Source organism: Gorilla gorilla, chromosome 15 (genome assembly GCF_029281585.2).
Source record: "Gorilla gorilla gorilla isolate KB3781 chromosome 15, NHGRI_mGorGor1-v2.1_pri, whole genome shotgun sequence".
NCBI classification, from domain to species: domain Eukaryota; kingdom Metazoa; phylum Chordata; class Mammalia; order Primates; family Hominidae; genus Gorilla; species Gorilla gorilla.
Window position 1 is genome coordinate 105,329,036 of NC_073239.2, and position 221,269 is coordinate 105,550,304.

At 40.2% G+C, this 221,269-nt stretch overlaps 3 protein-coding genes and 1 long non-coding RNA gene across 33 annotated transcripts; 3 read left to right on the forward strand and 1 right to left on the reverse strand.

The window, feature by feature from the left end:
- Positions 1–329: 329 nt before the first annotated feature.
- Positions 330–48,745, forward strand: SPATA7 (spermatogenesis associated 7). 14 transcript variants are annotated; one of them, XM_019010094.4, is made up of 12 exons: positions 330–712; positions 6,261–6,335; positions 8,260–8,355; positions 11,015–11,062; positions 27,190–27,323; positions 36,527–36,999; positions 37,916–37,982; positions 39,629–39,744; positions 41,461–41,514; positions 43,424–43,501; positions 47,839–47,893; positions 48,128–48,745. In XM_019010094.4, exons 1-12 carry the CDS (start codon positions 694–696, stop codon positions 48,710–48,712), a joined length of 1,800 nt encoding a protein of 599 aa, XP_018865639.3. In that variant the 5' UTR covers positions 330–693; the 3' UTR covers positions 48,713–48,745. The 14 variants fall into 14 exon arrangements, with proteins under 14 accessions (XP_018865639.3, XP_018865638.3, XP_055217782.2 ...); XM_019010093.4 differs by having other exon boundaries at positions 520–712; positions 37,916–37,985; XM_019010097.3 differs by having other exon boundaries at positions 543–712; positions 6,265–6,335; positions 37,916–37,985.
- A 24,132-nt stretch (positions 48,746–72,877) lies between these two features.
- Positions 72,878–161,419, reverse strand: PTPN21 (protein tyrosine phosphatase non-receptor type 21). 5 transcript variants are annotated; one of them, XM_031001854.3, is made up of 19 exons: positions 161,279–161,419; positions 156,860–157,241; positions 124,213–124,382; positions 115,044–115,141; positions 112,423–112,490; positions 111,534–111,604; positions 108,377–108,464; positions 107,879–107,967; positions 104,281–104,368; positions 103,491–103,570; positions 92,888–92,948; positions 92,181–92,265; positions 86,020–87,452; positions 80,758–80,895; positions 79,339–79,560; positions 77,023–77,151; positions 76,600–76,834; positions 76,017–76,177; positions 72,878–75,366 (listed from the first exon to the last, which is right to left on the reverse strand). In XM_031001854.3, exons 2-19 carry the CDS (start codon positions 157,037–157,039, stop codon positions 75,238–75,240), a joined length of 3,525 nt encoding a protein of 1,174 aa, XP_030857714.1. In that variant the 5' UTR covers positions 157,040–157,241; positions 161,279–161,419; the 3' UTR covers positions 72,878–75,237. The 5 variants fall into 5 exon arrangements, with proteins under 5 accessions (XP_030857714.1, XP_063554170.1, XP_055217779.1 ...); XM_063698100.1 differs by lacking the exon at positions 161,279–161,419 and adding an exon at positions 161,107–161,219; XM_055361804.2 differs by lacking the exon at positions 161,279–161,419 and adding an exon at positions 157,857–158,079.
- LOC115930575 (uncharacterized) lies at positions 106,390–122,609 on the forward strand. Its single transcript, XR_004067207.3, has 6 exons — positions 106,390–106,485; positions 107,921–108,127; positions 111,528–111,623; positions 116,551–116,614; positions 121,024–121,099; positions 122,105–122,609. It is a non-coding gene; the product is annotated as an uncharacterized lncRNA (long non-coding RNA).
- Positions 161,420–169,568: 8,149 nt separating the features above from the next.
- ZC3H14 (zinc finger CCCH-type containing 14) lies at positions 169,569–221,045 on the forward strand. 13 transcript variants are annotated; one of them, XM_019009868.4, is made up of 17 exons: positions 169,569–169,802; positions 170,283–170,325; positions 174,712–174,826; positions 177,736–177,776; positions 178,689–178,884; positions 179,237–179,666; positions 181,344–181,504; positions 182,489–182,589; positions 184,913–185,068; positions 203,610–203,684; positions 208,802–208,961; positions 209,697–209,929; positions 214,103–214,223; positions 216,806–216,942; positions 217,250–217,338; positions 218,377–218,483; positions 219,297–221,045. In XM_019009868.4, exons 1-17 carry the CDS (start codon positions 169,767–169,769, stop codon positions 219,301–219,303), a joined length of 2,208 nt encoding a protein of 735 aa, XP_018865413.1. In that variant the 5' UTR covers positions 169,569–169,766; the 3' UTR covers positions 219,304–221,045. The 13 variants fall into 13 exon arrangements, with proteins under 13 accessions (XP_018865413.1, XP_018865419.1, XP_018865411.1 ...); XM_019009866.4 differs by having other exon boundaries at positions 169,585–169,802; positions 217,247–217,338; XM_031001617.3 differs by having other exon boundaries at positions 169,587–169,802; positions 209,697–209,914.
- Positions 221,046–221,269: the final 224 nt, after the last annotated feature.

The window sequence follows — 221,269 nt, forward strand, 5'->3', positions numbered from 1 at the left end:
TGCAGCTCTCTTCCATTATAAATAAAAATGGATTGAAACTTAACGATAAAAGGGAGGCAGGGACAGGAGCGGGGAAGCTTGGCGAGCAGAAAGGAAATTCAAACTTATTATTAAGGTTAAGAATTAAGATGTAAATATGTAGATGTTTTTCACCCCTAGGATTTTCACTAATCCAAAAGTTTACGGACTGCTTTGAAATTTAATTATTTGGAACTGGTTAAATGTTACCCTGACCTCAACTAACATTTGTGTTTCACTTTTCTCCGGGACCCAGGGGACGTGGATGCCAGATGAGTCCACCTCCTCTCCCTGCTCTTCCCGCAGGGACAGAGCCTGCCAGGTGCTGGTGACTCGGATCCTGACAGGAGGTCGCTCTGCGGAAGACTGGCAGGATCCCAGAGCAACAGACTGGGGCTCGATGCACCTTCCCCGCCAGGTCTCTCCGTCCGCAGCTGTCCTCCTAGTACCGGGTACCCCGCAGGCGGGGCTGCGGAACGCACGTCCCCTGCGCCGTGACGTCACAATAGCGACTCACTGGACCCAGCCCTTAGCAACGGCCTGGCGACGGTTTCCCTGCTGCTGCAGCCCCCGTCGGCTTCTCTTCCAGTCCTCCACTGCTGGGGCTGGGCCCGGCCGCGGGAAGGACCGAAGGGGATACAGCGTGTCCCTACGGCGGCTGCAAGAGGACTAAGCATGGATGGCAGCCGGAGAGGTAAAGGGCAGCTGTCAGGGGCTACCGCCGCCTCGCCCCTCGCTCCAGGCGGCGCTCCCAGCCTCGGGTCCGGGCAGCCGAGTGCAAGGCCGCCCCTTGGGCGCTTCCTACCCCTGGCTGAGTCGCCAGTGTTGCCTGGAGCTGCCCAGGCCTGCGCAAAGGAAGAGGGAGAGCCTGCTTGCCAGCCTCGCAGGTCCGCTTCTTTGCCCTGAATTTGTCGCCCTGACACCAGGGGCCCCTGTCTCCTGAACTCAGGGTCGTGCAGCCTTTAAAACCTCAGTAGCTCCCAGGCAGAGGAACCAGGTTTGGTCTTTGGAGTCAGACCTCCCAGGGCCCCAAATCAAACCCCTGTGCTCTCCATGGAGACGACCCTCAGTTTTCTCATCTCTTGAACATGAGGGTCAAATACCCAGGCCATGGAGTTCTTGAGGATTAAATGCAGATAATATAGAGAAGATCCTGGCGCATTTGAAGTGGTCAGTAAATACGAAATCTCCCAGTAACAAACTACCTCCCCCAAAGCTACTGAGTAACCCAGGGTTTCTGTAACTTTATGTGAATAGGAATCCCCTCAGGGTCATGTTAAAATGCAGATTATGATTCAGTAGGTCCCTTGGGGGTGGCTGAGATTTTGCATTTGTAATAAATTCCAAGTAATGCAGTGTTGCTGGTCAGCGGACTGCAGTTTTAGCAGCAATCCATAATCACCATATACACCTGTTCTCTACTGATTTCTTGAGTCAGGTGGACATCATGTGGTGGGGTTGGGGGTGGGGAAATACAATCTTAAATATCTACAAATCGGCCCAAACCAAATAATTTGCATTTTCACACTTTCTGAGCCAGTATCATTCTTTCCTCGAGTCAAATGAGGCAATCTTTAGACTCCCCGCCCCTCCCAATTCAGTGTTTTTATCTATTTAAAAGACTGCCTTTAAACCAAGCTGCTAGATGATTCCTTGATGTCTTTCTTTGAATGATTCTGCCTTTATTATATAGTCATTGATCAAAATAAGTGCTACTCTGAATGTAGGAGATAACTATTCATTGATCAGCAAACTGTATTCTGACACTTCACCAACCTAGGTTTCAGAAAAAGCAAATCAAAACGCTTTATGATCTTAAGAAATTTTGCACATAAACTAACATTAAACCCTTGCTATGTACTAGGAACTATTTCCAAATTATCTCATTTAATGTACAAAAATATCTTGATAGGCATTAGCCTTATTTCATAGTGAAGAAACTAAAGCAAAAGATCACAAATAACTTGCCAAGATCACAGCGGCAGAACAGGATTTGAATCTAGGTGAAGAATATAAATCTGAAGCCAATGCATTTACTTACTGTCCCATGGTAGGGATGGGCAGGGGGAAAGGATATATGTAAAATTTAGCGTATAGTAGATTTAGTAAGTTGTCAGTATTTGTTTATTGAATTATTTTAAAAATTGGGTTCATGCCAAATGTAAAAAGGTTTATATTTTTACAACTTGCACAATTTAATTAGCTTCATTTTTAGGAAATAATATATGATAATGTCAAATATTGTTATTTTGAATTTTTAAAATAAATGTAATCAGCAAATAACTGGGGCAGTCAGCTTTCATGTACTGTAAATTAGTAGGAAATCATAAATAATTTTAGACACAGGTAAAATACTTAATTGAGAATAAATTTCTTAGATTTCATTAGGAGGTGCTTTTAGTTATTTCAGAGCATAAAATATTAAAACATCTAAAGAAAAATTATCTTTTGTCATGCTCTTACTGTAATCACGTTTTAGACGTTCTTTTGTAAGGCAAGCATTCTAAATGGTGGTATAGTACAGCACCAGACTGAAAAACGGTTAGTCTTGTTTGTAATCTTTGTTTCCTACTAACTAACTAGGTAGTCTTCAGCACGTCACTGTACGTCCCTGGGCCTCAGTTATTTATAAAATGGGGGCTTGGACTAGGTATATATAAGGCATGGTTTCCAACTTCCTATGGGGGAAGGTGAAGAAAAGATTGAGAATAACAAATTGCCATTCACTCTGATATCAATGACCTTTAGGAAGGAGAGGAGACAACTTATTAGTATATTACTGAAAGTAACTTGAAAAAAATTTTTTCCCAGCACTCTGGGAGGCTGAGGCAGGTGGATCACTTGAGGTCAGGAGTTTGAGACCAGCCTGGGCAACAGAATTAAACCCTGTCTCCACCAAAAAATACAAAAATTAGCCAGGCATGGTGGCGTGCACCTGTAGTCCCAGCTACTCGGGAGGCTAAGGCAGGAGAATCACTTGAACCTGGGAGGGGGAGGTTGCAGTGAGCCAAGATCATGCCACTGCACTCCAGCCTGGGCAACAGAGCAAGACTCCATCTCAAAAAAAAAATTGTTTTGATCTGTTGGTCTCATAGAGACACTTATCAATGGTAGATTTCCAAACCTTTGGTTTTCCAGAGAAACCCTGCCACAAGAAACACTTTCATGTTTCCTCACTGGACTTTCTTCTGGCTATTTTAATCAAATTGTGTAGGAAAATGGGCTACTCTCATATACCAGTGAATTTCACCACTAAGAGCTTCAATCTCATTGACAAGATTTTAGTCCTAATAGTTAGAGAATGATGTTCTTTTCCTTGGCATTTGGTTTGAGGCTACTTCTCCATGCCCCTTTGGCTCATTCTGGGTCCAGTCCAGTCAGGAGATAGAAACCATACAGTGATTTATACAAGGAAAAGTTAAAGAATTGTTATACTTTCATAAAAGAGTAACTATAAGAGGTAAGGGGCTGGGCGTGTCAGCTCATGCCTGTAATCTCAGCATTTTAGGAGGCTGAGGCAGGAGCATCACTTGAGGTCAGTGGTTTGTAATCAGCCTGGGTAACATAGCAAGACCCTGTCTCTAGTATATAAAAAAAATTAATGAATTAATTAAAATAAAAACATAAGAAAACTGTATTTGGTACCTAGAATTAAGGGAAAGTACTCAAAGAAGGACAATTTGAAAGAGTTTCTCCCAAAGACTGGGGTTCAGACCTCATTAGAGAAGGCGTGATTGTGCACGTGCCCAAAGCTTCATCACCAAGGAGTGATATCGGAGGCTTCACATTCCATGGGAAATAGACTTTGATAAATTGCTTAGCCAAGTCACTAAACAAACAAGTGAACAACAATGAAAACAAGCTCAGGAGAGGATTCTGTATCTAGAGTTGCTACAATATATTACCTAAAATGTTAACTTTTCAACAAAAAGAAATTGCAAGTCATGCAAAAAAACAAAAAACAGGAAAATGTGACCTATACACAGGACACAAAGCAGGAACCAGAAACTATGAGAGGGTAGATGAATTAAATCGTCTTATTTCTCCCCTCAATTCTGTTAGGTTTTTTTTTTCCTTTCTCTTTCTTTTTTCTTTTTTCGAGACAGGGTCTTATTCTGTTACCCAGACTGGAGTGCAGTGCAGCCTCCTGGGCTCAATCATCCTCCCATCTCAGCCTCCTGTGTAGCTGGGACTACAGGCACACACCACCACACCCAGCTAATTTTGTATTTTTTTGTGCAGTTAGAGTTTCGCCATGTTGTCCAGGCTCCAGGCTGGTCTTTGAACTTCTGGGCTTAGGTGATCAGCCTGCCTCGGTCTCCCAAAGTGCTGGGATTACAAGCACGAGCCATTGTGCTCAGCCCTAATTCTGTCATTTTTAATATGACATTTATCTATAGGAATATTAGAAACCAATGAGTATATGCCTTGGTGTACATCTAATGGTAAATAGACAAGGGAACATAGACATCAAGGAACATCTAAATTCCATGTTTGTTCTTATCACCATCTTATGCTAAAGAGCAGCTGGATTGATTCCTGGGGCCAAATATTAACCACCTTGTTCACAGCTGTCGCCTACAGATGGGTGGGGAAGCATTTCTATCCAGAGCATTATCACTAGGTTCCAACCTTTTTTCATTCTCTTTTCATCCTTTCACACTTCTCTGGGTATACCTGTTTTTCCTTTTTCTGTGACCTATAGTGAAACATACATAGAATAGAATGGAATTTGGAGGGAATAAACTACATACAGTTGAGATATCTTCTTGGTCTGTTTCACGTGATTTAGTTGCTTAGAGCATGGTTCAAGTACTGAGCAGTTATTGCTCAAGATAGTGTGATGATTAAGACCCAGGAAACAGACTGCTTGGGTTCAGATCCCAAATCTGTCACATTCTTGTGTAATCTTTGGCAAATTACAAGTTTAACCTCTGTGCTTCAATTACCCTCATCTATAAAATAGGGAGAATTATAGTATTGTAAGGATTAAATGAATTTATACCAGCAAAGTGCTTGGAGCACTGCCTGGCAGGGTTACCACTCAATAAATTAGCCTTTTGACTACATATGAAGAAATCAACTCATACTGGTTTAAGCTAAAATGGGATTTTTTTTTTTTTTTTTTTTTTTGGCTAATGTAAAGAAACGTCTAGGGAAGGAAGAGCTTCAAACATGGTTGGCCTCAGGTACTCAAATGACGTCACCAAGAAATCTCTTTCTATCTTGGTTGCACTTGACTGTGTAGGCTTCATTCTCAGACAGGTTCCTTTATATGGTTCAGGATGGCCACCAGCAATACAGGGCTTGCTTAGACCCTTCACTGGGTTTAGCAAGCCCAGTGAAATGAAAGTACCTTTCCTAATAGTTCCTGTCAAAGGCCCAGGATTGTGTATCTCATGGTGGGACTTGGATCGCATAGCATTGCTGACGCTGTCAACACAGCTGTCCAAATTTGGGTTCTATGCCTTACCCTGACAGTGGGGTCAGCTCTCTTTGAACCACCTGGGCTAAGAGTAAGGGAAGAGCCGCCCAAAGGAAAGTTGAGTTGTCATTTCCAGGTGAAGAGGCATTGAATTCCGGACAAGAAAAAAGTCACAGTTCTTTCTATCTGGAGAAATGAGGTTTTTCTGAGAGTTTGTTGGTATTTTTTCTTATGTTTAGGTCTTACCCTCCTTCTTTCTTGGTAGAAGCTATGCTCATTTCATGACTATCTTCTTTCCCAGTTCAGATGGCATCACTTTGACTTGCATTGTCCTAAACATTTTTTTCCTTCCTGCACTCTGACCTGTGACATAGAAAGAGCTTCATGGATATTCTGACCTCAGTTTGTTTTTCTGTTTTAATCTATTCTGACAAGCTTTGTTCTCTGGTCTTAGATATTAGTTCTTCTAGCTCGATACTTCTTTTTTCTATATTTAGTCATCCATATATCTTCTAGACTTTCTACGCGTCCTCCTTGTTTAGCTTTTAACAGCCCACCTGATAGCAAACTAGCCATCTTACCCTCTTAAAACATCTCTGTTTGGGGGATAAAGCATTTATATTTTGCATATTAAATTACATTTAATGCCGTAACTCAGACTTCCTGTTTTGGAGATTACTACTAAAAACGCAATCACCTTTTAGGAAAGAAATTATTTTGTGATAAATTTATTATTTAAAAAATATTGAATATTGTTGTTTTTGTAAAAGTTGTGTTTCATTTATCCTAATTTATGATTTTTTTTTCTTGTTGAAAGTCAGAGCAACCTCTGTCCTTCCCAGATATGGTCCACCGTGCCTATTTAAAGGACACTTGAGCACCAAAAGTAATGGTAAGTGAGGTGCTTAAAATGGCAGCTTTGTTAGAAGATTGTCTGAGTGTTTCCTTTACTGGCAAATTATATGACATGATGGAAAAATTATTTCATTTGATGAATATTTGAACTTCATATTATTAATTTTAATGAAATATAGGCGTTCTTGAGATTAGAGAATTTTGGAGTCTATGATTTCAAACTATTATTGTGCACTGGATGTGGACTTGGCTGTCTCCTGCTCCCAGCTGCTACAGCAGCCCAGCTCTACTTTTGCCAGGAAACTACCCTGATTTAAGGCATGCCTGCCTTGTTAAAATGGTAAGTAGCAGGTATTAAAGACGCAAGCACTGAAAAGGAAAAGCTGTGCAGAGAAAAAGAGCACTTGAATAATACATTTCCTATTAGGAGCAAAGGCCTGTGGGCCTCTTTATCCAACTGGATTTCTAGGTGCTGTGATATTTTTGTATTTTAAAGCTTTCAAGGTACATTTTTAAGGTAGGTTTTAAAATAAATTTTTGTAATTATACCTAAGAAGTATAAGGCTATGTCCTTAGGCAAAATAATTAAAGCCTTATTTTCCTTATTTACAGGAAAAATCTTTGATACTGTTACCTCCAAATGTGGTGGAAGGATCTCATTTTCAGTTGCCTCACTTATTTCTTTGTATTACAGTGTATTTTTTAAAGTTTATGATTGTGGCTATATATGTATGTAACATATATGGCCATAATGATAAACTTTAAAAACTAAATTTTAAATAAAAAGTTGAAACTAGATTTAAAATATACATACATAGAAATCAGGATAAAGAACAATATGTAAAGTTTGCTAACTTTCTTTTAAAGAATATATGTATGGAGCTGGTATAGGTATGGTGGTTTTAAGTATGAGGCTGCCTTGGGTCACATGGAAGCTGCATCCTTTATCAGCAGTGTAACCTTGAAGATGTAACTCATATCTCTGTGCCTCAGTTTTCACTTCGATTAAATGATAATAATAATGACTAGATAAGTTTATACATATAAAAAGTTTAGAACAATGCATGGTAAATGACATTTATTCAGTAAATATTTTTAGTAGTAGCATCAAGCTCGTAATTATTGCATAGGCTTATATTATGCACAGAGTCTCTGGAAGGATGCATTTAAACAGTAACATAGTATATTTCTGGGAAGGAAGACTAAAGGTCAGGGTAGAGAAATCACTTCTTTTTCAAACTCCATACGCCAATTTAGCTGTTGAATTTTTTTAACCACATTGCATGTATTACTTCTCAAAAACTGTTTTTAATGTTTAAAAAAGCTTTGCCTATATTTATATTTTATACTTGTATGTAAGTGCTTAACTATTTCTAAGATTTCTTTTAAACAGTTTGAATGAGGACCAAGGAGTTTAATGTCATGGAATTTCTTTGCGATTACACTTGTTATAAGATAGTTTTAGTACTTCAAAAAGAATGTAGTAAACTGATATGTAGATCTTGTTTTCAGGTTTGAGTTAGAAATTTGCTTCTTGGAATAGAATTTTTGTATGTAGGGTTTTGGGATTTGGTAGTCATTGAATTTCTGAAATTCCGTTGATTAAGTATTAACAATGGTAACTAATTAAGCAAGCAGCTAAACATCCTTAGTTACAAGATTGAGAGCTGTCAAAAAAAAATAGTTCTGTAAATGTAATGACAGATCGTATCCTAGAATCTCTTCCCCAGAGTCTCAGGCTTGTAAAAATTTTATTCTCAGGAAGGTTTGAACACAAATGGTCAATCGCTCATTGGCATTATCAGTGCAAGATTAAAGCTTCACATCACAATGTCATATATCAATATCTCTGGTTGAATTTCAGAACATTTTATAAGAATGAGTTAAATAATCAGTGCCTTGTTTATCTCATGATTTTTATATTAGTTTTAAATATATAATGATTATGTTTTAATTTTTAGCTTTTTGCACTGACTCCTCTTCTCTCAGACTAAGCACTCTCCAGCTGGTCAAGAATCACATGGCTGTTCACTATAATAAAATCCTTTCAGCCAAAGGTAAAAATGTGCAAATGTGAACTCTCTGTACTCAATTTAAACCTCCAGCTTCACTTCTCATTAAAATATATCTGTAGCAAAAATGAATACCTTATATATATGAGAGGATTTGTATTTGTTTGGTTTAGTGTGATACAAACTATTAACTCTAGGTACTTAGCAAATTCATACCCATTTTTGTTAACTATATTTGAAATCTATATAATGCCTATTTTATTTCATTTTATCTCTATTGCTAATAATATTTTGTTAGATATTGCTTTTAATATGAAAATATATAATCTGCTTTTTTGTTTACACATCTATAGAAGTTGCACAAAGAAGATGCTATTTTTCTGTTTAATTTTTTTCTTTTGTCAGCTTTATTGAGATAAAACTTACATTATAAAATGCATTGATTATAATGTGTACAGATAAATATTTTGAAAAATGAACACATTTTTATAAATACTACTACAACCATGCTGTAAAACAGGAATCAGCTAACTACACCGTTCAGGCCAAACCCTCCTGCCACCTGTTTCTGTACAGCCCATGAACTAAGAATGGTGTTCATATTTTTAAATGGTAGCAAAAAATTTAAAAAAAAGTATGTTGTGACATGAAATTCAAATTTAGTTATCCGTAGACAAACAATCGTTTTCAATCTTTTACATATTGTCTGTGGCAGCTTTTACACTAAAAAGCAGAATTGACCAGTTGTAACATACTGTATCACCCTGCAAATCCTGAAGCATTTACTACCTGGCCCTTTGTAGAAAAAATTTGCAAACCCTTGATATAGAAAAAGTCCATTACCTCAAAGAGTTCCCCCTAGTCCTTTGCCGTCAGTCCCCTCCTGACAAATCCCTGGCAACCACTGATCTGCTCTTTCTCCTATAGTTTTACCTTTTCTATAAGTTCATAGAAATGGAATCATGTATCGTTTTGGGTCTGGCTTTTTTCAGTTATCTTAATGATCTTGAGACTAATTCACGCTGTTCTGTGTACCACCATTTATTCTTTTGTATTGTTAAGGAGTATTTCATTTAATGAATAGACCACAATTTGTTTATGATTCACCAGTTGTTAAACATTTGGATTGTTTTGACTCATTTTTGGCCATTAGGAATAAAGCTGCGATAAACATTCACATATAATTTTGGAGCATGTGTTTACATTTCACTCGGGTAAATTTATGTGTCAGGAGTAGAACTGTGAGGTAATATATTAAGTATAAGTTTAATTTTGTAAGAAACTACAGTTTTCCAGAGTGAATATACCATTTCCATTTCCATTACTTCTGCAGCCTTACCAACCCTTGGTGTTGACAGTCCTTTTTTAACCATTCTAGTGAATATGAAATAGTATCACTTCATAGTTTTAGTTTGCATTTCCCTGATTTCTAGTATGTTACCTTATTACTTCCCATCTGTATATCTTCTTTGGTGAAATGACTGTTCAAATCTTTTACCCATTATTAAAAATGGGTTGTTTGTCTCTTTAGTATTAAGTTGTGAGTTTCTTTATATACAGATTCTATATCAGATATATGTTTTGCAGATATTTTTTTCCCAATCTGTAGCTGGTGTTTTCATTTTCTTGTTAAAATTCGTATTCTGGAGAAATTTTTAGACTTACATAAACATTTAAAAATGGCATAGGGAGTTACCATATACCCTGTACTCTGCTCTTCCACTCATGTTAAAAATCTTAAAAACCATGGTATAGTTATCAAAACCAGGAAATCAATATTGATGCAATCCCATTAACTACAGACCTTATTTGAATTTCACCAATTTTGACTAATGTCTTTTAAGTTTTTATTATTTTCTCATTTAAATAGCTAAAGTTTTTAAATTTTAGTTTATATTTTATGTTGCTTATATTTTTAAATGGCTAAAAAAACAAAAGAAAAATATTTTGGGACATGAAAATAATGAAATCGTTTAGTTTTTTAGTTTTTTATAGTTGTTTTCATAACCTGTTCAAGAAATATTTGCCTAACCTTAGGTCACTCAGATTTTCTTAATATGTTTTCTTCTAGAAGTTTTAAAGTTTTAGCCCTTACATTTAAATTTGCGATCCATTTTGAGTTAGTTTTTGTGTATGGTATGATATAAGGGTTTTGAGGTTTTTTGTTTGTTTTGTTGTTTTGCCTCTTCATATCCAAATTTCCCAGTACCATTTGTTGAAGAGGTTATCTTTTCTCTATTTAATTGTCCTAGTACTTTTTGAAAGTCAGTTGACCATATGTGTGGGTCTGTTTCTGGACTTAACTCCTTGATTCTGTTGATCTATATGTCTATCTTTAAGCCCCATGCCACACTGCCTTAATTATTGTAGCATTACAGTAAGTCTTGAAATCAGGTAGTGTAAGTCTTCCATTTTGTTTTTTTTTCCCCAAGCTTGTTTTGGGACTACATTATAAGTATGTTAAGTCTGTTTCATTTTGAATAGTTTATATTGCTATGTCTTCAAGTTCACTAGTATTTTCTTCTGCAGTATCGAATGAGTTATTAATCCCAACAGTGTATTTTTAATCAAGGATATTGTGTTTTCCATCTCTAGAAGTAGGATAAACAGCTGCAAGGTCTGGAACATTTTGTGATTTCCACATTTGGTATTTGTCATTTATAAATACTGAGAATATTATTAAACTATTAACTTTCTCTTTCAGCTGCAGTAGACTGCTCAGTTCCAGTAAGCATGAGTACCAGCATAAAGTGTAAGTAATTTTTGGACATTATTACCTTTTTTAAAAAAAATTAAGGTAAATATACATAACATAAAATTTACTGTCTTAACCATTTTTAAGTGTCCAGTTCAATATTAAGTACATTAATATTGTGGTACAATGATAACTACTACCTCCAGAACTCTCTTTATACTGCAAAACTGAAATTCCTGTGCCACATAAACAATAATTTCCTCCCATAGGCCCTGGAAACCAACATTCTTTTCTATCACTATGAATTTGACTACTGTCACCAATTGTACTTACTATCTCTATGAATCTATTTTAGGTACCTTATATAAGTGGAATCATATCGTGTTTGTTCTGTTGTGACTGGCTTATTTCACCTAGCATGATGTCCTCAAGGTTCACCCATATCGTAATGAGTCAGAATCTCCTTTTTAAAGGCTGAATAAAATTCCATTCTGTGTATATACCACATTTTACTTATGCATTCGTCAATTAATGGACACTTGGGTTACAGTCACCTTTTGGCTGTTGTGAATAAACTATACTGCTATGGACATGAGTATACAAATACTCAAGTATAAAAGTGCTGGGATTGTAGGCGTGAGCCACTGCACCCAGTGACCATATATTGCTTTCTATAGCAGCTGCACCATTTTCCATTATGACTAATGATGCTCAAGTATTCAGATTTCCCCACGTCCTCCCCAACGCTTGCTTTTTTCTATTTGTTTAATAGTAGCCATACTAAAAGGTGTTGACACATTGCCTTTTGAGAAAGCATTTCTAACTTAAAAATTATCCAAAAATACCCAGGCACAGTGGCTCACACCTATTATCAGCACTTTGAGAGACAGAGGCAAGTGGATCACTTGAGCCCAGGCATTTAAGAGTAGCCTAGGCAACATGGTGAAACCCTGTCTCTTCAAAAAATACAAAAATTAGCTGGATGTGGTGGCATGCAACTCTGGTCCCAGCTACTCAGGAGGCTATGGTGGGAAGATTACTTGAGCCAGGGAGGTCAAGGCTGCAGTAAGCCATGATCATGCCACTGCACTCTGGCCTAGGTGACAGTGAGATGCTGTCTCAAGAAAAAAAAAAAGGAAAAAGAAAACCCATAATATTGACACAGGATATATAGAATCCTTATATATCTACCCTTTGACCAAGTTATCTTCATTTTTAAATCATCAGACCAAAAATTTGAAAACCCTGTTTAAAAATTTCTGAAGAATACCATTTGAAACCTTTGTTTTTGATTTCAATTAAGAAATGTATACTTTATGGGAGGCCGAGGCAGGCGGATCACGAGGTCAGGAGATCGAGACCATCCTGGCTAACATGGTGAAACCCCATCTCTACTAAAAAACAAAAAATTAGCTGGGCGTGGTGGTGGGCGCCTGTAGTCCCAGCTACTCTGGAGGCTGAGGCAGGTGAATGGCATGAACCCGGGAGGTGGAGCTTGCAGTGAGCAGAGATTGCATCACTGCACTCCAGCCTGGGTGAGAGAGCAAGACTCTGTCTCAAAAAAAAAAAAAAAAAAAAAAAAAAAGGTATCCTTTAAAAATAGGCAAAAAACATGGCTGTCACAGCCTTTGATTGTCTTATTAATCATATAAAAATCAGTGTTATAAATTTTAAGTTCAGTGTTTTCGAAGTTTCTAAGTTTTCTAAGTTAATATTTGAATTTATGTAGAGTTTGAAAACATTTCTACATTAAAAAAGTAAATATCGGCCAGGCGCGGTGGCTCATGCCTGTAATCCCAGCACTTTGGGAGGCCGAGGAGGGCAGATCATGAGGTCAGGAGATCGAGACTATCCTGGCTAACACAGTGAAACCCTGTCTCTACTAAAAGTACAAAAAATTAGCTGGGCATGGTGGCAGGCACCTGTAGTCCCAGCTACTCGGGAGGCTGAGGCAGGAGAATGGCGTGAACCCAGGAGGCGGAGCTTGCAGTGAGACGAGATCACGCCACTGCACTCCAGCCTGGGCAACAGTGCAAGACTCTGTCTCAAAAAAAAAAAAAAAAAAAAAGTAAATATCAACCTAAGGTTAGTTCATGATAAATGATAAATGAATAAAAGCATAGATAGGGAAATGCCTTTTGGGTGCAATCTAGGAAAGATCACAAACAGTAGGAATGGTTAACTCATCTCTGCTTGTATATCTTCTTAGTTGAAGAGATAGAAGGTAGGGGAGACAGTAACTACCAGCTATAGGTCATAGCTACAAACACAGTGTCTGTCTCAGGCCTTGTGCTTGACACTTTGTATTCTCCCTTTTCTATTCTTTTTATGTTTGCAACAAACCTTCGTGTAGGCTGTCATATTTTTGAAGGAAAATTAGATTCAAATAATTTTAAAGGAGGAAAAAAGGCATGTTAGGCAAGAGTAGAGACTTCTTAGTACATATTTTTAAAGACCAGTTTGGTCACTACATACAAGTTATATGGGCAAGTCCTTTTACCTCTGACCTTCCTTTTTTGTGAAATGAAAGGTAATTAGATGATTTCTAAGGACCCTTCCAGATTTTTAATTTCTGTGCTTTACATTTTTTTCTTCTGTATCATATTAGTAACTTTTTTGTAGCACAAAACTGGTTCAGTGTTTACATGCTTTAAATATCTGGATCATTTGAATTAAGTTGGTTTTACCTAATTGTCATGAAAGCAAATAATCCTCTTTAACTGTGTGTCAACTTTAATTAGGAAAGCTTTGCAAAATTTTCATACTGGTACTAATTTTCTAAAAAAAAATAGATATATAAAATAAAATTATCCCCTTTTAAGAAAAAAAAAAGCCTGAATATATATATTAATCCTCTTATTCAACCACACTTTTGGGTTTAAAATCCAAATTTACCCTTCACATTCCCAGCCCAGACTGGCACCACCACACATAACCTGCTCAGACCCAGCACCCCTACGTATCTTCAGACCTGACACTGATGCACACCCCACTGAGCTGGTCGGCTCACACCCACCACAGGTAATATGTTGGATAATTTCCCTATTGAAGCCAGTACTTAAAGTCTGGAAGAGGTGAGTACTTCCTCAAATGCATAGACAGTAATGCATGTCTACATGGAACACAGAAAAATATAGGAAACATGACACTACCAAAGGAACACAATAAATTTCTAGTAACAAACCCCAAGAAATAGAAATCTATGAATTGCCTGACAAAAATTCAAAATAATTGTTTTGAAGAAGCTTGGCAAGAGAGCACAGATAGACAACTCAAAGAGATCAAGGAAACAGTACATGAACAAAATGATAAGTTCAACAAAGAAAACTTTTAAAGAAGCAAATAGAAATTCTAAAGCTGAAGGATACAATTAATGAAATGAAAAATACAATAGAGGATTTTAACTGCAGACGTGGTAAGTAGAATAATCAGGAAACTTGAAGACAGGTAATTGGAAATTATTCAGTCAGAGAAGAAAAACAATTGAAAAAGAATGAAAAAAACCTAGGGAAATAGGGTATATCATCAAGCAAACCATGCATACTATGGGAGTTTCAGAAGGAGAGACTGGCAGAAAATTTATTTAAAGAAATAATGACTGAGAAACTTCCCATATCTAGCGAGGGAAATAGATTAGATTCAGAAAACCCAAAGGATCCCAAATAGATTGAACATAAAGAGGTCTATTCCAAGACACATTGTAATTGTCAAAAGTCAAAGACAAAGGGAGAATTTTGAATGTAGCATGAGAAAAGCAACATATACAGAATCCTGTGCAAGACCATCAGCTAGTTTCTCACAGCAACCTTGCAAGCCAAGAGAAGGTGGGATGATATAGTCAAAATACTGAAAGAAAAAGAAGTTGCCAAGAATATTTTACTTAACAAAACTACTTATTAAAATGAAAAAGAGATAAAGTCTCAAACTAACAAAAACTGAGGAAGTTCATCACTACTAGACCTGACTTACAAGAATTGCTTGAAGGATTTCTTCAAATTGAAACAAAAGCATGTTGACCAGCAATATGAAAGCATAAGTCTTTCTGGTAAATATAATAACATAACACTGTAATGGTGGTGCATAAATTACGTTAAACTCTAATATATGCTGTTTTATTAAATATTGAGATAATTGCTTTCTTTAAAGGAGAACTTCATATGGTTTGGGTCCCGTTTAGGATTTTCTGCAGGGCCCACATGTAGATGTATAAGTGTTAACATTTCTGTTTTTTTAAAAAAACACTAATATAAAAATTAAAAGACAACAATATTAAAAATAACTATAACCACAAAAGTTTAACAGATGCACAATATAAAAAGAAGTAATGTCTCACTACAAGAATACAAAGTATTGGAAGAGGGAATAAAAGTGTAGAGTTGGCCAGGCATGGTGGCTCACGCTTGTGATCCTAGCACCTTGGGAGGTTGAGGCAGGTGGATCACTTGAGCCCAAGAGTTCAAGACCAGCCTGGGCTACCTGGCAAAACCCCATCTCTACAAAAAATACAAAAGATTTGCTGGGCATAGTGATGTGTGCCTGTGGTCCCAGCAACTCAGGAGGCTGAGGTGGGAAGATCACCTGAGCCCAGGGAGGTCGAGGCTGCTGTGAGCCATGATCACACCACTGCACTCCACAGTGGGTGACAGAGTGAGACCCTGTCTCAAAAAAAAAAAGTGTGGAGTTTTGTATGCAGTTGAAGTTATTATCAACATAAAATAGATGGTTACAACTACAACACATTTTATGCAAATAGGGTAACCACAAAGAAAAAAACTTAATAGACACATAAAAAAGAATCAAGATAAATCACTCCCAAAAAAGCTTAAAATAACAAAGAGAAGAGTAGAGGAACAGAACAATTGCAAAACAAAATCAACTAATAAAGTGGCAATAGTAAGTTCTCACTTATCAAAAACTTATTTAAATGTAAAAGGTTTAAACTTCTCAATCAAAGGCATAGAGTGGCTCAATGAATAAAATTAAAAGATCCAGTATTATGCACGTATATGCTGAAAGTGAAGGATATTCCATGCAAATGATAACCAAAAAAAAAATCAAGTGTTGCTATACTTACCAAAATAGACTTAAAATGATCTCCTTTTTTTTTGTTTTGAGATGAAGTCCTGCTCTTTTTCCCAGGCTGGAGTGCAGTGGTGCAATCTCGGCTCACCACAACCTCTGCCTCCCGGATTCAAGTGATTCTACTGCCTCAGCATCCCAAGCAGCTGGTACTACAGGTGTGTGCCACCATGCCAGGCTAATTTTTGTATTTTTAGTAGAGACGGGGTTTCACTATGTTTAACAGGCTGGTCTCGAACTCCTGAGCTCGTGATCCACCCGCCTTAGCCTCCCAAAGTGCTGGGATTACAGGCGTGAGCCACTGTGCCTGGCCTTAAAATGATCTCTAGAGACAATGACAGCCATTATATAATTTTTAAAGGGTCAACTTAACAGGAAGATGTAACAATTATCTACATACCCAACGTCAGAACTCCTAAATATATCAAGCAATTGTGGACAAATCTGAGGGAGAAATTGACTTTAATACAATAATAGAAGACTTCAATAATCCACTTTCAATAATGGATACACATTATAATACCCAGACAGAAATCATTTAAACCGCTGACTTGAACAACATAATAGACCAAAGGAATTTAACAGATATATACAGACCTTTACACCGTATTGAAGAATACGCACTCCTCAAGTGCACATGAAACCTTCTTCAGAATAGATCTCATATTAGGCCACAAAATCAGACGTAACATATTTAAGAAGATAAAAATCATTTCAAGTATCTTTTTCAACCAGAATGAAATAAAACTAATAATTAATAGCAGTAAGAAAATGGGAAATTCACAAATACATGGCAACTAAACACATTCTTGAACAAGCATTGAGTCAAAGAAGAAATAAAAACAGAATTTTGATATCTTGAGGCAAAGGAAAACAAAACCACAATATACCAAAACTTACAGAATGCAGCAAAATTAGTACTAAGAGAGTGGTTTATAGTGATGAATACTTACATTAAAAGAGGGGATCTCAAACAACTCAACTGTATACCTCAAGGAACTAGAAAAAGAAGAATAAACTAAGCCCACCTCGGTAAATCCCTAGAAACATACAACCTTCAAAAACTGAATCAAGAAGAAATATCCTGAATAGACCAATAGAAAAAAGGAGATTGAATCAGTAATCAAAAACTTCCCAACAGAGGCCAGATGTGGTGGCTCATGCCTGTAATCCCAGCACTTTGGGAGGCCAAGACAGGCAGATCACTTGAGGTCAGGAGTTCAAGACCCTCTGGCCAACATGGTGAAACCCCGACTCTACTGAAAAATACAAAAAATTAGCCAGGTGTGGTGTTGCGCACCTGTAATCCCAGCTACTCAGGAGGCTGAGGCAGGAGAATCACTTGAATCCAGGAGGTGGAGGTTGCAGTGAGCTGAGATCATGCCACTGCACTCCAGCCTGGGTGACAGAATGGGATAAAATCTCAAAAAAATAAAAATTAAAAAACAACTTCCCAACAAAGAATAGCCCAGGACCAGATATCTTCATAGGTAAATCTACCAAACATTCAAAGAAAGGATAGCACGAGTCCTTCTTAAACTTTTATAAAAATAGAAGTGGGAATACCTCCAAACTCATTTTATGAGGCTAGCACCACCCTGATGCCAAAACCAAACAAAGACACCACAAGAAAAGAAAGCTACAGGCCAGTATATCTGATTAATATAAGTGCAGAAATCTTCAGTAAAATACCAGCAAACTGAATTCAACTGCATGTTAAAAGAATCAAACACCATGACCAAGTCAGATTTATCCCTGGGATACAAAGGTGGTTCAATATATGCACAATTGATATACCACAGTAACACAGTGAAAGATTAAAAACCACACAATCATCTCAATACATGCAGAAAAACCATTTGACAAAATTCAGCATCCATTCATGATAAACTCTCAACAAAACAGGAATAGAAGGAACTTACTTCAACAGCATGAAAGCTATATATGAAAATCCCACAGGTAACATGATGCTTAATGAAGAAAAACAAAGCTTTTCCTCTAAGATCTGGTATAAGGCAAGGATTCCTCACTTTTGCCACTTCTGTTTAACATAGTATTGGAAGTCCTAGCCAGAGCAATTAGACAAGAAAAAGAAATAAAAGGCATACGAATTAGAAAGAAAGCAGTAAAGCTGGGTGTGGTGGTTCACTCCTGTAATTGCAATACTTTGGGGGACCAAGGTGGGGAGATCACTTGAGGCCAGGAGTGGCCAGCCTGGGCAACATAGTAAGACCATGCCTCTACAAAATAAAAAGACTAAAAATTAACCAGGCATGGTGACACATACCTGTAGTCCTAGCTACATTGGAGGCTGAGGCAGGAGGATCACTTGAGCCCAGGAATTCAAGGTCACAGTGGGCTTTGACCGTGCCACTGAGTTCCAGCTTGGGCAACAGAGAAAGACCCTGTCTCAAAAAAAAAAAAAAAAAGTAAGGTTACTTCTGTTTGTGATGATATATATGTAGAATACCCTAATGCCCAATAAAAAAGAACTGTTGCAATAAATTCAATATAGTTTTAGGATACAAAATCAATGTACAAAAACCAGTGGCATTTCTGTACACAAACAACTGTCTGAAAAGGAAATTAAGAAAACAATGCCATTTGCAACAGCAACAGAAAGGATAAAATGCTTAGGAATAACCTTAAACAAAAAGGTTGAAAACTTGTACACTGAAAACTATAAAACATCAATAAAGGAAATTTTAGAAGACACAGATAAATGGAAGACATCTATACTTATGAATTGGAATAATTAATATTGTTATAATTTTTGTACTACCCAAAGTATTCTATAAATTCACTGCAATCCCTATAGAAATCCCAAAGACGTTCTTTACAGAAATAGAACAAACAATCGTAAAATTCATGTGGGACCACAAAAGACCACAAATAAAACAATCTTGAGCAAGAAAAACAAGGCTGGAGAAATCACACTTTCTAAATTTCAAAATATATTTCAAAGCTACAATAATCAAAACAGTTTGGAACTGGCATAAAAACACATATCAGACCAATGGAAAAGAATGGAGAACCCAGAAATAAATCCATGTATTTATAGTCAACTGATCTTCAAAAGGGTACCAAACACACACAATGGGGAAAGGATAGTGTCATCAATGACTGACTCTGGGAAACCTGGATAGTCCCATGCAGAAGTATGAAAATGAACTCTTAAACCATAGACAAAAATCAACTCATACAAAAATCAGCTCAAAATGGATTAAAAAACTTAAATATAAGGTCCTAATCCATAAAACTACTAGAAGAGAACATAGAAAAAAAGCTTCTTGGCTTTAGTCTGGGCAATAATATTTTTGGATATGACTCTGAAAGCCAGGCAACAAAAGCAAAAATAGACAAGTGGAATTCACCAAACTCAAAAGCTTTTGTACAGCAAAGGAAACAATCAACAGAGTGCATAGGCAACTTACAGAATGGGAGGAAATATTTGCAAACCATGTATCTGATAAGAGGTTAATATCCCAACTATGTAAGTAATAAGTACAACTCAATAGCAAAAAAAAAAAAAAAAACCCAAAACCTTGCTATAAAAATGCATGAAGGACCTGAGTAGACATTCTCAAAGGAAGACATACAAGTGGCCAATAAGTGTATGAAAAGGTGCTTAACATTACTAATTATCAGGGAAATGCACATCAAAACCTTAATGAGATATCACTCACACCTGTGAGAATGGCTATCAAAAAGACAACATGTAACAAGTGTTGGCAAGGATGTGGAGGAAAGGGAACCCTTGTGCACTGTTGCTAGGAATGTAAGTTGGTACAGCCATTAGGCAAATCAATATAGAGGCTCCTCAGTGGTGATATCCCCTTTGTCGTTTTTTATTGTGCCTTTTTGATTCTCTGTTTTCTTCTTTATTAGTCTGGCTAGTGGTCTATCTATTTTGTTCATCTTTTCAAAAAAACAGCTCCTGGATTTATTGATTTTTTGAAGGGTTTTTCACATCTGTATCTCCTTCATTTCTGCTCTGATCTTGGTTATTTCTTGTCTTCTGCTAGCTTTTGAGTTAATTTGCTCTCGCTCCTCTAGTTCTTTAAATTGTGATGTTAGGGTGTCGATTTTAGATCTTTCCCACTTTCTCCTGTGGGCATTTAGTGCTATAAATATCCCTCTAAACACTGCTTTAGCTGTGTCCCAGAGATTCTGGTACATTGTGTCTTTGTTCTCATTGGTTTCAAATAACTTATTTATTTCTACCTTAATTTTGTTATTTACCCGGTAGTTATTCAGGAGCAGGTTGTTCAGTTTACATGTAGTTGTGTGGCTTTGAGTGAGTTTGTTAATCCTGAGTTCTAATTTGATTGCACTGTGATCTGAGAGACTGTTTGTTATGATTTCCGTTCTTTTGCAATTGCTGAGGAGTGTTTTACTTCCAATTATGTGGTCAATTTTGGAATAAATGCGATATGGTGCTGAGAAGAATGTATATTCTGTTGATTAGGGATGGAGAGTTCTGTAGATGTCTAGTAGGTCTGCTTGGTCCAGAGCTGAGTTCAAGTCCTGAATATCCTTGTTAATTTTCTGTCTTGTTGATCTCTTTAATATTGACAGTGGGGTGATAAAGTCTCCCACTATTATTGTGTGGCAGTCTAAGTCTCTTTGTAGGTCTCAAGAACTTGGTTTATGAACCTGGGTGCTCCTGTATTGGGTGCATATGTATTTAGGATAGTTAGCTCTTCTTGTTGCATTGATCCCTTTACCATTATGTAATGCCCTTCTTTGTGTTTTTTTTAATCTTTGTTGGTTTAAAGTCTGTTTTTTTCAGAGACTAGTATTGCAACCCCTGCGTTTTTTGTTCCCTTGCTGGCGAGGAGTTGTGATCCTTTGGAGGAGAAGAGGCGTTCTGGTTTTTGGAATTTTAAACCTTTTTGCACTGTTTTTTCCTCATCTTCATGTATTTATCTACTTTTGGTCTTTGCTGTTGGTGATCTTTGGATGGGGTCTCTGTGTGGATGTCCTTTTTGTTGATGTTGATGCTATTCCTTTCTGTTTGTTAGTTTTCCTTCTAACAGTGAGGCTTCTCTGCTGCAGGTCTGCTGTAGTTTGCTGGAGGTCCACTCCAGACTCTGTTTGCCTAGGTATCACCAGCGGAGGCTGCAGAACAGCAAAGATTGCTGCCTGTTTTTCCTTCAGGAAGCTTCGTCCCAGAGGGGCACCCAACAGATGCCAGCCGGAGCTCTCCTGTTTGAGGTGTCTGTCAACCCCTGCTGGGAGGCATGGGGGTCAGGGACCCACCTGAGGAGGCAGTCTGTCCCTTAGCAGAGCTCAAGCGCCAGCTGGGAGATCCGCCGCTCTCTTCAGAGCTGGCAGGCAGGAACATTTAAGTCTGCTGAAGCTGTGCCCACAGCCACCCCTTCTCCCAGGTGCTCTGTCCCAGGGAGACAGGAGTTTTATCTATAAGCCCCTGATGGAGGCTGCTGCCTTTCTTTCAGAGATGCCCTGCCCAGAGAGGAGGAATCTAGAGAGGCAGTCTGGCTACAGTGGCCTTGTGGAGCTGTGGTGGGCTCCGCCCAGTCTGAACTTCCTGGTGGCTCTGTTTACACTGTGAGGGAAAAACCACCTACTCAAGCCTCAATAATGGTGGATGCCCCTCCCCCACCAAGCTCTAGAGTCCCAGGTCAACTTCAGACTGCTGTGCTGGCAGGGAGAATTTCAAGCCAGTGGATCTTAGCTAGCTGGGTTCCATGGGGTGGGATCCGCTGAGCTAGACCATTCGCCTCCCTGGCTTCAGCCCCCTTTCCAGGGGAGTGAATGGTTCTGCCTCACTGGCATTCCAGTCGCCACTGGGGTATGGAAAAAAACTCCTATTGCTAGCTCAGTGTCTGCCCAAACAGCCACCCAGTTTTGTGCTTGAAACCCAGGGCCTTGGTGGTGTAGGCACCTGAGGGAATCTCCTGGTCCGTGGGTTGCAAAGACCATGGGTAAAGCATAGTATCTGGGCCGCAGTGCACCGTTCCTCACAGGATAGTCCCTCATGGCTTCCCTTGGCTAGGGGAAGGAGTTCCCCTACCCCTTGCGCTTCCTGGGTGAGGCAACACCACACCCTGCTTCAGCTTGCCCTCCGTGGGCTGCACATATACAGTATTTCATCCTGTATATGTACCACATTTTCTTTATCCAGTTCACCATTAATGGACACCCAGGTTGATTCCATATCTTTGCTATTGTGGATAGTGCTGTGGTGGATATGAGGGCGTGTGTCTTTTTGGTAGAATGATTTTTTTGGGGGGGGGGTTATACATAGTAATGGGATTGCTGGGTTGAATGGTAGGTCTATTTTTAGTTATTTGAGAAGTCTTCAAACTTTCCTTAGTGGCTCAGTCTTCAGCTTTCCTGAGTGGCTGAACTCACATTCCCAAGAACGGTGTGTAATTCCTTTTTCCCCGCAGCCTTGCCAACATCTACTATTTTTTGACTTCTTAGTAATAGCCATTCTGGCTGGTATGAAATAGTATCTCATTGTGATTTTATTTGCATTTCTCTGATGATTGGTGATGTTGAGTACTTTTTTATTTGTTGGCTGCTTGTATGTCTTCTTTTGATAAGTGTCTATGTCCTTTTCTCACTTTGTAATGGGGTTATTTGTTTTTCTTCTTGCTTTTTTTTTTTTTTTTAGTTCCTCATAGATTCTTGTATTAGGGTTCTCTAGAGGGACAGAACTAATGGAATATATATATAAAGGGGAGTTTATTAAGTATTAACTCACATGATCACAAGGCCCCACAATAGGCCGTCTGCAGGCTGAGGAGCAAGGAGAGCCAGTCTGAGTTCCAAAACTGAAGAATTTGGAGTCTGATGTTTGAGGGCAGGAAGCATCCAGCACAGGAGGAAGACGAAGGCTGTGAGGGTAGGCCAGCCTCAACCCTTCACGTTTTTCTGCCTGCTTTATATTCGCTCTCAGCTGATTGGATGGTGCCCACCCAGATTAAGGGTGGGTCTGCCTTCCCCAACCCACTGACTCAAATGTTAATCTCCTTTGTCAACACCCTCACAGATATACCCAGTACCAATACTTTGCATCCTTCAATCCAATCAAGTTGACATTCAGTATTAGCCATCACAATTCTTGATATTAGTTTTTTGTCAGATGCATAGTTTACAAATATATTCTCCCATTCTGTTGGTTGTCTGTTTACTCTGTTGATAGTTTCTTTTGCATTGCACAAGCTCTTTAATTAGGTCTCACTTGTCAATTTTTGTTTTTGTTGCAATTGCTTTTGAGGACTTGGTCACAAATTCTTTGCCAAGGCCAATGTCCAGCAGAGTATATCCTAGGTTTTCTTATAGAATTTTTATAGTTTTAGGTCTTATATTTAAATCTTTAATCCATCTTGTGGCCTTGTAGTGTAGTTTGAAGTCGGGTAATGTGATGCCTCCAGTTTTGTTCTTTTTGCTTAGGACTGCTCTTTTTTGGTTCCATATAAATTTTAGAATAGTATTTTCAATTTCTGTGAAAAATGATGTGAGTAGTTTGATAGGAATAGTGTTGAATCTCTAGATTGCTTTGGGCAGTATGGACATTTTAATGATATTGACTCTTCCAATCCACGAACATGGAATGTTTTTCCGTTTGTGTGTGTCAGCTCTGATTTCTTTCAGCAGTGTTTTGTAATTCTTTCAGATATCCTTCACCTCCTTAGATATTTTCCTAGGTATTTTATTTTGTGTGTGTAACTATTGTAAATGAGATTGTGTTCTTGATTTGGCTCTCAGCTTGAATATCATTGGTGTATAGAAATGCTACTGATTTTTGCACATTGATTTTGTATCCTAAAACTTTACTGGAATCATTTATTAGTTCAAGAAGCCTTTTGGCAGCATCTTTAGGGTTTTCTAATTATAGAATCATATCATCAGGAAAGAGATAATTTGACTACTACTTTTCCAATTTGGATGTGTTTTATTTCTTTCTCTTGCCTAATTACTCTGGCTAGGACTCCAGTAGTATGTTGAATAAGAGTGGTGATAGTGGGCATCCTTATGCTGTTCCAGTTCAAAAGAGGAATGCTTCCAGCTTTTGCCCATTCAGTATGATGTTGGCTGTGAGCTTGTCATAGATGGCTCTTATTATTTTGAGGTATGTTCTTTTGATGCCTAATTTGTTGAGGGGTTTTTTTTTTAATCATGAAGGATTGCTAGATTTTATTGAAGGTTTTTGCTACATCTGTTGAGATGATCATAAGGTTTTTGTTTTTAATTCTGTTTATATGGTGAATCGCATTTATTGATTTGCATATGTTGAACCAGCCTTTCTTTCCAGGAATGAAGCCTACTTGACTGTGGTTTATTAACTTTTTGATGTGCCATTGGATTCAGTTTGCTACTATTTGTTGAGCATTTTTGTGTCTGTGTTCATCAGGGATATTGGCCTATAGCTTTCGTTTTTGGTGCGTCTTTACCAGATTTTGGTGTTAGAATTATGCTGGTTTCATAGATTGGGTTTCATAGAATGAGTTAGGGAAGAGTCCTTCCTCAAGTTTTTGGAATAGTTTCAGTAGGATTAATACCAACTATTGGTATGTCTGGTAGAATTTGGCTGTGAATCTTTCTGGTCCAGGGCTTTTTATGGTTGGTAGGTTTTTTTTATTACTGGTTCGATTTTGGAACTCAGTATTGGTCTCTTCAGGGTTTCAATTTCTTCTGAATTCAATATTGGGAAATTGTATGTTTCCAGAAATTTATCTATTTCCTCTAGATTTCCTAGTTTCTATGCATAGAAGTCTTCTTAATAGTTTCTAAGGATCTTTTCTATTTCTGTGGGATCTGTTGTAATGTTGCCTTTGTCATATCTGGTTGTACTTATTTGGATCTTCTCTTTTATCTTTGTTAATCTTGCTAACAGTCTGTTGATCTGTTTATCCTTTCAAAAAACCAACTTTTTGTTTCATTGAACATTTATATGGATTTTGGAATCTCAATTTCAATTATTTCTGCTTTTAGATAATTATTTTCTACTACTAGCTTTGGGATTAGTTCTTGTTATTCTACTTCCTCTGGTTGCAATGTTAGATTGTTAATTTGAGATCTTTCTATCTTCTTGATGTAGGTATTTAGCACTGTAAACTTGCCTCTTAACACTGCTTTTGCTGCATCCCAGAAATTTTGGTATGTTGTGTTTCTGTTTTTATTTATTTCAAAGAGTTTTTTTTTTTTTAAATTTCACCTTCTGTTGTTTACCCAAAAGTCATTCAGGAGCAAGTTGGTTTAATTTCCATGTAAAATTATGTGGTTTTGAGGAATACTCTTGGTATTGATTTCTACCTTTTTTTCCACTGTGGTCCAAAAATATGTTTGACGTGGTTTCAATTTTTTTACATTTATTGAAACTTGCTTTGTCTTAGAGCATGTGGTTGATCTTAGAGTATGTTCCACATGCAGATGAGAAGAATGTTTATTCTGTGGTTGTTGGGTGGAGTATTCTTCTGTAGATGTCTATTAGGTCCAGTTGGTCAGGTGTCAAATTTAAATCCAGAATTTCTTTGTTAGTTTTCTGCTTTGAGGGTCTATCTAACACTGCCAGTGGGATGTTGAAGTCCCCCATTATTAATGTGTGGCTGTCTAAATCTTTTCATAGGTCTAGAAGTACTTATTGTATGAATCTGGGTGCTCCAGTGTTGGGTGCAAATATACCTAGGATAGGTAAGTCTTGTGGAATTGAATCCCTCATCATTATGTAATGCCCATCTTTGTCCTTATTGCTGTTGGTTTAAAGTCTGTTTTATCTGATCCAAGAATAGCAACCCCTGCTCTTCTATTTACTGTTTGCATGATAGGTCTTTCTTCATCACTTTACTTCAGGCCTATAGGTGTCATTACATGTGTGATGGGCCTCTTGAAGATAGTAGAAGGTTAGGTCTTGTTTTGTTTTTTTTTTAAATAAAATATTATTTTATTTTTTAAATAAAAAAATAAAAAAGTGGTTCTTGCCACTCTGTGCCTTTTAAGTGGGTACATTTAGACCACTTACATTCAAAGTTAATATTGATATGTGAGGTTTGATCCTGTCATGGTGGTGTTTGCTGGTTGCTTTGTAGTCTTGGTTGCGTATTTGCTTTATAGTATTTGTGAACCTCTGTATTTATGTGTTCTTTTTTGGTAGTGAGTATCATTCTTATGTGTGCATGTTTAGAACTTCCTTGAGCATTTCTTATAGGCTAGGTGATGTAGTTTGGGTATTTGTCCCCACCCAAATGTCACATTGAAATGTAACCCCTAATGTTGGAGTTGGCGCCTGATGGGAGGTGATTGGACCATGTCTGTGAATTTCTCATGAATGGCTTAGCGCCACCCCCTTGATGCTGTCCTTGTGATAGTGAGTGGGTTCTTGCAAGATCTGGTTGTTTAAAAGTGTATACCCCCACAGCCTTCCCCTCTCATTCTTGCCATATGAAATGCACATTCCCTCTTTGCCTTCCACCATGAGCAAAAGCTTCCTGTGGTCTCCCCTGAAGCAGATGCTGGCATTGTGCTTCCTGTACAGCCTGCAGAATCATGAGCCAATTAAACCTCTTTCCTTATAAATTACCCAGTCTTGGGTATTTCTAATAGCAATGCAAGAACAGCCTAACACACTAGGTCTAGATATAACAAATTCCTTTAGCGTTTGCTTGTCAGGAAAGACTTTATTTCTTCTTTGTTTGTGAAGCTTAGTATTTGGTGATTACATAGTCGTAAATAACATGGTTAAGCATTTGTAACCTTCATATCTCTGTGAATAACTGCTAAGAATTGCTTTCTTATGCCCTTAGGCTTGGCCAGTTTGTCATATCTTGTTGGCAGTCTTTTTTTTTTTTTTTTTGGTAACTACACAGATCTCACTACATTGTTTGTATTATTTAAATAGTTAATCCATTTAGAATTTCTGTAAACTAAATGTGTTAGTTAATATCTAGAGGCACATGTGAAAGAAATAATTTTTAAAATGTGTTAGTAACTCTTTATATAGAAAAATAAATGGATTTTTATTTACATATCATAACATTTTACCAAGAAAAATGTTCCATTTATTACTCTAACAAGACCAAAAAACCAATTTTCTATTTTGTTCCATATTTTGAAAGATTTGTTTACCCTTTTAGATGCAGACCAACAACGAAGAGAGAAACTCAAAAAGGAATTAGCACGATGTGAAAAAGAGTTCAAATTAACTAAAACTGCAATGCGAGCCAATTATAAAAATAATTCCAAGTCACTTTCTAATACCTTACAAAAGGTAAGATAGTATTTTTATTTTTTAAAAGCAAATGTTTCTAAGGTACTTCTTTAGTGGTACAATCTGACTTTGTTTATTATAGTTTAGGGTCAGCAAGTTTTTCCTGTAAAGATCCAGATAGTTAATATTTTAAAAGGCTTTTCAGGCCTCTCTGTCACAACTACTCTGCCATTGGAAGGCGGACATAGACAGTACATAAATAAATGGGGATAGCCGTGTTCTGCTGAAACTTTATTAACTGAAGACATTGGGTCAGATTTGGCCTGAACGTTATAGTTTGCAGACGCCAGTTATAGGTTTTTTGTGATACCTTCAAACATCTGTTTAAATAAGTTCTATTCCTGGTTTGTGAAGTTTTTTTTTCGCTTTCTCCTGAATGGATATTAATTTTATGAAATGCTTTTTTGCATCTCTTGGAATGATGATATTATGATATAATTTTTCTCTTTTAATCTGTGGGTTTTTTTTTTTATATATAGTCTCACTCTGTTGCCCAGGCTGGAGTGCAGTGGCATGATCTTGGCTCACTACAACCTCCACTTCCTGGGTTGAAACAATTCTCCTCCCTCAGCCTCCCCAGTAGCTAGGATTACAGGCACCCACCATGACTCCAGCTAATTTTTGTATTTTCAGTAGAGATGGGGTCTCGCCATGTTGGCCAGGTTGGTCTCAAACTCCTGACCTCAAGTGATCTGCCCACCTCAGCCTCCCAAAAAGTGCTGGGATTACAAGCATGAGCCACTATGCTGAGCCTCTTTTAATCTGTTAATGTAATGAATTACAAATAATTGACTTTAATGTTAAACCAACTTTGCATTCCTGTTGTAAACAGAACTTATTCATGGTACATTACCTTTTTTATTCATTGCTAGATTTAGTTACTAATATTTGTTTAGAATTTTGGCATCTGTCCATTATTGATACTGGCCTGTCATTTTCTTTTTTTGTACTCCTTGTGTCTGGTTATGCTAACCTCATAAAATAAACTGGGCACTATTTCTTCTTTCTGTACTCTAGCTTGTGTACATTTGGTTTATTTGTTCCTTAAATTCAGTGGAACTCAACATTAAAATTGTGTAGGCCTAAAGTATTTTTTATGAGAAGATTTTTGACTACTGATTCAATTTTTTAAGTCATTATAGAATGATTTCAATGTTAGATTTATGTAGGAAGTTGTTCATTTTATGTAAATTTTTGGCAGAGAATTGTTCATACTATTCTCTTAATCTCTTCTGAATATGTATTATTTCCCCTTGTTATTCCTAAGGTAGTTTATTTGTGCCTTCATTCTTCTTCATCATTGTTATCAGAGATTGAGTCAGTTTTTTTAAAGGACACACTTTTTATTGTGTTAGTCTTCTCTATTGTATTTTGTTTTGTTTTGTTAATATCTGCGTTTATCTTTATTTCCCTCTTTGACTTTCTCTGGGTTTATTTTGCTGTACTATCTCTAATTTTATTTAATTTATTAATTCTCTGCCTTCTTTGCTAGTGTAAGCATTTTTAATGCTATAAATTTTCCACCAAGTACAGCTTTAGCTGCATCCCACAAGTTTTGATAGGTGGTATTTTTATTATGTTTCAATTCGAAGTATTTTACAATTTTCTTTTTGTTTGTTTGTTTGTTTTTGTTTTGTTTTTTGAGATAATGTCTTGCTCTGTTGCCCAGGCTGGCATGCAGTAGTGTGATGTCGGCTCACTGCAACCTCCGCCTCCTGGGTTGAAGCAATTCTCGTGCCTCAGCCTCCCAAGTAGCTGAGACTACAGGTGCCTGCCACCACGCCCAGCTAATTTTTGTATTTTCAGTAGAGTCTAGTTTCACCATGTTGGCCAGGTTGGTCTCTAACTCCTGACCTCAAGTGATCTGCTTGCCTCAGCCTCCCAAAGTGCTGGGATTACAGGCGTGAGCCACCATGCCCGGCCTACAATTTTCATTATGATTTTTTTATTTAACCCAGAAGTCATTTAGAACTGTTTCTTAATCTCTGTATCTGCTTTTTCCTTAGTATCTGTTTGTTACAGATTTCTAGCCTAATTGTATTGTGATTAGGAAACATCTATATTATATCCATTTCTTGAAATTTATTGAGCACTTGTTTTATGTCCCAGTAGGTGGACAATTTTTAAAAAATGTCCTGTCATTATATGTTTGAAAATAAAATATATTCTGTAGTTTTTGCATGTAGCATTTGGTATATAGTATATTCATTAAACTTTGTATTTTCCAGATGTTCAAATCTTTTATATCATATTGATTATTTTTGTCTGGTTAATCTATCAGTTATTGAGAGAAATCTTCCACATACTTATGTATTTAGCTATTTCTCCTTGTGGTACTATTAATTTTTGATTTACGTATTTTGAATGCATGTTATTACATTAGAGATATTAGAGATACAGAATACAGATTTAGAAAATCCTGAAGGAGGTAGTTTCTTGGTGAACTGAACCTGTTATCACTGTGCTTTGAATTTCTTTACCTTAATGCTTTTCCTATTAATATTTTCTGATAGTGATATAATTAAATTAGCTTTATTTTGACTAGTATTTACTTGGTATATCATTTTCCATTTTTTGATCTTAATGTTTTCTTCTTTTTTTTTTAATGTCACTTGCCAATCTCAGTGTTTTAGGTTGGTATTTGGTGGGTCAGATTATTCAATCTGATAATCATTGTCTTTTTTTTTTTGAGACAGAGTCTCGCTCTTTCACCCAGACCAGACTGCAGTGGCGCTATCTTGGCTCACTGCAAGCTCTGCCTCCCAGGTTCACGCCATTCTCCTGCCTCAGCCTCCGAGTAGCTGGGACTACAGGCACCCGCCACTGCGCCCGGCTAATTTTTTGTATTTTTAGTAGAGACGGGGTTCCACCATGTTAGCCGGGATGGTCTCGATCTCCTGACCTCGTAATCTGCCCGCCTTGGCCTCCCAAAGTGCTGTGATAATCATTGTCTTTTTAATGGGGCATTTAATATGTTTTTATTTCTGGCTTCTTATTTCATACCTTCTGTTTGACTCAATGTGGTAGACAAAATTTGAAGACAATACCCCCACAGTGACCCACACCCTTAAGCAATCCCCTCCTCTTCAGTGCAGGTAGGACCTGTAACTTGCTTCTACCCAGTAGAATATGGCAAAGATGATAGGATGTCACTTCTGTGATTCTGTTATGTGGCAAAAGTGAAGGGATATTTTCCCCTGCAGATTAAGGTTTTTGTTCCTTAAAAGAGAATGGGAAAATAAGTCTGGGAAGATTTTCCACAGTGACTGCTGTTTCTCTCCCCGAGCCACACCAAGAGAAGGTGGGAAAGGGATTCTCTCTACTCTTCCCTATAAGCTTCGAGTAGGTTTCCTGGAGGAAAAGCCTGCAAGAGGTACAAACTCCCCAAGTCCTCAGGTCCAGTACAGACCTGAGCACATCACTAGTCCACACTCAGTCTTTAGGAAATTAACAAATATTTATAGCATAATCTTATCAATTTATGTGGCATTCCATAGCATCTTTCCCAAGTAAGCAAGTGCTGGGATACTTATCTTTCTCCATATTTCAGGTTAGTTGTTTGCTCTGTGACCTCAGTTCTCTCATTAGTTCAAGAAAAATCATTAATGTGCAGATCGTTCAGCTTTTTTCTTCTTGTAATGGTGAGAGCTGTGTTCTTTCCATCTCTGTCTCTCAGCTGAAACAGTAAGTTTGTTTTATTTTTATGTGTGGTTTCATTTTTTGAACTTTTAAATTTTGAAAACCTTAGCATTTACAAAAATATAGTATAATAAGCCCACATGTTCCTATCACTTAGGTTGTAGCAATAATCAGCTCAGAGCCAGTGTTATTTTACCTATATGCCCACTCACTCTCCTAGGTTGTTTTGATGCAAACCCCAGACACCATATAATTTTATCCATAAATATTTGAGTATATATCTAAAAGACTTTTAAAACCACAACAATACTATTATGCCTTAAAAATTAATAACAGGCTGGGTGTGGTGGCTCACACCTGTAATCCCAGCACTTTGGGAGGCCGAGGTGGGTGGATCACGAGGTCAGGAGATCAAGACCATCCTGGCCAACATGGTGAAACCTCGTCTCTACTAAAATACAAAAAAAAATTAGCCAGGAGTGGTGGTGCGCACTTGTAGTCCCAGCTACTCAGGAGGCTGAGGCAGGGGAATCGAACCCAGGAGGTGGGAGGTCTCAATGAGCTGAGTTCACACCACTGCACTCCAGCCTGGTGACAGAGTGAAACTCTGTCTGAAAAAAAAAAAATTAATTAATAACAGTTCTTTAATAATAAATATCTAATGTTTAGATTTCCCCACTGTCTCCTTTTTGAGTTTGTTAGAGTTGGTATTAGAAGGCCAGCAGTCTCCTTCAACTCAGTGCCAGGGTTCAGGATGGGGAAATTTCCTTGCAAGTCATCTAGTTGAGGAGTAGACATTGAGAGAATCCCAGATTCTCAAGCATGATCTCTTAAGAGCTTTGTTTTCTGCCCCTAGCACCCATGATGTGGTTTAAAACAAAACTGGACTGCTGGGCAAAAGCCAGATTGACTGCTCTGCTTACCAAATACCAAGGCCGTAATAATGAGTCTGGATTTTTTTCCTTGAGAAATGCTGGGAGCCATAGACCAGTTTTTAGTTGGGAAGTTATGTCATCATACTGACACTATACAGACTACACCGACAACAGTGGAAGACAGTTACGAGACAGTTGCAGTAATTAAGACATGATTCTATGACAGCAGAGAGAGCATAAGGAATACATTTAAGAGATAATTAGAAAGTAGAATCTCGGCCAGGTGTGGTGGCTCATGCCTGTAATCCCAGCACTTTGGGAGGCTGAGGCGGGTGGATCACAAGGTCAGGAGTTCGAGACCAGCCTGGCCAATATGGTGAAACCCTGTCTCTGCTAAAAATACAAAAATTAGCTGGGCATGGTGGCATGCACCTGTACTCCTAGCTACTCGGGAGGCTGAGGCAGAAGAATCGCTTGAGTCCAGGAGGTGGGGTTGCGGTGAGCCAAGATTGTGCCACTGCACTCCAGCCTGGGCGACAGAGCGAGACTTCATCTCAAAAAAAAAAAAAAAAAAGTAGAACCTGCAGGAGTTGGTGACTGAGTGGATGATGTGAAGAGCAAGAGGCAGGAGTTAAAATCCTGTTTCTGCCTTGGGCAACTGGGAGAATAGTAATATATCATTCACAGAAATATAATAGGATGAGGTGCAGGTTTTCTTTGGGGCTGGACGTAATAAGAGATAAGAGTTTATTGTTTGGCTGTGTTTGATTTGAGATGCTTTTGGAACATCTAGTATATTTAATAGACACTTGGATATAAGCATCTGTGTCAGCAAAGAGGTCTGGGCTGAAAATAGACTTGGGAGTCATCAGGGGAAGCACTGAATATGATTGAGAGCCCCAGGGCTATTATGTAGATAAAAAGACCAGGAATAGAGCTGCTTCCTTTAGAATAAATCTGTTATCTGCTGTATATTATACTTTGTTATCTGGGAATCTGTTCCTCAATATTTGAATCACAGGTGTATTTTCATTTTTAGTGATTGTACTTTTTAACAGAAAATTTAAAATTTGTTTCTATTATTCAGCATAAGTATAAATTACTAATTATATTTTGAGATAAGAATGGGGTTTCTTGAAAATACAAATATATATTTTAATATATCTTTTTAATGTATTTTATATATCTATTATATTTATAATAAAGTAAAAATATATATTATTTACATATTATATATTTTTAATATATTTCTGTAAATGTTAGATGTTTTCATTTTTCCAGTAGCAACTATAACCTTATATAACTTTTTGCCTCCATAAAGTTGTTAATTTATTATTTTATCTATATTTTTATTGACTCCATTTAGAATTCATAGTAACTTGCACTTTGCCTACATTTTTGATAAGCCCTGATAATAAATATTTTAGATACACTCAGATTGTCTTAAGAGCCTTATTTTGGGCAGTATATTTTGATAATCGAATGGGTGTTGTGATTAACAGACACCTGTTATGGTTATAATTTGTATTCACTGTAAAGGCTGCTATAGTTAAAATGCTGGCTTTAACCTCTGAATGTTATTAGCCCTTTATATACATTATAAAGGTCATATATCAAAAACCTTTTATGATAATTGCCCAATTCTCTTGCCACTTTTCTTCTCCCATACTCTGACTCACATGCTGTCACCCTCAGAACCCTCCTAAGCCCTTCCAGTCTTCACCCTGTAACTCTGAGTCATTCACTACTTAGTCAGTGCTCCCATACTACTCATTTGCTTCACTGGTGTAGCACTTACTGTGTGCTTTTAAGATTAAGTGAATATGTGGGTGTGAGCTATATTTCTGAATAAATCTAGAAAAGAGGCGGGAGCGGTGGCTCACACCTGTGATCCCAACACTTTGAGAGACTGAGGCAGACAGATCACTTGAGCCCAGGAGTTTGAGACCAGCCTGGACAACATGGCAAAACCCCATCTCTAAAAAAAAAAAAAAAAAAATACAAGGAAAAAAAAAAAAGCCAGGCATGATGGTGTGTATCTGTTGTCCCAGCTACTCAGGAGGCTGAGGCAGACAGATTAATTGAGCCCAGGAGGTCGTGGCTGCAGTGAGCCATGATCAGGCCACTGCACTCCAGCCTGGGCAACAAAGTAAGATTAAAAAAAAAAAAAAATCTGGGAAACTTTTTAAAAGCAGTACAAAATAGTGAAAATCAAGAGCTGTATTTGTTTTATAAAATATAATTTGAAACTTTTTTGCAAACAGATGTTAGATTTTAAAATAATTTATACCCATCCAATTCTACAATTGAATTGACTGTTCAAGTGTTTAAAAATCTGACAATTGGAAAATTATTGTATGTTATGTCTTCTGACATCCTTAAAAAAGATTGATTTAGTACTGAGTTCTGTATTGTAAAATTCTTGACATGAAAGTATGATGAGTATATAAACTATGTTATGGTTACTACTTTACATAAATCTTGAAATCACAGAAACAGTGCACAACAAACCTCATAAACTAAGAATAACATAAGAAAGTGAGTGTTCAGGGTACCACCAGACTTTTTGCTCCATTGGCATATAATTGATGAACGCTTTTCTGATTTCAGAACTTTACAGTGATCTGCTGTTCATGTTCTGGGATTCTACCAGTGTGTTACATATATTCTGCACAAATATCTTTATCCAAGTTTTATGATATTCATAGCTAAAGGAGACAAGATGCAGATTGGTACAGTGGATTTTATACTGTAGTCTACTGGTTTCCAAGGAAAGAAAAAATAGGATACAAGGTAGAAATTATAAGATACAAAAATGGGAAAAGTTTCATGCTTTCAATAAGTTCAGAAGCAATTTTTCCATCCCATTTCAGAGAGATAGCTTAACATATACTTCTACCTTTTAAAAAGACTTTCTTCAGTGTTTCATTTTGTTTATTAAATAACCATTACTGATAACATTTCTTTACAGGCAATCATAATGCCTTATGCATTTCTTTCTCCTTCCTCTGATCTCAGTTTGTGCTGTTCTTCTAAGTGTAAATAATTCCTGTGCTTATTAATTAATTGCCCTATAGGGTATTTTTAGACTGTACTTAGAAATTTCTTCTTTGGGAGCTAAACTCTTCTGGTACATAAGCTGTAGTGTAGGTATCATTTAGGACTACTTATAAAAACTAACATCTTGAAGTCATTTACCAAATAGTACCCTAGTGACTCAAAATTTAATGCCGGCATACTTACTTGCTTTGAGTAATGTTGTCTTGTATTTGGAATAAGGTTATGAAACAGTTGGAAAGAAAAGGTGATTTGACATATTTTAGTAGTCACAATGTCCAGTTATCTGCAATTTTTTTTGCTTTGATAAATCAGCACTTTAGGTTAGCTGACTTATTTGTTCCCGGAAAAAGAGTTAAAATCAGTTTAAAATTTTTTATGCTGTAAAAAAAATCTAAAATCATATAATTTTCAAATAAGTTTTTAAGTAGACAATATGATAAAGTGGCAAAGAACATGGGCTCTGCCTCTGTTCAAATCTGTGAGACTCTGCACCTCAGAGCAGTGTTTTTATCTACAAAATAGGGTAATAATTGTACTACCTCTCAGAAGTTGATGTTAGGATTAAATGAGCTATACATGAAAATTAGTACAGTACCTTGCACATAGTAAGCACACCATACATATTAGTAGCAGTGATAGAAGTTCTTATTATTCCTCTTCTATTCAATGTCAAGAGCAGTACCTTGCATACAGGAAGCACTTGGCTTTTTCCTTACTCAACTTGTCCATCTTCCCCTTGTTACTCCTCCCAGTGAGGTAATAAGACAGATAAAACTGGCTAAATCCTAGCGATTTTTAACCTCAATTTCTGTAACCTCCATGTAATTTCCCCTCTACCTAATGAAATTGCCTCAGAGTTTTGCAAAGGATATACAGATGTGTCTGTAAGGGCTGAAGTCATAGGCAAAGCTTCTTAGACATTTTCAGTTTATAAAACAATAAAATACTATCTGTGTTTTTAGACTTTACAAATAACCTGTAGAAATGGTTTTCCTAAAGTAAAGCCAAAAAGAAATGGAGCAAGTCAAAATGCCTCCCTTTTCAGAGTATTACCCCCACCCCAATGAAAAGAAGTTGAGAAATATATATGAAATTATTATGGAATAAATATTTATTAATTATATTTAAATTATCAATTACCTAAATCAGGGCTCCATACATTATGAGGAGAAGTTCCTTTCCGTTTCTTTAAAGGCTTAACATCACAAAGGGATGGCTTACACTGCACTCTCCAATAATGACAAGACAGGACAGTGAGGATGATGTCACTAATAGTGGTTGAGAAGGGCATTGGTGCTCACAATTTGTGTGGAAGCTTTCAGATAAAACTGAGATCTCCCAACAGATCTTAATATGCAAGTTTAAGATCCCAAGTATAGATATGTTATTCATCTTTTTTTTCGTTTCAGAAAGGAAATTGATTGCTCTACTACTTATATTTGGAATTAAATGTTAATATCTTAGTTTAAATACTTGACTAGAACTTCAAATAAAATATTAACATCTTCAGGAACATATCAGTTAATTTTGTAAACCCTTGAGGCTATCTTTTTTTAATGTATAATCTCAAAATCCCTAATTACATGAATTCGTAATGCAGTTGATGACTGTCATGTCGAATGTTCTTAGCCCTCAGGCGAACCGCAGATTGAGGATGACATGTTAAAAGAAGAAATGAATGGATTTTCATCCTTTGCAAGGTCACTAGTACCCTCTTCAGAGAGACTACACCTAAGTCTACATAAATCCGATAAAGTCATCACAAATGGTCCTGAGAAGAACTCCAGTTCCTCCCCGTCCAGCGTGGATTATGCAGCCTCCGGGCCCCGGAAACTGGGCTCTGGAGCCCTGTATGGCAGAAGGCCCAGAAGCACATTCCCAAATTCCCACCGGTTTCAGTTAGTCATTTCGAAAGCATCCAGTGGGGATCTTTTGGATAAACATTCTGAACTCTTTTCTAACAAACAATTGCCATTCACTCCTCGCACTTTAAAAACAGAAGCAAAATCTTTCCTGTCACAGTATCGCTATTATACACCTGCCAAAAGAAAAAAGGATTTTACAGATCAACGGATAGAAGCTGAAACCCAGACTGAATTAAGGTATGACACATCAGCAACCAACAGTAAATCCTTCAGGAAATTAAATGAAAATTAATGAATTAATATTCCTTGTTTTCTGCTGCCAGCCTTAAGATCTGATAGTGCCCTTTTGATTGGAATGAGATGAATGTGACTTTTCCGTGTATCACTAGAACTATCAGAGTAATTGCTGAAAAATAGCTATTAAACTGGTCAAGCGCCTTATGCGTATCAATTACATATTTTATTATTTCAGGCGTGGTTCAAGAATTGTGTATGTTTTTAAATATTATACTTTCAGAGAATTCTTAAAATATGTCATCAGACAGCATTTGTGGAAATATGCATATTGATTCATGTTAAAAGTGGTGAAACAATGGGCTATAGAGGGGAAGAAACTAACCCTTTATCCATCTAACCCTCTGCTCCATTTCCTGCAGATATTCAGGCCAGTCTTCATAGCAACAACTGCCACGAATAATTTTAAATTGGGATAATTTCTGGAAATTAAGTATAATTTGCCTCAATAATGTTTTCAAATACAGTAGTGCCTGGCACAAGATGAATGTTCAGTAAAAGTTTGCCAGATGACTAAAGAAAAAAACAAATCTTGTCAAGTTTTGAGATTTAGCAGATTTGTGATTGTGATTGTTTTTCTAGTATTACATAAACAATTTATCTGGCGGTAGGTTTTAGCTGTTTTAGAAAGTAAAAACAATTTAAGATTAGTATTTTTTCTTTGAATATAGATAAGAAGTACAGTGATATCAGATGAGTCTGCAGATATTTAATCAAATAAAATCAAATAATTCAAAATTATGTATTTTATAAGAATAGGTGGATCTCATTCTTTTTGAGTTTTTCTAGCCAGTAAACCTTGTTACCACAGTGCTTATATTTTGAAGGATTAACAATTATTTATTTTAAATTATTACAGCTTTAAATCTGAGTTGGGGACAGCTGAGACTAAGAACATGACAGATTCAGAAATGAACATAAAGCAGGTAATAAGTATGAAATCTTTTGGTATTGCTACATTTGAATTACAGATGTTTTTCTGTAAATAGAATATGTACAGCTATTTAGACTGTGAAGAATAATCTGTTGGTGGCACTTATCATACATGATATAGCCAGTATACAGAAGGTCTGCCTATTTACAAATGGTTATAGCTCTCTCTGAATGGCCAGGTGGATCCTGCCAAATCTGGGAAGTCATTTGTTACTAACATCTTTCCTAGATGATTGGTTGGCTGGCTGGACAGATGGAAGGATCAGTAAAATACCTTAAGTATTGTTTTCAAAGATGCAGACCTGGATTACTAGAGGAGCCAGCAGAGTAGTGCAGAAGTTGAGTTTTTATACCTTTTTTTTTTTGTAAAGAATTGCCACATATTATATAATTGGAAATTATACATTTTATAAGAATAAGTAGCTGTTATTCTCTTATGTTTGCCTCTGCTTTTTCTAGACCATAAAGCTGTTTATTACAGGGTTTATATTTTGAATTCTTAGCATCATTTCTTTTAAAATATTGCAACTTTGAGTCTGATTTTGAGATAAATTGTTTTATTTTTGGAGTATCAGGCTTGCACTTGTGTCCTGACTTAAATTTGTTGCTTATAAAAATGGTTTGTCTATTAAAATGTCAAACACAGATCCAGAGATAGAATAAAATATAATCATACTCAGCTTCCCTTTTCCCTTCTGAAAATGGGTAGAAGGTGGTAGTTTTCCATCTCAGCCATTAATCGCTGTTTGACATAGGGCCCTGCCACTTAAGGCCCAAGGACAAATCACTTATCCTCTGAGAGCTGAATTTCCTCATCTAGAAAAACTGTACTTAACTTGCAGGATTATTAGGAGGAGTAAATGATGTAGGCAAAGTGCCTAGCCTGGTAAGGGCTTAACAAATGATAGCTATTACTAGCTTGAAATTTTTGGAAAGAGTTAGCTCTGCAGATAACTACATAAACACGAAAAAATATTTATTTACAATCCTGCAAGAAAATGTGTGTCCCCATATTCCATAGTCAGTGCCATCAGTACTTGACTTGAAGAAGCCAGTAGAGTATTAACTGCAGTAGATCCACATTTTAACAGCACCTTTAAAACTGTAAAGCACTATACATAAATTGTCATTATAAAGATTGAATCTAATGATGCGAGTAAATGTGTGGCACAGTTTGTGGTGCGTAGTAAGGAGTCTATAAAAGTAAGCTGCCATTATTTTTGTTTGTTAATATTATTGTTCATGCTGCCAGCGCTACCACTGCTTCTACATATTTGACATGTTGGCATTTAAAACAGATGAGCTATTTGAATTTCTGAATAATGAGATTTTGTTCCCTCAAACTTACTTAAAAGTTGAAAATTTGCTTCATTTTTCCCTTTATATGTTTATTTGTGGCAATTTCTTAATGTCATTTAAATGCCACTCATTAAAATACAAGAAATAAGTCATTTTATCTTTAAGTTTAAGAAAAAAGTGCTGGACGGATAGAAAAATTATTCTAAAATATTCTTTGTCGTACTGTATAATTTTTATCTACTGGATATCTCTGTTCATTCACTTAAAATTTGCTATGTTATATTCTGCTTTCGTAATGTATTTTTAAGCAAAAATAAAGATTTTTTTATTGCATCCCCAGGCATCTAATTGTGTGACATATGATGCCAAAGAAAAAATAGCTCCTTTACCTTTAGAAGGGCATGACTCAACATGGGATGAGATTAAGGATGATGCTCTTCAGCATTCCTCACCAAGGTAAACAGTTCACAGGAGAAATAATTTCAACTGTCTTTAATTGCCTTCTTGTATAACAGACATATAGTATTTGCCGCATAAGTACTATTTAATTGCATGCTCTAATCTATTTTGGTGTTATGTAATTCAATAATAGTTTTAGTTTTACCAAGGAAATTTTACAAATTGAAGTGCTTAGTAAAAGTTGAAATGAATTAATTTTGCTAATTCATTAGTAAAGGAAAAAGCCACACCAACTTGTATTATTTATTATCACTGTTCATTAAAAAAATGATTTTCCCCAAGACAAGTCCTCTGGCAGTGATGCTAACCAGTTTACATGCCACAAATAGTACTGAAGAGCTTTACCATTTGAGGAGTCATAATTTGTGATTTTGAATATTCATCATATCCTAGTGCTTGACCAATCTTTGCTATATGAAGACACTATTTATTTATTTATTTATTTATTTATTTATTTATTTATTTATGAGACAGTCTCTCTCTGTCGTCCAGGCTGGAGTGCAGTGGTGCGGTCTGAGCTCACTGCAATGGAGGCACTCTTTAAAAACTACTCATCATGTTGAGTAATTAAGGAATATTATACATTAATTAACAGGTAGTAGAAAACCTAAAAGATGCCTCCATAGTTTCAGTTGTCAAATGTATTTCCAGTGTCAGAGAGTGGATATGAAATGCCGGTGGATGGGGTAGAAGAAAGCAAGGAGTAGAGATTAAAAAGAGGGCAAGAATAAGGTGTTATGTAGCAGACCACTGGGAAGTACACACAATCCCCTCAGGCTCTGGCTTCTCCCTCAGGCCTTTGCTAGGCAGATCTCACCTGCTAAGGCCATGGAGAGTTCATTATTAACTACCCTTTCTTTGAAATTTCTGGTGTTTCAACACATATAACTTATTATTTATTAATATAATTGCTCTTGAGCCAGTCTTCATTGAATATTAAGAATAACTTAAGAAAAGGAATATTTATCTTTTCTAATACTTTCTAAAAGAAGTAAAGTAGAATAGTATAATTGAGTATACCTGAATAAAATTTAGCTTCAAATTAATTATTGGTAACATAACTGAATAATAACAAAATTTATCATGATGACCAGCTTTAAAAATATTTTTATAATAATGTGTCTATATCCAGCATTATCTATACATTAACCTTAGTCAAATTGTCATTGTTTATACTAGAGAAGTGCCATAGTGTAGTTTTAAAAAGAATTGTGAATTTATACCTAGAAAAGTAGTTTAAAAACCTGTCTTTGCTGCTTACTAACATTAACCTTGGAAAGTTACTTAGCCTTTCTGACCCTTGGTGAACTCATCAGTAAATGGGAAAAATAATACACAGCCAACGTGCCTGACTGGGTTGTTTAGAAGGTTAAATTAGATATGGGTATGAGAGTGCTTTAAAAATTGCTGAAACATGTAATTACAGGTTGAGCATCCCAAATTTGAAAATCTGTAATTCACAATACTCCAAAATCCGACATGATGCCCAAAGGAAATGCTCATTGGAGCATTTTTGGATTTCAGATTTTTGGATTGAGATGCTCAACTACTAAGTATATAATGGAAATATTCCAAAATCCAAATTCTGAAACACTTCTGGTTCCAAACATCTAAGATAAGGGCTATTCAGTCTGTACTAATATACAATGTTGTTGAGTACTTATTGTATGCCAACCACTGTTTTGCTCAACTACTTTAACTTCCTCTTTCTAGGGCAATGTGTCAGTATTCCCTGAAGCCCCCTTCAACTTGTAAAATCTACTCTGAGTAAGATCTTTTTTACCTCTTTGTTTTGCATAGTGGAATCAAGGATTAAGAATCAAAGAAACCATATTAAATAAGTCAGGATTGAACAATAGTCTCTTTTTTTAAAACTGGCAAGTAATAAATGTACATATTCTTGGAGTACCTAGTGATATTTTGATACATATACTGTACAGTGATTAGAACAGTTTAATTAGCACATCCATCATCTCGAACATTTTATCATTTCTTTGTGTTGGAAACATTGAGTATCCTTCTTCTAGCTATTTGAAACTATGTATTATTGTTAACCATGGTAGTCATCCTATAGTGGTATAGAACACTAGAACTTACTCCTCCTATCTAGCTATAGTTTTTATCTTGTAACAAATCTCACTTTGTCCCTCATTCCCGTCTGCCCTTCCCAGCCTCCAGTACCCTCTGTTCTACTTTCTACTTCTATGAAATCAACTGTTTTTAGCTTCCACATATGAGTGAGAACATGCGGTGTTTAACTTTCTGTTGCTGGCTTATTTCACCAGCATCCATCCATGTTCCATCCATGTTGCCACAAATGACATGATTTTATTTGTTTTTATGGCTGAATAGTATTTCATGGTGTATATATACATTTTCTTTATCCATTCATCTGTGAACGCTAATCTCTCTTACAACCAGCTTTGGGATATCAATCGTATAATACATACTAAATTTGAGAAAATGACCTGAATAATTTTCTCAAATTTATTTGAGAAATAATAACAACTTTCTGGAATAATTATCAGTCACGTCATTTTTATCTCCAGTAGAAATTTGTCCCCAGGTATTACCTGATACTTTTTAATAATCATTATCCATGATTCTTACTTATTTTATAAGTAAAAATAATAAAATAATAAAGAAGAGTTTTAGAGAAATGCAGACTTTCAATAGTTCAGGATACTCTTTCCAGAGGTTTCTAACCTCAGCAGTTCTTTGCAGATATTTTATTTGTAGATTTTAATGTTGTTTTAATTAAGTAACTTTTTTTTAGGGAAAATAATTTATAAAATTTTATTTATTTTCAAATATGCTGTTTTTAAATAAGCAAGACCCTGTGAATCAGTTTGAAAGTGTAACTTTTTATTAAACATTTAAATCTATTATTTGATTTGCTTATTAACTCTTCCCTTATATTTGCTTATTCAGTAATTTAGTTACTTGCTACTTACATTTGGTATTAATTCACTAATTTCAGCTAATTAAAATCAAACGTACAATAATATCCTAATTTTCTTGTAATAGCTACTAAAATATAGTTATAATAGAGAAGTGTGTTCAAGTAGTTAAAAATTACCACAAGATTTATGTTCACAAATTTTCCTATGAGAATTTTTCGTCTCCAAACGTTTTGAGAGAAAAAATAAATTTTTCTGCTTAGTAAATTTCTCAACCTTAAAACAAGATGCTGGCCTAGGGCTAGGAGAGGACTTCTTAGTTGAAGCTCCTGCTTCTCTGGACAACTTTCCTCTTCCTTCTTGCAAATGCTTTGCAGAGGGACTTGCACCTCTGCTGCTGGACCTGGTCAGGAGCAAGAGGAAATTTAAAACATTCCTCGGGAGTGCTTGTTCCCAGTGGATTGCATTTGATTGCGCCTTGTCCTTCGTTGCTTTCTTTTTGTGTTGTTTAATTCTGCTTGTTTTTTACTGCTACGGATGTTGCAGATATCTGTGAAATCTTACTCTATTAGGTCATCACCTTTAGTAAATATTTATCCTTGCATAATTTGAGAAGGTAGACATGTTTGTTTTGTAATATTCCCCTTAGTAATATGAGATAGAAGTACATTGGTAATGGTAGAGATAGATATTTCTAATTAGGTACTAATGTTTCTTACAGTTTTCAGAGTAAGTAAGGCATAATTTTTATGCTATATATTGCCTTCCTTTTACAGTGAAGAAGAACTGTTGTATCTGAGTTTCATTGAAGATGTAACAGATGAAATTTTGAAACTTGGTTTATTTTCAAACAGGTTAGTTTTTTTAATTGTGTTATGGCAATTCAGGAGTACATTAAATATTCTTCATATTTCTTCATATGATGTTAAAATTTTAAAGTTATTTTCCCATATTAGGAAATGAAAAAATATATTGCTTTCTTGGAAACGTATTATTATAATTGATAGCAAGTTGTAAAGAATGTTTAATTCATACTCTAGGGGAAGTTCACCACTTGGGAGAATTAAAGAATAGAGCTTTTATTCATTTTAATATTATATCCCTTGAGTTATAAGTGACTAGTGAAGGAAGATCTTTATCACTTATTTGCAAAGCTCCATAATCCCATTTTACTACCTAAAATTGTCATGAGAATCAAAAGCAAGCATTTTTGGGCAACCATTATTAGTATTAGATCTAGTAAAATGAGAACAAATTAAGAGCTAGGTTTGCACGCTGTAAGTTAAATGGAAAGTTTGCAAAACCAGATTAGCTATTGCATAGCTTAAGGAAACTGTGTGTCCTGAATTTAGCTTGAACATTTATGTATCTAAGATTCATTGAGCACTGAGCTCTACTTTACGTTATGTAACCTAGGACCCTATTATGTATACTACTTGCTTTCTCTGTCATAATAATATGCCAAGCATAGACATTTTTAATAAATTATTTCTATCCTCTACCTCAAGTTTTTTAAAAAATTAAAGCAAACATTTTCATTATTGGTATAAAAAGGCATATCAAAAAGACCTAAGATTTTTGGCATTAATTCTGTTGACCTCTTTCATTTTAAAAAGTTGGTTAATAATATTTGCATAATATGGGTAAAGAGTTTCAGGATACATAATGAAAAGTTTTGGCAATCTGTATCACAATATGAATATACTTAACACTGCTGAATCGTGCACTTAAAAATGGTTAAGATGATAAGTTTTGTTAGTTTTTGCCACCACAAGAAAAAAAGTACACATACAAAATCATATGTATTTATGCTTAAAATTTTATGTTTTTCTCAAGATTATAAGACTGTTTATTACAGCATTTTTATAATCGTACCAAAAACCAGAATCAACCTAAATGTTTAATGGTAAATGTTTGGTTGAATAAACTGTGGAATATATATGAAATGTGAGGTCTGTTTAGGGATTAAAAATGATGTTGAAGTGAATTTACAGATATAGAAAGATGTTAAAGATATATGTCGTTGATTAGAAAAAACAAAATAGGGCTCGGCGCAGTGGCTTACACCAGTAATCCCAGCACTTTGGGAGGCTAAGGTGGGCAGATCACAAGGTCAGGAGTTCAACACCAGCCTGGCCAATATGGTGAAACCCCATCTCTACTAAAAATACAAAAATTAGCTGGGCGTGGTGGTGCGCGCCTGTAGTCCCAGCTACTCAGGAGGCTGAGGCAGGAGAATCGCTTGAACCCCACAAGGCAGAGGTTGCAGTGAGCTGAGATTGCACCACCGCACTCCATCTTGGGCGACAGAGTGAGACTCTGTCTCAGAAAAAAAAAAAAAAGAAAAAGAAAAAAGAAAAAACAAGATAGATACCCAAATAGTATGTATTGTTTAATTACAAGTTGGTAAAGAAATACAAATGAATAGAAAAAATGCCTAGTAGTGAATATTCTAAAATGTTAACAATAGTTGTAAAAAGTAGAATACAGATTTCTTGGGTTTTAAAAAAAATTGTGAAATAATTCAGAACTACTAACTCTGAGGTTGGTTCATAACTTCACTGATGCTAGCAAATGATAACCAAGGAAATTAGTTGTTTTCTAAGAAACTGTTGATACATTCCTGTGATAGAGAGGTGAGCATGGTGTTCTAGAATGAAGAAATTCTGTGGAACCAGACACATCTGGGTTAAATTCTCCTAAAGGCTTTTGACCTCAGGGGAGAGGAAATTACCATCTTATAGATGTGGCTTTCTCGTCTTTAAAATGGTTTTTACACTATCTTTCCCTCCCTACATTGGTCAGAACTAGAGGTAAAATGATTATTATGACTAGCCCAGTAGCACTTAATGGAAATTAATAGGTGATAACTTTTAAATTATTATGTGGATTTACCATCAGTGGGAGTTTTTAAATTTTTTATTATTTTTTAAAATTTTGTGAGGTACACAGTAGGTATGTATATTTAAGGGGTACATGAGATGTTTTGATACAGGCAAGCATTGTGAAATAAGAACGTCACGGAGAATGAGGTATCCATCCTCTCAAGCATTTATCCTTGTTACAAACGATCAGATTACATTCTTTAAGTTATTTTAAATGTACAATTAAGTTACTATTGACTATAGTCACCCTATTGTGCTGTCAAATGGTCTTATTCATTCTTTCTATGTTTTTGTACCCATTAACTACCCCCACTTAACCTGCAGCCCTCTACTACCCTTCCCAGCCTCTGTTAACCATCCTTCTACTCTCTATGTCCATGAGTTCAATTGTTTTGATTTTTAGATCCCACAAATACGTGGGAGCATGCAATGTTTGTCTTTCTGTGCCAGGCTCATTTCACTTAATATAATGATCTCCAGTTCCGTCCATATTGTTGCAGATGACAGGATCTCACTTTTTTAATGGCTGAATAGTACTCCATGGTGTATATGTACTACGTTTTTTTAATCCATTCATTTGTTAATGGACACTTAGGTTTCTTCCAAATCTTAGCTGTCATAAACAGTGCTACAACAAACATAAGAGTGCAGATATCTCTTCGATATCCTGACTTACTTCCTTTTGGGATTGCTGGAACATATGGTAGCTCAATTTCTAGTTTTTTGAGGAACCTCCAAACTGTTCTCCATAGTGGTTGAACTAATAGTTTACATTCTTACCAACAGTGTGCAAGGATTCCCTTTTCTCCACATCCTCACCAGCATTTATTATTGCTTGTTTTTGCATATAAGCCATTTTAACTGGAGTGAGATGACATCTCATTGTAGTTTTGATTTGCATTCCTCTGATGATCAGTGATGTGTGGAACACCTTTTCATATTCCTGTCTACAATTCATATGTCTTTTGAGAATTGTCTATTCAAATCTTTTGCCCATTTTTTGATTGGGTTATTAGATTTTTCCCTATAAATCTAATAGTAAATAGTTGTTTGAGCTCCTTATATATTCTGGTTATTAATTCCTTGTCAGAGGGGTAGTTTGCAAATATTTTCTCCCATTCTGTGGATTGTCTCTTCACTTTGTTGATTATATCCTTTGCTGTGTGGAAGCTTTTTAATTTGTGATCCCATTTGTCCATGTTTGCTTTGGTTACCTGTGCTTGTGGGATATTACTCAAGAAGTCTTTGCCAGACCAGTGTCCTAGAGATTTTCCCTCAATGTTTTCATTTAGTAGTTCCATAGTTTCAGAACTTATATTTAAGCCTTTAATCTATTTTGATTTGATTTTTGTATGTGGTGAGAGATAGGGGTCTAGTTTCATTCTTTTGCATATGGGTATCCAGTTTTCCCATTACCATTTAATGAAGAGACTGCCTTTTCCCCAGTGTATGTATGTTCTTGGCAACTTTGTCAAAAATGAGTTCACTGTAGGTATGTGGATTTGTTTCTGAGTTCTCTATTCTGTTCCATTGGTCTCTGTCTGTTTTTATGCCTGACCATGCTGTTTTGGTTACTGTAGCTCTGTAGTATAATTTGAAGTCAGGTAACATGATTCCACCAGTTTTGTTCTTTTTACTTAGGATAGCTTTGGCTATTCTGGGTCTTTTGTGGTTTCATATACATTTTAGGATTTTTTTTTCTATTTCTGTGAATAATGTCACTGGTATTTTGATAGGGATTGCATTGACTCTGTAGATTGCTTTGGGTGGTGTGTACATTTTAACAATATTGAGTCTTCCAATCCATGAATTTGGAATATTTTTCCTTTTTTTTTTTGGTGTCCTTTTCCATTTTGTTCATCGGTGTTTTATACTTTAATATAGGAATTTTTAAAACTATAATTTAGGAAGGATTATAAAATATCTCTGTAAGAGGTTTTTCTTTAGGGTTTCTTTGTGTGTGTGTGTGTGTGTGTGTGTGTGTGTGTAAAGATTGGGGTAAAGAGGCTTTGGGTGTTTGCATATGTCTGTGAGAGAAAAACAGCTTTTTGGTGGTGGGGTGAGAAAAAGGAGAATTTTATTCAAAGAAATAAAAGTAGCATACAGTCTTTCAGAAATATGTAATGTAAAGCAAATGCATAATGGAAGAACTTAGAACAGGAAAGGATTAGTCTTCAGCTTTACAGAGAAAAATAAAAATCTGGAAAACATTTTTCAATCTTTGTAGTTTCAGTGTTACGTGGCTAGTTTATATTTAGATGATTTTCTGATTTTCAGACATTAACATTTTTGTTTATCATTTGTAGGTTTTTAGAACGACTGTTCGAGCGACATATAAAACAAAATAGACATTTGGAGGAGGTTCGTGTTTCCTTATAACTTCATTAGAAAAATTATAATGTAAAAATAATTTTACAGTTTTTTCATACCTTCAAACAATACATTAAAAGCAAGTGCTTTTTTTTCCCCTCGAACTTTTTTGAGGGTGGTGGTGGGAGAAGTGAAAGGAAAAGTATTAATCCTGTGAGATTTTCAGCACTGCAGTCAAAATTTGACTCAATTAATGTAATTAGTCTCATCTTTTCTTAATCCTAGGAAAAAATGCGCCACCTGCTGCATGTCCTGAAAGTAGACTTAGGCTGCACATCGGAGGAAAACTCGGTAAAGCAAAATGATGTTGATATGTTGAATGTATTTGATTTTGAAAAGGCTGGGAACTCAGAACCAAATGAATTAAAAAACGAAAGTGAAGTAACAATTCAGCAGGAACGTCAACAATACCAAAAGGCTTTGGATATGTTATTGTCGGCACCAAAGGATGAGAACGAGATATTCTCTTCACCAACTGAATTTTTCATGCCTATTTATAAATCAAAGCATTCAGAAGGGGTTATAATTCAACAGGTGAATGATGAAACGAATCTTGAACCTTCAACTTTGGATGAAAATCGTCCAAGTATTTCAGACAGTTTAACAGATCGGGAAACTTCTGTGAATGTCATTGAAGGTGATAGTGACCCTGAAAAGGTTGAGATTTCAAATGGATTATGTGGTCTTAACACATCACTCTCCCAATCTGTTCAGTTCTCCAGTGTCAAAGGCGACAATAGTCATGACATGGAGTTATCAACTCTTAAAATCATGGAAATGAGCATTGAGGACTGCCCTTTAGATGTTTAATCTTTATTAATAAATACCTCAAATGGCCAGTAACTCAATATTACTTTTCTTCCTTTTTAAAAATGTATGTATAATATTTCTGTATTGGTTTTCTGTGCTGCAATAATAAGTTACCACAAACCTAGCGGCCTAACGTGCCACACATTTATTATTTATCCCACAGTTTTGTGGATCAGGAGTGTAGGCACAGCTTAGTTGGGTCCTCTGTCCTGGGTCTCACAAGGCTACCCCACAATCAAGGCAGTGGCTGGGGCCATGTTTTCATTTAGAGGCTTGTTGGCAGAATTATCCTCCTTGCAGTTATAGATTTGAGGGCTTCGTTGTCTTGCTGACCAGTGGCTAGAGGCTGCCTATAGTTCTCTGCCACTTGGCCCTTTCCTTAGGGAAATTATAACATGGCTGCTTGCTTTTTTAAGGATATCAAGAAAACCAGAGAGATTCTGCTAACAAGATGGAGTCTTCTATAATGTAACATAATCACAGGAGTGACTTTCTATCACCTTTACCGTGTTCTTTTGGGTAGAAGCAAGTCACAGGTCTTGCCCACACTTAAGGGTTGGTAATATATACAAGGGTGTGAATGCCAGAACACAGGAATCACTGGGGTCATCTGAGGAACTGCTGGCCACAATTTCTAAAATCACTTTTCAGAGGAAAACATATTTTACCCATATTTTCAGAGGAACATATTTTACCCTGACATAAGCGGTTTTGTAGGCTATGGGAAATGGTTTATGATCTGGTGTGAGTCTTGAAGCATTGGACCTTGTCTGCAATATCTTTAATTTCGTTTTTCTCACTTTCCTGCAATATCTAAAATCTCAAGGACCTTTCAGTTGTCAGTGACCCAGGGAATTCTGTCAGCTGGCTGAGATGTTGTCTCTTGTTGTGAGTGCAAACATTTAGTCAGACCTGTCTGAAGCCCTCTCCTACCCTTGTAGCTCATGAATGAGACCCTTACTATTAGAACATGGCCCAGCAGATTCATCTCTAATTATACCTTTGTAACTATTTACAATAATATAATTGAATATTTGTGTGCCCATTATGTACAAAGTTGCATGCCTAGATACTGTGGAGGATAAAAACAATAACCCATTTTGTTTTTATAAGCTATATTTTAATTTTATATTTAAAAAAATACAACCCAAGTATTCTTCTAAAAACTTAACAGTGACTTCCAAGTATCCTGTTCTTTAACTCGGGTTTTTATCATCCTTTGGCCATAGCAGTGTTTCCCAAAGGGTGGTACTTACCACTGGAGAGCTGAGAGTTGATTTTAGTGGTATGTGGATGACAGGTCCATCTCATTCATGGGTTGCTGACCATCACCACTCTCTTCAGGATAAGACACAGGTACAACCTGCAAAGCACAATATGGTGGGACTGAGCACCCAACCCACTTCTCACCTCCACTGTTGGAATCCCCAACTCACCCTGCTGCAATCCTTTTTAGGCACACCTGCCCCACAGCCCTCCCCTCTGGACTTCTTCCCTTTAACCCTGTAAGCAACACCGTCTATCCCCTCTTGCAGTCCTCTTAAACCTCCTGAAATAACCTTGGCTCTATTCTTGGTCCCCAGCCTGGGTCTCCCCATCTGTTAGATCTTTACCCCTCTATTTGCTTCTTGGGTTCTGTTGTTCCTCAGCCCCAGGGTTCATTTCTTCAGTCCCAGCCTCACTGTTTCACAAACCCCCTCTTCCCATTCCCCATGTAACTACCCCAGACCTACTGGCCTGGCCCAAATTTTCCTTTCTTGGCTGGAGCTACTATCTATCTTTCTGGAGGCATTCTCAGAAACTATCTCCTGGCTGCTGTTCTCTAACACTTTGGTCCAAGCCCCAGACCTGCCCTATTTGACATTCAGTCTTCTTCATGCTCTAACTCTGGGTACAGCTTCTTGTCTCTGGGGCCATGACCCATCCTAACTTGGATACCTATTAGGACAATTTGTTGTTATCCTTTAGCTTCCCTTTAAGTTTTAAAAGGTGAGTTGATTTAAAGAAATATTAAAAATGGTTCTTGAATGTGGCAAAAGTATTATAGTATGAAGGTAGGTTGTGGGTGGTAAGTTTGGGAAACAGCACTTAAACTCTTCTAGCAGCATCTTTTTTTATCCCTAAGACATCTTGTTACAGCATCAAGCAACATCTTTGTATCTTCCCCTCTTCCTCCTCACACAGCCCATCAACTGAGGCTGAGAGGCATGATGAATACGAGTGTGTCTTCTGAGCCAGGTTTCCTGGATTTGATTCCTTTTGAGCTGTGACTTTGAGCTGGGTTACTGAGCCTGTGTGTGTTTTCTCATATCTTGGATGGGGGTAATTATGGAGCCTTTATCATAGAGTACAAGAATTAAATGAGCTTGCATGATAAATACAGGCTGCTGCTACTTTTTTTTTGCTATTTATTTTTTATTTCAGTAGGATTTTGGGAACAGGTGATGTTTGGTTACATGAATAAGTTCTTCATTGGTGACTTCTGAGATTTTGGTGCACCCAGCACCTAAGCAGTGTACATTGTACCCAATGTGTAGTCTTTTATCCCTCACTCCCCGCCTACCCTTTCCCCTCAGCCCCCAAAGTCCATTGTATTATTCTTATGCCTTTGCATCCTCATAGCTTAGCTCCCACTTATGAGTGAGAACATACAATGTTTGGTTTTCCATTCCTGAGTTACTTCACTTAGAATAATGGTCTCCAATTCCATCTAGGTTGCTGCAAATGCCATTATTTCATTCCTTTTTATGGCTGAGTAGTATTCAATTGTGTGTGTGTGTGTATATGTACATACATCACATTTTCATTATCCACTTGTTGATCGATGGGCATATGGGCTGGTTCCATATTTTTGCAATTGTGAATTGTACTGCTATGAACATGCGTGTGCAAGTTATCTTTTTTGTATAATGACTTCTTTTCCTCTGGGTAGATAACCCAGGAGTGGGATTGCTGGATCAAATGGTAGATCTACCTTTAGTTCTTTAAGGAATCTCCACACTGTTTTCCATAGTGGTTGCAGTAGTTTACATTCCCACTAACAGTGTAAAAGTGTTCCCTGTTCACCACATCCACACCAATATCTACTATTTTTTTATTTTTTGATTATGGCCATTCTTGGAAGAGTAAGGTGGTATCGCATTGTGGTTTTGATTTGCAGTTCCTTGATAATTAGTGATGTTGAACATTTTTTCATATGTTTGTTGGCCATTTGTATATCTTCTTTTGAGAATTGTCTGTTCATGTCCTTAGCCCATTGTTGATGGGATTGTTTTTGTTTCTTGCGGATTTGTTTGAGTTACTTGTAGATTCTGGATATTAGTCCTTTGTCAGATGTATAGATTGCAAAGATTTTCTCCCACTCTGTGGGTTGTCTGTTTACTGATTATTTCTTTTGCTGTGCAGAATCATTTTAGTTTACCTAAGTTTCATCTGTTTATCTCTGTTTTTGTTGCATTTGCTTTTGGGTTCTTGGTCATGAACACTTTGCCTAAGCCAGTGTCTAGAAAGGTTTTTCTGATGTTATATTCTAGAATTTTTATAGTTCCAGGTCTTAGATTTAAGTCTTTGATCCATCTTGAGTTGATTTTTCCATAAGGTGAGAGATGAGGATCGAATTTCATTCTTCTACATGTGGCTTACCAATTGTCCCAGCATCATTTGTTGAATAGCTTTGTTGACAGTCAGCTGACTGCAAATATTTGGCTTCATTTCTGGGTTGTTTATTCCATTCCTTTGGTCTATATGCCTTTTTGTTTGTTTGTTTGTTTGTTTGTTTTTGAGGCAGAGTCTCACTCTGTCACCCAGGCTGGAGTGCAGTGGCGTGATCTGGGCTTACTGCAACTTCTGCCTCCTGGGTTCAAGCGATTCTCCTACCTCAGCCTCCCAAGTAGCTGAGATTACAGGCACCTGCCACCATGCCCAGCTAATTTTTGTAGTTTTAGTTTTGTAGTTTGTAGTTTTAGTAGAGATGGGGTTTCACCATGTGGGCCATGTTGGTCAGGCTGTCTCAAACTCCAGCATAGAAGGTATGTTCCTTCTATGCTGATTTTGCTGAGGGTTTTAATCATAAAGGGATGCTGGATTTTGTCAAATGCTTTATCTGGTCTATTCAGATGATCATGTGATTTTTGTTTTTAATTCTGTTTATGTGGTATATCACATTTATTGATTTTCAGATGTTAAACCATCCCTGCAGCCCTGGTATGAAACCCACTTGATCGTGATGGATTATCTTTTTGATATGCTGTTGGATTTGGTTAGCTAGGATTTCGTTGAGGATTTTTGCATCTGTGTTCATCAGGGATATTGGTCCATAGTTTTGTTTTTTTGATATGTCCTTTCCTGGTTTTGGTATTAGGCTGATCATGGCTTCATAGAATGATTTAGGGAGGATTCCCTCTTTATCTTTTGGAATAGTGTCCATAGGATTGGTACCAATTCTTCTTTGAATGTCTGATAGAATTCAGCTGTGAATTCATCTGGTCCTGGGATTTTTTTTTTTTGTTGTTAGTAATTTTTTTTTTTTTGAGACAGAGTCTCGCTCTGTCACCTAGGCTGGAGTGCAGTGGTGCGATCTAAGCTGACTGCTGCAACCTCTACCTCTTGGTTTCAAGCGACTCTCCTGCCTCAGCCTCCCAAGTAGCTGGAATTACAGGTGCCTGCCACTGCGCCCAGCTAATTTTTGTATTTTTAGTAGAGACAGGGTTTCACCATGTTGGCCAGACTGGTCTTGAACTCCTGACCTAGTGATCCCCCCGCCTTGGCCTCCCAAAGTGCTGGGATTACAGGCGTGAGCCACTGTGCCCAGCCTATTTTTGTTGGTAATTTTTAAATTACCATTTCAATCTCACTGCTCGTTATTGGTCTGTTTAGAGTTTTCTGTTTCTTCCTGTTTAATCTAGGAGGGTTGTATATTTCCAGGAATGTATCCATCTCCTCTAGGTTTTCTAGTTTATGCATGTAAAGCTGTTCATAGTAGCCTTGAATCATCTTTTTTGTTTCTGTGGTATCGGTTGTAATATGTCCTGCTTATTTCTAATTGAGTTTCTTTGGATCTTCTCTCTTCTTTTCTTCGTTAATCTTACTAATGGTCTATCAATTTCATTTATCTTTTCAAAGAACCAGCTTTTTGTTTCATTTATCTTTTATATTGTGTTTTTTTGTTTGTTTCAATTTCATTTAATTCTGCTCTGATCTTAGTTATTTCTTTACTTCTGCTGGGTTTGGGTTTGGTTGATTCTTGTTTCTCTAACTCCTTGAGGTGTGACCTTAGATTGTCTATTTGTGCTCTTTCAGACTTCATGATGTAGGCATTTAATACTATGAACTTTCCTCTTAGTTCTGTCTTTGCTGTATTCCAGAGGTTCTGATATTCTGATAGTTTGTGTCATTATCATTCAGTTCAAAGAATTTTTTAATTTCCATCTTGATTTCATTGTTGACCCAGTGATCATTCAGGAGCAGGTTATTGTATTTCCATTTATTTGGCATGGTTTTGAGGGTTCCTTTTGCAATTGATTTCTAATTTTATTCTACTGTGGTCTGTGAGAGTACTTGATAAGATTTTTATTTTTTAAAATGTGTTGAGACTTGTTTTGTGGCCTATCATATATGGTCTGTCTTGGAGAATGTTTCATATGCTGATTAATGAATATATACTCTGCAGTTTTTGGGTAGAATGTTCTGTAAATATCTGTTTATTTGTTCTAGGGTACAGTTTAAGTCCATAGTTTCTTTGTTGACTTTCTGTCTTGATGACCTGTCTACTGCTGTCAGTGGAGTATTGAAGTCCCCCACTATTATTGTATTGCCATCTATCTCATTTTTTTGGTCTAGGAGTGATTGTTTTGTAAATTTGGGAGCTCCAGTGTTAGGTGCATATATACATTTAGGATTGTGATATTTTCCTGCTGGACTAGTCCTTTTATCATCATATAATACCCCTCTTTGTCATTTTTAACTGCCGTTGCTTTGAAGTTTGTGTGATACAAGAATAGCTACTCCTGCTTGCTTTTGTTGTCCATTTGCATGGAAAGATATTCCATTGGTAACAAATATCCCATTGGTATTTTGTTGGTAACTTTTTAATTACCATTTCAATCTTGCTGCTTGTTATTGGCCTGTTCAGAGTTTCTGTTTCTTCCTGGGTTAATGTAGGAGGGTTGTATATTTCCAGGAATTTATCCATCTCCTCTAGGTTTTCTAGTTATTCCATTCAAGATATTCCATCCAAATGGACATCAAAAGCAAGCAGGAGTAGCTATTCCACCCCTTTACCTAAGTTTATGTGAGTCTGTATGTGTCAGGTGGGTCTCTTGAAGATAGAATATACTTGGTTGATGAATTCTTATCCATTCTGCCATTTTGTATCTTTTAGGTGGAGCATTTAGGCCATTTACATTAAACATTAGTATTGAGATGTGAGGTACTATTCTATTCATCGTACTATTTGTTGTCTGAATACCTTAGTTTTTTTTTTCATTGTGTTAAAATGAAAAATTATAGGTCCTGTGAGATTTATGCTTTAAGGATATTCTATTTTGATGATTTTGAGGATTTAAGATTTAGAGCTCCTTTTAGCAGTTCTTTTAGTGCTGGCTTGGTAGTGGCAAATTCAGCATTTGTTTGTCTGAAGAAGACCATATCTTTCCTTCATTTATGAAGCTTAATTTTGTTGGATACAGAATTCTTGGCTGATAATTGCTTTGTTTAAGGAAGCTAAAGATAGGACCCCAATCCCTTTTAGCTTGTAGGGTTTCGGCTGAGAAATCTGCTGTTAATCTGATAGGTTATCTTTTATAGGTTACCTGATGCTTTTGCCGCATAGCTCTTAAGAGTCTTTCCTTTTTCTTGACTTTAGATAACCTGATGACTATGTGCCTAGGCAATGATCTTTTTGCGATGAATTTCCCAGGTGTTCTTTGAACTTCTTGTATGTGGATGTCTAGATCTCTAGCAGAGCTGAGGAAGTTTTCTTCAATTATTCCCTCAAATATGTTTTCCAAACTTTTAGATTTCTCTTCTTCCTCAGGAACACCAATTATTCTTAGGTTTGGTCATTTAACATAATCCCAAACTTCTTGGAGCTTTGATCATTTTAAAAAATTCTTTCTTCTTTGTCTTTGTCAGATTGGACTAATTTGAAAGCCTTGTCTTTGAGCTGGGAAGTTTCTTTCTTCCACTTGTTCAGTTCTATTGCTGAGACCTTCCAATGCATTTTGCATTTTGCATTTCTCTAAGTGTGTTCTTCATTTCTAGAAGTTGTGCTTTTTGTTTTGTTTTGAGATGGAGATTCACTCTTGTCGCCCAGGCTGGACTGGAATGGCGCAGTCTTGGCTACCTGCAACCTCTGCCTCCTGGGTTCAAGCAAATCTCCTATCTCAGCCTCCCGAGTAGCTGGGATTACAGGCGTCTGCCACCACAGCTGGTTTTCTATTTTTAGTACAGACAGGGTTCACCACGTTGGGCAGGCTGGTTTTGAACTCCTGACCTCAGGTGATCCACCTGCCTGAGCCCCCCAAACTGCTGGGATTGCAGGCGTGAGCCACTGCTCCCGGCCGTGATTGTTTTTTACTTATGCTATTTCACTGGAGATTTTTCCATTCATATCCTATATCTTTTTTTTTTTTCTTTGAAAAGGAGTCTTGCTCTGTCACCCAGGCTGGAGTGCAGTGGCACGATCTCGGCTCACTGCAACCTCTGCCTCCCTAGGTTCAAGCAATTCTGCTTCAGCCTCCCCAGTAGCTGGGATTATAGGCGCCCACCACCATGCCCAGCTAATTTTTGTATTTTTAGTAGAGACAGGGTTTTGCCATGTTGACCAGGCTGGTCTCGATCTCCTGACCTCAAGTGATCCACCTGCTTCAGCCTCCCAAAGTGTTGGGGTTATAGGTGTGAGCCGCCACACCTGGCCCTATATGATTTTTTTTATTTCTTTAAGTTAGACTTTACCTTTCTCTGGTGCCTCCTTGATTGACTTAATAGCTGACCTTCTGAATTCTTTTTTCTGGCAGTTTAGAGATTTTGTCTTGGTTTGGATCCACTGTTAGTGAGCTAGTGTGATCTTTTGGGGTGTTAAAGAACCTTGTTTTGTATATTACCAGAATTGCTTTTCTGGTTCCTTCTCATTTGGGTAGAGAATGTGAGGGAAGATCTGGGACTCAAGGGCTGCTGTTCAGATTCTTTTGTCCCACAGGATGCTCCTTTGATGTGGTGCTCTCCCCTTTTCCCTAGGGATGGCGTGTCCTGAGAGCCAAACTGCAGTGATCGTTATTTCTTTTCTGGATCTAGTCACCCAGCAGGGCTACCAAGCTCTGGGCTGGTACTGGGGAGTGTCTGCAAAGAGTCCTGAGATGTGATTCATCTTCAGGTCTTTCAACCATGGATACCAGCAGCTGCTCAAGTGGAGGTAGCAGGAGAGTGAAGTGGACCCTGTGAGCGTCCTTGGTTGTATTTTTGTTAAGTGTACTGGTTTTGTGTTGGTTGGCCTCCAGCCAGGAGGTGGCGCTTTCAAGAGTGCATCAGCTGTGGTATTATAGGGAAAATCACACTGTGGGCGGGGCCATAGAGCTCCCAGGAGATTGTGTCTTTTTTTTTTGGAGTTCTGCTGCTGTCCCACAGAGCCTACAGCAGCAATCCATCTCCTTCTCTCTGCTCAATTCTCTTGGCTTTCCTGGTATATTCCTGCAGTAGTTCTTGGAGCAAAAGTTCACAATGTGGGTTTCCACACGCTGCTCTGTCCATCTGAGTGGGAACTGCAAATTAGTCCTGCCTCCTATCCACCATCTTCCCTCCAGTATACCCCCTGCTGCTACTATTTTTAAACAAACCATGCCACTCTCTTCTTTAAAACACCTGTGAGAGTTTGCACTTGCTAACACAATAAAGTCCAGGCCCTTTGGCATTTTCTATGCTATATTTTCCTTCCCAGTTCACGTCCTGCCATCCTCTCCGAAGCACCCTGTGTCAATCACACCTACTCGCTTGTTCTTCACACATAGAGGTCCTCTCTCTCCGTGTATCCGCTCAGGGTATCATTTCCTCTCTTTGGCACCCTGGAGTCTTCATTTAAATCCCAGACTGAATATAACACCTCCTGTGAAACCTTGAGGGATTGCCCTAACATTTGTCCTTCCTACCCCAACTCTGTGATCTGAAATCTGTCTTACTACATGAGTTTTATAATACTGTTTACCCAATTTGTCTCTAGACTGTAAGATTCTCAGGAAGGACCTGTTTCTCTTTGGATACCCAGCTTGACAATGAATGCATTTGTTCACGGAGGAAGATAGTTTGAGCTTAATGGGAGGTTTAGCTTCAGATAAGGTTGTAGGGAAAACAGGATATTTCCTCTTCTCTTTATACTCAGAAAGTTCAGGTTCCCCGTGTAGAAGGAAGAATGTAGCAGATTGCTAAGCTACATGAAAATGTATTTGCTTACATTTTAAATGGTGTAAAATATAAATTAACATCATCATTAGAAGGCTGGCCTTAAAAAGTCACATGGTCTCTAGGAAGTCAATAAGTAAAGAACAGAGCAGCTTTTGTGGGCAAGACTATACTTTGCCAAGTGAACTAATTAGCTGTATGGTCTCTAGTGAATTACTTTAGCCCAGACCTTGTGTGTTTTTGTTTTCTCAGACCTCATGGGGATGAAGGGCCTTGGTTTTAAAGAGCTCGGACTAAATGATCCAAAGATTTCTTTTTGTTACTAAAATTAGTTCTACTTTAATTCTTAAGGTCTGTAGAAATTAAAATGGAAATAATTTATATTTGAAGTAGAAACACCTATTCACTCTTCATGTGCTGGTGTAGTATTGGAAATCAGTCTGCTAAACCGATTCATACTTCAGTGATAGAAGATGCCACCCTGAGTTACTTTCCCCAGTAGCCAGATGGAACCAGTAAGGAATAGCATATCCTAAAAGAACAAATCCATGTTTAAAGACTGGGAGGAAGATCTTTTTGGGTTGGAGTAAGGAAAGTTTTGCACCAAGCCTAAGCTTGTTGCCTTGTGCATTCTGCTTTGTGCTCATATTCGAGTTTTGAGGCAAAAACACACACCTAGCAGTTTGGGACATGAGGCCTCCATACTCACCTAGTTTTTCCAACCCAACAAACCCTCAAGTTTCTCCTGAGAGAAAGAATATACCATTGTATAAGTTTCCTATTGCTGCTGTAACAAGTTACCACAAACATTAAAAAACATATCTTACAGTTGTGGAACTCAAGTCCTAAAATCAAGCTATTGCTGGAGCCACATTCCTCCTGGAGGCTCTAGGGGAGAATCTGTTTCCTTGCATTTACCAGCTTGCAGAGGCTGCCTCCGTTCCTTCACTTGTGGCATCTTCCTCCATGTTCTAGCCAATTGTGGAGGATCTTTAAATCTCTTTACTAAAGACTATGGTGATTACTTTGTGTCCACCTGGATAATCCAGGATAATCCCCCAACTCAAAAATGCTTAATTTAATCACATCTGCACAGTCCCTTTTGCCATGTAAAATTTATAACTTCAGGGTATTAGGACATGGACATATCTGGGGAGCTGCTATTCAGCCTACCATGACTATAAATATCATTAACCTAATTAAAATGGCCTAAATTAGCTGGCTGTGGTGGCTCACCTATAATCCCAGGACTTTGGGAGGCCAAGATGGGAGGATTGCTTGAGCTCAAGAGTTCAAGACCGACCAGCCTGGTCAACAGAGTGAGACCCCATCTACACACACACACACACAAATTAGCTGGGTGTGGTGGCCCACACCTGTAGCCCTAGCTAATTGGGAGGCTAAGGCAAGAGAATCACCTGAGTTCAGGAGATGGAGGCTGCAGTGAGTTGTGATCAGGCCACTGCACTCCACCCTGGGTGACAGAGCAAGACCCTATCTCAAAAAGAAAAAAAAAAGAAAGCCTAGATAGACTTTAGTTTGTATTAATTATAGCTTGGATATACAATGAGTCCCAAATTAGGACATATATTAAACGTCCATTGATTTTTAATTACTAAAGCAGTGGTTCTCAAACTTTAATGTGTATCAAAATCACCTGGAAAACTAAAGTGATTTCTGGGCCCCATCCCCATAGCTTCTGACTCAGAATATTTAGATCTGGGTCAAGGCGCAAGAATTTGCATTTCTAACAGATTCCAGATGCTGCTACTACTGGTCCAAAAACAACCCCACTGGAAGATGAATAAAGTGGACACAACAAATAGCATATGTTCTACTATAGGGGTGGCCACATGAGGAGCTCTGCAAGCCCACTGTGAAATTGATAGCAAATCTTTATTCAAGTGTATTAATTGACCCACAAATATCCTGATTAATGAAGCTGGCTAGTTTGGCAAGAAGCATTCTAACTCTTAAAGTGATTGATTACTGTGGATGTGTGATGACAGATTGGCACCTACTAAAGGAAACATCTCTTGTCTGGATTATTATTAAAAATAATCCAGTGGGGAAATAGGACTAATTTAATTACATGCCTTTATGCAGTAAGATCCACAGTTGAAAAATAGAGGCAGTAGCTTTAATTGCACTGTAATGTTCACACACAAATCATATCTTGCTTCAAACAGTTTTATGGCAAAAATAGACCATATATTGATTTCACATATATAACATTTAACCCTTCAAGCCTTTTTGCCCATTAAATATACACACCTTTACAAACCAATAACAGTTTAGAAGAATTAAGCTCTTCTGATTATACACTTTTACATTATTGATCAGACAGTTGCACATAAAATTGCTTTTTTTTTAGTATTTTACATGAATAATTTTATTTGTGCTTCATGAAAACTCCATTTATCCCATTTTTTTATTATACCTTAAGTTTTAGGGTACATGTGCACAATGTGCAGGTTTGTTACATATGTATACATGTGCCATGTTGGTGTGCTGCACCCATTAACTCGTCATTTAACATTAGGTATATCTCCTAATGCTATCCCTCCCCCCTCCCTCCACCCCACAACAGGCCCTGGTGTGTGATGTTCCCCTTCCTGTGTCCATGTGTTCTCATTGTTCAGTTCCCACCTATGAGTGAGAACATGCAGTGTTTGGTTTTTTGTCCTTGCGACTGTTTGCTGAGAATGATGGTTTCCAGCCTCATCCATGTCCCTACAAAGGACGTGAACTCATGATTTTTTATGGCTGCATAGTATTCCATGGTGTATATGTGCCACATTTTCTTAATCTAGTCTATCATTGATGGACATTTGGGTTGGTTCCAAGTCTTTGCTATTATGAATAGTGCCGCAGTAAACATATGTGTGCATGTGTCTTTATAGCAGCATGTTTTATAATCCTTTGGGTATATACCCAGTAATGGGATGGCTGGGTCAAATGATATTTCTAGTTCTAGATCCCTGAGGAATCACCACACTGACTTCCACAATGGTTGAACTAGTTTACAGTCCCACCAACAGTGTAAAAGTGTTCCTATTTCTCCACATCCTCTCCAGCACCTGTTGTTTCCTGACTTTTTAATGATTGCCATTCTAACTGGTGTGAGATGGTATCTCATTGTGGTTTTGATTTGCATTTCTCTGAAGGCCAGTGATGAGCATTTTTTCATGTGTCTTTTGGCTTCATAAATGTCTTCTTTTGAGAAGTGTCTGTTCATATCCTTCGCCCACTTGTTGATGGGGTTGTTTTTTTCTTGTAAATTTGTTTGAGTTCAAAAATTGCTTTTTAAACTAGAAAATACTAGACAATTATTTATACTGCCATTTTGAAAAGGTAGAATTCCCAGTGCATTGCTTGAATTATAGAGCAGGTTTCTAAGAAAATGTATTTTATATAAGTTTTATCTGAATTTTGGTTTTACGTTTGTCAGGCATATTAAATCATAATAACATCTCTTGGAATTTTTATTTAAATAGCTTTGCTGTTTATATATTTTAAAACTATGCTTTGCTAAATGTGTTATGTTTAGGGTTTGGATTGCTTCAATTTTTTTTTTTTTGAGATGGAGTCTCGCTCTGTCGCCCAGGCTGGAGTGCAGTGGCGCATTCTTGACTCACTGCAAGCTCCGCCTCCAGGTTCACACCATTCTCCTGCCTCAGCCTCCTGAGTAGCCGGGACTACAGGTGCCCGCCACCATGCCCGGCTAACTTTTTGTATTTTTAGTAGAGACGGGGTTTCACCATGTTGGCCGGGATGGTCTCGATCTCCTGACCTATGATCTGCCCACCTCGGCCTCCCAAAGTGCTGGGATTACAGGTGTGAGCCATTGCACCTGGCCAGATTGCTCCAATTTTTAACCAGATAGTACAACACAAAAATATACTACAAATTTCTGGTTACAATGCAATTCTTTATGTGAATTAAAGAGCTTTGTAATAAATCAGAATATTTCCCTCTGTTAAGTACAATAAATTAAAACATTGTGGTGACTGCATAGAAAATATTCAATTAACATGTAACGTATTAACATTTGCATGATAAAAATATTTTAAAATGTAAAAAACTACTGGAGAATATAGTAAAAAGCAAAAATATGTCATTCCAGTGCCAGTCCTTTGAGTAAGGAATGACTGTATATCTGAGTTTTTTTAAAAAAGGCTTGATACAATGACAATTTTTAAATTTTACTCCCATTTTCAATGTGTTGCTTAGAAATTGAGTATACTAATAGGTAATAGCTAAATTCTACTAGAAACTAAGCTTCTTTTCATATGGAATTCTAAAAAATCTCATATAGCGAGGGTCTAAACTGATCATATTAAAGAAATTTTTCAAAAACATCAAGAATCATCCCTACACAACTACTTTAATTTCTCTATTGTGCCACAAAAACCACACTACTCAAATAAAACCCATTAGAGCTCTACCAACCTACAAGTGGTTGCAGGCTGGTGACAGTGGCTCATGCCTGTTGTCCCAAAGCAGGAGGGTCATTTGAGCTCAGGAGTTAGAGACAAGCCTGAGCAACAAAGCAAGACCCCATCTCTACAAAAAAAAAATTTTAAATTAGCCGGTGTGGTGATGTGCACCTGTCATTCAAGGATTTGCAGTGAGCTGTGCTTGTGCCACTGCACTCCAGCCTGAGTGACAGTGAGACCCTGCTTCAAAGAAGTAAAAATAAGTGGTTGCAAATTAAATAGTATGTTTTTCTTTTTTTATTATTATTATTATACTTTAAGTTCTAGGGTACATGTGCACAATGTGCGGGTTTGTTACATATGTATACATGTGCCATGTTGGCGTGCTGCACCCATTAACTCATCCTTTACATTAGGTATATCTCCTAATGCTATCCCTCCCCACTCCCCCAACCCCATGACAGGCCCTGGTGTGTGGTGTTCCCCTTCCTGTGTCCAAGTGTTCTCATTGTTCAATTCCCACCTATGAGTGAGAACATGTGGTGTTTGGTTTTTTGTCCTTGCGACTGTTTGCTGAGAATGATGGTTTCCAGCCTCATCCATGTCCCTACAAAGGACATGAACTCATGATTTTTTATGGCTGCATAGTATTCCATGGTGTATATGTGCCACATTTTCTTAATCCAGTCTATCATTGATGGACATTTGGGTTGGTTCCAAGTCTTTGCTATTGTGAATAGTGCCACAATAAACATACGTGTGTATGTGTCTTTATAGTAGAATGATTTATAATCCTTTGGGTATATACCCAGTAATGGGATGGCTGGGTCAAATGGTATTTCTAGTTCTAGATCCCTGAGGAATCGCCACACTGACTTCCACAATGGTTGAACTAGTTTACAGTCCCACCAACAGTGTAAAAGTGTTCCTATTTCTCCACATCCTCTCCAGCACCTGTTGTTTCCTGACTTTTTAATGATTGCCATTCTAACTGGTGTGAGATGGTATCTCATTGTGGTTTTGATTTCCATTTCTCTGATGGCCAGTGATGATGAGCATATTTTCGTGTGTCTGTTGGCTGCATAAATGTCTTGTTTTGAGAAATGTCTGTTTATATCCTTTGCCCACTTTTTGATGGGGTTGTTTGTTTTTTTCTTGTAAATTTGTTAGAGTTCTTTGTAGATTCTGGATATTAGCCCTTTGTCAGATGAGTAGATTGCAAAAATTTTCTCCCATTCTGTAGGTTGCCTGTTCACTCTGATGGTAGTTTCTTTTGCTGTGCAGAAGCTCTTTAGTTTAATTAGATCCCATTTGTCAATTTTGGCTTTTGTTGCCATTGCTTTTGGTGTTTTAGTCATGAAGTCCTTGCCCATGCCTATGTCCTGAATGGTATTGCCTAGGTTTTCTTCTAGGGTTTTTATGGTTTTAGGTCTAACATTTAAGTCTTTAATCCATCTTGAATTAATTTTTGTATAAGGTGTAAGGAAGGGATCCAGTTTCAGCTTTCTACATATGGCTAGCAAGGTTTCCCAGCACCATTTATTAAATAGGGAATGCTTTCCCCATTTCCTGTTTTTGTCAGGTTTGTCAAAGATCAGATGGTTGTAGATGTGTGGTATTATTTCTGAGGGCTCTGTTCTGTTCCATTGGTTTATATCTGTTTTGGTACCAGTACCATGCAGTTTTGGTTACTATAGCCTTGTAGTATAATTTGAAGTCAGGTAACATGATGCCTCCAGCTTTGTTCTTTTGGCTTAGGATTGTCTTGGCAATGCGGGCCCTTTTTTGGTTCCATATGAACTTTAAAGTAGTTTTTTCCAATTCTGTGAAGAAAGTCATTGGTAGCTTGATGGGGGGGCATTGAATCTATAAATTACCTTGGGCACTATGGCCATTTTCAGGATATTGATTCTTCCTATCCATGGGCATGGAATGTTCTTCCATTTGTTTGTGTCTTCTTTTATTTCATTGAGCAGTGGTTTGTAGTTCTCCTTGAAGAGGTTCTTCACATCCCTTGTAAGTTGGATTCCTAGGTATTTTATTCTCTTTGAAGCAACTGTGAATGGGAGTTCACTCATGATGTGGCTCTCTGTTCATCTGTTATTTGTGTATAAGAATGCTTGTGATTTTTTGCACATTGATTTTGTATCCAGAGACTTTGCTGAAGTTGCTTATCAGCTTAAGGAGATTTTGGGCTGAGATAATGGGGTTTTCTAAATATACAATCATGTCATCTGCACACAGGGACAATTTGACTTCCTCTTTTCCTAATTGAATACCCTTTATTTCTTTCTCCTGCCTCATTGCCCTGGCCAGAACTTCCAACACTGTGTTGAATAGCAGTAGTGAGAGAGGGCATCTTTGTCTTGTGCCAGTTTTCAAAGGGAATGCTTCCAGGTTTTGCCCATTCAGTATGATATTGGCTGTGGGTTTGTCATAAATAGCTCTTATTATTCTGAGATACATCCCATCAACACCTAATTTATTGAGAGTTTTTAGCATGAAGGGCTGTTGAATTTTATCAAAGGCCTTTTCTGCGTCTATTGAGATAATCATGTGGTTTTTGTCTTTGGTTCTGTTTATATGTTGGATTACGTTTATTGATTTGTGTATGTTGAACCAGCCTTGCATCCCAGGGATGAACCCCACTTGATCATGGTGGATAAGCTTTTTGAAGTGCTGCTGGATTCGGTTTGCCAGTATTTTATTGAGGATTTTTGCATCAATGTTCATCAGGGATATTGGTCTAAAATTCTCTTTTTTTGTTGTGTCTTTGTCAGGCTTTGGTATCAGGATGATGCTGGCCTCATAAAATGAGTTAGGGAGGATTCCCTCTTTTTCTATGGATTGGAATAGTTTCAGAAGGAATGGTATCAGCTCCTTGTACCTCTGGTAGAATTCGGCTGTGAATCCATCTGGTCCTGGACTTTTTTTGGTTGGTAGGCTATTAATTATTGCCTCAATTTCAGAGCCTGTTATTGGTCTATTCAGAGATTCAGCTTCTTCCTGGTTTAGTCTTGGGAGAGTGTATGTGTCGAGGAATTTATCCATTTCTTCTAGATTTTCTAGTTTATTTGCTTAGAGGTGTTTATAGTATTCTCTGATGGTAGCTTGTATTTCTGTGGGATCAGTGGTGATATCCCCTTCATCATTTTTTTATTGCCTCTATTTGATTCTCCCCTCTTTTCTTCTTTATTAGTCTTGCTAGCAATCTATCAATTTTGTTGATCTTTTCAAAAAACCAGCTCCTGGATTCATTGATTTTTTGAAGGGTTGTGTATCTCCTTCAGTTCTGCTCTCATCTTAGTTATTTCTTGCCTTCTGCTAGCTTTTGAATGTGTTTGCTCTTGCTTCTCTAGTTCTTTTAATTGTGATGTTAGGGTGTCAATTTTAGATCTTTCCTGCTTTCTCTTGTGGGCATTTAGTGCTATAAATTTCCCTTTACACACTGCTTTAAATGTGTCCCAGAGATTCTGGTATGTTGTGTCTTTCTTCTCACTGGTTTCAAAGAACATCTTTATTTCTGCCTTCATTTTGTTATGTACCCAGTAGTGATTCAGGAGCAGGTTGTTCCGTTTCCATGTAGTTGAGCGGTTTTGAGTGAGTTTCTTAATCCTGAGTTCTAGTTTGATTGCACTGTGGTCTGAGAGACAGTTTGTTATAATTTCTGTTCTTTTACATTTGCTGAGGAGTGCTTTACTTCCAACTATGTGGTCAATCTTGGAATAAGGGCGATGTGGTGCTGAGAAGAATGTATATTCTGTTGATTTGTGGTGGAGAGTTCTGTAGATGTCTATTAGGTCTGCTTGGTGCAGAGCTGAGTTCAATTCCTGGATATCCTTGTTAACTTTCTGTCTCGTTGATCTAAGGTTGACAGTGGGGTGTTAAAGTCTCCCATTATTATTGTGTGGGAGTCTAAGTCTCTTTGTAAGTCTCTAAGGACTTGCTTTATGAATCTAGGTGCTCCTGTATTGGGTGCATATATATTTAGGATAATTAGCTCTTCTTGTTGAATTGATCCCTTTACCATTATGTAATGGCCCTCTTTGTCTCTTTTGATCTTTGTTGGTTTAAAGTCTGTTTTATCAGAGACTAGGATTGCAACCCCTGCCTTTTTTTTCCATTTGCTTGGTAGATCTTCCTCCATCCCTTTATTTTGAGCCTATGTGTGTCTCTGCATGTGAGATGGGTCTCCTGAATACAGCACACTGTTGGGTCTTGACTCTTTATCCAATTTGCCAGTCTGTGTATTTTAATTGAAGCATTTAGCCCATTTACATTTAAGGTTAATATTGTTATGTGTGAATTTGATCCTGTCATTATGATGTTAGCTGGTTATTTTGCTCATTAGTTGATGCAGTTTCTTCCTAGCATTGATGGTCTTTACATTTTGGCATGTTTTTGCAGTGGTTGGTACCGGTTGTTCCTTTCCATGTTTACTGCTTCTTTCAGGAGCTCTTGTAGGGCAGGCCTGGTGGTGACAAAATCTTTCAGCATTTGCTTGTCTGTAAAGGATTTTATTTCTCCTTCACTTATGAAGCTTAATTTGGCTGGATATGAAATTCTGGGTTGAAAATTCATTTAAGAATGTTGAATATTGGCCCCCACTCTCTTCTGGCTTGTAGAGTTTCTGCTGAGATTCGCTGTTAGTCTGTTGGGCTTCCCTTTGTGGGTAACCCGACCTTTCTCTCTGGCTGCCCTTAACATTTTTTCCTTCATTTCAACTTTGGTGAGTCTGACAGTTATGTGTCTTGGAGTTGCTCTTCTCGAGGATTATCTTTATGGCATTCTCTGTATTTCCCGAATCTGAATGTTGGCCTGCCTTGCTAGGTTGGGGAAGTTCTCCTGGATAATATCCTGCAGTGTTTTCCAACTTGGTTCCATTCTCCCCATCACTTTCAGGTACACCAATCAGACGTAAATTTGGTCTTTTCACATAGTCCCATATTTCTTGGAGGCTTTGTTCATTTCCTTTTACTCTTTTTTCTCTAAACTTCTCTTCTCGCTTCATTTCATTCATTTGATCTTCAATCACTGATAGCCTTTCTTCCAGTTGATTGAATCGGCTACTGAAGCTTGTGCATTAGTCACATAGTTCTCTTGCCATGTTTTTCAGCTCCATCAGGTCATTTAAGGACTTCTCTACACTGTTTATTCTAGTTCGCCATTCATCTAATCTTTTTTCAAGGTTTTTAGCTTCTTTGCAGTGGGTTCAAACTTCCTCCTTTAGCTTAGAGAAGTTTGATCGTCTGAAGCCTTCTTCTCTCGTCAAAGTCATTCTCCATCCAGCTTTGTTCCGTTGCTGGTAAGGAGCTGCATTCCTTTGGATGGGGAGAGGCGCTCTGATTTTTAGAATTTTCAGCTTTTCTGGTCTGTTTTTTCCCCATCTTTGTGGTTTTATCTATCTTTGCTCTTTGATGATGGTGATGATGGGGTTTTGATGTGGATGTCCTTTCTGTTTGTTAGTTTTCCTTCTAACAGTCAGGACCCTCAGCTGCAGGTCTGTTGGAGCTTGCTGGAGGTCCACTCCAGACCCTGTTTGCCTGGGTATCAGCAGCAGAGGCTGCAGAACAGCGCATACTGCTGAACAGCAAATGTTGCTGCCTGATTGTTCCTCTGGAAGCTTCATCTCAGAGGGGCACCTGGCCATGTGAGGTGTCAGTCTGCCCATACTGGGAGGTGCCTCCCAGTTAGGCTACTCGGGGGTCAGGGACCCACTTGAGGGGGCAGTCTGTCCGTTCTCAGATCTCAAACTCCTTTCTGGGAGAACCACTATTCACTTCAAAGCTGTCAGACAGGGACATTTAAGTCTGCAGAGGTTTCTGCTGCCTTTTGTTCGGCTATGACCTGCCCCCAGAGGTGGAATCTACAGAGGCAGGCAGGCCTCCTTGAGCTGTGGTGGGCTCCACCCAGTTCGAGCTTCCTGGCTGCTTTGTTTACCTACTCAAGCCTCAGCAATGGTGGATGCCCCTCCCCCAGCCTCGCTGCCATCTTGCAGATAGATCTCAGACCGCTGTGCTAGCAATGAGTGAGAGTATCTGTGGGCGTTGGACCCTCCGAGCCAGGTGTGGGATATAATCTCCTGGTGTGCCGTTTGCTAAGACCATTGGAAAAGCTCAGTATTTAGGTGGGAATGACCTGATTTTCCAGGTGCCATCCGTCATCACTTCCCTTGGCTAGGAAAGGGAATTCCCTGACCCCTTGCAGTTCCCGGGTGAGGCATGCTTCGGCTTACGCTCGGTGGGCTGCACCCACTGTCCTGCCCCCACTGTCCAACAAGCCCCAGTGAGATGAACCCGGTACCTCAGTTGGAAATGCAGAAATCACCTGTCTTCTGCGTCGCTCGTGCTGGGAGCTGTAGACTGGAGCTGTTCCTATTCAGCTATCTTGGAACCGCAAACAGTATGTTTTTCTTACATTTTTTCCTTTACCTTTTTGTTTGACTTACAGGGGTTTAAGTATTCTGTATTATCTTGTTTTTATTAAACCTGTTCTAGAAATAAACCTGTTGTCTCTGGAGAATATTCAGTTTTTTCAACCTATTTGTTGGTCTGAACCAGTGTTGCACTGGTATTATTTCAGTAAAACTACAAAACCTTACCAAAATCCTTCAGGACACTTAACTCTAAGATTAAATTACATTTCAATAAATATTAATCACTGTAAGTAACAAAATATTTGTCTCATTCAATGGTCCATTAATTTCAAGTGATTTCTAATAAACTTCCAGGATAAAAAAATTTGGACTGTCTCAGCATATGGTCACAGTCTGACCTGTAATATCTGTATCTTATGAAAAATGAATACGTTTATATTCCCTGTTCATTTGTTCAGTTTTTCTCAGCTGATGAGCAGACAGAAATGAAAACTAGTTATTGAATCTGTACTAATCTCATCAACCTACTAAAAAAATTGAGGCCTGACAGACTCATATCCTGTCTAACTCAGGTAATCATCCAACCTTCTGAATTTCTTTGGCAATGGACATCTGTTTTTAAGAGTGAATACTGAAGATGTTTGTTTTACCAAGTTTTTAGAGTGTGAATTTAAATTACACATGCACACTTAAATGTCAATGGTTTCACATTTGACAACTGAAATTAAGTAGTAATCTTTGTACACACTTCAAAAACCACCTACCAGTTCAGTTAAAATTGTAGGTCTATTAACACTGAAATTATGTCGCTTGTGTACTGCTATATCCAGTGCAGCTACACCACATTGTCGATTCAGAGCCAAGGGATTTTATAGATTTTAAAGTGCGTTTATTTGACACACCACAAAGTCATTTAATGAAAGTTAAGGAATAATGATCAAAACATTTATCTAGTTAATAAGTAATTTTCAGAAATTTGGAACAGTACGCAAGCCATACTATTACTGAAGTTCTACAGAAGTTCAAACACAATGATTCCTTTCTTGTCATCCGTTTCTCCCTATTTATAATATTAAAGCATAACTCAAAAGTATATGGTTACTATCTCTTTAGTAACCCATAAAATGTTGGAAGGTGTTTAGATGTTCTTTAGATTTTTGAAAATTAAGTATTTTTTAGAATACAATGGGTAATGTCAACATTTTTGGAAATATGATGTGCAGACAGACCTTAATTTTACTTGTATGTGACCTAGGGATACCCTGTATATAATAGCATTTGCCTTGGAACTGCTGCTCCTTCAGCTGGGTGCTGAAGACCTTCACCTTCCTTCTTGGGCCATCCCTTACTTCCCATTTCAAGCCAGTAATATTAAGGAGGACATGTAAGTGGCAACAGGAAAGGTAGGTGGCAGTTTTGCCAATTTGCCCTCCTTCACCCCCTGCCCCACTTCAGACAGTTTCATTAGCAACATCCCTGCTCACATTATAAGGCCCATTCTGTTCCTTACCCATGCACAGCTCAAGTTTCTGCAACAAACGCTGGCATACGTTCTGAAAAGTTTCCCCATAAAACACTGACACTTCAGTTGCTTTCTGAGTCTTGGTTGCCACTGCCCGACAGGAGTGAGTATTTATTCTCTGATCTCACCAGCAGGGTGCAGTAGGGAGAAAAGTTGCCCTATAATTTCTTGGAGTACAGAACACATACAGATACGGTTTGGTTCTGTACCACTGCTTACCTTTCAGGGCCCCTATGGTTTCAGTAAGCTTTGGGGGCACAAACTAAGAAGGTTAACACCAAGAGTATTGTTTGCATGGGTAAATATTACTAAAAGTCAACATACAAGTGAACTTTTAGAGCATATTTTTTATTTGGGAACTACCTGAAATACCCAGAAAACTATGCCACCACTTTAACAATCCAAGGACTTCAAATGTTTTCTAAAACTCTCTCTACCCAAGTAGACATGCAAACTTTGATCTGAACTTCCTGACATTTCCTTATTTATTTTTCTGGTTTTGTTTTGTTTTTTGAGACAGAGTTTTGCTCTGTCGCCCAGGCTGGAGTGCAGAGGCGAGATCTCGGCTCACTGCAACCTCTGCCTCCTGGGTTCAAGCAATTCTCCTGCTTCAGCCTCCCTGAGTAGCTGGAAACGTGCCACCATGCCCCGCTAAGTTTTGTATTTTTAGTAGAGACGGGGTTTCACCATGTTGGCCAGGCTGGTCTCGTACTCCTGACATTGTGATCCACCCGCCTCAGCCTCCCAAAGTGCTGGGATTTACAGGGGTGAGCCACCACGACCGGCCTTCCTCACTTTTCTATAAATAATTTTAGATAGTAGGGTAAATGGAGTTCTTATTTCCAGGAATTTGAAAAGCTCATATTCTTTTGAGAAATGTTTTCCCAGGCAAATTTCTAATGCAGCTATTCCTCTACTTTTGAAATGTCCATCCCTCAGCTCAAAAGAAAGCACCCTGCAATTTAGATTCTTTTTTTAAAAAATTAAGTTTAAACTGGAAAGGGATAGTTTTAGCTTGTTCCACATGAAATCTTGCTGATAAGCAAATTCAACTACATTTCTATCCAAAAGAGTTCCTTTAAAAAGTCTGACTTACAGTCAGGCATGGTGGCTCATGCCTGTAATCCCAGCACTTTGGGAGGCCAAGGCGGGCAGATCCCCTGAGGTCAGGAGTTCGAGACCAGCCTGGCCAACATGGTGAAACCCCATCTCTACTAAAAATAAAAAATTAGCCGGGTGTAATGGTGCACATCTGTAATCCCAGCTACTTGGGAGGCCAAGGCAGGAGAATCGCTTGAACCCAGAAGGTGGAGGTTTCAGTAAGCCGAGATCGTGCCATTGCACTCCAGCCTGGGTGACAGAGCGAAACTCCATCTCAAAAAAGAAAAAAAAAAAAAGCCTTATTTACAATAATTTCCTGTTTCCATTTCTTTATGCAAATCTCAAATAATAAAGCTGCTCTTAGCAAGCTGCAGCTAATCTCCAGTTTATATTACTGTACATAGTTGTATGTTTAAATTTTCTTAATATTGTGAACATTTAACATCTCAACCCATCTGAAATGACTGTTCTCTTCTGATGGTGAAAACTTCACAGAAAAGCTGGCCACGTCATGCTGTCGCCACTCAGTCCCACAACACCACACTCTCCTCCCTCCTCCTCCTCTGTTTCTGGCTAGACATTGCTTTCTGGACGTTTCTAAGGAAGCACAGGCCCAGTTTCTAATTCGACCAAAGGGTTTTAAAGACTAAGTTCTAGCATTTTCTGAATGCTTCACAGTAGATGTTCCAGAAGAAATTAATGACTACAATAAGCATTCCAAATGATATTCTAAAATGAAGACCTTCTGGCTGGATACAGTGGCTCACGCCTGTAATCCCAGCACTTTGGGAGGCCGAGGCAGACAGATCACTTGAGGTCAGGAGTTGGAGACCATCCTGGCCAACATGGTGAAACCCCGTCTCCACTAAAAATACAAAAATTAGCCGGGCATAGTGGTGCATGCCTGTAATCCCAGCTACTCAGGAGGCTGAGGCAGGAGAATCACTCGAACCCGGGAGGCAGAGGTTGCAGTGAGCCGAGATCGTGCCACTGCACTGTAGCCTGGGCAACACAGCAAGACTCCGTCTCAAAAATAAAAAATAAAATGAGTACTTTTTCTGTGCTCAAAACTATCAACTAAACTATTTCATCAAAAGACCCCACTAATCAGGAAAACTGATACCAGAGATACCAAAATTGATCAGTGGAAAACAGTGGTTTATAACTCTACGTTTTGTGGAAGTGCACATTTTAATAATTTGTATTAAAAGACACTAAGATACATGAAGCATTATGTAAGTTTGGCAGACATTAATATACTCATTTCAGAGGCAGTAAACCTATGAACCCTTAATGTTCTAGTTTGCTCTTGAAAATCATGCTATTTCAAAGCTCAGTAATGTGGATAGATTTTTATTCAGAAATCCTTTCATATTCACTAACTGCAATTAAAAGTTTAAAATTACATGGCTCTTAGGAACGACGCCAAACATGCAACATTTTAAGAGTAATAGATTTAAACAGTAATTTTGCCCTCAGAAGTTTACTTATCAAATTATTACAACAGGAACACAAATAGACCATATATTACTCTTTAATTAGATTTGTTTTACAATATGTTCTTGTCAACGAGCTATGTCAAACTGTTTAAACCTGACAGAAAAGCATTTTCACAAAAACGTACCATGGAGAAGGAGGGGGAGGGGAAGAAGCACTTTTTGTAGAGATGGAAAATAATAGTTCCAGTAAAAAGTTCTTACTCCTTTCTTCTAAGGAGCTCGTTCTGAATACTTTCACTTAGTTCTACTGTTCTTTAAACAGGACTTTAAAAAGAATTTTGTATTTACAAAATTTACATTTTGTTCCTACAAAATGTAATTTTTTAATTATTTTGTAAAACAAAAATGTAAAATTTTAATTTTGTTCCTACATGAGAAGTGTGCGTACTTTCAATTAGTTTTCATTAATATCTTCTGAGTTTTCCTCTTAGGTGGTTGGTTTCTGGGTAAGGCAGAGTTAGGCTGGTGCACACACTATTTAGGAAGTCCTGTCTCGTGGCTGACAACATACATGTAGTGCTCAAGGAAGTGAGTTAAGGAGTGACATGGGAATCAAAATGATGCCTAGAATAGTGTAATTTGGGAAACAGCCCTAGATTTGACATTTTGGAAGTTCACTATAAGAAGAGACCCCAAAAAGAAGGAAAAGGGAAAGAGTTCCTCAGCTAAATATCCCACTCATCCATGCCTACTCAGCGGTCACTGTGACAAGGCCATCTTAATCTGGGCCAGAGATGACACTCTCCCCCTGTAACTCAGCCTGGCTCTGTCTATTGGGATGTGCCTAAATGGGATGGGTGAGGGGGCACTAAACAGCTAACACTGGCCAGGGAATTAAGGAGCTAAAATGCAAGTACCTCTTGAATACCACAGCAATCTCTGTGCACAAATTTGGACTGTACTTTTTGGGAGAAGAGGTGAAAACTATTATTAACTATTCCCTTCCTTCAACCAAAAGGAAAAATACGCCTCTTTAAGGCTTCTTTTAATGATACTATAATGCTGAATTTATTTATGAAAAAGAAAATACAGGCTGAGGTGGGAAAAGCCCCAAGGAAACAGAGTAAGTCACTGGCGGTCACAGGACTTGAATTCCCTGGGGACAGTGCTGTGGGGTCCCCTGCTCGCCATCCCAGCACCTCAGTCTGAGTATAGATAATACTGCATTTTTGTAAAGACGAAGGCATCCTGCATTTACCATCACACTCCACCTACTCTTGTCCTAGTCATCTTACATACTTTTAGTCCTTAATGTCTCCCAAAACACTTCTCAGCGCCCATTGTTATTGTGTCATCTACAAAGCAACACATATATTAAAACTCAGATTTGTTTTTAACAAAAAAGTGCTTAAAACCACCCTAGGCAATTGTTTTTCACTTCATTTTCAACCAATAAAATCAAATTCATTTAGATCTATGAATAATACTGAAAAAATAATGCTTATTCTCTTACATTTTAAATAATGTGCCTTCATCCTCAACTTTACATTAACTGACTCATTTCAGTATCTAAATGAATTGAGCTCTCATTTGAAAAATAGAGAAGGTACAACTATATAGAATTTTTAGGATAAAAAATGTTCTGGATAGAAAAATCCTTTTGATGTTTCAAAATAACACTTACAGATTCTCAGTATAGTTTTCAGTTTGGTAACTAAACCATTAAGTACCCAAGGTTTTTAAAAAATAACAAAAGATAATAACATGATTTTTAAATACAAAGTTATATAGGAGCAACTCATATCTGTGGATCATCCTTACACAAAGTTGTTTCTCACTAGAAAATCCCTAAATATTTGTCATAAAATAAAAACTCCATTATCAAAAATTAGTTTAAGATAGAAATCTATGCACTTTAATGATTGCCAGAATTGCCCAGCATAGCTTCAGTAAAATAGAGAATTGTCTAGAAAATACAATCTCCAAAATGTGTGCAAGTACTGCAAACCGGACAGACCGTGGCAGGGCAAGGCCCTTGAAACCAAGTCCTCCTTGAGCACCTTTCCCAGGTTAGAAACCCCTCTTCAGCCTGTGCTTCGCACGTTTCCTTCAGCGTGCCGCCATTCAGACTGCACCACTTACGTCCCAGTGCCACGCTGCGTGGATCAAGTGTCAACGGGAAAGTATGAGTTAGGCAAGCGCTTTTTTTTTAAGCTGTAAACGCTTCACATGACTGGCCCCGTAAGAAATGTGGGAGCTTAGATGAGCCTGGAGCTTTTCAGGAACTGGATGAGGACTCTGTACACAAATGTGTACTGGCAGAGAGTCTGCACCAGCATCATTCTCTGTTGCCTCAGCATGTCCAGCACTCTCGGGATGTCCAGCACCTAGGTTGAGAGAAACGGTAATGAAGATAATGTGTTGCCCTAGGGAGACAGAAAGGATGGGAGGACACTAGTGTCCTGGCAGAAACCTGGTTAGGAGATGGACAGTCTCTTTTCCACCTTAGCGTCTTCTAGAAATAAGCCATGATTGCCTACTTCTGATTTTCTGATTAGTTTTAACTATAAATAGAATGTCCATGCAGACTATTTCTTCAGCATTCCCCAGGTGTAGCTCACTGACTTTGTATGGTTGGACATAATTACCATGTCTCACTAAATACCAAAATTATACAAAAACATAGTGTGCTAAGTGCTATCAATATCTAGCTATTTCCCTCAAGGGCTCTGGGCAGCATGAATCATCCTTGAAATGTAAACAGAAGAAGAATTCTGAGCTCAAATTTGAAAAACCCTGGGCAAGTAAAACAAAATTAAACAGCTTTATTTATCGTATGACTTCTTAGTCTTTAATATGCTAATTGGTACTGAGACTGTCCAAGAAGACACAGCCTTTTGCAGGGAACATTAGTAACATCTTGAGGCCACCACAGTCCAAGGAAATGTGCGCAAAAAGAGCTATTAAGTCACTATGTCCCTCTCTTCCCCAGCCTTATTTCCACCCAAAAAGGCCAGGTGATCATAAGCGCCATCACCTCATTGTGTTCCAGGCAGGCGATCATGATCTCCGACAAAATCACCACGCCAGTCCTTCCTACCCCAGCACTGCAGTGGACCAACAACGGAGGGTTGGGGCTTTGGGGATCACTTGTGCTATTTGTATGGCGTCGAACAGACTGGATCTCTTCAAGATATGCTGTGGAAAATCAATGAAATAGAAAAGTACTCAAGGATCAAGGCATATCACATTGTTGACTCAATCTTCACATTCTCTCCACTGATTAAGAGGACTGCAGATAAAGAGCACTGGGTGCCAGTGAACCAAACCCAACCACCAAGGGACAGTGTGACCCTGAGCAAGTCACTACCTCTGTCCACTTTCTGATCTACAAAATGAAATGACGGAGATACTGAGTCAGCTGTGGCATTCTACTCACTACCAAATCATAATTTATAAACCTCATTAACCCTCCCCAAAACACTTGTATTCTTTATGTTAAAACAAGTCCGAAGCTTATATGAGAGAACATAAAGGAAATATTTCAGAAACATAAATGTTCCTCTCTGTTTAACACCTCCAGAGGCAGCTGTCCTCGGAACAAAGTTAAAGTCACTCACATAAAAATCCCTTGAGGTCTTCTGGACAGCCATGTTCAGGCCAGTCTGTGTATTGGAGGTGCCAGACGGTCCTCTCTTGCCCGGTAAGGAGGTGCTTCATCTTCAGGCCTGTGGTGGCATAGCAGCCAGAGTCTGTGCGGAACCGGGTCGTGATCTTAAACCTTCCATAGGTGACAGTGTTGTGCCTGGAACCAAGTCGTGGCCAATACCTAAAGCTCTTCTCCCTTCCACCCTCCTGTTAAAGATGAGCATGGTTAAATGACTCGAGATCCGGCAACGGATGCCTTTCTCACATAGACGGCACATCTGAAACAGAACCACAACCCTACCCTGCCTTTTTCTCCACAGGTCAGGATTCTAGATGATTAACATTAACTGTTCTTCAGAGGCTGAGAAAATCACTTAAGAGAAATAAGTACCTACCTCTTCTGCTGTCACCATTGCTATAATTGCAATTCCCTGTTCCCATACCATCTGCCAAAAATCTTGACAGGTATTCTGTAATGGTCCCTGTGTGGCAATATAATCCCATTCGATTCCACTGACAGAGACCTGGGGTTAGAAAAGGTTAAAAAAATTGATGTGTGGGTATAATATACATAGGTATGTATGCATGCATTCATGGTAGTACTAAAAAAGTTTTTTTAAAAAAGTAAAAAGTAAAAAAGTAGTAAACTGGATTATTCAGCAGAATAAGGAAAGACTTTTCATCTTTTCCCTTGTGAATACAATTTGCATTACTGACATTTTTATAAACGTAGGTACTGTGAATATACATAATATCTATGCAACCTGCTTAACCTTGCTGAATCTCAGTTCTCATTTATAAAATAAAAATACTGCCTACCGTCATAGGGTCGTTGTGAGGACTAAGTCAGTATCTATGGTACCTGGCACATAACTCAATAAGTAGCTGTTATTGCAGACATGGTGCCTCTTCTTTAAAAAAAACCTTCCTACTTAAGATAGTCTCACCTCTGAACTTCTGAGTCAAGGTCACTCTCCACAATAATATTAAGTTTCCACTTAAGATTTAACTTCCTTGAGAGCAGTCTAATACAACAGTAATTACTAGATTTGTGGTTAAGAGACCTGGGTTAAATCTTGGCTTCGCCAATATTGAGTGACGACAATAACTGTCTCCAAACACTCACTAAACGTAAAACCCAGTGCCAAGCCTTGTGCCACATGCACTCTCACTCAGGGCTGCCAGCCCCCTAGTCACCGCTCCACATCGTCTCACTGAGCACCCAGTGGCTGCCACTGTGGATGAGTACCAGGTTATAACAGTGAATAAGCACTAGGGAGGAGGAGGGGACTAGTGAGAAGCTGGCAGGGTAGGTGGCATCATTTATTTATTTCCATATAAGTGAGATGAGGTCCCACAACACAGCTTATAAAGTGAAGTCCCACCTCATTTTAGATCTAGGAGTCAGACCCGGGTCTATCAAATTCTTTCCTCTATTCTGCAAGTGGCTGCTGAAGATTTTGAAATATCACTACAGAACTACAGTATCATTCATTCTTATCCATCTAGTCATGAGAGACTGGATGAGTTATTTCAAAGAAATTCTCGGTTTTTAAGTAAATTATGCTGATATTATATTTAAAAACAAAATAGTATGTGCATAGATTCTCAAAAGCCATCAAGGGGTACTGGCATTCACAGGCAGACTGCCAGTCTCCAGAAAGCCTTGGTGTCAGCTTGTTCCCTTCTCAAATAATACTTGCAAACTAAAGAAAAAAACCACCACCTGTCCACAGTTACTCATTCACTCACCATGAGATTTCTCCTTCCCAAAATAAAGAATTGAATGTGGCCAGCATGAACAAAGCGTACAATGAGGAAGAGGGAACATCTGGCTTTATTCCATCATGTGTTGTGAATCATCATTTTGTCCATTTTCATAGGAGTGATATTACCCCAGATAAGGTGCCAAGAACATACACTAGGGAAGGACAGCCTCTTAAATACATGGGGCTGGGAAGACTGGATATCCATAAGCAGAAAAGTAAAACTGGACCCCCTATCTCTCACCATAAACATTACCCCAGTTTAATGGCATTATACTGGTTCCAGGAAAAAAGCACTTCTTCAAAGAACAAAATGATACTTAAAAATTATTATAAAGAGTATGTAAAGAGAACAGATGGCACCTTGGTAAGTTGAAAGCTTTTGTGAACACCATCAAAAAGCCCAGACACTTTTGTTACATAAAAATGCATGTCGGTATGTGATGAGGAAAAACTAGCAATTCAGTGGCTCCCAGAATTTATGAGCTAAAAAGAGGTCTTCAGATTTAGAAAGACAAAGTTCTAAAGCCAGGCAACAGAAGGTCAAGGCTGTAGGGAGCCATCATCACACCACTGCACTCCACCAGTCTGGGCGACAGAGCAAGACTCTATCTCAAAAAAGGCAAAAGAAAAAAAAAGCCAGGCAAATAAGTGCGCCCTGAGTCCTGGTAACAGTGTTGGGGGCAGAGTGGTTTCGCACATGGAGAGTAGACATGACTGGCTCTGTCTGATAGACACTTTTTATCTAGCACTGGTGTGTGGATTTCCCAGCTTGTAGTACAGTTTGTCACAAATGTTCAAAACTAGGGTGTTTATCTAAAACAATACAATAAAAATAAATTTTAAAATGTCTGAATTCTAAACAGACATGAATACAATTCTTACCATTCTTGTAACTTAACTGAAACTGCATGTGCTGTTGATTACTTGAGGCGTTCCTCTCACCTTAACATGTGATGCGTTGATGTAACCAGTGTTGTTTTCTTTAGTTGGGACCAACTCCACTCTCGCATCATCATAAGGAAGAACATCTTGGAATCGATTTCTTTCTGCATTTTCAGGGAGTCGTGCTGTTGAGCACTCCCCATCAACTAGCCGTTTCTTAAGAATTCTTTCATATTCTGTGAATACCATTCCTTGTTCTAATCGTTGTTCCAGAATTTTACACTATAAAACAGAATATGTGTAATAACATGAATACAGCCACACGTCGTGGCTACCTTTTGACTGTATATTTGAAATCTTGTTTTCTGCTTCAAATCTAGCACTGTATAATATTGAAAATTCTAGGTTGGGAACGGTGTCTCATGCCTGTAATCCCTGCACTTTGGGAGGCCAAGGAGGGAGGATCACTTGAGCCTAGCAGTTCAGGACCAGCCTGAGAAACACAGTGAGACCCCGTCTCTGCAAAAAATTAAAAAATGAGCCAGGTGTGGTGGTGCATGCCTGTGGTCCCATCTACTTGGGAGGATGAGGCAGGAGGATTGCTTGAGCCCAGGAGGTTGAGGCTGCAGTGAACCATGAGAACCCATCTCAAAAAAACCAAACCAAAACAAAAACAAAAACAAAATGCTAGGTGAAAATGAAGTTAAAATTTAAAAAGCCACAACAACAAGAGTTAAAAGAACAAAAGACAATCATTTTGGTGAGAAATATAATGCAAACTTTTGTTTAAAGTTGAAAATTGGCCTAAAGAAATTTGTTGAATTCATTTTCTCTAGATCTGTGGTCAATTTTGTGACCCCTAATAGATGGAATTCTCCTGGGGAACAGTAAATCTAGGGGACGGATAATGAGTTCCAACAGCTATGAACAAATGTTTCCATTTTATATCATACGATATATAAACGACTAAAGCAGTAGGAAATACTGGAAACTACCTCCAGGATCCCGTTGTAAAGCAAATGTATGCCTATCTGATTTTGATGTAATAAAACCTCATAGAAAATACACCTCAGGCACAAAGGAAGTTTTGAAAAATTGAGAAACTACTCTCGAGATAAACTTTCAGTATAATAAAAGTCAACGTCTGCTGCTTTTCCTATGTATGCTCCTGTATTTTTGTAGATTTCTTCTCACTTTAAGGCCATCAAAATCAAGACTGCTCCAAAAGGCCAGGAGAAGGTAAAAAAAGAACACTGAGAAACAAACAAACAAAAAATCAGCATTCGAACCTGAAATTATCTATTAAGACATTAGCTATATATATTTGCCCCAATTTTGAGGCCCATATTACAAAATTCCTTAACACTCATTTATTATTAAATTGTGTTAGAAAATTCACCAAAATCTCATGAAGGCATTTGCGTAGTATTTACCGGTTGTTCCAGAGAAGGCACAAAGCCCTGTGTGTCCTATACATACCCTTTCATCATTCGTTGCTCTGGTAGCCACTTCCTTTCCTTCATCAGGCAGAGGCACTCGAGATAGGGAGAGTCCATTTAGGGCAGCCAGTTTAAGAGGACCAATTTTTTTTGCATCTACTCGAGTCTTTTTCATTCCCTGTAAAAGGATTTATATGTATATATGAAATATACACAAATACAACCCCTGTGAAAAGAAGTTTCAATGCACTGAAGACCAGGAACACACAGAGGGAGTGTTCTCCTTTGCCAATAAACCCAGAAAGATTACACTCCTTCACACACCACTTGTTTAACAAACATTAGTAGGAAGACATTCCTTTCAAGGCCAAAGCCCTGATAAAGTCTTCCAGATAGAAGGTTTTGAAACACTATTGGTTACAAAGTTCTGTTGTAATGAAAGGTGAGGCTCCAGGCAGACTGCATTCCTTTTAAAACAAGACAGACGTAAAAAATCAGCTGAAGTCCAAAAAAAAAAAAAAAAAAAAAAAAAGCTTTAAATGCAATCAATTGACTATAGTAAGCTTTTATAAATTCTTTTTTTGAGGGTCTCACGCTGTCACCCAGGCTGGATGGAATGCAGGGGCACCATCATAGCTCACTGCAGCCTCAACCTCCAGTCTCAAGCAATCCCACCTGAACCTCCCGAGTACCTGGGACTACCAGCACATGCCACCATGCCCAACTAATCTTTGTGTGTTTTGTAGAGATGGGGTCTCACTATGTTGCCCAGGCTGGTCTCAAACTCCTGAACTTAAGCAGTGTTGGCCTCCCAAAGTGCTTGAGATTACAGGCGTGTGCCACCATGCCCGGCCAGCTTTTATAATTTTTAAAATATATAAATTCTTTAAGTAATTCTGAAAAAATTAAATGCTTTCTGCAGCAGCCCCCTTTGTGTGTTGAAGCCCCCTCCTCATATGCTACTCTGCGTTCTAGTGCAGACTTAGATGACCCGGGTTAGATCACGCTACCTCTCAGAACGGCTACGTTTTTAAACAAGGAAAATAAAACAGGGCTAAAATCTCCATCATGACACCAGGAGGATAGGACAGAAGAGAAAGCATCAACAAAATCTTGTCTCCTGAAATCAAGTGTTTCCTAAAGTTATTATTAGAGCATGATTTTCCTCTCTGAGAATAGTAAGCATAAGAACACTAAGTTGACCAGGTGCGGGGGCTCACGCCTGTAATCCTAACACTTTGGGAGGCCGAGGTCAGGAGATTGAGACCATCCTGGCCAATATGGTGAAACCCCGTCTCTACTAAAAATACAAAAATTAGCTGGGCATGGTGGCGCATGCCTGTAATCCCAGCTACTCGGGAGGCTGAGGCAGAAGAACGGCTTGAACCTGGGAGGTGGAGATTACAGTGAGCTGAGATCGTGCCACTGCACTCCAGCCTGGAGGCAGAGTGAGACTCCATCTCCAAAAAAAAAAAAAAAAAAAAAAAAAGAACACTAAGTTTCGTTGGATATACTACACTTCCTTGGATGATATCAATATAATGAGTAGCCCCAACTGGAAAATAATGGTTCTGCCCTGTAAACAAAATCAGTGTTATTCCAGCTCTCTCAGCCTGTAACAGGCCATGAAGCCCCACGATAATGGTGCAAGAACAGAGGGAAAAGGCATCTTGGTAAGAGAGGAAAAAAATCCTAAAAGATTGCTGCTGTAATTGGAGACTGTGATTGGTACCTAACTCAATAAGCTAAGTGGATTAATTTTTAATTTTATAATTAATATTTGATCATGAGCTCCCCACATAATGCAGTCTAGACTATAAACAGCAGAGGCCTGGGTTCACATCTGGCCTCTAACTGACCAACTTCTTTCAGGCAAGTCACTTTTCCTCTGTAAGCCTCACCTAGACAGAAAGAGACAGATACACTCAGACACAGGCATACAGACTAAACACTTCCTGCTTAGGCTGAAATTTAATGATTCTAACGTGCAGAAAACAGTGATGTGCTGGTAATATTTAACAACTGGCTCTTGGAAGGAAGTTTTTATCGGTGTTTGCCCATATCCATGATGTAAATACTCCCATCACAGCCAATTTCAAACTGTTAATGTCACATCAATTGGCTCACAAGATTCCTGAAAATTTAAGTCGGCTCTTGCCAGTCAATATGAGCTAGCTCTGGCACTTCTCTGCCTGAAAATGACTCAAAATATCCCACACTGGGACACGCTGGATAAAGTTGATTGGCTGTGAGGTCAGTTCAAAAGCCAGTATTGGAAGAATGTTGTATGTAGTCAAAACTAGCCTTGAATATGCCTTAATTAGCCCTTAGAATATAAGCACAGGATTTTAATGCATACCCTGCACAGTGATTTCTTATGTGAGAACCACTGCACTAAAGGGTACAACAAAAAGAAAATCTTTATGTAGATATATGAGCACCCAAACCAGTCTGCCTTTAAGATAACAATCAGGTCGCTGGAGGTGGAGATGGGTGGAGAATTCTAAAATCATTCCTACTTGTCTACAGTTTGTTTTACTGCTTTTAATACTAAACCTCCATAACCTTAATTCACATCAGGAAATTTGTTGTAACGATTCAGATAATGGCAAGCCCATGTTACTATGAAAGGTCAGAGGGTACAATAGGGAATTGGCCTCTTCCACTCTTGAAAGCCATTAAGTTAAATATATGATGCCACCTCACAGTAATGTTAATATTGACTAATCTCTTTCAATGTGCCAGAACCTCATTTTTATCCCCCCAACAACTCTCTGGGGTCCTCTCATTTACAAATGTAAAAACTGAGTCACAGAGAGATTAAATAGCTTGTCTGAGGTCACATGGCTGCCTCTTTTACAAGGTAATCAGTGTCAAAACAAATAAAAGCAAATCTTTGGTTAAAATCAGTTATGCTGAATCATATAATTCAGGAGGCATTTTTTCATGCCTAACTGCATGTGGGACAAAATGCCACGAAGCAGGCAGCGAAGGGATGACCGTCCTCATGATCTGAGGTTATCTGATGTGGAAGCTGAGGTTCTGACGCATGAAGGGTCCTGACCGTGGTCACAGAGAACTAACAAATGGCAGGCTCTAGACTCAGCCCCAACGTTCTTAACTCGTAGGACCTTTGCTCTTTCCTCGTGACCACAGCTGCCATACCCATTCCTTAAGTAGAATCCTTTAAGCAAAAAGGACCAAAAACATAATCCAATCACATAAGTTTACTAGTATTGTGGTCTTAAAAGTCAATGGGAGAGAAAAGTTCTTTTAAGAGAACCAAATTGATCAAAGTCCTCAGATTTAACTGAACCTACCAGACCCCATTCAAAACGTACAGGGATAAAATAGGCCTGAGTACTGAGCTGTACTCAGATAGCATTTGGGGAAAGTACGTGAGTCACACATAAAAACAGACTGTTCTTAATGCAATGGGAAGGGTGTTAACTACAAAAGGACTCTGTCCAGCTGGCTCAGGGATTCAGGTAGAGTTACTTTGGAAAATCTACCCACACCTTATCCTGAATCACTGCTCCCTACACTCTTAAATCTGTGTCAACTGAAGGCATTGGCCTTTACTGTTCAGGGATGTGAGTTATGTTGCATACTTGTGAAAAATTTAAAAAAACTTAAAATTCAAACCCAAAACTTATTAAAAGAAAGCAAACTTAGGCCAGGTGTGGTGGCTCACACCTGTAATCCCACCACTTTGGGAGGCTGAGGCAGCCAGATCACAAGGCAGGGGAATCGCTTGAACCCAGGAGGCAGAGGTTGCAGTGAGCTGAGATCGCACCACTGCACTCCAGCCTGGACAACAGGGCAAGACTGTTCTCAAAAAAAAAAAGCAAATTTAAATCTGTGGTACTTTTGTTGTTAAGTAGTTTTTGTCTATGTACATTAATCTCTTTCATAAGCACTATAATAGTGTGGGTTTTTTCCTGTTTAGCAAGATGTTTGCAGTATCTTAAAGGATGTCATACACTAGGCCAGAACCACACTTGAGATGAGCCGTCCTGTCGGAGTTTGCAGTTTAGCAGCGATGGGGGGAGGAGAACCCTAGTTGCCAGGACACTGGAAGCCAACAGGAGACAGGATGGAGGCCCTAATCAAGTTAGCCTGGCTCAAGTGCAGGGCATGAGGAGTGGAGATGTGGGCCAGGAAGAGCTGGAAGCCTGAGCACTGCAACAAAATCACTTCGGTGGACACACTTCATGACAAGGCCGCAAATGCTTAGTCCCAGGTTGAGGACTGAGTTTAAAAGTTTCAGTGAAAGACAGACTAGCAAGCCTTCAACAAGCAATTATGACTTAACAGAACATATACAGTATATTTCAATGCAGCACATACATCTACAATGTAGATGATAACAGAATGGGCTTCTAAGTATGGGTTTAAAATTCCAGTTCAGTCACTCACTAGTCATGTGACCTTGGAAAAGTTAGTTAATATCTAAGTCTGTTTCTTCATCTGTAAAAGAGGCATAACAATAGGCTTACTGTAAATAGGCCACAAAAGTAGAAGAAATGCTTGGCCCATGGCAAATGCTCCAAGGATGGCAGCTAGAGATGATGCTACTATGCTTTTTTATATTTTGCTTCAAAGTAGGTAAAAAGTGCTTAATTCATATTTATTTATTAGGCTGAATATTAAAGAACTGCATCTTCTACCAGGGACTTTCCTTAGATTCTCAGTTGAATTCATCTTTCTTTTAAATTTAAGAAACCTGGACGTCTCAGGATTTGCCTTAACAAAGTGCCACCTTCCCAACTCCAGAATCACTCTGGAGAATCACGGCCAAGATATGTAAGCTGTATCCACACACACTCCAACCTGGAGAATTATATTAGGATTGGGTACACTTTCCTGGATGCTTTTTTCAGATATCTCTTGAGCAAACTAAACAAATGCACCCCTGGGGTGCCGCATCACCCACAGTATTTTTAATGGGTGGCTAAAGCAATCGTGGCTATAGTCATGAAATCTTAACTGTCTTTCCCTTAACACTGCATTACTAAAACATTCCATTCATCTTTTCCATTCCTTTCGACAAAGCCCTGTGAATTTACCTTTTCACTTCATCTATAATAATTATCTCCAGTAAAACCACTAAAATTCAAGTGGATCCCCATGATTTCCATAAATTTAAATGTGTTCAAAATTAGACAAAGAGAGTGACGTGGGGGAATGAAGAACGTTAAAAGAACAAGAGGAGCTGAGAAACACGGGACGTCATGAGTGAAAGATGCGCCAGGGCGAACGCGCGGTCCCCTGGCCCGGCACTGCTTGCCGCGTGGCTTACCCCCAGAGGCGGGAGCCCTTCCACGATGTTCTTCTTCCCAGAGAGGAGGTCCGACACCGGCCTCTTCTTCAGAGAGTCCCTCCGGGCTCGGTAGCGGCCTGACGTGGTGAGGTCGGACTCCGACATGGAGGGCATCAGCAGCCCGTCTCTCCAAGGCCGCTGGGCCTCTGCGGTCGTGCGGACGGGGCTGCTGTCCATCATCCTCTTCTCCGCGTCTGGGACGTGGGCCTTGGGCTCCAGGATGTGCAGGGGCCCGGCGAGCAGGACGCGAGGGCAGCCAGGTGGGTCCTGGGCCAGGCCGGGCCGAGGCTCGCGCGCACGTGCAGGGGGCGCCCGGGCCCCGCTCTCCTCCTCGAAGTCCTCGTCCTCCTCCTCCTCGCTGCTGTGGATTAGCATGGTGGCGTCCGACAGGGACTTCTTATGGCCGTGCCTCAAGCCCTCCACCTCCTCCGGCCCTTCCCGCTGTGTCCTCTCGGTGAAAACGCTGGGCTGGGAGCCCGCCGAGAGGGCTCGCGGCGCCACCTCTGCCGCCGACGCGGACAGGGTCCGCTCCTTGAGCCGCAGGCCCTCCAGGCCGTGGCTGAGCCCGGCCACCTCGATGCTGTTCCGTTTGTGCAGCTGCGCGTGGCGCGCGGCGGTGAGGGGCTCGCTGACCTCCTGCAGCGAGTGCGCCACGGGCAGGCTGTCCTCCTGGAACGTCTGCACCGAGTGGTGCACGCGCCGCGTGATGAGGTCGGGGTTGCTGCTGCTGATGTACAGGTGGCGGGACAGGTCTGGCGTGCTGTTGGCGGGCCTGGGGGGCGGGTAGGGTGGGGGTGGCCGGTACACCTGCGTCCGCATGATGTTGGGGGACGGGTAGTCCTGCGCCTGCAGCTGCGCATTGGTCAGCTCCGGCACGCTGACCGCGCCCACCACGGGCCGCCGCTCGGCAGGGTAGGGGTAGGGAGACGGGCTGTGGAAGCTGTAGCTCAGGCTGAACGGGCAGTGCGCGGCCGGTGGCGAGGGGAGCTGTGCGTGCTCGCGGATCTCGGGCTGGCTGTAGACCAGCGCCGCGGGCCTGCTGTAGGCGTACGAGCTGCCGATGTTGAGGTTTCGCAGCGAGTGGCTCTGCCGTTCCGCATGCACCAGGCCCCTGTTGAGCTGCTTCATCACAGTCTCATAGTCTGGGGTGGGGCGGTAGGACGGGGGTATCAGGGCGCTGTGCCGATGGGACGGGAGGTAGTCAGGCCTCATGACGTCACTCCCGGTGATGCTAGGGTTGGACGACATCGGCGACGGCTGCAAGTAGGGTTGAGGATTATTTAAGGAGTTGGTGCTGTGTGCACTGTAGACACTGCCGTTACGGATCCGACCGTTGAGGTCAATCTGGGCTCTATCCAAGCTTGTCTGAGAGTGACAGTAGTATCCGTTCTGGTTGGGCACAAAGAGGTTATCTAGAAAAAATGAGTTCAAAATGAGATTTTTTAAAACGGACTAATTACTCCAACCAAATACTGAGATGGGCCCTTACCTCTGATGACATTTTTAACACAGCTTGTAAAAATCCCGGCTAGAATGACCTAGCTTTAGCCACACTATCTGAGTGACCCTGGGAGCTTCGGCTTCCTCATCTATAGGATGGGCATGGCTCTGCCTACTTAAGGGGTGGCATTCTTTGGGTGACAAAGTGAGACCCTGTCTTAAACAAACCACACCCACAGCAGACTAGCAGACTTTTTGGAACTCTGGAGAAGTTGAGGCAGAGATACCATTCAAGGCACTGGGCTGGGGACTCTGCCTTTCTTCCCTGGGTAGGGATGTGGCCTTGCTGCTGCTGAGCTAGTTCAAGCACCAACTGTCTGTAAGCATTTCCTTAACTGGAATTTTTTATTGTTCTTCCCAAATGAATATGAGAGCTTCGACTGTAAAAGGGTAATGGTATAGCAGGATCTGAACTTCTCTGGTCCAACAGTGTCACCAGCAGCCACACAGCCCATAAAGTGTCCAGAAGCCAAGAGGAGCCACATTAAACAGCTGCAGCTGCCCCCTGCCCTGGCCCCCATGTTTCAGGAAGATCCAGACCTGCAGCTAACAGAATTAGTTTAACCTAATCTTACAATAGCTATGCATGTGTCCCTGCCCAGGGATGAGAGGGGCCATGTTTCTTCTAGTCAATTTGTAGCTCACCTGCCCTCTGTTACTGAGGATGATTTCTAACCCTAGATGATTTCTAACACTCAGCAGCCAACTCCTTCAAATAACAATTTCCTCTGAAAGGCATTCTTTTTGTGCTTCGAAAGCTCCATGGTGATTTATGTTATCATGGTGATACTTAAGTAATACACCACAATCCAGTGGGTACACTTTATTCTGGTGGCACATGCAGCTGTGAGGAAACAGCACTCAAATCTCCACGGTATTCTTCTGCTGACACACAGCACTTCCATGTCACTGTGCTTTCCTCATCTATGCAAAGCTTGGTCATGGCTCCATCTCTGCAATCCCCCTTTCCTCACTGCTGCCACAGCTCGGGCCCCTACCCCAGCTTGTCTGAACTAGCTCTATATACACCTAGTCTCCCTGCTTCTGCACCCCACAAACCATCTAGCCATTTATGAGACTGTTATGTGGAAAAGGCAATACTAAGAATAGAAGGAGGAAAAGATGGTTGGAATACAGGCAAGAAAAGGGGAAAGGTATGCATGAAATCACCATAATTCAAGGAAGGGAGAAGAGATGAAGGGTTACAGGAGTCCAGAGGAAGAAATGCTCATTTCCAGCCTGGGTTGGGTTGATGGGGACAAGGAATAGAGAACCAAGAACCACCTCGCAGAAGATATGGCAGTTAAGGGGACTTGAGGGATAAGTGGGTGGGGTGGGCGTGTCCAGCTTCCATCAGAAGTGAGGTCTCTCGACCTCTCAGAGCACGCAGGGTTACGCCTCCTCACCCCTTGATATCAGGCACAACAATGCGACTAGTAATGGTCAAGGGAAAGTACACAGAGCGTTAAAAGCCAGCTTCCAGGCTCTCTTCCAACTGCAACACTGACCAACAACATTCCAGAGAGAAGAGCCTCTCCAGCTCAAGCCCCTACAGCAGACTCAGACGGGGCAGAGCCCTCCTGCTAGTGCAGTGTGCAATGGACAGGTGACCTTTATTATTACTTCCCTGAGAGTTTGGAATGGAGTATTTTGTCAGCACAGCATAGCCCTGCCTATCCGGTCTGCATGGCAGCATGTGAACGGAAGGGTGCATGGGGTAAGGGCACCTGAGGGTGCAGAGCGGCACTGGCAAAGCCAGGGTGCACCCCTAGGCAAGCTGGGGTGGCTGGAGTGTCAGATAGCTACAGAGGAGTAAAATAACTTGGGAGGTAAGGTTGGAAGGGCAGGCTCAGGGAATATTGTGTGGAGTCTCGAACACCAGGCAAAAGAATGATCCTGCACACAGCCGTGTGCAGTAGCTCACGCCTGTAACACTAGCACTTTGGGAGGCCAAGGTGGGCAGATCACTCAAGGTCGGGAGTTCGAGACCAGCCTGACCAACATGGAGAGACCCCATCTCTACTAAAAATACAAAATTAGCTGGGAGTGTTGGCGCATGCCTGTAATCCCAGCTACTTGGGAGGCTGAGGCTTGAACCCAGGAGGCAGAGGTGCAGTGAGATAAAATCATGCCATTGCACTCTAGCCTGGACAACAAAAGCGAAACTCCATCTCAAAAGAAAAGAAAAGAAATGTTAAATGTAGATGAGATCCCTGGGAAGCTCACAGAGGAAGGGAAAAAGTCACAGGACAGACCTGCAGAGCCCACCAAACAATACTGATGGGAAGGAGGAGGGAAAAACCTAGCACGCCAGGAGAGTTTCCAGAAGGTACAAAGGCTTGAATGTGATGGTGAGGGGATGTGGGGGTGCTGGGAGCCTCCCAGAGGGCCGCTTTAACAGAGTGGCAAAGACAGAGGAGTGGGCGGGTAACCAGCAATCAGAAGCAGCACACAGAGAGTACTCTTATAAGTCAGTGAGAAAGGGCCGGGCGCAGTGGCTCACGCCTGTAATCCCCACTTAGGAAGGCCAAGGCAGGCAGATCACGAGGTCAGGAGATCGAGACCATCCTGGCTAACACGGTGAAACCCCGTCTCTACTAAAAATACAAAAAATTAGCCGGGCGTGGTGGCGGGTGCCTGTAGTCCCAGCTACTCGGGAGGCTGAGGCAGGAGAATGGCGTGAACCCAGGAGGCAGGGCTTGCAGTGAGCCGAGATCGCGCCACTTCACTCCAGCCTGGGCAACAGAGTGAGACTCCGTCTCCAAAAAAAAAAAAAAAAGTCAGTGAGAAAAGAAAGCAGATCACTCAAACCATCACTTAAAGGGAGGAGAACGAACAATATTAAGATGTTTATAGACAGAGGGAAGAGAATGAGTGGCAAAGTGAGACTAACAATGCAGAGGACAGCCAGGTCCTGGAAGTGGGAGGGGCCGGGATTGCAAGTACCAGACAAGGGCAGGGTGCAAGAGGGAGGAAATACAAGAACATGGCGAGGGGGACGCTCTCAGGCTCTACACCCAAAGCCCTGCTCTCTACTACCCACCTCACTGCATGAAAACCTTCATCTTTTACAGCAGGGCCGACACAAACAATACAGTCACATCCCCACCTTCTGGTCCCTTCATGCATCACTCCCTACCAGTTCCTTACCCGAGAGGAAACCTGGACCACTCTACTCTCCAAACACACCCTGCTTCATTCTGTGCCTGGCATTCACTATCCCCAAAACTAGGAACAGCAACCCCGGTCAAGTTCCTGCCTTTCTACCTGCTGAAATCCACCCATCTTTTCAGATACAGAAAGTTCTTCTCAATCTCCCCAATGTGATGAGTCTCTCTTCCACTGAGGAGCATGGTAATTGCACATGCTGTCTCAGAAAAACTATCATATTCAAGTTATTTGTGCCAGGAGTGGTGGCTCAGGCCTATAATCCCAGCACTTATAAAGGCAGAGGCAGGAGGATAGCTTGGGCCCAGGAGATTGAGACCACCCTGAGCAATATAGCAAGACCCCATTCTCCACGAAAAAGGGGTTCAGGGGAGAAAGACAAAGTTATTTGTGCACCTGTCTTATCTTCAACTATTAGATTCTAAGGTGTTTTTTGTTTTTTGTTTTTTTTTTGAGATAGTCTCCCTCTGTCATCCAGGCTGGAGTACAGTAGTACAATCTTGGCTCACTGCAACCTCCACCCCCACCTTGGGCTTAAGCAATCCTCCCACCTCAGCCTCCTGAGTAGCTGGGACTAGAAGGGCATACCACTACGCCCAGCTATTTTTTTTTTTTTTTTTTGGTAGAGACAGGGTCTGGCCCTGTGGTCCAGGCTGAAAATAAACTTCTTAAGATGTGGAAATACTCATCTGCATAAACCTCCTTAGCATTTGGTATAGCCCCATACAGAGAGAGAGTATAGAGTAAATGTTAATTGACTGCTTAAACTTCAGCTTGGGGGTTTGTTATACATACAATTCCTTATACTTCTCATGTGAAAACTGCAGTAGTCATGTGTTTAACTTTTACAATAGGAAAGCCTCTGGCAGGGAAAGAAAAGTAACCCTGGGAATTCTTTGTCAGATAGCAAAGAAGCACTTAAAGGCTAATAGGGTGGTGGTAAAAGGACACAGGAACCAGCTTGATAGTTTCCCATTGGCCAAATTTGAGACCAGTGGAGCATCAGAATTTGATACTGCATGTTTTTACATACATTCAAGAACCCAAATATACGTGGATCATCTGAGGTCAGGAGTTTGAGACCAGTCTGGCCAACATGGTGAAACCCCGTGTCTACTAAAAAATACAAAAATTAGCCAGGCATGGTGGTGCGCCTGTAGTCCCAGCTACTTGGGAAGCTGAGGCACAAGAATTGCTTGAATCTAAGAGGTGGATGTTGCAGTGAGCTGAGACATGCCACTGCACTCTAGCCTGGGTGACACATTGAGACTCTGTCTCCAAAAAAAAAAAAAAAACAAACAAACAAAAAACAATATATTGGCTTCTTTTATGAATCCAGGATAGCTATTATCATGATGCAATTTGGGGTGCAACTTCAGCCAAAAACTGTCCAGGCTTCACGATCTCCAAGCATTCACAGATTTATCCATAGTCATAACTATGTAAGGCATGGCAGAAACAGTGTACTTTACCTTGGGAAGAAGCATATGGTTCTGTATAATGTCCATTATAGTGCAGCTGCGGTGGGGGAGGCATCACATAGGGCTGGGGTTTAGGCTAAGAAATGGAGAGTTTGACACAGGGTTGAAACACATTGCTTATGTAATACAGGTAAAGTTATTATCCACTGGATTCTTTCTGTTAAAAAAAACTTCTAAAGGAATTAAATATATTATATATGGAAAATAAACATGAAGACACAGTAGTTCTTAACATATCTAGCATTTCTGTTTCCCCAAATGGCAATGTCAAGCCCTATGACTGATACCAAGGATATTAGGCTCCACAAGAAAATCTACATCTAAAAAGCTAAGAGCAAGAAGGAATAGATACACATTTCCTTGTATAAACATTTTAACATAAGAAGCTTATAGGTATTATAGTCAATCTTATTAAAGGCATCCAGTATTTTAAATATATACCAACTGAGGATTACTCTTGGCCAATAGTCTAAGTTCTTAATATTAAGGTCAGACCTACTATTCAAATACGTATAATATAATAATATAAATATTAGGTTGGACCTATGGGGAAAAATTACCATTTCTTTGGTTAAAAATGATGAAATAGCAATACACTTTTATGGTTCAAACTCAAAATTAACAGTATTGAAAGCATATTTTATTCAGGAAAAACATCACTAAAATATAAAAGCAATCATATTTTCCTTGTTTCTTACCAGAGACATCCTTGAAGAAGACCTCCTCCTGATTGGGTTCACTGTGACAGTCTGAGTTTGCCTATAAAATAGGATGACTCTGAGAAGAGCACATACACACTCTCTCTTAAATTCTACCAAAACATGATATAGGAATGTAAAATAATAAATCTTCTAAGGCAAAAAAAAAGACAAGCTATCTAAGTCATGAAGTCAAAGAAAAGAAGGGAGGTTCTCTGTCGGCCCGTGGGGCCTCAGCCCTTTCCTGCTGCCCCAACCCCTCAACCTGCCCTGTGGTTTCAGGCTCCCCATACAGCATCATCGCCTGGACCCACAAAGGGATCAGAGCATCTTTCCCAGGCCCATCCAATAAACCTTTGGATTAGCCATAAGCAGTGGGGAAAGAGACAAGGCTACATCACCCACACACTTGTCGCAGGAGAAGCTGCATTCAGTGCAAATGCAAATGTGTTTCTCCTATGCGCTGGGGGAGCCCTGGGTCCCTCCACTAACCTTCCTCCTGGGGGACCATCCACTGTCAACCCAGAAGCCTCAAGCAGTAAGAACTGCCTTTAATTAAAAGTCTGTTAACCACAGACTACAAACATAATGAAGAAATGAATTTATGATTTTAGTGACAAGAATCTACATTTCCAAGTGCAGTAAGCATGCTCCTGTAGACCCAGCCTCTTGGGAGCATCTTGGGCCCAGGAGTTCAAGACCAGCCTAGACAACATAGCGAGACCCCATCTTTTAAAAAACTCAAATATAAAAAAATTTCAAACATACGTATTTTTTAAATCTACATTTCCTCTAAGGAACCAAGAGAAAGCAAAGCACAAGACTTGGTTCAGTGAGCCGATGGTAAACCCATTTACCTTTCTTTGCAAGAAATTTCTGATTTGTTTTGAATATACTTTTTAAAAAAACACCTAAGGCCAGGTGCAGTGGCTCACACCTGTAATCCCAAACTTTCAGAGGCCAAGGCGGGTGGATCACCTGAAGTCAGGAGTTCGAGACCACCTGGCCAACATGGCGAAACCTCATCTCTACTGAAAATACAAAAACTAGCTGGGCATGGTGGTGGGTGCCTATAATCCCAGCTACTCGGGAGTCTGAGGCAGGGGAGTCACTTGAACCCGGGAGGCAGAGGTTGCAGTGAGCCGAGATTGCGCCATTGCACTCCAGCCTGGCCAACAAGAGTGAGATTCTAGTCTCAAAAAAAAAAAAAAAAAAAAAAGTACCTAAACGTATTAGGGAGTGCTGACAAATACTAATGTGGTAATGTGAGATTTTCAACTATTCACACAGCAAGTTCTACCTTTAAAAAAACAATAAGGTGAAAAAAGGAAACAGACACAGAAAAGCCCATTTGTAACTATTATTTTCAAATAAAGGCAAGATTTTTTTTTTTCTTCTGTGTGGTCAGTTTTACTGCAAGATCTAGGAACCTAAACACACTGGATTCTTGGCTTTGTTGATGACATGTAGTTTTGTCAAAGCACTTTTTCTTAGACCTTTTACCACCTATTCCTGGTTCATGTACTTATGTAACACATAATCACTGATTACAAAAATATTTTGTGACCTTTGGTTACAGTGTTCTAAGGACTAATTACTAGAAAATCCATCATGACAAAGTGAATATTCAATCCATTTAAGCAAATTTACCATAATATCAAGCCTCGTCTCATAAATTAATATTACTCTTAGCACTCTGAAAACTAGTATCTTATATTCAAAAACCCTGAATATTAGCTTATTTTTATCAGACTCTTGAGATAAAAAGAAAACTAGTACATACTAGTTTTAACATCAGGTGATTACAACTGCTTTTACTAGCTTTTATAAATAATTTCATTTCTTTGTTACTGGAAAGTATTCCGGCTGTTAATGAAAAATAAATGTCTCTTTTCCAAAAGATATTCCATTCTTCCAGTATTTATTTTGGTGAGACAACTCTGCATGGTGTGTCTGGGTTTTAAAAAATAAAAAATAAAAAATACTCCTTAACTGCATATTAATGTATTCCTTAAAATTAGTGCCCACAAATTAGCCAGGCGCGGTGGCAGGCGCCTGTAATCCCAGCTACTCAGGACGCTGAGGCAGGAGAATCGCTTGAGCCAAGGGGGAGGAGGTTGCAGTGAGCCGAGATCACGCCACTGCACTCCAGCCTGGGTGACAGAGTGAGACTCCATCTCAAAAAAAAAAAAAAAAAAAAATAGTGCCCAGAATTTGAAGACGCTGCATTTTTGCAGCCTTGAAATTTACTTTGTCTCTGGTTATTCTTCATTGTCAGGACTAGGTTTAGGCAAACTGGGTCCTCTGAACCCTGTGTTCAGTCTAGCAGAGACTCACTGTCTAGATGGACTGAACTTAAACTTTTAAAGTACTACAAATTCACAAGGATTGCCAACAGAATTCTCTGTCAACAAACTCCAACAACATGTCCATAGTTGCCCAGCCTGGGGCAAAAATAAAACACAAAACCCAAGGATGCAGAGCTTCAGCACATGGGCGGCCCTCCCACACTGAGAGCTTATCTTGGCGCTCTTGCCGCAGCACCCAGTGTGGAGGCGAACACTGCCCACTGTAGTAGCCGGCTCTACTAAGAAAACAAACTACAAAAGCGTGTACCTGCCAAAGTGCTTGACCCAGGCAGCCACGCCATCAGTTCTAATAGTCTAACCTTCTCTTTCTTCTTGGCATTGTTCTTATAAATGCAGTTTACTCTGAGACCAGCTATCCTCAACTTGGCATTCAAGAGAAAACCATGTAACTGTCGGCTGTGGTTTCCAAACTTTTTGGGCAGTTACTATGTTGATGGGGGCTGCTAAATAACTGAGAAGAAATCACTAGAATCTGTGCGCCAAAGAAGACAAAATAAAAATTAAAAAGGCTGAGCCAGACGTGGTGGCACATGCCTGTGTAGTGCCAGCGACTTGGAAGGCTGAGGCAGGAAGATCCCTTGAATCCAGGAGTTCATGGCTGTAGTGCACTACGATCCCATCTGCGAATTCCCACCATATTCCACCTGGGAAACTGGGATACTAGGACCTGGTGTCTTTAAAAAAAAAGAAAAAAGTCGCCAGCCCAAGTAAAATCAATATTATTTATTGAAACTGTGCTAAGGACTGTACGTGATTATCTCGTGGAATGTGAACACCAAACCCATAAGGGAGGTCCAGTTATTATCCTGATTTTACAGATAAGGAAAGTGATAGGTAGGTTCAGTAAGTTGCTCCTGGTCACATGGCAAACAAGTAGTAGAACCGGCATTTGAACCAGCAGGTCTGTCAGATTCCTGAGTGTATGTGTCTAACAATCATGTGTCCAACCTGCTCCCCAACCCCAACTAATCTGTAAGCTCCGTGGAGGCAAGATGTGGTATCCCTGGTGCCTTTGCTGAGCAAATGAATGACCAACAAGTGAGGACTAAAGTGATGCTTATTACTAAGCATTTACAGCTGAGCTTGTATTTCTAAGCCTCGTCTGAATTTTGCTTTGTAAGTTTCCTTTCTTATACGATGTAAGGGAGTTAAGATTTTGATAAACAAAAAAATGCCATTGATAGCTCATGCACTAATAGATAGTTCAAGGAATAGATTCCTTCCTGTAATCCCAGGTACTTAGGAGGCTGAGATGTGAGGATCACTTGAGGCCAGGGGTTTAAGACCAGCCTGGGCAACACAGCAAGACCCCATCTGTAAAAAACTAAAAAAAAAAAAAAAAATAGCCAAGCATGGTGGCACACGCTTATAATCCTGGCTACTTCAGAAGCTGAGGCCAGTGGATCCCTTAAGCCCGGAAGTCTGAGGTTACAGTGAGCTATGAACACACCACTGCACTCCAGCCTGGAAGACAGAGCAAGACCCCGTCTCTTTAAAAATATATAAAATAAAAGTGTTAGATGGTGGAAATACCTAGCAAATGTTTGTCTCAACGACTTACACCTTTTGAGCTCACTACAGTAAGGGTAAGGAAGAATAAATGCTCTCCTCCCAGCCTACACTTGGGTAGACCAGGGCTGCATCCAAGCTGCTTACAGGTCACTGACTTGGCTCTGAGATGCCTGCTCCTACTGTTCACCCCCCTACCAAACCCCGCCTTAGGTGTAGCTTCCTGGCATTGTGGGAAGGGAGAGGAACAAAGCCAGCAGAGACCATCTCAGGTAACTGGGAAGGAATACTGATGGAGGGAGAGGCCCTAGTGTCACTCCGGCCCCAAGAAATGTGTGGTTTTCTTTTTTTTTTTTTGGAGATGGAGTCTTGCTCTGTCACCCAGGCTGAAGTGCAGTGGTGCGATCCTGGCTCACTGCAACCTCCACCTCCCAGGCTCAAGGGATTCTCCTGCCTCAGCCTTCCGAGCACCCGGGATTATAGGCGCCCGCCACCATGCCAGGCTAAGTTTTGCATTTTTAGTAGAGACGGGGTTTCACCACGTTGGTCAGGCTAGTCTTGAACCCCTGGCCTCAGATAATCCACCTGCCTCAGCCTCTCAAAGTGCTGGGATTACAGGCATGAGCCACCGTGACCGGCCGACATGTGTGGTTTTCCAGGGTGACACTGACCTTTATCCATATAAGAACCTACTCAGAAAAAGCCGCTGCCTCTCCTCGGCTCCACCAGGGGTCCATGTCCCCATACCCAGAGGTCCCACTGTTTGGCCTTGTGGCTGCTCCTCCTCTCCCCTCCCACCTCTTCCTGCCCTGCTCCTTCACATGGATCCATGGGAACTACTGGGTCCTCTCTACACTTCTGGGGCTCAGGGGACTGCAATGGGATAGAGGCTGCTCCATCTTCTTCCAGACTTCCTATAGTCTCTTCAAGCCCTGCAGTAGGCCAAGAAGAAGACGGGTAAACTCTTTCCCTTTCCAGGCAGGGCCTACTCTAGTCAGTCTCCTGATTACAAAAGTCTCCGGAACCAAGGTGGACACCGGCTGCTATGTTCACCAACACCCCTGAGCTGCAGGGAGCACTCACCAGCCATCTCACTGCACTCAGTGAGTGGCCTGCTGCAGTCTGAAATACAAGTTTCCCTTCTGGAGAAAGTCTCTTGAACCCTCTATCACTTGGCTTTGCAGGTTGAAGGATACCATCCTCCCTTTTCCTCACAGAAAAGGGCAGGGGAGCCACCTACACCAAGGGGCCTCTCATGACTCCCCAACTCTCCCGGCATTTTCCTTATATAAATCAGGGAGGGTGATTACAGCATGACCAGTTCTGGGGCTTAGAGTGAGAGACAGTGGGTTTGAAGCAGATTTCTGATCTAACAGGTTGACATTATTATGTCATTTAATTCCCAATTCAACCCTAAAGGAATATTAAGTATAAAAGTCTCAATATCCTCACTTTATAATTTTAAAAAGACAGATTGTTATCCATCTAACATTTTTAAGGTTTGGATAATGATCATTCTGTTATCCAATGCACTTTGTTAGGGGGTGGAGGGAGAAGGCTGTTGGATTATGCCATTGTATAAATACTAAAATATAGTTATCTGGGTCAAGATTAGATGAGTCACATAAGGCCATCCCAAGCAGCAATAAACTATAGATCAGGACTGGGGGTAAAGGGGACACCCTGGGATTACAGTTCCCCTTTCTGTGCAAGTCGAGTCTATCTCCTGGGCCACCAGTCACCCCAGCCCAAACCAGATGTACAGAAGCCACTGTCCAGTTCCAGGCCAGGGGCAGTTTTGTTAAATGCCTATCAGGCTTTAGTTTACCCATCTGGCCCATGACAACAAGTCTACCGATACTTCAGAATCATAATATTGGAACATGACTAAACAGTCTATATTGAGAGCCTTTAAAACATGGCCATAACAATTAAAGTTCTTTTCACTTTATTATCAAGCACAATTTTAAAAGCTAATATTAAAAGCTTCATTTACTTTATGTGGGAAACAAACGCTCACAATGAAATATATTAGTTTCCTACAGAATGAATCATAAGTAATTACATAGGAATAGCTCATGGAAATCGACTGCCACAATCTATTGGATATATAGAGATTGAAAGCCAACTTTGGAAAACAGCCCTTTAAACATAACTATTCCATTTTAAAAAGATTCAGGTGTTCCTTATTTAGGTATAATATATGCAACTGATGACATTAATGTAGTTTTGTTCACACTTGCCAATAAATAGCAATATTCCAAAAACTAGAGCTGACTTTCTAAGACTCAATCATTCACCATAATCAATCATTTGTTGCTTTTCCCTCTTCCCTCTTTTACTTATTACAAGTTGTTAATTTGCAAAAACAAACAAACAAACAAACAAACAAACAAAAAACAGGCACTAACCACCAACCAATATGGATGCCTCATGGAAAGGGATTATGTTTTATGGTTTATTCAAAATGTAGATTCTCCACTATTTTCCAGAGAAGAAACGAACTGAGGTAATAATGGCTCAATATTATGAACACGCTTAACTTATTAGTCTTTAAAATGAAAATTCTGTGGTCCAACAGACTGCATTATCTACTGCTTGAATCTTAGAACTTACTTCTGCACAGAAATCATGCCACATATGGCTGGATAACCAGGCCAGCCCCAGGGAACCCCAAAGGCAAGTAGCACTACTGAATATCACCACCAGGGGGAACACTTTCATATGCAAATACACCCAGGCCCCTAGCAGAAACCGCTTCCCATATTTACAAGCAGGTTCCTCCTCCCTGTCAGTGCTTACGAAAATCCCATCACCAGACCAGCGGTGGGGACTCGGATGCAAACATGGTGCAGGGGAAGGCAGAGAAGAGACAGGGACTGGGCCATACATGCAAACCACTGGCCAGCTCCCCGTCCGGGTGGGCATCCCCGCATGTTATCTTTACACTGCTGCTCCTGCCCAGAGTTTCTCTCACACCCTGCAAGACAGAAGGCACTTCCACAGCCTTTCTCCTTCCTTCCTGGTGCTAAGGGACATAATGCCCTTGTTAGACTTTGCCTCCACCCCATGCCTCATTTACAATCTGTAATAAAAGGAAGAGACAAAGGAGCAAAAGTGCTCTTCTCCCCTGTGACTCCCATCACTGCCACACTCCGGCTCCCATTGTTCACTAAGTCCTTATGCACTGGGCACCTTGCCAGACAGGGGACACGAAGATGAGGAAGAGGAGACCCTGCCCTCATGGAGCTTCATCAAACAAGAGAGACAGATCAAATGAAAATGATCTGTCAATTGATATCTGTCAATATGAAAAAAGCAGGCAGGAACTACTCTAACAGGCTAGCACAGCGGCTAAGAGCACAGGCTCGAGTCTTGCTGCTCCACTTACTAGCTGTGTGGCAGGGCAAGACATTTCACTTCTATAAGTCTCCATACCTTCATCAATAATGGGATAGTAATAATTGTGCCCAACAGGGTTACTGTAAGGATTAAAGAAAATAAAAGCTCTCAGTATAATGCTTGACACAGAGCAAGCATTTACTAAATTATTGTTATGAATTATTCAGGTCATTGTTATAAAAGAGGTAGAAAAAACAACTTTCAGAGTGGTGTCGAGGACTAAGCAAACTGAATGTTTGGTGGTGTCTACGGGGGCTGTATTTTAAACTCAGTCTTGAAGAATGACTAAGAGTCTGTCGGAGAAGGGAAGGAAGGACATTTTAGCAAAGGCCTGGGCTTGGGGCATTCACATGATAAGGAAAGATGCCTTCCTGGAGTCAGACTCCAAGGCCAACTGGGCTGGGGCAGCTAAGTCCAGAGAAGGACCTCAGGAGTCTGCCCTTAATCCTGTACCCAGGACGGGGTGGGTGAGAGGCACATGCTCAGATTTGTTCCTGACATGTAACTTCAAGAGCAGTGCTACATATTTTGCTTATCTATCCAGAAGACTGACTGCATACAGATGAGATAGGGCGTGGGGGGCCAAGTGGGAGGGAGCTCCAGGAGGTGCCTCCAGACATGGACCAGGGACAAGAGGACAGCTTAAAGAAAGGTTGTGGGAATTGAGTGCAACATTTCGGGTCTCAGCTTAGATGTCACTTGGCTGGGTAGCCCTTCTGATCTTGGCAGTTCTGGGTGACATACCATTTTCCTAAGGGATCTTACAGCACCAAGACATCTTGAATCAGAGCTCTTAACACCTGTATCTATAGATTAGCTGAACAAATTCATTAAGGCCGACAGTGAGCCAGGCCCTTGCTTGGCATGGGGAATATAGCACTGAAGGCAGGGAAGAGTGTCTGTCCTCAAGCACTGCTATAGAGCTAACCTGCTGGCAGGGGATACAGGCAAACAAGCAAACAAACAAATATAGAAATTCACGTGGTGCTAAGTGCTATAAAGAACAAAACAAAGTTAGAGGGTAAAGAGACAGATCATAGTGGAAGGGGGGTACCATAGGACAATCAGGGACAGCCTCTGAAAAGGGTCATATCTGACCAGACAGCAGGCTGCAATGAGGGAGCAAGGCAGGTGGAGACCTGGAAAAAGAGCAAGGACAGCATCCCCTAGGGTGAGGCACATCTGCAGCCTAGCCAGGATACCACTATGGCTGGAACAGAGCAAGCAGGGAGGAGGATAAAAGACATAAGGTTGGAACCAGGCAAGGACCACACTGTGTATGGCCTCGTACTTTTATTAGAAGTAAAATGGGGCCAGGCCTGGTGGCTCACACCTGTCCAGCCCTTTGAGAGGCCGGGGCAGGAGGATCCCTAAAGTCCAGAAGTTTGAGACCGGTGTGGGTAACATAAGGAGATCCTGCCTCTATAAAAAACACCAAGAAATTAACCAGGTACACACCTGTGGTACCAGCTACTCAGGAGGCTGAGGTGGGAGGATCACCTGAGCCCAGCGAGGTTGAGAGGCTGCTGTGAGCCATGATCATGCCACTGTACTCAGCCTGGGTGACAGAGCTGTCTCAAAAACAAACTAAAAAAATTACTTAAAAAAAGAAGTGGAATGCCAAAGGAGGGTTAAGAAGAGTGAAAGGATCTGGGCAGGGCGCGGTGGCTCACACCTGTAATCCCAGCACTTTGGGAGGCTGAGGCGGGTGGATCACGAGGTCAGGAGATCGAGACCATCCTGGCCAACCTGGTGAAACCCCATCTCTACTAAAAATACAAAAAATTAGCTGGGCGTGGTGGCATGTGCCTGTAGTCCCAGCTACTCAAGAGGCTGAGGCAGGAGAATCACTTGAACCCGGGAGGTGGAGGTTGCAGTGAGCCAAGATCATGCCACTGCACTCCAGCCTGGGTGACAGAGCGAGACTCTGTCTCCAAAAAAAAAAAAAAAAAAAAAGAAGAGTGTCAGGATCTGATTCAGGTTAAACTAAGATCATTCTGGCTGACATATGGAAAATAAGCTACAGGCAGCGAAGGCACAGAAACAGGAAAGTCAGAAGGCTACCTCAGTATTCTGATGAGAAGTAGTGGCAGCCAGCACTAAGCTGTTAACACGAGTGGTAAAAATGGTCAGGTTTCATACCACATCAAATTCATCAGCAAGTTCTGCCAACTCTACCTTCAGAATATATAGGCAGTAGTATATATTCACCACAACTTTCAGAGTGGTATTGAGGACTAAGCAAACTAAATGCTTGCGGTAGGATGCAGGAGTCAAGAGCTCAAGGAGGGCCGGGCACGGTGGCTCACGCCTGTAATCCCAGCACTTTGGGAGGCCAAGGCAGGCAGATCACCAGAGGTCGGAAGTTCAAGACCAGCCTGAACAACATGGAGAAACCCTGTCTCTACTAAAAATACAAAATTAGTGGGGTGTGGTGGCGCATGCCTGTAATCCCAGCTACTCGGGAGGCTGAGGCAGGGGAATCACTTGAACCGGGGGCTCAGGGGGAGGACAGGTCAGGAGAAGCCCCCTAGAGGAAAGGATTTGGAGAGAAGGCCTCAGGACCAAACCAGCAAAGGTGACTGAGAAGAAACAGCCTAGAAAGAGGAAGCCGAGCAGGGGGTGGTGTCCTGGCAGCCGAAGAAGAGCAGGATTCCAGAAGGATGGAAGGAGCTGTCGGAGGATCAGTACTGCGGAGCAGTCAAGTGAGAGAACTCATGAAATGATCACTGGATGAAAGTCACCTGACCACAACAAGCAGCATCAGTAACGTGGAGGCTTAGGGAAAATGGGATGGAAGGAAGGAAACATACAAGCATACACAACTCTCCTGAGGAAACCTGCTATTAAGGAAAGCAGAGATATGGTGCAGAGGCTGGAGGGGAGTATAGATGAAGGACAATATTTTATATGTGCAATATCACCGTGTGCTTTATTGATCTGGCAAACAGTAAGAAACCCATGTGGGCTAAGAAAAATGCACACCAGGAAGGAGGGGCAAAAATTCTTCAGATAGCTGGAAAAGCTGAATAATCTTTAATGACTCAAAATGCTTACCAGAGGATTGATTTAAACAAATAAAGGATATTATTCCCTTTTTACCTTTCAAGAATTACAATGGTTCTTGTAACTAGTTGAAATAAATCTTAGAGGCATACAATGTAGTTATTAGAAGTTGGTCCAAAGCTAAAATAGGAAAACAGCTATAGGATCAAAAAAAGATGTCAACTGATAAAATGTCTTTCTTGATGATACAGTATGCTCAAGATTACAATTTCTAAATTCATTATTTTTGATAATTTCCATGAGCAGGACATACTTACAGGTTACACTGGTTTAGTCTGTAAAACTTGTGTCGCGCAACACAGAGTCTCCAAATGTATTTTGCTGTTTCCATGTCTTCCTAGCAAACAAAATAGGCATAAAGCAATATGAAAGCACACATACAACTTGATACGTTTAATGCAGAGTTTGTCTAAAGACATAATGGGTGACATCATATGACAAAGTCACTTTCAGAACACTATAAGCCTTTCATTTTCCAACACTGTGCCCATGGTATGAATACCACAAGTAGGATTTAATTTATGAAGACAAAACAATCTGTTCTAACAGTGTGATTCTCATATTAAACAGTTTCAAAATGACTTGGGAATCTAAAAACTATAAAAATACCAACTTTTATTCTTGCCAAATATACTCAAAGACATTTTTAAACAAAAATATGACTCAGTAACTCAATATTGCCTTTGTCAAGAGAGCAAAAGCAAGTAACTGTTAAATAACATTTCTTCAGAGCTATTCATTTATCAATGAAATTTAAGATATCAGTGTTTACTTTCTCCCCCACATAATCCCTGAAGTTTAATTTAAAGGTTATCATAATCAGACAGTAGTTATCCAAAGACTCATTCACTCAGCATTTACTGAGCAGCCATTTTTTGCTAACTGCCATTTTGCAAAATGCTATATGATAAAACTGCATGTTTTATACAATTACAAAATATTATCATTTTAATGCTGCCCTGCCTCCAAACACATACAGGCACGCAGAAGTAGAACTTGTTAACTTTTAGGAAAAACATTCCATGCAGACCCCTAATGTTTACTCACAGTTTGAAATTGGATGGTCTCCTCTTTATTTGCCAGCTCTAATGCAAAAAAGGACTTGTTGTGGGACATGTTAGCAATGTCATGCCACCTAAAGAACAGCAAATAGAGAATTGGCAATGTGAGTGCCCATGGGGGAAACAAGGAGATAGAATACACAAGTTTTCCCTAAGCCTGACGTGTAAGTTAGCATTTGGTAACATTTTTGAGAAAAACAAAAAACAAAAAACACGAGACCAGCCTGGCCAACATGGTGAAACTCTGTCTCTATTAAAAATACAAAAACTAGGCCAGGCGGGTGGCTCACGCCTGTAATCTCAGCACTTTGGGAGGCCAAGGTGGGCGGATCACGAGGTCAAGAGATGGAGACCATCCTGGCTAACACAGTGAAACCCCGTCTCTACTAAAAATACAAAAAAAAAACAAAAAAAAAAACTCGCCAGGCGTGGTAGCAGGTACCTGTAGGCCCAGCTACTCGGGAGGCTGAGGCGGGAGAACGGTGTGAACCGGGGAGGCAGAGCTTGCAGTGAGCCGAGATTGCACCACTGCACTCCAACCTGGGCGACAGAGTGAGACACTGTCTCAAACAAGCAAACAAACAAATAAAAAACAAAAACAAAAACTAGGTCAGGCATGGTGGCTCACGCCTGCAATCCGAGCACTCTGGGAGGCCGAGGCAGGTGGATCACCTGAGGTCACGAGTTTCAGACTCCTGGCCAACATGGTGAAACCCTGTCTCTACTAAGAATACAAAAAAATTAGCTGGGCATGGTGGTGGGCACCTGCAATCCCAGCTACTTGGGAGGCTGAGGCAGGAGAATCGCTTGAACCCAGGAGGCGGAGGTTGCAGTGAGCCGAGACAGCACCATTGCACTCCAGCATGGGCAACAAAAATGAAACTCTGTCTAAAAAAAAAAAAAAAAAAAAAAAATTACAAAAACTAGGCCACGCGAGGTGGCAGGCACCTGTAATCCCAGCTACTTGGGAGGCTGAGGCAGAAGAATCGTCTGAACCCGGGAGGCAGAAGTTGCAGTGAACCAAGATTGCGCCACTGCATGCCAGCCTGGGCAACAGAACGAGACTCTGTCTCAAAAAAAATCCGAAACAGGAAAAAAAAAAAAAAAACAGTGGTTTTAATCAGCTAGCATGAATGTTCTAATTGAAGTAACAGCAGCTAGTTGAAAAAGTTAACTCATGTATAATAAATGAGGGAAAAGACAATTTAAAAGATGTAAAATGTATCATTCTCATGTGTCAGATTTGCTTGATGGAAGATCCCTCTCTTAGCTGATTGCCAATGCCCCATTTATTCATTCAACAAAATAAAAGACACCTATTATAACAATGCCAGAAATTGCAGTAGGTCCTAGGGACACTAAGATTAGTGAGTTACAGTGCTTCCCTCAAATTCGCACAGTTGGAGGGGAAAGGTGGGAGAAAGAACACAGAAGCAAACAAGAACTTTTAAGTGCTGCAGGTATTAAAATAAGGCACAAAAGTGGGGGAGGTGTGCTCTGAAAAGCTTCAGGGTGAAGATAAATTTGAAATGCCAGGAACTCAAAGAGTGAACTATTCTGGAAGTGATCACTAGGATTCAAAATCTTATACTTTCTAATATTATCATATTAGCTTTTATATGTTAATATTTGATTTTATTACATAATCATAGAATTTTATAAAAAGAAAAAATTATGGAAGAAAAAATTTTATCCTTCTCCATTAGATTTATTTATTTTAAATGTATTAAAATAAAATCAACTTAGTACGGATTCCGTTGTTTGTTAAATCTAAAGATTATTAGCATCACATTAAGGCAACTGTGAAAATTCCTATCCAGTGATAAAGGAAGCCAGGTAGATGCCTCAAGTTTCCATGTGACACTTTGGCCACCATCAGAGCCCTGCTCTTCAGGTGAAGCCACGGATCCATTTTCCTCTTCTCTCCCTGACCCCCAACTCAGCATGTTGGGAAGGGTTAATATAAGTGGCTTGGGGACGAGGGAGCAACTGCCAAAGGGGAGCCACCGAGCCCAGGGCAGTGCATTCTAGGAATGGGGTTCTGCTCCCCAAGTGATGCGTACTCTCTGAGGTCATAATCACCATGGAGAATTCATGGCTCAAGAGGCAGTAAAGCAAAGGAAGTGAGGGAGGAGATGTCAGTTTAAAGAAAAAGCTCTTCAAAGGCCAAACTAGTTCTCAAGAAGAAATGGTAGGAGTGGTTTAGAAAGCTTGAGTAGTGTGTGTGTTGTGGGGCGGGCAGTGGGTAGGGGGTGGAGAGAATAAAAGCTGTTTAATACAGCGATTAAGAGCCCACGCATAAAGTGGAGGATCCAAGTTCTAGTCCTAGTTATGCCAGTTAATAACTGGGTCACCATGGACAAATCACAACTTTTCTAAGCCTCAATTATCACACGTGCAAAGTGGTGGTAATACCTACTGCTGAGAGTGTTATGAAGATTACACTAAAAAAAATTCACAAAAAATGCTCAGCATAGTTTATCTGACTCATGATAAGCACTCAACAAATGGTAGACACAAAGGAACCAAAAAACAAAAGTGACAGAATATGTTTTCCTGCCTTATAAAAACAATATAAGCTTTTGGTTGGACGTGAACTTTGGGTTTTCCAGATTACAGATTTTAAGGAATTAAAGGTAGGGATTGTACAATATGGTCCAACTTACTATCTTTAAGATACAAATTAGAACACAGAATACTATAAAGGAAATTAAAATCACCTGTAGTTTCATTGTTCAGAGTCAGTTACTATTAGCACATCGCTATATATTCTTTCCAACTTTCTTCACATTCCAAGATTTCCACGAATGAATACTATCTTTTTTTATATCGGCAAAAAAAAACCAACATTATAAAAAATAATTGAAATTTGCTTAGATACTGGTATTTTAGGAATTTTGGTACAAAACTAGAGTCAAAACAAAGCTCTATATTTTTCATAGGAAATAGCCCTTCAGGCTGGGCACAGTGGGCTCACATCTGGAATCCCAGCACTCTGGGAGGCAGGCAGATAGCTTGAGCCCAAGAGTTTGAGACTAGCCTGGGCAACATGGTGAAACTGTCTCTACAAAAAATACAAAAATTAGCCAGGCATGGTGGCATTAGCCTGTAGTCCTAGCCACTCAGGAAGCTGGGATGGGAGGATCACTTCAGCCTGGGAGGTCAAGGCTGCAGTGAGTGGTGACTGTACCACTGCACTCTAGCCTGGGCAACAGAGTGAGACCTTGCCTCACAATAAATAAATTAACCAATAAATAGCCTTGGAAACCAGAGCTCAAATTAAACACTCATATCAAAGCAAAGAATGGCTTCCATATGGCACAAAAAGGGTCACACATTTTTAAGCATTTTATAATAGGCCGTCATTATAGGCATTATACTCTGGACATTCAGTTTTGAAGAAAGCGGCTTATTGAAAAGGACTGTTGCATTCAGATGGTATTTTTTTCCTAGGAAGGGAATTATTTCTATTTTTTAATGAGACCTTGGTATAGACTTGTGAACAATTTAACTGCTGTAAGTACTAAAAAATGTATCACCAACAGGAGCCATAGAAAACATACAAAAAGAGGTAAGAAAAATACCTAAATACCACAGGATGCCTTCCATTCTTGTGTTTCACAAAGATACCTTCAAGACACGCTCCAATGGATATGTCACTTCCTTGGCTATCCTACAAGGAGAAAGCAGAAGAAGAAACACCCAGGAAGCAGATGCAGAGGAACTGCTGCTAGAGTTCCCTGGACTGGTTTCCCAGATGTGGAAAGTTCCGAAGACCTACAGAGTAACTATTCAGGAAGACAAAAGTCTGAATGAGATCTATGATCTTATAGGTAAGTATAAAAATTGAAAAAGTTTGGCCCTCCTTAGGAACTCTATTTTAAGACCATTTCAAAGTATGAACCACAAAATGGGAATGTGTTTTACCACAAAACTTTGGTCACCAGGACCTTAGCTTTTAAGTTTCCAGAGTTTTGCATGTCCTCAGCCTTTGCACATAAGGACATCCTTGGATTTCCCCATGATTTTCTCAAATTTGTAAGCCTAACTTTAAAGAGCCCCAGCCGCCAAGCCACACTTACCTTAGCAGGGTAGCTCTCTTCTCCATAGCCATCCATTCTCTCTACCTCCTGCATGTACAGCATTTCAGCATCAGGAGCTGTGAGCCCTCTGCAACCCAAAAGAAGCAAGATTGTTCACAAAGCAAGCTTAAAATGGTTTAAAATAAAGCTTTTCTTAAAACCTATATGTCAATTTAGCATAAGACATTATAAACATTTCACGTTTCTAAGCATCTATAATTGGCTATATCAATCTATTGATATTTACTGAAAACCAGTATGTGCAAAGCACTGTGCTGAATGCTGAGGGTATCACATGAGATCCTGCTCTCCATACTTAAGGCAGATGAGTGGGAAGGTGGGGGATAAAACAACTCCCTAAAAAATCTTAGGGTGAAATCTTGAACTTTTCTTAAACCACCAAGTAATTGCTTATTATCCCAAATATCAGGGCTGGGTATGGTGACTCATGCCTGTAACCGCAGCACCTTGGGAAGCCAAGGAGAAAGGACCACCTGAGGCCAGCAGTTTGAGACCAGCCTGGGCAACATAGTGAGACCCTGTCACTACAAAAAAAAAAAAAAAGTTTTAAATTAGCCAGGCATGGTGGTGCACATCTATAGTCCCAGCAGCTTGGAAGGCTGAGGTGGGAAGACTGCTTGAGCCCAGGAGTTCAAGGATGCAGTGAGCTATGATCGCTCCACTGCACGCCAGTCTGGGCAACAAAAAAACAAAAATGAAAACAAAAATAAAAACAACAAAATATCAGGCATTACTGAGAATTATGTGCTAAATGTCGAACGCAAGGAATAAAGGTACGAGGAGGCTACATGAAAACCCCTTTTTGCTCAGGTGAGTGCAACACTACTAGGATGGGTAGGAAGGCAGTGTGGGTAAAGGAGGAGTGCCCAAGTGCATGCAGACTTGCATCTCCAGCCTCATCTTCCGATGCTCCCCGCTGTCCTCAAGGCACCCACACTGCAGCCATCCCAAACTCTGCATCTCTTCAGATAGAATATGTTCCCTAGCCCCTCTGGGCTTTTGCACATGAGAGTCCCTCTTCTTGGTGTGCCTGTGACTCACTTGCGGACCTGGCCGATCCCTAATATCCTTCAAGACTCTGTCTATGCATCATTTCCTCTGGATCATCTTCTGGGATTCTCCAATGCCGCAGCTCCATGCAGTCCCAACACATTCCGCCCATACCCCTCTAACTGCACTCATTATCTTCTTATATGTATTATAATTACTATAGTTGGTTGTCCTGCCAGCCCTCATATTGCAGGGCTGGGAATGCACTCTTAGAAGACAAGAAATTATTCTATTTATCTTTGTGCCATAGCATCCAGCACTCTTACTCTGCTTAATGCAGAATAAGAACACTAAGCTATCTTTTAAGGAAATGCACAAATGAATAAATGGAAGTGACAAAAGGCAGGACAATGTGTGCCTGAGGGACCAATTAAGCTAGAAAAGAAATGGTTCATGTGGTTCTGCTGTCCAGCAGAAGGTAAAGCTAGGAAGGCAGGATTTAACCAACTTGTGGGAGGCCTTTAATCCCAGGGTAATGAACTTGGGCTAGTAGAAAGCATGAAAATACCCATGAGTGGAAGGAGAAGGAGAGAGGTAAGAGGAAACTGATATTCTAGGGAGATTAATCTTTTGTGAGTCACTGTGTGGATTTGAGTGGAGAGAGACTAGAGGCAAAAGTTTATTTTATTTGGAAGGGGATAAAAGCAATAGGTTCTAATGAAACTAATCTGCTTTCAATTCCCACCTCTACCACACGTAGAGGTAACTAAATCTTTTTTTTTTTTTTTTGCCCTGTCACCAGACTGGAGTGCAGTGGCACGATCTCAGCTCACTGCAACCTCCACCTCCCAGGTTCAAGCGAATCCCCTGCCTCAGCCTTCTGAGTAGCTGAGACTACCGGTGCATGCCACCACACCTGGCTAATTTTTTGTATTTTAGTGGAGACAGGGTTTCAACATGTTTGCCAGGATGGTCTCGATCTCCTGACCTCGTGATCTGCCCACCTCAGCCTCCCAAAATGCTGGGATTACAGGCGTGAGCCACTGCTCCCGGCCAGAGATAACTAAATCTTTTTGAGCTTGGTTTCCCCATCTGGTAAGATGGAGATAATAATGTTTATCTTAATGAGTAGTTATAAGAATTTAATGATAGAGTACAGACAGTCCTCAACTTATGATGATGGTTCAACTGAATGACTTTCAACTTTACAGTGGTACAAAGGTGATACAAATTCAGTAGGAACTGTACTTCGAGGACCCACACAACTATTCTGTTTTTCACTTTCAGTACAGTATTCAACAAATTATACGAGATATTCAACATTATAAAATATATTACAGGCTTTGTGTTAGATGATTTTGCCCAACCGTATGCTAATGTAAGTGTTCTGAGAACACGTAGGGTAGGCTAGGGTAAGCTATGATGTTCAGCAGGACCGGTGTATTAAATACATCTCGACTTAAGAGTATTTTCAACTTACTATGGGTTTATCAGGACTTAACCCCATCACAAGTCAAGGAGCATCTGTATGTGGAACTGTGTGGTAGTTGGTTTAGAATAAGACTTAGCATTATCCAGAAGAGTATTTTTTCTTACAGGCAACACAGAGATTCATCATGAAAGAATGTCAATATGTACAAGCATACAAAGGTATGCAGAAGCATAGTTCAGAGTAATAAGCACCATAGCTCTTAGCATAGCTCCCCAGGTGACAGACACAGCTTCCATAGGTATAGAGAGGGAAGTAACCCTGTACTTGCTAAGCTGTATCATAAAAGAAAACAAATCATCCTAATTTTACGTTAACCTATACAGGTTTGTTTGAGGTTATCAAACAAACCTTTACTATATGCAGTAAAAAATGGGCACCCTTCAATGACTGGCTGCTTTCAACTTCCTCAGTGTCCTCACTGGTAAAACATGGACAATAAATGAGTAATATGGGTAAGTGCTTACTTAGAACAGCACATGACACATAGTGAGTGCTATATAAATGTTGGCTACTTGTAATAGTAGCGGCAGTAATGTTCCAAATTTAGTTGGGCAAATAAATATTAATCATGTAAATTAAATATTTAATTGAATATTTCAAATTCAAGCAGACATTGGTTCTATGCTATTTCCATGTCTTATTTCTTAGAGTTACCTGTATTTCTGATGTAGTAAGGCCACTTTTTGGGTTGCTTCTTCCAATACTTTTTCATCTTGTAACCATCCCTGAAGAAAACACACAGTGGTAAGTATGTGACAATTCACCCCAATTTCTTAGAAGGAATCATGGCCATTGACTGTTAATGACTCTCGTCACTATCAGGCAAAATTATGACTATTGTTACTATATGGGAGCTTTGCTTACACAGGTAATCATCTTTCTAAGGAATTAACTGGCTTCTCACAAGAGCCAAAAAAAAAAAAAACTTGCCCCACCTTCTCAATCCCAGGGAAAGTTTCAGCTGAGTTATTTCAAGTTGGTGACAGTAGTTAGCCAGTCCTGAGCCCAGCAAGATAAAAACATCTTGTGCGTTCTCTGGCGCTGTGTAGACACTCAGAACAGCATACCACACCTTCCTTAGTTGTTGCAATGCAATTTCCATGTCCCTTCCATCAGTAATGACTTCATAAAAGTAGAAGGCACTGTCTTTGTCATCTACTTTTTAAATTGCTGATGAGAAGCGACATTCATTCCTCAATATAATTTTGTAAGGTTTCAAACCTTCAGTTAAAAGCAAAACCTGTGCATGCTTCCTGAGAAGCTGAAAATGAATCCTTCTTTTTAAACTCACATTCAAATAGAAAACAAATGTCTCCAGGCACAGTGCAGTGACTACGGACCCTTCAGTTTCTGTGGGTTCACAAGGACCAAGATGACTACAACAGGGAAAGCAGTCACACTTGAGATGTTTATAAGAGGGAATTTTTTGTTATAATCCTATTCCTGACAGTAAGTCTATCATACGGATTTCATTTCAGGGATTATTAAGGGTATAGGAATAAACTGTTTCTTTTAAAAGGCCCAGTGTCAAAAGAAGTCTTACCACAGGAAACAAGGCAAATTTCTGAAGAAAGTCCTGGGATTCATACTGATCAAAGTCACCAAAATCCGCTATATAGAATGACAAATATTCATATGTTAATTATATTTAAATTGCATTGCAGAATATGCACAACAAAATTCAACATGCAGTATATCTAGATGGTATGCTAATATTTCAGAAGTCAAATTTGTTATAGCTATATAAAGTATATTTTAAAAGTATCTTTTTAAAAATGTTAATTAGGTATATATGAGTCTTGGCTTGGAAAAATGCCTATGAATTAAATAAAAAAACAAGTTGCAAGCTGTATGTAATATGATCTCATTTTACAGTTAAAATGCAAAGAAAACCTACCCTGTAATCATATATGCTTGCTTATGTACAGGAAAATGTCAAGGAGAAACCAAATTGTCAACAGTACTGATGACCTCTGGGGAATGGACTTAGACCACTTGAATATATTACAGGAAGATATATTTGTTTTGAAATTTTTAATTTTTTTAAAAAAATTGACAATTCAGCAAAATGCTTATGAAAAAGTAATTCTTAAAGCCAAAAATGATACTTAAGAAAATCTAAAGTACCTTGAAAAGGAATGTGGCTCCATGTGCATCAGGCATTTGTTTAAAAATGATACATGTCTCCATGCCTGCTTATAGCTGAAGGAGTTTTATTAATAATTATTCCGATTAAATTTCACTCCCAAGGCTAAATGGCAGTTATTGTTTGAAATAATGCCCCGTCAGAAATCTTCCCAGCCAGGCACAGTGGCTCACACCTATAATCCCAGCACTTCAGTAAGCCAAGGAGGGAGGATAGCTTGAGCCAAAGAGTCTGAGACCAGCCTAGCAACATAGCAAGACCCTATCTCTACAAAAAATTTTAAAAATCAGCCAGGCATGGTAGCGCACACCTGTAGTCACAGCTACTTGGGAGGCTCAGGTGGGAGGATCACTTGAGCACAGTAGGTTGTGGCTGCAGTGCGCCACGATCACATCACTGCACTCGAGCCTGGGCAACAGAGTAAGACTGTCTCCAAAAAAAGGAAAATACACACATACATGTAAATACATACATATCAGACATGTAAAAATGAAAAAAATAATTCAAAAATGCTGGTGAAATGCAGAATCTTTATTTATATATGTACATTTTAAAGATGAGGTCTTGCTATGTTGCCCAGGCTGGTCTCGAACTCCTGGACTCAAGCAATCCTCCCACATTGGCCTCCCAAAGTGCTGGGATTAGAGGCGTGAGACACCGCACCCAGCCATCTTTATCTATTATGATTGATGATATTACTGCATAATTCAGGACAACCATTTAAGAAACCAAACAAGTGGGAGTGGGGTGAGGGATAAAAGACTATACATGGGGTACAGGGTACACTGCTCAGGTGATGGGTACAGCCAAATCTCAGAAATCACCACTAAAGAACTTATTCATGTAACCATAGCCAGCCACGGTGGCTCACATCTATAATCCCAGCACTTTGGAAGGCTGAGGCAGGTGGATCACCTGAGGTCAGGAGTTTGAGACCAGCCTGGCCAACATGGTGAAATCCCATCTTTACTAAAAATACAAAAATTAGTTGGGTCTGTGTGGTGGCAGGTATCTGTAATCCCAGGTACTCGGGAGGCTGAGGCAGGAGAATCGCTCGAACCCAGGAGGCGGAGGAGGTTGCAGTGAGCCGAGATCGTGCCACTGCACTCCAGCCTGGTCCATAGAGTGAGACTCCATCTCAAAAAAAAAAGTAACTAAATAAATAAGAAGAACTTATTCATGTAAGCAAACACCATCTGTTCCCCAAAAACCTACTGAAATAAATAAAAAGAAACCAAACATATGAAGTGTACTTAAACTGTAAGTGAATATAACCTCATCAAACTCACTGACTGGCATATCTTTGTTCTTAAAATATGACCTATTAGCAGATAAAGTCTTTGAACTAGATGAATACATAGCATAGTATTAATAAATGTATATGTATATAGTCATGTGTCACTTAAGGATGGGAATGTGTTGAGAAAGGCATCATTAGATTTTGTCACTGTGCAAACATCAGAGTATACTTACACAAACCTAGGTGGTGCAGCCTACTCCACACCTAGGCTATATTGTATAGCCTACTACACACCTAGGCTATATTGTATAACCTATTGCTCATAGAAGCCTATACAGCATGTTACTGTACTGAATACTGTAGGCAACTGTAAAACAATGGTATTTGTGTATCTAAACACAGAAAAGGTACACTAAAAATAGTGTTACAATTTTATGGGACCACTGTCCTATATGAGGTCTTTTGTTGAATGAAATGTCATTCGGCATATGATTGTACATATGTGTGTGTATACACACATATATACATACTTCTATTTATTGTACTGTTTGCTCTGTTGACCTATAACATGATTAACTTCCAGAAGTCTCATATTTCATTGAGGTATTCCAAGTTCATTTTTTCCCAAAAGGAAGCCCCTTAGATAACAGAATATTTCACGAATATATAAACACTACTAAAGATGTATATAGATAGTTAACTTAAAGATCCCTTGCTATTTTGTTGTAACACATTTTAATCTGATAGAACCATTTCATTATGAATTGATCTTATTTACCTTGAACAGCTAAGCCTGCTAGCTGAATTGCTTGTTCTAAGGTACAAGGAATACTTCCTTCCAATATATCTTTCTTCAATTGCAGATAATACTGATACCTATAAAAAATGTCAGTTGTATAAGGTCAATGTCAATATTATCTCATTGAGACACAATGCATTTAACCATAATTTGGTAGAGAAGCATAAACCAGTGAAATAAAACCTTAATCCCACATGGTTTTTTTTTTTTTTTTTTTTTTTAGATAGGGTCTCCCTTTGTTGCCCAGGCTCGAGTGCAGTGGCATGATTACTGCTCATTGTAGCCTCAACCTTCCTAAGCTTAGGTGATCCTCCCACCTCAGCCTCCTGAGTAGCTGGGACTACAGGTGCACACCACTATGCCTGACAAATTTTTCTATTTTTTATAGAGATGGGAGTTTCACCATGTTGCCCAGGCTGTTCTCGAACTCCTGGGCTCAGGCAATCCTAGTGCTTGGATTCAAAATGTTGGGACTACAGACATGAACCACCACACAGAGCCCCTAGACGGTTTCAAACAAGGATGAGAAAGTCCTCAACCACATGACACTTACACATATACTTTAATCAATCTAATGAGTTACTTATCCCAGATTATAGTTATTTCAAAATTAAAACGATCCTATAAGACAATTAGTCATCTGCTTCATGCCCTGTTAAACAGTCCCTACAATTTCTTTTTAGTTGGAGAAATGGAAAGCCAGTGGCTAATCTTTACTTTAAAAACTCTGACTAGTAACTTAGTAATATAAGAGTTTGCTTACCTTGTTTGGTAGAAGTTCCCTAGCACTGGAAAATAAAGCCAGAGAAAAATGGTTTCTGATATTTCAGACCAGGCTGATATTAAAATGTTTCTGATGAAATCCCTCAAAACAGCTGTTAAGATGCTTTCTTAACATCTGGTAATGTGGGTTTACTTCTGTTTACCACCCTGTTTGTACTTTCAATATATAGGGCATCAGTTACCAGAACAAGGTTTAGAGTCAAGTAGACCTGAACTCTCCAAATTAGTATTCTCCACGAACTTGGGCAAGTCATAATCTGGTGAATTTAAATTCTATCACCAGTAAAATGAGGGTACCATCACCCCTTCACAGGACTGAACATACTCAAATAATAATATATGTGAAGGACCAAGAGCATAGCCGGCTAACAGCAGCTGTTATCAATCACGTACTTGAAGCCACTCACTTCTCCATTTTGATAAAGCTCTAGAGTGAAGATTTACTAATTCCTTTTATTTATTTTCTCAACAGGTAATTACTGGGGTCTATTGTATGTTAAGCATTATTCTAGATGCTGGGGATACCGTACTAAATGGAAATCACAGACACTCTGCCAGTGCAGTCTATGGAGCCACCTGGAATCCAAACTGTCCTCCGTATTTGGTGCCTGTGAAGTGCAACCCAGTTACAGTTCATGTTTGAATTCCTCTGATAGCCCACCCCTTTAATCATTTCATATGAGTCTTTATCATCTTATTTCAGCCACAGACATGTAAACCTCTGTTCTTTATTACTGAAGAACCTGACCAAAACACCATCCATTCAAGTAAGAAGAATTTGGATCCAGCTTTTCTCCTTCCACCTGCTAACAGCCAAATCCATGGATTTCCCTCTATAGCTAATGGGATGCTAGCAGTTCTGGGATCCACCAAAGAGAAAAACTTGAGATTTTCTATATGGCAGCTCCTTTCAGAAGCTTATCTGAGGGAGAGCGTGTTTAGGGAAGTCTATCTATTGAACATGCTATTCACATATTCCATTCTAAATATTCTAGGACTTTTCCTTAAATCAAAAACACTAGAAAGGGCTGGGTGCAGCGGCTCATGCCTGTAATCCCAGCATTTTGGGAAGCCAAGGCGGGCAGATCACTTGAGGTCAGGAGTTGGAGACCAGGCTGGCCAACATGGTGAAACCCCATCTCTACTAAAAATACAAAAATTAGCCAGGCGTGGTGGCACATGCCTGTAGTCCCAGCTACTTGGGAGGCTGAGGCAGGAGAATCGCTTGAACCCAGGAAGCAGAGGTTGCAGTGAGCTGAGATGGTGCCATAGCACTCCAGCCTGGGCATCACAGAGAGACTCTGTCTCAAAACAAAAAACAAAAAACATGAAAAAGCAACATACTTGGACCCAATTAATGTAGCCTTCCACAAAAATATTTTTGCCTTACATTATACTGTTATGAGAATTGATTCTTCCATATTTGCTCTAACTTATTCATTTCTGGTTCAATGTCTTATATAAAAATCACACCTCAAAGTTTCTGTTTAAATGCTATACCAGGAAAATGTATCATGCTTGCAAACAGGTATGCTTCTTTGTGTTACATAATGAATGGTGGAACTCATATTTCTTCTTTTGCTTTGGCTGCCATTAAGCTCACAGCTAAAATCCAGGCATAATCGCACTCATTATTATCCCTCTTAATTGCTTTCTCCACTATTTAATAATAGTTACCTTTAAGTGATGAAGAGCTGGAGCTCAGAGATTAAGCAACATGCTCAAATGCACAGAGCCAGACTGAGCTGGAGTCTGAATCCCCAGGTCTCAATGACCCAAAGGTCTTGTTCTTAACCACGACAAATCTACAGTTATAGATATTTCTAGTATTTTTATTCATTTAGTATTTTACATGACAGTCCACAAAACACAATGGTTGAGAGCAAGGACTCAGGAGCCAGCCTGCTTGAGTCCCAGTTCCAGTACATACTAGCAGTGGGACCTTGGGCAAGGTGTTCAACCCTTCTGTGTCTTGGTTTCCTCATCTACAAAATAGAGATAATAGCACCTACGTCACAGGATTTGTTATGAGAATTAAATTAATAAAGTACTTGGGACAGTGTCTAATATACAGTAAAAAACATAAGTGGTTGTTATTATATGATCCCTCAAATCCTTTAATGGAAGCAACTAAGGATGGATGAATGGATGGATGGATGGATACAAAGACAGATAGATTTTTTTTTTTTTTGAGACAGGGTCTTGCTCTATAGTCCAGGCTGGAGTGCAATGGCGTAATCAGGGCTCACTACAGCCTCAACCTCCTGGACTCAAGTGATCCTTGAGCCTCAGCCTCCTGAGTAGTTGGGACCACAGGTGTACACCACCACACCTGGCTAAATTTTTTAATTTTTTGTAGAAACAGGGTCTCTCTATGTTGCCTGGGCTGGTCTCAAATTCCTGAGCTCAAGCGATCCTCCCACTTCGGCCATCCAAAGTGCTGGGATTACAGGCATGAGCCACCACACCCAGCCATAAATATGTTTTTCTTAAAGAATTATTTACTGTAGGAGTAGATGGCCAAGAAATTACACTTCAATGACATTATCACTTTCTACTAAAGTGATTAAAAAAAAAACACTTTTTGCTAAAATTTCTACATATTGGTGGGGCTGAAGATGGCTTATAAATATGTTATTTCAATATTTTTGCAGGCCTGCTGCGGTGGCTCATGCCTGTAATCCCAGCACTTTGGGAGGCTGAGGCAGGTGGATCACGAGGTCAGGAGGTCGAGACCATCCTAGCCAACATGGTGAAACCCCATCTCCACTAAAAAATACAAAAATTAGCCAGGCATGGTGGTGGGCACCTGTAATCCCAGCTACTTTGGAGGCTGAGGCAGAATTGCTTGAACCCAGGAGTCGGATGTTGCAGTGAGCCAAGATAGCGCCACTGCACTCCAGCCTGGCAACCAAGCAACAAGAAGAATGAAATAATAGGAAAAAAACAAAGCAGTAATAAAATGTAACATGCAGACCTGAATTCAAAACTGTCAGCCAAGGAATAAAAGAAATTGCATGTTTTGATTCAAAAGCAAGTATTCCATAAACTTGCCCGAAAGTCAAAACATGCTGATTAAATATTTTATCTAAATCTTTATGAAGTTACTGATCAACTTTCCAATATAAAATATTTCATACAATATATGACAATAATTATATAATAAATTAGGTGACCCCATTTTGCACAACAGAAATTCCAAATAATGTATGAAGAGGCAGCCTTTTTTCTTCATCTGTTTTTCTTAGACTAGTAATAGAAGGCAATGTGTAGGCATCGGCACTTTTATTTTTTAAGTTTTATTTTGGAAATTCTGAAACATACGTATAGACATTAAGTATAGTCACCCCATCTCCTTATCATGGTGCCTCACCCATCAATCTTATGCCTACCACGTTTTCTGCATCCATCCTGTCCTTTGCCCCCTCCACCGCCAGTGTTTTACAGCAAATCCCAGACATCGTGCCACCTGTAAGTACTTCAGTACATATCCCTAAAAGGTAAGCTTTATTTTTTAAAAATGTAATTACATTTTTATCACACCCAACAAAATGACCATCTTCATACTACCCAATACCTGATTCATATGCAATTTTCATGATTGCCTCAAAAATGCATTTTTACAATTTCCTTAAATTAGAATCCAAACAAGGTCTACAGATTACATTTAATGGATGTTTCTAAATCTCTCTTGCTATAAGAAAGAAAGTTTTTATTACCTTTTATTTTCATGTTATTAACAGAAATGGAGCCATTTGTCATGTAGAATTTCCTGCCTTCGGGACTTTTCTGATTGTAGTCTCATGGGGTCATTTGGCAAGTTTACATGTTCTCACATCTTTCCTGAAAACTAATCATCAGATTTAGAGCAGCACTGTCTAACAGAACATTCTGCAGTGATAGAAATTATCTATATCTGCACTGCCCAATATAGTAGCCATTAGCCACATGTGGCTATTCAGTACCTGAACTGTAGCTAGTGCAAGAAAATTTTTAATTGTATTAATTTTAATTAACTTTAGCCACATGTAGCTAACAACTACCTTACTGAACAGTGCAGACTAGAAGCTTGCTTCGATACAAGTTCATTTTAGTCATTTTCATCAGTGGTGCCTGGTACTTCCTGATGCATCACATCAGAAGAAATGGTATTTGGTTGTCCCACTTACAGTGACGCTGACATTGCCCACTGAGTTCAGATGATGCCAGCCTGTTCCCTTTACCCAAAGGTTTTAGCCAATACTGATGATTGTTACCTCTTTATATAGTCTATAAAGAAAAGATAGGATAAACTTAATGCCATTCAGAGTAACGTATTATACTCTAGTAAGTTTCAAACGTGACCAATGAGGTTTTTTTTAAAGTATTATGAATTCATGAATTTTAAGATATATTTGGTATGTTTTAATCCATGCAGTTGTATTCTTTTTTTTGTTTTGTTTTGTTTGAGATGGGCTCTCACCGTCGCCCAGGCTGGAGTGCAGTAGCGTGATCTCAGCTCACTGCAACCTCCGCCTCCCAGGTTCAAGGGATTCTCCTGTCTCAGTCAGCCTCCTGAGCAGCTGGGATTACAGGTGTGCGCCACCACACTTGGCTGATTTTTGTATTTTTAGTAGAGATGGGGTTTCACCATGTTGGCTAGGCTGGTTTCAAACTCCTGACCTCAAGTGATCCACCCACCTTGGCCTCCCAAAGTGCTGGGATTACAGGCGTGAGCCACTGTGCCCAGCCCAGTTGTATTCTTTATGATGGTCAAAATTTCCAAGCTTTGTGCAGTGGTAGTATCATAGCCAGCGAGGTTTATCTGAGGCACGATTATCGACAATTGAAACAAAACGTCCTCTTTTGCAAGTAAAACCTCCAGGCACCAAAGTGTTTGCTCGCTCTGCCATGTGAGGACCCAGCCAGAAGTTCTGCAAGCCAGGAAGGGAACCCTCATGAGACCTCAACCATGCTCAGATCTCCAAACTGAGAAAATACATCAGCTACCCAGTCTATAATATTTTGTTATGGCAGCCCATGCTAAGATATATTTGCAGGTCGTTTTTGCTAGATATATAATCATTGCCTCATATTTCCTTTCCTTGAGGATGTTAAATGTTACTTTTTTGTCTGTTGGCATGAAGTGTTTTTCCAGAAGTCTGATACCAATCTTATTTTCTTAATTTTATAATAGTTTTAGTCTGGATGCCCAATTTCTGGTGACTTTGCAGAATGTGTTGGCGCTGATTGCTCTGGACTGACCATACCAGGTACACAGTATGCCTTTTCAATAGAGAGCTTCAAGTCATTTTCCTTTCAAGGAAGTTTTTAGAATGTGTTATAGCTAGAATATATAATTTGTTATATAGTTTTTGGAATTTGTTCTTTGCCAATGTTTTGCCTTAAATCATACTGTTAGAAGAATGTTTTGGCTTTTTCCTTTAGGGAAACCTATTACATCTGTTTTTTATCTTGTCTTCTATACTTTTATAGTTTCTATCATTTCAAAATTTCTAATTGTTTTTGCAGCTATTTTCATATTCACCTGTTACACAGATGAATTATTCCCAAGCTTTTCTAATTCAGATTTAAATGGTTCTTTCATATCATGTTATTTTCTTAATTTTTTAAGTTCATTTTGTAGTATCAGGTGGCAGTTTTCTGCTGCTTTATGGTCATATTTTTCTGTTAAGTATGCACTTTCTGAAGATGTATTATTCAGATTGTTGTTCTCCCCCTTTGTTTTCTTTTTTCTTTTTTTTTTTTTTGAGACAGAGTTTCACTCTTGTTGCCCAGGCTGGAGTGTAGCGGTGCCATCTCGGCTCGCTGCAAACTCCGCCTCCCGAGTTCAAGCAATTCTCCTGCCTCAGCCTCCCGAGTAGCTGGGATTACAGGCATGTGCCACCACACCTGGCTAATTTTGTATTTTTAGTAGAGACGGGGTTTCTCCATGTTGATCAGGCTGATCTCGAACTCCCGACCTCAGGTGATCTGGCCCCCTCAGCCTCCCAAAGTGCTGGGATTACAGGTGTGAGCCAGCACGCCTGGCCTTCCCCCTTTGTTTTCTTCCAATATCTTTGAGTGGGTTTTTTTAGAACACAATTTTTGAGGTATAATTGGCATACGAATAAGCTGTTCGAATTTCAAGTGTACAATTTGGACACATATATATATCCATGAAACCATCACTATAAGATGAGGCACATACTGACCAACTGCAAAAGTTTCCTTGCACCCCTCATAATCTTTCTCTCCAATTCCTACCCCATTCCTAGGAAACCACTCATCTGCTTTCTGACTATGGATGTGATAGACAGAACTCTGGATATCTTGGACCAAGAGGTAACCTAGTGCATGGGAAGGATGCGCTGAGGATGCTGGAGCACTAAGAGAAAGAGCGAGCATCCTTGAAGACTCTGTGGAGCTGTCAGACAAGCTCTGCAAGGCTGACTTCTGAACTTCTCTCACAGAAGTCAATGATATTTAGGGTTTTTGTTATATATAGCTATACTTAATCCTTACTGATACAACTTCTCTATCAGGTGCTCCTATACCTAATCGATGAGCAATCCTATTGATTGACTCTAATAGGCCCATTCTCTCTCAATCCAGCTAATGCCTTTCTGTTCAGTTATATATTGTAAACCTATGCCTAGATTATGGCACAGGTATTCCTAAACTGGTGTCCTGCCTATAGTCTTGCCATCTCTGATCTACCTTCTATGATGGGTGATCTTCGTGAAATGTAAATTAAATGATTCCATTAAATTTGAAAATCTCTTCCTCATTGTACCATGACTTTATTGCTAATGCCTATTTTTAAAACCTCCTTAGGTAATACCTGAAACTTCCTGAAGACATGTAATCATTTTGATTATTCTCCCTGCTTTGCAAAAACTATTCCCTCTAGAACATTTCTAAAGTCAATTTAAAAGTCAGTCTCTCTACCTTTCCTGTTCAAGTTCCCCTTGCCCCACCCCTAGGAATCCACAGCTTTAATTAAAGCATTTATTTTCATAGGATACTGTAACTATTTATATGAACTGCCAATTCCACCAGACTGTGACCAGCTCCTCCAGGGTGGGATTAAAGCATATTCACCTCCCAACTCTATTCAACACAATTCTTAGAGCATATCTTCAGTAAATGTTTAAATGAGTTAAAGTGATCAGTTCAGGCTTTTTCCTTCTGGCTTCCACTTTTCTCTTCAATATTTCTATCTCAGACTTTTACAGTCAGTTTGTGTTTATACTACCACTGGATCCTACTGCTTTGACTTTCCATTCTCTCCTAATCATTAACTGGCAGACTCAAACAGCACTCCACAAACACGGGACAGTACCAGGTTCTTACTATCTGCAAGGCACTGTGTAAGATATCATTAAGTAAAGCTAAAGAAAACACGGGCTTAAAACCTAGGAAAAAGATACACGCACAATCCTAATAACAGGGTATGACAATTACCATCTTAACACAAGTAGAATCAAATTCTAGGTGGTAAGCCAAAACTCATTCTATCCTGGGGTCATAGATGCTTCATGGAGGAGGTACCTTCTGAACCACAACTCAGGAGGCAAACAGGATTCCAGTAAATACATGTGAGAGAAAGATCTAGGACACAAAGATGAAAGGGCGTGCAGCATGTTTCGGGCCCTTGAAGTAGCACAGCTACTTCATTTTTGAACATATTTAACGTTCAAAAGTAACATTAAATAGGGTTAAAAAGGTAAGGTAGTGATGGGATTCAGAGAACTTTGAAAGGCAGGCTCAATAACTCAAATTTTATTCCTTTTTACGTTGTCTTCAGGGGGAAAAAGAATAAGAACACTTAGTTCCTCTATTCTGCTCCTTAATATCATCTTCCCTTTCTGCTTTTGTCCCTATTAAGTGCACTTATTGGCCAAAATTTCCTGATCTTAAACACTTCCCTCCCTCTCCTCTGTACTCCCTCCCCAACCTGCCTACAGAATATAGCTAGAGGCAGAGAATTCTAGGAGCCTTTCAGCACATTTCCTTGAGGAATGAAGACAGATTTTGTAACTAATTTTCTAAAATCTCTTCTCTCCTTTCCTTGTTACAAAAGATCAGAAACAAAACAACAAAAACATTAAAGGTAACATCACTACAAGAAGAGTTCACAGAGAGGGTGAATCCATCATTTTTCCCTTTAATTATTCCTTTGTGCCTAGTGAACCCATAAGTTACCCAACATGCAGTAAAACACTCTGACATGCCACATATGAGAATCTCTTTGTAATACCATGGCTAAAAATGTGGGGCGAGAGGGCAAAGTTTCAAACTTATCTTCTGACTTCAACCTTAGTTTCACTTTTTACATCTCACTAGACTATTTCCTAAAAACAAACGGCATGTAATTTCTCACCTGGTAATCTCCTGCTGCAGCTGAGAAACTGAAGGCACATAAAACACCACTCCAAAATAGACGGTAGGTTCCAATGCATATTTATCCAGCTGCTTCTTCAAAGGTTTTTCCAAATCTACCCACCGGCGCTGATTTTGCTTGTTGTAGTACCAGAGGCTGAAGTAAGTGACCTGGAAAGACAGAAGGTCACTGAAGGAGGCAATAACATACAAAAGGATTTCAATGACTTCAGTCACACTAATCCCTGACCTGTGACCAAATGACAGCAGTCTCTTATTGCCTTTCTTCTCAGAGAAGAACAACAGCAAAAACTGAAGGAAAAAAAGGAGGTAAGACCTATCTGTAACTAGCTACTCATATTCAGGAAACAGAGGCAAAAACTCAGTTGCTCTTGCATATCATTTACTGAACTCTGAACCAAAAAAATACATTCACGACCTAGACACTGGAATGTAGTGGGTGCTACTCAATTTTATATGCAGATTTTAACAACAACAAAAATACAGAAGAATTTATCCTTGGTTTTTCAATTACTAAAACACTAAATTTATCATATATATGTATATATACAGGTGTATATATACGTATATATACACATACACACACATATGTATATATACATATGTGTGTATATATGTGTGTATGTGTATATATACTATATATACTAGTGTGTATATACTAGTGTATATACACTATATATAATGGTATATATATGTATATGTGTATATATGTGTGTATGTGTATATATACTATATACTAGTGTGTATATACTAGTGTATATACACTATATATGGTATATATATATGTGTATATGTGTATATATACTATATATACGTGTGTGTGTATGTGTATATATATATACATATATATATATTTTTTTTTTGAGATAGATTCTCACTCTGTTGCCCAGGCTACAGTGCAGTGGCGCAATCTCAGCTCACTGCAACCTCCGCTTCCCAGGTTCAAGTCATTCTCCTGCCTCAGCCTCCAGAGTAGCCAAGATTATAGCATGCACCACCACACCCAGCTAATTTTTTGTATTTTTAGTAGGGACAGGGTTTTACCATGTTGGTCAGGCTGGTCTCGAACTCCTGACCTCAGTTGATCCGCCCACCTCGGCCTCCCAAAGTGCTAGGATTATAGGCATGAGCCACCGCACCCAGCCTCATAATTAATATTTTTAAATAATCATAACTGGGGTTCTACCCAGTAGAATGCTGAGTAAGCAGTGTTAAACCAACTTTTCACTACTCTTATTTTTGGTTTCTATAAAAGAAATTATTTCATGTAAGTACCATGAATTCTAGTATTCAGATGCAATTCCAGCTCTTCTTTATCCCTTTGTCCCCAAAATTTCATTAGATGCACATTTAAAACAATTATAATGCTGTGAAGGTGAATTCTCTCTCTCCCTACACACACACACACACATACACACACACACAGAGTGCATGAGAAAAGCTATGACTAATGCAGTAAAATAACGTTAGTGTATTACTCAGAAGTTTAAAGAAAATGCCCGGATGTCTCAGCATTTAGATCTCCCTTGCTGTGAAATGAAACCGTTAAGATAAATCAATACTAGCCCTGGGCCTGGTCAACCTGAAAGGATATTAATGCACTTATGAGCTGAAATGACAGCCTCAAGCCACTGCTAATACTTGCCTCAAAATCGATCTACAGATTAAGACAATTGGAAAATCACTGCTTTGTAGTTGCACACTCCAGAATAACACTGTCCCAACAGAACTTAGTGTGATGATGGAAATTATCTAGATCTGCACTGTCCAATAAAGCAGCCACTAGCCACATGTGGCTACTGAGTACTTGAAATGTGGTAGTGTCACCGAGGAGCTGTATTTTTAATATACAATTTTAATTGACTTAAATAGCTGCAAGTATCTAGTGGCTACTGTATTGGATAGTATAGATTTAAAGCAACAAGAAAACTGAGAAATAATAGAACATTTCTTTGACCTGCAATCCTCATTCAAGTAAAAAATAAAACTTTAATTTGCAAGGGAAAAGATTATGCAAACATGCCCTCAATAGTCATTTTATTATTTTTTAACAAGGTAAGAACTATACCTTTAAAATGAGTCCATCAAATAAATTCAACAAGAGTGAAGAATGTGCCCATTTTCCCCTATATCCACAAATCCCTAGAATACTGCTGGAATTCAATAAATTTTGTTGAATGTAAAGAAGGAATATTCTCTTGCTTCTTAGTTGCCACCCAAGTCATCACACAAGAATGGAATATTTTGAACATTTCCTATGTACCAGGTTCTATTCCAAGAACTGTAGAGATACCATAGATTAAATCACCATCACTAATTTATGAAGTAGGTATTTTTATCTGTGTAAAACCTCAAAGCCAGTGTTTCCCCCAAGTATTGTCCCTGGACTACCTCTACCAGAAGTACCTAGAGGGTTTCTTGGGCCCTAAAAAGCTATTAATCTCCTAGGTATTTCTTGGGTCCTTTAAAGTTTGATAACTTTGCACTACACTACACTGCTCCTCCAAAGTTATGCAAGAGAAAGTTATATAAAACCTTATCTTTGGCTGGGTGTGGTGGCACACACCTGGAATGCCAGCATTTTAGGAGGCTGAAGTGGGAAGATTTCTTGAGCCCAGGAGTTTGAGACCAATCTGGGCAAGATGGCGAAACACTGTCTCTGCAAAAAATACAAAAAATTAGCCAGATGTGGTAGCGTGTGCCTGTAGTCTCATCTACTTGGCAGGCTGATCACTTGAACCCAGGAGGTAGACAGAGGCTGCAGTCAGCTAAGACTGCACCACTGCACTCCGGCCTGGGTAACAAAGTGAGACTCTGCCTTAAAAAAAAAAAATCCTTGACAAGCTGCATGCAAATAAAATTTTTGAAAATCCAAGCACACTGTAATATATCTGAAAGGCCAAGTCCCATTGTTAATTATATTCTGAGGTTATGACATTTTAAAATGAATTGCTTATTATCTGTAAGCATAGAATATGTATCACACATTTATAGAAAACAAGTACTGTTCTTTTTTTTTAAACTGCAACTTATAGAAAACAAAAATCTGGTTTAATAGAAAGAGCCTGATGCTTAAGTCCAAAGTTCTGAGTTTGATTTCCAACAGTTACTTACTAGGAGTGAAATGGTAAAGTCAATCAATCTAATTTGGTTTTCTCAAGTGTAAAATAAAGTAATATCTCCCTCACAATCCTATCATGAGGATTGGATACGGGAAAACTACGTAAGTACATTTTCCTATTAGAAAACCATTATATTTTATTTTTTGAGAGAGAGTCTCACTCTATCACTCAGGCGGGAGTGTACTGACATGCTCATGGCTCACTGCAACTTCGAACTCCCAGGCTCAAGTGATCCTTCCGCCCCAACCTCCTAAGTAGCTGGACAACAGGTGCATGCCACCACACCAGGCTATATATATATATATATTTTTTTTTTTGGTCAAGAGAGGGTCTCACTATATTGCCCAGGCTGATCTTAAACTGGCTTCAAGTGATCTTCCCGTCTCAGCTTCCCAAAGTGCTGGGATTACAGGAGTGTGCCACTGTGCCAGCCTGAAAACCACTACATTTTTAAAAATATCATTTAGTTTCACCCATTCTCTCCACCAACAAAATCAATTATTGACTCCTCCCCTCAAAAGACTTTTAAAATTACCTACATGTATTTGATTACAACAAAATACATTTCTGTTACTATGTTTGTTTTCTGTTCCATCTTAGAACACAAGTTTTGGACTGAATGTACCACATTCGGTCTATAATGCCAGATTAGGAATCCTTTAGGATCTAAAACTGTTTCGGCAAGTTAACAGCATGTCATTTTTTTTTTTTTTGAGATGGAGTTTCACTCTTGTTGCCCAGGCTAGAGTGCAATGGTGCGATCTCAGCTCACTGCAACCTCTGCCTTCCAGTTTCAAGCAATTCTCCTGCCTCAGCCTCCCAAGTAGCTAGGATTACAGGCACCTGCCACCACGCCCAACTTTTTTTTTTTTTTTTTTGTATTTTTTAGTAGAAACGGGGTTTCACCATGTTGGCCAGGCTGGTTTCAAACTCCTGACTTCATGATCTGCCCACCTCGGCCTCCCAAAGTGCTGGGATTACAGGCGTGAGCCACCACGCCTGGCTGTATGTCATCATTTTTAACCAAAATGAAAAGGTTTTAAAAATACCCTTTGAATACATTAACTTTCCCTTTAAATACAGTTGGACTGTAGACTATTCCAAATACAAAAACAGAATTATAAAATTTCCGGTTTATTGTATAATTTGTGGTTGTACCTTTTGTGAATGGACTGTAATATAATTTAAAAAAATAACAGCTGAACAATCTGCTAGCATTCTGTTAAAAAGCACATTCTGAAAGGAAAACTGTTAAAATATGCTAACTTTATCAGTGCATCTATTACTCATGCAACATGAATTAGAAAATCAAATAGAACGGAACAAATACATTTGTTGAAATTGCATCATAATTAGTTTTTCACAAATTATAGACCATAGAAGAGAATAGCGAGAACTTTATCTAAAGGTATACAAACAGCTGAAAAGAATGGTGGGCTTAGGCCGGGCATGGTGGATTGTGCCTGTAATCCCAGCACTTTGGGAGGCTGAGGCCAGTGGATCACTTGAGGTCAGGAGTTCGAGACTGGCCTGGCCAACATGGTGAAACTCCATCTCTACTAAAAATACAAAAAATTAGCCGGGTATGATGGTGGGTGCATGTAATCTCAGCTACTCAGGAGGCTGAGACAAGAGAATTGCTTGAACCCAGGAGGCGGAAGTGAGCTGAGAGCATGCCACTGTACCACTGCACTCCAGCCTGGGCGACAGAGCAAGACTGTCTCAAAAAAAAAAAAAAAAGAATGGTGGGCTTAGTAAATTCTTTGTTGGTTAGCTCTTTTAAATAAAGGAGTCTAAGATTTGGGACATCTGAATATTGACTTTGTAGCTTGTCAAGGATAGATTGTTTATGAGACTTTCTCGTGCGTAACTACTGTAGTTAAAGTATTTGCTTTGGGACCTGCCCCAATGTTCAAGTTCTATCTTAAGAAGTAGTGAAAGCTAGCCAAAAATCAAATTTATATCTTGTTAAATACCTCCAAGGAGGTATTATATTTCTAAAATTGCTGCTAGAAATGTTTATATACATATGGGTAACTAAATTATTGTAACATTATAATCCTGGATTGAATGCTCTCTTAGAATTTCTACACATACATAATCAAGTCACAACATCTGATTCCATGAGATTTTATGACTACAATATCATCTGTTTCTAAAATAGGTAGGTGGAGCTTGAGCAACAAAGTATTGTGATTAAATTCTCATCAAGCCAAGATTTTTCCTGGGTAGGACCATTTTTTTTTTTGGCTCGTCTTGAATAATAACCTTAAGAATCTGAATAATTAACTTTCCAAAATAATTTAAAATCCATTCAAAAAACAAACAAGGTGGGGCGTGAGCACGAAAATCAAGGAAAAGGAGAGAATACTTTCTAACTCAATCTATAGGCCAGCATTACCCCAATACCAAAGCCAGACAAAAGATAACCACAAGAAAACTATAGACCGACATCCCTTGTAAATCTAGATGCAAAAATCCTAAGCAAATATTAAAAAACTGAGTCTAACAGCACACTAAAAGGATTATACACCACGACTAAGTGGGATTCATCCCAGGACTGCAAGGGTGGTAAAACATATCCCCCAAAATCATTATACCATATTACTAAGACAAAAGAAAAAAAACACACATGATCATCTCAATTGATGCAGGAAAAGCATTTGACAAAATCCAACATCCTTAATGATAAAAAACACCTAGAAAACTAGGAATAGAAGAATAGAGAAGAGCTTCTTAACATGACAATGAGTATTTAGGAAAAACCCACAGCTAATATCATACTCCATGGAGAAAGACTGAAAGCTTTCCCCCTAAGATCAGTAACAAGACAAGGATGCCCATGTTCACCACTGCCATTTGACATTGTACTGAAGGTTCTAACCAGAGCAATTAGGCAAGAAAAATAAAAGACATTTAAAGTGGAAAGAAGTAGTAAAACTATATCTATGTACAGATGACATAATCCTAGACAAAGAAAATCCTCCAAATCCACCCCCCAACCGTGACACACACACACACACACACACACACACACACACACCCCTGCCCTACTCGAGGTAATACATTCAGTGAAGTTTGCAGGGTACAAGATCAACATGCAAAAATCGGCTGCTATATACCAGCAATGTATATGTCAAAAAAAGAAAACAATTCCATTTACAGTAATATCCAAAAGAACAAATTATGTAGGAATAAATTTGACCAAGAAGGTGAAAAGGCATATACTGAACACAACTAAACAGTGCTAAAAGAAATTAAGGAAAATCTAAATAAATAGAAAGATATCCCATGTTCATAGACTGAAATACTTAATATTGTTAAGGTGCAGTACTACCCAAAGTAATCTTCAAATTCAAATGCAATACCTATCACAATCCCAATATGCTTTTTCAGAGAGATAAAAAGCCAATCCTCAAATTCACATGGGCCTGCAAGGGGCTCCAAATAGCCAAAACAATACTGAAAAAGAATAACAAAATTGGAGGACTCACACTTCCTTGTTTCAAAACTTATTACAAGAGTATAGTAATCCAAACTGTGTGGTACTGGCATAAGGAGAGACATATAGACAAATACAATAGAGAGTCTAGAAACGAACCTATGCATCTACAGTCAACTGATTTTAAATAAGGGTGCCAAGACCAGTTAGTGGGGAAAAGAATACTCTCTTCAGCAAATGGTGCTGGGGCAACTGAAGATCCACATACGAAAGAATGAAGTTGGATCCCTACTCCATACCATATATAAAAATTAAGTAAATATAAGAAGCAACCCGTAAAATAGTTTAGAAGAAAACATTAGGGTAAACCTCTGTGATGTTGAATTTGGGAATAAATGCTTGAATATAACACCAAAAACATGAGCAACAAAGAAAAAAATAGATAAACTTATTTCAAAATTACAAAACTTGCCAGGCACAGTGGCTGATGCCTGTAATCCTAGCACTTTAGGAGGCCAAAGTGGGAGAAACTTGAGGCCAAGAGTTCAAGACCAGCCTGGGCAACAAAGCAAGACCCTGTCTTTACAAAAAATTTTAAAGTTAGCTGGGTGTGGTGGCACACACCTGTAGTTCCAGCTACTCAAGAGGCTAAAGTGGGAGGCTCACTTGGGCCCAGGAGACCAAGGCTTCAGTAAGCTATAATTGTACCACTGCATTCCAGCCTGGGCGACAGAGCAAGACCTTCTTAAAAACACACATACACACACACAAAATTTAGAACTTTCATGCAAAAAAACCATATCAGGCTAGGCATGGTCACTTATAGCTGTAAACCTAACATTTTGGGAGGCTGAGGCAGGAGGACTGCTTGAGCTCAGAAGTTTGAGACAATCGTGGACAACATAGTGAAACTTTGCCTCTACAAAAAATAAAATTAGCTGAGTACAGTGGCACACACCTGTAGTCCCAGCTATTCAAGTGGCTGAGGTGGAAGGATCACTTTAACCCCAACAGATCAAGGCTGCAGTGAGCCATGATTGGGCCACTGCACTTCAACCTGGGCAACAGAGCAAGACCCTGTCTCAAAAAATAATAATAATAAATGAAGAAAGTAAAAAAAACAACCTACAGAACAGAAGAAAAGGAGAAAATATTTGCAAATTATGTATCTGATAAAGGTCTACTATTTGAAACGTATAAAATGACTCTTACATACAAAAAGAAACAACCCAATATTAAAATGGGCAAAGGACTTACACACTTCTTGAAAAAAGATATGAATGGCTAACAAGCACATGAAAAGATGCTCAACATTGTTAGTCATTAGGGAAATGCAACTCAGAACCATAATGAGATACCACTTCACACCAACTAGGATGGCTATAATTTAAAAAATAGGAAGTAAACATTGGTGAGGAGAAACTGGAACCCTTATGCATTGCTAGTAGAAGCAGAAAATGGTTCAGCTGCTGTGGAAAAGTTTGGTGGATCCTCAAAACACTAAATATAGAATCACCATATGATCCAGCAATTCCACTTCTAGGTACATACCCAAAAGAACTGAAAAACAGGTGCTCAAGAAACACATGTATATGCATATGCACAGCAGGACTATCTAAAATAACCAAAAGGTGGAAACAAGCCAAATGTCCATCAATAGATGAATGGATAAACAAGTTTGTGGTGTATACATACAATGAACATTCAGCCATAAAACACAATGATGTACTGGTTCATGCCACAATGTGGATGACATTCAAAAATATTATGCTAAGCAAAAGCAGCCAGAAGACAAAAGGTCAAATATTGTATAATTCTGTTTATATGAAACATCTGAATAAATCCCAGAGGTGTGGTGGCTCATATCTGTAATCCCAAGGCACTGGAAGGCCAAGGTGGGAGAATTGCTTGAGGCCAGGAGTTCAAGACTAGAATATATAAATCCACAGAGACAGACAGAAAGTAAATTGGTGGTTGCTAGGGGCAGGGAAGAATAGAGAATGACTGCCTACGGGATACAGAATTTCCTTTGGGGGTGATGAAAATGTTTTAGAAATAGACAGTATTGTAAACGTACTAAATGCCAATGAGTTGTTTACTTTAAAGTGGTTAGTTGTGGCCAGGCACGGTGGCTCACATCTGTAATCCCAGCACTTTGGGAGGCTGAGGCAGGCAGATCATGAGGTCAGGAGTTCAAGACCAGCCTGACCAACATGGTGAAACCCCATTTCTACTAAAAATACAAAAAACTTAGCTAGGCATGGTGGAGTGCACCTGTAATCCCAGCTACTCGGGAGGCTGAGGCAGGAGAATCGCTTGAACCTGGGAGGCAGAGGTTGCAGTGAGCCAAGATCATACCACTGCCCTTCAGCCTGGGCAATAGAGAGAGACGATCTCAAAAAAAAAAAAAAAAAAAAGGTTAGTTGTACATTATGTGAATTTCATCTCCATAAAAAAGTTTTTAAAGATCAGAAATATTCACAATAAAGTAAATAATTTTGTTTTTATTACAATAATGTTTGGGGAACAGGTGGTGTTTGGTTACATGAATACATTCTTTAGTGGTGATTTCTAAGATTTTGGTGCACCTATCACGTGAGTAGTGTACACTGTACCCAATCTGTAGTCTTTTATCACTCACCCCATTCCCATCCTTCCCCTGGAAACCCCAGTCCATTACATCATTCTCATGCCTTTGCATCCCCATAGCTTAGCTCCCACTTACAAATGAGAACATACGATGTTTGATTTTCCATTCCTGAGTTATTCACTTAGAATAATGGTCTCCAACTCCATCTAGGTTGCTGCAAATGCCATTATTTCATTCCTGAGTAGTATTCCATGGTGTGTGTGTGTGTGTGTCACATTTTCCCTTATCCACTAGATGGTTGATGGACATTTAGGCTGGTTCCATATTTTTGCAATTGTGAATTGTGCTACTATAAACATGTGTGTGCAAATGTCTTTTTCATACAGTGGCTTCTTTTCCTCCTAGTAGATACCCAGTAGTGGGATTGCTGGATCAAATGGTGGTTCTACTTTTAGTTCTTTAAGGAAGCTCCACATTGTTTTCCATAGTGGTTGTACTAGTTTACATTCCCACCAGCAATGTAAAAGTGTTCCCTTCTCACCACATTTACACCAACATCTATTATTCTTTGATTTTTTTATTATGGCCATTATTGCAGGAGTAAGGTGGTATAGCATTGTGGTTTGATTTGCATTTTCCTCATAATTAGTGATGTTGAGCAGTTTTCCATACGTTTCTTGGCCATTTGTATATCTTCTTTTGAGAATTGTCTACTCATGTCTTTAGCCCATGTTTTGATGTGATTATTTGTTCTTTTCTCACTGCTTTGTCTGAGTTCCTTGTGGATTCTGGATATTAGTCCTTTGTGAGATGCATAGTTTGCAAGTATTTTCTCCCACTCTGTGGGTTGTCTGTTTACTCTACTGATTACTTCTTTGGCTGTGCAGAAGAAGCCTTTTAGTTTAATTAAATCTCATCTATTTTTGTTTTTGCTGCATTTGTTTTTGGGTTTTTGGTCACAGACTCTTTGCCTAGGCCAATGTCTAGAAGGATTTTTCTGATGTTATCATTTAGAATTTTAATAGTTTCAGGTCTTAGGTATAAGTCTTTGATCCCACTTGAGTTGATTTTTATATAAGGTGAGAGATGAGGATCCAGTTTCATTATTCTACATGTGGCTTGTCAATTATCCCAGCACCATTTGCTGAATAGGGTGTCCTTTCCCCACTTTATGTTTTTGTTTCCTTTGCTAAAGATCAGTTGGCTGTGGGTATTTGGCTTTATTTCTGGGTTCTCTATTCTGTTCCATTGACCTATGTTTTTATACCAGTACCATGCTGTTTTGGTAACTATAGGCTTGTAGTCCAGTTGGAAGTCGGGTAATGTGATGCCTCCAGATTTGTTCTTTCTACTTAGTCTTGTTTTGGCTATGGGGGCTCTTTTTTGGTTCCATATAAGTTTTAGGATTGTTTTTTCTAGTTCTGTGAAGAAAGATGATGGTATTTTGATGGGAATTGCATTGAATTTATATATTGCTTTTGGCAATATGGTCATTTTCACAATACTGATTCTACCCATCCCTGAGCATGGGATGTGTTTCTATTTGTTTCTGTTATCTATGATTTCTTTCAGCAGTGTTTTGTAGTTTTCCTTGCAGGGATCTTTCACCTCCTTGGCTGGGTATATTCCTAAGTATTTTAATTCTTTTTCCAGCTGTAATAAAAGAAGTTGAGTTCTTGATTTCATTCTCAGCTTCATCACTGTTGGTGTATAGCAGTGCTACTGATTTGTGTACCTGAATTTTGTATCCTAAAACTTTACTGATATGGTTTGGCTGTGTCCTCACCCAAATCTCATCTTGAATTCCCACGTTGTGGGAGGGACCTGGTGGGAGGTAACTGAATCATGGGGGCAGCTCTTTCTGGTGATAGTGAATAAGTCTCATGAGATCTGATGGTTTTAAAAATGGGAGTTTCCCTACACAAACTCTCTTCTCTTGTCTGCCACCATGTGAGACATGCCTTTCATCTTCCACCAGGATTGTGAGGCCTTCCCAACCATGTGGAACTGTAAGTCCATTAAATCTTTCTGTTGTAAGTTGCCCAGTCTTCGCTATGACTATCAGCAGCATGAAAACAGACTAAAACATTTACTGAATTCATTTATCGATCTAGGGGCTTTTTGGATGAGTCTTAGGGGTTTTCTAGGTATACGTTCATATCATCAGTGAATAGAGACAGTTTGACTTCCTCTTTACCGATTTGGATGCCCTTTCTTTCTCTTGTCTGATTGCTCTGGATAGGACTTGCAGTACTACGTTGAAGAGAAGTGGTGAAAGTTAACATCCTTGTCTTGTTCCAGTTTTCAGGGGGAATGCTTTCAACTCTTCCCCATTCAGTATAATGTTAGCAGTGGGTTTGTCATAGATGGCTTTTATTACCTTAAGGTATGTCCCTTCTATGCCAATTTTACTGAGGGTTTTAATCATAAAGGAATGCTGGATTTTGTTAAATGCCTTTTCTGCATCTATTGAGATGATCATATTGTTTTTAATGCTGTTTTTGTGGTCTATCACATTTATTGACTTGCAGGTATTAAACCAACCCTACATCCCTGGTATGAAACCCACTTGATCATGGTGTATCATCTTTTTGATATGGTGTTAGATTCAAATAGCTAGTATTTTGTTGAGAATTTTTGCATCTATGTTCATCAGGGATACTGGTCTGTAGCCTTTTTTGGAACAAAGCCTCCAAGAAATTTTAGATTATGTTAAATGACCAAACACAAGAATAACTGGTATTCCTGAGGAAGAAGAGAAATCTAAAAGGTGGGGAAACTTATTTGAGGGAATAATCAAGAAAAACTTCCCTGGTCTTGCTAGAGATTTAGATATCCAAATACAAGAAGCTCAAAGAACACCCAGGAAATACATCACAAAAAGATCATCACCTAGGCACACAGTCATCAGATTATCTAAAGTCAAGACAGAGGAAAGAATCTTAAAGGTCAGGTGTGGTGGCTCACTCCTGTAATCCCAGCACTTTAGGAGCCCAAGGTGGGCAGACCACTTGAGGCAAGGAGTTTGAGACCAGTCTGGCCAACATGGTGAAGCCCCATCTCTACCAAAAATATAAAAATCAGCCGGGCATCATGGCAGGAACCTGTAATCCCAGCTACTTGGAAGGCTGAGGCCACAGAATTGCTTGAACCCAGGAGGTGGAGGTAGCAGTGAGCCAAAATCACACCATGCACTTCAGTCTGGGCGACAGAGTCAGACACCATCTCAAGAAAAAAAAAAAAAAAGAAAAAGAAGAATCTTAGGAGCTGTGAGGCAAAAGCACAAGGTAACCTATAAAGGAAAACCTATCAGATTAACAGCAGATTTCTCAGCAGAAACTCTACAAGCCAGAAGGCATTGGGGTCCTATATTAGCCTCCTTAAACAAAACAATTATCAGCCAAGAATTTTGTATCCAGCAAAACCAAGCTTCATAAATGAAGGAGAGATAAAGTCTTTTTCAGACAAACAAATGCTGAAACAATTTGCCACTACCAAGCCAGCACTATAAAAAATGCTGAAAGGAGCTCTTAATCTTGAAACAAAACCTCAAAATACACCAAAATAGAACCTCCTTAAAGCATAAATCTCACAGGGCCTATAAAACAGTAACACAATGGGGGGAAAAAAAAACAAATTATTCAGGCAACAACTAGCACGATGAATAGAGCAGTACCTCACATTTCAGTACTAACCTTGAATGTAAATGGTCCTAAATGCTCCCCTTAAAAGATACAGAATGGCAGAATGGATAAAAATCCACCAACCAAGTATCTGCTGTGTTCAAGAGATTCATCTAACACATAAGAACTCACATAAACTTAAGGTAAAGGAGTGGAAAAAGATATTCCATGTAAATGGAAACCAAAAGCAAGCAGGAGTAGCTATTCTCATATTGGGCGAATCGGGCTTTAAAGCAACGACACTTAAAAAAGACAAAGACGGACATTATGGAATAATAAATGGTCTAGTCCAACAGGAAAATATCACCATCCTAGATATATATGCACCTAACACTGGAGTTCCCAAATTTACAAAACAATTACTACTAGACCAAAAAAATGAGATAGATGGCAACACAGTAATAATAGTGGGGGACTTCAATACTCCACTGACAGCAGTAGACAGGTCATCAAGACAGAAAGTCAACAAAGAAACAATGGACTTAAACTATACCCTAGAACAAATGGACTTAACAGATATTTACAGAACATTCTACCCAACAACTGCAGAATATACATTATTTTCATCAAAACATGGAACATTCTCCAAGATAGACCATATGATAGGCCACAAAACAAGGCTCAACAAATTTTTAAAAAATCAAAATTACATCAAGTACTCTCTCAGACCACAATGGAATAAAACTGGAAATTAACTCCAAAAGTAACCCTCAAAACTATACAAATAAATGGAAATTAAATAATATGCTCCTGAATAATTTTGAATCAACAACAAAATAAAGACGGAAATTTAAAAATTCTTTGAGCTGAATGATAATAGTGACACAACCTATAAAACCTCCGGGATATGGCTGGGCACAGTGGCTCACGCCTGTAATCCCAACATTTTGGGAGGCTGAGGCTGGCAGATCACAAGATCAGGGGTTCAAGACCAGCCTGGCCAACATAGTGAAACCCCATCTCTACTAAAATTACAAAAATTAGCCAGGCATGGTGGTGCATGCCTGTAGTCCCAGCTACTCGGGAGGTTGAGGCAGGAGAATTGCTTGAACCAGGGAGGCAGGGGTTGTGGTAAGCCGAGATTGCGCCACTGCACTCCAGCCTGGACAACAGAGTGAGACTCCATCTCATAAAAACAAACAAACAAAAACCTCTGTGATACAGCAAAAGCAGCTCTAAGAGCATTAAATATATATTAACTGATAGCATTAAATGCCTATATCAAAAAGTCTGAAAAAGCACACAGACAATCTATGCTCACAACTCAAGGAACTAGAGAAACAAGAACCAACCAAACCCAAACCCAGCAGAAAAAAAGAAATAACAAAGATCAGAGCAGAACGAAATGAAATTGAAACAAAACAAAACAAAACAAAAACAAAAAGCTGGTTCTTTGAAAAGGTAAACAAAATTGATTGACCATTAGCGAGATTAACCAAGAAAAGAGAATATCTAAATAAGCTCAATTAGAAATGAACTGGGAGATATTACAACCAATACCACAGAAATACAAAAGATCATTCAAGTCTACTATGAATGCCTTTGTGTGCATAAACTAGAAAACGTAAGGGAGATGGATAAAATCCTGGAAATAGACAACTCTCCTAGATTAAACCAGGAAGAAACAGAAACTCTGGACAGACCAATAACAAGTATTGAGGCTGAAACGGTAATTAAAAAAAAAAAAAAACAAGTCCAGGACCAGATGGATTCACAGCTGAATTCTATCACACATTCAAAGAAGAATTGGTACCAATCCTACTGAAAATATTCCAAAAGATAGAGAAAGAGGGAATCCTCCCTAAATCATTCTATGAAGCCAGCATTACCCTAATACCAAAACCAGGAAAGGACATAACAAGTACAGATATTTTCAGCTCTATTTTAAAATGTTTAAATACAACAAATTCAGTTCATTAAGTCTAAGAAAAAAAATGAGCCAGAAATAGACGAGCCTAACTATGAGTTCATTACAATTTCTATTTTCTAATATCTATACTTACGTCAAGATTTTGTGCCGTTTGACAGTTAACTGGCAACCTCATGTGAACATAATTGAAGAACAGAGAATAGGGAAAAATGTGTTTGAGCAATCAAAAATACATGTTAAAGTCAATGTTATAAAGTATATGCCCTTGACAAAGAAGAAATTTCTCCTATCTCTTTTATGGATTTTTTTTTCTTATTTTATACATACTTTTAATGAGTTTAGCGATTTGGTAATCCAATCCAAAGCAGATTAAAAGATGACAATTAAAGGAAAAGGGCTTATTTAATAATAGCAAGTTGGCAGTAGAGGGAAGTGATGGGCAATATTCTTTTTAGCAAAGGAGAACACGTACATAACAAACAAAAACCCCTTAAATAGAATTTACAAAGAATTACAAATATATGGGAGTCTGGAGTTACTTACTAAAGAAACAAATAACTCCAAACATTAATTAGTCATGTATTCAACAACAATCACTGTTCCTAAAAGCAGAGTTAGTATCCTTTATATACGACAGATAGAAGTTTATAAATTGTTTCCAAAACTTAGCACTCCAAATAGTTTGGACAAAGGAGTCAGCCTTGTTTATCAGGCAAAGTTAGTTATGAAGCACTTCATTTCCCAAAGAAATAACTTATTTCCAAGAAATAACTTATTTTCCAAAAATAACTTATTTTATATAAAGCTTTACAGTACTCTAGCCAATTTAATTGTGGTTTCATTACTTCACTTACAAGTACAAGCATATTTTCCAAAGCCAAACATGAAAGCTGTTTCCATTTGTTTTGGTACCTGCTGTTATTTGTTTTTTGAAAGGTTTAACTAGTAGCATAGAAGCTAATTACAGTCATGTGCCGCATAACAATGTTTTAGTCAACGACAGACCACAAATGCTATGGTGGTCCCCTAAGACTGTAACAGAGCTGAAAAATTCCTATCACATAGTGATGTTGTAGTTGTTAAGTTGCAGTGCAATGCATTACTCACATGTCTGTAGTGATGCTGGTATAAACAAACCTATCGTGCTACCAATTGCACAAAAGCACAGCACATACAACTATGTACAGCACATAACACTGGATGATAATAAATGACTATGTTACTGATTTATGCATTATACTTTTTATTTAGAGTGTACTCCTATTTATAAAAAAGTTAACTGTAGGCCAGGTGCGGTAGCTCCCATCTGTAATCCCAGTGCTTTGGGAGACTGAGGCCAGAGGATCACTTGAGCCAAGGAGTTCAAGAACAGCCTGGGCAACATAGTGAGACCCCATCACAACAAAAAATACAAAAATCAGCCAGGTGTGGTGGTGTAGACCCAACTAGGAGGCTGAGGCAGGAGGATTGCTTGAGCCCAGAAGTTCAAGGCTGCAGTGAGCTGTGATTGAGCCACTGCACTACAGCCTGGGTGACAGAATGAGACCCTCTTTCAAAAAAAAAAAAAACAGTGAACTGGAAATCAGCCTCAGGAGGTTTCCAGAAGAAGGCATTGTTATCATAGGGGATGACAGAGCCATGCATGTTACCGCCCCTGAAAACTGTCCAGGAGGACAAGATGTGGAGTTGAAAGAAAGTGTTATTGATGATCCTGACCCTGTTTAGGGCTAGGCTAATACGTGTGTCTTAGTTTTCAACACAGAAGTTTAAAAAGTGGTCGGGCACAGTGGCTCACACGTGTAATCTCAGCATTTTGGGAGGCCAAGGTGAGTGGATCACTTGTGGCGAGGAGAGTTCAAGATCAGCCTGGCCAACACGGCAAAAACCCACCTCTGCTAAAAATTAAAAAAAAAGGGGGGGGGGGCAGGGGGCGCTTGGTTGTGCACACCTGTAATCCCAGCTACTTGGGAGGCTGAAGCACAAAAATGGCTTGAACCCAGGACGCGGAGGTTGCAGTAAGCCAAGATCACACAACTGTACCCCAGCCTGGGCAACAAAGTAAGACTGTCTCAAAAGAAAAAAAAAGTTTAAAAAGTAAAAAACAAAAAAACACTTTAAAATAGAAAAAAGCTTATAGGGTAAGGATATAAATATTTTTGTATAGCTGTACAATGTGTCTGTGTTTTAAACTACGTTATTACAAGAGTCAAAAGTTTTAAAAATTTAAAAGTTTGTAAAGCAAAAACGTTATAGTAAGCTGAGGTTAATTTATTATCGAAGGCCAGGTGTGGTGGCTCATGCCTGTAATCCCAGCACTTTAGGAGGCCGAGGTGGGAGGATCACCTGAGGTCAGGAGTTCAAGACAAGCCTGGCCACCATGTTGAAACCCCATCTCTACTAAAACTACAAAAATTAGCCAGGTGTGGTGGTGCACGCCTATAATTCCAGCTACTTGGGAGGCTGAGGCTACTTGGGAGAATGCTTGAGCCTGGAAGTCGAGGCTGCAGTGAGCCATGATTGCGTCACTGCACTCCAACCTGGGCAACAGAGTGAGACTCTGTCTTAAAAAATTTTAAAATTGTGATATATTTAATGTAGCCTAGCTGTACAGTGATTCTAGAGGCTACAATAGTGTCCTACTACTATAGTGCAACTTCCTAGGCCTTCATATTCACTGACTCACCCACAGCAACTTTTAGTTCTGCAAGCGCCATTCACGGTAAGTACCCTATACAGGTGTACCTTTTTAATCTTTTACATCACATTTTTACTGCACCTTTTCTACGCTTAGATATGTTTAAGTACACAAATACTCACCATTGTTATATATATATATAATTACCTACAGTATTCAGTACAGTAACATGTTGGACAGGTTTATTATAGCCTACCAGGACTAGGCCACAGCATATAGCAGGTGTGCAGTAGGCTATACCACGTAGGTTTAAGTACTCCCTGTGATGTTCACACAACAATGAAATTGCCTAACGAATTTCTTAGAACATTTCCCTGTCCTTAAGTGACACATGGTTGTATTTCCCCCGGGTGACAATGCCTGAGATTCCAATAGCTGCCACTAGCATGGTGTGGTACAAAGAGCACTAGATTTGCAGGCAAAAGGCTCGGCCTTTGAGTCCTGGCTTTACCACTCGCCAGCTCTGGAGTATCTCACTTCCTCACTGAGTCTGTTTCTTAACAGGGAATTTAACATGTACCCTTCCTTCCTCAAAATTGTGGTGAAGAACTTTGTAAGTTCTAATCGTACTGATAATGCTGAAAAGCACTCTTACCTTTGTCATGGTACATATATTTAGCAGATAGGATCTCTTCAGGTATGATAGAAAATAGAATAAAACTTGAATCAAGCATGCTTCTTCCTTGAAAATATCACTATTCAAATAACAGTCAAACTAATTTCTTCCTTTAAAGTCTGAACATACCAGGACTTTTACTAAAAGAAAGGCAAAAACTTTGCTACAGACAGGCCCATGTGCCTGAAATTTTAACTACTGCCTTGGTCTAGGATATCTTCCCAGAAGCACACATCCTGTCTTGAGTCCAAATCTTCTGGACTATGCACGTCCTGTTAATGGAGTTCGTTTAATTGTAACAGAAGTTTTCCAGCAGACTAGCCTTTAGTTATTGGCGTTCAGTTCATGTCTCCTGCCACACTTTGTTATATAACTTCCCAGTGCTTTTCCTGATCAGAAACTTTACCTCCACGTGGCTTCTCTTTCTCCACAGCTGCATCCACTCTCACTGGTGATCAAAGCAAATTGACTTGACCTGTGGGAAACTCATTCCAGCAGAAGTTGTTAAATCACTGAATCTTCTAGCATCCCCTAGATCAATTCTCAATGGTCACTGTAGAGAATTTTGTGAAACTTTCATTGTCAGGTGTGTTTACATTCTCCCTTCCTTTCCTATTTTGTTATGAACAAACATATCAGGATAGTTTTCAAAAAGTTATTCAATGATTTCTTCATAGTTGTTTAAAATTTTTTCATAGCTACTCTTCTAAAATTGTAGATAACTGTGCCTGCTTTGTAAACTATAGTAAAAATAAAAGTTAAAACAAACTTGGCTTCTTTTCAGCACAATATGGTTGACTTACTTTACATGAACTGATGTTGACTGAGAACAAAGTGATTTGATAACCAAGTTTTTTGTTCAAAGCAAAAGAGAGTTTACAAATTTGAGCTGGGGAAAAAATGTGCAGCACCCCAATCATAGTCCCCTAAGGAGACGTCAGCTATTAAAAGCAGGTTCAAATCCTGTCATAATGTAAACCCTTTCCTAATCCCTAAGTCATTTCTCGTCTAATTATTTTAAGAGTCTTTTTGGTTGTACTATTTTTAAAGCAGAGCAGAGGGACACACAAATTAGCTGAAGGGTTTTTAAAGCCACTGATGCATTGGGTTGATAAAAGTTAATCCCATCTAAAATTGCAAATATAATTTCATCCTGATGCCTTTCTTAGACTAGGCAGAAGTCAGAAGACTTTTCATCAGGAAAGAGATGACAGAAGATAGCACTAGATAAAGTCTATCCCGGGAAGAGATCATCTAACAAGGGTAGTTAACAAGTATTAACCTAATTCAAGCCTGGAGCTTACCTTTACAGAGTCTGCCATAAATAATGAAGTATTGTACTTTTTCCTTGTGACAGATAGTGGCGGTCACATTGCCTCAAAGCAGGCAGCATTTTTTCCTTTTCTGTTTAATTTTAATCAGTTTTCTTTTATACTTGATCAAATAATATATATTTTACAGCCAAAGTGGTAATATGCAATATCATTATACTCTATTACAACTAAATGAAGACTCAAGAAAATAATCAAGAGTACATCTTGACCTTCTAAATTATTCTGAAATTATACTTAAGTCCAAGTAACTGAACTTCTCGTGTGGCTAGATTTTTGTTGTTGCTGTAGCATTTAACTTTCAGGAAGAGTCAAATGATAAGCCAATTTCAGGGACTGAAAGACAGTAGGAGGCACAAACTGAGATCACTGTCCACATGGATGAACTGCTTATCTCTTTTCTATTTACTATCCTGGACAATGAGATGCTATGAATATGATGCCTCTGAAACACAAATAAATATACTCTTATTTTTAACTGGACTAATGTTTAGAAAGATTCATCTATTCATTCAATGAATATTGACTGAATACCTACTACATGTCAATCACTGTTCTGGGAACTAGGAATACAGCATTGAACATAAGAACAAAATTCCTGCCCTCACGTAACTTAATTCCAATAGGGAAAAATAGACAAGCAAAATATATATTATGCCAGATACTGATAAGTGCTATGGAGAAAGATCTTGCATTATAAGATTAAGACAATATCAACATGTTTTTAAAGAGTAAACTAGGATTAAAGGGGAAATTTTAGTAGTCACGTGTCCCTTAACGATGTGGGAATGCATCATTAGGCTATTTCATTGTGTGAACATTATGGAGTGTACTTACACAAACCTAGATGGTATAGCCTCCTACACATTTAGGGCATGTGATATAGCCTATTGCCGCTAGGCTACAAACCTGTACAGCACGTTACTGTAGTGAATATTGTAGGCAACTGAAACACAATGGTATTTGTGTATCTACACTTATGTAAACATAGGAAAGGTACAGTAAAAATACAGTATTATAATTTTGTGGGACCACCATCTTATAAGCAGTCTGTCATTGACCAAAAATGTCATATGCAGCACATGACTGTATATATATAACCAACAAGAATGACAGGGATAATTGAGATGTTACTGCACAAAGTTTCAATACAGTCAAAAGCTAATGTGTTCTATGTGCTACCATATAAAGGTTGTTTAGTTTACGACCCACATAACCAAAGATAAACTGGAACTTCTTATTCTTCAGTCACAGCCTGGGCTCATCACGAAAGGCAGCCAGCACTTCAACGGACTCACTGCCTCTACCTTTCTCCTTGCTTGGATGAAGAATCTGAATCTAGAAGCCCACCAAATTCATCTAACAGTAGTGCAAGCAGATATTGCTTTGGAAAATATCTCAGCAGAGAACACTCCTGGGATGTATTTCATCAGTCTGATACTTCCAACTCTGCCAGGGAACAAGCTCACCAAAGGCTTCTCATCAAATAGCTCTGCCCTAAACACCTTGGGGATTCCCCAACGGTGTCTTGCTGGCCTAATGACACTCATGTTCCTTCTCATGCTTACCTTTCTTTGCCTGACGTGAGTGCAAAAACCTATCTTAAGCAAGATAATTGTAAAAATACAAAAACTAAATGATAACAAATATCTCCAGAGTACTTACAAAAACTACTGTCACATTTAGGAGGCCACTCTGAGCCAGGCTGTCATCAAGGGCATGAGCTCCAGAGCAGGCCACCTGTCATTTGTCAAAGGTTATAAACCAGGAAGAAAGATGCTGTTCAAGGAGTCAGAACTACTCTAGCTGTGGTTTCTGCCATGTAACCATGAGCAAGTCACTTAATACCTTTGTGTCTCAGTTTTCCCATCAGTAAAATGGAGATGAGCATAACAGTGCCTCATATACAGGATTTTTGTGAAGATCAAAATAAGCAAAAACATTTAAAGCACTTAAAAAGTGTCTCATGCAAACAAGTGCTCAAGTAATACGAGATCTTCTTATCATGGTTTTCTAGTCCCTTTAAACAGTATAAAATTTCTTATTACATTTATTTAGTAGAGGAGATCCTACACTTAAATACTTCCTTCACTAATAGGATTCTATCTTTGGGAACTTTTCCTTTTATTTCCTTTTTTTTTTTTTTTTGAGATGGAGTCTCACTCTGTTGCCCAGGCTGGAGTGCAATGGCACAATCTCAGCTCACTGCAACCTCCACCTCCTGGGTTCAAGCAATTCTCCTGCCTCAGCTTCCCGAGTAGCTGAGATTACAGGCGACTGCCACCAATGCCCGGTTAATTTTTTTTTTTTTTTTTTTTTTTTGAGACATAGTTTTGCTCTTGTTGCCCAGGCTGGAGTGCAATGGCATGATCTTGACTCATTGTAACCTCCGCCTCCCAGGTTCAAGCGATTCTCCTGCCTCAGCCTCCTGAGTAGCTGGGATTACAGGCATGCACCACCATGGCCAGCAATATTGTATTTTTAGTAGAGATGGGGTTTCTCCATGTTGGTCAGGCTGGTCTCGAATTCCCGACCTCAGATGATCCGCCCACCTTGGCCTCCCAAAGTGCCGGGATTACGGACATGAGCCACCACGCCTGGCCTTCTTTCCCTTTATTTCCTTTTAAAGTAAATAGACAATATCAACACTTGGATTGTTTTTCTTTTAGGAAAATGGCAATGGCTCCATGGAAAAGCAGTATATTGAGAGAAAAGTGCTAAAACAAGAGCTGGAAGACCTGAATTCTAGCAGGGGGCTGTCACCAACTAGCTGCCCTAGCCAGGCATTAGTTGTATAGCATCATACAGAGAAATCTGCATTCTATTGAAGGGTAGCATACATTATACAAATAATAATAATACAATATTAGACATATTCACTATTAAACATGCTTCATTTTTCTGTTATCATACTGTATGGTTTAAGTGTTATTTCCTTAAGTCACTAAGCATAAATTTGACTTCAAAATAGGTGTCAATCATAAAAACACAGGCGAGTCAAGTATGCAAGTGTCTACATATTATTTCTAAGTGCAAAATACAAGGGACTGAGAAGGTTATTTTCTAGATATTTCATACCAAACTTGCAGGAAGAGAAAGGATGTTATGGTGAATATCTTAATTCTCAGCAGTGTAGCTCTGAACTCAGTTGCCTGACTTAACAATAATACCTCTCCAGTGATTTTTCTCCAATCCATTATTGTCCCTCAGTGTATTATTCCAACTAACAAATTTACATGATGAAACAGAAAGTGGAAACGGCTAAAGAATACTTAAAAAGAGCTGCCAGTTAATGAGTGTCCTATGGATGCTATTGGTCTTTGGTCCACTCCATCAACGAGATGGTGGGAGGAAACAAAGTTGATTACACACACGGTTAAACATACATAAAGCAACTAGCACAGGGCATGGAATATGGTCAGTACCCAATGCAGAGCTATCATTCTTACTATTACATGCAGCCATATCACATACAAAAGAAACAAATCCCAGGGAAGTTGGTTTCCTTAGTTCACACAGGTAGTCTGCAGGGATTTGAACCCAAGTCCATTGAGCACCAAAACTTTACCTCTTTGCTTCCAAAACCCCACTTTGCCAAATGTAGTTGAATCGAATGGTATAAAGTTCAATGTGCTGAAAATTCACTTGACATTGAGGTTCATTTGACAAGTCAACGAAGTCTGAGCCATCTAAGTAACTGTAACATAACAAGTTGTTTTTATTTTTATTTTTTCTGGAGACAGTGTCTTGCTCTGCCACCCAGGTTAGAGTGCAGTGGCATGATCATGGCTCACTGCAGCCTTGCCTTCCTGGGCTCAAGTGATCCTCCCACCTCAGCCTCTAGAGTAGCTGGAACTACAGGTATATGACACCATGCCCAGCTAATTTTTTAATTTTTTGTATAGATAGGGTCTCACTATGTTCCCCAGGCTGGTGGTGAACTCCTGGACTGAAGAAATCTTACTGCCTCGGCCTGTCAAAGTGCTATGATTACAGGCATGAGCCACCTTGCCCGGCCAATAAGTTGTTTTTAGATTCACATGAGCTTGCCACTCAGCATGAGATTACCCGTATATTTTCTTAGCCTGAGTAGGCAAAATAAGTCAAAACTTATTTAAAATAACAAAACTACTCTGCCCCATATATAAATCTCAACACTATACACCTTTTAATGATCATATTTGGGTAATCTACTATAGAAAGTGGTACAAACCCTTGATAGGAAGTTATTTCTACTACATGCTGCCAATCCTCACGAAGGATTTGTGACATACAGTTTCTTCTAGTAATGTTAGCATCTTAGGCAAAAATTTAAATTGCCTCTGTATGTTCTGTCAATTCATTAAAAGATAAAGGAAATCTAAGTGACATTTGTTTATGAACAAATTGCTCAGAGAACTGAATAGGAAAATATTCGCTAAATTGGCATACTGTTAAAAGAATGATGAATCCTTGTTAATAGAAAAGAAAATGCCATATTCACATAAAGTGTGTATCTGACAAGAAGAATGATACAGAGGGCTCAACAATTGGCCTGGGAACTTGATTAATGTATAAAGGAAGAATGAATCATCCATTCAATTCCTGAAGATGCATCACATACCTGCTGCCTAGCAGGGAAGACAGACATGGATCTACCATCAGCAGGACAGTGGGGGAATTCCCACTCATGACCTCCCCTCTGTCCCCCGAGAGGGGCTTTTTCCTTAATAGTAAGTTGTCCCACTGAGCAATGAATGGCCCTTCCTGAGACCTAAAGATGAAGGCCAAAGAAAAAAAGGGCATTTGTAGTAGAAAGGTCAGCGAGGGGAGGAACTATATTCAGAGGCAAATTATTATTTTTTAATTATGAAGGTCTTGAATTGTTCACAAATATTCCATCCTTCCAGCATCTTTCACTCTGGGAAGTAGAAGACCAGGGAAGAAAGATCCTGCTCTGTGACAAGGGGAGAGAAAGGGAAAGACTGCCTTAACCAGGAAGCCTCCAGGCCCACAGCCTAGGCCCATGGATGGACTTGGGGGAGAGAGTGGTTATGAACCACCTGAAATTGTACACAAAATTCTGTGTTTTCATCAGATCTCAAAGGGGTCCATGACCGCCATAAATTTAAAGGTCAAAGTTCAAGCAGAAGTCTGACATAAAATCTCAAATCCTGGGTCTTTTGCTTATTAGGTATGTAATCACTCAAACTTTTCTTAAGTTTAGTTTCCTAATTTGAAAATGGAAAAGATAATGCAACGCCTAACTCATTGTGAAGATTAAATGAGGTAAATAAAGCTTCCAGCACAATAATGCTCATTTACCCAAATGGAGATAGCAGAAAGTCAAAGCTTCTAGAGATATTAGAAGGAATGGAATCTGATTCTATACACCAAAGACAGTGACAGCACTTAGAGCCCCCAAAACACCATCAGTTCCCTCATGTCCACCATTTTGTAATTCACCTTACAAATTTCGAATGAGTAAATTCATGCTTAATTCCACATGGTCCTGAGACTACACTACTGTGACAGACTGACGGTAAGAAAATAAGGACATCTGGTATCTCAAGGGAAAAATCCAATACTGAAAGGAAAACATCTTAGGTTATTAGCCTTTAAGTTTATTAGGCACTAAGTCTAGGTTGAATAATACTCTATTCTTCAAATAAACAGGTTTCCAAATTCTGCAATAACTTGTGATTGTAGAATAGACTTTAAAATGCATATCCTCCATGTTTGTATGTATAATTTCCACACTTATTTATATGGCTAATTCTTAATTACCTAGACCGAACAAGAAAAGTAACAGAAAACCTAAACATCAAGAAAAATCCCTGATCATTTATAATTGGTGTTAGACTTGGGAAAGCTTTCTCTATCTAGGTGAGAGGCCAACCAACCTAACATTATATTTGCTTCAGACGGTCCAACAGCTCTAACTGAAAATATTCACAGATTCTTGTCTCTACCTCAGTCTTACTTGTTTTATAACGTACATACCTAAATGAATAACTACTTGGCCCAAAAGGTAAAAAAGTTTCTGGGTACTAGACTTTTACTTTACACATATATCAGCTATTTTTAGAGTCCAAATGAAAACAGCTAGTACACAAGGAAATAAGCATGAAATTCTTGATGTCTACTCAGATAACAGTCAAGATAAGGTCAGTGGATATTTGGAATACCTAAGACGCTAATTTAAAATAAAACACTTTGATGGCCAAGAACACTTTCTAAAGTTGTGCTTGAGGGTTATGGTTTGCGTTATATGCTTGATTCCTCTCTATTCTAACAAATCCCCTAGCAAAAAAAATATCCCCATCTGCCATAAGGTGCTATGAGAAGTATCTGTTCAAAGTCCAGTGAGGAAGCTGACACTCCCTTGACACAGCAATCTTACATCAGGGAGCCACTACAACTAGATCACTTTTTAAGTGTTTCAGAAGAAGCCCCAAAGTGAAAAAGAAGAGTCTAAAGAAAATGGTGCTTTTCTATCTGTATACAAAACTTTGGAAATGTTTACCTCTCTCCAGGAAATAAAATCAGAGCAAACAAAGGCTGACTTAATTGTACTGCTGTCCATGTTTATCAATCTAAATTCAAAACTAAACTCTTAATTTTTAAACTAAGTAAACATTTATTCAGCAACAACATACTGTAAGGTGCAAGGTGCTATCCCAGACCCTGGCAATGCTCCAGTCGACAAGAGTCCTACTTTGATGGAGCTTACAGTCTATGGAACAAAAACTTGACATTGTGTGTAACGCACTAAACACACAATTTAAAAAACATTTCGTAAAGATCTATGATAAACCAAAGCCTATAATTAAGAAATGAGAGGCCACTATATACATTTTGCTAGACTTTCATCTTCAACAAAATACCCTGGAGGTAATTTTTAGCAGTGGCTCAGTATTTAACTCAACTTCAAAACAATAGTTACGCATGAAGGCCATATATGGGAACAACAATAAAGACGCCCCAGCATGCACACACCCCCCTCAGAAACAGCTGAAAGAAAACTGTCCTCTAAGTTATAAAACTAACACAATATACCATAGCAAAAACATGAAAAAAACAACCTTGAAGAGACTTCTATGGTTTCACAACTTCCCCATATCCTGAGGATTACAAAACTTTTTAGGCCAGGTGCGGTGGCTCCTGCCTGCAATCCCAGCACTTTGGGAGGCCAAGGTGGGTGGATCACCTGAGGTCAGGAGTTCAAGATCAGCTTGGCCAACATAGTGAAACCCCATCTCTACTAAAAATACAAAAATTAGCCAGGAGTGGTGGCAGGTAGGTGCCTGTAATCCCAGCTACTTGGGAGGCTGAGGTGAGAGAATCGCTTGAACCCGGGAGGCGGAAGTTGCAGTGAGCCGAGATCGCGCCATTTGCACTCTAGCCTGGGCGACAGAGCAAGACTCCATCTCACTAAAAAAAAAGAAAAGAAAAGAATTCCTATGAAGAGAATTTGGTCAGTTACTACAACAGGGGATAGGAGTCACTAATAACAATAACATAACATCAACAACAATGGTAATAAAGAAGAACACTTATTGAGAGTTTCCCAAATACCAGGTCCTTTGCTAAATGTTTTACATTTAACACCGAATCCTCATAACCACTATCAAGTAGGTACTATTATTATCCCCAACTTACAAATGAAAAATCAATGAACTTGGGAAATTAAGTGATTAAATAATTACTTAAATGACAGCACTTGGATGCAACCTAGGTGTTTCTGACTACTGCAGACTGTCTTAACCACTTTACTAAGCAGCCATCTCAAGAGGCAGACAGGCACTGAAGCACCACTGAAGCATCGCGCAGAGGAAAGGATGCCCTGACTCAAAGGAATTTGTCTGGTCCTGGAGGCAGCAATTCTCTGCTTATAAAAATATGTACTTTTTCTTTTCTTTTCTTTTTTTTTGAGACAGAGTCTCACTCTATCGCCCAGGCTGGAGTACAGTGGCGCAGTCTCGGCTCATTGCAACCTCTGTCTCTCGGATTCAAGTGATTCTCCTGTCTCAGCCTCCCAAGTAGTTGGGACTACAGGCATACACCACCACGCATAGGTAATTTTTTTGTATTTTTAGTAGAGATGGGGTTTCACCATGTTGGCCAGGCCAGGCTGGTCTTGAACTCCTGACCTCAGGTGATCTGCCCACCTCGGCCTCCCAAAGTGCTGGGATTACACGCGTGAGCCACCTCGCCTGGCCGACTTAGGAAAATATCTACTTTTTCAAGGCAACATCTCTTCTGATTTCATGTTCACCAAGAAACTTCTGGTTTGTTCTGGTTCCCATGTGCCCTAACTATAGGAAAATCTTGGCCTAGGCAGAGGGCACACATACCTGGGACCCTTGGCAGTTCCTTACTGCTTATAAATTACTAAACTTGGGTCCTGGTTTTACACATCATTTTTAGCGAGCTAGATTAAATCAGGTCTTCCCATGACATGAGATTTTTGAGCCTGACTCTTGCACTCTGGACTGTGCTGATTCCATCAAGGTGATGCCCCAGGCAGTGGCCATGCCCAGGTGGCCACTTGTCTCACCACCTCCTTCAAGCCTCTACAGCATATGCTTTTAAAATTGGAGAAAATTTTCTAGCTCCCCTTAAATTCCATAAGGACTCACAGCCTCTCTTGAAAAAATGTTTTGAAACTCAGAAGAATGATAGGCAGGGAATTTCAACAGCTTTGAGAAACTACTACTATAACGAACAGCAATATTTTCCTAAGGGAATAATTCATTTTCCCATTTTTAAAAGTTACTTTGGCTCATGCCTGTAATCCCAGCACTTTGGGAGGCCGAGGCAGACGGATCATGAGGTCAGGAGATCGAGACCATCCTGGCTAACACGGTGAAACCCCATCTCTACTAAAAATACAAAAAATTAGCCGAGCGTGGTGGCGTGTGCCTATAGTCCCAGTTACTTGGGAGGCTGAGACAGAAGAATGGCATGAACCTGGGAGACTGAGACAGGAGAATGGCATGAACCTGGGAGACGGAGGTTGCAGTGAGCCGAGATCGTGCCACTGCACTCCAGCCTGGGCGACAGAGCGAGACTCTGTCTCAAATAAAAAAAAAAAAAAAAAGAAGTTACTTTCTGTAGTTCAAATATGGTGAATTTAAAAGAAAGTTAGCAACCTAAGTTAACTACACTGGATACATGTATATTAACCACGTTGCTTTTAATATAAAATATCTTAGACACTTGTAAAAATATGACAGCTAAAAATGCAAACAAAAAAAATACCCATATACCCAGTGTAAGAAACACTACTGCTATAGCTGAAACCCCTGGGTATAGTGTTATACTATCGTGCGGCCCTTGTAACTGTCATTATAGGCCCGGGCACGGTGGCTCACTCCTGTAATCCCAGCACTTTGGGAGGCCAAGGTGGACAGATTACCTGAGGTCAGGAGTTCAAGACCAGCCTGGCCAACACGATAAAACCCCGTCTCTACTTAAAAAAAAAAAAATACAAAAATACAAAAATTAGCCGGGCATGGTGGTAGGCACCTGTAATTCCAGCTACTGGGGAGGCTAAGGCAGGAGAATCACTTGGACCCGGGAGACAGAGATTGCAGTGAACCGAGATCACGCCATTGCACTCCAGCCTGGGCAAAAGAGTGAAACTCCATCTCAAAAAAAAAAAAAAATTGTCATTATAGAAGTGAAATGGTATTCAATTAAGCAAGAGTAAAGACTTTTCCCTCCATTTTATATTTGGACAGTAGCAAAGTTTTTCACCCAGATCTATATGCGATAATTCCAGATTTGCTTGGTGGGAGAACAGTGCAAGAAACCAACATACCGATATTTCTTGGTATGAATCACACAGAGACTATATGTACAAACTAGAAACAGGTGTGACCCCACTCAGATTATTTCTGAACAGTCATTTGTTAAGATTAGGCCTGATGCCTGAGCCATCTGTTTATATGCTACAGAGCAGAGCTTCTGGGGCTTTCAAAGAAAAAGTTTGCTATACAAACTTTCTACCCATGACTGTTACATTTATGTTGGAAACTGTGGGACAGACTCTCCAAAGGCAAAACATTTTCTAGGGACCATGCCTGTTTCCTCTTCTGTTAAAAATCAGGCTCGAAATATACCCACAGCTATATAAAGTTACTTGTTCCCTGAGACTGATAACTTCTAACAAGGGATGGCAATTTCTCTGGACTTATTAACAGAAGGAAGGCAATGCCTGTGGGTTCAGTGCTCTCTGTATTTACTGAACACATTCCACACCTGGTATAAAAATAAATAAACCACAGTTCCTCAAGAAGCTGACTCTCTAGGCGTTATAGACAGACCTGGTGCACGAGGAAAAAAATTACAGGAAGAAGAAACCATAATAGGAAAAAAAAAAAGTCGAAGCAACCAAAGTAAATAAATAAATAGAATATAAGCCACTAAGCCAGGCAAGGTGGCACACGCCTGTAATCCCACCTACTCACAAAGTTGAGGCAGGAAGATAACTAGAGGAAACAACTCCCAGACCAGCCTGGGCGACATAGCAAGACTCCATCTCAAAAATACAAGTTAAAAAAAAAATTAGCTGGGTGTGGTGGAGTGTACCTGTAGTCCCAGCTCTTGGCAGGCTAAGGCAAAAGGATCACTTGAGCCTAGGTGTTTGAGGATGCATTGAGCTATGACGGTGCCACTGTACTCCAGCCTGGGTGATGGAGTGAGACCCCCATCCCTAAAAAAGAATAAATGCAAGTAAGCAGGGACTGGTTACTGAGGCCTGCTGTTCTGGTTTTCTTTCTTCTTCTGGGGCAGTTTCATCTCAGTTTCCTTCCAACACTTTCCCCTCCTCTAATCTACCATGAGGGGTCTGCGATGTCCTCTTTTTCTCCCCTGGAGAGCCTCATACCATCTTCCGGCTTTAATGAACTCACTTAGGCTGATACTTCCCAATATCTTCCCTCCAACCTGGATCTCATGCCTGAACTCCAGATCAGCAGATCCATCTGTCTATTTAAAACCTCCAACTGGCACCTCAAACTCAGTATTTCTAAAACTGAACTCACCACACGCTCCTCCTTGCCCCTAATAGATCTGCACTTCCTTTCACGTTTCCTCTCTGTTATAGCCCCACCATCTACTGAAAACCTGAATATCAACCAGGACCCATGCTAACCCTTCTCTATTACTCGGTAGGTCCTGATCCAGATTCCAACCACCTCTCTCCAACCCTATCCAACTCCAGGTGGCTACCATCTGTACCTGAACCACTCCCCTCAAATCATTCTCCAAAGGGCTCACTCTTCACAGAAACAATCGTACCACACCTGTTTACAGCCTTCATTAACTTCCCCACTACCCTCAGGATAAATCTAAATCCTTTAACAAAAAATCCTCATTGTGTGGCCCTTACAGTCAGCCTTTCCTCCACCCACTTCAGGCTTCAGGCAGACCAGCTGCCTCTGCGTCTTTGGTCCTGTGCAGTTCTCTTTGTTGGAACTCCTCCAGCCCTTGATAGGACTCCCTTGCCCCATCCTCAGGTCACAGCTCAGAATTAACTTCCCTGAGCAGCCTTCCCTTTGCTGCACCTCCCTCTGGCCTATAGCACACCCTCTACTTCCCTTATCACAGCATGCATCATGCCTGTTTTCTTACCGGCAACAACACCAGGGTGAGCTTCCAAGTATGTGCTTGGCACTTATGCATCTTCAGTACTGAGTGATCATATAAGTGATTGGATGGTCACCAGGAGCAAAGTTCATCTATTCCTGACTTTTTAGGTGGAATAACCAGTTTCTCTAACTTTCCCTTACCCCAGAACCAGGTAGCCAAAGGTAGGGGGGGTCCTAGGTTTAATTAGAGACCTTTCTTCACAGGCCTTGCATAACATTTTAAATTTAAGACATTATATGGATACATGAGTACTCCATAACTTCCTACCAACTAGATTAGGGGTTTCCTGGGCAAACCTCCCAATCGGTACTCTAATAGACTAGTTAGCAGAGCTTACAACCTTATGCTACTCTGAGAATTAGGTGTCACAGTCATCCCCGTGGTTCAGATGGAGAACTGGGGCTCAGAGATATCACATAACTTGCCCAAGGTAACAGAAGCAGATGGTGAGGAAACTAGAACTCAAACTGAGTTCAGGCAGTATGTTTCTAGAACCTCAATCTGGCCTGTAAGAATATAGTCAATGAATTTTACTCAATGAATGTTGAAAGAATGAAGTCAAGAGCCGGACACGGTGGCACATGCCTATCGCGGGAGGATCGCTTGAGCCTAGGAATTTGAGACCAACCTGGGCAACATAGCTAGACCTACCTTGTCTCTAAAAAAATAAAAATGAACAAAAAAGAAAGAATGAAGTCAGTAAACTGTACTAGAGATCAGGATGACCTTTGGGGGTATATTAGAAAATGGAAATTTGAACAACCCAAAGTGTATTCACATTTGATTCTAGATTACCTTAGAGGGGGAATATAAACATATTCAAAATAAGAACCATTAGTTCTTATAGGGCACCCCAAGGGAAGACTTCTTAATCTAATCTATTCCTGCTTCATGAGGAGGGGACTACAGGCTCAACTCAGACATCCCAGCCAGGGACACACAGTCAGTGGCCAGTGGGCTAGAACACACAGCCAGCATGCGGGCCAGAGAAGCCTGTCGTGTTTTATTTATTTATTTTTAATTTTTTTGTAACAGGGTTTGTTGCCCAGGCTGGAGTGCAGTGGTGTGATCTCAGCTCACTGCAACCTCCATCTCCTGGGTACAAGTGATTCTCCTGCCTCAGCCTCCCCAGTAGCTGGGATTACAGGCGCCCACCGCCACGCCCAGCCAATTTTTTTTTTTTTGAGCTGGTGTCTCGCTCTGTAGCCCAGGCTGGAGTGCAGTGGAGCGATCTCGGCTCACTGCAGCCTCTGCCTCCCACATTCAAGCGATTCTCCTGCCTCAGCCTCCCGAGTAGCTAGGACTACAGGTGCCCGCCACCACACCCTACAGGCGCCCACCACCACGTCCGGCTAATTTTTGTATTTTTAGTAGACATGGGGTTTCACCATATTGGCCAGGCTGGTCTCGAACTCCTGACCTTGTGATTCGCCTGCCTCGGCCTCCCAAAGTGCTGGGATTACAGGTGTGAGCCACCGCGCCCGGCCTTGTATTTTTAGTAGAGACAGGGTGTCACCATGTTGGCCAGGCTAGGCTCGAACTCCTGACCTCAGGTGATCCACCAGCCTCGGCCTCTCAAAGTGCTGGGATTACAGGCTTGAGCCACCCGCGCCCGGCCTGCAGTGTCTTTAGGTGGCTTACCTCCCGCAGCTCCAGCCTCTGGGCCACGGCCTCGAGGCTTTCCTGGCCAGTGCTCTCCACGGACAGGGTGAACTCCACAAACTCGTTATTAAGCAGTTGGATCCGGGCAACCAGGCAACTCTTGCTGGACACCGTGTAGCGCCGGGTGCGTTTCAGTTTCAACCCAAATGGCAGTGGCATCTTCTTCTTTCTTCAAGAATGGAGGAGCAAAGAGGGAAAAGCTACCCCCACCAACCCAGCGCTGGTGACGCCAGGAGAAAGCGATCCTCTCCGGATGGGACGAACACTGTCCGGCCTCCAGCTGCTCACCCAGCAGCCGCTGCCGCCATTAAAAAGCAACGGAGTCTCCAATGGCCCGAGGAACGGAGCATTGACGCCAGCGCTGGGGAAAGAGGAACGCCGTTAGTTAAGCAAACGTAACGCTGGGCTTTGCTTATACAAAGAAAAGCCAGTCAAGCTGTGGCCAAAGAACAAGCCGTCCCTCTCCGCTGGAAAAAAGGCACTAACAGGACCCGGAAGGCAGGGTGGAATTTTATCTGAGTTGTGCTAGGCTCAGGGTCAGACTCCACCCTTCACTATAATCCTACAAATAGGGATAGCAAACTGGGCCATCCTCAGGATTAAATGAGATAATAGCCAGCACTACTATAATCCCAAATTTTGTAGTTAGTATGTGTGATCCTCTTCCTATTTTGGATAAGGTGTTGTTTTTTCATAGGTAACTCTTTCAGGTTGTAATACTCCAAATGTCAGAGTTCTTTAGTCCTTAAGTGAGAAAAGTGCAAAATACTCCCAAAAGAACTAGGTTTCAGTCCCAATCCCTTTAGAAAATTAACCCTGAAGGCAAATGGGAGGAATAATCCCCACTAAGAATGGCAGGTGTGTGATTCAAACCCGGTGAGGTGCCTAACAAGCGCTTGTGGAAGTATTTACGTCATCAAATTTATTTACTGATAAACATCATAAAAGACCCTACAAATGCTCGTTATCCATTTACCACTAGAAGAGTGGCAGTTCTGAAAATCCAGACCCCGGCCCCTCTCCAGGGTGGGGACGCCCAAACAGGCCTTCACATAAGCGGAGCCGCGGCCCAGAAGGGGAGGCGGGCGAGGCCTTCCACGCCATCCTGAGTTAATGAGCGGCCGGAGGCAACAAACCCAAGAAGCCCACGGGGCCTTGGAGCACTCAGGCCCCGGCTTCTCCCGCGTCCTCCCCTTGGGAAGAGCACGCGGCGTTGCCAGGCCAACCAGTAGACTCGGAGGCCCCGGAACCCTCTTTCTGCAGCCGCGTTTCTGGACGGACGCACTCTAAAAGGACCGGTCCCTCGGCTCCCGAAGGGAACATTTAAAGGGACCAGCGCGAGCCCTACTGGCGGTGGAGAGGTTGGGCGGGCCCCGTAGGATGCCCGCTTTGCAGCCACAGGACCTCAAAATACGCTCCTTACAACGTGTTTTATAGAGCGAGGTCTCGCTATGCCACCCAGGCTGGAGTGCAGTGGCGCCATCGTAGCTCACCGCAGCCTCGAACACTTGGGCTCAAGCGATCCTCCCGCCTCAGCCTCCCGAGTAGCTGGGACCACAGGTGCGCGCCACCAAGCCGGGCTCTAACAGTTTTTAACCAGACCTGTTGATGGTTTCTGGGCCGAGGCAAATGGGGGCGAGCACCAGCTGGGGATTTTTATATCAGCTGGATTAGTTTTTTCCCCCTAAACGAGTCTACAAAATCCCGGACATTTCCAGGGTCCTGAGACGGTTCCCTACCTTCCTTCTGCGCAGAGATTGCCTGTTGGGGATGAATCGCTTAGCGAGACCCAGTCATAGCTGGCTACGCTGAGTTCCGGCCCGGGACCGCGCGGAGAGGCAGGATCTATTCCCGACCCTCTCATCTGGCAGACAGAACCCAGGCTTCAGGAAGAGAAGCGGCTTTCGCAGTTTCACGCTAGGACGGGCTGAGCTGGGAATCGATCCCAAATTCCACAGTCCCAGTCCTCTGCTGGGTCCTGCTCTCCTGACTGTGTCTCAGGCCCAGAGGTGATGGGGCACTTAGGGTTAGGGAATGGCAGACCTGGAGAAAAGGGTTCCGCTACTACCCTCGGCTTTGCCAAACTTAACATTTTGAAATTCCATTCCACAAATGAGTATTGCGTCTCTGGGAACAAGACAGCGTAATGAGCATCGTGAGAAATCTAAGACGAATCCCTAAGCCCTCGCTGTCTTTAAAGAGATTACAACCATGCTATAATTACATACAGAGCTGTATCTCTAATAAGGACCCAACCACGGTTTTATCTGGCTAGTTTTTTTGTTTGTTTTGAGCTCTGGTTATTCCCCATAGCCAGGAAAATCAAAATATTAAAAACAAGGGATAGGGGAAGGCCAGAAGAAAAAAACAACGCTGCAACTACCTAAAGCACTGTGTTAATTAACCGCATTTGCTGAGTGCCTTCTCTAGGTAAAAGCACCATACTATGGAGGGAAACAGAAAATAAATATTAAAAGATATGGTTTCCACTTCCAGTAGTTTTCAATGCTCTTTGCTGTTTCAGGGGTATAAACTAAATAAGTAAAGCAAGATGGAAAAAAATTAGCAAATGACAACTTTAAATAATAAGCTTTTAACTAGAAAATTGATAAACCAAGAGTGTAAATATTCAAGGATTATAAATATGCATACTAAACACCCTTTCATGAGATCAGATGGTGGGTTTCAATTTTATATAAAAATTATGGTAACTGGAAACCGGGCGGATTAAGTAGTGTAGACGAACAGACAAGATATTGCATATGTGTAGAGGAAAGATAAATATTTTTATTAGGTGCCATTCAAATATGGTAGTCTTTTCACTACATAGAACTATGCCTTGAAAGCAACAGATACTACACTGTATAACTTAATTATTAACTTAAGCTCTGATTAAGCAAACTCAGTAAAACTTTCAATTGTCCCTCAGACTTGAAATGTATTACTGCATCAGGGATAAAGGAAAAGTCAAAGTTATCTCTTATTTTGGTAGATGAAATTGAAAAAGTTGCAGTGTGTGTGTACATGGTGCATCCCCCCAAGATCTATCCATAAGAATGGCTTGCTTTTTGCTTATTTATATAAAACCCACTATGTTAAAACAATGATTTTGTTTAATAATTTACAAATTTATCAATGATTTACACATCTTAATTTTCAGTAATATGCAGTATTTGTTGCCAAATGGTGTAATACAATTATGAATGTCTGAAGATAATAAAACCAAGATGAGTAGAAATTTAAGAGTTCTTTGGGGAGGTCTGTTTCAGGTATAAAATAATATGCAATAATATGAAAGTGATTGGGTCTGGAATTATAATTTACTAAAGTAAACATAATTCCTAAATAGCTATTAAAGGAAAACTTGGATATAATTTTTTCTCTACAAAATCTTTCCATTTTGTGGTAAGTAAACAGATACATACTAGATTCTGCTTCAGTACAAGTTTACTTGTACTGAACTATTTGTGAATTCATTTTAATTTTCCCTCTCTACATCCCTTTCCAAAAGTTCCTCAAATACACTTTACCTCTCAATCTTACAGCGTTTCCCCTTTCCTATTAAGGTCCTCACCACATGTAATTTTGCCAACGTTGCTTTAAAATAAAATAAGCACTAAAAGGAGAAAGTATGTGACATTTTTAGAGTAATATCTATAGCTATAGCATTAAACCCATGTTTCTCACGGAGAAAACATCTGTGCGTAGAAGCTCCAGAATAAAATGCCCTAGAAACGAAACGGACTATATTGAGAGTAAAATTACTGTCGTGTCCCAAACTTAAAAAAATAAACTGTCAGCAACTATTAGGCATACAGCAGTTGTCACTTGGAGCACACGAATGTTCTGAATGTGTTTGTGAGCATACGCTATTATTATAAGGCTTTCTCAGCAAAAAAGAAAATAGGACGAGCATGCCAAGAGCGGCCAATCTAATCAGGATTTGCAGAAATCACAAGTCGGAATTTGCAGATCCAAGAATTCTTGTTTCCAGAGTAAATACTCTACTCCAAAAACAAACCCAGGCGTTACCAAACAGTCCTTCCCTGCGCCCCTTCTCGCCAAAGTTATCTGGCGAATTTCACGTTTACATATTCTGAGAGGCACAAATATGCCTAACACATTTAAAACCCTGATCCAGAATTAACCCGCAACAATCGGCCAGGGGGTTCAGAATAGAAGTTCAAGACTCCTTTTAGAAATTACTCAAGTACATGACAGCGAACCTGAAAAACAAGACTTTTCTCTTTGTTACGCTCCCGCTACGGGTCTGGCCGCCGCGCCCCATTCTCCGGGACTCCGAGGCCGCGGGCGCGCTCCGGGGTCCGGGCGAGTGGACACACCCCACCGCTCGGGCCAGCGCCCGCCCCTCCCGCCGGCCGGGAACCGCGCCCTCACCTGCTCCCGCTCCCGCATCCTCGGGGCCGCGCGCCCCGCTCAGCGACCCGCCTCCCGGCGCCCCGCCGCGCGGCCGCCGCAGCCGCACCCGCACGCCAGCCCGGGCCGCGGCGCGCTCATGGGGCTCGCACGCCTCACTTCCTGTCTCCAAAAACCCGGCTCGCAGACCATTCCCCTGGGCAGAGTCCGGCGGTGGCGACGGCGAGGGGCGAGGCCTGGAGGTGGGACCGGCCGGCGAGGAGCGCCGCACAAAGAAGCCCCGTGGGGGCGGGGGGTGGCAGGAGGACGGACAGACCGTCGGACCGACGCGGGACGCGCGGCCGGAGCAGCGGGGCGGCCGGGCCCAGGCGTCCCTCCCCCTGAGCCGGGCGGGCGGATCCGGGGAGGCGGCGGCGGCCCGTGACCTCAGAGAGTTGGAATGCGGGCAGCCGCGCGGGGGAGGCGCGGACAGCTGCGCCCGGCCGCCGGGGAGGGGGCGCGCCGCTGCTTTTTTTAATCGTATGATCACTTATTTTAAGAGTTTCCAAATAAAGCAAGGCTTTTAATAAAATGAGTGGAGGGGGTATTATTTAGGTTCCAGATAAAGGGTTTTATTCCTGTGTTATTAGGTAGGCTGTAAAATGCTGTTATTGATGGTTATTCGTTTACTCTGGTATATTTCTGAACACTATTGGAATACATTTCTTCTTTTCCTGCTTGCTCCTAAGGTTATGCCCCATATAACTAGACACTTCCAGTACTGGGTGGGAAAGCCCCCCCACCAAAAATGGTTCATATGCCTCAAATAACCTATCAATCCCCAAAAGGGAGCGTCTGCTTATGCAATACAGAGCAGAACTGTTAAGGATGTAGACTTGACAAAGTTGTCAAATCCCAGCTCCAACATTTACTAGCTGGATGACCTTGTGCAAATTTCTTAACTTCTCTTTACCTGTTTCCTCTCCTATAAAACAGGGATATTAATATCTTTGCACCGCAGGGGTGGGGGAAATAAATACTAAGCAATATCCAATAACTTGTGTAAAGTATATATGAAGTGTTTCGTTTAACGTTTATTATACAGTATTCTTGTACTGCATTATTATTACTGTATTGCAGCACTTAAGCTGAGGAATAAAACTGTGTGACCCTACCACTATTACAATAGTGTAAGATCTTTTCTTGGCATGTGGAACAGAGAACCTTTTAATTTATGTAAATTTTAATTTCAGTGATTTTGTTTTAATGCTGTTGTTTCTGGAAAGCTTTTTAAAGTATTGTTTCATGTAAATCTCATTTTCTTAAACAATTAACAAAAACTTTTGAATACTTAACTCTGCATGAGACGTGGTCCCTGCACAACACGGACTTTTGGTTTAGTGGGTGATAAACGCACCTGCACACCACACACGCAGTACAAGGCCAAAGTGGGGAGCATTGTCATAGAGGTATGAGTGCTATCCAAGAGCAAAGCCCAGCAAGGTGCATCTTGGGTCGTTTAGCTAAAGGCAAATAAGATTACCTGTGTTTCTAAGGGAAAAAAAATAGATCAATTCTGTTTGTAATTGATATTTCAACTGAACTCTATGAGGGGGTCAATTTGTGTGTGAGGAAAGAAAAGAGATCTAAAAAGAAGTCACTTTGCTGGCTTCCCAAGGTAGAAAAATTGGAATCATGTGTGACTTCTCCCATTATCATCTCCAGCCTGTCATCAAGACCTGGTATTTCCTCCTTTGAAATGTCTCATGAATTCTTTGTTTCCTTTCTGTTCCCCCTGGAACATTCGAAATCCAAACCCTCATCATTTTACATCCGGATTATTGCAACAAGGGTGGTCTCCTGGCATCTGGTTTCTCAGTTCTCTCTTATTTCTTTGCTAATACCAGGCTTCCTTCTCTTATCACTCTTAATGGACTCCCAAGGTTAAGTTCTTTTGCCTGACCTATAGGGACTTTCCAAACGGGCCTCTCTGACCACCTATATCGCTTTCTGCCTCTGTCAAGCTTTGCCCCTGGCCAGCAGCCCCTCCTGCCCTCCTTCCACTTGTCTAAGCCTTCTGCTTCTCTGCAAGTAAGACTCTGCTTCCAGGATGACTTTCTAGCCACACCATTCCACAGTGATCTCCACACTTGGCAAGAACTGTAAAAGTTGTTTCATGACGGCTTCTTTTATATCTCCTAGGATTCCTAGGACAGTACTGGGCAAAGAGTAGGCACTAAATAAAAACTTGTTAATTGAATCAGGAAGAAAATAAAAGAATTTTAAAAATAGAAAATGACCGTAAAACCCAAGAGATGTTAGACAACTGAGTTGAACTTCCTCCCTCACAGTCCACAGATGTCATTTACTGACCAAGTACCTAAGCCCTATTTTCCCTCAGCTATGTTAATTTGGCAGGAACATTCATGGGAAGGCACTTGAATAACACCTTCAAAATATTAGACATAAAATTATTAGCTTGTGTTGCATATCTAAGGAAGTGAGATAATTTATATGGTGCCACCCCCAAAGATACAAAAGGATGTAAGTAAAAGTCTCACCCTGTCTGCTAGACACCCAGCTCTTCTCCTGGGGGTTAACCAGTGTTCCCTCATTCCTCTGTATCCTTACAGAGATGTTCTGCAGAGTTACAAGCAACTACATATAAGTATCTTTACCCCCTCTTGTTATCCAGAAGGTGGCATACTTACACATACTTTTACACTGGAAGTTATTTCTTACTAAAATAAATAAAATGTAAAAAGAAAGCCCAGCACATAAAATGATGAAAGACAAAAAGATGAAAGGAAGCTGGGCGCAGTAGCTTACGCCTGTAATTCCAGCACTTTGGGAAGCCCAGGAGGGCAGATCACCTGAGGTCAGGATTTCGAGATCAGCGTAGCCAACATGAAGAAACCCCGTCTCTACTAAAAATACAAAAATTAGCTGGGCGTGGTAGAGCATGCCTGTAGTCCCAGCTACTGGGGAGGTTAAGGCATGAGAATCGCTTGAGCCCAGGAGGCACAGGTTGTGGCGAGCCAAGATCACACCACTGCACTCCAGCCTGGGTGACAGAGCAAGACTCTGTCTCCAAAAAAAAAAAAAAAAAAAGGAAAGGAAATTGTGGTTTGGTGGGTGCACTGACTAGTGTTTTCTTAGAAGTTCAAAAGTTAATCTGTTTTGATAGCATGGTGAATACCCACCATATAAATTATCATCATCTGCAAAAATCCAAATTGAATGAATGCCCTGCCACGCAAAGATAATGATTCCTGGCTGGGCGCAGTGGCTCACGCCTGTAATCCCAGCACTTTGGGAGGCCGAGGCGGGTGGATCACGAGGTCAGGAGTTCGGGACCAGCCTGGCCAATATGGTGAAACCCCGTCTCTACTAAAAAAATACAAAAATTATGCCCGGCACGGTGACTCACGCCTGTAATTCCAGCACTTTGAGAGGCCAAGGTGGGCGGATCACAAGGTCAGGAGATCGAGACCATGCTGGCTAACACGGTGAAACCCCGTCTCTACTAAAAATATAAAAAATTAGCCAGGCATGGTGGTGGGCACCTGTAGTCCCAGCTACTTGGGAGGCTGAGGCAAGAGAATGGCGTGAACCCGGGAGGCGGAGCTTGCAGTGAGCCGAGATCGCATCACTGCACTCCAGCCTGGGCGACAGAGCGAGACTCCGTCTCAAAAAAAAAAAAAAAAAAATTAGCCGGGCAGGTGGCACACGCCTGTAGTCCCAGCTACTTAGGAGGCTGAGGCAGGAGAATCGCTTGAACCCAGTAGGCGGAGGTTGCAGTGAGCCGAGATCGCACCACTGCACTCCAGCGTGGGCGATAGAGTGAGACGCTGTCTCAAAAAAAAAAAAAAAAAGATAATGGTCCCTGAGGAAGGGGACAGTAAGGGCTAGAAATAGAAATGTGTGGCTGGGCGCGGTGGCTCACGCCTGTAATCCCAGCACTTTGGGAGGCCGAGGCGGGCGGATCACGAGGTCAGGAGTTCGAGAGCCTGGCCAACATGATGAAACCCTGTCTCTACTAAAAATACAAAATTTAGCTGGGCGTGGTGGAGGGCGCCTGTAGTCCCAGCTACTTGGGAGGCTGAGGCAGGAGAATCGCTTGAACCCGGGAGGTGGAGGTTGCAGTGAGCCGAGATCACGCCATTGCACTCCAGCCTGGGGGACAAGTGCCAGACTCCGTCTCAAAAAAAAAAAAAAAATAGAAATGTGAAGTCTTTGGTCTCTGAATCTGTACCTTAAGTTCTGCCTACCACACTCAATACTGTGTCACATGCAACACCTTTTCAGTTGCAAAAGAGCAACCATTTTATGGATAGATTCCCCTGGACATCAGAGAAATGATTATCTTGGCAGTGTGTTTGTTGAAATGGAGAAGCATGTCTGCCTCAGTAGCAAGTGACTGCTGTGACTGTAATTCCCAACACTTAGGGCCTTTGATCCAAGTATGTCTATGCCATGTGATAATCACTGTTGGAAAACGCTTGTCCATTCAGCCCACATATATTTAGAAGCCAGGTGCTGCAAGGAGAAAGGTAAATAGATGCATACCCCTGTCCTCAAAGACTCACCATGTGAACAACAGGTGAATATGTAATTGTAGTGGGTGAGGAAATTTATACATGGTTATACTTTACAGTCTGAATGGACTGGTAATGTCTCATTAATCACTGTGATCAGCTTCTGCTTGAGTCTGGAAAAGCAGACTCAAAAGGCTGACAAAAAAAGGTTGACTGAGTACTCAAAGAAAAGCAAAGCTTTGGGCCTGACACGGTGGCTCACACCCAGCACTTTGGGAGGTCGAGGTGGGCGGATCATGAGGTCAAGAGAGCAAGACCATCCTGGCCAACGTGGTGAAACCCTGTCTTTACTAAAAATACAAAAATTAGCTGGGTGTGGTGGCACGCGCCTGTAGTCCCAGCTACTCGGGAGGCTGAGGCAGAAGAATCCTTTGAACCCAGGAGATGGAGGTTGCAGTGAGCTGAGATCACGCCACTGCACTCCAGCCTGGCAACAGAGTGAGACTCCGTCTCAAAAAAAAAAAAAAAAAAAAGAAAGAAAGAAAAGCTTTTCAAGCAGGAGGACACCTCCACTCCCACCCCACCTTCCCCCACCCCCTAGTGCTTCTACACACTCACACACGTGCACACGTGCAAAGGATGTGCAACATCCAGCTGAAATACAACCTGAGAAGAGATTGCAGACGTGGTTGGGGGGCAATGTTAGAAGACTCATGGCTCCATGGAGATGGGGTTGGTACTCAGCCCTTCTGACTTCAAAGCCAATTCTCTTTTCAGTCATCTTCTCTTTTTGGAAGACAGCCCAGAGCCCTCTTAGCTGGCACTCTGGGTTTGTTGAAATCTGGTCTTCACACTGTCCCCTAGAGGAAAACATGTTGTTTCCCCTAAATCAGAGAACATTTCCAAGCTGGGAAAAAAAAAAAAATACTGTCCAGTATAGTCTTTTTCAAGCCTAGCACTCCTACTCCCTCTAATGGCTTCTCTTAGGGCATTGTCATGAACATCTTCTTCGAGATGTGATGTAGTTTGTGAAGCTGCAGTTTACAGGGAAGTGCCTGGAACTGCACTGGAACACCAAATGAACCACTGGTTTAGTGGGTTTGCCCCTCCTGTGATCTAGACATCACAACATCTTGGATCTAAAGGTGGGAGGTCTCAAGCAGCCTTTCAGTCTCTTTTCCACAGTTGTCCTAAAAGTTAGCTCATTGTCCTAAAAGTTAACGCTTTCTTGAATATATTTTAATAAGTTTCCCTACTCTGAATATGTTTTAATGAAAACATTACTTTTTATTAAATGTTATTCTCAATATTATGTTAATATTGACTGAGAATTGGGTACCCAGTAATGGTAAAACATGTTTTTGTTCTTAGTTCTGAAATGGTTGGTAAACGAATAAAAGTAATTCATCTGTCTTTTGGATTGTGAGTGTCATGAAAGCAGGGAATTGGTCTTGCTCCTCTTTGCGCTCTGGCTCCTAGCACTGTATCCCAGTGCAGGTACTTAATTTTTAATCAGCAAGCATAGTACTGCTATAAGCCAGGCACAGTTCAATATGCTTCACAAATATTAACTTATTTCATCCTTATAGTAACCCTTTGCAGGTGAAACTAGTATCATACCTATATCACAGATAAGGAAACTGAGGCACAGAGATGAGAAGCAATTTGCCGAAGGTCTCAGAGGGAGTGGCAGAGCCAGGATTCAGACCCAGACGGTCTGGCTGCAGTGCCCTTGTTCTGTGTCATTCTGCTCTGCTGCCTGTCATCAATGTTGAATGAGTGTATGATCACTGGATTTATCCTTGAGGAATGCTTTTGTAAATTAGGTCTTTAATTTCTTTTACCCTATAAATATTTAATGAGTGCTTACTATGTGTCCAGCATCCTGAAAGGTTGGAGAAATATAAAGCCCTACAGAGAGTTTATAATTTTGTTAGAGAAGACACACACACACACACACGAAATAACATTGCACAGAATATATTATTATACTAATAGCTTCCATATAGATGCCATAGGAATTCACAAGAAAGGATTATATGAGATTATTAAAGGACCACATGACAGACCCTAGGTAGCCCCACAACTCCTGCTTCTGCTGTCCCCACAACCCACTCCTGACCCCTAGTGTGGATTGCTTAGGTAATAAACATGGCAAAAATAAGAGGTTTGGCAGATGTAATTGAGGTCGTGAATCAGCTGATTTTGGGGTCAGGTCCTGGGTGGGCCTAACTTAATTAAATGAAAGCCCTTGGCTGGTCTCAAACTTCTGGTCTCAAGTGATCCTCCCACCTCTACTTCACTGAGCTGAAATTACAGGCATGAGCCACTGTGCCTGGCCTTTACTGGCTTAAGTGAACAGACATGTTAGTGAACCCTTTGGCAAAGAACTGTGGGCAGCCTCTAGGACTTGAGGGTGGCTTCCAGATGATAGCCAGAAAAAAATCTGGGTCCTTACTCATAAAGCCACAAGGAAATGAATTTTTTTTTTTTTTTTGAGACAGGGTCTCACTCTGTCATCAAGGCTGTAGCGGCATGATCTTGGCTCACTGCAACCTCTGCCTCCCGGGCTCAAGCAATCCTCCCCTCTCAGCTTCCCAACTAGCTGAGACTAGAAGTGCATGCCACCACACCCAGCTAATTTTTTGTACTTTTGAAGAGACATGTTTTTGCCATGTTGCCCAGGCTGGTCACGAACTCCTGGTCTCAAGTGATCCGCCAGCCTAAGCCTCCCAAACTGCTGGGATTACAGGCATGAGCCACCGCACTCAGCCAGAAATGAATTCTTGCTAACAACCTGAATGAGCCTGAACATAGATTCCTCCTCAGTCAAGCCTCCAGATGAGAATACAGCCTGCCTGACACGATTGTAGCCTTGTGAGACCCTGAGCAGAGGACCCAGTGAGGTTGACCCACGGAAACCATGAGATGATAAACGTTTGTGTTTTAAGCTGCTGAATTTGTGGTCATCTGTTATGCAGCAATGGATAACAGAGACCACTCTCAGGAATTAGTGGATATGAGGGAGAAAGGAGACCTCTCTGTGCCTCCTCTGTTTCCCAGGTTTTGTGATCAGGAATAGGGAGAATTCGGCTATTGATACAAATAGGGGAATCAAGAGTAGTAACCTATTGAGTGGAGGAAGGGGAGATGAAGGCGACTTCTGTCTAAGCGCTGAGTTGGGAGAAAATAAGAGTAGTTACTTAGAATCTGGGAGTGGGGTTTCTGTGAGAATTCAAGGCTGATGGAAAATTCGGTCATTATCAGCACAGAGTTGACAACTTAAGTCCTAAGAACAAAAGTATTGTCCCACGGAGGGTGTTCAGAGAAGCAGGAGGATGGGATTCGTCTCGGGGAGAGGCCACGGGTGGGCCTGGAAGAAAGAAGGCAGAACCAAACCCGGGAGGGCCAGTGTACTGCAGAGTCAAAGACTTGACGGATTGGCTCTGTTGCTCTGGATAGTCCATTTTCCCTTCAAGGGTAATTGCAGTGCAACCTCTAAGGGGCAGACTCCATTTTACAGGTAAGAAAAGTTGAAATACCTGGACCGATACCATACTGACAGTAAGTGAGGGCTGGATTTGAACTCGCGTCTCATATCACAGCCCAAGATCTTTCTGCTACACATTTAATTCATTCTTACCATCCAAGAGAGAATAAAATGAATAAGCGGAGGGCCAGCAGAGAGACTAACGAAAGGTCCCCGAGGTGCCCGGGAGCCGGAGCTGCAAGGCCACCCGCACGCGCACGCCGCCGCCCTCCTTGCCTGAGCACAGGTTTCGCGGGTAGAAGGCGTGCGCAGGCGCGGACACGGGCGCATGCGCGTTCACTCCGGCGCGCAGTGCCGGCCGGGGCGGGGATACGCCGTGTGCGCGGCCGGGGGCGGAACGGAGGAGGAGGCGGTGGTGGCCCGGCTGCGGGGTAGGAGTCCGCGGCAGCCTCCGGGTAAGCCAAGCGCCGCGCAGTGCTGAGTTCCCGCACGCCGCAGAGCCATGGAGATCGGCACCGAGATCAGCCGCAAGATCCGGGTGAGGCCCGTGCCGGGCGGGGGTGGGAAGCCAGGTCTCGGCGAGCGGGCGGTTGTAGGAGTAACGGGGACTGTGGGCCCGGGTGGACGCCGCGGCCTGGCCTCCGCTGGACGCTCCTGGCGGGCTGCGGCTCCTCCTCGTCCAGGCCGCCTCGGGCCTGGGAACATTTGCGGCCTTGGAGCGTGGCTGCGGCTGAAGTAGCCGCCGGGAAATGGAAGGACAGGCGCAGGCCTGGCTGGAGCCACCACCGTGGCGCAGGGCGCCGCTTTGGGTCCGCTGCGGGAGGTGGGCGCCGCGGGGCTGGGGCTGGAGCTGGAGTGGGGTGCGGGGTGGGTGGCGGTGCAGGCGAGGCTCCTCCCTGCCCCCGCCCGGGGGATCCGAGGTGCGCGCACCAGCAAAGTGGCCTCAGCCGCTGCAGAGTCCGGTCTTGTTTTCCTAGAGCCGCCTTTCTCACATGCACGTTTGCTCTTTTTCCCTCAGAGTGCCATTAAGGGGAAATTACAAGAATTAGGAGCTTATGTTGGTAAGTGTTTTTTTGGTTGTTAGTCTTACAGAATTTAGAGTTTGCAGCTAATAGAATTTTAGTGAATGCGTATTTCTCACCGTACTTTGGACATTGGGAGAGACTCCCTTCTACCTTCTTCAAATCTTATACTCCCTGGTTACTTCTTTATCATCTTTTTGCAACCTCGTTTTTTTTCTCCCAAACCTCCTTCTGTTATGGTGTTTTGAAATTTAGTTTCCTCCGTTAAGGCTCTGTTTGACCGAATTTTATTTTATGTTTTTCCTATTCTCTCTCTCTCTCATTTTAAATTCTAGGGACGGGTCTCGCTACGTTGCCCAGGCTGGTCTTAACTCCTCGGCTCAAGCAGTTGTCTGACCTTAGCCTCCCTAGGTGCTGGGAGTGCGGGGATTACTGGTGTGAGCCACCATGCCTGTTTAAAGTTTCCTGTTCTTGTTACTTTCCTCTTGACATCTGTTTTTAGAACTCTGATGTTGGATGTGAATGTTTGATGCTTTCTGGCATTTGCTTCTGTAATGGTTCAGTGAGTTTTATTTTCCGATCTCTTTTATGTTTTCCCTCTCTCTCTGAAACAGTAAGGCTTTTTCCGTCTCTTTATTCTTTTATAATTTGAGTGTTTACTCTGGGTCAGGTACTGTGCTTAACTGTTGTATATGCATTAACTCAGGATAATCCCTACGAGAATCCTGGAAGGTAAGTGGCAGTATCTTTGACTGTGTAAACAAGGAAACTGAGGCTTTGCCTACTTGAGCAAGGTTTTATGGTTTGCCCCCAAAGCTGGTGCCTCCTATAAAAATAATAGCTACCACTAATGACAGTGGTTCTCAAAGTGTGGGAGACTCCAAGGGCCTCTGAAGTCAAAACTGTTTTCATATTAATACTAAGATAGTATTTGTTATTTTTCACTGTGGTGGTGTTTGGATTGTGTAAAACTAATGGTTGATAAAAACTTGTCAGCATAGTAACACCATAATGAAATCATATTCAAATCACTCCCCCCTTGTAGTTTTTTTTCTTTTTGAGCCAATTACACTTAAAATGTCATTGATGAAGATGTGAAGTCCAGGGTTTACAAAATATTTTTTATCTTCTTAGTATTCAGTGTGAGGAAATAGAAATGCTCATAAAACATTTTTATTGTATACTGAAATACGGTTGTTCTGAGGAAAATCATTTTAGTTGAGAACTAAGCTAGCCACCTCTTTCAGGGAACATCATTTTTAACTTCAAAGTACTGACAAACTGGTTACATACACTAGGATATTTGGCAGATATTTACTTGAAAGTGAGCAAAGAAAAGAATCCATAGTCTTTGTTGCCAATCACATGTGAGCTTTCAAATGAAAATTAGAATTTTGGAAAATCTGAGCCTGCCTCCATGAATTTCACAGCTTCCCAGTACTTAAAAAAATTCTGATTAAATAAATGGTGATTTAAAAAAATTTGTTATTATTATTATTTTTTTTGAGATGGAATTTCATTCGTTGCCCAGGCTGGAGTGCAGTGGCGTGATCTTGGCTCACTGCAAGCTCTGCCTCCCGGGTTCAAGCGATTCTTTTGCCTCAGCCTCCCGAGTAGCTGGGATTACAGGCATCTGCCACTACACCCAGCTAATTTTTTGTATTTTTAGTAGAGACAGGGTTTCACCATGTTGGCCAGGCTGGTCTCAAACTCCTGACCTTGTGATTCGCATGCCTCAGCCTCCCAAAGTGCCGGGATTACAGGTGTGAGCCACCGCGTCCGGCCAACTCAATGGTGATATTAAAAAATAATTATTTTATATTGCATAATGAAATATATCAACGTGTCAGTGGTTTTTGTAGCTAAGTGAACCAATCTTTTCTAAATAACCAATGCATAATATTACAAAATTATGCAGTGAATTAAAGATTTATTTAAACTCTGGGGTGGGTCAGTGGATTTCTGTGCAACAGTTCAAAAAGGTCATTGACGTATTTGACATTCCACGTTGCTTTAACATTTAATAAGCTACCACTTGTTTAGTTTTGGTGTAGTGTCACAGAAGAATATCCACCTTATCTGAAGAAACTATCAGAATACTCCTTTTTCAACTGCATATCTGTGAGACCAGATTTTTTCATATTCTTCAGTCATAAGCACATAGAACAAGATATATAAAAATATGAAACAAGGCCAGTCTTTGCAGTAAATTTTTCTTTTTCTTTTTTTTGAGATGGGGTCTCACTCTGTGGTTTGGGCTGGAGTGCAGTGGTGCAATCTTGGCTCACTGCAACCTCCGCCTCCCAGGTTCAAGCAATTCTCCTGCCTCAGCTTCCCAAGTAGCTGGGATTACAGGCACCTGCCACCCCCACCCACCCGCCCCCCCACCCGGGCTAATTTTTGTGTTTTTAGTGGAGACGGTGTTTCACCATGTTGGCCGGGCTGATCTCGAACTCCTGACCTTAGGTGATCCACCTGTCTCAGCCTCCCAGAGTGCTGGGATTACAGGCGTGAGCCACTGTGCCTTGCCTAAATTTTTTTTTGGAAAATTTAATAATGTTACTTGTGTTAATATAATTGGATTTGTGATTAACACGTGATGGATTTATTTTTTAATGAATTAATAAATACTTTTTAATTAAAAATGATCAGTTCTGATTTTGAACACCATAAATAATAGAACCTGCATAAACCAAAGAAGGGGCCCAAGACCAAACAGTTTGAGAATTGGTAATTTATGGAGTACTTACCACCATTTGCTGGGCACTTTCATAAACGATTTGTTGTCAGGATTGTTGGAAGACCAACAGATGAGAGAAGTGAGGCTCAGAGAAAATAAAGCTGAACCAAGATTTATTTATTCTTTTATTCTTTCAACACTTGAACTGCATTTTTTATAGTTTTCTTTGAAACAAAAAAAGTACTTCTGAAATGAACCTTTCTGCCTGCATAGAAATATTACAAGTATTTAAGGTATTAAAGAAATTTGTCATAGCATGGTGGTTCACGCCTATAATCACAGCACTTTGGGAGGCCGAGGTGGGTGGATCACTTGAGGTCAGGAGTTCGAGACCAGCCTAGTCAACATGCTGAAACCTGGTGTCTACTAAAAATACAAGCATTAGCTGGGTGTGGTGGCAGGTGCCTGTAATCCCAGCTACTCGGGAGGCTGAGGCAGGAGAATCGCTTGAACCCAGGAAGCAGAGCTTGCAGTGAGCCGAGATTGTGCCACTACACTCCAACCTGGGAGACAGAGCAAGACTCTGTTGTAAAAGAAAAAAAAAAAAAGAGAGAGAACTCGAATGGAGTTTTGAGGGTCAGAGATTAGAGTTCCTGATAACAGCTTTTGCTTCCTTATCTTCTTAGTGAGGTTTTTGTTTTTTTGTTTTTTTAAATCCTAGACCCCACTATCATAATCACTGTAGGATTACCACTGGGAGGGTGTTTTTTGGCTTCTTTTATTTTATTTATTTATTTATTTATTTATTTATTTATTTATTTATTTATTTTTTTGAGACAGAGTCTTGCTCTGTTGCCCAGGCTGGAGTGCAGTGGCAGGATCTCAGCGCACTGCAAGCTCCGCCTCCCGGGTTCACACCATTCTCCTGCCTCGGCCTCCCGAGTAGCTGAGACTATAGGCGCTCGCCACCACACCCGGCTAATTTTTTGTATTTTTAGTAGAGACAGGGTTTCACTGTGTTAGCCAGGATGGTCTCGATCTCCTGACCTTGTGATGTGCCCACCTTGGCCTCCCAAAGTGCTGGGATTACAGGCATGAGCCACCGTGCCCGGCCTTTTTTCTTTTTTTTTTTTTTTTTTTATCCTAGACCTCACCCTTATAATCATTGTAGGATTACCACTGTGAGGGTAAAACCGTGCATTGAGTTGACATTATTTAATGTTAAAATTGAGTTTTTTAAATGATGTGGAGCTTTTGGGTCTATTTGTTTATTCGATATTGCTACAAGTTTGTTACCGTGAGTAATTGAAACCTGCCTTTATTTAGCAAGGGTAAAGATGTTCACTTGAGAAATGAGTGTTATTTTGAAACATTGCAAATTAAAACTAAACAAAACTCAATTCTTTTTCTTGGGGAATGTTCAAATATTTCCCATAAGCTTCTTTGAAATTAATAAGCATTATTAAAAAGATTCAAGGAAGTGAATGCACGCTCAAGTTTGACCCTATAATTCAGAGTGTTTAGTTTTGTAAGTATCAATTATTCTTAATTTCCATTCTTCTAGTAATTGAAATACCTGTGGAATGAAGAGAAAAAAATTAAAGCTAAGCCATCTTGTCCAGTATAATTCCAGTAGAGCTCTGCGACTCTAAAGCTTAGAGCTACATCTATATTTTCAAGCACATCAACTTTAAGAAGAAAGTTTTGAGGAAACAAAGTTTTGATCTACCTTTCCTTTTAAATAGATGAAGAACTTCCTGATTACATTATGGTGATGGTGGCCAACAAGAAAAGTCAGGACCAAATGACAGAGGATCTGTCCCTGTTTCTAGGGAACAACACAATTCGATTCACCGTATGGTATGTTTCTGAATTTTTGTGCCTCAGACCAAAGTTTGGCACAAGCCTGAGTTGATATTCTGTCCAAAGAGAGGTTCTTGACACTTGAGTTAGGTTTACTTTGGAGAGGCAGTTTGTGAGTGATGAGAGCACAGCCTCTGTATTAGTCCATTTTCACAGTGCTATGAAGAAATACCTGAGACTGGGTAATTTCTAAAAGAAAGAGGTTTAATTGACTCAGAGTTCCACATGGCTGGGGAGGCCCCAGGAAGGGGAAGCAAGCACCTTCTTCACAAGTCGACAGGAAAGAGAAGAGTGAAGGAGGAACTTCCAGAGACTTATATAAAATCATCAGATCTTGTGAGAACTCACTGTCTCTTGAGAACTCGGGAACTCACTGTCTCTTGAGAACTCACTATCATGAGAACATCATGGGGGAAACCACCCCCATGACCCAGTCACCTCCCTCCCTTGACAGGTGGGGATTACAATTCAATGTAAGATTTGGGTGGGGACACAGAGCCAAACCTTATCAGCCTCTGAAGCCAGACAGCCAAAGTTTAATCCTGGCCGTGTCTTGCCTTGGTTTCTCTAGCTATAAAATGGAAATAGTACAGTCACTTGCTTTATAAAATTATTATTGAGGATCAAATGAGCTAATATGTGTAAAGTACTTATAGGTGTCCCTAGCATTTCCCTAAGGAATTCTTAGTATATGTCGGCTATACTTAATATGTTTCTTTTGTAAACTTCTATATCTTTTTTTTTTGAGACAGGGTCTTACTCTGTCACCAGGCTGGAGCACAGTGGTACAATCATGGCTCCCTGCAGCCTCGATCTCCTGGTTTCAAGTGATCATCCCATTGCAGTCCCCTCCCTCCTGCACTCCCATGCCTGACTAATTTTTAAATTTTTTGTTCAGACAGGGTCTTAGTATGTTGCCCTGGATGCTCTTGAACTCCTGGGCTCAAGCAGTCCTCCTGCCTTGGCCTTCAGAAGTCTTGGGGTTATAGGTATGAGCCACCGCACCTGGCCAGCTTCTGTATCTTATAGTTCCTTTTCCCCCACCAAAACCAGTTACAGATGTTTTTTTGAACTGGGTTGGCTTCTTATATTGCCTTTTACAATGAGTTACCTTTTAGAGGGCAAGGTTTTCTGTTTCTCACTTTTTAAGCTTTTTGTTAAACTCACACCTTCATTTTGAGTAATAATTGTAGTGTAATGTTACAGCATATTTTGAGATTATAAGTTTTTTTAAGTTTGGAATTTTAAAATAGGCAACTTTGCTTTTATACATAAATTACTGTTATATGCCTTTAGTTGAGAATACTGACTAGAAGAGTAAGATTCAACTTAAGATGCTAGGTCCTGGTACCAGGTTTGAGGTAAAGTGAGGATGAGGGCTGGAGGATAATGATGTAGCTGAGAATAGACAGAAGAAATGCTTTATTAGGCCTCTCAGGCTAGGAACTTCCAGTTACTGTGAAAGGTGATGATGTAGCGGAAGTGAGCAAGTGACCTGCCGAATTTGAGTGCAAGAGGAGGCACTGAGTGGGGAGATGAGCCTGGTTAAGTTCTTGCCTTTATACCAAAGGTCGTCTTCAAGGTGTTTTTGCCCAAGTGGGCAACTGTATGCTTATCAACCTTCTTGAAATTCTGCACAGAATTCTCTGGGTTTATACATTGCACAAATTTGAAGAACATTGTGTAGTGGTCATCAGTTGTTATGATACACTGCTGGCTCACTGTGGGTGACCCAACCCATTTGTTACAATTTGTCCCCAGAGGTTATTCCCTCCCAGCCCCCCGCAAAAAAAGATTGTGGGTCTTTTGACTGGGGAAATTACCATTATTGTGAGTACTATTTTTTTTTTCTAAAGCGACCGAGTAGATCCTTTTCTTCGATAACTTGATAGAATACTTAGATTTTTAAAACAGACTACCAAATGAATTTAAAACCAAATTAATTCAACATTCTCATCTGGCCATAAATTGAGTTCTTTAACATGTAGTGATGCAAAGGGTGATGTCCCCATTTTGGCACTTTGCTTTCTTAAGTTAGTGTTCATTAACACCAGCCCCAAACAGACTATTGTGATTATTTGGAGCCTTGAAGTAATTGTGTCCATGGGGACAGTAGCATGTGACTAGGGTTCTCATTGAAACATGAGGTTTCTGGCATTTTTTGAGAGGTACTGGGAAGGGATGTAAGGCAAAGTACCTCATTTATAACTACTAAAACAGGTTATGTTACAAGCAAGATTACAGCCTTACAAAATCAGTTTTGAAAGTAATAGAGTGAAATGATATAGCATAGTTTGAGATTATAACTTGTTTTAACCTCTCAGAATTAAGTTGTCCAAGACACCATCTAGTTTAAGCAGTTAATATAAGCTGCTTAAATGCTGGTAATAATAAGAAATATTACATGTTTATGATACTTGTTTTACTGTAAGCTACAGTAAATCTTTAGTACTTACAAACAGGGTGACATATTTTGTAGACTAAGACTGGTCAGATGATATTCTTTCCCATATTTTTGCAGAGGCTAGATGTTGAAAACAGTGAAGAAAAAAATAAAATTTTTTATTGACTTCTGTAGGATTTATACAAAGCCCTTTTTTAAAAATGTGAAGTTTGAAAGTTAATACCATTTATTCACTAAATACAGCTTATCAGTATTTATCTCAGCTAGGTGCGGTGGCTCACGCCCGTAATCTCAGCACTTTGGGAGGCTGAGGCAGGTGGTTCTTTTAAGTCCAGGACTTCAAGACCAGCCTGGACAACACAGTGAAACCCCATCTCTATTTAAAAATAATAAAAATATAAAAAAATTATCTCTGAATATAATGTCATAAATTTAGAGTGACAGTTGAATTGAAATCTTTCTTAACAGAAGGTTTATTTTTGTTTTTTGTTTTTTTCCTCAGGCTTCATGGTGTATTAGATAAACTTCGCTCTGTTACAACTGGTAAGATTCATAACTTTTTTTTTTTTTAATTTCTGCTTGCTATGGCATATGATTTGTTTCTTTCTAAAGTCATAGTGCTCTGGGAAAAACCCATCAATTTCAAAACAGTGGTTCATTTGAACTTTTTTAGAAAGCACATACTTTTATGAACTTAAGAGTAGTAAATTTAACATAATTCAAAGATAATTTAAGTGTGTGAGAGGGAGCAGTGCACTTTATCCGAAGGAAATAATTACATATATGTGCAAAGATTTAGCCTCAAGGATATTTCAGTATTTTATAATTGAAAACAATTTAAAAGTTCAGTCATAATAAACGAAATTGTTGTATTACAATGTGTGGAATAATATTCAACTATTAAAAATAATGTTGTGGAAGAATAACAGAATATACACGCATAAGATACATGTTTTAAAAAATGTGTATGTATGCTTTTCCCCCGAAAAATCACCTTTGAGATAATTGGTGATTTTTATTTATATTTTTAAAATTTTCTACAATAAACATATTGCTTTTGAATTGGTGATGAGGAAGGAAACGACTTAAAGTAATAAAAATAGATGGCCGGGCACGGTGGCTCATGCCTGTAATCCCAGCATTTTGGGAGGCCAAGGTGGGCGGATCATGGTCTCAGGAGATGGAGACCATCCTGGCCAACCAACATGGTGAATCTCCGTCTGTACTAAAAATACAAAAATTAGCCAGGCATCGTGGCACATGCCTGTAATCCCAGCTACTTGGGAGGCCGAGGCAGGAGAATCGCTTGAACCAGGGATTTGGAGGTTGCAGGGAGCCGAGAACGCGCCACTGCCCTCCAGCCTGGCGACAGAGCGAGACTCCATCTCAAAAATAAATAAATAAATAAAAATAAGAAATAAAAATAGATTAAAAGGACTGTATTTTTCTTTTCAGAACCCTCTAGTCTGAAGTCTTCTGATACCAACATCTTTGATAGTAACGTGCCTTCAAACAAGAGCAATTTCAGTCGGGGAGATGAGAGGAGGCATGAAGCTGCAGTGCCACCACTTGCCATTCCTAGCACGAGACCTGAAAAAAGAGATTCCAGAGTTTCTACAAGTTCGCAGGAGTCAAAAACCACAAATGTCAGGTAAGAGTCTGGTGTAGACCTGCTGGGGGCAGATGGCTCTGTGTATGTGACATTTATATTAGTTTTTATATCTTTCAGTTTGCTGTTCTCAGCAATTTTTAGAAACAATGAAGTGATCGTGAGTAGTTTTTTGAATAAAATAATGGATAAGATCTAAGTATGATTATCTTTTATCACAAATTTAGTAAATCAAAGTTTAAAAAAAGTGCAATTTCAAAGCAGTTTTGAATGGAATATGTAAAGGGAGTATCCTCAGTTTTTTCATTGAAATTTTTCAAGTAAACATTCTTTAAAGATTTGGTGATAATTGCCCTGATTTGGCTGTAATACATTTTGTTGTTCTTTTAAATAGACAGACTTATGATGATGGAGCTGCAACCCGACTAATGTCAACAGTGAAACCTTTGAGGGAGCCAGCACCCTCTGAAGATGTGATTGATATTAAGCCAGAACCAGATGATCTCATTGACGAAGACCTCAACTTTGTGCAGGAGAATCCCTTATCTCAGAAAAAACCTACAGTGACACTTACATATGGTTCTTCTCGCCCTTCTATTGAAATTTATCGACCACCTGCAAGTAGAAATGCAGATAGTGGTGTTCATTTAAACAGGTTGCAATTTCAACAGCAGCAGAATAGTATTCATGCTGCCAAGCAGCTTGACATGCAGAGTAGTTGGGTATATGAAACAGGACGTTTGTGTGAACCAGAGGTGCTTAACAGCTTAGAAGAAACGTATAGTCCGTTCTTTAGAAACAACTCGGAGAAAATGAGTATGGAGGTTTGTATGTACTTTTAAATTCTGGTTTAGGCTAAAAATCGGCAGTTCTTGATACCAAATAATATATGAAGTAACTAAACACATATTCCAAGGCTGGGCGCAGTGGCTCACACCTGTAATCCCAGCACTTTGGGAGGCCGAGGCGGGTGGATCACGAGGTCAGGAGATTGAGACCATCCTGGCTAACACGGTGAAACCCCGTCTCTACTAAAAATACAAAAAATTAGCCAGGCATGGTGGCAGGCACCTGTAGTCCCAGCTACTCGGGAGGCTGAGGCAGGAGAATGGTGTGAACCTGGGAGGCGGAGCTTGCACTGAGCCAAGATCATGCCACTGCACTCCAGCCTGGGCAACAGAGCGAGACTCCGTCTCAACCAAAAAAGAAAAAACAAAAAAAAACACATATTCCAAGTTTATTTTATTTTATTTTACTTTTTGAGAAGGAGTTTCACTCTTGTTGCCCAGGCTGGAGTGTGATGGCGCGATCTCAGCTCACTGCAACGTCCACCTCCTGGGCTCAAGCGATTCTCCTGCCTCAGCCTCCCGAGTAGCTGGGATTACCCGCCACCACGCCTGGCTAATTTTTTGTACTTTTAGTAGAGACGGGGTTTCACCGTGTTGGCCAGGCTGGTCTTGAAATCCTGGCCCTGTGATCCACCCGCCTTGATCTTGGCTCACTGCAACCTCTGCTTCCCAGGTTCAAGTGATTCTTCTGATTCAGCCTCCTGAATAGCTGGGATTACAGATGTGCACTACCACGACCAGCTAATTTTTGTATTTTTAGTAGAGATGGTGTTTCACCATGTTGGACCAGGCTGGTCTCGAACTCCTGACCTCAGGTGATCTGCCCTCCTTGGCCTCCCAAAGAGTTGGGATTACAGGCATGTGCCATGGCGCCCGGCCCCAAGTTTATTTTTAAATTGTTTTATCTGCTGTTTCTCATGCTATACCAGATTTTCCTCTCCATGGCTTGCTCCTAGAGTTCTTTTGTATCACATCTGTATACCTTTTTGGGATTTCCAGCATTTGAGATATTAATCTTAAATTAATTTGGGGGGTTTCAATCAATTTTAGATTGTTCATGGTAATTGCTAGTGAGCAACCAATTAACTCTGTTTTATTAGTTTCCTCAATAGCACTGTATGCAGCTGTTGATAAAATAAATGTAAAGTTCTAATTTTTGTTTTAGCTAAAGGTTGACTGTTAGGGATAATATTTATATTTATAGTATTTATTTATTTATTTATTTTGATATGGTGTCTCACTCTGTCGCCCAGGCTGGAGTGCAGTGGCATGATCTTGGCTCACTGCATCCTCCACCTCCCGGGTTCAAGTGATTCTTCTGCCTCAGCCTCCTGAGTAGCTGGGACTACAGGCACATGCCGCCACGCTCAGCTAATTTTTGTATTTTTATAGAGACAGGGTTTCACCATATTGGCCAGGCTGGTCTCGAAATCCTGACCTTGTGATCCGCCCACTTTGGCCTTCCAAAGTGCTAAGATTACAGATGTGAGCCACCACACCCAGCCTCATATTTATATTTTTACATAAAACCAAGAAATACTCTGAATTTCTCATATTACTGTGTGCTGTTTTTTTCTTAAAATGGAAACATTTTGTGGTAGAACTTTTGTTATTTTCTGAGATTAGGTAAGCATAAATTTTATCTGATTGCAGGATGAAAACTTTCGGAAGAGAAAGTTGCCTGTGGTAAGTTCAGTTGTTAAAGTAAAAAAATTCAATCATGATGGAGAAGAGGAGGAAGAAGATGATGATTACGGGTCTCGAACAGGAAGCATCTCCAGCAGTGTGTCTGTGCCTGCAAAGCCTGAAAGGAGGTACCTTGAACATGGCTGTAAATTAATCTTTAACTGCCTTGGTGGAGTCTTCCTGATTTATTGAAGAGAATAATCACGAAAATAATTTTTGTTTGTTTTTTGAGACGGAGTCTCGCTCTGTCAACCAGGCTGAAGTGCAGTGCCACGATCTCGGCTCACTGCAACCTCTGCCTCCCAGGTTCAAGTGATTCTCCTGATTGAGCCTCCTGAATAGCTGGGATTACAGGTGTGCACTACCACGACCAGCTAATTTTTGTATTTTTAGTAGAGATGGTGTTTCACCATGTTGGACCAGGCTGGTCTCGAACTCCTGACCTCAGGTGATCTGCCCTTCTCAGCTTCCCAAAGTGTTGGGATTACAGGCATGAGCCACCGCACCTGACATAAATATTTAATGTAATACCGTGTAAGACTTTTCCACTGGGTTTTGAGAAACACATTAATGAGAGAAATTGCTTAACATTGGAGAGGATTGCAGAGAATATTGACTAATATGGTGGGGTGAGGAGGAACAACATCAATTAAGATTCAGATTTATTATTTAAAAAAACTAAAAGGGGCCTAGGCATGGTGGCTCATGCCTGTACCCAGCACTTCGGGAGGCTGAGGCAGGAGGATTGCTTGAGACCAGGAGTTCGAGACCAGCCTGGGCGATGTAATGAGTCTTTGTCTCTAAAAAAAATAAAATAAATTAGTTGGTCATTGTGGCAGGCACCTGTAGTCCTGGACTGGAGAGGTGGATGTGGAAGCATTGTTTGAGCCTAGAAGTTTAAGGCTGCAGTGACATCACACTCCATCCTGGGTGAGAGAGTAAGAGTCTGTGTAAAAAAAAACATAAGGTTCCAGTGTAGTTGGCATTTTCTAAAAACTGCAGCTAGTCTGTTTAAAACCTAGAGAAGGTTGTGGTAAAGGCATAATAGATGGCTGGCCTGTGAGGAACTGAAATTTAAAGTATAATAAAAATACCTTTCTTAACTCTTTTAGACCTTCTCTTCCACCTTCTAAACAAGCTAACAAGAATCTGATTTTGAAGGCTATATCTGAAGCTCAAGAATCCGTAACAAAAACAACTAACTACTCTACAGGTAATTTAAATGTATTATGTTTACACTTGGTAAGACATTTCTGTAATTCTTGAGTAAGGTGAAAATGATTGCTCGTTAAATTGTGGTAAAATAAAGGTGCATGTCAGATGTCAAGACCAAGATGAGGTTCCCCTATAGAAAAATGGCTTTAAAAGGAAATTGGCAAGTTTGAGAAACTTCGCCAACTGTTATTGGACTGTAGTTTTTCAAGCACAATATAATGCCTTTTATATCTTTCCAATGTGTGTAAAATATATAGTACGTAAATATTTTGAAGAGAATTTTGATGAAGTGGGGCTTTCATATTAGTAGTATTAGATTCAACATTAGATATGAATTTACGATGTGTAAAGGGGAGTACAATTAGACAATAATAGGTATCTGAAGTTATAGAAATCTGATAAACAGTACTATATAAACAAGGTTGGTTTCTTCCCTTTTGGCGGAACTCAGTAGTAGAATATAAGGCAGAGAATTGACTCATTTGTGATGTTCCTGCTCCAATTCTAGAGGAAGTACTGAATAATTTTATGAGAGAATATAAAAGTATTACGTTTTCAAAACAGGAGATGAATCAGCTGTAAGCTGGTCTTATGGAAAGCTGATTCTGAAATGCAAACAACTGATGGGTGTCATTTTGTGTTGTCATTAAATTCTGTACTCTCTGGCCGACCTGTTGTAGCCAATGTGTAAACTTGTGTTAAGAAGCTGATGGTAACTTTGGGAGGCCGAGGTGGGCGGATCACGAGGTCAGGAGATCGAGACCACGGTGAAACCCCATCTCTACTAAAAATACAAAAAATTAGCCGGGCGCAGTGGCGGGCGCCTGTAGTCCCAGCTACTCGGGAGGCTGAGGCAGGAGAATGGCGTGAACCCAGGAGGCGGAGCTTGCAGTGAGCCGAGATTGCACCACTGCACTCCAGCCTGGGCGACAGAGCGAGACTCCGTCTCAAAAAAAAAAAAAAAAAAAAAAGAAGCTGATGGTAATGAGCTACTCTAAAAAGATTTAAGTTTTGCTGTGGATTTGGTGGGTGTACTTACAGCATTGCCCTGCTTATCCACTCTCTCGCTTCTTTTTTTTGTGACCCCGCTTCCTAAAATGAGGTAAACTGTAGCCATCAGTTTTTTTATTTGTTTTCTTTTTTTGAGGTGAAGTCTTGCTCTGTTGCCCAGGCTGGAGTGCAGTGGTGTGATCTTGGCTTACTGCAACCTCTGCCTCCTGGATCCAAGCGATTCTCCTGCCTCAGCCTCCCAAGTAGCTGGGATTACAGGCGCCCACTACCATGCCAGGCTAATTTTTTTGTATTTTTAGTAGAGGCGGGGTTCCACCATGTTGGCCAGGCTGGTCTTGTACTCCTGACCTCAGGTGATCACCTGCCTCCTCGGCCTCCCAAAATGCTGGGATTACAAGCGTGAGCCACCGCACCTGGCACCATTAGTTTTTGGTCCTGATACTTGTCTGTCCTCTTGGTTCTCCTCATCCCTAATTTAACCTTGAACACAAAATTCAACAGGTTTTGGCATATAGAATAAAGATTATCAGGCAAAGGCGCACTCTTGACCTAATGATATGTCTACATTTCATTTCCTGATCTATCAGCAATATTAATTGTCTAGAATGATGAGAAGTTTAGAGAAGTTCCATGACTTTGAAATTTTCTTTCTTTACCTAGGTTATCTAAATTACAATTTGAAACTCATATAAGGTCATGAAGCTAAGCTTAAATAAACCGCATTTTGTTGAAAATGAATACATATGTACTATATTGTATTCATGGTATGTGATTGTATGGATATTGTTTACATATGTTTGGATAAATAGGTTCAGGTATCTATCTCAGTAATGTAAGAAAAAATGAATGGTATCTATGGATTGAACTCCTCATATATATGTTCTTTTCTTTTCTTTTTCTTTTTTTTTTTGGAGACAGAGTCTCACTCTGTTGCCCAGGCTGGAGTGCACAGTGGTGCAATCTTGGCTCACTGCAACCTCCGCCTTCCGGGTTTAAGCAATTCTCCTGCCTCAGCCTCCTGAGTAGTTGGGATTACAGGTGTGTGCCACCATGCCCGGCTAGTGTTTGTATTTTTAGTAGAAACGAGGTTTTACCATGTTGGCCAGGCTGGTCTCAAACTCCTGACCTCAAGTGATCCACCCACCTTGCCTCCCAAAGTGCTGAGATTACAGGCATGAGCCACTGCGCCCAGCCTGAACTCAGATGTTCTAAACCAAAGGAGGCATTTATATTTAATATGACATAGTCACTGTGGAGTTTTGACGTATTACCGCATTTGTATTTCTGTCTTTTTTGCTTTTATGTGAAAGTCCCACAGAAACAGACACTTCCAGTTGCTCCCAGAACTCGAACTTCTCAAGAAGAATTGCTAGCAGAAGTGGTCCAGGGACAAAGTAGGACCCCCAGAATAAGTCCCCCCATTAAAGAAGAGGAAACAAAAGGAGATTCTGTAGAAAAAAATCAAGGTAATAACTTAAATGATGTTTCACTCTTTACTACAGTTTTTTCATGAGGCATTGAATATTTTCCAGTGGATTTTTATGAAATATTACACTATGAAAAAAGTGATGATTAAGCCCAGAAATAGAATGAGAAGGATACCATGAGGAAGATTCATACCAACACTTCAGAAAAAAAATTTTTTTTTAAAGAGGTAGGGTCTTGCTGTGTTGCACAGGCAGTCCTCAAACTCCTGGGCTCAAGCAGTCCTCCTGCCTCAGCATCCTTAGTAGCTGGAGGTGTGTACAAGTGTGTGCCACTGCACCCAGCCCTTTCTAGAAATTTTTGAAAGTCTTTTTATTGTGGAAATTTTTAATATTCTCAAAAATGGAAAGGCTAGTACAGTGAACTCTCATGAACCCAGTCATTAAGCCTTAGTTATTATCAGAATTTTGCTGGTCTTTAGATAGCTCCTTCTTAAAGATATATTTATTTCTGCATTCTTTCTTTTTCTCTTTTTGTTGATCCTACCCGTTTACCTGAACTTGAAATTTTAGTTACCTTTAAATCTCCCGTCTCTTAAGCGTCCTGTCTCTGACCCCCCATATGTGTCCCAGCAACCCTAATTTATCCCCTTGTGCCTAACATACTTCAGTTTGCTTCCAGGTTTGTTTTTTTTTTTTTTGCTGTTTTCTCAGCTTTCTCCCCCAATTCCTATACAATCTTTTGACTTTGAAAGTGTGTCTCTCATCTTCTGACTCCTTTGTGAAAGTATCTCTCCCCTCGTCCTCATTACCCAGAACTAACGCTGTTAGTTTGGACTTTTGGTGTCTCTTGTTATCTGACCCCTGGGCCTGCACAGCCCTTCTCCATGACTCTTCAGACCTTTTGTCTCTTTTGTCATCAAGAAGGATTCTTGTTTCTTCTGTTTCTTTTTCTACTAAGATTTGAATTTTAAGACCCCACCAAAAAAATCTATATGCTTATTATGTTATTTCTCACATACTTTTCAAGAACCTTGGAATATATTTTTTCATTTCTTCAAAACTGTCCTTTAAATTGTTCCAGGTTTCATGAAACCTTATGATTTCAGAATTGTCAATTCTGTATTTGTTTCCTCATTGTGTCCCTTTAAAAATTTTTGACTGTATTGTTCAGTTTGCCATGACAGCGTTATATACTATTCTGATAAATGATAGGCCTGAGGACAAGACCCGTTTGGTCCCCAAACAGCAGATAGGTACCAAATGGAAAATGTGAATGGGCCAAATTGAGAAGAGGAGCTGAAACTGAGGAGGGATTTTGCTCAGTGCAGTGGCAGATGAGGCTGATCTAAAAGGACTGCAGTGGTCTACTCCCTGTGGAGTCTGTAGTGTGTTGCACCAAGGTTTTCTTCAAACACAGGACTCTACGTGAGAGTCTTGGAGTGGAATCAGATGGAGCAGGGAAACAGACAATAGAGAAAAGGAAAGAATGTCAGATAAAAATAGGAGAGGAAAACAATAGGAAATCTCAAAGCAAGGTGCCATATTTTTTAACATCACAAAATCAACAGAAGAAGGTTGTTGATTCTGAAGTTAGAATAGCTATCCAAAGCAAACTTTCCCCTAAAATGAACAACAGAAAAGTATCAAGGTCAAGTCCTGTGCCAAATTAAAAGATAAAAGGGAATAAAAGACAAAACAGCATTGTTTCAATGAAAGCATGCTGAAAGGTATACCAAAAAGAAATACAATTTCAAAGTGAGCTAGAAGACATTATTTGAATAATACAAGACAAAGCCAAGAAAAACATAAAACAGAAGAACTTTGAGGCTGGGTGCAGTGGCTCATGCCTGTAATCCCAACACTTTGGGAGGCTGAGGCAGGAGGATCACTTGAGACTAGCCTGGGCAGCATAGCAAAACCCTGTCTCGACAAAAAATAAAAATATTAGCTGGGCAAGGTATACACCTGTAGTCCTGTCTCCTTGGGAGGCTGAGGTGGGAGGATTGCTGGAGCCCAGGAGGCTGAGGTTGCAGTGAGCCACGATCATACCATTGCCCTCCAGGGAAGCTGAGGTGGGAGGATTGCTGGAGCCCAGGAGGCTGAGGTTGCAGTGAGCCATGATCATGCCATTGCCATCTAGTTTGGGCGATAGAGCGAGACCGTGTCTCAAAAGAAATGAAGACTAAATTAGAACTCAAAAGAATTAGTGCGTCTTAATAAAATAAAACATGTGTGTAATCCCAGCAATATGGGAGGCCAAGGCAGGAGGATCACTTGAGGCCAGGAGTTGAAGATCAGCCAGGGCAACATAGCAAAACCTTAAGGCTACAGAAAACAGCAATTTAAAAATAAATAAAATTAAAACATCTTCAGAGAAATTGAAGATAAAAGACAAGAACATTTTAAAAGTCTAAAAGAAAGGGCTCATGAGAAAGTGGCAAATATTGATAATAGGCAATAGAAATACAGTGTTTTTATAATAGGAGTCTCCAAAGAAACAATATTCAGAGGAACAGAGCAAACATTAACTGTCTTTCAAGAAAACTTTCGTGAAGTGAAAACATATTTGAAACTGTTGTCTGAAAAATTGTACAGTATACCTGAGAATATTTGCCCAGAACCATAACACTAAGATGTATTATATAATTAATGAAATTTTAAAAAGAAAAAAAATGATTTGGACATTTAGGCAAAAGGGGCACATGACTTAGAAGAAAAAGAAAGGTAGATTATCATCAGACTTTTCAATAGCATCACTTTTGTGCTGGAAGAAAATGGACTAGCATATTTAAGATACTCCAGAAAAGAAAATGTGAGCCAAGAATTTAATGTCCAGCAAAAGTGACCTTTAGAAGTGATCCAGCACCAACTGTTATCTATATGCAGAAATTCAGAGACTGTTATTCCCGTGAACTTTTCTTAGGAAATCTAATGGAGGATGAGCTTCAGACAAGTAACAGCCTGTTGTCCTGAATTTACATTGGAAATGTTTCGGAACTCACAATGTATTTTATATATAAATACATTTTTTTCTAGTTCTGTCTACTAGAAGGCATAGAAACATTCATCAACCCTTAGCATCATCTATAGTTCCCAGCTTGTGGTCTTGGAGTACTTCCTATTTAAAAAACTAGGCTTCTTGGGCTGGGTGCAGTTGCTCACGCCTGTAATCCCAGCACTTTGGGAAGCCGAGGTGGGCAGATCACCTGAGGTCAGGAGTTCAAAAGCAGCCTGGCCAGTGTGGTGAAACCCCATCTCTACTAAAAATACAAAAAAATTAGCTGGGTGTTGTGGTGTGCGCCTGTAGTCCTAGCTACTCGGGAGGCTGAGCCAGGAGAATCACTTGGATCCGGGAGGCGGAGGTTGCAGTGAGCCAAGATTGTGCCACTGTACTCCAGCCTGGGCAACAGAGTGAGATTCCGTCTCAAAAAAAAAATAAAAATAAAAAAACAAAGAACTAGGCTTCTTGAGAAATGTCTTTTTCCAGGTCTGGGGCAGGAAATGTTAACATGATCCTGGAATGGCTCAACATCCCAGATAGCAAAGAAGCTGTCAATGAATGGTAGACCACGTCCAAAGGATGCAGGAGCCAACCTAGAGGTTTCCATTGGCCAAAAATGGAATTATTTGAGATTCAGTAGGTGTAAATATCGCGGTGAATTAAAGCCCACTTAAATCTTCAATTTCATAATGACATTTAAAAAAAATAAGCTCTAACTAGTCACCTTCTGGAAGATAGTAGATACTCATTCATTGTCTTGAAAACTGGGTAAATAAAATAATTGAACATTTATGCTGTCTTTTCTGTGAGAATGATACCACTGGGTAACCCCATAGGACAGGAGTTGGCATCTGTTGGAACCAAACCGTGCCTATTCATGTATGTATTGTCCGTGGCTACTTTCATACTACAGCCTTAGTTGAATAGTTGCAACAGACCATATAGCTTGCATAGCCTAAAATAGCCTAAAAGATTTGCCAACCTCTGATACAGTAGATGAGAGAAACATTTTCTTTTAAAATGATTTCAGCTGATAAGAGAACAAGATGGTAGGATTAGAGTTATGCTTTTAAGAGTGAAAACCAGTTGTTTTGTGCCTCTTGATACAAAAGAACAGAACTTTTGTCTTGCCAAAAATGTAAACCTAAGTCATCAAGCTCCCAGTCCAGCAGTCAGTTTGCAAGAAGTTGCAGAGGCCAGAGGAGTATGTTGGTTGAGCTTCACTGTGAGTGTGCAGCCGGAAAAATAGTGTTTGGGACACTGTGGGTTGAATAGCCTGAGAACTTGAGATTAAAAGGCAAATCAAAGGAAAATAAAAGGAGCAGGATTAAACTGTAGTGGCTAGGGATACCCAGTGTGTGTGAAATTATAAAGAACCTCTAGGCGTTAATATAAAAAGCACATAGTGGTTGCTTTTGAAGAGGACTGATAAAGGTGGAGCACACAGAGAGGCTTCTGGGGTGGCAGATGACGTTCTCTCTTTTGACTTGGATGGTAGTCAGAAGGGTGTTTTGCCTTACAAAAATTCATTAAGCTATATGTTTGTGTGGTTTTCTATACTGTGTTTTAAAAGGGGATAATTGAAATGGTGTCAGGTACCTTTGCTGATGAGGAGTTTGGTATTACTAGATATATTCACAAGTGTGAAGTGATACTGCAAGCAACTGTTATCTGTTAACGTGGTTACTCACTGTTGTACGGTATAATCTGGGGCAGGTTTTTAAAATATAAACATGCACTCGTATTGGCATAAGTTGTTAATTTTTTTTCTTCTTTTGTTTGAGCAGATAGCATTCTCTCATTTTTCTGGTGTCTTTATTTTTACTAGCGCACCCACCTCATAATATGTGTACTTTTTTCTTTTTGTCTTGCCATCAGTCTGTCACTAGAAGTTTATTTTGCCGATCTTTTCAAAGACTTAACAACATTATTCTGGCTTTATTGATTTTTTTTTTTTTTTTGGTGTTTTTGTTTTCTATTTCATTGACTTGTGCTTCTTTTTTTATTTTATTTTTTTAAGAGGCGAGGTCTCACTGTCACCTAGGCTAGAGTACAGTGGCACAATTGTAGCTCACTGCAACCTCAAATGCCTGGGCTCAAATGATCCTCCCACCTCAGGGACCATAGGCACATGCCACCACGCCCAGCTAATGTTTAAGTTTTTTTGTAAAGATGGAGTCTCACTATGTTGCCCAGGCTGGTCTGGAACTCCTGAGCTCAAGCAGTCCTCTTGCCTCAGCCTCCCAAAGTGCTAGGTTTACAGGTGTGAGCCACTGCACCTGGCCCGACTTCTCTTTTAATTTATCCTTCCATATTTTAAAAATTATTTACCTCAGGCTGTCTTCTTCTCAAATGTAAGCATTTGAGAAGAATACATATGACAGGTTTTAATTCATCATGTTTTCATTATCAGAGTGTCTTTAATTTCCATTATAATTTTCATAATTGAAAGTGTGTTTTCTATACAGTATTTGGAAGTGGTGTGTGTTTTTGTCTTTTAATCCTTTTTATTATAGACACCTGACTTAATTGCATTGTGGTTAGATAATGTAATTTTTACAATGCATAGTTTTTGAAAATTGTTAACACTTGCTTAGTGCATAATCAAGTTTATGCATCTTCCACATGCATTTTGGAAGAAAGTGGACTAATTATTGGATTGGGAATTTTACATTTATTTAGTAGATAAAGCTCTACTGTTAACATTATTCAAATCTTGACCTTGCTGAGTTTTTGTGCTGCTTGACTTACCACTTGAGAAAGGGTGTTGAAATTGCCCAACATGATGACAGATTTATCTTAATTTCTCTTGTACTTATATCAAGTTTTTGCTTTATTTTTAGGTTGTTATATACTATTAGGTGCATACATATTTAAATTTGTTATATCTTCTCTGCAAATTGAATCCCTTATCTTGATTTATGACCCTCTGCAGCAAAAGATGTGTTTATCTCAAAGTCAGTTTTGCCTGATATTAATATAGCCATTTAATTATATTTGCTTTATATATCTGGTTTCCCTGCCTTTGTTTTCAGTTTTCTCTCTCATGCTTTAGGTATATACAGTTGACCCTTGAACCGGACAAGTTTGAACTGTGTGGGTCCACTTATACACTTATATGTGGATTTTTGAAAATAAATATATTGGAAATATTTTTTGAGATATGTGGCAATTTGAAAAAACTTGTAGATAAACTATATAGCCTAGAAATAGTGACAAAATTAAGAAAAATTTAGGTATGTCATGAAAACATAAAATATATGTAGCTACTAGACTAACATTTACTATCTTAAAACATACACATCTATTATGAAGTTTAATTTATCAAAATATATGCACACAAACACAGACTTTACATGATACCACTTGTAGTTGAGAGAAATGTAAGCAAACAAAGATGCAGTAATAGCTACATAAGATTTACTATAGTACATACTGTACTACTGTAATAATTTTGTAGTTACCTCCTGTTGCTTTATGGTAAGCTAAGGTGTTTTGAGTGTCCACTTAAAATGCTGTGTGATGCAACCATCTCTGCGACAGTTCAGCTCTCCAGTAAATTGTGAATTGCAGTGAAAGGTGATCTCGCAGTTCTTGCGTATTTTTCATCATGTTTAGTGCAATACTGTAAACCTTGAATAACACCAGGGGACCCATAATGAAGTGCTACTGGTGATGCTGGACGTGCTCCCAAGAAGTAGAGAAAAGTCATGACATTACAAGAAACCATTGCTCAGTATGTACCAAAGATACATATTACAACTGTGGCTGCAGTTATTCACCATTTCAAGATAAATGAATTTAACATAAGAACCATGGTTAAAAAAAGAAAAAAGAAAAAGAAAAAAATGTATGAAGCTGCCACTGCAGCTACGTTGGCAACAGTAGTAGTTAAATGTTTGGGAAGTCAAAAGTTGTATGTGGGTTTTCAACTGTTGTTGGGGGATTGGTTCCCTTAGCCCTCATGTTGTTTAAGGGTCAACTATATATTATATCTTAAATATTATAAAGCTGGATTTTGTTTTTTAGTCTCATCTGAGTTTGCCTTTTATTGGAGAGTTTAGACCAGTCACATTTATTACAATTACTGGTATAGTTGGATTACTTTCTGTCATCATTTCTGATTTGCATTTGCCTGCTTTTCTGTTTTTTCTCATGTTTTTTAAGGTTCATTAATTACTGTTATGGTTGACAACCCTAACCCTGGTTCTACAATTTTAAACTAGTTTACTGTTTAAACCTTCCCTTTCTGTTCTTTTTTTTTTTTTGAGACGGAGTCTCACTTTGTTGCCAGGCTGGAGTGTAGTAGCGCGATCTCGGCTCGCTGCAACCTCCGACTCCTTGGTTCAAGTGATTCTCCTGCCTCAGCCTCCCAAGTAGCTGGGATTACAGACGCCCACCACTACGCCCAGCTAATTTTTGTATTTTTAATAGAGGCGAGGTTTCACCATGTTGGCCAGGATGGTCTCAATCTCTTGATCTCTGATCCCCTGACCTTGTGATCTGCCCGCTTCAGCCTCCCAAAGTGTTGGGATTATAGGTGTGAGCCACCATGCTTGGCCTCATTTCTGTTCTTTTAGTCGTTACCAGTGAAATTTTACCACACAAATTTAATTTAGTATTCTAAAAGTTAATATCCTGACCCCATTCTCAAACAGTAAAAGGACTTTTGAATACCTATGAAGAGCTTCAGTCTTTACCCTCCTGATTTACTTGTTTCCAGTGTTTCAATTTGATCTTTTTTAAAATGCACAAGTTGGGCCGGGTGCAGTGGCTCATGCCTGTAATCCCAGCACTTTGGGAGGCTGAGGCGGGTGGATCACCTGAGGTCAGGAGTTCGAGACCAGCCTGACCATATGGTGAAACCCTGTCTCTACTAAAAATAGAAAAATTAGCCAGGCATGGTGGCACGCACCTGTAGTCCCAGCTACTCAGGAGGCTGAGGCAGAAGAATCGCTTGAACCCAGGAGGCAGAGGTTGCAGTGAGCTGAGATTGCGCCGCTGCACTCCAGCCTGAGCGACAAAGCGACACTCCTTATCAAAAAAAATAAGTAAAATACACAAGTTGGACAACATTTTTGTGATTTTTTCCAGGCAATGTTTTTTGAGGTTTACTTCCTGTTTATCATTTTACTTATTAACATCTCTGAGTGTTATTTGGGGATCATTATTTTCTAATATTTTGAAGTATTTTTGAAGTATTTTTTTGGAAGTTTCACTGAAACATGTCTGTTGGCAATATATTTTCCAAGAGTCTATTCACCTGTGAGTGTTTTCTTTCTTTGTGTTCTTGTGCAGTAGTTTTGCTGGATACCCAAATCTAGGTTGTTAGTTATTTGCTCTCCACACCTTATATATATTATTATCCCATTGTCTTCTGCTTTCCATTGTTGAGTGGACTTCTATCATTCTAATTGTCTGTCGTTCCTTTGTAGGTGATCTGTCCTTTCTCTCTGGCTGCTTTCAAGATCTTCTCTTTGTGTTTGATGTTCTGCAGTTTCACTACGATGTGTCTAGGCGTGGATTTCCTTTTATTTTTCCTGTTTGGTATAATGTATGGAAGCATCCCATATATTTGAAATAAAATGCATTATGAAATACATGCTCACCATAGAAAATCTGGAAAAAGAAAGCATATCAATGTAATATCTCCTGATAGATGAGAAAATAATCAAATAGTATAAAAAAGATTAAAAATAAAAAGCAACATTCCTTGCTTCATTCTTCTCTATACTAGTCCCACTCCGCAGAATCCCCCACTTTTAAATGCTTCTGTTTCTTTCTCCATGTTGTAATAATATGCTTTATACTGTTTCTTCATTGACCAACTAGATAGTACCTGTTGATTTCTTGCTGTATGTCAGGATCTAGCCCATTTATACTTTTCCCTTGCTTCCAAGCTCATACAGCAAAATCAATTTTTAATTCATTTATTGGTTACTTTAGTAATTTTAAGTAGTATACCTAAATATTTCTTGTCTGGTTATATTTCAGTATATTTAGTATATTTTGACTTCTGAAAGATATGTATCCTTCAGTTCCTTTTTTTTTTTTTTTTTTGGAGGTAGAGTCTCACTTTTGTCACCCAGGCTGGAGTGCAGTGGCGTATCCTGGCTCACTGCAACCTCTGCCTCCCGGGTTTAAGTGATTCTCCTGCCTCAGCCTCCTGAGTAGCTTGGGACTACAGGCACACCCTGCCACACCTGGAATTTTTAATAAAATTTTTAGTAGAGACGGGGTCTCACCATCTTGCCCAGGCTGTTCTCAAACTCCTGAGCTCAGGCAATCCGCCCACCTTGGCCTCCCAAAGTGCTGGGATTACAGGCATAAGCCACCATGCCAGGCCTCTCTTTCAAGTCTTATATTTTCTTTCTTGCCGCCACCTACATTCTGTCCTGCCTCCACCTTCTAAATTGTCACCTGTACTTTTATATTGTCAAAGCTGATCAAATTTACATTTTGTTCCCTACTTTAGTTAAGACTTAGTCGATTGACTCTAAGTTGAGAAACAGTAAGCATTTACACTGTTAAGACTATTTAGTCTGGGCATGGTTGGTGGCTCACACCTGTAATCCCAGCACTTTAGGAGGCTGAGGTGGGAGATTTGCTTGAGCCTAGGAATTTGAGGCCAGCGTGGGCAACATAGCGAGACCCTCATCTATATATATATTTTAATGTTTTTTAATCAGCTGGGTGTGATGATGTGCACCTATAGTCATGGCTACTCTGGAGAATTGCTTGAGCCCAGGAGTTCGAGGTTACAGTGAGCTGTGATTGTGCCAGCCTCGGTGACAGACCAAGACCCTGTCTCTAAAAGTAAAAAAAAAATGTTAAAGACTATAAATATTACAAGGCCAAATTTATATCTGTGTCTTGTACAGTTTTGTGTGGGAACTCTCTAGAGTTTTTTTAATTTTTCCCCCTTTTTTGTTTCCCTTAGGTTCTTTTTTCCCTTCTTGCATTGCCTACCTGTACTGTAGCCTAAAAGTCTATCACTCTGTGCTTTGAAATCTTTGGGTTTCCCACTTGTTCTTAGGTACCTTCCTCCTGGAGCCTCTCTCCTCCTTTTCTGACCTCAGTGCTTGCTCTAGGCCTGCTCAAGGCCATCATCCCGGGGCGCCCTCCTCCCCTTAGTCGGCTCTGCAATTCCTGAATTCCATTTTGTCTTCTCAGTGCATTTCTCCATTTTGTAATCACGTCACAAAGAAACTCCTTAAGAAAGTATAGAAGGTAAATTTTCTGAGTTCTTGGAAATCTGAAGCTATCCTTGTACTTGTTTGATACTTTGACTAGGTACAGAATTATAGGTTGAAGTCATTTTCTTCAGAACTTTGAAGGCATAGTTTTATTATCTTGAGGCTTCAGTGTTGATGCTGAGAACTTGGTTGCCCATCTTATTCCATTGTGTAATACCTGGGATTTTTTTCTCCGGGAACTTTTTTTTTCTATGTTCCTGGTGTCTGAAATTTCACTGTGGTATGTCTACATGCTAGTTAGGTACATTAGGTACCCTTTTAATTTGAAAATTCATTCTCTTCAGTGTGGGAAATACTCTTGCATTATTTGTTTTAAAATTTGCTGTCCTTGTTTTCATTGTTCTCCGGTGGAAATCCTGTTAGTTGGATGATAAGCCCCTACTTTAATCTATCAGTTGTATATTTTTTCTCTCTTGATTTTTGACTTGATCTTGTTGGTCTACTCTTGAATACTTGCTTGACTTGATCTTTAGTCTCCTTACTGAACATTTTAAAAATGTAGGCAAGCATATTTTTTAATTTCCACAAACTTTTTCTTGTTCTGTTTTTCATAGTATCTTACTTTGTGGATACAGTATTATCTCAACTGTCTGAAGATCCTAATTAAAGGGATTTTTTTTTTTTCTTTTCAAGGAATTCTCTCTTCTAATTAATGGAGTCAGAGTCAGATTTTATGCTTTTTTTGTTGCTCTTTCGTTTATGGGATTTTTTTTCAAAAACATCTGCAGATAGTGGTTCCTAGTTTAAGGAAAGGTAGTGCAGAGGCTTACCTAGAATTGTGCTGTGGGCTGAGCTTTTCTACAGGCAGGTTTAGCTTTCAATGAAGCAGACAAGGAGCTGCAATTGGCCTTGCAGTTGTAGAGGAATTTCTTGGGGGAGCAGGTTGGTATGCTTACACTCCCACTAGTTGTCTATTAAAAATATTAAAATTTTGTCTTTTAAATGTCTGTCTCTGGCAGTACCATTCACAAGCCTTCTTCTCTGCCTTACATCCTTCTTGGTTTTTACTCATTGCTGCAATCTCTCACAGTTGGATGGCCCTTTGTTTCATCCAAATTCAAGGCTTGATATATCATCTCTGCACTGTGACTCTCACATTTTTATATCTCCAGCCTGGACCTTGCCCTGAATTCCTCATTTCTGTCCAACCACTTTATATTTCTTCTTGGAGGTGTAATAAATCATTTCAAACTTGTCCAAAGCTCAACTATGAATTTTCCTCTCCTGTCTGTTCTTCCTGTAGTCTTCCTCATTTTAGTTTATTAGTGACTTCACCTTTCCAGTTTCTGAGACAGAATCCTGTTGCCATTCTTTTTTTCTCTCCTTCTCCTTTCCTTCCTCTTCCCTCTCTACCTCTGTCTCCCTCCTTCCCTTGTTCCACCTGTCAGCCTCTTCCTCCAGATTTATAGAATTCACTACCGTTTATCACTTCTGCCTCTACCACCCATCAAAGTCACTGTCTGGCCGGGTGCGGTGGCTCATGCCTGTAATCCCAGCACTTTGGGAGGCCGAGGCGGGTGGATCATATGAGGTTAGGAGTTCGAGACCTGCCTGGCCGGCATAGTGAAACCCTGTCTCTACTAAAAATACAAATAGTAGCTGGGCATGATGGCACATGCCTGTAGTCCCAGCTACTCAGGAGGCTGAGGTACGAGAATTGGTTGAACCTGGGAGGTGGAGGTTACAGTGAGCCGAGATCATGCCACTGCACTCCAGCCTTGGTGACACAGTGACACTCTGTCTCAAAAAAAGGCAAAAAAAAGTCACCGTCTGTGATTTGCCTTGGTTACTTGATTATTGGAATAGTGTGTTCTTACAAGGTGTGCCTGCTTTCAAACTTGCCTTCCTTCAGTCCATCCCACACAGCAGCAGCAGTGATCCTTTACACTGTAAATTAGATCATGCTACTCTGCAGCTTAGAACCCCCCAGGGGCTCCCTGTCACACTGTAAGTCAAAGTATTTTGCCTTCTCATCACCCAGCTCCCTCGCTCTGCTCTGGCTTCCTGTGCTTGCTGCTGCTCCTGCACACTGGCCTGCTTGTCCTTCAGGACGTTTGAAGAGCTGCGCGTCTCAGATGCTTTTGCCCTCTCCTGAGAATGTTTACTTTGGATGTTCTCATATCTCATCCATGTGTCATCTTCGAGGCCTTCTCTGGCCCCATCCCCACACTCCCTCTTTTCTGAAGCTTTATTTTTCCCCATAACGTTTGTCGCCATCAAATACATATTTTATGTTTTTGTAGTTTAGGTATTTTTATCCGAACGTAGGTCTTTATGTTTTAACATGAATTGTTTTCTTTTAACATCTATTTATTTGGGGGTCTTGAGAGCTACCTCCTTCCCCATCTCAACAGAGTCTGTCCTTTTTGAGCAGGGATTTATGTGTTTGTTCTGTATGGCTGTTACTGAGTGCCCAGAGCAGTGTCTGGCATATAGTAACAGGAGCTCAGTCAGTGTTTGTTGTCTGAGTGAATGTCACTCCTGCCTTGCGTCTAACCTGCAGTTTTCACAGGGGCTCATTTGTGGTTTTGCCTGCTGTGCCTTACAGCCAGTATTTGTCCATATATTTTCTATTACCCAGAGATTGTTGACATCTCATCTGCTGCACCTTGTAACCCCCATCTCTAAACCAGTGATCTCCATCATATTTTTGACCTGAAAATTTTTGTACAGTAGTCATTTTTAAGTATGTATACCAATATATGTATTTTACTTATGTACACATGCTATACTGATATGAATATTAGAAAACATAAGAATAGAAATCTGCCGGGCGTGGTGGCTCACGCCTGTAATCCCAGCAATTTGAGAGGCTGAGACGGGCAGATCACTAGGTCAGGAGTTCGAGACCAGCCTGGCCAACATGGTGAACCGCCGTCTCTACTAAAAATACAAAAATTAGCCGGGTGTGGTGATGGGTGCTACTTGGGAAGCTGAGGCAGGAGAATTGCTTGAACCTGGGAGGCGGAGGTTGCAGTGAGCCAAGATTGCACCACTCCACTGTAGCCTGAGCGACAGGATGAGACTCCATCTCGGAAAATAAAAATAAAAATAAAAGAACAGAAACCCAAAGATCATAGGGTAGAGATGTAGATATTAAGTTCTTTAATTCACTTTTATGGACTCAAGGAGAGATTATAATTATATATACTTGATACATTGTGTTGGACTGGAAGCACTGTGAAAGATTCTTAGTCAAGGGGAGATTTTATATTCAAAGAAAATGGAAAATCCTCCTGCTTTGCTCGGAGGGAAGAACTGCACTTAAAAGTTTGATGTGTATTGGTGTCGTCTTCTAGGCATTTCTGATATCTGTGAACGTGTGCACCCTTTGTATATAAAGTGGAATTATATGTTTACTTATGCACACACACAAATGTACATATAAAGCAGGAATTATACCACCCAGAGTTCTCTGTGACATTTTTGTTCCACTTAATGTATCATGGGAGAGTCCTTGAGTGTGGACCTAGGAGCCAGACTACCGAAGGTGCAGACCCTGCAGTTTACTAGTTGATTTAACCTTTCTGTACCCTAGTTTCCTAATCTATAAATGAAGAATAACGGTAGCATTTACTTCAGAGTTATTGGTAGGAGTAAATGTTAAAATACATAAGCTTTCTCTGCTGATGAATATTTACACTGGAGTCTTAGGAAGGGTCCTTGCTTATTTTCTATTCTCAAGTTGGGCTGGACATAGTGGGCCATATGGGTGCCATCAGATGGGCTCTTGTTTCTCTGTGACCCGTTCTGTTAGACCTCTTTCCTGCTTTTTTCCTTGAGGTTGTTTATCTGTCCTCTAGTGAACCAGCTGGTTTGCAGGTGGTGCTTGTCTGAGAGTGTCTTGCTGTTAACAGTTACTATGGATGTCATATGCCAGCTGGTTCTGTTAAAAAAAAAGTCTGAATCCAAAGCCTTGAATTTTGAACATGATTTTCTGTCTGGAATTTTGAAGAACTGATTCATACAGTGGAGAAATGAATAAAGATTTTTATTTTACAAATTCCAGCACTTAGCATTTTCTTTATTCTGTTACTGTTACTGTGACATCTATTTGACTGGGAAATCAAAGACTACCATTCTTAATAAGGATTCCTTTTTTTTTTTTTTTTTTTTTGAGACAGATTCTCACTCTGTCACCCAGGCTGCAGTGCAGTGGTGCAATCTCACTCACCGCAGCCTCCGCCTTCCCAGGTTCAGGTGATTCTCATGCCTCAGCCTCCCGAGTAGCTGGAATTACAGTCATATGCCACCACGCCTGGCTAATTTTTGTATTTTTAGTGGAGACAGGGTTTTGCCATGTTGGCCAGGCTGGTCTCGAACTCCTGACCTCAAGTGATCCACCTGCCTTGGCCTCCCAAAGTGCTGGAATGACAGGTGTGGGCCTCTGTGCCAGGCCAGGATTCTTCTTTTAAGAGGCTGTAGTGAGCAGCATCTACCAACTTGCATCCTTGTATGTTGCATATCTTATTTGTTTGCTTGGGGAGTAAACCAAAGTAAAAACGTCCTTTGTCAAATTAAGGACCTTAAAAGATTTTCTGTGTTAATGGATTGGAAGTGTTTACTATTCTTTTTTTTTTTCTGAGATGGAGTCTCCCTCTGTTGCCTAGGCTGGAGTGCAGTGGCACGATCTCTGCTTATTCAGTCTCTGCTTCCCGGGTTCAAGCGATTCTCCTGCCTCAGCCTCCTGAGTAGCTGGGATAACAGGCGTGCGCCACCACACCTGGCTAATTTTTGTATTTTTAGCAGAGACAGGATTTCGCCACATTGGTCAGGCTGGTCTCGAACTCCTGACCTCATGATGCGCCCACCTTGGCCTCCCAAAATGCTGGGATTACAGGCGTGAGTCACCGCGCCCAGCCTAGATGTCTTTACTATTCTTAAGATGGCAGTAGTCCCCAAGTTGATCTATGGATTCAACTCAATGCCTGTTTAAACCCCAAATTGCTTTTTTTTGTAGAAATCGGCAAGCTGCTCCTAAAATTCATATGGAAATAAAAAGGGACCGAGAATAGCCAAAACTATTGAAAAAGAGTAACGTTGGCAAGGTTATGTTGCTTGATTTCAAAACTTACTACAAAGCTAGAGTAATGAAGACTGTGTGGTACTGGCATAAGGATGACCATACAGACCCGTGGACCAGAATTGAGAATCCAGAAGTAAATGCATACTTTCACGACCCATCAGTTTTTGGCAGCGGTGCTAAGACAGTTTATTGGCAAAAGAATAGGTGTCCACAGGTGATGCTGGGACAACTGAATATCCACATGAAAAGAATGAAGTTGGAACCTTACCTTATGTCATAAACAGAAATAACTCAAAATGGATCAAAAACCTAAACTTCGAAACTCTTAGGGAAAAAAATAGATATGTCTTGGATTCCAGAATGATTTCTTAAATATGACACCAAAAGCACAAGCAACCAAAGGAAAAAAGATAAATCGGACTTCATCAAAGTTTAGTATTTTTGTGTTTCAAAAGATACTATCAAAAAAAAAAGACAACAAAATGGGAGAGAATATTTAAGAAACACCTGTCTAATAATGGTCTAGTATTAAGCCAAGGCTGAGTTCTTATTTCCCCATCCTTAAGTTTACACGATACTATATTAGTGAAGTTGAATTCTGTCATTACCACATGTATCTTGAAAGAAGTTTGTGTGGATCACGGGTCCAGTTACTTTCTCCGCCCTTTCCCTCCAGAGGATTTGTCAATCTCAGTAATGTTATATACTAATTTCAAGGGGAAATACAACTCAAAACAAATAAGAAATCTGAAGCTTAAAAATGTTATGGTTTAGATGATGAAAAGGGAAAAGTACATTTAATTCATATCATATTTAGATGTAAAGCACTTAATGTTATATTGCTTAACTTATAAAGTAGCGCTTCAGTGCTCTCATCATATGAAGTAAATAATAGAAAATTCTTTGTGTGACACATGTCTGTTTTCAGCCAATCAGAAACCAGGATTATTTTGTATGTAATAATAGGGTTTACTGGAAGAGGAGCTATACAGATGGTACTTAGAGGATGTAGGGCCCTACATATTAGGGCTTCTTAGTTGTAGCGAAGAGCAATTGGTCTGGTATGTTTAGCTTTTTCACATTTAGTTTTGAGTTCTGACTCTAGAAATGTACAACCCCATCTTTTGAATTACAGGTTTTAAGATGTTATTTGCTCTTAATACGTCTTAAGGTAACAGCCTTGATCACTGCTTTTACTTTCGATGAAATAACTTAATGAGCTGTGAAGAAAAAATTATCAGATTTTAAGGGAGAGAATTTTATGAAAATGTCTTTGAGGTTCCTATCACCTTTATGAGAATGTCTTCAAAGTTTCCATCACCACCTCTACCAATTTTTCTTCCGCCGGAGCCAGTGGACTTAGGTTCCATAACAAGCTCCTCTTGTTCACTGAATGAGCTAGACAATATTGCCCACCTTTTAAGGAAAATATCAGCTGATATCAATGAAATTAAAGGAATGAAAGCAGCTATTTTGACAGTGGAAGCAAATCTTTTTGATCTAAATGTTAGAGTGTCCAAGAATGAAGCAAAAATTTCATCTTTGGAGGTTAAAATGAATGAATATTCAACAACATATGAATGCAACACACAGTTTGAAGATCAAGAAGAGGATACTGAATCACAGTCAAGAACTACTGATGTAAAAATAATCGGCTTCCTTAGAAATGTTGAGAAAGGTAAACTCTTAATATATGATATGTTCTAGGTACCCATCCTTTGATCTGTATCTTTCCATGTATGTTGACTGTAGCTCTGATGTGGAGGGAGCAAGTTACAGAGAACTTGAATTTTTCATGGACCTTTAATGACAAATTTGGATTCTGCTTGATTTAGCTTAGCAATCTAGAATTGATCAGAATTCCATCCTCTTTAATGGAGCTCTCTAAAACGATGTTTTGAAAAGACAGATGAACCTAGAGCGATGAAGCAAAACTTGAAATGTGGAAGTGTGGTCTTTCATGTGTCTTGTGAAATTATTTTAAAATGTCTCATTCTTTCATCATGTACTGTTGATGTGAAGGAGACCTGTTGCAGTATTTGGATGGAAAGAGCATTCTTCCTGTAACTTTTCACCTCAGTTTTCCAAGCTTCCCACAGGAATGCAACTTGACCTAAGTGTCATCTTCGTTACAGTTCCTCAGAATGTGTGTTTTTTTGTGGTAATAATTCTGGAAGGAATTCACTTTTTTGGGACGCACCAGTAAAATTTCATATAACTTATGTTTTAAAGGAAACTAACTGATACAATTTCAAATCGAGTATAGGTTTTAAAATTTAAAAACACCTTTTAATGAAATGTGGTGCTTGGTGGGAGATGGCCCGCTTAACATCCTTGCACTGAGTAAGCAAAGCCTGTCCTTGTGAAGCCACCTGTAATGGATATACCCAAAATCAGCATGTGGGCATCTTAGTAAGATTTCAGTATTTGCAACCCTATCAGTTACATCCCTTTGTACACTGTAGTGCAGTACCTTATAATGAGCAAGTGAGTGCCTGATGTCTGCTAAGCACTGTGGGGGCTACAGAAAAGTGTGACATTCTCCCCTCAAGGAGCTTAACATCAAATCGAGGATGGAAAAAAATCAGTTCTTTGTCCCTATTTTGTGCAGTCAGACTGCTGGGCATATTATTGTTAGGAATAGTGAACATAATAGGAATTAATGTTAGGAGCCTATTTTAGAAGAAATAAGTAGTTGAACATCTTTTCTTGTGGGAGAGGCAAAGAATTATTGTCATGCTTTGCTAACATAAGGTGTGGATTGTAGAGCTGAGTGTCTTATTGTTTTCTTTGCATGCATCGAAGCCCAGAGTTTGTCTTTTAGGAACTCTTGTTTAGATGATGAGAGTGTTTTGTTTTGCTATTTCGATTATCTTCAAAGGTCATGAGTGAGTCGTGATGGTAAGAGCTCAGGTGATGGAGGGAGGTGCTTGCCATGCTTATTGTGCATTTGGCTGTGATGCGAGCTGCTGGGCCACAAGGTGCCTTTTCCTGGATTTTCCACCCGTTTGCCACCTTTACTTTCCCCGCAGAATTCAAATTCAGGAAAACTGATGTCCTCACAGAGGGAGAACCAGGAGTGTTTTAAATTGGCATTTTTGGTTTAACCCTGAGTACAGCCTTTTTTGTCTTACAGGATATGTCTTTGGTCTATAAATACTATTAAATTGAATTGTTGAAGCTTTAAGTTAGTTTTAAGACTTCAAGTTAAGAACCCAGAAGGATTGATTTTTAGGAACCACATGCTGGTATTGTCTGTGTTGTAAGCTTAGTGAAGTTTTAAAATTTATATTCTAGGAACTCAACAGAGGCAATTATTATCCCGACTGCAGATCGACCCAGTAATGGCAGAAACTCTGCAGATGAGTCAAGGTTGGTAATGTTTCGAGTTGTACTGTAATCCAGCCATTTCAGTTGCCATTTCCATTTCTTACACCCCATTTAACGTATCTCGGATCTCTTAGATCCTGCCCTAAGATGCTATATTTAGATCTGTGAAAATATTTTAGGGCCAGGAGATAATATCTGCATTTCTTTCATGTTATATAGTGTTATAATTTTTTGCCTCATTGGAAAACTTTGTTCCTTTCACACCATTCCAAGTGTGTCCCTAGCACTGTCAGCTGTCACTCTCCTGCTGTCAGGAGTGACCTGCGTTTCTGATTTACCCTCCCACTCTACCCAGCTTTTGTCATTGCCATGAGTGGCTTTTGTATCCTGTTTTTCACCTGGTTAGCCTTATCCTCTTGTACTTCATTTTGGAGTCTTATCACCAGGGCCACACCTGGAACTTGTTGTTCTAGTGTTCTAGAGCCACTCTAGTTTGCCTGTCTCCTTTCCTCTCCCCACAGACACACATGCCAGGGGCTACTCCAGGACTGGAGCTGATGCCTTCATTTTTATTATCTCTGTCCTCAGTGCCCAGCCCCTGCCAGATGCATGTTCAGTGTCTTAAAAATGACTGCAGGATAAACACAGGCAACCATGAGAGACCCGGAATCATCTCAGTCCTTCTGTTTCCCCTAAGTCTGTCTTTTGTGGGAAGCTCTGGTCCCTAGACCCCTCTCAGTCAGGACTCCACAGTCAGTCACTCTGTTCCCCGACCCTCCCCCAGCTTTCCAGCTCAGAAAGTGTGCTTTTCCTCCCTAAGGGTCTGCCTCCACCAGAGGCCAGATCCCACCGGGTTGGTGAGCCACTGGCATGTCACCCACTCCTCCAACTTCATTCTCTGCCTCCTCTCTTCTCTCTGTAGAGGTGTTCAGACATTCTCTGCCCATGATTTTGCTCTCTCATCTCCCAGCAGTCGGTCCTGCTTCCTCCACAGGAGTATTTGAAAAGGTTGACAGCCGAGATCTGTGTGTGGGATCCACTTCATCAGCTCTTGTGCATGTTTTCTCTTCTGCCTCCTTCAGCTTTTCATTGTACCCATGGTGCACGCAGTTTGAAATAGCAAGTAGTTCTGTGAGGCTTATGAATGACTGCAGTCCTTAGCTCCTATCACATTTTTTATTCTAAGATCCCTTTGTTTCTGCATATTCTATTAATTTTCTAAAAACATACTGATTTTGTGTACACAATACTCTTTGTTATTTCTCTGTGGATCTGAAAGGTGGTTTTGACATTTTTCCCCTCCGTGCTTGGTCTTGTTTTCTCTAAGTGGTCTGTTTTGGCTGTCTTTTATGCTGGAGGTTCCCCTCTGATGTCTGGGGATCCTAGGTGGTCTTACATTTAAGAGTGGAGCACTCAGAAGGTCACTGGTATTCTGGGCTCATGAGTTGGGGCATGGGGCGCTTTGACTTTCTATTTGAAACTAGACCCTGTGGTGGAAAGTGATTTGTCCTGCCTGTCTGGTTTGTGGGCACCCTGATGTCACTGCCTTCAAGACTTTCCTCTCAGGCTGGTCAGCTTCTCCAAAACAAAGTTTTTCAAGTAATAGCCTGGTAGTCAGAGTTCTGCGAGCTTAAGTGGGGAAAGAAGGCTGGGGGAGGCACCTCACCATTAATTATTATGTAATGTTTATTTAACCCTCCCCCAACCATTGTCAGTCCAGTACTTCTTTCATCATGGCTGGTGTCTCTTGGTCCAGGGACTCTGTTCTTATCCTCTGAAGAGTCTAAAGCTCCACTTTCTCCAAGGGAGAATGCATGCAGTGGGTAAAGATTTATCAGGAAATCTAATTGCCTTTAAAAATTTTTAACAGTGTACCTTCAGGTGATTTTGTCGTAGCATCTTTCTGGCAGAGACCCTAATGCTTCATCCATAGGCCTCTCCGAAGATTATCTACAGGAAAGCACATCACCAGTCGTCCCAGGTGTCTTCAGTGTAGAGGTCGGGATTGGTGTGGCAAGCATCAAAACCAAGAAAACAGTGGCCAGGTGCGGTGGCTCACGCCCATAATCCCAGCACTTGGGGAAGCCAAGGCAGGCAGATCACTTCAGGTCAGGAGTTCCAGACCAGCCTGGCCAACATGGCGAAACCCAATCTCTACTAAAAAATACAAAAATTAGCCAGGCGTGGTGGTGCACATCTGTAATCCCAGCTACTAGGGAGGCTGAGGCAGGAGCCTTGCTTGAACCCAGGAGGCGGAGGTTGCAGTGAGCTGAGCTCGCACCACTGCACTCCAGCCTGGGTGACAGAGCAAGACTGTCTCAAACAAAGAAAACAGATACATGGAATTAGAGTTGAAGAAGAACTAACTGCTTCTTGGACACATCTAATACACCTCTTTTTTGCCTGTCATTTCTTCCATTTCTTCCTAAGGTCCCTTTTACTGCCAGTTCCTGAGCCTTTGGAGAATCTTGTGGTCTGAATTGGATTGCTTCATTATTGCCTTAGAATTCAGCTTTTATAGATCCCCTGAGTTCTTAATCATCTGTTTTCCACTTTGAAAATTTCTTTTTACACTTATTTTCTTTGTGAGTTCATGCTTTCAAAACAAAAACAAAACCCTTATTGACATTTCTGTGGGCTTTCAGGAGGGAACAAAAAGTAAATGCATGGGGTCAGCCTGTGGTCTCTACTCAGAAGATGTTACTTACTCCCCCGTCTGTCTGGTCTCCATGTGACCTGGGCTGCTAACATTCCGCTTGCAGAGAGGTGTGCGGGAGGGACCGGTGCACGCTTTCCTCAGCCCTGGAGCATGTTACACTTGGGTTCCCATACTTTTCCAAGCTTTGACCTTTTGGCTTCCAGTTCACTCTGTCTTTGTTCTTCTCATTCCCTTTCATTCTCATGTGTCAGCTCATCTCCTCCATTCCTCCTCGAAAGGTTAGCTTTGCTCTCTCCCACCTTCAGCATTATTTTCATCTCTTCTGTGTTCACCCAACCTATGAACTGGTAGAACTCCGTCTCAGAAAGTGCAGAGTGGTGGGAAGGAGTGAAGCAGCCCTTGGGCCACTGTTGGGACCCACCTTTGATAGTTGTGAGACCTCGGTGAATCATTTAATAACTTGGAGCTGCAAACAGTCATCTGTAACATGGGAGGAAACCGACTTTGTAGGCTTTGAGTGAGGATTCAATGAGAGACGGCCGCCCTGAATATGTTAAACATTTCTGTCACCTTCGGTTTTGACTCAGCATCTTATTTCTGTCCCCCCACCTACGGGTCAAATCTGAATTTTCTACTTCCTCTTAAACATGGGAGAGTCCCACAAAGACTTTAAATCTAACATTGAAATGTATCTTTGCCCCTTTTAACTTTGCTCTTTTTCTTTGCTAAGTTTCTCATCCCAGCTTTCTCTTCCGCCTGTCTCCCTTTACCATCTGTATTGCCCTTGCTGGGGAAGGCGGGCACGCCCCTTCCCAGGATGGAGCGTGTCTTCTCTTCCTGTCAGGTGTGTGAGACCAGGACAGACAGCAGAGAATCTTTTCATTCAGAGCCTCACCCTCTGTCCCGGGCAACAGCAGGTCGAGAACTCTGGTTCTTTCTTAACACTGTTTTTCTAAAAACCAATTTGATCAGGCCACTTCCTTCCTTAGGAACCTCTCTTGATTTCTTTTCTCTTTTTTTTTTTTTTTTTTTGGTTTGAGATGGAGTCTCCCTCTGTCACTCGTGCCGGAGTGCAGTGGCACAATCCTGCTCATTGCAGCCTTGACCTCCTGGGCCCAAGCACTTCTCCCACCTCAGCCTCCCAAGTAGCTGGGACTACGGGCATGTGCTCCCACGCCTGGCTAATTTTATTTATTTATTTATTTTCTGGTTGATGGGAGGTCTCACTATGTTGCCTAGGCTGGTCTCAAACTCCTGGGCTTATGGAATCCTTGTGCCTTGGCCTCCCAGAATGCTGGGATTACAGACATGAACCGCCACACCAGGCCACTTGATTTCTTACTACTTATAGACCAGAATCCAGAGTCACTGAGACATAGAAGTACCTTTATTATATGTGTCAGCCTTCCTTGGTATGTACCGCTGAGCCCGCCACACACACCCTTCCAGCCATTCCACCTTCTAACCTTTCTCAGATGCCTTCGGCCTTGTGAAAGCCCCTTTCCTTCTACGTGCGTTTTCCTCTGCCTGAAGTGCTGTGTTTGTTTCTCCGAGTCTCTCTCCTTGTTTATTCCTGCTTATTCCTTTACTGCCGACTTCAGATGTTCCTCCTTGCTAAGCTTTTCATTGGTTCTTGGCTGGAGTGGGCTGTTCTGTATTTTCAGCACCTTGTTCACATCCCTTTTGGGTCATGCTATTCTGAAATTGTATATGTGTCTGCTTTTCTTTTTTTCTTTGTGTATCTAGCTCAGTTCTCTTAGTTGTTCAGTAAATACTCAGTGAATGAACATAAATGAATATCCTGTAAATTTTGGTCTCTAAGCTTTAAAAGAAGTGTATTAACTTTAGTCCGTTGATGGCGTATTGATAGGTCAGCCATTCTGGGTTGTAGGTCTTGGCATATTTTATAAAATAGTAGATGATGTGAGCTTATGGTTATTTGCATTAAAGGCCAGTGTTTTTCTTGATACATATGTTTAAGTGTCCATTCACCTTTCAGTTACCTTTTAAAGTAGTCCTCGGTTTATAACCAACTGGAAATTATACCACTTGAATTCTTTTTATCAGGACATGATTCTAAGTGGTACTGTGCAAAGTGAACAAACCAGATTTTGGAAAAGTGGTTCAGCAGTCTGTGTATTCTAATTATAGGGAGCATTAGGACTCAAATTCTCCAGGTTTTTAGAAAAGATTTTTGTACTTTAAGGGTATATTGTTAATATCTGTTGAGATGCCTCACCTGAGAACCTTTCTCTGCTGTGGATAGGGAGTGTTAATCAGAATCACTTGTGCCGTGCCCTACGCGAAAAGGACTCCTTGAGTTCTTTGAAAACATGTTTGGAATAGAATTATAGCCCTGTTTTCCTGAGTGGAACCAGTTGTGATTTTCCTTTGAAATAATTTGAATATATAAAAGATTGACATTCTTCTCACATGTATAATGTTGGGAATGTAAGGTATATTCAAAAGTAAACATTTGTGGCCAATTTTTTTGGCTCAGATTACTATGACATGGAATCCATGGTCCATGCAGACACAAGATCATTTATTCTGAAGAAGCCAAAGCTGTCTGAGGAAATAGTAGTGGCACCAAACCAAGAGTCGGGGATGAAGACTGCAGATTCCCTTCGGGTACTTTCAGGACACCTTATGCAGACACGGTAGATGGTTTCTTTTTCTTGTGTAGTTAATTTGTGTGATTAGATAGTAAAGGTTAACCATTCATTTGCAGCTTCCCTCCTCCCCACCCTAACCCCTAGCGTAGAGTGCTTTCATTGATTCAGTAGCTAGCCCATGAATAGTTAGCCAAATTCAGTTTTCAAGAATTCCAGTTCATCTTTCTTGGTCAGAAATCCATTAACCTACAAATTACAACTCAGTGTATGATTTAACTCTATTAAAGATTCTTTTCTTTATGCAAATTCAGGACATGCAAGTTTAAAAGCCAGCTGACCATAATCAACTCTAAAGAGAGTTGGCAGATCAGGTTTGGGTGATTTTTCCCTTAGAAAATTGACTGTTTCTATAAAAGAAGAAACATACAGATAATTAGCATAAATGCTGCTGGCCCTTGTGTTCTGAGCATTGATGCTAATTTTTTGGTTTGTTTCCATGTTGACCCCGTGAAGATCGAATGGGTGATGGGGTCAGGCTTGAGGGGAGATTGTCCTTAGTAAGTACAGGCTGGAGGGTCACTGGTGATGCCGCTGTGACTGTTCATGGCCGTCGTGTGTTAGAGAGCCCACCAGTGCTGCACCGGGAAGCCCTACCTAGTCTTTTTTACTGAACCAAACGCAAAGCCAAGGGAGTGATAGTTCTGCTGAAGAGCACTTTAGGGGGCTCAGCGTTTTGTGTTTGTTTCCCTAATTCTATGGTATTTTTTATCTGTCTGGCAGAGATCTTGTACAACCAGATAAACCTGCAAGTCCCAAGTTTATAGTGACGCTGGATGGTGTCCCCAGCCCCCCAGGATACATGTCAGATCAAGAGGAGGACATGTGCTTTGAAGGAATGAAACCCGTAAACCAAACTGCAGCCTCAAACAAGGGACTCAGAGGTCTCCTCCACCCACAGCAGTTGCACTTGCTGAGCAGGCAGCTTGAGGACCCAAATGGTAGCTTTTCTAACGGTGTGTTGAGAGCTCAGATTTTCAGGGTGCTGTCATTGTGAAGGGAATCTTTGACTTGTTTCTCTACCTTGAATGAATATTGGTTAAAGGCCTTGCTTTTATTTATATTCAGTAATGGCCTTTTTTCTTCTTTCAGACAAACCCACCAAGTACATTTCAGACTCTTTTTCCTGTGTCTTTTTCATAGGTGGGCTGTTACTCCAGTTTGAAAACTGGAGTTCAGCCATGGAACCTGAGAGACCTCTTCCGCTTATGCTGGCTAAAGGATGAACCACCATTCTTGTTGCCTTCTTTACCTTTGTATTTTCTTCAGAAACTGTACTGCCACTTTGCCCTTTTATCAGCAATAGTCTCTTGCAATTAACTTGAGAGAAAAATTTAGATTTGATGCTATTTCTACCTCAGTGAAATTTCTTTGAAAGGAGTTTCTCACCTAATCTATCAAGATCTTGGAACTGTTTAAATTAATGTTGAAGAGTAATATTTAGCAGAACTCAGATGAACTCACTTCAGATAGCGCCATCGTTTTTGGCAGGTGACAGTTTCTTATCACCGTTTCTTTCACTGGGTATCAGTGGTAGCTGCAACGCCACTGATCATTTCCATTCATGATAGAGAATGGTAATTATGTTCCTTATATCTTCTAAAATATTTAGAAGCACCTCTTCATTGGCAGGAGGGATAATTACTCAATCTTAAAAGCGTACAGATTCAAAGGAAAAACAGTAATGGATTTTGAAACATTTCCTTGAGTAATCCTCTTCTTGGAAGAGATATGAAAATGTATTGAATACCTTTCTCGATCATTAAAAATAGAATAGACTTTAGAGGGAAATCATATGTTAGTGGAGCGATAACACTTAGCTTTATTTTAATTGGTTGCGTTTCCTGCTGTGAATCAATGACGTAGTGTCGTGGTTTTGATTAGTAGAGGGAGTTGAAAATCTGATCCTATCAACAGGAAGAAAAACTTAAAAAATAGTAAAAGCTGCAGTAGGCAGTCCCGATTTATTGACTCTGTATGTTTTGTCTAAAGAGAAGACTCCAGTGTTTTCACTACTCTTGATTTTCAATTTGGTACCTTAATTTTTTGGTCTATTAGGATCTGGTTTCATTTAAATGTAGATGTCCATATGAGGCTTTATGGGGTATACATGTAGCAGCAGTGACACCATAAATAATATGTTAGTAAAAATTCTTGCCAGTGCTGTGGCCATTGTGCTGACAGCCGTGATGAGTGGTGAGCCTCCTTTCCCATTGCTTTGACTGGGGACTCAGTGTTTCCCTGCTGCTCAAGGATGAAGCTTTGTAAGATTAGCATAGGGGTGTGGCTGGAGAGACTCCTGCAGAACAGTTCTCAGGAGTCTCTAGTCTCTGCACCACTTCCCGTGTGAGCAGGGAGTTTGAAACTGCAATTGCTTCTGGTTGGTTTTATGTTGGGTTGTTTCAAGGATGCTACCAACAGCAACATCTGTTTTAACCTGCTGTCTTTTCACTCACTGTCATATGGCAGCACAGATTTTATAGCTTGCTTTCTTTGTTTTTTTTTTGAGATGGAGTCTCTCTGTCCCCCAGGCTGGAGTGCAATGGAGCCATCTCAGCTCACTGCAACCTCTGCCTTCCAGGTTGAAGCCATTCTTCTGCCTCAGTCTCCCAAGTAGCTGGGATTACAGGCATGCACCATCACACCTGGCTAATTTTGTAGTTTAAGTAGAGACGGGGTTTTACCATGTTGGTCAGGCTAATCTCCAACTCCTGACCTCAAGTGATCCACCAACCTCGGCCTCCCAAAGTTCTGGGATTACAGGCGTGAGCCACCGCGCCTGGCCTATAGCTTTCAATAAAAGGTGAATTTGCCTCTTAAGATTTGAACAGAAAGTTTTAATAGTTCACAAAGTCGGTGTCAGCCAGTGAAGACTAGGGGCATGACCTTCGTATGACTTAATGTTTTTAAAAGAAAGATAAAGTTTCTTTGTAAGGTATTATTGTAATAATCACGTTTCTTTGTAAAGTATTATATTGTTCCTGAGTATCTAGCTACTTTGCTTTCCAGCTAGGCTTCTCTTGGGTATTCTCTTAATCTTTTATTTGTACTGGGTTCTTGTGTATATATTATAGTCTGCTGTGTGTAATTTATTATAGGAAAAGGGTAAGACACATTTACTCTGCAGGGATGACACAAAAAACCTGTAAAAATTAGAGAAACTTCCAGTCATCTCACATTTTCTTTGGAACCGATTATTCTTGTATCTTAGAACTAAAATGACTTGTACTGTTTTGTTTTTAGACAGGGTCTCACTCCTGTTGCCCAGGCTGGAGTGCATTGGCACAGTCATGGCTCACTGCAGCCTCCACCTCCCAGGCTCAAGTGATTCTCCCACCGCAGCCTCTTGAGTAGTTGGTTACTACAGGTGCACACCACCATGCCTGGCTAATTTTTTGTATTTTTTGTAGAGATGGGGTTTCACCATGTTGCCCAGGCTGGTCTGAAACTACTGAGCTCAAGTGATCTGCCTGCCTTGGCCTCCCAAAGTGCTGGGTTACAGGCATGAGCCACCACATCCTATTTAAAGCTTAAATAGGACTTTTACTATTTTTAAAGTACCATAGAAAACTGTTTGTATCAGGCATAGTCATAATTGCTCTTTGATGCTGCTCCTATCTGGGCTGCATGACTGCATTTGTGTGCCTTGTTCTCCTGTAGTGAGGACAGAATGTGGGTCACTGGAACAGTAAGTACTCATAGAACTAGCTGCTGCTGCTATTACGACTGGTTGCCTGTTTTGCATTTTTTCTGTTTAATCGTCAGACTCTAAGGAAGACATTATTTTCTCTTTGTATAGATGAGGAAACAGAATTCCGAAAAGTTAGCTAACATTTGCAGAGTGTCTGGCTGAGCAACTAAGTGGCAGAGTCAGATTTTAACCGACCTCTGGCAAGAGGACTAGAGGAATATAGTTGAAGTGATACTTGTTTTCATGAACATGAATGTGAACCATAATACATAATACCCATGATGCTATTTTGTGGGGAGTTTAAGGTGTCTCAGTCCAGAAATTAGCAGCTGATTATTGCCTGTAGCTGTAATTTTACTTATTCAGTGTTATTTGAATAAATTGCCAGCATTACAATTTCGATGAAGGCAGATTTTTGGCTTACTGAAACAGGATAAAAATCTGGCAACAGGGGTCCCACTGTGCCCTGTCATAGTAATCGAAGCTGTGATTGGATGTGGCACAGGGAGTGGAGTGGATGGGTGTGCACTTGCTTTCCAGGTTGCTGCTCCCTGTCTGTCCCTTATTGCATTTATCATCTTCAGCCCAGTCAGTCTTGCTATGTTAGGGGAACTGCCCAGTCTCTGTAAGTGATGGCATTTGTGACCCCATTGTAGGTAAAAATGTTTTCCCCTTTTTAGACATTGCTGGCTGAGCGCGGTGGCTCATGCCTATAATCCCAGCACTTTGGGAGGCCGAGGTGGGTGGATCGCTTAAGTCCTGGAGTTCAAGACCAGCCTGGGCAACGTGGGGAAACCCCGTAGCCAGGCGTGGTGGCATGTGCTACTTGGTAGGGGCTGAGGTGGGAGGATCACTTGAGCCTGGGAGGCAGAGGTTGCAGTGAGCCGAGATTACGCCACTGGCACACCACTGTACTCCATCCTGGGTGACAGAGCAGGACCCTGTCGTAAAAAAAAAAAAAAAAGTAAAAGACATTGCTGAGTTTCGCACCTGGACTTACAGCTCAGCAGGTGGGAATCCTTTTGTATTTGGGCCACTCATCATCTTGCTGGCGTGTGAGGAGTCACATCTCCTTATCACTTTACCTGTTTTCAGTTTTTATTTAATTTTATTAGTTCCCCACTTGACGTCCTTCTCTATTTTTAGTTCAGCTATCAATTAGTATTGAGAATTAGAATTTTTGGTGAAAAATTTGGCCGTAGTTGCAGAGTCACTGTCCTCTTTCCTTTTCACAGTGAGAACTGTTGTCTTCTTCCTGGCAACCTTTTATAGGATTCTGTGGCCAGTGTTAATCCCATAATTTGAGCTCACTTATTTTATATGACTGTACATTTAACAGAAGATTCTAAGACTGGGGTTTGAGGGAAATATGTTAAAGGTGCTGTGTACTGAATTGATCATAATGAATGAAATACTTTTATTTCCTTTCCCTTTGTAGCTGAGATGAGTGAACTGAGTGTGGCACAGAAACCAGAAAAACTTTTGGAGCGCTGCAAGTACTGGCCTGCTTGTAAAAACGGGGATGAGTGTGCCTACCATCACCCCATCTCACCCTGCAAGTGAGTACCATCCCCCCATCTCACCCTGCAAGTACCATCCCCCATCTCACCTGGCAAGTACCATCCCCCCATCTCACCCGGCAAGTACCATCCCCCACATCTCAACCCACAAGTGAGTACCATCCCCCATCTCACCCTGCAAGTACCATCTCCCCATCTCACCCTGTAACTACCATCCCATCTCACCCTGCAAGTGAGTACCATCCCTGCATCTCACCCTGCAAGTACCATCTCATCTCACCCTGCAAGTACCACCCCCTCATCTCACCCTGCAAGTATCATCCCCCATCTCGCCCTGTAAGTGCGAGTACCATCCCCCATCTTACCCTGCAAGTACCATCACCCACTTCACCCTGCAAGTACCATCCCCCACCTCAGCCTGCAAGTACCATCCCCCATCTCACCCTGCAAGTACCATCCCCCACCTCAGCCTGCAAGTACCATCCCCCATCTCACCCTGCAAGTGAGTACCACCCCCATCTCACTCTGCAAGTGAGTACCATCCCCATCTCACCCTGCAAGTATCATCCCCCACCTCACCCTGCAAGTACCATCCCCCATCTCACCCTGCAAGTGAGTGCCATCCCCCATCTCACCCTGCAAGTACCATCCCCCATCTCACCCTACAAGTACCATCCCCCATCTCACCTTGCAAGTACCATCCCCTATCTCACCCTGCAAGTACCATCCCCCATCTCACCCTGCAAGTATCATCTCACCCTGCAAGTACCATCCCCCATCTCATCCTGCAAGTACCATCCCCCATCTCACCCTGCAAGTGAATACCATCCCCATCTCACCCTGCAAGTACCATCCCCCATCTCACCCTGCAAGTATCATCTCACCCTGCAAGTGAGTACCATCCCCCATCTCACCCTGCAAGTACCATCCCCCATCTCACCCTGCAAGTACCATCCCCCATCTCACCCTGCAAGTATCATCTCACCCTGCAAATGAGTACCATCCCCCATCTCATCCTGCAAGTACCATCCCCCATCACCCTGCAAGTACCATCCCCCATCTCACCCTGCAAGTATCATCTCACCCTGCAAGTGAATACCATCCCCCATCTCATCCTGCAAGTACCATCCCCCATCTCACCCTGCAAGTATCATCTCACCCTGCAAGTGAGTACCATCCCCCATCTCATCCTGCAAGTACCATCCCCCATCTCACCCTGCAAGTGAATACCATCCCCATCTCACCCTGCAAGTGAATACCATCCCCCATCTCACCCTGCAAGTGAATACCATCCCCATCTCACCCTGCAAGTATCATCCCCATCTCACCCTGCAAGTACCATCCCCATCTCATCCTGCAAGTGAATACCATCCCCCATCTCACCCTGCAAGTGAGTACCATCCCCCATCTCACCCTGCAAGTGAGTACCATCCCCCATCTCACCCTGCAAGTGAGTACCATCCCCATCTCATCCTGCAAGTGAATACCATCCCCCATCTCACCCTGCAAGTGAGTACCATCCCCCATCTCACCCTGCAAGTGAGTACCATCCCCCATCTCACCCTGCAAGTGAGTACCATCCCCATCTCATCCTGCAAGTGAATACCATCCCCCATCTCACCCTGCAAGTGAGTACCATCCCCCATCTCACCCTGCAAGTGAATACCATCCCCCATCTCATCCTGCAAGTGAATACCATCCCCATCTCACCCTGCAAGTCATAGCCAGCTGATTTTGGCTTTCAGTGTAGCGTCTGTATCTTACACCTTATTTTGTTTTTCTTTTCTGTGGACAAGTTTTTAGTTTTATAACTAAATGGAGTGACAATTACCATGGCCCTCTGCAGAGCAGCATATTTCTTGTTCATGTATGTTTGTTGAGAGGCAAGGGTTGGGGGGGCTTTGTTTGTGCCTCGGACCTGTGAGATACTGAAATACCTGGGGTTCCTTAAGAATTCTGTACGTTTAAGCAGATGGGTATATGGTAACTGCCCCAGTTTGTATGCATTTTGGCCACACGCAGTATACACAGATTTTGAGGAGTTGAGGGAAAAGTTAGTTATGGGTAATGAAAATATTTTGGACTTGGGTTAAATTTTTCCTTACAAGCTGGCTGGCTCAATGTAATGAGCTTTGTGAGATGGCTTTTTGGGGCCTTTTTTTTTTTTTTGCCGGGGGTAGGTCCTACGGATGGAATCTTCATTTTTAATTCTTTTAAGGAAATGATGTGGGAATAATACAGCTGTACATATAAGGAGAGTATGGGATGAGTCTTTTTGTATCACAAAGCCTTGCATAGAGGATGTGTTTTATTGTATTAATGAGTTCACTGCATAAAATATATACCTTTTTTATTAAGTGGTGTGATTTTTATCACAAAAGCTTGTCTTTCTTGGTGGCTTGGCTTGAGTTGAAAGCCTGTGTTTGTGTTATCCCAAGCTTTGGAATAAATGATTGTGTCCTATTTTGATATATGGTCTTATTTTAAAATATTCTTTTTGTTGCTGTTTTTTTTGCATTTCTCAAAACAAGTAGTGACGGGGAGTGTAAAGAGCCCTTATACAAAAAACTAATAATGCATTGAGAAGATTGAATATGAAATATGCTTTTTTTGTTTTGTAGAGCCTTCCCCAATTGTAAATTTGCTGAAAAATGTTTGTTTGTTCACCCAAATTGTAAATATGATGCAAAGTGTACTAAACCAGATTGTCCCTTCACTCATGTGAGTAGAAGAATTCCAGTACTGTCTCCAAAACCAGGTGAGTGACTGTGCTACTACATTTGGGTAGAAAATATAAAATGGCATTTTGTGACTGTAAATGGAATTGAACAAACAAAAGATGGTTTCAGAAATAATTTTGGCAGGATCAGTTAATCCAGCCAGTCTTTAAAGAGCAAGTGTGCCTATCTGTAGTATTCGGAAGTATTTTGACTAGTGAATATATAAACCTTACCATTCTAACTTAAAAATGGTTTTCACTTTCAAAAAAAACATCAGTAGACTGCATTAAAAATGGGTTTTCCAAACAGACTGGAGATCAGTCCTGGTTTTTATTTTGTTAGCAGTTGCACCACCAGCACCACCTTCCAGTAGTCAGCTCTGCCGTTACTTCCCTGCTTGTAAGAAGATGGAATGTCCCTTCTATCATCCAAAAGTAAGAACTTCTGTTTTCTCAAAAATTTAGTGACAACATCTCAATTTCCTCATTTAACTTCTTGTCAGAGTTACTACATTGGTGCAAAAGTAATTGCGATTTTTGCCAGTAAAACTATTAAGTTGTTCCTTGTCACTGAACCTCCATCTGGCCCCTTAGGCCAAGTGGTCTGAAACTGCTCAGTGTTAGTATCCCAAGCACTCAGTGGGGAGAAGCATATCTTTGCTAGTCACATTTTCCATTATTCCCTGCATTTAAGTATATGGATGGGTTTTAGCGGGGACTGGGGGCAGTTTGAACCTAATGTCAGAACTGGGATGAAGAAATCCAGTAGGTACTGCTTAAAACCATCCAAACTTGTACTGATGATGGTTGATGAATCTCCAGATGTTTAGTTGGTCAAAATGAATTATCTCCTTCTTGCCCCGGTAGCTTGAGGACCATATGAAGGCCTTCACTTGCCCCCATCTGTAACTGGGCGTAGATGAGGGTACTCAGTGAAGAGTGTAAGGGATAATTAGAAGTTTTTGTGGTATGCTAAACTACCTTTTGAAATTGTACTTGTGATTCTTTGACTAGAATTTTGTGTCTCAAGGTTAAGTCCATTTTTCAAGGCTTCACTAGTATTAAAATGGTCCTTATAGATGGAATCTCTTACTCTGTTAATGGTTAGGGTGGGCTGGTTATTGTCTCCTAAGTTGTACGTTGGCCAGGTGAGGTGGGTCAGGCCTGCTATCCTAGTACTTTGGGAGGTAGAGGCAGAAGTGGAAGGATCGTTTGAGCCCGGGAGTTTGAAACCAGCCTAGGCAACATTTAAGAGACCCCATCTCTTAAAAAAAACAAAAACAAACAAAAAAAAAAAACCAGGCTTGGTAGCACACGCCTGTAGTCCCAGCTACTCGGGAGACTGAGGCGAGAGGTCATGCCACTTTACTCCAGCCTGGGTGACAGAGTGAGACCCTGTCTCAAATAATAAAATAATGTGTTTACTTATATTAGCCTTGTGGATATTGTTGAAGCTCTGTTATCTCTGTTCAGCATTGTAGGTTTAACACTCAGTGTACAAGACCGGACTGCACATTCTACCATCCCACCATTAATGTCCCACCACGACATGCCTTGAAATGGATTCGACCTCAAACCAGGTAAACATTCAAATTCGTTTTTCTAATGTCAGTTCAAATTCTTTTTTCTAATTTGCAGTTTCTTAATTTATAAGCACACAAAATTGGAAACTAGACTGTTACTTTGAATTTTTTTCTTTGCTGTTTAATTATACAAGGCTCGTTTGGCAAAATAATTTACTACATGGGCTAAATTTTACATTATCCAGTGGTTACTTTTTTAACCTAGATTATCTTGCTCTGTTGCCCAGGTTGGAGTGCAGTCACACTATCATAGCTCACTGCAGCCTCAAACCCCTGGGTTCAATCCATCCTCCCACCTCAGCCTCCCACTTGTAGCTGAGACTACAAGTGTGTGCCACTATACCTGGCTAATTTTTTTAAGTAGAGATGGGGTCTTGAACTCCTGAGCTGAAGCGATATCCTTCCACCGTGGCCTCCCAAAGTACCAGGATTACAGGCATGAGCCACCACACCCAGCCAGATTTTAACTTCTCATTATATACTACGCAAACATATACTAAGGCCAGCAGGAGTATATATACGTGTACTGTACTTGAATTTCACATCCATTTTCTTTGACATTAGCAACTGGGAAGTACTGAAAGGAAGTTTCAAAATATTTTAGTGTGGCCAAAAAATGTAATTACATATGGTATTATATCTTTTATCTACGTGACATAATTGAATTATTTTTAAAAATCTGCCATTTATATTGTAATCTTATGACCAAATATTTATTGCTTAAAACTAGTCAACTTTTTAAACTGAGATATATGGTATATATGGATACAAAGCAGATAATTAAAACAATTTTTGGTTCTGTTCATTCAGCGAATAGCACCCAGCCCTGCCTGGCAGAAGATCATGCAGTTTGGAAGTTTTCATGTACTGATGAAAGATACTCTACAGAACTTGTCAAATCTTTGAAACTTGGAATATATTGCTTTCATAATATGAAGTTTTATTGCCTATCTATCTGAAGTGTCTAATTTTTCAAGTTTGTAAGTTTATTACGTGGTTTTAACATTGGGTGTTTTTGTTTTGTTTTTACTATGAAAAGACAGCTTAAGGAAGAGCTAAATTCTGTTAAAATATTTGGGGCATGTTTGTGCACTGCTGTTGTGAGGATCAGCATATGAAATTGACATCATGGTTAGTCATGGTACTGCAGCTTAGGGGGCTACACGGTTGCTGTGTGAGTGGAGAGATGCAGTGAGGCAGTTGTCATTATTCTAAAAATTGTACTACTTTCACTTTTCCCAAAGATTATATAATGTTCATAATCCACCATGAAAACAGCATTGGCCAAAGGTACTGAGGCTGCTTAAAATATTCAATTCTGCTTTTTAATTTTTAAATTAATTTAGTTTGAAAAGCATGATTATACAGGCCTCTCAGGCTGAGTGCTACTTTGGTAAAGTTCCCAGTTTTCCTGCCTTCTGTGACAGGATGAATGAGGTGGGTATGGACGGTGGAGGCAGCTGGAATGGCAAGTGCAGAAAATAGGAACAGTTCTATACAGTGCTCTCATTTACTAATAACATAATGCCTTCTAAATAATTTTTTTGGGAAACTACATTATCACAAAATTATACAAATTTTTTTACAAGTATTTACATACTGTATCTGAAAACAGACTTTAAAGTCACAAGATTATAAATGTACATATATATTCTCACATTCTGAAAAATAACATTCTCAGAATCCACAGAAAATATACTTAGTTACTGCTGAAGATAATTTTTGAAATGTAAAAATTAGACTTAAATAGTATATTTTAAATGACAGAACTATAATTACAGAGATCAGATAGGTAAACTGCAAGATAGATAGGATGAAACTTTTGGCCTACTGTATTACTTACAGAGTTTTTTTTGTGTGTGGTTTTTAAAACTGTTAAGGCAAGAAGTGTCAAATGCTTTAGAGTTAAATAACAGATCACTGATTTCAAAGACTTGGTGTATAGTGTTAAAAATTAAAGCTTAAAAGGTGGTTAGAAAAGTGGATTAATGCAAAAGGGGTAATAAAGACTGCAACATTCTCAGGACCAAATTAAACTGCTAAAAAAAAAAAAAAGTTCATTGACTTGCTTAGTCGTATACCCAAATGATGATAAACCTACATGTGCAAAGGCTCACGTTTAAGATTGTCAAGCCAGCAGTCTACTGTTGTGTTGCCATTGCTTTTCCATTGGGAGAAGAAAGAATTAACCAGTCATTAAACCATTTGGTAAGTTGCACTTTGCTGTGCTGATCCCACAGGAAAGGCTTGAAACACGAGAAGCAGCAAAGACAGAGCACACAAGTACATAAGGCTATTGTCTTCGGCTTGGGTGAAATGACAGTTCCTCTTCATTCTAAAGGTTTACTCCATTGAATTTAAGGCATTTGTTCATTCCAGTGTTGAGATGCTTTGCATCTCTGCAGAAGAAATTTATTTTAAATTGTTTAAATATCTGGAAATACTTTTAGCTATCATTGATAGTTTTGTTCTGTTTCACTATAAATTATAGAACAAATGGGAAACAAGGGTTTAATTTAGTTCAGCCATTTTACAAGGAAATAAAATACTAAAATCTGATTGTTTTTTGCTATTTAATAGACACTGCCCAGACACATATTTAAGAGTTTAATCTTTCAGTTGCTATGGCTTATGAACAAGCTAAGGTTGACCATAAAACATTTGTTGGATGACGTGGTTTAAAATGATCACCACAAAAAGGGACCACAAAAAAAGGAAGGAAATGAGCATGGTTGGCGATTGGAAGCAAGGGTACCAGAGGGCACAGTGTGCTTTGGCATGCA

What these genes read in the sequence shown, in the direction of transcription:
- ZC3H14 (XM_019009866.4), top strand. Translation starts at nt 169,767, where the DNA reads ATGGAGATCGGCACCGAGATCAGCCGCAAGATCCGG. An exon ending in AGAATTAGGAGCTTATGTTG is followed by an intron (nt 170,326 to 174,711) that starts GTAAGTGTTTTT and finishes CCTTTTAAATAG; the next exon opens with ATGAAGAACTTCCTGATTAC. An exon ending in CACCCCATCTCACCCTGCAA is followed by an intron (nt 214,224 to 216,805) that starts GTGAGTACCATC and finishes TTTGTTTTGTAG; the next exon opens with AGCCTTCCCCAATTGTAAAT.
- PTPN21 (XM_031001854.3), bottom strand. Translation starts at nt 157,039, where the DNA reads ATGCCACTGCCATTTGGGTTGAAACTGAAACGCACCCGGCGCTACACG. An exon ending in TTACTACATCAGAAATACAG is followed by an intron (nt 108,465 to 111,533) that starts GTAACTCTAAGA and finishes TTTGGGTTGCAG; the next exon opens with AGGGCTCACAGCTCCTGATG. An exon ending in AGACCATCCAATTTCAAACT is followed by an intron (nt 103,571 to 104,280) that starts GTGAGTAAACAT and finishes TTTGTTTGCTAG; the next exon opens with GAAGACATGGAAACAGCAAA.
- SPATA7 (XM_019010093.4), top strand. An exon ending in CATGAGTACCAGCATAAAGT is followed by an intron (nt 11,063 to 27,189) that starts GTAAGTAATTTT and finishes TTACCCTTTTAG; the next exon opens with ATGCAGACCAACAACGAAGA. An exon ending in GAAACCCAGACTGAATTAAG is followed by an intron (nt 37,000 to 37,915) that starts GTATGACACATC and finishes AAATTATTACAG; the next exon opens with CTTTAAATCTGAGTTGGGGA.